The 278,213-nt window shown below is 37.0% G+C and overlaps 31 protein-coding genes, 2 long non-coding RNA genes and 2 pseudogenes across 63 annotated transcripts; 15 read left to right on the top strand and 20 right to left on the bottom strand.

Moving 5' to 3' along the window:
* Positions 1 to 1,725: 1,725 nt before the first annotated feature.
* Positions 1,726 to 3,756, top strand: LOC149047704 (uncharacterized). The gene is made up of 2 exons (XM_089205641.1): positions 1,726 to 2,017; positions 2,417 to 3,756. Exons 1-2 carry the CDS (start codon positions 1,896 to 1,898, stop codon positions 3,654 to 3,656), a joined length of 1,362 nt encoding a protein of 453 aa, XP_089061767.1. The 5' UTR covers positions 1,726 to 1,895; the 3' UTR covers positions 3,657 to 3,756.
* Positions 3,524 to 5,681, bottom strand: LOC149047703 (uncharacterized). Of its 2 annotated transcripts, none has more exons than XM_089205642.1 (2): positions 5,425 to 5,681; positions 3,524 to 5,183 (listed from the first exon to the last, which is right to left on the bottom strand). In XM_089205642.1, exons 1-2 carry the CDS (start codon positions 5,596 to 5,598, stop codon positions 4,104 to 4,106), a joined length of 1,254 nt encoding a protein of 417 aa, XP_089061768.1. In that variant the 5' UTR covers positions 5,599 to 5,681; the 3' UTR covers positions 3,524 to 4,103. The 2 variants fall into 2 exon arrangements, with proteins under 2 accessions (XP_089061768.1, XP_089061769.1); XM_089205643.1 differs by having other exon boundaries at positions 3,524 to 5,009.
* A 1,024-nt stretch (positions 5,682 to 6,705) lies between these two features.
* On the bottom strand, positions 6,706 to 23,974 carry LOC149047702 (uncharacterized). Of its 7 annotated transcripts, none has more exons than XM_089203719.1 (8): positions 23,705 to 23,974; positions 21,346 to 21,455; positions 20,430 to 20,477; positions 18,784 to 20,313; positions 18,052 to 18,107; positions 17,355 to 17,471; positions 16,787 to 16,912; positions 11,517 to 13,856 (listed from the first exon to the last, which is right to left on the bottom strand). In XM_089203719.1, exon 8 carries the CDS (start codon positions 13,671 to 13,673, stop codon positions 13,131 to 13,133), a length of 543 nt encoding a protein of 180 aa, XP_089059845.1. In that variant the 5' UTR covers positions 13,674 to 13,856; positions 16,787 to 16,912; positions 17,355 to 17,471; positions 18,052 to 18,107; positions 18,784 to 20,313; positions 20,430 to 20,477; positions 21,346 to 21,455; positions 23,705 to 23,974; the 3' UTR covers positions 11,517 to 13,130. The 7 variants fall into 6 exon arrangements, 6 of the variants coding, with proteins under 6 accessions (XP_089059848.1, XP_089059845.1, XP_089059846.1 ...); XM_089203720.1 differs by lacking the exon at positions 23,705 to 23,974 and adding an exon at positions 18,408 to 18,490 and having other exon boundaries at positions 21,346 to 22,033; XM_089203721.1 differs by lacking the exon at positions 23,705 to 23,974 and having other exon boundaries at positions 16,787 to 16,857; positions 21,346 to 22,033.
* A 4,234-nt stretch (positions 23,975 to 28,208) lies between these two features.
* LOC113686976 (uncharacterized) lies at positions 28,209 to 35,850 on the bottom strand. 5 transcript variants are annotated; one of them, XR_016185797.1, is made up of 6 exons: positions 35,661 to 35,850; positions 30,706 to 33,001; positions 29,933 to 30,122; positions 29,589 to 29,665; positions 29,213 to 29,306; positions 28,209 to 28,974 (listed from the first exon to the last, which is right to left on the bottom strand). It is a non-coding gene; the product is annotated as an uncharacterized LOC113686976 (long non-coding RNA). The 5 variants fall into 5 exon arrangements; XR_016185800.1 differs by adding an exon at positions 30,276 to 30,403 and having other exon boundaries at positions 29,213 to 30,122; XR_016185798.1 differs by having other exon boundaries at positions 29,474 to 30,122.
* Positions 35,851 to 44,077: 8,227 nt separating this feature from the next.
* On the top strand, positions 44,078 to 45,807 carry LOC113681699 (uncharacterized). The gene is made up of 2 exons (XM_027198810.2): positions 44,078 to 44,146; positions 45,288 to 45,807. Exons 1-2 carry the CDS (start codon positions 44,098 to 44,100, stop codon positions 45,671 to 45,673), a joined length of 435 nt encoding a protein of 144 aa, XP_027054611.2. The 5' UTR covers positions 44,078 to 44,097; the 3' UTR covers positions 45,674 to 45,807.
* Positions 45,808 to 50,618: 4,811 nt separating this feature from the next.
* Positions 50,619 to 64,221, bottom strand: LOC113681688 (dual specificity mitogen-activated protein kinase kinase 7). 4 transcript variants are annotated; one of them, XR_016185794.1, is made up of 12 exons: positions 64,010 to 64,221; positions 60,810 to 60,897; positions 60,388 to 60,451; positions 59,199 to 59,312; positions 57,557 to 57,676; positions 56,511 to 56,618; positions 54,197 to 54,248; positions 53,938 to 54,065; positions 52,468 to 52,548; positions 51,974 to 52,113; positions 51,723 to 51,872; positions 50,619 to 51,541 (listed from the first exon to the last, which is right to left on the bottom strand). XR_016185794.1 is itself a non-coding variant. In XM_027198799.2 (12 exons), exons 1-12 carry the CDS (start codon positions 64,176 to 64,178, stop codon positions 51,440 to 51,442), a joined length of 1,212 nt encoding a protein of 403 aa, XP_027054600.2. In that variant the 5' UTR covers positions 64,179 to 64,221; the 3' UTR covers positions 50,619 to 51,439. The 4 variants fall into 4 exon arrangements, 3 of the variants coding, with proteins under 3 accessions (XP_027054600.2, XP_089059837.1, XP_089059838.1); XM_027198799.2 differs by having other exon boundaries at positions 51,827 to 51,872; XM_089203711.1 differs by having other exon boundaries at positions 51,723 to 51,770.
* A 2,855-nt stretch (positions 64,222 to 67,076) lies between these two features.
* LOC113681704 (uncharacterized) lies at positions 67,077 to 90,918 on the bottom strand. Of its 4 annotated transcripts, none has more exons than XM_027198819.2 (29): positions 90,575 to 90,918; positions 88,330 to 88,487; positions 86,237 to 86,608; positions 85,799 to 86,068; positions 85,288 to 85,406; positions 84,969 to 85,027; positions 83,653 to 83,801; positions 82,840 to 82,926; positions 82,528 to 82,622; positions 79,878 to 80,090; positions 79,400 to 79,468; positions 79,164 to 79,281; positions 77,992 to 78,144; positions 77,344 to 77,410; positions 77,049 to 77,178; positions 76,885 to 76,928; positions 76,063 to 76,201; positions 75,605 to 75,711; positions 75,406 to 75,511; positions 73,852 to 74,002; positions 73,689 to 73,758; positions 72,342 to 72,417; positions 71,987 to 72,078; positions 71,290 to 71,419; positions 70,745 to 70,786; positions 70,353 to 70,463; positions 69,825 to 70,082; positions 68,997 to 69,659; positions 67,077 to 68,282 (listed from the first exon to the last, which is right to left on the bottom strand). In XM_027198819.2, exons 1-29 carry the CDS (start codon positions 90,757 to 90,759, stop codon positions 68,280 to 68,282), a joined length of 4,236 nt encoding a protein of 1,411 aa, XP_027054620.2. In that variant the 5' UTR covers positions 90,760 to 90,918; the 3' UTR covers positions 67,077 to 68,279. The 4 variants fall into 4 exon arrangements, with proteins under 4 accessions (XP_027054620.2, XP_027054618.2, XP_089059834.1 ...); XM_027198817.2 differs by having other exon boundaries at positions 67,077 to 68,279; XM_089203708.1 differs by having other exon boundaries at positions 69,852 to 70,082.
* Positions 78,336 to 79,016, bottom strand: LOC149047701 (uncharacterized; annotated as a pseudogene).
* A 2,080-nt stretch (positions 90,919 to 92,998) lies between the features above and the next one.
* Positions 92,999 to 102,120, bottom strand: LOC113681705 (uncharacterized). The gene is made up of 14 exons (XM_027198820.2): positions 101,892 to 102,120; positions 100,257 to 100,450; positions 99,547 to 99,713; positions 99,076 to 99,165; positions 98,001 to 98,926; positions 97,068 to 97,718; positions 96,814 to 96,939; positions 96,551 to 96,621; positions 96,142 to 96,233; positions 95,948 to 96,036; positions 95,487 to 95,578; positions 95,017 to 95,082; positions 94,584 to 94,654; positions 92,999 to 94,232 (listed from the first exon to the last, which is right to left on the bottom strand). Exons 1-14 carry the CDS (start codon positions 101,952 to 101,954, stop codon positions 94,219 to 94,221), a joined length of 2,712 nt encoding a protein of 903 aa, XP_027054621.2. The 5' UTR covers positions 101,955 to 102,120; the 3' UTR covers positions 92,999 to 94,218.
* Positions 102,121 to 102,660: 540 nt separating this feature from the next.
* On the bottom strand, positions 102,661 to 107,249 carry LOC113681663 (band 7 protein AGAP004871). The gene is made up of 8 exons (XM_027198768.2): positions 106,378 to 107,249; positions 105,230 to 105,339; positions 105,061 to 105,133; positions 104,847 to 104,929; positions 104,441 to 104,644; positions 104,278 to 104,333; positions 103,903 to 103,981; positions 102,661 to 103,768 (listed from the first exon to the last, which is right to left on the bottom strand). Exons 1-8 carry the CDS (start codon positions 106,448 to 106,450, stop codon positions 103,580 to 103,582), a joined length of 867 nt encoding a protein of 288 aa, XP_027054569.2. The 5' UTR covers positions 106,451 to 107,249; the 3' UTR covers positions 102,661 to 103,579.
* A 197-nt stretch (positions 107,250 to 107,446) lies between these two features.
* On the bottom strand, positions 107,447 to 117,238 carry LOC113681660 (ATP-binding cassette sub-family F member 1). Its single transcript, XM_027198766.2, has 26 exons — positions 116,204 to 117,238; positions 115,533 to 115,591; positions 114,870 to 114,980; positions 114,293 to 114,393; positions 113,723 to 113,808; positions 113,241 to 113,317; positions 113,084 to 113,146; positions 112,573 to 112,638; positions 112,201 to 112,283; positions 111,927 to 112,010; positions 111,555 to 111,643; positions 111,438 to 111,473; positions 111,282 to 111,343; positions 111,107 to 111,157; positions 110,649 to 110,714; positions 110,369 to 110,474; positions 109,960 to 110,034; positions 109,709 to 109,779; positions 109,558 to 109,590; positions 109,318 to 109,353; positions 109,148 to 109,183; positions 108,913 to 109,009; positions 108,749 to 108,813; positions 108,574 to 108,646; positions 107,988 to 108,176; positions 107,447 to 107,912 (listed from the first exon to the last, which is right to left on the bottom strand). The coding sequence occupies exons 1-25, from the start codon at positions 116,472 to 116,474 to the stop codon at positions 108,013 to 108,015; spliced, it is 2,061 nt and encodes a 686-aa protein (XP_027054567.2). The 5' UTR covers positions 116,475 to 117,238; the 3' UTR covers positions 107,447 to 107,912; positions 107,988 to 108,012.
* On the top strand, positions 116,587 to 120,869 carry LOC113681666 (signal peptidase complex subunit 2). Its single transcript, XM_027198771.2, has 6 exons — positions 116,587 to 116,712; positions 116,802 to 116,885; positions 118,144 to 118,304; positions 118,682 to 118,775; positions 119,755 to 119,873; positions 120,608 to 120,869. The coding sequence occupies exons 1-6, from the start codon at positions 116,659 to 116,661 to the stop codon at positions 120,714 to 120,716; spliced, it is 621 nt and encodes a 206-aa protein (XP_027054572.2). The 5' UTR covers positions 116,587 to 116,658; the 3' UTR covers positions 120,717 to 120,869.
* A 1,357-nt stretch (positions 120,870 to 122,226) lies between these two features.
* LOC113681664 (phosphatidylinositol transfer protein alpha isoform) lies at positions 122,227 to 124,557 on the bottom strand. The gene is made up of 2 exons (XM_089203716.1): positions 123,632 to 124,557; positions 122,227 to 123,466 (listed from the first exon to the last, which is right to left on the bottom strand). The coding sequence occupies exon 1, from the start codon at positions 124,448 to 124,450 to the stop codon at positions 123,647 to 123,649; it is 804 nt and encodes a 267-aa protein (XP_089059842.1). The 5' UTR covers positions 124,451 to 124,557; the 3' UTR covers positions 122,227 to 123,466; positions 123,632 to 123,646.
* A 616-nt stretch (positions 124,558 to 125,173) lies between these two features.
* On the top strand, positions 125,174 to 135,106 carry LOC113681662 (cholesterol 7-desaturase nvd). Of its 2 annotated transcripts, none has more exons than XM_027198767.2 (4): positions 125,174 to 126,064; positions 127,648 to 127,890; positions 128,681 to 128,854; positions 133,667 to 135,106. In XM_027198767.2, exons 1-4 carry the CDS (start codon positions 125,231 to 125,233, stop codon positions 133,826 to 133,828), a joined length of 1,413 nt encoding a protein of 470 aa, XP_027054568.2. In that variant the 5' UTR covers positions 125,174 to 125,230; the 3' UTR covers positions 133,829 to 135,106. The 2 variants fall into 2 exon arrangements, with proteins under 2 accessions (XP_027054568.2, XP_089059836.1); XM_089203710.1 differs by lacking the exon at positions 133,667 to 135,106 and adding an exon at positions 130,062 to 131,620 and having other exon boundaries at positions 125,177 to 126,064.
* Positions 128,850 to 130,501, bottom strand: LOC149047700 (uncharacterized). Its single transcript, XR_016185795.1, has 2 exons — positions 130,377 to 130,501; positions 128,850 to 129,747 (listed from the first exon to the last, which is right to left on the bottom strand). It is a non-coding gene; the product is annotated as an uncharacterized LOC149047700 (long non-coding RNA).
* A 5,107-nt stretch (positions 135,107 to 140,213) lies between the features above and the next one.
* LOC113681689 (mechanosensory protein 2-like) lies at positions 140,214 to 145,386 on the bottom strand. The gene is made up of 8 exons (XM_027198800.2): positions 145,272 to 145,386; positions 143,877 to 143,977; positions 143,645 to 143,717; positions 143,030 to 143,112; positions 142,720 to 142,923; positions 142,581 to 142,636; positions 141,950 to 142,028; positions 140,214 to 141,798 (listed from the first exon to the last, which is right to left on the bottom strand). Exons 1-8 carry the CDS (start codon positions 145,282 to 145,284, stop codon positions 141,601 to 141,603), a joined length of 807 nt encoding a protein of 268 aa, XP_027054601.2. The 5' UTR covers positions 145,285 to 145,386; the 3' UTR covers positions 140,214 to 141,600.
* Positions 145,387 to 146,444: 1,058 nt separating this feature from the next.
* Positions 146,445 to 152,410, bottom strand: LOC113681690 (mechanosensory protein 2). The gene is made up of 8 exons (XM_027198801.2): positions 152,301 to 152,410; positions 150,668 to 150,768; positions 150,461 to 150,533; positions 150,156 to 150,238; positions 148,862 to 149,065; positions 148,401 to 148,456; positions 148,187 to 148,265; positions 146,445 to 147,805 (listed from the first exon to the last, which is right to left on the bottom strand). Exons 1-8 carry the CDS (start codon positions 152,311 to 152,313, stop codon positions 147,608 to 147,610), a joined length of 807 nt encoding a protein of 268 aa, XP_027054602.1. The 5' UTR covers positions 152,314 to 152,410; the 3' UTR covers positions 146,445 to 147,607.
* Positions 152,411 to 153,215: 805 nt separating this feature from the next.
* On the bottom strand, positions 153,216 to 162,510 carry LOC113681686 (mechanosensory protein 2-like). 4 transcript variants are annotated; one of them, XM_089203714.1, is made up of 10 exons: positions 162,086 to 162,286; positions 160,116 to 160,187; positions 157,481 to 157,501; positions 157,130 to 157,230; positions 156,347 to 156,419; positions 155,493 to 155,575; positions 155,099 to 155,302; positions 154,660 to 154,715; positions 154,333 to 154,411; positions 153,216 to 154,113 (listed from the first exon to the last, which is right to left on the bottom strand). In XM_089203714.1, the coding sequence occupies exons 1-10, from the start codon at positions 162,186 to 162,188 to the stop codon at positions 153,916 to 153,918; spliced, it is 990 nt and encodes a 329-aa protein (XP_089059840.1). In that variant the 5' UTR covers positions 162,189 to 162,286; the 3' UTR covers positions 153,216 to 153,915. The 4 variants fall into 4 exon arrangements, with proteins under 4 accessions (XP_089059840.1, XP_027054595.1, XP_027054596.1 ...); XM_027198794.2 differs by lacking the exon at positions 160,116 to 160,187 and having other exon boundaries at positions 162,086 to 162,285; XM_027198795.2 differs by lacking the exons at positions 157,481 to 157,501; positions 160,116 to 160,187 and having other exon boundaries at positions 162,086 to 162,510.
* Positions 162,511 to 162,553: 43 nt separating this feature from the next.
* Positions 162,554 to 170,429, top strand: LOC113681683 (uncharacterized). The gene is made up of 9 exons (XM_027198790.2): positions 162,554 to 162,886; positions 163,598 to 163,742; positions 164,399 to 164,666; positions 164,974 to 165,002; positions 165,725 to 165,815; positions 166,206 to 166,315; positions 166,987 to 167,052; positions 167,595 to 168,239; positions 168,638 to 170,429. Exons 1-9 carry the CDS (start codon positions 162,715 to 162,717, stop codon positions 170,283 to 170,285), a joined length of 3,174 nt encoding a protein of 1,057 aa, XP_027054591.2. The 5' UTR covers positions 162,554 to 162,714; the 3' UTR covers positions 170,286 to 170,429.
* A 352-nt stretch (positions 170,430 to 170,781) lies between these two features.
* LOC113681685 (C-X-C chemokine receptor type 2) lies at positions 170,782 to 172,317 on the top strand. Its single transcript, XM_027198792.2, has one exon. The coding sequence runs from the start codon at positions 171,090 to 171,092 to the stop codon at positions 172,095 to 172,097; it is 1,008 nt and encodes a 335-aa protein (XP_027054593.2). The 5' UTR covers positions 170,782 to 171,089; the 3' UTR covers positions 172,098 to 172,317.
* A 1,195-nt stretch (positions 172,318 to 173,512) lies between these two features.
* On the top strand, positions 173,513 to 178,950 carry LOC113681687 (uncharacterized). The gene is made up of 5 exons (XM_027198798.2): positions 173,513 to 173,846; positions 174,590 to 174,947; positions 175,087 to 175,497; positions 175,701 to 176,038; positions 176,410 to 178,950. Exons 1-5 carry the CDS (start codon positions 173,811 to 173,813, stop codon positions 177,145 to 177,147), a joined length of 1,881 nt encoding a protein of 626 aa, XP_027054599.2. The 5' UTR covers positions 173,513 to 173,810; the 3' UTR covers positions 177,148 to 178,950.
* Positions 178,753 to 184,198, bottom strand: LOC113681684 (uncharacterized). The gene is made up of 3 exons (XM_027198791.2): positions 183,850 to 184,198; positions 183,309 to 183,621; positions 178,753 to 182,357 (listed from the first exon to the last, which is right to left on the bottom strand). Exons 1-3 carry the CDS (start codon positions 183,877 to 183,879, stop codon positions 180,217 to 180,219), a joined length of 2,484 nt encoding a protein of 827 aa, XP_027054592.2. The 5' UTR covers positions 183,880 to 184,198; the 3' UTR covers positions 178,753 to 180,216.
* LOC113681681 (serine/threonine kinase-like domain-containing protein STKLD1) lies at positions 183,983 to 199,556 on the top strand. 2 transcript variants are annotated; one of them, XM_089203709.1, is made up of 28 exons: positions 183,983 to 184,066; positions 184,506 to 184,592; positions 185,951 to 185,995; positions 186,281 to 186,367; positions 186,841 to 186,886; positions 187,016 to 187,074; positions 187,988 to 188,058; positions 188,253 to 188,305; positions 188,938 to 188,997; positions 189,382 to 189,421; positions 189,990 to 190,062; positions 190,427 to 190,507; positions 191,518 to 191,603; positions 192,033 to 192,130; positions 192,238 to 192,282; positions 192,465 to 192,502; positions 192,735 to 192,777; positions 193,398 to 193,526; positions 194,204 to 194,265; positions 194,398 to 194,464; positions 194,753 to 194,881; positions 195,311 to 195,439; positions 195,829 to 195,902; positions 196,412 to 196,469; positions 197,981 to 198,041; positions 198,483 to 198,550; positions 198,621 to 198,709; positions 198,857 to 199,556. In XM_089203709.1, exons 5-28 carry the CDS (start codon positions 186,850 to 186,852, stop codon positions 198,968 to 198,970), a joined length of 1,764 nt encoding a protein of 587 aa, XP_089059835.1. In that variant the 5' UTR covers positions 183,983 to 184,066; positions 184,506 to 184,592; positions 185,951 to 185,995; positions 186,281 to 186,367; positions 186,841 to 186,849; the 3' UTR covers positions 198,971 to 199,556. The 2 variants fall into 2 exon arrangements, with proteins under 2 accessions (XP_089059835.1, XP_027054590.2); XM_027198789.2 differs by lacking the exon at positions 183,983 to 184,066 and adding an exon at positions 184,344 to 184,423.
* On the top strand, positions 196,581 to 197,708 carry LOC113681680 (uncharacterized; annotated as a pseudogene).
* A 1,135-nt stretch (positions 199,557 to 200,691) lies between the features above and the next one.
* LOC113681679 (ribosomal RNA small subunit methyltransferase NEP1) lies at positions 200,692 to 203,422 on the bottom strand. The gene is made up of 7 exons (XM_027198787.2): positions 203,268 to 203,422; positions 203,018 to 203,119; positions 202,666 to 202,807; positions 202,317 to 202,375; positions 201,736 to 201,787; positions 201,523 to 201,620; positions 200,692 to 201,211 (listed from the first exon to the last, which is right to left on the bottom strand). Exons 1-7 carry the CDS (start codon positions 203,385 to 203,387, stop codon positions 201,098 to 201,100), a joined length of 687 nt encoding a protein of 228 aa, XP_027054588.1. The 5' UTR covers positions 203,388 to 203,422; the 3' UTR covers positions 200,692 to 201,097.
* On the top strand, positions 203,423 to 207,501 carry LOC113681715 (uncharacterized). Its single transcript, XM_027198833.2, has 5 exons — positions 203,423 to 203,568; positions 205,161 to 205,280; positions 205,624 to 205,741; positions 205,821 to 205,944; positions 206,251 to 207,501. Exons 1-5 carry the CDS (start codon positions 203,464 to 203,466, stop codon positions 206,660 to 206,662), a joined length of 879 nt encoding a protein of 292 aa, XP_027054634.2. The 5' UTR covers positions 203,423 to 203,463; the 3' UTR covers positions 206,663 to 207,501.
* A 338-nt stretch (positions 207,502 to 207,839) lies between these two features.
* Positions 207,840 to 214,415, top strand: LOC113681716 (gamma-aminobutyric acid receptor subunit rho-1). Its single transcript, XM_027198835.2, has 10 exons — positions 207,840 to 208,726; positions 209,439 to 209,560; positions 210,196 to 210,263; positions 210,809 to 210,964; positions 211,187 to 211,248; positions 211,584 to 211,666; positions 212,182 to 212,325; positions 212,675 to 212,863; positions 213,359 to 213,522; positions 213,924 to 214,415. Exons 1-10 carry the CDS (start codon positions 208,656 to 208,658, stop codon positions 214,170 to 214,172), a joined length of 1,308 nt encoding a protein of 435 aa, XP_027054636.2. The 5' UTR covers positions 207,840 to 208,655; the 3' UTR covers positions 214,173 to 214,415.
* Positions 214,416 to 215,406: 991 nt separating this feature from the next.
* On the bottom strand, positions 215,407 to 217,301 carry LOC149047699 (uncharacterized). The gene is made up of 2 exons (XM_089203717.1): positions 217,209 to 217,301; positions 215,407 to 215,960 (listed from the first exon to the last, which is right to left on the bottom strand). Exon 2 carries the CDS (start codon positions 215,958 to 215,960, stop codon positions 215,553 to 215,555), a length of 408 nt encoding a protein of 135 aa, XP_089059843.1. The 5' UTR covers positions 217,209 to 217,301; the 3' UTR covers positions 215,407 to 215,552.
* Positions 217,302 to 230,444: 13,143 nt separating this feature from the next.
* Positions 230,445 to 232,855, bottom strand: LOC113681711 (uncharacterized). The gene is made up of 2 exons (XM_027198829.2): positions 232,426 to 232,855; positions 230,445 to 232,326 (listed from the first exon to the last, which is right to left on the bottom strand). The coding sequence occupies exons 1-2, from the start codon at positions 232,547 to 232,549 to the stop codon at positions 231,821 to 231,823; spliced, it is 630 nt and encodes a 209-aa protein (XP_027054630.1). The 5' UTR covers positions 232,550 to 232,855; the 3' UTR covers positions 230,445 to 231,820.
* Positions 232,856 to 235,582: 2,727 nt separating this feature from the next.
* LOC113681707 (QRFP-like peptide receptor) lies at positions 235,583 to 237,692 on the top strand. The gene has a single exon (XM_089203702.1). It carries the CDS (start codon positions 235,766 to 235,768, stop codon positions 236,666 to 236,668), a length of 903 nt encoding a protein of 300 aa, XP_089059828.1. The 5' UTR covers positions 235,583 to 235,765; the 3' UTR covers positions 236,669 to 237,692.
* LOC113681709 (homeobox protein ceh-19) lies at positions 236,683 to 251,575 on the top strand. Of its 5 annotated transcripts, none has more exons than XM_089203705.1 (4): positions 236,683 to 237,576; positions 240,030 to 240,075; positions 249,688 to 249,892; positions 250,088 to 251,575. In XM_089203705.1, exons 1-4 carry the CDS (start codon positions 237,506 to 237,508, stop codon positions 250,504 to 250,506), a joined length of 741 nt encoding a protein of 246 aa, XP_089059831.1. In that variant the 5' UTR covers positions 236,683 to 237,505; the 3' UTR covers positions 250,507 to 251,575. The 5 variants fall into 5 exon arrangements, with proteins under 5 accessions (XP_089059831.1, XP_027054624.1, XP_089059830.1 ...); XM_027198823.2 differs by lacking the exon at positions 236,683 to 237,576 and adding an exon at positions 248,693 to 248,838 and having other exon boundaries at positions 240,055 to 240,075; XM_089203704.1 differs by lacking the exons at positions 236,683 to 237,576; positions 240,030 to 240,075 and adding exons at positions 245,074 to 248,378; positions 248,693 to 248,838.
* On the bottom strand, positions 238,675 to 242,070 carry LOC113681710 (uncharacterized). Its single transcript, XM_027198828.2, has 2 exons — positions 240,055 to 242,070; positions 238,675 to 239,899 (listed from the first exon to the last, which is right to left on the bottom strand). Exons 1-2 carry the CDS (start codon positions 240,170 to 240,172, stop codon positions 239,406 to 239,408), a joined length of 612 nt encoding a protein of 203 aa, XP_027054629.2. The 5' UTR covers positions 240,173 to 242,070; the 3' UTR covers positions 238,675 to 239,405.
* Positions 251,576 to 253,202: 1,627 nt separating the features above from the next.
* Positions 253,203 to 255,244, top strand: LOC113681717 (T-cell leukemia homeobox protein 1). 2 transcript variants are annotated; one of them, XM_089203707.1, is made up of 3 exons: positions 253,203 to 253,510; positions 253,681 to 253,839; positions 253,978 to 255,244. In XM_089203707.1, the coding sequence occupies exons 2-3, from the start codon at positions 253,713 to 253,715 to the stop codon at positions 254,457 to 254,459; spliced, it is 609 nt and encodes a 202-aa protein (XP_089059833.1). In that variant the 5' UTR covers positions 253,203 to 253,510; positions 253,681 to 253,712; the 3' UTR covers positions 254,460 to 255,244. The 2 variants fall into 2 exon arrangements, with proteins under 2 accessions (XP_089059833.1, XP_027054637.1); XM_027198836.2 differs by lacking the exon at positions 253,203 to 253,510 and having other exon boundaries at positions 253,539 to 253,839.
* Positions 255,245 to 265,424: 10,180 nt separating this feature from the next.
* LOC113681702 (uncharacterized) lies at positions 265,425 to 271,901 on the top strand. Of its 4 annotated transcripts, none has more exons than XM_089203701.1 (17): positions 265,425 to 265,782; positions 266,614 to 266,776; positions 267,037 to 267,110; positions 267,289 to 267,330; positions 267,637 to 267,723; positions 268,279 to 268,341; positions 268,491 to 268,541; positions 268,714 to 268,767; positions 268,940 to 269,002; positions 269,421 to 269,480; positions 269,905 to 269,985; positions 270,310 to 270,390; positions 270,642 to 270,671; positions 270,963 to 271,007; positions 271,215 to 271,289; positions 271,506 to 271,589; positions 271,669 to 271,901. In XM_089203701.1, the coding sequence occupies exons 1-17, from the start codon at positions 265,587 to 265,589 to the stop codon at positions 271,737 to 271,739; spliced, it is 1,320 nt and encodes a 439-aa protein (XP_089059827.1). In that variant the 5' UTR covers positions 265,425 to 265,586; the 3' UTR covers positions 271,740 to 271,901. The 4 variants fall into 4 exon arrangements, with proteins under 4 accessions (XP_089059827.1, XP_089059824.1, XP_089059826.1 ...); XM_089203698.1 differs by having other exon boundaries at positions 268,473 to 268,541; XM_089203700.1 differs by having other exon boundaries at positions 265,448 to 265,782; positions 267,280 to 267,330.
* A 919-nt stretch (positions 271,902 to 272,820) lies between these two features.
* Positions 272,821 to 275,607, bottom strand: LOC113681718 (histamine H2 receptor-like). Its single transcript, XM_089202385.1, has one exon. The coding sequence runs from the start codon at positions 275,605 to 275,607 to the stop codon at positions 274,630 to 274,632; it is 978 nt and encodes a 325-aa protein (XP_089058511.1). The 3' UTR covers positions 272,821 to 274,629.
* Between the last annotated feature and the right edge of the window lie 2,606 nt (positions 275,608 to 278,213).

The following is a 278,213-nucleotide window of genomic DNA, read 5'->3' as shown; positions in this document are numbered from 1 at the left end:
AGAGATCGACAGGACTGTCTTCCAATAGGAGGTACCTAACTGTAAAACAAATTTTCAGTCAGACTGTAAGCTTTTCACTTGGATGTTCATTTTGGAGTTCGAGATGATCAATGTCAACGTCTCTCACAGACTGTGGATAGATATTCAAGCTATGAGGACATTAGTTTTTTCTGTGACAATGGTTTTACTCAATTTTGAAATTCAACCAGGTTGCATGTTCATTTTAGAGTTCAACACAGGCCAGTGTGTTCTGAAGAAATGAATGTTTTTTTTGCGACAATCGTGAGAGGTGGTTTCAGTCAATTTTATAACAAGATGATCAATGTCAAAGTCTGTCGCAAACTGTGGATAAATATTCAAGCTAGGGCAGTGGTGTTTTTCTGAGGAAATTGGTCTTTTCTGTGACAGTGGTGAGATGGTTTTACTCGATTTTGAAATTCAACCAGCATGTTCATTTCAGAGTTCAACACAGGCCAGTGTGTTCCGTAAATGTTGTGTTTGCAAGATTTTTTTTTTTTAAGTTCCTCACAAGCCGTTGATGATAATATTCAAGCTAAGGCGGTCGTGTTTTTGTGAGCAAACTAATTTTTTTCTGTGACAAAGGTGACAGATAGTTTAGCTCGATTTTGAAATTTGACCAGCGTGTTCATTTTGGAATTCAACACATTTAAAATAAAATTGAGTTGATGGTTGAGAAAATGTGTACTCGTTCTCTGCTATAATAAGTTATTTTTAATAACCGCCACAAAAGGGAAGCAGGTCGCTGTGCCCACAAAGATGAGAACATTCAAAAGTGTCTCCTTTAACTCTAGTCACCACGATCGCTATAAATGCAGCTTTCCTTACCAAGCTGTCAACCAATTGCGATAAAATGGTCTTTTGTTTTCACCTTCATTTCACTAAAGAGGTTTGCAGTTCAGAGAAAGGAATTGAACAACAATTAGACTGCCGACAAAACTCTGAACAGACAAATTCAACCTCTTTTTCCAATTGTCAGTCCGAGATCTCTCTTTGGGGCACTTTGCCAAATTTCGCCCTCCATATTGAAATGAAAATAGATCCTCGTTAAGAAAAGCAGTGCATTATAGTCTAAGTTCAAGGTTTTACCCCCAGACAGGCGGTAAGGGTTGTTATTTAAGCAAATTCCTTCCAACTATTAATGGTTCCAGAAAGAAATTCACCCTTGCTTAGGAATTTTTTCAGCTAACCCTAACACTCACCGTGCTTTTTCCGGCTAAATTCAACCATCGCGTGTGGAAATGAGGGTTAGGGTTTAGGGTTTAGGGTTAGGGTTTAGGGTTAGGGTTAGGGTTAGGGTTAGGGTTAGGGTTAGGGTTAGGGTTAGGGTTAGGGTTTAGGGTTAGGGTTAGGGTTAGGGTTAGGGTTAGGGTTAGGGTTAGGGTTAGGGTTAGGGTTAGGGTTAGGGTTAGGGTTAGGGTTAGGGTTAGGGTTAGGGTTAGGGTTAGGGTTAGGGTTAGGGTTAGGTTTTAGTGTTAGTGTTGGGGTTAGGTTTAAATATTGTGAAGGGTTAGTTTGCTTTGATAATAACTATTTCTAATCATCGTTAAGGGTGATTTTTATTAAATGATATCATTAAGCAATTATCTCTAAGGGTGAATTTGCATACATAATAACCCTTTCAAATATTTTTTAGGGTTTATTTTCTTTTGTAATAGAGTCCTAAAGTGTGACGTCACGTTGCCATGGGGCTAAAATTTCTGTTCTAAACAATCGAGCGCGTCCTACTGATAACCTATGCGTTGCTGAGGTCAAGTGTGTAATCATCGCTTGGAACGGTTCAAAGAAGCTTAGAATAAGGTTCAGTTACATTGTTATTAACGCTGTAGGTCATAGAAATCTAAAACTGAGAAACGAAGGCGATCGAAACGATTAAAATGGTGCACTGCTTTGCGCCTGATTGCAACCATCACTCGGAAAGTCACACGTGTAGCTTCTTCGGATTCCCTAGCAAGGAAAAAAAGCTGAAGGAATATAGAAGATGGATTCACCTACTGAGGTTAGTAAGAGTTTTATTTCAATACTTTTTCTGTCCAGGAGAAAAGTATGCTTACGCAATTTATTGCGGTTGTGGAGTCGCCATCTTTGTTATGAAACTGATTAAGCTTATATAAATCTTACTGATTTTTAGACTCCTTTTTCTTGTACTCCAACTTCAAAATCGGTTCCCTAGAAGCCACGAGCCAACATTTGACTCAATGACGGAAATCAGTTGTGAGAGCTTTTGGTGTGGTTGTTGATACTTAATGGTCACCCTGCAGTGTTAAAACAGGCAGATAGAGAACTGTCTTCTTAATTAGAAATTTTTATAAGATAGAAGCTGCAAGATAAAAATCCTCCGCTAATAGCACAGTAATCAGAAAGAATTATAAAGCTGAAATTATCCTTTTTGCTATAGGAGAGAAGACAGAGAGCCAGGAAAACATTCCAGAGTCTGTAGTTGCCATTTCAGAGAAGGAAAAAAAAGTAATGGTCCTGAGATTTTCAAGAGGAACCAAGACAAACTTTTCCCAGCAGAAGAAGCAAAGCCAAAAAAGAAAAAAATCGAATCACAACAGACCCTACAAGAAATGATAGAAGCTGCAAGGAAGAAAGAAGAACTTGAACAAGGCACCTCTGGCAGCGTGGAGAGACTTGAATCAACAAGAAAAGAAGTTATACTGGAAGCAGAGTTGGAGCAGGCAAAAAGGGAAATGATTGATCAAAGAGAAAAAAATTACTATGTGCAAAAACATTACACAGTTTCGAAAATGAGTGAGGAGGTTTTGAAGATGGAAACTGGGCTGCCAACAAAGGAAGTTTTTCAAATTGTTGTCAACTATGCAGCTAGGTTTAAACAATCCATCAATTACTTTGCTGGCTGGAGAGTGCAATCAATCAGTTTTGAAGAACAAATATTTATAACATTAATGAAAGTCAGACAGAATTACACAAATCTTCACCTTGCACAGTTATTCAATTGCAGTGTATCTACAATAGCAAATATTGTAACAACTTTCATTCATGTCTTACACTCAATTCTATTTATTGACCTCATGGCATCCATCCCATCTAGGGATAAGAACAAGCTGTGTGCCCCATCATCTTTTAGTCAGTTTGGTTCATGTAGAGTAGTGATAGATTGTACAGACATAGAGATTGCCACACCTGGGCTTATGAGCCAGCAGAATGCTACGTATTCAAATTATAGGGGAATGCATTCCTTCAAGGTTATTGTGGGTGTAGCGCCAAATGGTGTTATTACTTATGTCAGCAAACTTTATCCAGGGTCAATATCTGACAAAGCAATTGTGCAGAAATCAGGATTTTTAAATCACCTTACTGCTGGAGATATGGTCTTAGCTGACAAAGGTTTTGTTATACAGGATCTTGTACCAAATGGTGTTTCAGTAAATATACCACCTTTTTTAAACAATGGTACATTCACTGAGAGTGAAGCAAGGGCAACAAAAGTTATAGCAAAATGCAGAATTCATGTTGAGAGGGCAAATGCTAGGCTCAAAGATTTCAAGATTTTATCTTTTATTCCCTCATATTTACGTTGTCATGCAGATATAATATTTCAACTCTGTGCTTCACTTGTTAATCTGCAGTTTCCACTGATCAAAGAGGGCTGTGAAGGATATGAATTTGATTAATGAACTAATTATTTTTCATATAAGGAAAATTGAATACTTTGTAAAATACATGTTGATCTGTTTGTTTTATTCAAAAAGTAAATCTGCTATCATTGTTGAATTTATGGATGCATGTATAATTTCAGCCCAACAACAGTTCACTACAACAGAGCAGTACAGCTCAACTGTGAAACAATGAAGTGCAAAAACTGTAACTGTTTCTAAAGTTAGTTTGAGTAAACCAGGAGAGCCCTGTTGGGATTTGAAGATCTGTGTTCCTAAAGTTACTAGAGTGAACTTAAAAGTACACCTGAGCTCCCAATACCCTCCATCTGAAAAGCCTCCCTATCTCAAGAAATTCCACAACAACATGCCATCAGTGAAGACTAAACACCAAAGGGCTCCTAATGATTCCTGAAAATTATTATTTCTTAAAAAATAATTACATGCAGTAATAGATCTGGAAACCTATAATTGTCCCTCTACAACCTTTGGGAAGAGGTGTTCAAAATAAAACTGAGTAAGCTTAGAAATGTTTCCACTCCAGCCTTCATCCTTTGCTATTTTCAAAACAACTACATCTTTAGATGTCCACACAACAAAATAGCAAAGCTTCCTTTGAGCAAAATGTATCTCCCCTTGGACCTGATGCCAGTAGACATGTTCTTCCTTTAAAGCATACTGACCACTTTCAGTTTTTTTCAAGCAGAAATTGGGGGAGATATTCACTGCCTCTTCCATTGTCATATTCCTTTCGGTGTAGGGACACTTGACCTCCAAAACAGAGTCTTCATCCACAATTCCATCTGGGGAAGCACCAAGAATCCCAGAGCCATCCAGCCATAACCCAGTTTCCTGTACAGTTTTTGCAGTTAAATTGGTAAATGCCTTAATCGCTTCTGCCTCGTTGTTTACCCCCCATTGTACTGCCTTAACTCTTGATATGTCATACTCTCCAAGGAGCCGTTTGAGAAGTGAAGGGGTCACTCTTTTGGCATGCAGAACGGATCCAAAATTGCTTGCTGTAAGCCGTCCCCTCCTTGCAAGATGCCAGGTTGGGTTGTCTCGTTGGCCTACAGTTATCTGACTGACTAACAGGATATCTGCTTCTGTGAGTTTGGCTTTCCGAACCAAACAGTCCAATTGTTGCTGTGTACCTCTTGTTTGGATAAACTCCTCTGAGTAGATGATTTCCTCAATTGTTGGCACAGGCAATTTGGCTTGGGGAGCAGGCTCTGGGCACATGAGCCAGCAAAGACCAGTGAACCTCCCATATGCCTTTAAGCTTCCATATAGTGCCTGACGATCTTCTGTGTTGGGAGATCGAGTAATCGCCACATAATTCTTTGGCAGAGGGAACAGTTCTTCGACTGCCTGTAAAGACAGGGAGGTATTAGACTTCTTTTTCCTCCACTGACATTCAATATCTGTGCGGCTTAAGTTGTGAATCCCATTTATAAAAAGAGCCGCCGCGTGACTGCATTTGAATTTTCCCTTTGGACATTCACACTCCGTGGATTTTATGTTGAAGTGGTCATCCAGGTAAATCTAAGTGGTAATTAAGATAAAAGTTCAAACAAGGTGAACTCATAAATGTCTTGGTAACACTATTTCATATGAATCATAATCTGTACGATTTAAGCCTCAGCCTGGCTTTTTTGATGAGGGAAATCGACAAGATCGAAAATATATATTTCTAAATTGGGGGAGTAGATAACAAGAAGGTACTTAAAAGATATTTAAAAATATTCCTTAGGCTTCTTAATGCGATTGGTGGCTCTAAACTCACCGTGACTCGATAGACCTTTTTCTTCATACTTGCTTGAACCTCACCGCGTAAAATACCCTGATGGTAAGAAAATGACTCAATGTGTTCAGATCTGTAATGATTTTCTCCTCGTTCGATTGACTTCTTTTCTTCAGCGAAGAAAGATATCAGTGCAGCGATTGAAAGCGACGCCATTTTGGCTCTGAGCACGTTTGTTTAGAACAGAAAATTCTGCTCCCATGGTAACGTGACGTAACGGCTTTAGAACTCTATAACCGTTTCCAACCTTTGCTAAGGGTGAATTTTTTAAATAATAATCCTTTTTCTAATTTATAGTTATGGTGAATTTTCTTAAATAATAACCCTTTCCAAATATTCTTAACAGTGAATTTTTTAAAATAATAACCTTTTTTTCTAAGTATTAGTTAGGGTGAATTTTCTTAAATAATAACCCTCTCCAACCATTGCTAAGGTTAAATTTTCTTAAATGAGTACCCTTCTTCTTATTATTGCTTAGGGTTAGTTTGCTTAAATAATTACTCTTCCCAGTTATTGCTAAGGGTGAATTTCCTTAAATAATAACTTTTTCAAAGTATTTTTGAGGGTGAATTTGCTTAAGTAATAACTCTTTTCAACCATTGCTAAGGGTGAATTTTCTTATATAATTACCCTTTCCATTTATTGCTAAGGGCTAATTTGCTTAAATAATAACCTTTTGCAATTATTGGTAAGGGTGAATTTGTTTAAATATTTATTCTTTCCAATTATTGCTTAGGGTGAATTTGCTTAAATAATAACCTTTTTCAAATATTTCTAAGGGTTAATTTGCTTAAGTAATAACCCTTTCCAATTATTGCTAGGGGTGAATTTTCTTTAATATTAACCCTTTTCCCAATTATTGGTAAGGGTGAATTTGCTTAAATAATTACCCTTTCCAATTACTGCTAAGGGCGAATTTCCTTAAATAATAACCCTTTCCAATTATTGCTAAGGGTGAATTTGTTTAAATAACAACCCTTTCTAAATATTGTTAAGGGTGAATTTCCTTAAATAACAACCCTTTCCAATTATTGCTAAGGGTGAATTTGTTTAAATAACAACCCTTTCTAAATATTGCTAAGGGTTAATTTGCTTAAATATTAACCCTTTCCAATTATTGCTAAGGGTGAATTTGCCTAGATAATAACCCTCTCCAATAATTTCTAAGGGTGAATTTCCTTAAATAATAACCCTAAGCAATAATTGCTAAGGGTGAGTTGGCTTAAATAATAACCCTTTCCAATTAGTTTTAAGGGGAGCTTGCTTTAATAATAGCCCTATTCAATAATTGCTAAGAGTGAATTTGCTTAAATAATAATCCTTTCTAATTATTGTTAAGGGTGAATTTGCTTAAATAATAACCCTTACCAGTAATTGCTTGGGGATAGTGATATGGTTGCTAAGATAGTGGTTAAGTTGGGGTTACGGTTCAAATTATGGTTTAAGTCGTTATGTAGGCTTGTTTGAGGATACGGTTTGGGTGAGGGCGGGCGATTGAGTTGTGGTTGGGGTTCGGGTTAAGGTTATAACGGTATTCAGGGCCAGGGTTTGAGCTACAATTTTGGTTCTTGTTGGGTTTAATTTTGTTGTTGGGGTTCAGTCTGGGGTCAGGGTTAGTTTGCGTTTCGGATGGGATTAGGTTTAGGTTCGAGGTTTGAATCAAGAGTTGGGTTGCAACTCGGGTTAATGTTAAAGTTGGTTTGAGTTTGGTCCTAAATTGGGTTTGAGTTAGGGTGCTGAATGTGGTTGGAGTTACTCTTGAGTTTGGGATTGGGCTTAGGCTAAGATTTAAGTTTCAGTTAGGGTTGGGGTTGTGGTTTGGGTTAAGGTGATGGTTAGGTTTGGGGCTGGAATTAGGTTTGTGGTTGAGGTTGTTATTAGGGCTGGTGGTCTGGGTTATGTTTTTGGTTGGGAAATACATTTGGTTTAAGGTTTGAGTTGAGGTTGGGACTTGGGTTTCAGTTTGGTTTCGATCAAGGGTTACGGTTTGAGTTGTAATAGGTTTTGGGGTTGGGGTTTGAGGTTGTGTTGTGGTTGTGGTTGAAATTAGGTTTTGTTTAGGTTGGGGTTTTGCTGGGGTTGGAATTATAGTTGGGGTGTTGAGGTTTAATCTCGGTTTTATGCTGTTTTTTCTTTGTCGTGATTGGTTTGGGTAGGATTAAGAGTTCTCTTTCTCTGTTGGGGCTTAGGTTTGTGTTGAGGTCAGGGATAGATTGGGTTTAAGTTGGAGTTGGGGTCAAGGCTGGGGTTGAGTTTTGGTTTAGGACTTGTTTTTAGGTTTGGGGCTAGGGTTAGGGTTTGAGTTTAGTTTATGCTTGAGCTCATAGTTAGATTGGGGTTGCGGTGGTTGGGGTAAAAGTTGGGCTTTGAGTTTTAGTTAGGGTTGGGATTGGGTAATGTTTTAGGGTGGGTTTAAGGTTATTGCTAGTGTTGGGGTTTGAGTTGGGGTCGTGGCTATGTTTGGGGTTGAGGCTATCCTTTGTGCTGGTGTTGTTGTTGAAAATGGGGCTTGGGTTGAGCTTCATGAAATAGTTTGGGTGGGAGCTAAGGTAAGGGTTGGATTTTGGTTTATGCTTTGGGTCTAAGCTGGGTGGGCGTTTGGTCGATTTATGCCTGCGGTTTGAACTCAAATTGGGATGAGGTTTTAGGGTGGTTTTAAGGTTGTTGTTTTTTTGGTGTTTGTGTCGAGGTAGGGGTTGGGATTTGAGTTGGGATTGTGGTTATGTTTGGGATTGAGGCTATCCCTTGCGCTGTTGTTGTGGCTGGGAATGGGGTTTGGGTTGAGGTCCGCGTCAGGGTTTTGGTGGGGGCTAGGACTGGGGTTGGATTTTGATTTGTGCTTTGGGTCCAAGCTGGGTGGGTGTTGTGGTTAGGTTAAGTCTGGGGTTTGAGCTCAGGTTGGGACTAAGTTTTGGGGTGGTTTTAAGGTTGTTGTTTTTTTTGGTGTTTGTGTCGGGGTAGAGGTTGGGATTTGAGTTGGGGTTGTGTTTATGTTTGGGATTGAGGCTATCCCTTGCGCTGTTGTTGTGGCTGGGAATGGGGTTTGGGTTGAGGTCCGTGTCAGGGTTTGGGTGGGGGCTTGGACTGGGGCTGGATTTTGATTTGTGCTTTGGGTCCAAGCTGGTGGGCGTTGTGGTTGGGGTTAAGTCTCGGGTTTGAGCTCAGGTTCAGATTAGGTTTTGGGGTGGTTTTAAGGTTGTGGTTTTTGTTGGTGCCTGTGTCGGGGTAGGGGTTGGGATTTGAGTTGGGGTTGTGGTTATGTTTGGGATTGAGGCTTTCCTTTGTGCTTGGGTTGCGTTGAAGTTGGGCTTGGAATGAGGTTGTAAATGTGGTTTGAGTCGGATAGTTTGTTTAGGTTTAAGTTTGGGCTGATGTTTGAGTTGTTTCCTTGGCTGGGGTTAGAGCTAGGGATTGGTCTTGAGTAGGGGTTGAGGTTGATGTGTGGGTTAGGGTTAAGGTTAGTCTTGAGCTTAGGGAAAGGGTAGGAATCGGAGGTTAGGAGGAGATGAGGTTGAGCTTTTATGGTTAGTGTGGGGTTAGGGTTGGGATTCGTGTTAATGTTGTATTTGTGTTTTGGGTTTTCGTTTAGATTTGAGTTAGAATTAGTGTTGAAATTGGGGATTGAAGAGGGCTTAGGGTCTAGGTTTTAGGGTTCGTTTCCTTTGTGCTAGAGTTGGGTTGACTTGGAGCTGTGGATTGGGACGTGGTTGGGGTTAGATTTTGGCTTTCTGGTGTTGGGTTTTGGGGTTTGGGTTAGGGTTGTGGTTTGGGTATGGAATTGGGTTATGTTAGGGCTTAGTGTTGGTGTAGGGGCTAAGGTTTGAGTTGTGGTTACGGTTAGGGGTTGGGGTTTAGGTTTGAGTTTGAGTTGTGGTTGAACATGGAGTAAGGGTTTTGGTGATGTTTGGGTTTGGGGTTTTTGTCTGAGTTTTGTTTGGTTTGGGTTGGGGCTGAGGTTGGTGTTGGGGTTGGGGTTGGGGTTGGGGTTGTGGCTGTGGCTCTAGTCGCGGTTAGGTTTGAGTTTTGTGTTGGGTTGGGTTTTCTTATGGGGTTGGGGTTGGCGTTGGGGTTGGGAAGGAGCTGGCCTAGGGTTTAGGGTTAGGGCTTTCCTACAATAATCTTCAAAAGTATGAACATAATCAAAACTTACCAAAACACCTGTATTTTCAGTTTCGTCGCTAAGAAGGTACTAGCGTTGATTTTCGACATAATACAGAACATTTGTTATAACTTGTTTTCCCCCTGACGAGGATATAATAATAACGAATATAAACTCGAATGAAAAGCACGCTATAATCGTTTAGAGGAAGGTGCAAGACAGGAATTGAGAATTATTTCCCATGACCGTCATTGTTTTTCTTATGAATCGATTGAAAAAATACCATGTTGGGGATGGAGTTTAGGTTTGGGTTAGGATAAGGGTTTGAGTTGGGTTAGAAGATATGGTTGGAGTTTGAGTTATGGTTGTGGTTGGAGTTGCGATTGGGGCTATGGTTGGGTTATGGTGTAAAGTTGGGGTTAGGGTTAGATTTTCAAGTGGGGTAGGGATTAGATTTAGGGTTGCAGTTGTTTTTGTGGTTTGAGTTGCAGATAGGATTGGGGCTATGGTTTGAGTTGGGTTCTCGTGTGGGATTAATGGTGGGGTTTGAGTTGGGATTTGGATTGGGGTTTGAGTTGGTGTTAGGGCTATGTTTGAGTTTGGGTTTCAGTTTGGGTTTAAAATTAGGGTTAGGGTTGATGTTGGGGTTTGAGTTGGGGTTGAGGTTGTGGTTGGGGTTAGGGTTAATGCCGACTGTTCCTGTTTATATGGTGGTGGACAAATTCTTCCCTTTTTCTACAATAATTATAAACATACCAAAATGTTTGTATTGCCTCTTCCTTTTCCTCCGAAGATGCTTGCGTTGATTGTCGACATAATATTGAACAATTCTTGCAACCTGTTGTCCCCTGATGAGGATATGATACGGCCAGGGTTAAGACGAATGAAGATAAAGTGGAATGAAATGCACGCTGTAATAGCTTAAAGCAAGCTTCCGGACAAGAATTCAGAAACATTTCCCGTGACTGGCAGCTTGAATGCTTTTCTTTATTGCCTACGATATTTGGGGATAATGAAAACATTCCATGTGTTATTCTATGCTCTCATTGTTAGGGTAGGAAGTCATGCTTACTTAGGGATGCGGTTGGGGTTTGAGTTGCTTAGGGTTGTGTTTCTGGCTGGTCTTTGTGTTGGGCTTTAGGTTTGGATTAGGGTTAGTGTTTAGGGTTATTTTTGTGGTTGGGGTTTGGGCTATGGGTTTAGTTGGGGTTGAGGGATTGTTTGGGTTGTCACTAAATTTACGAGTATGGCTTTTGGTTTTACAAGTGCAAATGGTATTTGCTATGTAATTTTCTTTTACTTCGTGAATTCTAATTTTTCACTACCATAATTTGGTTGACGGCTAATTGGAGAACGAACACTTAATTCACCGAAAGCATTGGCATTATCAAGAGGGAAATAACGCTTATCTGTGCAATATAGTGATACTTGTATTCTACATCTTTAGCGACTGATCCTGTAGACTTATCAGTTAATGATAATGAGATTATTCACGCCAATTAGTGAGAGTAAAGAAACTGCTGTGGATGGCAGAAAAATGCTCCCATAAAAATGAAAAATCATTCATAGTTTTAGAAGGAAAAGAAAACGACTGAAATAAAGTCTGGCACTGTAAGTTTTTTTTCAACTGACAGTCGATATTGTTCGGAAATCACTCGTGCTAAATTTGCCATCTCTCCAGCCTAAGTCTATCCATATTATGGCCAAGCGTTTCCATCCAATGAAAAAATCTGTCATGCGACAATTACAGGTCACGCTGAAAAGGCTTCTTTAGGAGCCAAAAAATGTAAATTAGGAGCGGATCCAGGAGTAAGTCAGGGAGTTCAAACCCCCTCCCTCCCCCCCCCCCCCACCATCAGATCTGTGCTTTTTTATCGACCAGTCCGACCAATTAATTCTTGCAACGACAAGATCACATGTTACCGCATAATATTAAGTTTTTACAATTTACTTGTGTTAAAAAAGAATTGCTGGCTTGATTAGGCTACAGTATAAAAGGGTTGGTGCTTTATAAATCAAAGTTTGGAATCCTGTGTCAAAATTTCCTTGATTCACTCTTGAATGACGCTATATGCCAACAATAATTTAGAAACATACAAATACTATTGCTTTTATATTTTTTTGCTGAAAAAAACACTTCATTAAAGAAATATTACTGGACTCTGCATTTCTGTTATTGCAGTTGCGAATAATCTCCACGGCTTTTAGATTTACCCTATCTTAAAACTGTCCTTCTTGTCGTACTGCTGCATGTAACAAACAAATGGGATGGACTTCTCAAAAGTGAAAGAAGTGCGCGTGAATCAAACAATCTCGAAGAAAATATTGCCCAAATGAGACAGACTACTGCTTCATTCATGTTCTGCAGAACTACTTTCACGAAACGCGCGTTTTAAACTGATAGTAGTTTACGGTTGAAGTGAGCGAGACCTTTGTCTTCAGTAGCGGAATCTGTAATGGACGTTTTGGCAGGCGCAACAACTATACTCTGGCTTAGCGTCGTTGCAGAACAGGAGTAGAAAAGGAAAAGTTGATCAGAGACTTAATTTCGATTTGCGTAGAAATTCTTGATCCAAAGAACTTAATTTCCTCAAGGACGCTCGTAAATCATTTGCTAAAATGATTGGAACTGGAAAGAAATCTGGTGTATCATCCCATTATGAAATAATTCGCTTCTCATCAGTCAGCATTCCAACACCAAACATATACCATCGGAAAAGATATGGATAGTTATGTTGAGGGGAAAAAAAGCGGTATTGACTCTGATAGTGCAACCCACTATGCAACGCATTTCATAAAAATTTCCCGTTCTTGAATCCTAGTCTTACTTGACCAATTTTGAAATAATCTTTCACAATAAATCAAAAGAAAATACTAATTGCTGTTTATATATCAACTATTAATTGTCGTAATCGTTGTGAGAACTGGAGGTCTTAAAGTAAACACTTCGATAAACCCCCACGGAAGAGGGTGGCAAAAAACTCTACCTTAAACACTAAAAATCACGCTTGATTGAACAAGCAAAAGGAACAATTTACTGAAAGTCAAGTACCGTAGTTTTTTAACTGACCGTCTAAAATATCTCGAGGTTGTCGAGCCATGTTACATAATGTGTGGAATACATAAATATATGTTATTTGCCGGCTAAGGGTCGGTCCGTATGGTGAAAAACTGTGATCGAGGACAGCATTTTCAAGACCTCGATCGCAGTTTTTCACCATACGGACCGACCTTTAGCCGGTAAATAACATATTTTTATTAAAACTTGACGAAATTCTTTCCGAAAGAACCCGAATGATTTAGGACTGGAATTACGGCAGGATCTTCCATAAACTGAACAACTTTTGAGCGAGTAAATGGTAGTTAAAATAGAGGTGATGCAAATTAAAGAGGCACGCCTCACCGAAACATTTCCATCTCAAACCCAAAGAACAAACAAAACTTAGCTGCCTTTCTCTGTGAGTCGTTAAGAAAGAACATGCCAGCACGTTTAGGCCCTCTGCAGAAGGTTGTCCTAGGTGGAGGATTCAAGGATGGATTTAAAGCAGTGTGTCTAACTCATTGTTCTGCAGGCCATCGGTCTACAGCATCATAGATTTGGCTCAACAACTGCGGAACAATGAGTTAGATACACTGGGTTTGAGATGAATTTTGACCATTGCTTCGGTACTGGCGTGGATCCACCGTGGATGTTGATTTCAAACGAGCTTGATTCTCCTCTCTTGCTGCGTTCCCTTGCCTTAATTGAGACAGGCCTATACTGGTCGAAAATCAGGTCCACTCTGGTGTAGCTGTTCTGATGAAATGCCAGATGTTGCAAACCTTCTCTCTCATCTCTGCTCACCGTTGTGGCTTTAGCCTTCCTGTGTGTCCCAATGCGGTCGTAGTTTTCTAGACCACACATCTCCTTTGGTGCATGTGTCATAGCTGCTCGCTCGTGAATGGTTAAGAACCATCGGTCTACGGCATCTTCTTTCCTACTCATACCAACCGTGCCCCCCTTTGTTTTGGTTTCAAGGTCAATTGATTGTTCCAGGGCCATATCCGGCCAGACTTGCGCAAACGGTTGGTTAGAGCCGCTAACACTGTGGTTTTCAGCAATGAACTCTTGGCATGACGGATCTAACAACATGCCGCTTCACAACTTCAGAATGCAAACGTAGTTGCCACTTTAAGAAAAGTAACCTCCCTTGTACGAAGGCATGTTTATGTATGGTAGATGAAGGATGTTGCAATCCTCTGAATGAAGAGCTGCTCTCTGACAATGATTCTAGTGCCTCTGACACTGAGTGACTATTTTGTTGTTGATGTCAGTCTGCAAATTGCACGTACTTATCAGATCATTACCTCTAGGCACAGATACATTCCCCTCAGAGTTTGACTGTTAGCAATATCATTTCCGATACAGATGCGACCAACGAATAAATTAATTAAGGTTTTGATCGATGTTTTACAGTCTCGATTCAACAACTCTTTGTCGAAAACGTGCAAAAGCTAGCGTACTCACGATTTATTTCTTGGTTCGATTTTGCTATTACACTCCAATTAACTCTCTCTCACAACTCTCACAAAAAAAACACATCACGTCTCCTTGTAAGCACGTGGGACAGCACCATATATGGGGCGATAAGACACGTGCTGCATACATGCGGTTTGGTTATGTAATAGATAAACGAAATCACTTATGTTTAAGATTAATAAATGTAACGTACAGTTTCCAACATCTTTAGCATGCGACACAGATTGGTAAAGATAGCAAATTTCTTAAGGGGTAATTTTCAAGACCAAAGCATTCGTAACAGATTAAAATTAGTGGCTGTAGTTAACACGTAACAAAATTAGAACATGTTGCAAACTTGCATCTTTTGACGTATAAAATAACACCACTAAAAAATACCTACTGCTTTCACATTGTGAAGAGCTGTTGCCAGTACCTTTCACTCTCGGTCGTTTCCCTTTGAATTTCAAAGAAGCTTCCAAACCTATTGTTCCACATGAGGTCTTTAGCTCAATAATCAGAATCCACTCTCTGTACAGCAGAATACCGGTAAATTCCGCGTTTTTTAATTTTTGTCATAAATCAACAGAAATAAACATAAAAGTTTGGACATTTTGGCAGATATGCATAGAAACAATTTTTGTATGCTATCATAGAAATGTCGGCAATCATATGCTTTAATATTTTCACAGCATCCTTCTTTATTTCAAAGATTTGACCCGTTTTGAGGTTGCGCTTTTTCCAGCCTCGTTCCATGTAAACCGTGATGGAAGAGACATCAGCACTAATGTCTATTTTCTGGAGTTCTACGCATCTAAATGTTTTTTTTTAAGCATAATTCGAAAGTACATGATTTCTCTGTTGCCACATAAGATGAAAAGCCTGGATAAGACCTTTACCCTAGTCTCAGCAGGATTTGAAACATGTCAGGATCGACAAAGGAGACTGCTTTTAGACGAAAAATTGGTCATGTGACAATCACGTGACATGCTGTCGTACCATGTGAACACTCAAATTGTAGGCAGGTACATGATCATCATTTTTTCCGAAGGGTTTGGGGCAATTCAGTGGAAGAAGATGAAATTTGAGGTTAATTTCTGTTTGAGCCTCGTTTCCATGCTGAGTGCCATATCATGGTATAAAGCTCCATTTACCTCGTTAGCGGTACCACAATTCGGGACTACCTAGTATCTTATCTTAAAGAGCAGGTATTGGTCTATCAGGATCAGCTGTCGAACCTTTTCTGTCAGGTGGGTTGAACGAAACCAGTTTTTGTTGGGTCTGGCTCCTTGACTAGTAAGGATAAAGGTGATTTAAAAGGCTTGCAAACAAATTTTGAAACATTATTTTTACAAGTATCTGTCACTATCTGACACCTGTCAATTAGAGAGCGCGTAAGAAAAAAAAAAGCGCAAGAACATTTGAAAAACAACGAAACTAGTTTTGCAAAGACTGTCACGACAATGTGTTCTTCGAAAACATTCAATGATCTTAGGGGAAGTATTATTCACTCTCATCGACGATTCATTCATGTACGAAGATTTACCTCTGTTCATTACGTAAATGGCGAGGAGAGTAATTGTGAGTAAATTCAAATTTTTCAATTTATTTTGAAGTTGCGAGAGTTTGCTCGTTTGTTTGCTGCAATGGCGTGTGTAAATGTGGTCTTTCCTCCACAAAAACTAAATTCGAATGGCACACTCCAACGAGACTCAAGGAGATTTAATGCGGCCTTTTGTCAATAAATTCCTTCAGTTTCTGTTGTGCAATTTACGGTACAAATGTCCAAATTTAACGGACTCGAAAAGGCTCACCTAGAGCGTATATTTGTTGTAGAACTGAATTTAAAACTTCGCTCGCTCTTTCACCGCGAACTAATTGTTTGAGAAAATTCAGATATAAAATGAATGAAAAGTTCCATCGTTCAGTTTAACTGTAACCAAATACCTCACGTTTTAGCTCTCTAGATACTTTTTGTGAAGGATTAAAATTGCAGACGGTTTTTAGGCCGCTTGCCAACCAGCGTAATGACACTATTGCTTAAACAAATTCATTCTGAAACCAATATTTTTCTGTCAACCAAAGTGATTTGAGAGAGAGAAAGGAGAGAATTCATAAGTTAGTTATCGGCTGGAGGTAGTAACCGACGCGTTTGCTTAAAAGAGCTGCCCAGCCGGAAAAACGAGATATATTTATGAAAAATGGCAACGAAATTTGGGATGTACTCGGCGATTCACGAAAGCGTTACCGTGGCCCGTGGGCAGAGATAGGAAAATACTGACCGGGTAAAGAACCATCAGATTGCAGGATTCGTTACCGTGCCCTCTAAAAAAAATAATAATGTACGATGTGCATTGTGTCGTATATATGAATAAGAAGATGAAAGATAACGAGTTCAAGCTTTTCACAGCTGAAACATCAGTAGTGGTTATTACTGTGGTTTTGTTATGTCTTTACGGAAACTAACAGACTTTGAAACGTTTGACAAGGTCGTAATGATTCTGTAGCATGGAAAGAGGTGTAAAATTTAGATTTCCCGAATTTTTTTACTCTGGTTAAATCGAAAAAGACAATGTAAGCTGTTTTAACTGAAGTAAAAGTAAACAACTTAATTAAATGAAAGGGTTTAATTGTTTTGTTTAAATTTTTTGGAGGCTACAAAGAGGGGCAAATTTGAACTTGACTGGGACTCTTGTTGTGAAAGAAAAAATGAACATAATAGATACAACTTTAATTCACATACGTACCCTCTCGCAGATATCCAGCACCTCCTTCCTTGGAAGGGGATCTTGGTGTTTAACCACTTGCTTCTGTCTTTCTGTGGTAACATTTAAGGGCACATTCTGTTGAGACCCTGCTCAGTTATACACCTCCTTTTATTTAAAGAAAGAAATTTCTTAGAATAATTGGCTTTTTTTGCAAAGTGTGACTAGGAAAGATGCGAAATGGCATGCAGTGGGCGGGTGCTCCTTTCATTTGGAAAGTGGGTTGCCTTTTAACTAGAATTAGGGGTCTGAAGCTGGCTTTTCTTGTCATGTATTGAGATGAAGGGGACTACATATATTTGGTTAACCAATAAATCAATATAATTCAGTTTTGTTTCCACAGATCAGGAAATATTTATCAATGAAAAGAGGAAATTAATAGTTGTAAGTAAGTAACCAAGTAGATATATAAAATATCTATACATCTTGAATAAAATTTATTTTCATAAATCCTCAGAAGAGAGAGTTGGGAACACTGTGTTTATCATTCCAATAATTGATCTTAAATGATATTCATGTTAACTACTCATACACAAGTTACTGTAAATACCTGGAAAAGGGCAGTTGCCTTGGATTTGCATTTCAGTCAGGTTCTGCCACACCATAGGATTATCATTATGCCCTCTTTGTCCTTAGGCAGTACCCGCTGACCTCCTACCTCTCGTACCTATGAAATTAAAAGAGGAAAACATCTCTTTTGTTTTGTTCTGTTGAACTCCCTAGACTTTATTCCAAGTAGAAGAAGGGAGAAATTAAAACACCAAAGAGGTCTGTTGGCCAGAAAATAACTGCAGCAATTATCCAGTGATTTTGAAAGATGTCCTTTACAAGTATTGCTGGGGGGCTATCTACAGAGTCATTCTTTTGATTTCAATATTCTCTATTCATGGTGATGTACACTTTTTACCTAATTTTATTGAAGGATTTTTTCTTTCTTTTATCCCCTGATTGGTATTGTAGTATGTAGGCAAAATAGGAAATTATTTTTTTCAAGTTGTCATAAAAAAGTTTGCTCCCACTCATCACCAAAGACACTAGCACAACATTGAAATATTTGATTGGCAAATTGGTTCAACACTCCAGGACATAGTTCTCTATGTTCATTGGCCTGGTTTTTCTGTTGACATTAACTTATACTTTTATCATTCATTAATATAAAAACATTATGAATTGGCTTTCATGGAGTGCAACATATTGTAGAGATATGTTAAAGACATATTAGAGCTTTGTAATATTATACTATTCACCTCCATATCTATCCTGATGGTTTGATCCACCTCTTCACTGTGGACTTTCTCTCTTGCTGGCAGAAAAATATTTGCTCAGGGTGAACATTTATAACAATTATGTACAAGTATTTCCCTTAATTCAATTGTTTTGTTCTATGGAAATTAAAAATAGAACAATTTGCCTCAGTTTGGTACACTTGGACTGTAAAAGTGGTACATGTGTCATGTTTTTTCTGAAGGAAGTCAGGTGCTAGAAGCAAATTTGGGCCACTGTTTGATTTAATATGGTTTAGTATGACTGGCATATGCGTCATAACAAGTGTCTAGTTTATAGGATTAATAATAAAGGGAGTTTGTTATGCTGATTATCTTACCATTTCTTCTTTAAATTCTGAATGGCCAACTGGCCCTGTCGAAGACAATTTTCCATGTCATCCATGTTTATTTTGGCAAGGGTCTGGCCCAAACAAAAAAAGTTATGAAGTTTCAAGGAGGAGTGTCTTCCAACATTGTAACTTTTGATGATGGCAAGGAAGGTAATCTATCAACTACCACAAAAGATGTTTCCTTCTTTTCCCTACCAATATCTTGTGTATCGTTTTTCATTCTTCTGTCAAGTGCATATTGTATTTTCATTGTGATTGCATGGTTGAGAGGGTAAGTGCTATACTGTATATGTTTCATAAGTGCAGTTTACAGAAAATGGTAAATAATTCATGATAAAGTTAATACAAAGACATGAAAACCTACCTGAAAAACATTCCACCAGGACTGGCCTGGCAGAGGTTGGCGCTAGAGAAAAAAACCTGACTTTTTTAGGCCAAACTTCTATATCACTGAAGAAAGAAAGAAAGAGAGATTTTTACTAAATGATAAAATAGTATTATCCATCTGCAATTGATGTAAAATACCTGAACAGTAAATAACATGAAAGAAATATTTTTTAGTCTGCTTTGAAATGGTAAATCTTGGAGTTGATTTGTTAATGATAATTTATCAAAACATTATACTTGCCACAATGAACAACACCAACCCTTTTTTGCAGTATATCATTATTGTGTGATTTTATTACATTTACCTTAGCATCCAGTTTTAAGTTAAAATTCATCAAGATCTTTGAATGATGACAACTTTGCAGTAAAATAAAACATAGTTATGTATAGCTGAGTGATGCAGAGGGCACTCGTTATCTGTAAGGTCCATAATTACCAAATGGCACCTTTTTTATCTGTCATACTTTTATCAAGTTTGTGAGTAACTATATAGACATGATCAGATGAAAGCTGACTAAACAGAGAATTTTTTGTCTTTCTTCTTGAATCTCTATACTGCTTAATTCTCTTCAGTGTACACCACCTACCCTATACCAAAAATCATCTTTGAGATAATTGATCTACATCTTCTGCCATACTCATTCTCCATACATGCCACCCAGTAATACAGCTTAACTGATGTTGTCTAGAGCCCAGGAGCAGTGGATTTTCTGATCAAGCTAATGGATTCTTACTGTCACTTGCCCAATGGATAGGTAGATTTTCTCAAGATTCATTCAAATCACAATTTTGGGCCAGTAAAAATGACTCAAGGGCTAGTTCATGCTAGTCACAGCTTGCCCTTCAGGGCTAGCAGTAAAGCTCACTCTCTTTGCAATCTGAACTACTCAAAAAAGAATGAGGCCTGGTAAGCCGTTGTAAAACCTGTGTTGAAGAAATCCCGTCTGTTTGATAGGGCTTTTGCTCTACTCTCTATGTGTTTCCTTAGAAATGCAACATGCACTGCTAGTCTAGGTTTTAGTGAGTTAGTTGCATTTAAGTAACCATAATTTGATAATTTTTTTTCAATACATTTGGTTCCATTTTTGTGAAAATCATGGCTGGAGAGACAGTTTTTTAACACCTCATGTGTATCCAACCTATCTTTCCAATTAACAATACCTTTTCTGAGGTTTTGACAAACAGCTCCCCCTGGGCTGAGGTCTTCTTGAAGGACACCAATTACACTTAGATGTTTTCCCATTAAAACATTGAATTTGATCATTACTGATGTATTGTACAGTAAATAATTGTTACCATAAAGCCAGTGCAGCAATCAGTAATAATAAAGATGATATATCAATAAAAATTAACATATTTACACTAATCCACAAATAAAATCAGATGGTTAATAGGGCATACATATGTAACGATGGTACAATTTATCTCCAATCATAATCTTCACAACTTATCTTAATCAATCAGTGGCATCATACAATTTGTTCTGGCATCATACCATCTGTTCTGGCTGAAAGAATAAATGGCAAGAGTGTTAAAATTGTAAATTTTCTTCAAACATAGAGAATAAAAAACAAATAATGTCAACAACCCAGACAAGTGGGTTTTTGTATCAACTGGTAATACCTTGGGGTTGATCGTCCACAATCCATACGATTTCAGGCAAATCATTATCTGTTGAAATGTATGAACATCAGTACAAATAAAAACTGACAGTTTAACTAGGAAACAATCACAACCATTACAGGTTGTTTAATTTCATGTGATGTTTCAGTTATGGATGTTTAAACAAGTTCTTGGTATCAGACCATGAGGATCATAGTTTTCATAAATCATTCATGACCCGGAATATAGAGGATTAAATTTAACCAGCTGCAGCCTCAAGATGTAGACACCCACTTACCTTCATGTGGAGGAGTGGGGTTAGTTTGGGCTGGTGGAAGGGTGGAGTTAGGTTGGGCTAGTGGAGGAGTGGGGTTGGTTTGGGCTAGTAGAGGAATGGGGTTAGTTTAGGTCGATGAAGGGATTAGAGTTGATACTGTGGATGTCAAGGTATTTGAGGCTGAAATCAAGAATGAGAATCTCATCACAAGGGGTAAATAACATATTGCTACTAAAGGACATTCTTCTTAACCCTTTAAATCCCATGAGTGACCAAAACAGAATTTCTCCTAACAATATCCATCTAATGTCAAGCAGACAAATGATGAGAATAAAGAGAAATATCAACTAGGGGATTATTTGTTAATCCAGTAACAAATTCTCAGAACTAAAATCATGCGAATTGTATGGTAGTCATTCCAGAGAATTACTTAGGAGATCTTAGGAGTAAAAGGGTTAATATTATTGTGAATTTCTATCTGATTGCCTTCAACATGGTCATTGATTGCTTCAATAGTTTACATAAATAGAAACATGTTTTCTTTGAAAGTTTTCATTTTATTTGATGATGAGAGAGTTAAGAACTGTGCACAAATGCTAAGACTAAGAAAGAAAGACATTGTGCCAATAATTTTATGTAATAAAAAGTTAAGTCACTTACCTGGATTTGGGAGCTACAGAAAAATTTTCTTTTTCCTTGATCCTCCAAATAATTCCACTAACTTCACACCATCTTGGAGGCCAGTAACAACCTGTGACATGGCATGCCCTCTAAAGTATGATGCAAATAACTCTAACCGAGTGTAAGGAAATATTGGTATCACCAATCATAACAATTCATTATATTGTAATTTTGAATAGTAGTCCCTAACTTTACTGGAAATGTTCTAAAACATGGCACTTGCAGAAATTACTCATAGGTGGCATTTGTCAGAGAAAGGTAAAGACACCAGAACATAATGTAATCATAGGGGCCAATATTCTTTAACCCTTTAACACCCAGATCAAATTTATAATTCTCCTTACTGTTAATCATACAATTCTTATGATATTGGTTCAGAGAACTTGGTATTGGATCAACTAATTATCCCCAAATTGATACTTTTCTTTATTCATATCTTTCTTCTGGTTGATATTGTATTGATATTGTAAGGAGAAACTATTTCTTAGTCATTCATGAGAGTTAAAGGGTTTAAGACTAGTGTGAAATTTACATTTTATCTGGAAGGGTAAGATCACTTGCTGCATATAGATTGATAGCTTTTTTCCTCTCTTCTTGTCTTATTTTCTTTTATATACTGGGCCTGCTGTAATTGACTACACTGTTGTGGTGTCCCTGCCATTTTTTGTCGGTTTTTTGTCATTTTCTTTTCTTTTTTTTGCTTTCATTTTTTTTTTATTTAGATTGTTGTTGTATAGCGAAGTTAATAAAGGAAGAAATAAATACATGGATAATTTTTTTTTTCCACCTGGAAAAAGTTTGGTTTTCACTCTTCCAACCTCTTCATCAAAGTTTATGAACAGTAGTAACCCTTTAACTCCCAGAAATGATTAACATAAAACTTCTCCCTTCAGTATCCATGCATTTTTCAGCAAACAGGTAATGAGAATATTCAAACTTATCAGGTAGAAGCTGCTATCTTGATTTAGCACCAAGTTCTCACAACTAATTCACAAGAATATGTGTGGCAGCTACAGGGGAGAATTGACAATCAGATCTTGGGAGTTAAAGGGTTAAAAGCAATTTAAGAATGACTGGTTATTCCATTGATTATGCAAGCATTGAAATAGCTGAGTAAGCGTGTTTACTATTTAGCAGAGTACATCTGGCGTTCAAGGGTATCAGAGAAGGAAAATTAGCGTATGAACGAAAATAGCATACAAGCTATTGGAGCTATCTCTTTAAAGGTCTACATCTTCGCGGAGCCTAATAAGGATGATTTGGTTTATTCAATTTACTTTAAAACTTTTGATCATTAAGCGGAAAGAGAGCTTTCTCTTTTAAACGCCTGGACGGTTGACAAGATTAGTTTATTTGACGTTCGTTTTTCATTGGGAACATGGTATACACATAATGAACTCAAAAATGGTTTCTGCCATTTGTGCGTTGACGCTCCGAACTAGCGCTTTCGAGCAAAGCGTTAGGGAACCTTTTCTTTTGGCCATTATCTCCAAATTTCGCGAAAATGGAACGGAAGTCAGCCCAAAATGAAATCTTTGAAGTTTAAAACTCAAGCCAAAAGTGATTATGCGAGAAAAAGCGACTTGACGTATCATCAATCCCGCACGTGCCTTCTACTCTCAAATTGTTTATTGCTTTGTGTCTGTCGAAGTAAATGAGGCACCAAAATATAACTTTCAGAGGTTAACAGATTTTTACTTTAGTTTTGCATTGTTTTTCTAATAACTAAACATAAAATTTGCGAGAGATTGAAAACAAAACGATTTCCTTCTGTGATACCTTATCAGATATATAAAGTAGGTCAAAATAACGTTTTAGGACTACATTTGTTGTGGGTTCACCACCGCGTCGATTCACTGTGATACATTGCGAAAACGTACAAGACGCCCGCTGGGCTGGGCGGTGGACGGCGTTCCTTCGACGGTTTCGCATCGGAACTTTCAGACTAAATGGTAGAGTAATCTCTAGAGTTAAAAATTATTTGCCGGGCTCGCAGCGTTGAATGTCCAGATGTAAGTCTACTTTATAACTTCCCGCCCTGTGTTGCCGCGGCCCTCAAGTTTGTGCGCCAGCGACGCGAACAATGTTCAGTCTAACGTCAATTGAACCGTAGAACTAGAAGGGTCATTAGAATTTAGATGGCAAAGTAGAGTCCAATTCCACTTGATCAACTTAAATCAACTTAATCCAATTTTTTGTCGTATGGAAAATGTTGGATAATTATCAGTAAGCATCATCAACTCAATAGAAACTTCATATAGCGACTTAGTCCGAAGTAACTTACACCCTTAGGCTAACTGATTAAGAAGAAGCGAGTCACAAGAGAAACAAGACTCACCCACTGAGGTCTTTTCTTTTTGTAAAGGCAATGTAAGCGGACTCATTACTGCGTTCCCAGGAACAGCAGCCTTCTTCCTTTCCAATAACACCACGGTCCTCTAAAAAGCATGTTTGCTGTAGCTCATACTGTAACTTAAACCCCACAGAACAAGAAAACTGAAGCCCGTTATTGTTCGGTTGATCGATAACTAACTTGGTAACTATTCATCAACAATTTTCTCACCTTCAAGTTTACATGAATCAACAACGAAAATTTGAAATAAATCGAATCTTGGCGCAGCGAATTTCAATCATAAAAAAGGCGGAAAGAAGACACCCAAATACAAAAACACTCGCTTAAATTACCCGGATGCTTAACTTACGGCAAATGGGGTACGAAATCCAGCGTAAATCTGTTACTAATATGTAAGATGAGACCACGCGCGATCACAGCTATATTCGTCAACTCAAAATAATTGATGAGGTACAGACATAATAAATACTGACCAATCTGTAGTTTTTAAGTCCATCTTGGTAGGTGTAAAAAGAAAGAAAACATTTACGCGTCCAGTCGTCAATTCTTGATCACAAACGATCGCACTTCGTGCACGAAAACAAACTCCACCACCCCTCCCAGTGTCACAGCGACGACTCCAGGGGTGTGAAAAGGCGTCAATACGCATTAATGTGAAATATGTATTGCCAACCCAGAACAAAGCTGGAGCGGTTTCTTTTAGTAGTAATTTAAAATTAAGTAGTTTTAGTAGTAATTTAAAAAGTGTTTTATCAGAATTCTTTCAACAAGAATGTAACATGTCTTAACGTCAGTAAACGGCCTTAGAGCAAGGTCCTGTAACGAATGTAATCCGTTGGCTACAGAACAGGAATCTTCTCTCCAATCCACTTAGCTGCACACAGTGTAATAACGCAATGGATATGAAAGAAAGAAACGATGGCCAAGTGGACGGTTTTCACTGGTGAGCCAACAAAACTTCACTTTAAATATACTACTGAAGTAACTTTATTTGCAGAAACGACATCGGAATAGGCGTTCGTTTAAGGGTAAAATTAAAATATTGCGGCACCAATGACCGAACACCTCGAGACAAGTACAATTCGCGGATTCAGTAATATATGTTTCGCCTTTTTCCGTTTTTCGTTGAGTAAGCGGCACGCAAAAGAGAATGTGCAATTTTTTTTATCCAAAAGCTAAATAGGTCCTCCTAGTAAGTATAGCTCGTTTCAAACAAATTCTGCCCCCAGATGAATACCGTACAAGCAGTTTTTCTTCGGTGAACTCGCATTTTTAAAAGAACGCTTCTTTCTTTCTTTGCAAAAATTATTTCCAAATTTTTTTTCTGTCAAGTCAAAGTTGGAGCAAGTAATTGTATCACAGTCTAATAGTTCAATTTTGATGTGGTTGAATAAAACTAACTATGGCTCTTGGTTTCTCTAGTCGAAATCAATGGAACAAAACATGTTCACAATTCCCTCGCAAGGTATCTTCTTGACTTTTTTTTGGGGGGGGATGTGCGCAAAATTGTTTGAGACCGTCTTACTACAAAGAAAAGATACCTTATGACAAAATGGACTCAAAAATAAAGCTATTACATGTGATAATTGGATTGATAAACAAAGGCAAACAAAGGCAAAAAAGCTACGAATGGTCGTGCCATTTTTTTCTTACGCCTGTATGTGGCGTGCAAGTCGTGCGGATCATTAGAACCATTTAAAACTTTTCAAAATTGTAAGAAACTCTTTCTTTCCCACATCGCACAGGCGCTGCAGTGGATGCCGAAAGACTTGAATGAAGTCTGCAGTCCAACAGCTTCTTCGAGGAGTTCCCACGAGTGCCTTTTGGTAAATTACTGCTCACAACTTACTTTTTTTTTTTAAACAAACGCGGGCGGATAACCAAGCAATACGAAATTCGGCCTTTAAGAACCGTCCTTCCCAGAAAGATGCAATTGGCTATTAAGAAAAGCCTTCAAATACCATCTGTTCAGAAGGTGCGCTTCGAAGCTCGAAAGAGTGAAATAATCAGTCCAGCTCATCGAAAGGATCGTTGATTGTATGGAAGATGATCTCAATGCCTTCTAAGACAGCTAAATAAAATGAATTAAATTCAGATGTTTACGAAAACGTAGCCCTCTGAATTTTACAAACTTTTATTGTCCACTGAATTTTTCAGAAGACAATTACTTAGAATTGACTGCATTTTTTGGTTTCTGTGATATAAATATACCCACAATTTTACATAAATCAATATCTAACTCTTCGCGTGAAGAACTTAACATCTCAGCCACTATGATTCAATCACGAAATTTCATGGTCATGAAAATTATTTTCGTATTAGGTCCAAGAGTTCCCATCTAATGAGAAAACCTGTAATACTACAATCGGCAAGTCCCGTGAAAAAGGCTCCTTAGGGAGGCAAAAAATGAAAAGCAGGGGCGGATCAGGGGTTCCAAATCCTCTCCCTGCCCCATCATCAGACCTGTGCTTTTTTTAACTGCCTGTCTCACCCAGTTATTCTTGCACGTTAACGCTTAATATGAAATATTTATCATTTTGGCTTGAAAAATATTCTCAGCTTGATTGGGTTAAAGCGTAAGGGTTGGTGCTTTATAAATCAAAATTTTCAAGACCACTCTTAAATGATGAAATATCACGACAATAATTTGGTAACATACATTTTTCGCTGGTTTAGGTTTAATGATTTCTTTTTGTGATTATGTTGCAGTTCTTTTTAAGGGTATTCTAAATTGATGACGTCTGTCACCTAACTACTTTACTTCCCAAGTTGAAAGGCATTTCACTAAAATTTCCTGTTCTTGTCTCCGAGGCTGACATGACCAATTTGGCAATTATCTTTTATAGTAAAGGTAAAGAGAATGTTAACTGTCGTTTGTATATCAGCTTTTAATTTGTGTAAGCGTTTTGAGAATTGTAGGTCTTAAAGTAAACGCTCCGACAGGCCCCCACGGAAGAAGGGAGGGGATGGTGGAGGGCCTCGAAGAGCGAGGTGGCATTTTAAGAACTCGGATACCACTACAACGCGAGGTATTTTTTTCTCTTGCCCAGTGAACACGGTATATGGTATGTTCTGCTTTAATTTGAAACCCAAAAATTTTAAAGCAGACACTGATCTATTGTAAGTTTATTGCCAAGTTTACAGCAATCAACAATTGTGATTAAAGTTACGAAAACAAAAAAAGAAAAATGCCCAAAGGTATTGGAAAATGGTCAATCTAAAATAAGGTTAAATGATTCAATTAATTATATTTTACTAGAAAAAACCAGTAGCAGATAAGTGAATAATTTTTTTAGTACAAATTGATACTTTCTGTTATCTCTCTCCATGTTTTTGTTGAACAAGTTATTTACTGAATCTCAAATCAGCAGATAAATAATTTTTAACTAAGAAAATGAACAGACGTATTTTTTGATACTTCGTTGAAAGCGGAAACCAATTAATCTACAAAGAGTCTTCTGAACTTTTAATCAATCTTGAAATCACTCCATCATTGTAATTACAACACACAAAGAACACATCCGACAATCAACTAAATACCCCTAAGCAATCAGAACCCCTACATCAATCGACTTGTACTTCTTGTCACAAGGCACTAGCACGTTTTGAAATGATGTCACCACGGTAATTCTAAATTGGTAAGTTGAGCAGGAGCATTCAGAACACTCTCTGCATTCTGTTAATAACATTTTAGTCATGGCTATTGTTAGTATGAGCTGGGCTGTTAAATCAATTAAAAAATAATTAGAATGTTCCAAGCTCTCGGATCGAACAAATGCTTGCTTTTCTCTTTTGTTCTTTCCTGCAAAATCAAAACAACCTCGACTCCTACACTATTTCTTTACTTTACGATATGATGAAATCATATAGATAGATGAAAGTGTAATACGGTTTCTTGTTTCGCCATTTAAACCCGTGTAATAAATCACTGTCGTAGTTGCTTCAAGACCGTGCAATGTTACTTCCATGGAGGAGAATGGTTGGGCGAGTGAGGATTTTTTGATCAATTTCTTAGAGGTCAAATGGAACGCTCCCTAAACGCGTCGTATGGTGGATCTCTTCGCATCTGTAACTCAGCTTGTGGTCACGATAAACTTTTCAGCACTCCAACGCTGTTCTATTGATATCCCAGTGTTACAAACTAAGCCGTGAATCGCTAGCGACCCTGTTATTTCCTTGTATCTTTCCAAAGGTCAGCTGGTGTCTGTGGAAAACTAGGTTTTGTGAGAAAAACATACCTGCGTTTCATTTTTTTATTTTGCAGTAAAAATCATAGGTTCATTGATCATACAATAAAGTTATATTTATTCATTAATTTATTTATGAATTTAATATATTTACATATTTATTCATCTTCCTATTTATTCATCATTTCTTTATTTCCTTGAGAATTCAATTAAGAAATAATCACTGTTATCAGTTATTGAGATCTATTTACTTCTTTATTTCATCTTTTATTAAACAATTATTTTTGTCCATTTTTAAGTTATTAGGTAACCTTTTATTGAGGCATCATTTAAAAAGACCTGTGTACGACATTGTAAGTAGACGCTCTTCATTGTGTTAGTGCGACAACTGAAGACAAGACTGGACTGAAATACACTTAATTGGACTTAGATGTGTGATTTTCCGAACAACACCTCACTCGACTGGACGGGACCGCAATGTACTAGGTTGTTCCTAACTTGACTGAGCAGGACTTCATTGTGCTGGACTCCACAGGAATTAGTTGTTCTGGACTGGACGGGACGGGGCTGAGCTGATACGGATTGTATTGCTCTGCACTGCATTTGATTGGGCTAGACTCGACTGCAGTTGACTTATATGGACCTGGACTATGCCGGATTGAAATGCATTTAACTGGAAAGGACTGAATGGAATTGGGAGAGAATGGACGGGACTGGACTCCACTAATTGGATTGGACCGGACTACACGTTAGTGGACTGGACTGGATGGACAGCACTTGAGAGGACTCGACTTGATGGCTCTGCACTTCACTGGATTGGACTGTCTTAGCCTGAGCTTGACTTCACCATACTGCGCTACACCGCTCTACCCTGGATTTAACTGGAATGCGCCATACAGGATAGCCAGTTCATTGCACGTCACCATCATCATTGTACCGAACTGCATTGCACGCCTCCAAATGACTGTACTGCACTGCATGTGGATGTACTCCAGTGGACTAGATCACACAGCAGAGCTTTGCACAGCACTGGACGTAACTTGGAAGGACTGTTCTGGATTGCCTGAGCTGCAATGGAGTTGATGGCAATACATTAAACTACACTTGACTTGTATGCAAAAGACTGCTAATAAAGGCTGATAATATAATGATGTTTTGAGAAAAGATCAACTAAACCAAATTGTATTATGAAGTTTGTTTTCAGTTTCAGTTAGTCAAGACAATTCGTGTTTTGATGATACGAAATGTAACCGGCTAGGGAAATCGTGTTAGTTGTCTTTGAATTGTCCCATAATTAAATACTTACACTTAAACGTCATCTGTGACCTTTCTGATGGGCTGCTGATTGGGCCTTGGTCAAAATCACTAGCTATTAAAGTTTTTCTCCACTGAAGACAAAACTGTTAGGAGACAAAGAAAGTGTTAAAATATTAAACACGTCACATTGCGAGTTGTTAAACGCTGTCATCGAACCATTTAATCGGGAAGCCACCTAACAAATTCTGTAAAGAGAAAATTTCAGATAGTCCAGAACCAAGAATAATTCTTACCAATGATTACACATTACCTTTGAAGCGTTCGATGTGCTACTTCTTTATGACGTGATCCGAAGTGAGCCTCGAGGACATGCTGAGAAGAAAATATCTAAAAAACTTGTTGCAACCAAAACATACCGGCCTTACCTCTTTCAGATGACCTCAAGTGCTGATCGACGATAACTTTTTACTCCAACTGCTCTATGCAACGCATCAGGGTTTTCCTATCAGCGAACGAACCCACCTTACACAGGTTAGTATCACAACGTCATAATAATTCTTTTCTTACCTTGTCATTGATGCAAAGCCCCTGAAAATGGGCTGATCTTGAGCTGCAGAAATTTAAAATGTCTCAAGCTCTTAAATCGAAAAAGAAATGCCTGCTTTTCTTGTATATTCATTTTAGCAAACTCGAGACAACGCTAACTCCTATACTAAACTAGATTATACTATTCTATACTATACTTCCATCACACAGAAATATAACGTACCTGTGGTTATGTCCCAGCTTTGGATTCTCCTCGTAGTTGTAGCGCAGCTTGCTGTTATGAATATCTTCTCGTGAAGCACTCCAGTTCTGCTCTACTGATATCCCAGTGTTGAAATTTAGCCATGAACCACCGGCGACCTTTTGATTGCCTGTGTTTCCAAAGGTCAGCTGGTGTCTTGGGAAAGCTAAGTCTTGTGAGAAAAAATATTTGGAAAACTTTAAGAAAACGTCGCACTTCAAAAGAACGCCGTTTTTTTTAATTGAGCTGTTCTAGTTATACTCTTTTTCACCCATTTAAGAGCATTTTTGTTAGAGGTATACAATCTGCTTTGACTATCACTTACTCCCATTACGACTGAAGACTGGACTGGACCACGCTTAAGTAGAATGGACTGGACGGCACTGTACTTCACTAGATCGGATTGTCTTAGGCTACGCTTGACTTTCCCCGACTCCACCACACTGCAGTACCCTGGATTGAAAAGGAAAGTACCATACAGTACAGCAGTTCACTGCACTTCACCGGACTGATCTGCATAGAACTGCACTGCACTTTTCCAGATGCACAGTTCCCGAAATGGGCTTGTCTTGAACTGCAGTAACGCGATTTTCCAAGCTCTCAGACAAAAAATGTCCGCCTTTCTTTCATATCCCTTCTTGCGAACTAGAGACAACCTTAACTCCAATACTCTACTATACTATGTAATACTTTTGCAAGTGGAAAACAATCCTCTTCGACTAGCTTTCAATCCATTACTCAGAAATTTAACGTACCTGTGGTTATTTCCAAGCTTTAGAGTCTCCTCGCAGCTGTTGCTCAGCTTGCTGTCATGATTATCCATTCCAGTCCTGCTCTAATGATATCCCAGTGTTACAAATTCAATCACTAGCGACCCAGTGATTGCTTGTGTCTTGGGAAAACTAAGTCTCGTGAGAAAAAATACTCGCAAACTTTTAAGAAAATGTGGTATTGCATTTTAATATTCAGCAAAAAGGATTGTTTATACATTGACCATACGATAAAATTTTATTTATTTATCAATTTATTTATTTATCAACTTATTTATAGATCAATTTATTTACGTATTTATTCATCTCCTTATTTATTCATCATTTCTTTAGTTCTTTAAGAATTAATCAATTATATTAGTTATTAATATATATTTTATTTGCTCAATTTATCTTTTATTGCACAATTGTTTTTGTTTATTTCAAATTATTGGGTAAACACTTGTTAAATTATCAAGCGAACAAACCCATCTTAAACAGATCAGTATACCAAAATTATAATTCTTCACTTGCCATCTATGTGATGCACAAGTCCTGAAAATGGCCTCCTGTTGAGCCGCAGATATAGGAAATTCAAAGCAAAAACTTTCAAAAGTTTTGGTCAGTCCCCGAAAATGGACAGAGCGAAGTTTTGAAATCTTTAACTTGAAAGCCGCAAGAATAGTTGGCACTCGACAATGGATGACTTTGGCTAAATTCAAGACAACTTCCTAACCCTCCGAAATTTGGGCGAACGCACAGTTAACACCAAGCGACTTTGATTCCGGGGCTTTTTCAATGGCAGATTGGGAAGTCATTGAAACAATCCAGTTCACGATTCGAGCAAATACCCCGAAATTGGCAATTCAAGCCTCCGAAAATAAGTAGGATTTAAAACTAGTTTCTTAATAAAGGAAAGACACGGAGACGCTCGTATTTTAATTCAATTCTTGAGACAAATTTACACAGGGTGCCACAAAAAATGATACATATAAATTTGTGTATCCCAAAAATAAAGAAAAGGGTTCGGAATTTTATTTTCTAATACCATATTATATCAATAAATTTACTTAGATTTTTCGAAATTACTTCACAGAACCGAGCAGGAGCAGACGCGCACCTTAGACGAAAAATTTGGCGTCCACAAAATTCCGAGTTTTCCGTGTCAGTAATGTCGACATCCCGATAGTTTGAACACCTACAGTGTCCCAGACGGTGCTTTAATTTTTATATCAACTTGCTAACAACTTTCAGTCGCTTCCCATTGCCTTTGTATTCCGAACTGAAAATCCGAACAAGTTCCGAAAGGCCGAACGAAAAGCTTAAGTGACATTCGAACCGAAAGTGAAGCCGAACCCAGTTAGTAACACGATCTCATTTTCATCAATACATGCGTAATCTTTTTTGTAAAAGGCTAATTCTCAACTCGTATTTGCTGTCATAGCTGAATTTCTTAAAGCCGATTTCCAATAATAACGTTAAAATCTGGTTGAACCTTCGAGCTCAACTTTTTTTTTATGTTGAACAGTCTTACTCGATCACAGTGTTTAAGATCCCTTCAATCAAGTGAAACTGAAAATGTAATAGGCCACAGTCGAAGTAACTATGGGGAAAGACGTGCGCTTAAGTTAATGAGCAGCTGACTAACACCGAAAGACCTGTTGATGAAGAGCCGAAGTATAAACGAAGCCGATATTGTGACAAACCGAAGAAACGACGAAGAAGAAACGATCCAAACCGAAAATATGCTGAACAGTATTCGATTGAAAGAAAAATTTTAAAAATTTGGAGGGAGGACCTCGCCCAACCTCAAGGGAACCCGCTAAGCTGAATAAAGTTTTTACTTCGACTACTTTGAGCCGAATCAGAAGTACGACAACTTCTAGTAGAATTTAGATTTTATGGTTTAACAAGCGCACTATTTATTAAACCCGCAAAGAATCTTACTAACTGGCCGGACATGAGCGTCTTCCAACTGACCTGTACCCAGCCTCCCTGTATGCAACAGAGAGGAAGGGAAGAAAAAACCTGATGGAGCGTTGGCCCTTTTTTTCACCACGCTTTCCCGATTATATGCGAGTTATACTGGTAACGAGAGTCAGCACTTGTCTTGTGATGATGGACTGGACCATTCGGAAAGGAATGGCGCGGACTGGACCGGGCCGTACTGGGCTGCATGGAACTGGACGCTAAGTTTTGGACTAAATGCACAATGCACTGAACTCCACTGAAATGAAGTGAACTGGACTAGCTGGAATGGAATGGACTGCACGGTGTTTGGACTGGAACGTGTCGTATTAGCCTAATGAGAAAGATATTGTGGATGAAATAAATAATACGGCAAAACATCATGGCCCATTGTGGAAGGGGAAACATTGCAAAATAATTATATTCTAGGTCGCAACCATCGCATATGTCAGAAGAACTGAATAGGGATTTTCTGTTCACCACTTTTTGCTGAAACATTGCAAAATTTAGTTGATCTACACGCAATAAATTTAAGTCATTTTTCCAGAGTCACCCTCGGGAGTAATAAGATCGGAAAAAACTGTTTAATTCGAGTCACTCCTTAACCCTTCACAGCTTTACATCAATGTTTTTACTCTCAATACTGTTCGCTATACATTTCTTAAGGAGAATGTGTTTAACTATCATGACCTTCGTTTGTTGGTGATTATTTCCTTTATTCTTGTGCGACTTTAATTTGTCATTAAGGGTGAAATTGCAACGAGTAATAAAATGTTAGTAATTCCCAAGTTTTTAAGATTTCCAAAAAAGTGACCAATGTCTGGGAACAAAACCCCCTTCAAATTGCTAAATATTAGTTCACCTGGAGTCATGCCGAGTAAACATCGAGGCGTACCTTAATTTTTCCTTGCGAAATTTGGAGAATCTTATTTTAGGATTATATTTAAACATTTTCAGATTATCGCTTAATTTCAAGCTCAGAAAGGAAACAAACAAACAGACAAATGAAATCTTATGCAAATTGTGGCGATAACAACCAATCATGTAAACAAGATTTGAATTCATTAAAAACTACTGACATAAGAGGGCTTTTTGTCTTTAAGTCAAGTTAAGTCATCTTTCTTTAGGCAGGCTGGCCCCATCCGCCATAGGCTGGTATCGAAAGGGGCCCTGTGTAAAATTAAGAGTACATGATAAAATTTTTCAAATTTACGAAGTACCTTAATGTACAAGGAGTTTAAAAATTCGAGTAAAGGGAAATTACATTTCCATGAAGTACAACTTTTTTAGATCAATGCAATAAAAAAAGCAATTAAAGCATGTCTAAGTATTATATTAATAGAAAACTAAAGACTAAAATGAAAACTAAGAGAGTTCTTAAAAATGGAAAGCGACGTGGCTTCTTTTACTGGTGTGGGTAAGTCATTAAGAACAACCGCGCTGAAAATCTGAATGTATTTTTCCCCAACGTTAAACTTTGGGTTCGGTAAGTGGATGTCATTCCTTTGACTTGTCGCGTAAGTGTGAATGGTGTGATTTCTAATGAAATAATTCGATAAAAATGGAGGAACTAAGTCATTCATTTATTTAAAAACTAAGATACACTTGTGGGCTGTTTTTTGTGCTTCCAAATCGACCCACCCTAACATTTTGAACGCTTCTTCGGTCGTTGCCTTCCTTTGTATTATGTGTGCTGCCCTGTTTTGTAGACGTCGGATGCATGCGATTGACAACCCACCCCATACCGTATCAGTGTAATCTGTTTAGTATTGGTTGTACTAAACTACTATACAAACATTTAGCAGCTTTTAGGGCGAGGAAAGATCGTATGCGGGACAGCAGGCAGAGATGCTTGCTCACTTTGTTACAAATCAGTTCTACATACTCGTTCTACGAGAGATTCTCGTCTAGTATAACCCTTAAGCAACAAAAACTTGATACCCTTTCAATTTCTTTCCCATGGAGTTGTACTCTGTGGTCTGAACAATGTTCTAGTTATTGCCTAGTACCAAACAGCATTCATTTAGTCTTATTCTGATTGAGTACGAGCCTGTTGCTTACTAACCATTTTTCGACATTGTTTAGATCGTTTTGTAAAACCTGCTCGACGATTTCTGCGCTAGGGTCAGCAAAGTTGATAACTGTATCGTCAGTGCACATGCCTATTGATGACTTAAGCAGACTTTGCGGAAGATCGTCGATGTATAACACAAACAAAATCGAGCCCAGTATAGATCCTTGGGGGACCCCATAGCAGATAGTTAAACTGGATGACACGTCTTGGTTGTATTTGACTTTCTGTGTTTGAGTAGCAAGATAATCTTCAAACCATTTCAGGCTAGTCTCTCTAATTCCATTATGTTCTAGTTTATGCAGCAGACAGTGGTGGTCCACTAGATCAAATGCTTTTTTCAGATCTATAAAAATGGACCCGGCAATCCTCCGTTTATCCATTTGTTCTAAATTTAGTCAACAAAGTATACAGTAGCAGTTTCAGTGGAAAATACCCGAAAATCAAAACTTGTCATGAAAAAGGGGCTTTTCGTCTAAAATATCAGAAGATTTACAAATCATCTTTGAGTAAAAAGCGTATTACTGCAATTTTTATCATTCAGATGATGTTTCGATTAAAAAGAAAAAACAATAAGTGTGAGCCTAATTTTTCAATTCATAGCTTGTAACTAATCAAAATTTAGGAGCACGAACCACGCTTTCACCACGTTAACGCGGAATTTCAGCAAAGAAGATTTAAGATTAGAAATGGTCCTCCGCGCGAAAACAGTTTCAAAGAAGAATTTCAAGGAAGCTGATTTTGCAAAAGAAAGATACGCAATAGAATTTCTACTGCTAAGTAATTGACGGCTTCTTGGTAGAAATACGAGCAACTGAAAAGAATCAAAGGATTTAATAAAACGAAGCTTCGACCTAAAACCCCACTTGAATTTGTAAATTAATAGTTTTACTTATTTATATAAGCGTCGATAAACACTTACCTGCTTCCGTCCGTTGCCAGAAATGATACGTAATGTTAAGTTTAACAAAATGAGAACGAAAGAGGGCTTCCAAAGGAGAAACACTGTGTAAGGGCTAATATTATGACAAGAAAGTCACCGAGGTAGAATTTCTCTAAGCTTGAGATAATTTCAAAAAGTGCACCATTTAAAACTTCTGCGTGCACGTGGGTTGTCGAGCTCTTCCCTGAATGGCTCGTCTAACTGCACGGGTTTTTAGCGCGCACGATTTTTCTAATTAGCACCATTCATTAGAGGTACATTTTGTTATGGTAAAACGCAAACGGCAAATTAACATCTGGATTCTCTCATTTTTCTTCCAAGACAAAATACAGAAGGGCCTCGCAACGAGTACAAAAGTTTTGCACAAATGCAGAAATTGAAAGGGAAGTAACAAAACTTCCAGTCGTTCGTCTTGGGTTAGTGAGCTCTTCCTGAATGGCTCGTCTAACTTCACGGGTTTTTAGCGCGCACGATTTTTCTAATTAGCACCATTCATTCGAGGCACATTTTGTTATGTTAAGTGCAAATGGCAAATCAACATCTGGGTTCCAAGACAAAATACAGAAGGGCCTCGCAACAAGTTCGAAAGTTTTGCACAGAATGCAGAAACTGATAGGGAAGTAACAAAACTTCAATTTTTGGTGTAGTCGTTCGTCGGGGGTTATTGAGCTCTTCCCTGAATGGCTCGTCTAACTGCACGGGTTTTTAGCGCGCACGATTTTTCTAATTAGCACCATTCATTAGAGGTACATTTTGTTATGGTAAAACGCAAACGGCAAATTAACATCTGGGTTCTCTCATTTTTCCTCAAGTAAAAATAAAGAAAGGGCCTCGCAATGAGTACAAAAGGTTTTCACAAAATGCAGATTCTGACTACACTATCACGAAACATTCAATGTGAAATAGTTTATTGAGGAATGGTCAGTCAGTCAGTCAGTCATCCGACAACAACAATGTGACGTAACATATACTTATTACAACATAGAATATGCTAGCAAGTCTAACTTGAAAAGCTTGAAAAATTAAGTGTACCACGCCAGATACGAAAAACCACTAAAAAACCACTCTTAGATGTGGCCAAAAATTATGTGGAAACGTATTCCCCATCTAATGCAGTGGCACGGAACCTCGGGGAAGAGGTACAAACAAACCCATACTCCATAGAAAAAATTTAACTAAATTGTTGACAGCAAACAGGAAGACTGACTGAGCTAGAATGATTAATATTCCCCGCTAAAACATTAAATACTCAAAACTCTCCCCTGAGAATACTAAAACCTCTCAATCGTGCCATCAGAATAGCAATTTCTGACTAATTCGTTCCTAGTCACTCAACCGTCAGAAATTACATAAACTGAAAGGGAAGTAACAAAACTTCCATTTTTGTCATAGTCGTTCGCATTAGGACTATCCTTCTATCAAAATAGCAAAATATGATGTGAAATAAGCCATAATTATTATTTTTCACGAGATTTAATATTTTTTTCTGTTTAGTCACAGCTGAAATGATAATAAAATAATCGACAAAACTTATGAGAAAAATTAAACCTTGTGCTATCCGCCTGGCCTCGGTTGTTCAAAGGCTAGCTGGTGTTATTTACCGGATAAATCGCTATCCGCTGGTTAAGTGTCTACCCAATATACACGCGATTATTTGCATGAAACTTTTGGACTTTCTAATAGTGCGAGGTTCACATTTGTGAGTGTTATCTTAGCCCTTAAGGTTATCTCTAAATTAGCCGTTAGTGCGTTTATATATGTGCTATATACGTGCCTACATGTGCATCTATCTCGCATAGTTAAGAACACACCACTAAATGATAATATATGTGCTAAACTTTTCGGAAATAGTAGTGGAAGTTGGAATTGTTGGTGAAGTTAGTAGACGTTGTAACAACAGGTAGTGGTATATTAAACAAGAAGCTATTGTGGTCCAAGACTTCTGGTGCTCTTCTCTCAGCGGGTTCAGTTGCTCAAGCTATCTGCCCCCTAGCGTCCCAACTCTTTGATACAACCTCGGACTCCTGCCAAGTTGTGTAGTTTTTATGCCTTTTTTTTACCTGGGTATCAATCATCGGTCGTATAAACAAAATGTTAGACACACATCAAGGAAATCACGTCTTGCCGTGGCTTGTTCCTCCGCTTCCAATACAAATTGTCTACAGGCTCGACTTGCATGTTTCAGTTCGTTTTGTTGCTTAAAGAAATCCATCATAAAGGTTAGTAGAAGCTTAAAGAAAGATTATTGTACGTTGATACTAGCGTAAGACACGTTAATGAGATGGGAGCCCCTTCGTGTAGATTCCAGAAAAAATTCGTGTTGCGATTTAGGGATCTAGAGATTTAGTGATTTTCAATACACTAAGTTTATGGTATTTGGAAGGTCAACCGTGGAAGATTTTCCCTTCATATAGGTTGGAAAGATATTTCCTTCTCGTAAAAAAGGGAACCAAAGAATTCTGTACTGAGGAGGTCAAGAATTCCTCTTTTGCTACATTGTAAATAGAAGGGAGTACCTTTGCTACAGAAACTATAACTACGAATAATCATTTTTTAAATAATTTAATTGTTGTATGTTTTCCTTTTTGCCAGAGAAGCAATGTCTCAAAACTTGATCAAAACTGGGCATAAAAGCTTTCTTCTCAGAATTTTCATGTTTTTACGAACAAACCATAACAAGAAGAAGAGTTGGTTTTGTCAAAATTATACTTTTAAAAGGAGCTGAAGTAGGCTCTGAAAAGTTTGTTTGGTGCTCTCAGTGATTTTCTTACACAACGAGGGAAGATTTGTTCAATTTCAAGATTGTTGGATATCTTAAAGTAGATACTAAGTCTAATCAGATGTGTCTGGAGTTTAGACGTCAGTGCCGTGTCATCAGATGATGAAGGGTTGGAATCAGATACATTTTACATTTCTTCTCTTTGTTTCCCAGTTCATCGAAATAATAGGCAGGGAGGTTTTTATTCTCCATTTAGTGATATTTGCTACTTTGTGTAATATATCTTTTGCATCGTGTATTGTGATTGTAGCAGTAGTCTGACAGCACTTGCAAAGTGATGCGCTTATTTGCGAGTCATTCGCTATGTTGTGTAACTAGAACGGAACGTATATTGTGATAGAAAAAAAAGAAAGAGAGAGAAATTGTTTTGGTTAACCCACAACTATGGGTCCTAAGAATATGTTGTTCTTGAGTATAAAATTCATTTAAGAAGAGATCGGCCTTTACTCTCGAGCTCTTTCGAACAATTAAAGATTTCCGTTTCGCAAATGACACATTTCTGATTCGCAAATTACAGATTTCGAGTCTATTTCGCAAATTACAGATTTTGATTTCGTTTCGTTTCGCAAATTACAGTAAGCCCTCCCAACGAATCAGCAAGAAATGAAACAACGGTTAGATGATGACATCGAAGCAGCTGAGGCAGGGCTGCATGCGGACGCCGAACGAGAGCTCTGAAATTTTAGAGAAGTTTTTCGTCCAAGCATTCAAAATTTTAGGTACAGAAAATTTGCTCACTTTTTTGTAATTCCTCCTCCAAAAGTTTCCTGCGGTCTTTGGCAGAAGAGACGTAAGAGGCAAGTGTCGTGTGTAGTGATGACCACGTGTGGAAATGAATGAAAGTGATGTAATACACTCGGGACCAACGGATTTGCATGTATCTATAAAGCGTGTGTTTAATTTATTCTGAGAGTTCTTTTCGCCGAAAAGAGCAAATGTGTAACGGATGTGAATAAACGGTTTCAACTTAACCGTACTACAGCAAGTTTGATCTGCTTCATTGCTGCAGCTTTCTTGCATAAATCGAACAGTTTTGCTTTTTTCTTTACTTTTCCGCCTTCACCCAACTGAATGCCTTTCTTCTACAAATAATTTTTCATCTTCCCACATTAAATTTCGATATATTTTCGCCCATTTTCACCGCCACATCACTTATCCCTTATACTGACGAGAGAGACTTCCCACTTGGCTTTTTCTCCGCGCCGTAATCTCGGCACCAGACCACTGAACCGCGAGAATTCGGAATTGGCGTTCTCCCTGCGTTGAACGCAATAATTTGCCATCGGTGTTTCCGTTCTCAAAATTTTCAAACCCTAGCGATTTTACTTTGCTTTAAAGCAAATGACAACCACGAAGTTTTGACATACACGTGCACAGCTATAAACCTTCTCGTTAAAGCTATTTTTCCGCTACGTTCTTGATGCCGTTGCCATTCTCGATTCATCTTGTCTCGACCGCGGTTATCCAACGGTGGTCCAGATCCTTTTTAAAGCACAATGCTGTACATAACCTTCTCATTCCTTCCTCTCTCTTTCTCTCCCTCCCTCTCTTCAACACTGTTTTTTCATGCGCTTTTTTCGTAATAATGTGTGTGAGGGTTGGGATGGAGTTGATTTATGAAAGTACCGAGTGGTACAATTGGCGCCATACATCTTATCATCAAAACACTTTCTTATGCTTTTTTATGACACTTTTTCACCAAAATTTTCAAATCAAAATTCTGGTGAAGGATGGATGAATTATGCATGAAGTATCAAATAATTCAAGTTTTATTTTCAACATTTAAGTTTTGTTTTCAAAATTCAAGTTCTATGCGCACTTCGGTCAGGATTTCAAGTCTCCCATCCTGTCGCTTTAGGGTAGTTGTCATGGGAAAACCTTTTGACGGAGCTAAAATCTCACCAAAGTAATTTATAGTCTCGTCAAAAAATATCTTTTGTTGAACCAAACTTCGTAAGAATTCTGCTTCTTCTGTCGTTCCCAGGGTCCTCTCTCTTCCTCCCTCGATGATGAGAGGAGGCCAGGGTGTTCAGGTGAACAGTCCGGATTTTCTCTTTTGTGTCTTTGTGTCATTGTAACATGGTATTTCATAGCCTTCTTCACATTAGGGAATTTTTTTCTCCGCCCCTAAGATTGTTGGATATCTTGAAGTTGATATCGAATCAGATGTGTCTGTGTTTTATACGTCAGGGTATCATCAGAAGATAAAGGCGTTGACCCCACATTTTATACTTCTCCTTTCCGCTTCCCTGCTCATAGGCATGTACGCAGAATATACTAAGAGCCTTCCTCTTAATTTAGTGTTATTTGATACGTTGTTTAATTTGTCACTTTGATAGTGTATTGTGATGCCGGGTGGCATTAGTCTGACAGCAGTTGCAGAAGTGATGCGCTTATTAGCGAGTCACTCGCCATGTCGGAACGTGTACTGTGAAAGAAAAAAGAAAGGGAGGAATTGTTTAGGTTAACCCGAAACTGTGGGTCGAAATAAAACGTTGTTCTTGATTAAAATACCTATTTAATAAGAAATCGGTCTTTACGCTTGAGCTCTTTCAAACAAACCTCTTCCCTATAGAAAGTTCTCATTTTTGCGCGAGGCTTACTTTCTATTTTAAAAGCTATATTTGACGGACAACTCCCTGAAGAATGTTTTCACCGCTTGCCCTGTTTTCAAAATATGCTTACTAAGCTCGTTATTCTTTCGAGTAACCTGTAGCCGACGTTCACATATCTCCTTGATTGATATTATAACGAACCGGGCGATTAATCAAAATTTCAGCTAAAAAGAGAGGGGCTCTTTTTGCAAGGAGGACACTCAGTCGAAGCGGCGGATGAGGACTTAATATAATCCTGTACCGATTCCGCTGTAGTTAAAGCTTAAAAACTTATTTATCAAAAGGCAATAGCAACAGGTTTTCCTTTTATCCCTAATGTATAAGACCATCTGAGAAAGTGAGGAGGAGGGAATGCTTTCTCAAGGGGGGAGCTTGTATAACATTATGGCCCAGGGGTTGGTGCTTATTCGGGGGAGAAAATAAAGTATGTGAGAAACACTTTTGAAGTTGACTCCCCGTTGTCTAAATTGGAATAGGTTTCTGTTATGGTGAAATTGTGTCAGTTCATTATTGTGCCGCTGGGGTGGTTTTAAACCACAACATCACAAAAGACTTTTTCTTGGAAAATCAGAGAGACTACGTACCATGCATCATTCTTGCTGAAGATATAGAGACTGGAGTGTGTAATTTTCATTCGTTGTCAAACTAATCTTTTGTATTATTATGGTTTAAATATTTCTTCTCTCATTCCCATCCACGAATTATGTATATATATTTTTTTACTCTCTAGTTTTGGAAAATGTTTGACTTTTTGCCAAAGTCAATCTTTTCGGAGAATCGTCCAAACTAAACAAGATTTCAGAAGGCGTTTTCTTCAGCTAAGGATAAAGACCACAATCGTCGAACACACTCGTTCGTTTTTATGTTTCTTATTTTGCTGTCTTTGCTTGCGCAAATTCTTGTTTTGTTTTATTTTTCCGTCTTTTCCGGAAATCTGTCAAGCTTCATTCAGTCTCATTCTCACTCTTACCTTTTGATATTGTGAAAAACCCTGAATCAAGCTAACACTCCATGTCAAGTTTTCAAACAAATGTAACTCCTAGCTGATTTAGGCCCCGTTCTGACTTTAGACATATTTTCTAGTTCTTTGTATCCTGAAAAGTGAACAGTTTAGACCACGACGAACAAAAAAATGTAAATGAGCTGAGAGATGTACGCCTACAAAATCAGATGAAAACTGTGAAGGAGTTTAGTCTAAATTGACATAATAGAAATACATAAATCGAGGCTCTGATAATTAACATTTCAATCAATTTCTTATTTGATTCTTATGCAAAATCAATCTTGACCAAGAGTATGGAGGCGGGAGAAAGATATGGAAACGTAGTCACGAAAATGCTTGACGAGAACAGAGGGAAAAAGAAAGAAAATTAATTTTTAAAGAGTTCATGAGCAGGCTTTACAACTAGACATAAAGAGAACAAGTGAATTTGTAGCCAATTCACTAAAATGACAAGTTTTTATAAGGCAATTAAGAGCGGTGAGATCTGCTTTGTGACTAAATCATGCGTTTCATCCTATCTTTACACACAACGATCTCTGCAATCCTCGCAGTGCGTTATTTCAGATCGCTGCAAATAAACTTGGCCAAATGAAAAGTAGTCAGTGTAGAAACCAGTCCCCCTCCTAACCCCAGTCTGCGTGGCTATCCTCATAAGTCTGATTTTCGCGCGGATCATGCAAATATAACGATGTTGGCTCGAGCAAAAGGCAATCGCAAGAACGTTCTTATGCAGCCGTATTCCAAAATCGTCAGGTAAATTGCCATTAGTATTGCCTATGTTATACATATTACTTGTTATTTCCAGTCTTGTGATGAGTCTTTCCGTTCTTGATATATTATGTTCGTAATACTTAACCACTGGCAATGGCGTGTAAATAAGAAGAGTTCGGTCGAGTCGCCAGGAAATTAGACTCCCCTTAAATTGATTGCTGGTACGTTAGATACAGTCAGTTCCTGATCTTGTTTACAGTGCTACATCCGCGGGAGAGGGGAGCAATCAGTTTCTTATCAACCATATAAAGTTAATAAGATCTAATACCGACCTTCGACCTGAAACCCTAGACCCTCGACCACAGGACGGACTCAACGAGAAAAAAACCCTCCCCATGTAAATTTACACGAATGTGTCTCTTTGAACGAGTTTTTAAGGTAAGAAAACTTGATGGGTTTCCTTGAAATTTGGTCTATGAAGACTCTTTTCATGACAACCAAAAAGATGTTAGGGGATCCCTTTTTTGCAATTTATCTCCGCACTGGCCTCTGAAGTAAAGCGTATCGGCAAAATTTTGCCAAATTAAGTTGACAGAAAGATGACAACGCAACTAATAGGAATATGGGAAAAACATCATCCCTTTCGAATTGTCACGTCTTAGACGATTAGATATTGGACCAAGCTAAAGGAAGCAAGTTTAGTCAGATTCAGTATATTTCATAACATTTTCATTGACGAGTAGTTTATGTTGGTTATGTTGCAAATAGCACGTTGACTGTTTTTTTTGAGCGAAGGACAACCTAGATGTTGATACTGGTGGTTTGTAAACATGTTACTCTGTCAATGGCAGAGGGTAAGAAATGAACCACACTAGTGGGACCTTGCACTGATGAACATTTCGTCGTTGACAGCCGAGTGATTGACGTTTCCACAACCTGAGCAGAAATCATAATCAGGGTCTTGTCAAGTAAGGAATTGTGATTGGTTAGTCGAGTGTTAAAAGTCAGGTTCGTGAGAGTTAATTGGTTACTGACTGTAAGACTTAGTTAGCTTATTTGAGTTGTGATTGGTCAGTTTCGATAATACGTTAAGTAGGATAGTTCTCTTCAGTTTTGACCAAATAAATGATTAAACGAGGTACAGAAGAATAGAAAATCCAGTTTTCATAACAGATGCTTTAAATTTTTAGCATCATTATTCTGAATCACCTCTCCAAACAACTTTGTGCGCACGAGCTGGTGCTTATCTAATCACCTTTGGTGACGTAGAATTCTAAATCATAATAGCGTGATAAAGGAAATGAAACAATGGGCATACTGTTTTTCGTTATATACTTTGCAGTGTTAATATCACCAGGTAAGAAGAGCAATACCAGAATTTTACGTATTTCTTACCTGGTAGGTTTACTTCCACAAGCCTTTCTAGGGAATCTAGCATTTACCTCGTAGTTTTACTTGAAATGCCAGCAATAATAAACGTACTTACTTTTTCTCAAAACGATAAAAGGTCATTAAATTCCCAGTACATTATACAGATGATCATGGATGCTAGAAGAGGCCTACTCTTAAACCTTAAGTCGCTTTAAGTCGCCTTAGGTCGCCTAAAGTCGCCTTAAGTTTCCTTAAGTTGTTACTGGTTACGCAATGTCACAAGGGTTCCACCCTTCCCAATTGACCCTATCCACTCCACTCCAATCATAGTTTTCTGCAGCTAGAAAAGTAGTTGGAGAGACTGGAAAGGAAGTAGTTTTACGAAGGACCTTAGCATTTGGTTCTCAGCATGGTATTGGGGTGTTTTGTCTAACTGAGGCAGGAGACCAACAAATTAGTTGGGTTACTGAAAAGAACCCGCGCAATTTTGGATGCTGTTGGAAAGGCATGCGACTTGCCAAACTTTCATGCCAAAATTGACAGTGCAAGTGCCAAGAATATTGGAGACAAGTTTACCATGATAACAATTTTTATAATTTGTGGAGCTTTGTGAAATAATTAATACACGTAAATAATCATGTTATTTTTAATTAATTACGTGGAAAATTTATGGATAGTTTCATGAACGTTGTCTCTTCTTAAATTAAAAATTTATGGCACTCTGTGTATATTTAGGATAGGTCTCTTGATGTTGGACATATAACCCATGATATTTTCCTGGCCATTTACTTACTAGCTTTGACTGTATAATTTTACAATAACTGTTGTGGTAATTCTGTGTGAACAGTTTTAGCTAAATTGGTTTCCTGGCTTTTTATTCACTAGCTTTGACTTTATAATTTAACAATAACTGTTGTGGTAATTCTGCCAGATTTTATCCTTCAATCCGCTAATCTTTAGTACTGAGTGGGATTTCAAACATGGGTATTTCCCAAAGGTAGCTTTTCTAGATGGTGGTGTTTCCTTACAACAACGCTGTCAAGTCTTTCTCGTTTTATTTCATTTTTGATGTTTTCATTTCCATGTTGGTGGAGCTGTTCTTAGACTTTGCGTTATTTTACTTTCAGGCCTCTTGCTTCGCTGCCACATTTGTCCACCCCATGAGCGGCAAGATCTATCCGCTTGTCTCGCACACTCGCCCCAGGAATGTAAAAATTATGAGAACGCTTGCTTCTTTGAATACCATGGAAGGATAAAGAACATGGGCTGTGGCCGTGACTGGCATAAACCAGCGGGATGTCATGGAAATACATGTGTAAAATGGTGTCATAGTGACTTGTGCAACAAGGAGCTCATCAAGCATTCACCTTTTCGAAAGGAACTTAAAGAAGACAGCGCTCCGGATGACACGGGAAACTGGTTTATTGATCTGTTTGGCGGTAGCTCGATGTTATCGGCTGCTTCAATTTGTTGTACTCTTACAATGTGCTTTTGTGCAGTGGTCTTCCCTTGAGAATCGATAAATACCCCTATTTTCTTAAGTTTCTCGATTGTAACATAGTTCTCTCGGCTCTGAAATCAGCTACGAATCACCGTTCGTGTCCTCTGAATAAAATGCGTTCTTTCGTAAGATTTTCATTTTCTTTAACAGCGACTTAAAGCTCTTTCCCTTTTAATTAAGAGCTCACTCTTGTTATTCTTTTTGCGTTTGCATTTGAGTATATGCACGTGAAGATATAGGAAATTTGTATCACCTTTGATGACCTTTTAGTATAATGCTGCTGGCTGCATGATTATTGCAATTTTGACCTCTTTTCACTTCCAATCATAAGAGAACATACCATGGTTGTGGTACGGGTCAGGAAAAAGACAGGGAAAAATAAATATCTTCAAGGTCAAGAAGAAAGTAAGAGAATTTAAGTCTTTGAAGAAGTTACGAAAAAATTAAATTTCTAGACATTCATCTTATTTTCGCCCTCTTCATGATGAAAAATGGTGAAACCCTCCTTTTCGATATGTTGATGCTACTCACGGTTATCGTTTTGTTTCAAACATTTGACAGATTTCCGACCAGCATATTCTTTCCCTCGTTTGTAATTCAAGTTAATTTGTGAATTAAATCATACATTTTCCTTTTCTTTTATTTTCATTTTTCTCTCATAGATGAAATCATGTTATTACCTACACATACATAACTGATATTCTATTTTTTATACAGTAGACTTACTACGAAAACTCTGATTGATCGGGAGTTACAGCCAATATGTAATAGCATGTCAAGTTGACATAATAACCCAATATCTGCAGCAGATGTTGGGTTATCATGTCGAGTTCAAAGTCTCGCACTTCAAGCTCCTCGTCTCTGTAGTGTTCATTCAGGGAGGTGTCTTCTTTTGCAGATTGTTCAAAAAATATGTAATAAACAATTATTGAATTTTATTTTTGCATGACATCGTGAATCATTCCACCTTCGGCTTTGGCACATAACTCAGACCTCGGCGTTGATAATTCATGATCTCATGCTCAACCTCACCCAATAATTACTTAGTATTCCTTATTTCAACTGTAGATATTTCAACTTTCCCTCTACCTTTCTTTAGTTTTGAGTTAGCGTGATAACTTGACATAGTTTCTGCTGACAAATGCACTTATTCGGTCGGTTGTCAAAATTTTACTCTCAGGTAGAGCGTTATCAGGGTAAAAATTGCAATGCAAAATTTTTACAGTTTTACTTTCGGAAACGACCAATTAATCCTGTAGAACTTACAACGAAGGACACAGGCTGCCAATTTTAATTTGCGTCTGCCAGATAAACTTCATTACACCATGTGACTACTGCACGTAAAATAAATTTTTCAAATAAAAATTTGGACATTGCTTGTGTATCATTCACCACAACAAACGCACAGCAAGAATTTACTTTAAGCAGGAAATGTCGAATTAAAGTTTATTCGTAAATAAAAACGCAGTAACAGCTGCTAGTAAAAAGTAATCGCGAAGAAAAAAGAACGCTTTCGAAAATCTTTGTGAATAGATTTTTGTAGATGGGTTTCGGAGAGTACAACAGATAAAAGTTTGCATACTAATTATGACCTGGATAGCCACATAAATGGACGTTATCGCAGCGTTGTTGGTATCCCCCAACCCAAAAAGTTAGAGGTTTCGGCACTCCCATTCCAGAACACTCAAAGTGATATCCAATATTTTTTTTTTGCAAAATCTCACCATCAGCTTTACTGGGGAGGAGAATATTGTTCTACCCTGCAAGCTTAGAAAAAGAAGGGGAAACCTAAATCCTCACTGATATGACTATCTTCTAATATGCAAAATATTAATGATGATATTGGTATCCCTTCCCACATGCAAACCAAGTTCCCTCAAACCACCCTCATAGTCATTAAAGGATTTAGAGGAGGGAATTTCCAAGTCTCTGGTGAAACACGTCCAATTTCATATGTTGGAAAACTGTCATATTCTTCCGGTTTACATGACCTACATAGTTCTTATTCTTATCTTTAACACATGCAGAAGATCACAATCATGTGAACTATGCATAAGAATAGTACTTTCCAGCTACAGTCTTCGTGTCTAGTATAGCAGGATACAGGGATACCAAAACGCGGGGATACCAAAAACGCTGTGACAACGCCACGTAAACAAAACTTATTTGATGCAGGTAATATTGGTATGTGTATTACACATAAGAAACCGACCTTGATGTATTAGTATGGGCACGAGTCGATCAAACTGGGCACGAAAGGACTAAGAACGAGATGACTAGTGACACTTAAAGTAAGGTCGGCAATGTTATTACCTGCGTTAAATAAATAGGCGGCCACCTATTGCTGTTTATTTTCCTATGCTACAATAAACGAGTTTGATCCTGTTTCAACGGTAGTAAATTTAAAATAGCAAATGGAGAAGAAAAATCACACTCACAGTAGCTGTTATTGTTAAAAAAGCGACAGGCCTAAACACTTGACTGTTCTATATAAATTATCACACTTACCTTGCGGTAGTTAAGAGAGTATTATAGTAAATGGTTTGAACTCGGGGATAACATGAAATGGCGTAGTTTGATCTTCCGGGTGAGTGTAATCCAATCCTGACGAGAAGTGTTGTCGGTAGTGGTGACTGACGTTTCGACCACCTGAGCGGAAGTCATCATCAGAGTGAAGTGAATACTTGTTGTCAGTCGAATGTGTTAAGTCCGGGTCGATAACCTGATTGGTCAGTTTTGCTATGATGTTGTTCGCTGTAAGACTCAAGTAGCGTAGGTCAGTGGTAATTGGTTGGTCTTGATCCGTCGCATTTTTATCTGTTTCGCCCGTTTCCGCCTTCTTGATAATCCCACCTCCCACGTTTTCCGCCTTTCATATCATCTCCAGAGTGAAGGAAAGAAAGGGAGGAAAGGATAGAGGGAGGAAGAAAGGAAGGAATAGGGAAAAAATAAACTGAAAGAAAAAGAGCAGCGTGAAAAAAAAATTAACAAAAATGAATAAAAGAGGTATTACAACCGGAATTTAAAGGTCCGGGTGACGGGAAGATGACACCCCCCCCCCCCCTTCTCCCATCCTGTTACGGACCCGCACTTTTCAAAAAGGAGGAAATTACAGATTATTTACGATTTAATTATAATTTCAGCAGAATATTGAAACCGTTTCTTACTCTTGATCACGCAGAGTCACTCGTGATCACTCGTGTGTACTTTTGGACAAGACCCTTTTCCTACGGTTTTGAAAAAAGGAACTCCATGTCGGTAAGTTTAAAGCGCCATGTACCCGATTTATTCATTTATTTATCATATAAGAAAGATTGCCGTTACAGAAATCAGAAATAAGACGGCAGGAAATGAATCACTTCTTGAGGTCGAATGCAATTGTTCCCTAGTTTTTGTACATCGAAAAACTATTACTTGTATCAAAAGGCTTCTAAGAACTAGATTAGCAAATTTTCTGAGACTAAACTGTAACATGTGAACTTAACGGCTCAAAGTTTTGTTTGAGGAGTTGGCGAGCGAACTTGATAGAACATAAAGGCGTGATCGTTAGCGCCTATAGAGACTGAATAAACAGCTATGCTCATAAGTGTTAATGCAGTAAGCTTTAAATTGCAATGTAAAGTGTTTATTAGGAGGTAATTATTTTACAAAACAATCTTAATTTAAGGAAAAGTGTAAAGCAGGCGAAGAACAGTCTCTTTGGTGGGCGTCTAGGATGACAAACCCGCACGACTGCCACGAAAAAGGCTATTGTAGTTTGAAAATGTGATTAAAGGATTTTTACTTGAAATCATTCATTATTTGTTCTGAATGAAGATCACAGACAAGGAACTTAATGAAAGGATCATTTACGTGATATTAAGGTAAATACCTCATGGCTCATCCGTAATACACAGAATACTGTTTGTTTTGACGTAAGGGATATTTTAATCACACGAAGTACCAGGTCGATTGGCCTGCAAACTGAGCTATGAACTTAGAATTGGGTGAATTTTGGAGTCAATAAAAACGAAGCGTAACACAGTTAATGTGATCAAATTCCTTGTTTCTTAGTGTCATTAACAACTCATTTAACGCACATTAGGCTAAAAGCAACCGACTTCGTTATATGGCATTGTTGGGAATCTTTGCAAACATCCACGCACTACATCTCAGTTTTGTTATAAACACATTATGAAGAGCTTAATGACGTGTCAACTGACCTATGCGTAGCTCCGGATAACTTAAGGCCGTTATAAAAGCTTATTAGCCGAACTCAGCTGCCAAACATTAGCAAATTGAAGTGACTATGGCGCACAGCAGTTCTAAGCCGAACACAAGAAGCGCACCAGTTTTTTACGTATCCAGAAAGGAAACATTCAGCGCTGGCCATAGGTTAGTGAACCCGAAGCTCAGTGAAGAGGAGAACTGGCAATTATTCGGAAAATGTACAAATCCAAACGGCCATGGACATAACTACCGGGTTAAAATTACTCTCCGCGGAAAACAAGATCCTAAAACCGCCATGGTAATGCACTTAAGCAAGGTGAAAGAGCTTCTGAAGTCAGTACTTGAACCACTCGATCACAAAAATCTTCATATGGATATCGATTTCTTCAAGATCAACATGAGCACAACAGAGAATACAGCCAGGTACATATGGAATGAGATGGATAAAGTGCTACCCAATGGTATCTTGTATGAAGTTAAAGTGTCCTCCACTGATAACAACACCTTCGTATATAGAGGAGAGGTTGAATAGCCCTACCATTTGATGGTTCAGTTTATTTTTTTGGGAAAAAAGACAAAAAAAAATAGTTTAGGTCACTTTTTTACACATTAATGGTTGACCAAAGAGTCGGAGACACCTTTTTTTCTTAAGTGAAACACTGACTGGCTTCGTAGAAACAAGCACTGTTTAGACTTGACTTGTGGAAGCACTATGTAGATATCTTTCAGTCAAACATCAAACAAAATGTTAAGTAATACAAATGATTGTTTATTTCGAACAATACTACTCAAAATAAATAACATCAAGAAAACAGATCAAATTGTGAGACGCACATTTCATCAAATACTAAGTACACGTAATTTTTAAAAGTCATGAGCCGAGTGGACCCGAATGGTACGCCTTTTACGAACTTGTAACAATCAATGCTTATGTTCAATTTACATTTCGCATGCAGTCTCTTTATGGTGTGCATCAATGACATCTTGCGGCAAGATAACATTACGGTGAAAGACATTCTGAAATTCTGAAACTTAGGGTACTTGTATTATATTGTGCCAGGCTAATGTGATGTTTCTTCTCAAGATCTTGCATTATGTTATCTGGTGATCCGTAACACCACGAGATTACCCTTTAATGCTTAGTTTGGCAAAAATGCAGTTGACAGGATTGTTGCCTACTGATTGGATCTCATGTTCTAAGCTAAGCCACCGTTAAGTTTATTGACAGGTAACAATTAGTAAAGACAAACAAACGAAGACGAGAAAAAGCATCACCAGTTCTTTAATCATTGCTTATAGAGCTGTCGCTCGGCTCAAACGCGATGAGTACCTTACAACTGAATCAGGTGCAGGCCACGCTGACTACTTCCACCCGAGAAAACAATCAGTTCAACGTTTGAACGAGCTTCAAAGGGGCTAGATAGCAGGTGTTTAACGGAATCCTTTAATACAATTTTTGTCACCAGACTTTGTATGGTGACTTTTATCGTAGGACTTTAGGCCCTACAAGACGTACACATTTACCTAAAATATAGTGTTCTTGTTAGGCTATTGACCTAACATCGTGCTCTACACTTCTGTGCCACGAAAATTCGAATCTTCGACAACAGCAGCCAGCCATCCCGCCAAGTTGACTTCTTTTTGTTCATATCCAAGAATAAATGGGTGTTTCTGCAAAACAAAACTTACTTAAGTTAAATCCTGCTTTAATAAGAAATATTACGAAAATAGAAAAAAACAAAAACAAAAACAAGAGTAGGCCGATTACCAAAGCAACCGTTAAAATGTTGATTGCAAGGCACCTGTCAAAATACAATAGCAGTCTTAGGTACACTAACAATTATGGACAAACCTTCCCAGCCACTTCCCCAAGAGAAGAACCGACCGATCCTTTGGGTTACTACCATGTCACGTAAAAATAAAAAGTGAATCAAGAAATTAATCACTACCACGTACCAGCAACGCGTTATACTTGGGTCGATATCTGTAGTCCTTTATCAAACTAAAAGAAACAACATCATCAACGATAACTATCGAATCATTTTCTGCAAACCAAGTTTGTTAAGTCGTTCTGGATTCCTTTAAGATGACAGGGTTTCTTACCATGTCTTGACAAAAGAGTAAAAGTTAGCAGTAAATCCCTGTCTGGGAAGTGAAGGAGGATCTTCACTCATCACACGAGACAGAACTTCAAACTCTGTGGTACAATTTCTGTATGGAAACTCTCCAGTAGCCAGCTCAACCTGCAACATAACCGACAGTAAGTCATGTCAGAAAACACACTTAGGCACAAGAAAAGCACTGTCCGGTTTGATCTCAAGCACTTGGCATATAATGTATTTACGAAATAGTTTGAACTGAATGATGCAGAAAAGTAACGCACGTACACACAAAATCATTTATACTTCTTTCTGTACACTTTGTAACAGGCGAAAAGGTCCACATAATGAAGAGGTCTACCTTAAATGTTACGGCAAACGGTTCAAGGCGAGGATAACGACATCACTAATTGTAGGCTCGGTATTGAGGCAGAAGAAGACTGACGAGCCAAAGATTCACAACAATCTTAAGTACTTGGGTGACAAGACTTTGCTTACCAAACTTATTCCCAAGCTCCACACATCTGCTCTGACGTCATAATCTGGGTTCATAGGGTCTGGCGGGTCAATGCGCTCCGGCTGTTAAAAAAGTATTAGACAATTTAATTAAGAGGTAGAAAATCGGTATAGAAGCACAGTAATTCATAGCTTAGAACAAACCTAAAAACCATTTGCCGACAACTGCTTTAAGACTGAAAGGACGTGAAAACAAGAAACTCCTTCACTATGATTTTAAGGAAAGGGATCTTTTGGCACAATGATCAAATATATCCAATCACAGTTGTTAGACGCCAGCCAATTACAGTAAAGTCTAAAAGGTGGCGCGTAACAGGTCTACCTCTTCCCGTTGATAAGACTGCCAGCATACAGTTGGAACAACGCGAGGCAAACGTTAATAAATGAATAAGGGGGTAAGTTTCTAAAGAAACTATGATTCTGCGTCAATGGGGGAGTATAGCAAGATCGTTTTGGTTTTTTCAACTTGGCAACCGTAACGAGTTCAAAGTGGCGTTTTGAGCGCTAACCCTTAGTCGAAGCGAATGAAGGAATTGTGGGTTGTGTGTGTGTGTTTCTAAGCAGAAAATGGAGCCACGCTACTGACGGCAAAAACAAGAATAAATTAGTTGAATGAAAAGCGTTCGCTAATATCGTGGGGATTATGAATGCCGACTTGAAAGATAAATTATTTTTCAAGAGTTTTGCAGCCTCCCCAACTTCATAGATGTAAGGAAAGTCCGCAGACTACCGTGTGTTGTTTAGAATGATTAGGGAGATTAAAGTGTCTAGCGACTGGTTTGGATGCGTCCTTGTCACTCCTATCTACAGCGCAGACGTGTTCTCGGAATCGGTCACCGAGTCGTCTTCTTGTTTTACCAATGTAAAACCTTTTGCAATAAGTGCAAGTTATGCAGTAGATGACATTGGCGGAGGTGCACGTGAAGTGATCGGTGATCTTAATGATCGTTTGGGTTCTGATATTTTCTCAACGTTATGCACGAAAGGACAAGTTTTGCATCGTGCGCGAGCGCATTTGAAAGCTTCGGGTTGGTCATTGGTTTGAAATGAACTTCTAACCAAAATGTTGCCTATGTAGTTGCAACGTTTGAATGAAATTAGTGGAGGTTGCGAAAAGATAGTACCCGTATCAGATTCATTTTTAAGTACTTTAAAGTTTTTAAGAATGATGGATTCAACGGCTTGGTTGTGAGAGTATAATGTGAGACTGAATGGTATGCGATTGGTAATTTCCTTTTGTGCCGTTTGTAGTGCTGACTGTCGATTAATTTGCTGGGCGCGGTGGTGGCCTACTTGAACGACAGAAACAAGGTAGCCACGTTTTCCGAAAAACTGGCACACTGCTTCTGATGATTTGTTGAAAAAAATCAGAGTCATCACAACATAAACGACGAAGTCTAAGAAACTGAGAAAACGGAATGGAATTTAAATTAAAACAAGTTTTTAACTCACTGCCATGTAGGCCGCACATCCTGCACTTCTTGTCTTTGCTTTTGAATCAACCAAACGACCACTGATACCAAAATCACAAAGTTTCACGGAACCATTCTGGTCCAGTAAAACATTGGATGGTTTGACATCTGGAATACATAAAGCGAAACTAAAGTAAGTCGATCAAACATTGAGTAATACACCGTCTTTAGCATCAATGACAAACCCTTCTACTTGATACACATCTCAGAGTCATAGTTTAATTTCTTTGATAACTTGCCTCTGTGCATAACTCCATGGGTCTCCTTTAAATAATTCAAAGCCTTGACAATCTGAACAAGTAACAAATAGAAACAGTGAAAGAATTTCTATCATTCGATGATTCCATGATTTCCACTAACAAGCTGAGATTTACTATAGCTAAAATAAACTAATGTCTATTTAGGAAAACGGCAAAACATAACCTTACAAACCTTACAAAGGGTTTTTGGTTACAAAGTAATCATAATTCAAGTATTTAGGAGTTGTTGAACATATTTCTCGGAATTCTCATGTTAAGTATGTTTGTCCCGATTTGGTGAATGACTGGGAATGCTAGGACGCATTAGGGGGAATCTTACATCTGACTGTGCTAGTTCCATTTACACAGCTTATATTCGTCCTATTTTGGATTATTGTGACACCGTGTGGAACTGCTGCGGAGCTGGCAACAGTTCGTCATTGGAGAGGCTTCAAAGACGTGCCGCTAAAATTGTTTCAAGAATGAGCGACAGTGACAGAGCTTTGGGTTACCTTAAGTGGCCATCTCTGGTAAATAAACGAGAGAGCCATGTTGATGAACTCGTCAAAAGATGCATTAAAGGACGTCGTCCACAATTTTTTAAAAACTATTTTATTTTTAACAGTTCTGTCCACAATCGAATTACGAGGCAAATGAACATGTCACACTTGCCAAGGGTTAGAACTGACTTAGCTAAAAAATCTTTTTATTTTAATGTTTCTGTAATCTTCAATAAGCTAAATTTTTAATGTTTCAAGATTTTATTCATTTTTACTGTAACTGTCTATAGCCCATATTTTAAGATTAACTTAACTTTTCCTAAGGGTTACCAGTAGAAGTAGTATTTTAGCATGATTGTGTAGGTCTTATCATTTTAATTTTTATCAGTGCCCCAATTAATAGCAGCGCTTAGAGCATCTGAATGGGCTATCCTGAATAAATAAAGGTCTTCTTCTTCTTCTTCTTAATTTTCTCAATATTAAGCACCTCCTTGAGGCTTGTATGAGTAAGTGCACATTGATAATTCAAGTGTATGTCAGTACACTCATCAAGTGCTATTTAGCACCTTCCTAAGGCTTGTATGAGTAAGTGCACATTGATAATTTAAGTGTATGTCAGTACACTCATCAAGCGCAATAGCAGTGCTTAGAGCATCTGAATGGGCTATCCTGAATAAATAAAGGTCTTCTTCTTCTTAATTTTCTCAATATTAAGCACCTCCTTGAGGCTTGTATGAGTAAGTGCACATTGATAATTTAAGTGTATGTCAGTACACTCATCAAGCGCTATTTAGCACCTTCTTAAAGCTTGTATGAGTAAGTGCACATTAATAATTTAAGTGTATGTCAGTACACTCATCAAGCGCAATAGCAGTGCTTAGAGCATCTGAATGGGCTATCCTGAATAAATAAAGGTCTTCTTCTTCTTCTTAATTTTCTCAATATTAAGCACCTCCTTGAGGCTTGTATGAGTAAGTGCACATTGATAATTTAAGTGTATGTCAGTACACTCATCAAGCGCTATTTAGCACCTTCTTAAGGCTGGCATAAGTTAGTGCACAGTTATAAACCAACTGTACATGAATGACAGTACCATCAGCAAGTGTTATTCAGTTTTGAGAGCACTGGTTGTGCAAAATAAATCTAGTTTGTGCAGTTTCATACCAAAATGTTCCAGTTCATGTTCCAGTACAGTTTGGATGATGGATTCAGAATAGCAAATGACAAAATACAAACATGGAGTATACAGTCAGAAAAAGAACAATAATAGCAAACATGGCATATTGCCAGCATGTAATGTAGAGGGGATTAAGAAGAAAATAGTAGACATACACAGCCCACCCTCTTAGTCCTTAATCTGTAATTCGACCCAACCTTTCACACAATCGAACAAATTAATATGGGTAATAACATGATTTCAAATGCAATTTGGAAGAAGCACAACACTGCATAGGTCCATAGGGTAAGTGCAATTTTAAGTCTTTGGAAAAACTACAAGTGCTTATGTGCACCATATTATACAAGAAATTATGTTGTTACTTATCAATAATTCACATGAAAAAAGCATCCTTGAAAGTAAAGCCAGACAAAATTCAGACAGCTGGCACTATTTTTAATTTGCATTTGTGTTACAACTTTGCAGTTGTATTACTTGAAAAAGGCACTCATTTTCAGCCAATAAGTAGGGCAAAATTTTTACAGTTATATTATTATATTATAAAGTTAACAGAGAGGGTTGTAAACAATGCAACTCTGTTGTAACAGGAATCTTGCATTTATATCTACATACATGTACGCTGGTACAATGTACTCACAGAAACAGATATTTTCCCCAGCACATCTTCTGGAATTGGAAACTGGAGTTTTTTCATCAATTTATCCAGACATGTTGTCATTAACTCCATACAAATGAAAACATCAGACTGAAAAACAAGAATCACAATCAAGCAACCTTAACCCTAACCCTAAACCCTAAACCCTAAACCTAAACCCTAACCCTTACCCTAGACCCTAAGCAATTACTACCATGCAGTACTCACAGGCTAATGCTTAAGTGGCTGTTAAGAGCATCTTTTGTTTTAAATCAATAATTTTCCAGAGTTAGAGTTGAATTATCCCATTAAATTTGTGTGAAGGGTTATTGGACATTTTATTCCATGCATTAATAATAGCATAGCCCATTCACATAACTACAGAATACAACAACTAAAATTTTCACAGAATTATAGAAAAGCAATTAACAGGATTATTTACATCTCATAAAACTCAACACTGAAAGAAACTGTCACAAGATGAACATAAATGGTAATGATGGTTTGTTAAGTAACAGGTTCCAAAGGATGGTTCAAAATGATGGCATCTAATGTTAAATTTTAAGAACATTTGAAATGGATTTTCACCAGGTTAGGTTACTCTTTAAAATCCCATAGCATGATCATTGTCATAAGTTCATGTATTCTTTGATATGGTGGAGAGAGCAAATGTATGGTTTCTGGAGCATTCTTATCCTTTCATAGATTGATATCACACCCACTGACCTAATCTTTCAAAACAGACCCAAACATTTTCATTAACTGGGTGACATCTTATATAAATTAGAATGATCTGACTGTACACATTTCATTTGTCTACCTTAATTTCCAATGCTTCTTGGCAATATTGTTTAATGACAATGTTTTATCTATAATTATTACTAAATGTAAGGAAAATGAACATGAAAAATTTTACAAAACAAAAGATGATCTACCCTAAAAATAGAACTTCTGGTACTCCTAAAAAAATCTCTAAAAATTAGTTTCATACCCCATTGGGATGTTGCCAGTGAGAAAAAACTCTTGATGGGACTGTACAACAACCTCACCTTGGAAATAAATGATCCCAGACAGTTGACAATAAAGGGGCAGCCATGACACTTCATCACAACTTCAAGATCCATAATTATTCTCTTCTGTTCTTCTTTGTTTTGACTCCTGCGCATTTTCTACACATTTCAAAATGTAGGTGAAAAAGATACAATTTACAACTCCATCATCTTTAAAAATTATATGCATGGCTATGAACATGCTACTATAAAATAAACCCTGCACACAGATGAATGGGCATTGAATTGCAATTTGCTGCAGCAAAAAAGGCATGTGATAATCAAAATTTGCAGGTCCAGAACACATTTTTAGGAATCTGATTTGGATCTAAAAATTTTGGAAAACAAAAAAAAAAGGTATTAAAATTGATTTGCAAACACGTTTCTCCTCTCCATCCTAAAGATGTAAAGGTTAGCTCTGTCTGTAGAAATTTAAATTTGTCTGATTGATTTCTATTTGGGTCTTTGCTCTTTTGCTTTTCTTTTCTAAGAAAGCGTTATTGTAATTAGGCAAAAGTCATACAAAAACAGGAAAACAAATTTATCATTCTTCTAACTAAAAGCATTTTCTAAGGCTTCAGAGTGTTATTGCTTAATGGAGAAATAAGCCCAAGAGATTTGGTAATTTTTACCAATGCCATTGGTGGCTTACTATTTAAAACATTATGAGATTCCAAAGATTAAACTTGTCTTGTCTGTGTTTCAAATTAACCCCTAAACTCCCAGATCAAATTTGTAACTCTCCCTACTGTCAACCAAACAATTCTTACAAGAGTTCAGAGAGTTTGGAATTGGATCAACTAATCATACCCATATTGATCTCATTCTTTATTCTTATCACTTATCTGGTTGATATTGTATAGATATCGTAAAGAGAAATTCTGTCATGGTCACTCATGGGAGTTAAGGGTTAACAGCCAAGTGGCTTAGGAAGACTAAAAATGGTGGTAAGCTTAGGAAATTTTTTAGCACACTTGAAGACAATTTTTGGTAAGGATAGGTTACTCTTTACAATGTCAAAAGAGAGAACTGTTTGCTGATGTTATGTCATGTTCTTTTCACTCTTTTGCATTAACGTGATAGACAAGCAGACTTTCCTTTCTTCTAGTTTATGAATTTTTTCTTTAGCCAAAACTGCACATAAGGAGATGATTGCCATTTAAGGCAGTATGGCTTTGCTTTAAATTTTCTCTTATTTGTTATGTGCATTAACCCTTGAACTTAATATCAATACAAAATCAAGTATGCAAGTGATGAGAATAAAGAAAAATATCAGTCAAGGGATTATTAGTTGACCCAATACCAAGTTCTCTGAAGTAACATCACAAGAACTGTGTGGCAGACAGTAAGAAGATGAAATTGTGGAAGTGAAAAGGTTAATTCTATGATAGTTTCACAAAATGTGGAATCTTTCCTGTTGATAATTCTAGAGCAGCAAAGCATAAAGTTTACATCAGCAGGTTTGTTTTTTCTGTGAATTCAGTGATTTTCTGCCTGAATATTTACCACTGCATTTGATCTGCAGAATTATTATACAAAACAAATTAAAAACTTCCAACAGGGGTTCAACTAGGGAATTCCAACAACAGGAATGCAAAATAACCCAAGTTATTTGATAACCTCTTCAAAAACCAAAATATACCTTAACTGCCAACACATCTCCAGTATTCTTGTGCCTCATCTTGCATACTTGACCACATGTCCCACTACCAATTTCTTCAACAACCTCCAAATCATGGATGGTGAAATGCACACTCTGATGGAATTTATACAAACATGTGTTAGAAATTCTCATTTAATGTAACATGCCCTTTGAAGGGTTTATCTATCCATCTATCATCACCATAATTTCCAGATGCTTGAAGAGGTTAGAAAGTTTGTTTCTATTATTCTTGTTCTATTATTCAGAAAAACACCTAATAGGATACAAGGAAACCTGGGTTTAACAGTGACAAACCACAGACTGAGAAAACTTAAGTTTTTAGCCAGTAAATTTCAGGCTTAAATTGGCTATTTTAACTACTTTGAACCTATGTTATATCCTACTGGCTGTTGGGTGACATTTGTGAAATAGTTGTGGTACTAATATTATTGTGTATGGTTATTTGCTATTAACTGATAATGTTCATAATACCTTCCATTCTAAACATAATTTGCTAGCAATGGCACACATATTCAGAAAGTATATTGGAATAAATAGAATAAGAGAGATGGTAAGTTTTGAGCTTGGTAAAGAAAAAGAGAAAGATGTTTTTCATCTTGTCATGAGAGTGGGACAAAGAAAAAATTCTGAGTCCCCATAAGGAATTGAACCTTTGACCTTCGGATTTCGCACTCCAGTACTCTACCACTGAGCCACAGAGACTCTAAGGTGAAAATGATCAGTTGTGAAGTTCATATGACACATGTCCTGCATATGGCTAGGATTGGCAATTTCAACATTGGAATCTGAAGGTCTTGGGTTTGATTCCTCATGGGGACCCAGATTTTTTCTTTGTCCCACACTCATGACAAGATGAAAAATATCTTTCTCTATATAAAGTTTTTATAGCTATCTCGTGAACCAAGACAGATCAGCACTACATAATCAACTAAAACAGAAGAAATCACAAAAAAGCCTTTTCATGTGATTTATTTTGCAATACATGTAACAAATTCATGTAATGGGGAAGAGCGTACAATGCAAGGTAATACAATATCCCAAGAGCACTGTGACAGCATCAACTGTACATTTGTAGACGCCTCACAAATGATTGTTTTTAACTTATTGCCTAAAAATTGCTGAGTACAGAAACTATAAATCTACCATATATCAAGTGAATATTACTTACTTTATCTTTTAACTTTAGAATCCCAGTCTGTTTAGTTATTTCTTGAAGCTTTGCCTCAATTTGACTGTTGAAACAGAGACAGTGAATGCATTTATTCAACACACAGCAACATTTCAATTATTTGAGAGTCAGCTCACTCATTTCAATGAATTTAACATGTTCATTTCAATAAGTAATTTATATAATTACACGATTATAAAACACATAGTTATTGGGATTGCCACTGCACTGACTTAGCTTAAACATTGCACAAATCACTCCCAGTTTCATTTCTGCCATCAATTTTCCATTTGGTATATTTTGTTATTCAACTGATTACACAAATACATATCCATGTATATGTATACAGATCTTACATAATTATGTTCAGACACAGAAATAATAAATGAAAATCACATTCATTTGAAAATAATTGACTTTACCTGTCGTCCTCTCTACAACAGCTTCTAGCGTTTCCTGGCAACTGACGATGCCGTCCCAGTCTTTGCTGAGATGGTACTGATAAATTCACTGCAAAAGAGAAAGACGCTGCAAGAATTAGCAAATCAACATTCAGTGGATGGTTGAAAAACCCTTTTAACAAATTTAACCATGCAGAAGTTCTGCCAAAACACCAGCGGGGTAGAGATTCGATTAAGTCTGAATATTCACACTAGTAGTTGAAGGTTATAGCCCAGTTGTACATAGGATGGATGACCATATCAAAAGGATAAATCTCTCTATTATATAGATACTGATGAGATACCAGGATTTTTCCTTTTGCAAAAAAAACATATCTTCACCTCGTGCAGTGAAGATACTATTTTTATATTTCATATGTGAGGATATTGGTGTTGCCATGGTTACTAACACAACTAGCCAAATACAAGAGAGCTTCCTGCTCAGGCACGCGGCCGGTTCTTTTGAAATTTCATTTACAAAATGGCTGTTATAGAATTTTTCTCTTCTTCATTAGAATTTTGACTTTTTGGAACAGAAAATATAAGTATTATTGTCTTTATTTCTCCTTTAAAACTTTATATCTGAGTTTTATAACATTTTTGTAACAGGCATTTTGTGATAGGTGACCACTTTAATTGCACTATTTTGCTGTTTGGAAAATGAATTTAGAAAAAAGTTGTCTATTAAGTAGGAATTTCATCAGTATTTATAAAATAAACAGAACATTACATGGCCACTTGGGATACAAATTTTATCTTCTCCTGCTAAAAGTATCTCTCACTTGTTCCCTTTGCTCACTTGTGAGAGATACTTTCAGCACTCAAAGATAAAATTTGTATCCCTGCGCGGCCATGTAATATCCTCTAAATCCACCAGATAAGTGATGACAGAACATACTGCATGGTCCTGGTTGTTTAAAGGGTGGATAACACTATCCACTAGATAAATCCCTATCTGGTGCATAGCACAGTACTATTTGTTTACACCTATCTGCTAGATAGCAATTTAACTCTTAGATAGTGTTATCTGCCCTTTGAACAACTGGGCCCCAATGGAAATTTATCTAGTTCATAACTTTATTCACCCTTTCAACAACTTTGGTCAAAAAGCCAAATAAGCATGTGAAGCCTCACTTTCCTTTCCATGCTAAAAATGTATCTGTCGAATCACCAAATTTAAATCAGACAAAAAATTCCTCTCTCATGTTCACAAAATTTATACCAGTTGATCCTTGTGGAAAGCAACATAATGCAAAAATTTATGTATTTAACTTAAGTTGGACAAATCAATAAGACATAACTTTTCTGTGACTCTGAGTTTCACGCTTATGCAATCATCAGACACATTTTAATGGATCATGATTCATTCAAATCTGTCTGATGATCACATAAGCATGAAATGCAGAGTCACAGCAAAATTGTTTCTAATTGATTTGTCCAACTTTCATATATACCACGCTCTGTGAATGCATCAGGTCCTATACTGCAAGGATAGACTATAACCAAGATTTCTTTATGTATTTAACTTAATATATTTTACATATTTAAGAGAGGCACCACCTGACTCAATTGTATGAGGGGATTATGTGGTATAAGGTAGGAGAGGGGGGGAGAGTAATTAAGGGTTTTGATTCACATTCTATTTCTCTCATTTTAACAACTATAAATTACAAACATGTGCAATAAGGATGCCTAATTGTAGTGTACATTTTTAAACACCTGTTTCTTGTTTTCACCAATACTACATTATCTCTCATTGAAGTTTTCTAGCCTCCTTATTTAGGGTTGCTATCAACAAAATAGGGTGCCTCCCAGAAAAATTCCTCTATCTGCCCTGCTTTTAAACAACCCATAGTTAAAACTATTTACTCTATGTATAGAATTTAAGAAAATAACAACACTTTTTAAAAACATGTTTCGACAGTTCTTCTGTCATCTTCAGTTCTGATTTTACAAAGTACAAAGTTGAATTTAAAGTGTGTAACAAAATGCTGATTGGACAAAACAAACAATAGTAGCAGAACAATGTATACAATTACAATTGTAATTGGCAATTAAGTATAGATAATGAAAATGATAAAATTTTTCGCAGTTTTTGTTCAGGTAAGTGTGTGTGAGACCTTAAATACGAAAATGACATTGTTTGCTTTACTGAATTATCAGCCTCCGCATTACCATGGACCTTGAAAAAAACTGGACAGTATTATCAGCCGATTATAAGCTAACAAAGTATGAGAGGCTTTTTGCTAGTTCTATTGGTTCCTGAGAAAATCTATTTCAAAGTTGGATAATATAAAATATTTCCGTTGTTCTCACATGAAGGGACATTATAGGAGAAATATTTTGAATTTTGTAAAAGCCTTGCACAATTTGGTGCAAATACAAATACTCTGGCAATTTTTGATGAAAATCCAACAAATCTACAGACCCAATTAGTACAAGTAGCTTAACACATCAAAATCAAAGTTAAGTTTGAAGTTTCACTAAATAAATATTAATGAAAAGTATGGTGACAAGAGCCAAAAAACTCAGAGTAATTTCAAAGCTTCAGTGATGTAAAAATTTGTTAAAGATATACAACACATAAAACCAATCATTTAAAAATTGAAAAGTTAACTTCAAAATCTTATTCAATTAACGGAAAAGAAAATACGATTAAAATCCCTTCAGTTACCTCAACACACAAAATTGAAGACGTATAGCAAATTGCCAACATGTACAGCTAATCACAGATGATGGAGATACAGAGAAAACTAGCGAATAAACCTAACCTAAGCTAATGCTTTGAAAGTTCTTGTGACTGATCCAACCTTAGGATATTAATCAAATTTGAGATATTCAACAACAGAATTCTTTTATTGACACGGTAACACTGTATGAAGCTTCACAAAGTGACAATCCAAGTCGTTATCGAACGTTATGTGTATTATCACATTCACCAAAATACACAAGCTTATTTACGAACCAAAATAAAGATAAATCTCGCCCTAAAAATAAAACAAGTATTTTCTGATTTTCAACAAAACAGTGACAGAAACCAAATTTAAAGGAGACGCCAAATACAAAAAAAGTCTGTTGAGAGATTCATGGTACCGCGATTTACCTCTAACAGAGAAAAACCTGTATATACCAGGTTGCCAACTACACATTACATGGTGCCACATACACACATATCTTTTCACCTGGTCTGTCTTGACGGGTACTCGTCGTTAGATCTAGAGGAAGAAGAGGCTTTTTCGGGCAGGTGGACTTATCATTTCCTTTTCCTAACAGTTCGCATTCTCTTGATTTGTTCTCCTCTCGCAATTTTACTCCCAGACTCTCAATTTTCGCCTGTAATGCCGTCGCCATCCTCCATATTTACTGTTTGTTCCTCTCGCAAAAATTCAAGTCATGCGCATTAAAATTTGAAAAAACATTCAATACCAGGCCTCCAGGTGAGGAGGCCAAAAAAAAAAAAAAAATGGGTACTCGGCATGAGTGCGACGACATTTTAATTTCCTCTGTGAAAATTGCACTCTTGACGCCATTTAATTATCTTCTTTGAATGTCTTTTGTTTAAAAGAAAATCAACAAAGTTTCATTGAAAAGGTTGTATTTTGGCGATGGAAAGACAGATAAACCATTCATAAGAAAATAAGCCTGTGCTTCTCTTCGAGCTGTTCCTTCTCGGAATGATCTTAGACCACACCCGAAGAGCACATAGCTTTGCTAACTGCTAAACACTACAGCAGAAAGGGGCTTGTTTTGGGACCAGAAAGTTTAATGGATGTATATGCCCTACATACCGAAAACACTAGTCTATTACATCAAAGGTATTCGACGCATACACTTATACAACGGTCCAGTAATCTGGAATAAGTTACTAACACTAGTAACATACAGAAACAATCAAAACTGCCTATGGGGTCTATGATATGGGTTGGAGGAAAACTAAAACTTAATTAGAAGCCAGAAATAAACTTTTTGCTTACTTTCTCGAATGCTAATAAAACTTGCACATATACCTTGGCGAAATATAGTACTGAAGCACTAAAATTAATTTAATAATTATGACACGTTAGCGGGGTGCATAGCCATTGGCTCCATGCAGATCCTATGACTTGCATACTGAACAAATTGCTCAATCTACGAAAAGACTCATATGTAAACTACCTGTAACCAGTTTAGACCACTTAGTTATCAATGGCTAGACTCATCACATAGATTAATATTTACGGAAAGTTTCCATCTGGTTTGTACACCGGTTAGGTGACATTGATCAAATGGAAATTTAGTTAAATGAATTTCATTGATCAAACAGCAAGTGAAGATAAAGCGGTGAAATCCATGTTTGACCTCAAAAACTGGTGCTCCCCCAAGGTAAAACAGAAAATTAGAAAAACACTGTGGAAAACAGGACAGAGACAAAATCTTATGCTTTGGGATATCCAAGGATTGCTGAGGATTGCCAATAGCCTAGGTGGAGAATATCAGACGAGTGATCATTTTCAGTTTTAAGTGCCTTTTAGACCTAGGTGGCCTGAAAACCTCTTTTATCTGCAGTGGTGCTATTAATTAGTGGACTAATTATTGATGTGGACACAACTGGATATATGATGATCCAAGAGAGGATAAATAACTTTGGGCCTTTAGATCATCAGGTGATGAAATGGCAAAAGACATGCTCATTGATAAGAGAACAAATTATCAGTCATTTTAAAAACAGGTATCAACCTGAGATGATTTTCTTGTTAGGTGAGACTTTGTATTGCTTTTATTTTTGCTTCTTTAACTTTCCTCTTGTGCCTCTTTGAATTTTGCAAATTGCTACTGATTTCTCAGAGTGAGTTTATCTAGCTATGATCTGGTAACCTCACTTTTGAGGTGTGGTTTAAAAAAAAAAAAAACAACAACAACAACAAAAACAGCCTTTTCAAACTGCAGTTGAAAGGGCCTTGCACTTTGATTTCTTTTTTCAGGACAAGGCATCCTTAAGTTAAACACATTCATGCATCATGATTTAGATAGCTATGGGGAAGCTGTATGTTGAACATTTTGATACAAACCTTTGCTCAGCCTTGAAATTGAGCCACTTATTTGAAATGAGCATTATGACAGGAGCTGATTACCTGTAATTCCAGGCATGACTTGATTGACATGGGGCACATCCCTTTGGGAGGCTAATAAGCTGGATCCTATGTGTAACTGTGTGCATGATTTTGGCTGTATGAAATAAACTAGTTGTTTTGAAACTGAAATCTGTCTTCTCTGGATCTACCATGCAAACAAAACATTAAGATGGTCAGCACTTGAAAAAGCATTATTTTGGTTGAAGATTTTTGTGGAGTGTGTGGGTTCACTCCACTTAATCAAGGTAAGTTGATCGATATTTTATTACAAAGTGCAATTTCTAAACTGCTAAAAACAATTGTTTCCTTCTCAGTCATAATCTACCCATATTGTCTGTCTCCTGACTTAATTTTTGTTATCTCATAATTGCACAATTAGAATGCACCTTCATCATTTCAATGCTCTACCTTATTCAATTAGCAAGGATAATGGTCAAACAAACTGTACCACAGTTGTCTCTTGAGATAACTCACATCAAGGTGGTTGGAGGTTCATATTTTCTTGCATTCTTGACTGTTAAATCTTCTGTAACTCTCTTTTTTGCTTATATTCTTTAGGATAATTTCATGGAACGAACTGGTGCAATTTTTCCTCGAGCACAGCTCACCTGCGTTTTTTAGGAACAAATGCCCATTAAACAATAGCCAGATTGAAATGCACCAATCACAACAGACCACCAAGATACATAATGCTGTGCCACAACCAGTCGACCCCATCACCTGAAGAAGACTTGCAATAAGCAGTCGAAACATTGCATTCTACATCATGTGACCTTGTCGTAAGACGACAGAACAAACTTATAATATCATCCAACTACCACGATGAACAACAACCTATTTCATAACAAACTCCCATTATTCACTGTCAGTATGGCTTCTTTTGGTTGAATTTTGGTTGAATTTCAAATCCCAACCAAGTGATGGCATTTGAGAATGACAGAAAATGACTTATCATGGAGTCTAAAGAATTTAAAAAAATGCCTATTGTGTGGCCAGGGTTCATTGCTGTGTGAAAGAGATTGATTTTGTTGATATGTTATTTAGCATTGGCTTCAGAACAAGTTGTCTTTTATTCCCTCATCACCCTGGTCTTATGTCAAATTTCCTATTTCCCACTTTCAAATAAGACACAAAACTGTCCATGTCCATGAGTCTTTTAATAGACTTATTTCCTCCTAACTACACACAAACTATTTTTACGAATGACTAAATCGGCATCTAAGAATATTCAAAGTCCGAGGGTAAATGTTTACAAAACTTGTGCACATCATCCTGATAGAGAGCTTAGAAATGATTATATGAACAAAACAAATTCTCCATGTTTTCTACCACATGGATATTCTTTGAAAAACTTCCCTGATGAAGCAGCTCTCTGCTCAAAACATTCTCTACATGCTCCTGTCTGTGAGCCCTAAGTATAGACTTTTCAGAAATTGACTAAACTGCGAAATTTATTGATTTCAAGCAAACTTATCCAGGTATTTGTAGACAAGGTTACCATAGATTAGAACCTGGTTTATATGATAAAACAGGTTAAGATATTAAAAACAAAATGAAACACTTAACTCATAACACATAGTGACTGTATTCCTAGCTATCTGAATTCTTAAAATGACACCTTGAGTGTATGTCATGAACTAAGATCAGTAAATTTACAAACAGTGAACCATAAATTGCAGCCATGTTAATGGATAAGCAATAATACTGATGAACCTAAAAGGAACAGGAAAAACTGTAACAGTACTAACAAGTACAAATTCAAAATTCATAAACTGAAACACCTAATAAGCCATGTTAACCTAAAACTAAGCATATTTGCTTGTTGTGGTAATTGTTATTTTTATGTTGTATTCATTTGTTGATGTTGAGATGGGCTTATTATTAACTTTTACTTTTGATAAAGAATATTTGTACTGCATGCGGTGAGAGCATTCTTTAAGCTCGGATTACTGAGCTAATGGTTTAAAATGGATCAATGGTATGAAAAATATGAAAATACAAAAGTTTGTCATAAAAAGATAGCACTTGAAGCGCAAGAAAAAGGTAATTGGGCATGTTATGTTGTTGTTACAAATTTTCCTGTGATTAAAGCACACCAACTGTGAATTTTAACAGTGAAATAACATTCTCATCATACATGAACTATTTAACCTTTCACATTTTTAGCTTGTTTGATATCTAATTTTACTGAGTGCTTCTAAAATGGTGCGATGCTACAAATTCACTCTTTAAGTGCCTCATATAATTCACGCCAGTTGTCCCCCGTTGTAACATCCTGCTGATGTTGTGAAGTAAAGTAACTCAACAAACTTGAACGTAGGTCGTCAGTATCATTGCCACTCTACTGAAAAGTAAAAGAAGTTAAAAAATAATATTCAGTTTATTTCTTCATATCACCTCATGCAGTCTTTCAGTGTAAGGTGATTCAAAAGTTGAGCTTGTAACAATTCAGAGCTTCTTTCTACTATAGAGAAGTAATGAGCGTAAATACTTATTTGCATGAACATCTAGATAATGGGAAAGGAAAATATTGAATAAAGTGAAATCTACGTTCTCTTCGAAATTTAAACACCAAGAAAAAGGACAAGAAATATAACTTTAAATAGAAATCTTGTCATTGCCCTACAGTTAACACAGACGGTTTAAATGACTTTTTTGTAAATCGTCTAATTCTTGAATACAAGGTAGCGTTGTTAGTTTAGAAATTTTGGCATGTCTTTACTATTTTAAACTATTTACTACTTTTTCACGTGTTCCTACCTGTCTTTTTTTTCTTGTGAAGAAATAGGGATGCTACAGTTACTAATACTTATGCAGCCTTAGTTTAATTTATTCAGAATCATGTGAAAAAAGATTAATTCGATCTTAGTTCGTTCAAATTAATTGAAAGAGTCCCGTAAAAACTAAATTGAAGCAAGAGATTATAATTTGATCGAAGTAATCAATTGATTTCATGAAATGTAGGTTAGGAAAACTGTTTCATTTCATGCAGATGTTATAGTTCATTTTGTTCTGGAAACTACTCCAGGAGAAGACGTCAAAAATGACCACATCTTACCACAGCTGTAGGTTTGCTTGACGGGTCATTTTTATTGTTCTCATTATCATTCCTTCGGTCAAGTTCTTCTAAAGAAGAATCAATCGCTGTTTCCTTTAAAATCAGTGCTGCCGTATCCCCCTTTTTCGATGCAGATGTTTTTTTGACGTTCACACCGGTTTTTACTGAAGAACCTTCTTGGCTCATGACTGTTTTGGTCGTTGGACTTTTAGGGCCCTCGTCTTTGTCATATCCTCGTTGAAAGTAACTTCTTTCTTCTTTAACCGACGAGAAGGACGAAAATTGGGTGTTTGACACTGTGGTGGATGTCTCCTTCCTAACAAAACTGCTGCTGATCTCGGTTTCTTCCGTTCTATGTGTACTTGTTGAAGCTGGCGTGTTTTGTGCGAAGAATAATCGAAAGTGTTTGAGTTCTTCATCAAGTTCCTGCTGATTTAATAAGTACACTGGCCGATTTGGGTCCAGGATCTCGGTACTTCCTGTCGGACTTTCGTAAGTCCTAAGGACTCTTTTTGAGGCGTCTGATTTTTTCGCCATGCGGATTACTTGCTCCCGTGTCAATCCTCGAATTCCTCGTGCTTCCCTTTCTTCTGGAGTTAAATCGTCATCGTCACTATCTGATTCAGGATGCCTGAGAGGTTTTTGCTTCTTACTTAAATCGACCTATTGAAAACACAACACTTGGATCTCATAAAGTACACCATATCATATTTCACGTAAAGAAGAACACGATAAGTAAAATACTTATTAAAGTTAGCGTGATAACTGCACATATTATCTGCTGACAAATATATGTAGACGTTGAAAATATTTCTCGTGACACTTTACCTTAGCATAAATAGGCTCTGTTTCTACCTGCTCTTTGGGTTGGACTGGCCGAACGTCAACCCTAATAGGCCGCTTAACGCTCTCATACAAAGGATCAAAGCTATCCTCGGAAGACTCTAACAACGGCCTTTCCTTCAATACAGGCCCGACTTCCGGTCTCAAGAGAGGTTCTTCGTGCTCTTGTTTCTTTTCTTCATTTTCATGGTCTGGTTCTTCTCCTGCGTCAACAACTAAACATTCCGTATCTGGCTGTCGATGCTAAACGAACAAGCAAGCGGAGCTTTATTAGATGTTGACAATCAAGACATACAAGAAGGTTCAAGTGCAGCTAAAGATATTTCGCAGAGTGCGGTGTACTTTTGCAATTGATAAAGAGTAATAAATGGTTCAGCTGTTGACAACAGCAATAAAAGTGGTCTGCTTGTTAATCTTATGTTAAGCCTTGGCCACTAAGCTTTCAAAACTCAATTAGCAGTGTGTGACGCAAAAAACAGCATTGATTAACACTTTTTAATCAGTTTCACTTACCTCGCGCTGCTCTTGTTGCTTTTGGATCCAAACGTCATCTCCTTGAACCCAGTAGCTCCCTTGTCGACCTCGTTTGCAGTAACAACAGCACTGCCTAAAGGCATCGCGGACCTGAACACAAAATAGGAATCTAAAAATTTTCTCTACGATATTGAATTTGTAGCAACTGAGCTACACAAACTCTGTCTTTTGGCTTTTGTGTATTTCTTTAAGTATCCTGATTTTTGTAGTTTTCGACTTAAAACAATATATTCCAGTTCGATTCTTTGGTTAGACACAATCCCATTATTGCCAAGCCACGTTAATAAGAGTCGGTTCATTTTAAAAGGAGGGCCTCAGTCAAAAAACCTGCACAAATAAGAAAATGTAAAACAGTCGTTTCCTTTCCATACCTGACGGTCCATGACCACATAAAACAACAGTATCATCAAACCCTGGAATGCAAAAAACATTGCTTGAGAATAATTATCAATATATAAATTTTGAGCATTAGCCCGTTGATGAGTTCAAGATCAAAGAAAACTCTGGTTTTATGCAATAGGCTGAAATAATTCTCTAATCAACCAGTGAGCGATGTCACTCATATAAAGATCTGTTAATTTTCAAGGATAATTTATGTCGCCACCCCACCCAGCGGCTCAAAAGTCACGCTTTCACGTTGTTTTAACCACATTTTCATGACATATGCCGTGCAGTTTGGATAAAAGAATATCAAAATTTTCTTGGTTTGGATACCACTGAAAAGACGCTCGAAATCTGAGATCAACCAAATTAAACTGAACGAAACAATGTTTCCAAGAATGAAGAGAGTGGCCAGTTTGTAGAGGATCACAATGTCTTCATCAAATCCCTTTTAATCGGCCTGAATTCTTTCACAAAGATGTTTATTTGGTAGTAGTAAATTTGAAAAAAAAGAAAATTTAAAAGAAAACCATACCGTAATGATACAGCAAATGATAAACAGAATACACAGCAACGCCTTCCAGTAAAACTGGATCAGAAGAATGCCAACCAACCAGGTCATTAGAAACATAATCATCAGGATGATGCAATAACGTACATGGACTCTGAATAAGTGAAAAAAAAACACTTACTCTAAAAACAAATGCCGGAACAGCAAGAAACGCAAACTCGAAAAAATTGGGATCAAGATATTCTGTGGAAGCCACGAACACGGATTCAACTGGGACCCAGGGTTACGAGTTGGGGTCGAAACAGTGGGAGAAACTCATAGTGACTATAATTTAATAATAATAATAATAATAATAATAATAATAATAATAATAATTATGATTAATTAGTGGACAATCCACGAGGTGACTCTTCCTGTTCTCTGTTTCGTGGTCAAATTGGATTTTGGAACGTTGGTTTTTGCGGAGGGGGGAAACCGCAGGACCCAGAGAAAAACCTTCGGAGCAACGATAAGAACCAACAGCAAAGTCAACCCGTATGTGACGACAGGCACCGGAATCGAACCCGGACCTGAATGGAGGGGAGCGAGGGCCCTCACCACTGCGCAGGAAAAAGAAGATCAGACTCAATAAACCGGTAATGACTAATGGAGTGTCATGTTACTCAATTTTTAGATACAATGTGCTTAATTAATGATATCACAATCTTAATGTTATATTTACCTGAATCGTGTTTTTGGATAATCTGCTTTTAGTCTCTGTCTCGGTGATCCAGTCACAGCTCTCCACACTCTTACCAAAATGCAACAGCTCACCTGAAGATACGATAGACATCTTCGAGTGTCAAAGCGTTTTTTCTCCATCACCTCAAAATTGCTCAACCTCAATCGGTTCACAAGTCTGATGATACTTTTGCGCAAACAGTAAATTCACTGCATACGTAGCAACCTTAATTCCATAAAAATATGATTTGATCGGCCCCAATAAGGTACATGACCAACCAAAATTTTAAATTGTGTCTGGTATGATAAATTCAGTCACAGCCCTAAATAAAAAAGATACGATAAATATATCTTACCAGGAAGAACACTAACGCTGGTGCAAAGAATACCCACACCAAAGGGTTGGGGTTGGGATATATTGACAACCAGCACCTGAAGAAACAGTAGTTAAATACTAATTGGCGCAAGTTCTTAATACAATAAATCATGAGTTCCACGGGTTATTACAACTGTTCATAAGAAATGTTATTTTTACTGTGAATTATAAGCAATTTACATAAACCTCAATGATTATTTTCAAAAATGTAGACATCAGCCTATATAAGCCTCTGTACAAACTGTGCGTAGACATTCCTCTTACTATTAAAGCATGAGATAATATTTGCTCATTCTATTTCCAAACACAACTAGATAATTTCATTTCGAATTTTTTATTTTCTCTCTCTTTGTAGCGCTGCCCCTTCTCCCCTGACACATGCTTCTTTCATCAGTTTTGGTTCAGTACTCTGCCTCTTTGCTGTTAGTGCTAATTACTGCTGGTGCATAAACATACTCTATACTTATTTCATCATCTATTTACATATTTATTTATTCATCTTTTTGTTTATCAAATTATTTATCTTTTGTGTACGTATCTATTAAAAAAAAACCCATATTACTAATTTTTGTATGGCATATAATGTAGTACTAAAAATATTGTTAAAAAAAAGTTAGTAAAATGACGATCGTAATGCCAGTATTCCATGTAATTATTAGTGTTAGTATTGTTAGCAGTGTAAGCATTATTAGTCGAGCAAGTTTCTGTAACGCGAGTTTTGTAAATAATGTCTGCATTGTATTTAATTGTAAGTATTGTAAGTAATTGTAAGTAGAGTAAGCATTGTTAGTGCATTGTTAGAGTAAGTGTTGTAAATTATGAGTTTTTCTAGGTAATGTTAGTATTGTATGTAATCGTAAGAAGTATGAGTAGTACTGTAGTATGTAGAGTAAGTATTGTGAGTAGTGTAAGTTTCTGTAACTTGTACTGCGAGTGTTGTAAGTAATATTAGTACTGTTCAATTAGCAAAAAAAATTTAAAAGAAAAGGATTTGCTTAAACGTCCTACAGCCTGAATTACCTTAACTTAATTGGATTAATACTGTCGCCGAGTGGAGCACTACGTACATTTGTAAACAAAGAGTACCACGTTTGCACCTACACCAACTGCAGAATCAATTTTTTTGAGAAGCAACGAAGGACTTTTAGTGACTCTTTAGTATAGTATAAGCATTTCTTACTGACTCTAAAGAACTCGTGACAGTTTACTCTTTGAGATGAATTAAATGCATGGAGTGAGAAAAGATTCATTGAAAGAGCATTAAATACTGTTTCACATGAGATAACGAAAACGTCCTTATGATACAAGCGTAAAAGGCTATACTCACGAGAGGAAGCTATCAAAACCGGCCATCTTATTTATAAACCACGTGATAAGCATCGGAATACCAGGCAGACCTTAATTGAACACATAAGAAAAAGAATGGTGTTTAACGCTAAAGAAACAATTTGATAAAATATCTGCAAATTACAAACTTGTTATATACTCACCCCAGCCGAGAAGGAAGTATCCAATCCAGTATTTCTTCTTTGGTCCGTAGTTAGTATCCCAAGTTCTCATGTAAACACTTTCAGCAAGAATCCAAGAAAATGTGCACAGGTAAAAATAATGAACCAAGAAGGAGAAGAGGTTACACAGCCCCTAAAAATAGCGAAATCATGCAAACATTTTGTAAGAAATTAGCTGGTAAACTCGTTAAGCAATCTTAGTATAATTGCTCAGGTGATCAAACAGACGCGCTCTCTGATTCGTCGAGGATTGCTTCATGTTTCGCCATAATCACCTCGCGCGAAGTAATTGTAGCAGGAGTACTAAATGTCAAAATGGCTGCCTCGCGTTTTGTCAACGTTTCAGGGGAAGTGATAAATGTCTGGAGAGAAGCAGATATGTAACGAATTTAAGAAAACGAACGAAACTTTTTAAAAACATGTTTCGACAGTTCTTCTGTCATCTTCAGTTCTGAATAACACAAAGTGCAAAGTTGAATTTAAAGTGTGTAACAAAATGCTGATTGGACAAAACAAACAATAGTAACATGACGATGACTAAGTGAAGGTTTCTCCCATTAAATGTGGCTAGCTTCTTTGATCACACTTCCACAACTTAAAATCAAAGAAGCTATCTACATTCAATGGAAGAAACCTTCACTTAATCAATTTTATTAAAACTTCCTTGTAAATGCATACATTGTTCTATTACTGTTGTTTGTTTTGTCCAATCAGCATTTTGTTACACGCTCTAAATTCAACTTTGTATTTTGTATCATTCAGAACTGAAGATGACAGAAGAACTGTCGAAACATGTTTTTAAAAATTGTCGTTCATTTTCTTGAAGTAATAAATGCGATAAAGAAAAAATTCAATTGCAATGAGCAGAAAAGCTGCTAAAAGATTGACAGAACACTTTTTAAAAGAAAGATATAAAACTATTCTTGATTAAATTCAATAAACCTGCTAAAACTGCTAGCTCATCTTGATACAGGTAATCAGCGCAATTGTAATAAAATATGCGCAATGCTTACTTTGTTTAAAGAATTTACAACAGAATTTGAAAGCACCTGAGCAATGATACTAAAACAACTATTTGCCTCAGGCTCAACAATAGTTAATTCGCTCTTGGCGAAGAACTTTTAAAAACGTGTATTTTAAATTGAAGATATTTGCAGTGGTATTAATCAGCCGGCTTATGATAAGGAAAACGTAGTCTCCCCAGAGAATAACAAATCTTGTCATTATTCCTTAATACGCAACTGCCGTCTGACATAGCGAGAATGACAGTAAATCACAGTACAGCCCTAGGGAACTCGAGATCCAGAAATACCTATTTCATCACTGCGTCTCTCCAGTCGAAGGGTGAACAACACACTAGGTTCACCTTCACCGCTGGGAGACAATTGGTGGACATAACAAAAACCCTGGCCCGGGTATCACTGTGTTATGCTTTCCATACCATACGGACAATCAGACTGCTCTATCACATAGTAAGAGCTATGTATGGAACTTTACGCTCGTAACATCTTTAACTGAGTAACACGTTGATCTTACCACATTATTATAGGATGCCAGGCCAAGCATGAGTAACACGAAGGTTACAATCACAGATGCACAGACACACATATGCATTGCCCATGTACGGTCAGGCTTCAGCCAGCTGAAACAGAAATCACCACGAACTTCATCACTGAAAAATTTAATTTGACTTGGCAAGTGATTGCAAATTATGATTAACATATAGTTTACTCACGGGCTTAAAATCAGGAGGATCAAAAACGTTATCGCCGCAAACGCGATTATAATCCAACAAGCGATGTAAATACAATGGATGAAATCACCAATTGGGTTAGGAAATCCCTGCGAAAAGAAGAAGAAATAATTTTGTAAAATATGTGATGAATACGTTCAAAAGAGTTTTTCGGCGGATGCTCCCCCTCGGATAAAGTAAGTACTGTAGGCGCTGAGAATTAACTCAGTGCCAACATCATTTGTGCAACTTAAACATGGAATAGAAAATTGCTAGCTGTTGTCTTTTTAATAAAGATTGATGCCACCAAAAACACCTCAACCAAAAAAAAAATTGCAGGCTGTAAGGTTAGGGTCGAATACATAAGCAAACTCAAGTCAAATGAAACATTCGTGTCTGGGAGGTTTCATTGTGGTCCGCTTGCACCATACATGTTACCGTGATATTGACCTAGCACTTACCCTTTGGAAGGAGGCAGCCAGCGGTTTTTTCTGTAACACTGCAAAATTGGTCATGTGATCACACTGGCAAGTTGTTTGCATACGATTGTATGAAGAAGTATTGCAACCCTCATCAGACCAACCTCCGTGGGGCGCATTCCTGTGCAAGCGCAAACAAAAGGAGTAAACTATAACTTGAACAGCCTAGATTTAAGTTGACTCACCCGGATAAGGTCAGCCGATAGGATGGTACAGTCTCTACTGGGAGGCATTCTTGTAAACGTTAAATGGGTGTTTATTTTGATTTATCAACTATCTTTTCATTCAGAGAAATTGAAAAGAAACTTCTTAGTTCCTCTCCACAGAGAAGAATAGTCACGTTGCACTACATTTGTCAGACGCGGCGATAATCAGCAAATCTACCATTCATCTTATTAGAATAGAATATAGAATAGAATAGAAACTTTATTAAAGTGTCAAAAACCGTCTAGCCAGGGAACAAATCCCTTACTAATTTGGGGACACCAATTAGGGGAGAATATACAAACTAAAAAAAAAAACTATATACAGTAGTAGGTAAAATATCTATAGTTAACTCATTAAGAGATTTATAGTAAAAATACACAGAAGTCAAAATGAACAAAGGCTACAGCCTGTGCAGCCGTCATCTAAAAGTTCACTTATATTGAGTTGGCGTATCTTGCTTTTAAACGACGTTAGGGTTGTGACGTCCCTGATACTCTTGGGTAGTTTTGTCCATAGCCTAGGCCCTAAATATCTAATAGAGTGCTTGCCATAGGTGACTGTCTCATACCTAGGTATAGATTATATTATTATACTTACATCTTAAAATCCCAAAATGCACAAATCGGTTCGGCACCGTCAAGCTGAAAGTAAAAAAATAAAGGCATTAAATTCCAAGTGAGTAAACTCAGTTCTCATTGTTCTTACACTTAAAATATAGGAATCAAAGCAAATGGATTTTGCCATATGCATGAAAAACTTACATCAACTTCTTCCAGGTTAGTGGAGGCGATAATGACGGGCTCAGTGAGTTTTTCCGTCGGTTTTGGGTCAGTAGCGGCAGAAACCACAACCGAGTTGATTTCAAACGCTTGTCCTTTGTCACTGAACGCACTAACAAAATAAACGCAAAATGTAAAACAATCGACATGACATGACATGAGGTCCCTGATTCAAAAGCAAAATATTCGGACAACATACATGCAACTTACATAACGTCTGGATTAGTTTCACATACAAAATGTATATTATTATCTGTAATGGTGCTTTGTCACCCACCTTTCAAAAGAAAGAACTCGTCTCAGAGTTTTGAATAGAAATCCAGCAATTCGTATTCCATCATCTCCTTCAGAGAGACAAGATAAACAAGGAGATTTAAGTTAAAAGTGACTCATAAACAAGCTCGAGTTCCCTCTATTATCATAACCAAGGACACAATGCTGTAAAGACAGTTGATTTCCGTCCGAATAGAAAGTATCTATGAAGGTGTTACGTAAGAAGCCAAGTCGACTGCGCTTTTTTATGTCAAACAATAACCATATCAATGGACGAAAAAGTCACCTCTATTGGCAAATCGGAAAATTTTCAATCCTTTAGTAACATGCATTATTTGAAAATAAGTTCGTGCAAAGTTATCATCAACAACACCAAGTCGCTTCCAGCATCGAAAAATCACTTAAGTGACCTTTAAAACTACCTAAAGCGACCACAATCCTAAGAATACAATTCATTTCAATCATGATCAAAAAAGCTAAATTCAGAACTTACTGCAGTTCCGAAGAAGGTTGAAAAATAGTACAAAGGAAATTATAGAGTAGTCTCCTTGTATTCTTATTTTCTGTTTAGTTTTGTTTTTTCATTTATTCGTTACATCCCAAATAAGGGCTGCGAAAGGCACTCATAGCAAAGTTTTTAATGCTAACTTACCGACTTTAATGCTTTTAATCATTTGCTGACTTAATACTACAAACGTTGTTATGTTCCATTGTTGTTTGATCTTTCCTAAATCTGGCCAGTTGTAGTTTGGAAAAATAACGTCTTTTGAGATTCGTTCAGGATCGGCAACTCCAGCACCCATAACTGTCAGTGTAAAAATCAGAGTAAATTGTTATCTCTTAAAACAAAAACCCGCATGTCCTATACAGGTGTTTTAGCTACTACACAAAAGTAAAGAATAAAGATAAATGGTGAAATGAAACAAGCCATATGGAAGATCTGCAAAGGAGTCCTTGACCCCATATAGAACCAGACCACCAAAAGGGTAAGTAAAATTATAACAACAACACCCCCCTCGTTCCCACACTTAAATAAGACTATAACAATAGATAATTTCTGGCTTTCGACCTAAATGTCCTTTTCTTTTAGTTTCAAAACGAGTGTCCGTTGGTAGTTCATTCCATCTCTCTACAGTTCTAAGACAATATTAATATTTTAGCACGTTGGTTCTAGCATATTCCTTTTTCAGAGTTAAGTTATCGGAGTAACGGTCGCCTTCTGAATGGAAGTCAACATAAGGTTGAATATCAACATTGATCATGTCATTCAGAGCTTTGTAAAGGAAAATAACATCAGCTTAAACTATTCTTTGTCAAGTGACAATAAGTTCAGTTTCTTCAATCGGGTTTCATACTCATGCTTCGTCTTTATGATGAATTTGGTGGCTCTTTTCTGTACTTTTTCACGTTTTTCAATGTTTTTCTTGGTATAGCGAGACAAACCACGGAGCAGCATTCTAGATTAGACCGGACCAGAGAGCAGTAGAGAGTTTTCAACGTTTTTACATCATAAAGACCTTTACGAGTTCTTTTGATCAAACCAAGCATTCTGTTTGCTTTTTCCACAACATTATCAATATGAAAATCTCACTTTAAATACTAATCTGTGGTTAAACCAACATCCTTAAATTCCTTTACTTCTTCCAAAACAGTCCTGTTCAAACAGATACTTGATACACAGGGCTGTTTCTATTTGTGATCTTCATAATTTTGCATTTCTTAACGTTTTTAGCGTACTTAACAGGTCCTTAAGTTTGACTGGTTCTACATCTGGGTTCTTATAGTATTCTTGTTTATATAGTCAGTGTCCTCGGGATAGCTTACCAACATGCTCAGTTATCAATATTGCAAGATTTCTAACTTCACCAACTGAAGCCACCTTTGCAGCCTGAAGGCCATATTTCTCAAGAACTCTGATGAATTTTGATGCGGTCTGCAAATACTGCAAATAAAATGAACCAGCTTCATCATTACTAAAAAGAAAATTGTGCTTTTCTTCTCACTGGTTTATTATTACTGTATGATGGTTACTGGCGAATAATTTGACAAAAAAAAAATACCTTTTGAGCCATTATTAATTCCTGCTCGTTATGCCAGTGAAGAATGTGGTTTGCCACGTCAATGACATGCTGCCAAAAAATAGAAAATAAAAAAAGAGATAAAACGATTATTCATATAATGTCATAAACGTTCGTTTCCTTGCAACGCAAAAGAATCCAAAGATCCACCTGCGAAGATAAAGGAGGAAAGATCTAGGACTAAACCCAACCAATACACGTACTGACTTAATCCAGAAGTGACTCAAGAGTTACTTTGAGACTGAGACATGAAAGTCATGCAGAGTATATCTTTAGAAATACCGGCGATTTTCCTACGGGAAGAGACAACACTGAGGTCCAAGGTCAGCGGTATGTATAGCAGGAATCTGAGCATCAGTTGAAGAACAATCAGCGAGCAGTGTACCCGGCAGACAGCTAGACCCCAACACGATAGTTAAGTATATAAGAAAGCAATTAAGTATACAATCTTCTTGGTTACCTTAATTTCATCTTTACTGTGAGCAACATCTTTGTTTTCTTTTGCTAGATAGTTTACAATTATTTCTAACATTTCCGCGCTTGTATCAGCGTCTCCCGCCAGCACTGCGAAATCTTCGTGTGGTTTTAAGAGCGTAAAAAGTTGTTGCAAACTTTTTAGGATACTCTTCTCTGTGTCGTCTCTGTTAGAAGTATTAGCCGAGAACTCTTTAATCTGTGAGAAGAACAATTACCCGTAAGAGTTCGTGCTGATTACAAGACGAAATTGAACAAAAGAACGTTTCCGTATGATTCGTGTATTCAAGAGTAAAGCCAAATTGAACCATTACACTCGTTACAACAAGTCACACCTGTGTTGACGGAAACTACCAATATCTATTGTAACAAAGCAAGCAAATTCGGGTCCCCAAATTCAAAAGCGCGAACGCGCTTCAAACAGCCGAACTTGTATCTAGCAGTCACCCACGGGAAATGGTGGCGTAACTGCCTAATACAGGTCGACCTTGAGCCAAGGGGGGGCCCGGTTTTTTTTTTCGCTTGCCCTGCCGGCTTTTCTTCCTGCTGCAATTCCTTTTTTTTTCCCCGAAAAAGGGGGGCCCTGGCCCCCTGGACCCCTCCCCCAGATTCGCCACTGGATCGCTCTAAAGGTCCATAGATAGTCCATAGTATCACAAGGAAACAGTGAACAACGCTACTTTATGCCATAATTGAACTCTTAGTGTACAGATTCTCGTTGGAAAATAATTCTTACTTTTATTTTGGGAGAGAAAAATGGATTAAGAAATGGAGGACTATTCTTAGTTTCATTTGCGCAACCACGCAGCGCAACCACGCAGCACCGCAGTTTCTTTAGAAACTAACCTCCCTTTTTTTCATTAGAGTAGTCCCACTTCACAATACAGGTGGAGGAAAATGAAAAATGGCCGTTGGGACTTAGTTAAGGGTGTTCGCGATCGCTTAATATAGGTGACCGCTCAATAGAGGTGAAAATTACTGTGATTAAGGGGAAAACAAATTCGGGACTTTGACAAGTGACAACTTAATACAGGGTGACCGCTAAATATAGAGCTGCTGAATACAGGTTTGACCGAAATACTATTGTGTACGCCAATGACGTCAGCAAACATGAGAATTGAAAATTTTCGTCCGCTATCGACAGTAACTTCCAGACCAGTTAGGCCACGCGTTTTGAGATTTTTAATGTGTTTTTTTCCGTTCCATACCGTTTGAGATGGACTTTTAAGAGCTCTATATATAAATTAAATCTACGGAAGGATAAATGAAAAAATGGGTAGGGATCTAAAGAAACTGTGGAGCCGCGTGGGTGGGAGAATAAAACAAGATAATTTAGGATTATCAACTGGCTTAACAACGTAAATTTGCTACCGAATAGAGTTTTAAAATTGAAGGTTTGAGCGTTAGCCCTTCGTCGGAGAGAATGGAGGAATTGTTGTTTGTGTGTGTCTTTATATGCAGAAAATGGAGCTGCGCTATTAGTGGGAACATGGTGACGAAAACAAGAGTAAATTAGTTGAATGAAAAGCGTTCGTTGATATCGTTGGAATTACGAGTGCCGATTTGAAAGATACATTTTAATTCTAAAGTTCTCGGCTTTCCTAACAGCCTTGATGTAGGGAAAGACCGCAAACTGCTATGTGCTGCTTAGAATAACTAGGGAGATTTAAGTGTCTTGCGACTGGTTTGAATCCGTCGTCATTTCTTTCTACGTCGCGAAGGCGTTCTCGGAATAGGTCACCATGTCGTCTTCCTGTTTCCCAGTATATATTTTTTTGCAGTAGGTAACGAAAGGATACTCGATTTTAAAAGGGATTTGGGAAGCCTTAAAAGCAGCTGAAAGAGCTATCGAGTGAGCAATAGTACGATTCCCAAACACGATCCGAATAATGGATGGGAAATGAAAACTGAATTTGCATGCAAGAGTGAAACTTAGCCTATTTCGGACCAATCTTTCGCCCGGTAAATGTTGATATGTCCTTGAAGTATTGTGCAATAGAAGATTTTGTTTAAAATGTGACAACTTTCAGAATTTTTAACTCAACTCTTCGCAATTTTCTTGCTGTGAAGTTGAGTAAACAACGAATCAAGCATTATAAATCTTAAACGCTACTCACATATACGCAAGAAAATCTGAGATTTTTGCTTCTAAAAAACCATATTTGGTAAATCTGAATAACGCTTTTTTCTCGTAATATTTCTTGGTCATATTTTTGCCATGCTCATTTAGTACGCGTGCCCTCCAAACTGTACGCGTACTCTATATCCCCATGAACGTAGGTTAGCCTTAACCGTAACCCAAAGCCCTTAAACTCTTGGCTGCTGTTGTGCTAATAAGCTCGAGGCCGAGAATTGAGGTGATTTTCTGGAATTTAAATGCTATGACACTTTTTTTGATAAACTTTATGATTCAGCAGTTGTTGTTGTTTTTAGGGCGCGCTTAGATGTTGAACAGATGGTTCCATCCTTAACGGACTGGACGTCTTGGTATGGTACACTCTTTCGTTACTAAGGGCATCATAGAAGTCAAATAACGCTTATATTCGCCTATAAGCTTCCAAAATAGTTCAGTAGCATAAATGCATTTCATATAGCTATAAAAATAAATAAAAAGCAACTTAAGTCTCTATTCTGACCTGATCTCTCAGATAGCCAAAACCGTCACTTTTACAGTTGGTGTAGTCGGGGTAGTACCAGTTCCCCGCCGATGAACAGTTCCGTTTGGCAAAACCTTTCAACAAAAATAAACTTTAGACTTCAAACAGTTTGATCAAAAACTTGGCCACACACCTCTCCTTCCCTCAAAGATCATTTTCTGTTTATAGCCTTTATATGAATAAAGAAAGTGTGACTATCATCATTCAATAACATAGGAAAGTCATTTACACTGGTAATCGTTCAATTATCACTTCTTTAAAGGAAGAACGATTCAATATGATGATGCAGACCTTTGGCTCCCCTGGGACAGGGCTGTACGTCAACATCTCCGTAAACTACGTCATTCCATGTAACATTCTCAAAGACAGATTGGCACGCTATAGAGAAGGGAGACATTGAAAATGCACCAATAAGAAATCTAATAATCCCTAGCAATGGAAGACAAGTTATACACCCATGATGCATCACTACCACCTATATTTACAACGTGCGGATTTCTCTTATCTCATCATTTCAATTTGATTGTCCAGGGGTAGAGTGGCTAGCAACTAAGGAAAAAACTTCGCAATGTCTTTAATACCAAACTGACCAAACTGAAGCTGGCTTTATCAATGCTCACTTAAAAATTGCTTTCCGGGTCCTTCGGAGTTCACGAAATTTTTAATCAATGTGCCCAAAGACGCTTAAAGAAAGTCTAGATTTAAGATTTGATAAAATGAAAAGCCTAGTCGGTGGGTCTTTTCGTTGGTGTATGTTTCACAACTGAAACTCCTCGGTAAGTTACTATAAGCATTACTGAGGAAACTACACGTGCAAAAGTTTAGTGCAAAGCGCCATGGGATTTGTAACTTCCCCATCATTATGCGTAAGTAGCCGATGTGAGGCATTTAGCCAGTCGATACGAATGTTACAATACAAATGTTTGGACCGACATCTTTTTGTCATTCTTGTCCTTGTTCACTTGATTGAGTGAACTGTGCAAAGAACAATTTATCACAAATTGTCATGTTATGATATTAAACGAAACATGGCCCAAAGATCTAAACTAAAAGTTATGAGCTACTTCGCTTTTTCTCCACCTTATGATTTTTTTCGCGTCATACCTTTACTCTGCTCAATTGAGTATAAGTAGCGGTCCACGGCTACGTTCCCAAGTTTTGCATCTTTGACTTCTTCCTTCAGCGCTTTCTCTACAGAGCCACCTGTGTCTTGGAATGTTTTTATCAAAATATCTGCTTTTCCTGATCCTGGCCTGTGAAACGATTGTCAGATTTCATATCAAAGTAGACTTCGGCTTTAACGGCAGTGAAGTAAACGGGCAGCAATATAAATCGTAAGTTTAGGGAGGAATTCCAATCCATTTTGGTCTGTTCATGGTGAAAACAGTTACAGCAGAAACTCGATTTCACGAACCTCTATATAGCGAAGTCCTCGGTACAATGAACGATACTCTTTAGCCCGGGCAAAGTTACACTAAAATATATGGGACAAAACGGAACCTCGAAATAACGAACCTCGATATTACGAAATCCTCGATATAACAAACAAACCCCGATATAAAGAACAAATGTCAACACGTGACAATTTTTTTAAAAAAATTTTTTAAAAAACTAAACGAGTAAGCAGCACTCTGCGAACAGTAGCTGTAGAATAAAGAGGGTAAGTTTCTAAATAAACTGTGGTGCTGCATCGGTGGGAGAGTAAAGCAGGTAATTTAGTGTTAAAAACTGAGTTGAAAACGTAAATTGGCCACCGTCGCTCTGAGGGAGGGCTAACGCTCGAAACGTCAGCTTTTTTACCCTTTAGGGTGGCCAATTTACGTTTTCAACTCAGTTGTTAACACTGAATTACCAGTAGCTGTAGAACTTCTCTATTCTCCGACGCGTTTCGTCTAACTGTCGTCGACTTCTTCAGGGAGTTTTGCAAGTTAACACTAAATTAAACCGTGGCCCCTAAATATTTTTCTCACCTTGCTTAAAAAATTTTCAAAATTTTTCACAACCTCGCCTGTTCCGGTTCGGTCGTAAGTCCAGCCAAGACTATATGGTCATTGGCCCTTGTAATAGCCACTAACTATGGCTTATAAATACAGGCGTTTAATTTAGTTTGTTTTTTTAAATTCTTCATTTAGACATTAAAGCACAAATGTTATTTACATTAATCGTTCCAATTCCAAAAGGCTAAGTTGTGCAACGTCACACCACAAAAAAATAAAAAAGAAAAAACAAGCATTATAAATCATACCTCGATATAAAGACCTTTTTAGTTGTTTTCCGTAAATTCGTTAAATAGAGGTTTTCGATAAAACGAACCCTCATATAACAAACCAATTGCTCCAGTCCCATTAAACTTCGTTAAATCGAGTTTCCACAGTACCGCCGCTTACTGCAGCATGTGTGACGAAATGAATGCCACTTACCAAAGCCTCATTAGGTTAGCGCCAAGGAAACCTGGAACATCGTTCATCGCAAACTGCACCTTCGATGCAAAATGCCCGAATTAACACATGTATTATCTCCCTTCATAAATAAACGAATCATGATATCATTAATTATGAAAAAATCAGTAAGTTAACCGACAGAACATGATAACTGATCTTGTTAAACGAGGTAATTTGGTTTTATCAACTGAGTAGATTATGTAAATTAGCCACCGTAACTAGGTTACTTGTAACTGACGTTTCGAGCGTTAGCCCTTCGTCAAGGCGAATCTTGATCTTGATCTTGTCTAAGACTTACTTCTGACTTAATTCTCCGGGCCAGATCTTGGAATTCCTTCGAATCCTTGTTGTTCATGTTGTTGTGAAATTCTTGACTCGTTAACTCCACTCTGAACAGGATATAATTTGCTCCAGTTTCTGGTGAGAATTATTCGTTAAAAATTGCATCAGAGTTTGAGTAGCTGGAAGAGGCGAGAATAACTTAATTCATATTACACATACTCTAAAAAGATTTTCGTACATTGTTGCATCACTAATGCTTGAAAACAAAAAACTTTTGTTGTTCCTCAGATTTTGGTTGCTCAGCGCTTTTTCAAAGATGCGTTTGGAGTCTTGACGCCAGTTCAAAGTTCTCAGGACCAAGACTGTTCAACAACGAACTGCATCATGATTCGTATTTAAATTATCGATCCATAACGCGAGAGTAGGGATAACTTGTAACAGATAATGCGCAGTGTCACTTCGCCAGGGACGAAAATTTAAGAGCTATGATTAGTTTTGTTGTTTTAACAATGAACGCTATTACTTACGATCTACGGCAATCTTCATTTTGCGTTTATCTCGTCCAACCTCGTTCGTTGCCTCACAGTGAACTGTTGAGTTTATCTCCGCTTTGAATTGGATTGTTCTTTCTGACTCACTTGATGTCACTTTCACTCCATTTACGTCCTGAGCAAGCTGGTCATTGAACTTCATTTGAACTTTTGGAGGTGGGTTGCCTGTGGCGATACATTTGACTTCAACTGTCTGGCCGAGAGTCACCTTTGGCTGGCCCTCAAATTTGATAATAATTGGAGGTCCTAAGAATATATAGAGAGAGTTCAAACAATTTGCAAAATCTCTCGTCCGTAGTTACGAAACATTTCAATACTAACAATGGAAGGCTAACGACGTGCTTAAACATGCGCGTAGTACTTTGTCGGTGGATGGGGAAATATTCACTGAAAGTTCTCAAAGTTGGACCTTACCGTGTGTTGTGGGTTGAGTAGTAACAGTGACCCAGTTACTGGAGACGGAACGAGTTGGTGACGAAGTCGCATCCGATTCAGCACGTGCTGGTTGTAGTTTGCCAGTCTGGATGATGGAGGCAGAACTTTTCCCAAGATTTCCAGGTGTGGTGGTGACTGCGGAGGGCTTGAAAATGGAACTTGTCGGAGAGAATTCCAAACGATCAACGTTCCATACATCTTGGCTGGAAGATGATTGTACTGCAAACATTGTTTTCGATGGCGTTATTGAACCAGCGACGGGCTGGGGTGACGAGGTCACAATGACATTTTGTATAACTGACTGGGGTTGAGTTACAATGGCTGTGACTGAACTGGACACAGATGAGCCTCCTATATTAAATCAGACAATACAATATTTTCAAGAGAGCACTACCATCAATATGATATTGTAGAATGATCACCAGTTGAACTTTGTCGCCTTTTCTACTTCTCGATCTAATTTTAACCAAAATGCAACTAGATCAATGAGCATTGGAAACTGTTTTCTCGCTGATCTTTATTTGCTACTCAACCACCAAGTACAGGTCTCCAATTGTGTTGCAGAATTCTCCACTGCGTTAAGTAAAATCTCTGCGGAGCGCTGGTTCGACAATCAATAGGACTGTATCTTTCCAATTTCTTGCGTTTATTTACGATCCATACAATATCCGAACTTTCTACATTCAAACGATCTCAAGTCCTCTGTTACAAGATAGTGATTCTATTTATCTGCTATTACAACGGAAACACACACCTAAACTACGTAAATCCAAGATTGACATTACTTGTTCGTGATTTATCCAGAAACAGGATAGCCACGTTTATCGAAAAACTGGCACATTGCCTCTGGTTTTTCGGAAAAATCAGATTCGTCACCACAATGTGCCAGTTTTTCGATAAACGCGGCTATCCTGTTTCTGTCGTTCAAGCGGGTCACAACCGTGCCCAACAAATTGATCGACAGTCAGCACTACAAACGGCTGAGAAGGGGAACACTGACCGCATTCCATTCACTCTTACATTTCACCCTCACAACCACGCGGTTAAATCTATCATTTAAAAAACTTTAAATTACTCCAAAACGATTCAGAGACTAGTACTATCTTTTCGCAACCCCCACTTATTTCATTAAAACGTGACAAAAACATAGGCAACTTTTTGGTCAGAAGTTCATTTCAAACCAGTGACCAATCTGGAACTTTCAAATGCACTCGCTCACGATGTCCTCTCATTCATAACGTAGAGAAAATATCCCAACCCAAGAGATACATTAAGATCACTGATCACTTTACGTGTACTTCTGTCACTGTCATTTACTGCATAACTTGCACTTATTGCAATAAGTTATACGTTGACGAAACAGGAATACGACTAGGTGACCGATTTCGAGAACACCTTCGCGACGTGGAAAGAAATGACAAGGGCGCATCCAAACCAGTCGCTAGACACACCCTAATCTCCCTAATCATTCAAAACAACATATGGCAGTTTTCGGCTTTTCCTTACATCTTGGCAGTTCGGAAAGCCGCAAAACACTAGAACAAAAATTTATCTTCCAAATCGGCACTCTTAATCCCCACGGTATCAACGAGTGCTTTTCATTCAACTAATTTATTCCTGTCTTCTCATCACCATATTCCCACCTATAGCGTAGCGCCACTCTCTGCATATAAACCAACACACAACCCACGATTCCTCCAATCACTCTGACGAAGGGTTAACGCTCGAAACGTCAGCTTTTTTACCCTTTACGGTGGCCAATTTACATTTTCAACCCAGTTGTTAACCCTTACTTACCTGCTATACTCTCCCACCGACGCAGCACCACAGTTTCTTTAGAAACTTACTCCCTTTAGTCTTACTACAAGTAAGCCATTACCGTCCTATGCTCAATTATACCCCTAAATCTTAAGTAACCCAACTGTCATCAAAACCCTTAGCTTAGTTATTAAATTAGGAAATAAAGTGTCACGCGATACGCTTACAAGATTGTCACGACAAATTGTTACAGAGCAGGCCCTCTAAAACGTTTTCAATTAATTATTATTTCTCATCACACAGAGGATACTTACCACACTTGAAATAATCATTGGTGAGATCCTTAAAGTATGGGCCATCTTGCTCTGGTGAAATGGAGCATTTCCCTTGTAAGGCTATTCCTTTCGTTCTGAGTTTTTTCCAGCGATGGTAGAATTTGCAGTCACATTTTACAGGATTAAATCGTAGGTCTCTACAGTGAAATAAAAAGAAAATAATCATGAAAGATTTTTTCAGTCTGCAATGATAAAGACCATTCAGAAAATAGGAAATCCGGCAGATTTAAATTAGACTAAGGTATGAAACATTTCCTTAAGATAAAATATATTAAAGTTCACACGGCAACCAGGTGGACAATCAGACATAGTTTGATGCTACTCTGGTTTGCAGATTTAATGAATGTAACCGAAGAAGTTACAATTCATAGACCCAACGTTTCGACACTCCTGTCTAGTGCCTTCATCAGGGGTCATTATTGCTGATTAGTGAGCCAAATAGCGGCGGGTTTCGAGTGCAGATACTGAACAAGATAATCGAAAAATTCGTGGTAACAAGGTTGGAACATTCTCGTTAAGTCTGTTGACCTATACGGGAGAAAACTTTGGTTCACTCAATACAGTATTGACGATTCACAAGGCAGTTAATCTTAGCGCCCATATATTAGAAATTCGTGGGACAACGTGATAGTCGCTCGTCTAACTTTATCTTTGGCGGTAAAATTAACATCTAGATCGAAAACTTGCTGGGAAATATTTCCATACTGGAAATGCTCGATTGCCGTCATCACAAATGATGGTCTAACTACTTCCTTTCAAATCACCACAGACCCTGCTGTCTGTTGAGTCAACTTCATGTTGAGAAGCATATAGAATAGTAATTTCCATGATGCTGAATACATTAAGAGGTACGAATACTCCTTGTGTACAAAAGATCAAAACATTTATGTGCAACTCATAAATTTGCCGAAAACAAAATGACTTCAAGGCAGTCCTAAAATCAAACAATGATGAACAAACGGATAAAGTTTCGATCAATTCGTGATCTTGCAACCGTGTAGGGCGGGATTGATGTTTTTGTCATTAATTGTCCGCGAATTGAAAATCAAGCTGACTGTGTGACTGACTCGCCCGGTGATGACTTTGCAATCATGACCAGATTTAATTCAGAGTTCCAAGACAATCTGAGAACTTTCGACGGTGACATGTCATTTGTCTAACAAAACAGAGTGATATTAGCCTTTTTTCACCTCCAGTACAACACGATCCTTTACCAACAGCTTCGTGATTGTGACGACAAGCCAAAGTGATTTGCTAATACCGGCGCCATCTTCAAGGGCTTTCATTTAGTAAACAAAAAATGAATTATAATTTAACGCTTTGACGATTTATCGAGAACTGTCAATAATAGGATAAGATTCCAACAATTTACATCTGGTTTGTTTGGAGGAATATTTCAAAGTCCCTTGGGCATCTAACAATATGAACAGCGGTCAAGATTCTAGAATAGTTGATCAATTGGAAATATTTTCAAACCATTAAGTGTATAACTCACCTTTCGTATATTGTGTTCGTTGTGCCAGAAATAAAGTGTTATGTTTGTTTTCAAAATTTCCCAGGCGAAACCTAGTGCTTAAGCCTCCTTTACGCTGTTAACAGTTAAGAATGTTCTAGGAGTAGAATTACTTGAATAATTATGAGATGGTTAGAGAGCTAAAAATGACAACGCTTTCTTTGTACCGAATGTTATCACCTTGATATTGTTTTGAGGTAGAGTATTTGCCTTTCATAATAACAGAAGTGAATCCTAGTTCTGGCTTCTCCATTAATTTCGATTTGATTTGTGCAGAGGAAAACAATAAACATGTCATGAGAAATGTAAATATGGAGCAGACTTGCACTAATCGTACTGTTTTCCGACATGAACTGATGTCTTTCGGGAAACAAACTGATATTCGGCAGTTATTTTGTTGACAATTTGCATGTATTTGGCTCCTAAATGCCTCAAAATTAGAAATCTAGTCTCGGTTTAAATAAAAGCTCATGAACATCACAAGCAATACTGGTTATCTGTGCAAAACTAGTATCGATTTAGCGAAATATTAAATGACAAAAGTCAAAGTAAATCAAAATCAGCGTAATGATTCATATGTGAAGTTGACATTAATTAAATCATAATGATAAAAGTGAAACTCGGATAGCAGCCATTATTTACGTGTCCAAGTACTTTTGATCGAAGCACATGACTGGCGATTATAATAGAAAGACGAATCAGTACACTTACAAGCTTGTTGTGTTGTCTGGAAGCACGCTTGGGATCTCGGAAAGACCATGGTCTCGGCAGTCGACCGAGACTTGCTTGTAGTTTGTCGTAGAACAGTTGCACGATACTGGACAAGTACTTGATCCACGGGCAGCAACGATAACCAATGTAATAAACAAGAGGAGCTTTAATGCAAACGTGGCCATGTCAGTTTTTTACCTGTTTGAAAAATGGGTTGTTTGACGAATGGAGGTTAAGCTGAACGAAGAAATCGCTTAAGATAGCATGACTTGGCTGACAGCTTGCCGCCCTGGTTGCTTCTGATCTTACGGACAAAAGTGATTTAGGACAGTTCCAACGCCTCGCCGTCTTCACAGCTGAATTCGCTTGTGATGCTGGTGATTTTCACGCGCTAATGTTAAATTTGCATAAGTTAAAATTCATTACATGCATGGCACTGACCAATCGCTTTGTTTGTCAGCTATGTTCAGCTGTCTAGCTCAACATCCTTTGTAAAGCAAACTTCTTGTCGCTAGTCTGTGTGCCCTCATAAGAACTGATATTGTGAACGTTATCAGCAGCGACCAGCAATGCAAAATTTCATGAATGCAGCAAAGGTTAGCTAGTGTCACGCAGTAGATGAAATAACGCTAAACTTAACGCTTAAATAACGAAATGCAATTTCGATTGAAAACGGCGGATGAATGCAGCGATTGGTCAAACTCTGATTACATCATCGCAAAATTTTAGTTTATCATGAGAATTTATTTCCCGTAGATTAAATCACATTTCTTTTCCGACAACCACTTCTTTCTAATAATCCGGAGCGAAAACATTATTTGTTAATTTGATATTGCGTCTTTTGGTGTCATAAGTTATCAGTCATGCAAAGAATTTTAAGTATATAATCATGTCATTCATCAAACTTGAAAGTTTTCTTGAGATCGTTATATGCTTTAGTGCCGCTAGCTGCTACTACAACGTAGGTCGCGTAAAAGAGAGAGAACTGTTGAGGAATAAAATATTGGAAAAGCCACAAAAACCTCAAAAGCCACAAAGCTGGCTAGAACAATCTCATTTTTAACACATAATTTAAACAAACATATCAACAATAGACAAACAGATAATTCTCTTACAAATCTTGTTTTCCACTTTAAATTTGACTCTTGTAAAGAACTCAGTATCACCGGCGTATTTTCCGGCGTTTTGAAGAATGTCGTCTATCTTCCATTTAGCTAGCCCTATTTCTCTACATGTCACGACTCTTGTGCGAAGTTCTAAATTAATTCACCAATAATTTCTAGATAATTGGTTTAGATAGGATGATAGGAAATAACGTTATAAGTCCAATAATAAAGGTGTCCTTGGAAGTAACCATAGACAGTAATAGATGATATAGTAAAAATTATCATTTTTTGTCGACAAGTACGAAACAATCATTCAGCCCAGTTTTTTTTGGACAGTTGAAGACCTCATTACCATTTCTCTTTGAACAGCGCCCCATAATTTACATTTGTGGCAGACTTAAACAAAGACCATACAAAGACTAAGTAGCTGTGGTTTTCACTCGAAGACAAGTTAAAAAAATAGCTGCTAGAAGCGTCGCCCAGTTCTTAGAATATTATAACCTGAGGAATATGTTTAATGGTCAAGTGATGCCAAACACCTTTCACAAGGAGAATTAATGAACATTTCTGTAGCAATCGCGGGAGGACGTAATAACTGACTAAAATATTTCAGACATAAAAATAAAAGAGAATCCAATTCATTGATTTTAACACAAAGGTGGGCACTTAAGTGTCGGAAGGAGTCATCAGTTGTTGTGTGTAGCTGAGCAGGGGGAGTAATTACCACCCTTTTGTTAGTTGTATTCCCACAGTTAATAAGAAAATATCGTCGGCATACGATATCTAACTGAACATTCCACTAAAACAGGCCGCAGTCTGATAAAAAAAAATAGCTACCAAGGTAATTGAACACTGATACATTCCCAGCATGTCACACTTAAGAACACATGTTCGCAGTGCGCAAATACCTCACAAGTACAACATGCCACCGGTAAACTGAACAAGAAAACTGTGATTAAATGAAGAATTGATTAGAATTGAATTGAAGACATTGATAACCTAAATCAGATGAAAACTCCTGATGCGTGTCACACCTATTATAGCGGCAAGGACAAAGCTTTAACAGATGAACCGTGTATCTGAAAGCAACCAGCGAGAAAGGAACTGACTCCTGACGAAGAGTAAAGATATTGAAGTAAATAGTCCCGGGTATTTTCCATCACTGCTGTTAAGTACACAGCGAGAGCCTTCCTGCCTGTGCGGGGTGTGCATAACAATGTTTAACACACCTCGTCTTTGCACACTTCTAAACTGACTCGAAGGGGTTCTAAGACAAAGTTAATTCCTTAACATTACTATGAAACCAAGTTAAACAATCTTTTTTCAGTGATTCAAACATAGTTTATTTTCGTAAGATGTTTAAGATTACTAAATAAATTAAAACAAACTATTCTTCTACGTCATTCTCTCCTGCTCTGTTGTTAGAGTGTTCTATAATTAAACCGTGGTGTAATTAATAAGTGCTGTGATCCCAAATGAAATGTTTGTATATAAATCGCTTATTACGGATTCTAATGGATCTTGTGATTATCAGAGCAGTAATCAATTGCAACCAACTTTACCAACAAAATCCTGCATTAGTTATTCACAAGTTTGAGCCCTCATGGAAAAGAGTTAGCTCTTATTTGGGTTAGAAGCTGAAGGCCAACAAGATAACCTACAGTTATAACTAACAATCACTGAAAAAGCTTCATTTCAAAACGATCGAATGCTTAAGGGTGTCTAGCTCTTTTCCTCGGCTGTTTCTGTGGTGGAGTTTAAAGCCACAACTGAGCGAGGAAAAAATTGCTTCGTCTCAAAATTGATGAAGACCTACTTGCTGCCAAAGCATACGTCTCACCTTCGAGACAACAATCCGCATCAATAAAGTCCAAAATACTTATTTCTTGAAGCTTGTTAAGAAATACAATGACCACTCCTTGACCACAACGAAAATAATCATGTTCTTATTACAAGTATGTTGAATCAGGCTTAGGTTAAAAATCCAAGCATTCTATTGAAACCACTCGTTTTCATTCTAGTGATCAAATCAAGGCCCAATATGACAAGAAATTTTCCTCTTAGCAACTACGTATCGTGCTAAAATGCATACGAAGTCAAACTGACATAAACTCCATGTCAACATGGTCAAGGAAAATAATTAGTTCTTTATTCACACATACTCTTTCCAATATTCCTTACAAAGACGTAGGCTTGTATAAATAAGATGTATATGAGGGCACCTCATGGCTCCATTTTAAGTCAATAAACTTTCCACATGTATGCCACAAATCCTGACATAGAAAGTCCATTAGACCTTGTCAATTGCGAGCGGTGCCAGTGGACCGTGAAACATTGCCAACACCCCTAGCTCCTTGCGAATGTTCAAGTACTTAGAGCTCTGTATGTGAATCGCACGAACATCTGAAAAACGAATCCATATTGATCGGAGACAAAAGGAACACCAACATTTTTAAGCTCCATCAACAGAGCAGTACACCGCACTTGACAAGTTTCAGAACTGCACCCTCCGTTTGATGTCGAGACAATTCGCATACATCACTTGGAATTTTCTGCAAAAGAAAATAAGTAATTTGTTGCAACTAATGAAAAGCTATGAATTTGTCATTGCATAGGATCGGTAGAGTGCTTCCAAAATTTAAGCCCATGCATATGAGTTCTTTGTTTCAGTTTTTATGTCAAAGACTATTCACAAATGATTTATCAGGCAGTCAGAGTTAAAGTTCTGCGTCTGTTTCACTAAAAAACAAGAACAAAGACAGCATAACAAAAGACGCGTTTATAGGTCGCCGCAAGCAACAGACATTAATGAGTTTCCTGGTCACTGAACAAAAAAGAGGCTTATCAGATCGAAAAAATACTTCACACATGATAAAACACTAAAATTAAAAAGTCACACTTACTCAGCGCTTTTTCCCATATCTGCACACGAGCGTGTTCTTCTGTCAGCCAATTTTCTGGTCTGCTAAGGAGACTGTGCGAAAAACATTGCACAAGAAATATTTTGACTGACAGTCTACCCGATGCAATAAGTAGTTAGGGTTACTAGTGGAACAACGCAGATTACGTAATCACAACACAGCTACTTAATCTCTGTATGGCTCACTCTGCTACAAAAGCTTCAAAAAGTCAAATATAAAAATAAGATTATAGCCGTTATTACAAGGTAGCTGTACAAAGAATGTAAAACAACCGAGGATCCCACACAAACAGGAATGTACTTTGCATCAGACAGGATAAAGAGAGTGTACCCTTAACTCTGATTTCTTTGGACTTCCTTCTATTTTTCACGGCGTCAATGATCAATATAACGTTCAGCTGAAATACATTACTCACTTAGAGCTCAAACTCAAACCGGTCACTTGGTAGTCAACAGCCCTTCTCGCCGGCGCCATCAATCCTCTGTAATATAAAATTTAAGTTCAAAACATTTGTTGCTACGAAACAAAAAGAAAGCTAACCTACGTGGCAAACGAACAAACGGAGAGGAAGAAGATAATGCGAAAGGCAAGGCCGAGGGGAAACAAAATTAAAAGCGCTGTTATTGCGATAGCTTTCTAAGCTCACATGGGTTTTCTTTCTCTGTCTCACTTGTAGTTTAGCCACGCAGAGTAAAACTTGGGTGGAATGTCTTCCAAACTACGAAGCAAACAGTTTTTTCTAAAAAAAAAAATTATCGTTCAGCAAATGAGGGGAAGAGATTTGATTTTAATCGATTAAGAGCAAAATCTACGATCAGGTCAAAAACTGAAAATGACGTCAGCGGTCAATTAGGTTCAAATTACGCTAAACTGATGTTAATTTACCTTTTGATGGTATCCATGGAAACATCAATTCCTTTCTCCTGCAGGCGCGCGAAGACCTCATGGCATTCTTCCGAGGCTACAATTTCTTCTTCCTTTTAATTTCATAAAATTCACTAATAAACGACACTTTGCCGACATAGTACTGATAGACTACACGTTATACTTCAAACGAGAAAACTAGTAATTTCACAATTTTCGGGTAAGTTTGACACATTTCACATTTTGTTTGGCATAGAACTAAAAAAAACACCAGGTTTAAGCAGTTCCGGTGGGAATTTTAAATATATTGTGCACAGTTACTCTTTGGAAAAAAGAATTGTTTAGAATTTCAATGAAAAGTGTTTGCTCCTATCACTTGGACTTGTTTTTACTTGCAAAAATAACCACCTTAACATTCAAACACTTAAGTTTAGAAAATTAGCACTTATCTACATCAATTTGTCGTTTTTCATTGCCACTACCTTATTCCACGGCAGTGTGAGACTCTTGTTGTTGTTGTCTTGTTTCGATCTTCCTTGCTCTTCTCTCCGTTTTTGACTTTCCTTTGAAGCTGTAAAGAAAACAAATGTTGAAGCAGAAGTAGTACAGAACGAACAGAAACATCAAAATGAAAATTAAAATGTTGGTCAAATCAAAGACGACTTATGTTTAATACCTGCTGGTAATGGTGGCGGGGGTTTTTCCTTGAACAAGAATCCATCTTTGAGAACTTTAGCAGCGGCACGGCTCCTACGAGCATCTTTGGAGCTACACGAGTTGGACGAAGAACACAGATAATTCATTGTAAAAAGAAGCAATTGCAGCACAGAAGCACAGAACAAGTAGTTCAATCAAAAGACCCGGTTGCTAACTATTCTCGCTGGTGAACAGAATCCCAAGAGATTGGTGTCCTGAGACTGAAAACACAATACCGACAATTGTGTACGATTTCAAAGGTTATTCATCATTATTTCAAATTGACTTGGCTCAATGAACTTTACTATGCGAACACAATAACGAGCCTGACAGAGAAAACTCCATGTAGGTTTTTCTACAGACAACAAAAAACATTGCCTTACTCTCACCTTAACTTGCCAACATGGGCTGAAGAAGGCCTGGAGCGGGTTTGTCCTCCTTCAGATCCGGTCCTTTTTCGCTGTTAAAAGATAATCAACTTCCATTCGTTCAGAGATCCGTAAAATCCCAACATTCCGTGCGGAAAATTATAGCTGGTATAAAAGCAAACCTATAAAGGAATTGCAATGATATGCAAAACACCCTAAAAACACTTGTAGCACTCAGCGATGCTTTCATTAAATGGTTATTATGTATTCTGATAAACACAAACCTGTCCTTTAGCAGACATGGCACGAGGTTTGCTACCTGGTGAGTGAGGTTTTTCTAGTCTCAATATATCTCCGTTGCCTGACGAGCGTTTGAGCGGCGCGGAGCTGGGCCTAATAACACGATGTTTCTGTAAAGAGGAGTTCCATGTGAGATAACGGTTTATTTGAATGGCCGGTAATAAAGACAACCTACTAAACTATAAAAAAAAACTTGATTGAACACCAAGACAAATCGTAAAGCAAGGTACAAACATACTAATAATTTATCATTCTTCAAGGATGTCTCTTTTGTTCTAGATTTCGAGTTCCTTAACTCTGTTATCAAAGCCGTGGTGGGTCTGGTAACTGTTCTGCACGGACATAGTTCCTCATCACCTGGCAGTTCTTTCATTTTGGCCAAAAGTTTTGGTCGTAAACTTTGAGCTGTTTTTCGAGTTTGACTGAGTCTTGATTCTTTGTCGGTAATCTCTACTGCTGAGATTTCTTGTTCCTGTAGGTTAGCCTCCTTCATTTCCAAACCATTGTTTATAACAACTCCTGAACTTTGAGACCAAGCACAAGTTTGTACAGCAGGTTTGGCGACAATTTCCGCCTCAACACTGGAGTAAGTGGGGAGTTGAGAAGAGTCGAGGGGAATTTTAACGTCATCAACTTGACTCAAAACATCTCGTCTAAACGTTACAGATTTGAGTTTCAGATTGCTGCCCAGTGACAAATTGGTATCTGCTGCCTGATACAAATGGATATTGCCTTCAGAGCTTGACTTTCGCAGAGAAGACTTTGATGGTTGATCCAGGATACTGCTGTCACTTGAATTTTCAGTGCCAGACTGTCGTTTCTGTTTTAATTTATGTCTTTTCTTGGTTTTTGAGGTATTCCATTTTGGTAACGGCGGTTTTGTAACAACCTGAAAAAGTATTCAATTTTGCTTGAAACACGAAATCAAGCTCATCAAGGTGGAAGAAAACATTTCGCAGAAAATATCACGCAAAAATGATGCATATTAACGATTATGGAGTCGAACATGAACACTCTGCGCATAATGTCTCTTCAAATTGTAAAAAGGAGTAAAATGCAACTTGTTTAGTGGTGGATATACATGTACACCGTGAAGAAAAGTACAACTCTTACTATTCATTAGTCTCATTACTCATTACACATTGCGCAAATCGGCACATTTTCAACCCACCTTGTCTGAATCGGTGTCTTCTCTCTTTTCAAGCATTTCATGTTCTTCCCCAGTAAAGCAATTATGTCTTGGATTTTTTCGTTGGTCTCTTGAAAGGTTTTTCGCCACTAAGTCCTCCGGATTGAAGAATTCCATTGTTTTTCCTTTCAGTGCAAGAGAACTTTCGCTTTGTTGTTTTCTAACACGCGAAGTTTTATGCTGAGTCATATATCTTGCTGAACAGGCTCTGGGAAATCGGTTGGAAAGAGCATTCAACCTGTTCGAGACCTGAGGCTCTTCAACCCACATGGTTTCGTATCCGATTTCATGTTGTGGCGTTGTTTCTTGATCAGTGCCAGCGGTGCATTCTATTTCCATCTTTGCCAAAAGAACTGAAGGGGTTGTGGCGTCACAGGTTAATTCCAGATTTAAATCTCTTGGGCTGATTCGAAGCTGACTGATCTTTTCGTTCGTGCTTTTCATGTCGACTAGCATATCAGATATTATAGCACTCTCTGCTTGACTTTTATCACATATTTTATGAAGCATAGACTCGCTCCTGGCAACATAATCAGAAGACACTCTGCCAGTGTCTAAGAGACTCTGAGTCTGTTCATCATCACTTTCGGTACCTTCATTACCTCCTGTTGGAATTGCGAACACCAAAGAACGCGAGCCAGCCGAAGATATCGACCTTGTCTCCTGAGATTCATCGACCAAATCATCATCATCGTCTTCCTCACTGTAAGCTTCTTCGGCTGATTGTAAAACTTCAGGCCAATTTAGTTTTGGTGACGATGGTTCTGGAGAGGCTCTGGGAGGTGGTGGAGGGGGATTGGTACTCTCAGAATCTTCATCTTCACAGAATGCCGCAGAGTATCGCCAAAGGTCATGCGGTGCCAAGCTGCGATCCAGCTCCTCTTGCTGACGATCAAGATACACTAATCCTATAAATACGAACGTGGAAAAAAAACAAACACATTAGAAAAAACAGACCTATAAAAAAAAAAAATTATGATTGCATTCAGGATATTAGAGGAGATGTATCCCATTAGTGTTTTGATTGTTTGCTGATAGTCAAGTTCATTCTACCAACCTTTGTAAGAAGTATCATCTTTCTTTGTTTCCCTGAGTGGCAAGGACCCTGGAGGTGGACGATGCTGACGTGTCACTGTTTGCCCTTTTACTAAAAATAAATTGAATGTCATTCATGAATGAAATTATATTTGCAATCACAGATGACAACACCAATTGTAGTAGGAATGATAGTACATTGTTTTAAATAAATGTTCAGTGCCTTTTAAAGGTAAATGGTCAGAAGAAATATCTCAGTCTGTATTATTATCAACTTATGTATTTTTTTTTTCATTTCTGATCACTTATTTTGCAAAAATTCTTGCCTTTAAAATGCATGACAATAAAATGATTATGATGTTGTCTTAGTGCCATTTGTTTACCTGAGCCTAATTAATTCTACCTATTTCACCAGATACCAGGAAAACAAAACAAAAAACAGTACTTTTGCCAAGCCTCCTGGTGAGTCCTGGCATCAATTAATTTTAGCAACCTGAAATAAATGCACTGTAGTTGTTTTCAGAGGGTTTCTGACAGTCTTGCTTCTTCTCTGCACTCCTGGATGAATACACAGTAGATGAATGGGGCCTTCTTTTTAGTTTGGATTTCTGCCTTTCGTGGAACTGTTTCATCATTTCAGGTACGGACAAGTCTTTCATGCTATTGAACAACATGAACATCATGAATCAATCAAATATTTTCCATGAGTTAAATCAACAAATAAACAGAAACAGCATTTACAAGTCAGTGAACAGAAAAGCATTTGGTAGTTTCAGGCAGAGGAGTTTCTGTAGAGGTGTACTTAAATGAACCAATGAATAAAGCATTTTAAATTACAGAATGATGTGTTTGTACAAGAATTTGAACTCATTCAACCAACAGATCCTACCACCAGGTTACAACCCAGATTTTACTTCTTAGCAAGTCCAATCTCTTCAAGTGCTCAATGATAAAATGCACTTAATTTAAGTGTTTGGGTTCATAAGTTTAAAATTCACATGAGTGACATATGAGACTTACAACTAACGTGACTGTCAACAACCTTACGACAACTTGAACATTTTCATTGCAAATAAGACATTTACACAATGTACATAAGATATGTTGGGTCACACATCTAACAGCTGAACAAGGAAAATACTTCCTCGACCCTTGACTTACCAGTATGTAAAAAAGGATAATGCATGACATGATGTCACTTACCTGGCTGTCTCTTGGCTGTCAATGTGTAACTGAGGAGGCCCAGTTTCCAAACTTAAGAAGCTGTCTCTACTTTTACTCCTGTAGCTACACTGGCAATTTACTTCTCTCTCACGTGGTCCTCCATTCAGCCAAATTGAAGTCTTTTTAACATCTTTAAGTCTAGTGAGTGACTGATTTGTGTGATGTAACCAGTCCTAAAGATATAATTGTCACTGAAAATTAGGGGCTGATGAGGAATATGTAGGGTCAATGGGAAACAAATCTCACTGTTTCCCTTGGGGTCAGTCATTAAGTGTTGTGCTATTTCCCACAACTCAAAATAAAACAAATTAGAGGGAAGTTAAGATCTGCTTTGTTTAAATTATGAAAGTTCTCATCAAAATTTTCTTGCAGAGGTCTCTCAACCTCTTTGAAGCATCATGGTTGGCTCTGTCAGTGGATCTCAAAGGTATAGTTTCAATTATTTTTCAGTTCTTGTCAGAAAGCAGTTAGTTGCTATGACAACAAAAAAGGTTTCCTTAGCTGGAGAAGCCAAACAGATTTAGTAATAATAATAATAATAATTTTTAGACTTATATTGCACAATTATCAGTATAAGAATTTTCAATTGCGCATTACAATTAAATGTTAAAAATTCAACCCCCACATAGATACTAAAAAATAAAAAATTTTAAAAAAATTTTTAAAAAACATTAAATAAATAAATAAAAATGATCACTAAGAAAATGTGAAAATATGAAATTAGATACAAAGAATTAAAAAGCTTTGGCAAATAAAAAAGTCTTAATGGCCTTCTTAAACTTGTTTAAAGAATGGGTGTTTCTGATAGAGCCCGGAAGATTGTTCCACAATTTAGGGGAGTGTAAAAAGTCTATTCTGTTTCCAAGTGCACAACCTGATTAGGTGCAAGTGGAAAGTTCAAGTTGTTGTTTCCTTAGGGAGTTTGTGAGTTTTATTCCCCTGACTCTTTCTCCTCCAATAAGAAAAAGTATTTGAGTTGGCAGGTATAGCAATAACTTTTTCAACCCCTACAATTTTGTATCTTTCAAGGTTTCACTTTTTTTTGTTAATGATTTCAACCACTAGTTTGATTTAAATTTACATCAGCCACAGGATTTAACAGGGAGTTCAAGATCATTATCATCAAAAAGAATTAAAAAAGAATCAAACTGCTTTGAAAATGGCTCAAACCTGGAACCATCTAAGGGAAACTGCAGTTATGTCTACTTGGTCAACATTAGAGGCATAAATCTAATGATCGATTAGGTTAGGACTTACAGATTTAAGAGCTTGAGTACTCTACAATCTTTCCAACATTTGAACTGAATGAAATCTCAGACTTTACGTCTTGATAATCAAATGCGTTTTGATTTTTGTGTTTTTACCCATGGTAATTAATCTAAAACGCCGCGGAACGTTTGAAATAAGCAAGTAAGAGTAACTGCTTCTAAATGAAACCTATCATAATAATTTAGCTCAATGTTCCAAGTAGTTTATAGCTGGCAAAGTTTTTTTTCCTGACCAGAGACACATCCCCGCAAGATAAAATTTCTATGTCTACCGTGTTTAAATAAAGATAATAATAATGAAGATAAAGAAACAAGGTAGTTAATATCTTTGATGTTAGTGACTCACTCTTGATGCTGGTGGTCTGTCGTAGTAATTCTCACTTTCGACATGTCCAGATTGCGCCATCATGCCAATAAAAACACCGCATTAATTGTTTGAGTTTTCAGCTTCATTTCTTTTATCAGTGATAAATAAACGAAGAAATAGGAGTCCTTAGATTGAATCGTAGTAACGGTAAACAAACCTTTCAGAGGTTTTCCTGCGCCATGTTTTGACACTTCTTCTTGGAGCAGCCGCTGATCAGGTAGATTCCATTGACTGCTGACGATTTTGAAATTACTCGCACTGTGATGACCGAAGGAGACACTTCTCAAGGGTAAAATGTATAAGTCATTTCGGACATATGCCATTTATAATTTATGGCCCGGGTTGGTTATTCTAACCCTTCAGGGACCCGGATTCAGGCCCCTGAATACTACTAGTCGAGCCCTTCGTCCCAACATGCATTCTCAGACAGCATTGACATTTTCTAAGTTAAGAGCGTTAAACGCTTTTAATCGTAATTCCTACATCAAAGTGGAAAACTGGACCGGCTGATTATAAAAAAGTCATGAGAGAGTTATGTCACTACATATTATACTTGGCTTGTTACGGAAACCATGGTAACGAATTGGTTGACATCTGTATCGACCGGCGGATTACCAAGGCATTCAAAGCTCGAACAAGTCTCCATATTCAGTTCAGCGAAGAAGAGGAGCCATTGTACATAATTCGTTTAGGTTGGTTTGAACTCTTCGTGGTACCTGTAGGCGGCAAAGACCATCACACTTTGAAATAAGGCCTGGACGAGTTTTTTATATTTTTTTTAATTTAAAAGTTTTCAGCTAAAAGAATCGAGTCATTTCACAAAATACAGCGAAGAAATTCATAGTAAAGAGGGTTTCAAAAATTTAACAAACAAGAAGCTTTGGATGAACTTTGTACAAATTACTTGGTGCTACCTAACTATGTACTGTACTGTAAAATTAAATCAACAAATATATCTAGATCGTCATAACATTATTATCGTCAACAACTTGAAATAGTTATCAAAACGTTTTGCACCCTAAATGAGAAGGCAAAAAAATTACGATAACATTATTAAAAAATGTAGGAAAAATTATTTTTATTTTGAACAGATGATACAGGAAAAACAACGTTTGGAACTTCAATTCATAAAATTTTCCGTTTATCACAACTCCATCAGGGCTGGATGGAGAGTTTGGCGTAGTTATTGACCAAACTTTTGCCCCCTCCGTCTGGTTTGGCTGACTAAAATTTTGATACGATGATGAATGTTTTAAATGATTAACGTTCTGACAACCCTCTCATTTAAATTCGTAAAGCGAAGACATCTCGTCGCATGTTGTTGCTTATAAAGTCAATTATAAAAGTAGAAAGGTTTTATTGACTTGTATTAGCAAAAGATATTAAAAACCTCTTGTGCAAGATATTGTCTTATAAAAATTTTCGACATTTGTTGTTTTTGTTTATCAACCATCCTGACATTCTACCTCAAAGACGTCATAGTATCACGGTTATCGACCGCCTTTTAAGGCAAATGAAATTGCTATTAAAGCAAGAGAGCCACTTCCATAATAGTGTTACACGGGTATAAGTTTTCAAGTACTTCTTGTGCTGATATAGTTGTGACTGACTGACTTAGAACAGTTACAGGTGTAAAAGTCTTCATCCTCACACTTCCAGTGTTAGTTTCACTTGTTTAAAAAATTTGTCATAAAATCCACAGGAATTGGGAAGATGATGGTGGAGTTCTTTTCAGCTGAGATGGTGTTCAGAGTCTGTAGATAACGAAGCTGCATCGCCGACGGTGTCTCCGACATTATGTCAGCGGCCTGCTTCAAAGAACGTGATGATGTCATTTCACCTTCTGCAGCAATAACCTGAAAAACAGAGGGCAAGCATTCAGCTGTTTGTTTCATACACCGCATTTGATTGCGAAAACAACTTGAAACCGTTTGTCCCCTAAAAAAAAACTGAATGGAGTTATACACCGAACCTCTCACTAGCGTTATACCTTAGCTTTAGCTTCCCTGGTAGCTTCAGCCTCAGCCGCCATAACACGCTGTAACTGGACTGGAAGGCGGACATCCTTACTGTAGAAAAACATAGTCAATGTTTATCTTTTGACGTTTATCGTTATTTTTTTTTCATGGCATTTCACGTGAAGAACCAAATAGTCATGTTCAATTATACGATTTCACTAAAACAACAGTGCTTCATTGATGTCTTGTCATGACCACCAGATCGAACGCGTTTTACTTGAGCACATTTGAAAATCATATATAGTTTCATTATATTCCCGAGGTGAGTTGTCTTTAATTGTTACATTCAATGTTAATAAGCTTTGCTTTAATGAAGTGGAGGTGAACTCGATGGCAAGAAACCTTACATCTCAACTCTCTCTACACGAACTCCCCAAGGATCAGTGGCGTCATCCAGGAACAACTGTTGAGCAGACATATGAAATAGAAAATATAAGTTAGAGTAAAGAAAACTTGGAGAAGAAAGTGAAATGATTTCTGCAAATATCGGGAATGAAGTGATAAGCAAACCTGCATCTGAGAACTCAAACCCTCTCTATCCATTAGGATATCGCTCAAATTCTTTGTACCGATCATGTTTCTTAAGGTAGTCTGAGCCAGAAGTTTGGTGGAACCCTGAGCGTCTGAGACGTTTGTAACCGACACTGTTGCATTCTGGATCCTGAAGTACACCACTGCGTCAACAGTGACTGTAACACTGTCACGTGTCAAAGCCTAGCCAATCAAATTAGACCATGTTACAAGAAACTATACCATGTCTTAATTAATAAAGCTCGGAATGTTTGAGGAATTTAAGGCCAGCCTAATGGCCTGAAATAAATCCTAACGTTCTATATTTCAACATGAATGGATTCCTATTCCGAGAAAATTATACAGCCGACACCACCATTTGAGAAAATTTAAAATGAACGATTACCTCTTGAGGGGGTACATCAAATGACACTGTCCTCAAATCCACTTTGCTGTACTGATCAATCTTAGGTAGAACAAAAAACAACCCTGAAAATTTAAATTGACATGTCAGTCAAAACATTTGGCTTGGATACCCTAAACGCGTACAAAAGACGTTTTCCAGAAAAGAACGAGTCATATACTATGTCAAAATTCACGACTGGAAACAAAGACCTTACCTGGTCCCCGGGCCCCACCGGGGAGTATTCTCCCAAGTCTGAAGATCACAGCTCTTTCATATTCCTGCACTATCTGTTCAAATAGATTTGTCCCAGAATTCGTTATCTCTTAAGTTAAAGTTCAGCAAAATGCTTTGTTACTCTAATATAATTCACTGTATGCACTCACCTTCAAACAAAAGAACAAGGAAAATGGAAATGTTACCACAACAAGGATATAGCAAAGGACAGTAATGACGATCCCGCAAATTCCCAGTTCCCCTCCATCAGGTTGACTGGCTAAAATGTAAACAAGTGACAGCTGAGCGACACCTGAGTGACAGGTGGAACTCCACCCAAAAGAATTAAACTACGCCTTTCAATTTCATGCATTCGGCTACAGTGACTACCACAAGAAATTCCTTTTTACACAGCTAGAAATTCAAGATTCCAGTTGACTGATAACTATTTCGAGCATTTCAGCCCAACAACGAGACTGCGAGGAAGAGATGTGTTTTATGTATCAAACTTTTCTAACGGTTATACACTCTTTAACCTCGCCCGTATCAAAAACTTCCAGACAATCTTGTGGAGTTGAATTTCAGTAAATTTTCACCAACACTCAAATTATAAAACAAAAAATTATTAAAAGGAAAAAACAAAGGAAACACAAAAGAATGTTGCGGATGACCCCACCAATCCAAGATTACTTCTTAAAGACGACAAACATAATCCACAAAACCTCCCTGCAAAGTGTTCCTGTCTGCTTTGTTAAAAATCTCAAGAGTGAGTATTCTTTTATTCTAAACTCGACCTGGAAGACGATTAATATCTTACTGGTTGCACTACAGTTAACTAACTGAGTTTACAGTTGAAGACGGCTGTAGCAACGCTTGATTACACTTTAATGCCTGGCACAGAGAACAGGTTTGTACAGTGTAATTACTTTGGTCGGAGGTTTTAATGTTCACGAGTCGCTCTCACGGCCCAAACTCTTTATTTCGATAAATTGTTAGTTCACACGGAAAGTCAGCAAACAAACAATGAGAACAGGTCGGTAACAGTACAATACCTAGTAGCTGGTGTTTGGTGTGTTTGGTAACGCATCGATAGTTTTTAAACAGAGTTCTCTAAGGCGTAACAGCCCCATAACTTCCACACAAACATTTTATCCCAACTCGACCAATTAAAGATGCGAGGTTTTGGATGGAGTATCATAAACAAATATTCCGCAGACAAGTGACATGAATAACCAGACGAAGTCTCTTTAAGAAAAAATCAAACGCAGCAAGTAAAAGAACACTTGCTCTCGTGTTCCGGTAAATAATTTCAACTTACAGCTCATGCATTGTATGCGAGGAAGGCCTCCGATTTGACAACCTCCATGATGCTGAAGCGATTCCTGTGACATTTTGTACGCACTTGTGAAAGCTTCAAACTAACGCGATTTTCAGATGCAACAAGTTTGTATACATAGCTGATGATCTAACTACTGCCTGTCGGCCAGCACTGCCCACAATACCTGTTAAGGCTGTGACAAGTAAATTATAAGCACCTGTTGTACAAGGGAGGCTTGTTTGAATTTATCACGAACAAAAATAAGAGTTCATTCTTATACTTCGAAGTCAACACAAATTACCTGTAGTAAGAAACTTTCACAAACGGCACTAAATCGACTCCTCACTTTAAGAAAGAAACTAATATTTTTGTCTGTCGAACGGCACATTCCGAAGGTACCATGCAGCATTTTGCAATGATTTCTGCACGAAACAATTGCAATTAATAATGACCTATCACTATATGTTCAGCTATTCTTTACTAAAAACAAGCAAACAAGTACATTATTAGTTTTCTAGAAAAAAATCAAAACAGTTACTTTAATTCAAACTTTAAGAACTCGAGTTTCAAAACGATATCTTTACAATAAGCATGGGGTTTACATAAAGAAGAGAGCGCATAATCCGGATTTAAATGTACCGGTACAGCAATCGAGTTCTCTTCGAGCGAGACCATCAAACAAGAAAAAGTATGCGGCTACTTGGCAGTGCAATTGGAAGAGCATTATAAACTGACAGCTCATCAAGTGTTTTAACGACTTTAGATAATCACTGCTCACCTAACAATATCTTACATGAACTCAATGTTCAGAGGGCCCAAGTTGCTCCGAGAGCCTTTGTCCATTACAGTATCTTGGACCTTGGACCAATTGAGCTTGCCTTGCACAATGATCTCCCCTTTCAACCCTTTTTTAAGTCGAAATATTTTAAGATAGGGTTCAGGTCTCCTCTCAAATGTGACTAGGGCGTGTAGTGAATTTTTTTCTAATGGGGAAAACCGCCATCTTGCCGACTCATTGATCTAAACAATGTCTTTCGCTTTACAGACTAAGCTAAGACAAGGACGGAAGACAACGAAAAAGTTGGTTTATTCACCTATTCATCACACCATAATACGTCCGGCTCTGATATCTAAGTGAGACATCACTTTTGGTTATTCTTTCTGTCTTGCAAGGGGGAAAGTTTAATCTCGCCGAATTGAAGGTTAAATAGAGAACTGATAAACATTAAAATTTACCAGACAACTCAATCAGTACTGCAGTTAAACCTAAAACAAAGTCAACCCTTTTTATTACTAGTATTACTTACAGCTATCACAGCCAAAGGATTCAGCATTTTTTATGACGGTTTTTTCATATTTGTTTATGCAGATTATTAGTTAGTGAGAATAGCTCGGTTATCGATTGTCGGAGAAATGTTTATTGGAAATATCCACTTCACTTCAATAATAATAATAATGATAATGATAATAGTAATAATCACTAATACGAATCTTCTCTTATGATGACTAACTTTTCTCTGTCCAGCGGTCCGTAACTACAAGAAATGAAACAAACTGTCAGAGGGAAAATCACACTAAACCAAATTCACGCGAACCTTTGGGTTCCTCACCTTAAATAAATCGGGTTTAATTAATTTAAGCAGACTTGGCAACCACCTCCTCGCCAAGTTTCTCTAATATTTCTTGTCTGTAATCATCAAAATCGCCATCGACCTCAGTAATTTCCTGATTTTCAACCACCCAGAGTTGGCAAGAGGTCTCCAGGATCAGACGAGCATCGTGACTTACCAATATAACACCTGGAAGAATGCAAGAGTAACCCAGATCATGGTTAAACAACTTTTGTCCGCAAGTTAACCCACGCACTTTAAGGTAAATCAGCCTGCCAACAACTGCACTGTTCTAAATTAAGTTCAGCAAAGGAACTTTAAGACCGCCGAGAAATATTAAGTTTAGTCGTTGATTAACAAAACCGCGTCTTTAACAATTCTCAATTTGGCTAGACCTTTTATCAGAGTCTGACCACATATTTTCGTGAACAATGTCGAGAGGGCCGAAAGCTAACAGTGGAAGGACATTTATTTAATAAAATCAACCCTCTTATGGAGAAAGCCTGAGGCCCACTGATTCTGTTAAACCATGGTTTGTGTTGGACCTCGTGTAAATAACGACCCTAACTTTTTCATTTCACTTTACCTCCGGTAAACTCATTAATAGCATCGGCAAGAGCATCGATGGATTCTATGTCCAAGTTGTTTGTGGGTTCATCCTAAAACACAATGGAGTCTTCATTAATGTGATACACCCTATAGAAACCGATTGAGATTTTTCGACAGCACTCTTAAGTTGTTTGCGCATAGCATATACTCACCAGTACAATTACATCCGGGTTACTAAGTGCCAAGTCTGCGAAAGCCACACGTGACTTCTGACCACCTGAGAAACGAGCATGACTATTAGCTCTTCAGTATCAACCACGTTCAAATATACGGTAATAGAGATAGTGAAACGAAAACAGAAAAAAAAAACAAATACCTGATAAATCTTTGGTTCTTATGGTATGTGCATGACTCACTAATCCAAACCTTCCCAGATGTTTCCTTGCTGTCTGATAATCAAGGTCATATTTCCTCTGCAAAGAGTAGTGGGGAAAACTTAAACTAAATCTGGCGAACGATGCACCGAAGGAGATGCCAATTTCTCTTTTAACTTTAAAATGCAATAACGTTTATAACATTTACAATTGTGTAACTTTAATTTGATTAATTACCTGGAGATATTCTACTGGAGAGTCATCCATACTCAGCTGTGATGAAAACAAAAAAAACCTTAGTTGAACAACAACAGATCATAGACTATTTCTTATTATTATAACATCATCATAATCATCGTTATCACCTGTAAAGACAATTACATTCAAAGCATATAAATGTATATCACCTGATCAGCAGAATGCTGGTTGTAAGATCCAATGCGCTATAAAAACAACAAATAGATGCCAGATAATTATCACTTGGAAGCAAATTAGACTTTAAAATTTGGAATATTAATGCTACAAATCACAAAACCAAAACAATTTTCAATTTGATCAAGAAAAGCAATGCAAGTAGTAAATACACACCAATACATTTGCATATTTATCTGCACTTAAACAAAAAACACAGCTGTGATTTTACTTACAAGCCTGTGGTTCCGTACAATATCACCTTTTGCCTGAGACAAAATAGAATTCACAAATTTTTTGTATATTAATGGTCATTAACCTGTACAAGGTACCAGTACATGTACATTAAAGCACTGTAAAGTAGATTTTAAAAATAAATATCCCCACCGGTTCAAGTTCACCAATCAAAAGCTTCAAGAATGTACTTTTACCAACTCCATTATTTCCAACGATAGCAACTAAAACAGAAAAAAGGACAAAAAGTAGCAACAAATGGTAAGCCTAAAGAATTCTTGCACTATGTTGTAATCAGAGACATTAGAATTCAAGGTATTGTTGACAACATCTATGAACACTGTATGGTACAAGACATTCTATGCTTATACTACTGGAAAACTCTCAAAATGTCCTCCACTTACCTCTAGACTTCATGTCAATACCAAAATCCAGATCATTAAACAACTTTGGTTGATTGGAATATCCAAATGTCACAGCTGTTTACATCATCACCATAGTATCAAGCCATTATAAGAAAAAAGTAGTGTATAGTTGTTGGAAAAAATAGCTTAGATTATCACTTGAACCTGCCCTTCTATTGGATTATCATGCTGTCATTCATTATAAAAAACAAAGAAAACATCACAAGATCTATAAAAAAAAGGCTTTGGAAGTTACAAGTATTACAGTAGGAGCTCCTTTGTAAAAGGCTATCAATGGGTACAAAGTTCATTAATTAAATGCATCAAAGTTAGCAGTATTTTTCCTAAGAGTAATATGCATACTAAAATTGATGTAATGTTCTGTGATTGTTTCATTATTTTGACTTACATTTTAATCCCAGGATAGGTGGATTGAGAGGTGGTGGCGAAGGAAACGAGAATTTCACCACATACTCCTTAGGTTTTTTGATAAGTTCCATCTGTTCAATATCATCCTGTCAAAAATGAATCAACTCTATTTTCAGTGAATGTTAATACTTAAATCAGAAAATAAGGGATCATAGTTCTTGTAATTGATTTTCTTTTTCAGAAATGATGTGATTAATTCTCATCAAGACAAACAGCTTCCCTCCATTATCTATTTCAAAGCAGCGTTGATCATCACCTACCTCTTCCATGTCTTTCTTGCCCCCTTTCTTGTTTTTTCTTCCTTGAGCTGCTTTTGTTTTCTCCTCCTATAATTTCATACTTTTTTTTCAGTATTCAATCCAACTGGCACAGTTATGTATCAAACTTTTACCCATCCTCGTTACTGACAATAATAACACAAGGCTCCAAGTTCTGAATATTGCTCAACTTCATATTCCAACACAATAATATTCTTTAATAATAGACCCTTGCTGTCTATTAGTTTATTGTCATTAAACCAGGCAGGTTTTGTGAGAACTCTTAAACATCCAAAATGAGTTATTACAGTAAATCAATTAACTGATGAAATTTGTCAAACAGTCAGGGGCTTGGTGATTCAGTAAATGATGGGTTTTAACCAGTTAAGGCCTGTCCAGTGTATCTCATTCATTTACAATACTTGACATCAAAGATAAAATAAAAGGAAAGTAAGTCTTACTGCTTGCTTTCTAGATTGACCAGAAGCCTTCAGATCCTTGATTTGCTTTTGCTACAGAAAACAGAAAACATTCCATCATTATGTCAATCTTGACTAGAACTTGAGGCTAATTTTGTATCCTTAAAGCGCATATTAAGGGCATGACAGGAGTCAGTAAAAACAAAGTGTATAGGACCTGTTTGTTGTATGCTTTTTCCTGTTCTTTAACTTTTTGTACGTACATCTTCTTGAATTGGTCTGAAGAAAAGAAGATTACAGTAAATGAGATCTGACAGTCAATACTTTACCTGTCTTTGAAGAGTGAAAACAAAGTATTAGATCACTCACTAACCATAGTTTCCTCTGTAATAGTAAAGTTTTTGTTGATCTGAAAGAATATGAAAACAGTGTTAAAGTTGCAAATGAAAATGTTTATCAACAACATATGCATTACTTTGTCGAAACATACCTAAATGAATGATATCAGTACAAACACTGTCCAGAAAGTATTGATCGTGAGACACAACTAACAGAGTCTTCTTCCAGTTCTGTAGGTAGCTGATATAAAAAGAAACACGTGAAAATAATTATCCAGTTTTAAAAACAAGAGTCAAAAGAGATAAACACTGATCTGAGAACAAGATCATTTACCACAACAGAGAACAAACATACATCAATGAAACTTTGCCATATAACCCTTGCTTGTACAAAGATGAGTTTTTGTTTAATATTTTAAAAGAATACTTTATTCTTTACATCTTTAATACCATTGACACAGCTAGCAAGAATATAACCTTGAAATTTGAAACAGTATCGGTCATGGCTTAACTATCATACTTACTTGTCTAACCAAATAACAGCATTCAAGTCCAAATGGTTTGTAGGTTCATCCAGCATGAGAAGAGTTGGTTCCATAAAGAGAGCTCTACAAACAAAATGTTTTATAATTGGAATTGAGAGGCTGGTATTTTTCACCTTCCAACAGCCCCTCAGAGTAGTGAAAGAAGTGCATATTTACCAAACAGCTCAGCTACTACCATTCAGCTCAGTCTATGTTTGTGATTTATTGTTCACTACAGCTACAACAGTATCTGAATCATTTTTACATTCACTACCTTGCTAGTGACACTCTCATCCTCCATCCTCCAGAGAAATGATTGACAGGCCTCTGCTGCATTTCAGTCGTAAATCCCAGACCCTTATAGAAAAAGACACAATCAATTTATGAAGCATAGTAATATCATCAACACTTTTTTAATAAAGACTTAACGCAAAAGTGAGATGAGAAGAAAGTGCTCTATTGGATCATCTTCGAGTTTGTTTATGACAGTGTGATTTCCTTCCTATATGAATCTGGTTTAAATATTATACAGTACAACTATAATCAGCCATCTCAGCTTTATTGAAATATTTTCAATCTCTAAGTTTTGACATGTACTAAAAATGGTTGAGTGCCATTTTAGCAAACTACAATTAATGTGACTTACAGCCAAGATTCTTCGCACCCTTGATTCAGCAGAGGCTGCACCAATAGCTTCTAATTCAACATAAACCTTCAATGTGTAATAGAAGTACCTATTACTACTTTGTAATATCTATATTAACCCTCACATGTAGCCATGGTGTATAATGATTAAAAAAAACTAAGCAAGGATCAGATTTCTCAATAATAAGAAGGTTAGAGACAAAAAAATAGAAAACCACTGACATCAATTCCTTAGATTAACTTACTGAATACTAATAGTAGTCCTTATTCAATAAGAATATATTTATTGAGACACTAAGATGAATCTCCCTGGACATGTTATTCTTTTCTTTATCTGAGAAAACTTCATCCCTTGTAGATCACAGATCACACTAATGTGAGGTAAAAATCATGGGCCACATTTTTTAAAATAAATTTTGACATCCTCTCATATCTACATCAATTAGTTCATCCAAGGTAGAAAGGATACTATATTGAAAAAAGGAGACAAGGATACAACAGTGTTCAAGTACCTCCTTTAGTTTCTCTGTAGCAGCTTCGTCTCCATTTTCACTTAAAGTAACAAGGTGAGCCTCCTGCAACAGTAGGCTCATTTAATATTATTCATCAAAATTCACTCACTTAAACAGAACCAGATGGAAAAGTATTTATTTTGTAATTAAAACTGACCTCCTCTAGAAGCTGCAATCTTTTCTTGTCTGCCTTTAAGACCACATCAAAGGCAGGCGACTCGCTGGCTTCAACATCTGATAATTACAATGAAGAGAAGTTTCAGATTAATCCCTCCTGATATTTTTTTTCCAGTTGTATTCTTTTTTTTTAATTTAGAAAAATTTCAAACACCTAACAAGAATTAATGGAAAATCCTCAGGGTTTAGCAGATCAGTCTACTGTCATTGAAAAGGTTTTCATAACTTAATTTTTATAAATATACTGCAAAGAAATAATTAATGATAAATTTTCTCAAAATAGCATGTTAACAATTTCTTTTAACAAAGATATTTGCAAAGGTTCATAATAAAAATCTCAAATGCAGTAAATTCTAGAAACTAACATGTTTGTTTACCTCCTGAAGTTGATAGAGAAAAATTAGACTTTATAATTTAATTTCAAAGATTAAAAAAAATATCTATCATTTTTCATTACTTTACCTTGTTCACAGAGTAGGACATCAATGTTGGATGGGATAGCAAGCTTTCTGGCTGCAATATGTGTTAAGAGGGTTGTCTTTCCCATACTGAGGAAGTAAATTGATACCTATCATATTTATCTCTTGGCATTCTTGTCATAGAATTTAAAACTATTCAGTAACTTAGGGCACTGATACAAACTGATACAAATGTTGAAATTTCTGTGTAGGGGTAAAATTCTATTGAAAACTTGACCACTAGGTTGAATAATAAAAATTTGGACTCACAATAACTCATACATGTACAGCCATATTTCTAGCTAAAGCTTAAAATTCATCTATAATGATCAAAAAAAGAACATTAAAGATAAAAAAAAAGGCAATTACTACACCACAATAATTTATCAATGATGATTTTTTCCCTTTAAAAAGTTGTCTTCCTGACTTCATTTGCTACTGATTGATTGTATTTGAGTGGAACTTTGATCAGCTGGATCAAGGGAGTGACATCAGTCAATTGCTGCTTGGATTTGAATTGTGTAAACTTAGCTTATTTTATACTAGGTAAGACAAGAACTAACTTCTCTCTTACCCATTTGGTCCAACTAAACCATAACGCCGACCAGCAGTAATGTTAAGATTTGCATTAACAAAGAGATCTTTACCGCGGGCAGAAATACTGAACTTCTCCACCTAAATTATTTTGAAAAAAATATGACAAAACAAATTGCAAAAGTGATTGCTATTTTTTTTAATGAATGATGAGCTCAAAGAGGAATGTTTAACTGGTATGTGGAATAATAAGAGAGGCCTTCCTGACAGTCATCTCTCTGTAAAGGCCAAAGCATTAACCCATAATTATTTAACCCTTTAACTCCCAATATTTCATGAGTAATTCTCCTTACTATATGCCATGCAATTTAAATGATGTTAGTTTGGAGAATTTGGAATTGGATCAGCCAATAATTTCCTAATTGATATTCTTCTTTATTCTCATTACTTGTCTGCTTGATAATTGATAATGTAAGGAGAAATTCTGTCTAGGTCACTGGTGGGACTTGAAGGGTTAAAATAAAAATCAAACTACTATAAAATAATCTCTAATTTTCTCTACAGGATGTAATTCAATAATATTAGATTACGGTACAAAATACTGTTTGAACATTAACCTTGATGTCTAGAGCATTTTCAAGAAGAGAAGTTTTAGCAGCAGAAGACTCTTGCTGTGATACAGAAAATTGGGATCCTGCCACTTCTTGTGTCTCACTCTCAAACTTTGCCTATAATGTAAATTGCAAGGCACAGTGATCTACAGTGTCAATACCAAAGAAATTTTTATAACTGATAAAACTATTCATACATACTGCCAAGATATCAAAGGTTCACAATTTCCTATCACTAAAATTGAAAGATGAATTTTCTGTGCAAACTACAGGAAGGAAAACATGTTTTTAGGTTTTTTCAAGTTCAGATGTTTGCTTTTTTTTGCTTGTCTGTAAACTTAATTAAATATAATTATAATTTGCTTGTTTATAGTTAATCTAATTGCTTAAACCTGCAAGATGTGATTCCTGGATATTCGGGGTAGACAAAAATTAGATTAATATTGCCTTTTTTGTCATTTCTTGATTAAAATGGGAAAAAAATCTGCATACTGGCAATTTTCAGAAAGTCAAAGCTTTCCACAGATACATCCTTTCAGGATTTCCCGAAAACCGGTGGGAAGTGTTACTGCTGTTATAGAGTATTCCTCTTTTGGGGGTCACTGCTGTTTGAAAGTCTTCAGGGTCAAATGAAATACTCATCACTTATACATGTAAACAAACCAGCACCTTCTTTTTAAGCTTTCTCTTCTCCTTCTTGCTTAGTTGTTGTACATCTACTGAATCCTCTGTAAATATGGTAAAGCAACAATGAAAGCAACTACCTCTTAAACCCATTACACCCAAACAACAGTAAAAGCATTCTCCATACTTTTCTCCTCAACTTCTTTAACGGCTGATAACTTTCTTTATTCTCATGACCTTACTGCATGATTCAGGGGTGGTATTGTCAGGAGAAATTAGATGCTGGTTTGAGGGTTAAAGGGTTAAAAAAGTAAATATAATTCATACTCTACAATATAAATTGTGGGTTACACAAATGGTACAAACTATCCCTGCATCCCCAGTCTAAGTTGCTTTAGGCACAAAAATTCTCATTTAGTTTTTCTACAAGGTATGGTCCTGTAAATTGAAAATATGTGTACAATCACATAACTTATACATCATTAGATATTAAATGAATACACAAAGCTTAAGAGATTAAGAAAAAGACCAAAACCTTAGATGACCTGACAGTTGAAAAATAAACTTAACTTTTTAAGTTCTCTGTCAGAATCCATTTTGTTTATCTAAACCTCGTTCTTTAATCTTAATCAGAACTTATTTCGGTTCATCAGATCACTATAAGAGAACTACTGATCACGTGTGGCCAGTATTACTTGGCACGCTCACCAGTTTACCTGTATCCGCGCATGTAGAACCTTCTTCAGGTGGATTATAATTCATGAGAACAGATTCTCCTTCTTCATCATCTCGTGTACCAGTTTCAGTGGAAATCGGTTCTCCATTTCTACGTTTTCCTGCTGATGCAGCGAGTGAGTCATCATCATCGTTTAAGTTCAAATTAGATAGATCGGTTTCCTCTTCTTCCTGTTCAGCCGCCTCTACCGCGGCTGCGAGATCCAGTTTTTTCTTACTCTGTGTGCTCTTTTGCCCTTTCTTTTTCACCATTTCGAAATGATACAGAGTCTGTTAATCTCGATAATTGACATAGACACTTCTACTTGCCTCGGCCAGACCGTTCTATTACACCGTCAGAGGATACCGGTGGAAATATAGAGCAAATGAGAGTCCGCTGACAAATTTGCCCAGGCTTCTGCGGCCTGTTTACTGATGACTGTACAAAGGAAACAAAATGGCCTCTGGTGGATCAAAGAAAAAAGGTGGAAAACCTGGAATGTTTGAAAAGGTTTGAACTTGAAAATAAATTTGAAATACATAAGAGTGATTCTTACACCATCTGATACTAATCTTACTTTTTTTTATCCACGATATCAGTGGAATATCGATGATCAGCCAGTCAAGATTGATAAGTGGGACTGTAATGCTGTGAAAAATGCACTTGATGATGCGGCCAAGAAGGTAATGCGGTCGTGTCTCTCTCTTTTAGCTAATTTTGCATATTTTCAAAAATTCTAAACGGTCAACGCAGTTTGTCGTTCGAAGACTGAAGTGTATTGTACTGTTACACAGCTTCTAACTTGCTTGTCCGCAATAAACCCTCTCCTGTACCACACTATCTTCCTCTTCTTAATGGAGTAAATTTGTCTGAATATGAATCGTCTGGCAAATAATTTCACTCTTTCTCAGATATTCTATCCCTTTTTCCATCAGTGCGGGTGGATGTTATTGTAGGTAGAGGTTCTTTTCAGATGATCTTAATTAACTCTGTTATTGCTGTAAAAAAATGGCTGTACAGCTGTAGTACATCCATGATGAAGTCATCAAAACTTAAATAATTTGAATTGACCAATGAGCGCATGCCTGAAATTGAACAATAAAAATGAAACAAAGTCCATAATCGTGTGCGCTAGGGCATAAGTGCCAACTAAGTCCTTTCTAAGGTTTTTTATCAATTCCATAAATGCAGAAAAGGTTGCAACTGCCAGTCTTCATTAGCTGTTACCTTGACAACATTGCTAGGAAAGATGGAATAGAATTAACAAATAGAGAAGCCTTGACTGTACCCTGTTCTGTTGTAAAACAAGTAGGGAGCGGCTAGAGCACAAAAGAAGTGTCGGTAGGTTAGAGGGAAGTCTAAGAAATGGTAGGACATATTAAAATTTGGCAAATGGCGTGACAGCTTCAGCTTAGCTCCATGCTTTCTACTCTGATAGAGCACGCTCTTTCAACCAATGACAACATGTGTAATATCCAAACTTTATCATAAATTCTAATGGTAGGATTTCCATGGTACCAATAACTTTAGAAGAGAAGTGTATCAGCCAACTGTCAAAGGCACAACTCACAAAAATAGCCAGGTTCAAATCTTTGAAAAAGAAGAAAAAACTAATCACAATGGGGTGTCAAACACATCACATGAAGAAGACCAGAAGTATGCAAACTAAACATTGCTCTTGTCAACTGAAGAAAGGAGAACAAGAGATAGCTGATAAAGTCTAATCATTAATCAGGCTGTTATGTATCAAAGAAACCACTTAATCTTTCCACAGAGTTGATTCACTTCTCCCTTTTAAGAGATATTCTATAACATTAGTAATTAAAAAGGGATGGATCAAGAGGCACACAAAAGCAAAACAAAAATAATTGCAGTTTATCGGCAGTGATTAAATTATTTAAGATATGTTTTGGTAAATATTATATTGTTTTTGTATTTTAGGTACTGACTGAAGGCTTTGGATATGTTGAAGACTATACAAAGACAGATATTCGCTTGGCTATTTGTACCATTTCTTGCTGCTGTGCCCTCACTGCCTTGATATATGACTACCTTTACCCTTTTCCAGTGTCATGGCCGATACTGATCACATGTGTGCTATCGTATCCACAGAAAAATAGTAATAGCAAATAAAATTTATGCTTAAATCATAATTACCCCTTAAAAGTAAACCAAGAATATAAAAATTGCTTCTAATCTTTCTATGTGAGTTGTAGAGTGGGGGAAAAGATAAGTAATTGCAATTCTTCACTGTCTGGTCCAAAGGTATTAAGCTAGATAATCTTGCACAAATAGTAGGTGGAAAAATATACATGGAACTAAGAAGAGGGAGGTGAGAGCTTTTACCAGGATTAAGTATGCAATGTACTTAATCTGCATTTGCATTAATAGAAAGTGACAAAGTTGTTATCATTTCTTAGACCTTCCCAACTTTTACTGATTATTGCATATGAAGAACACTTTACTTGACTATCAAAAGATATTTTTTTTTGATGACTGTGCTAACCATCTTTACCACGTTTGTTGAAAAGAACTACATAATGTTTGCAGTACAGAAAAGTGAAGCTGGGGTGGTAAGTGTAGTCACAATTGTATAGTATAAATGTAGACACCATCAGACAAGCAACTGATATATACCCTAGAGCTTTTGGTGTGTGCTTCTAATACAGTTGACTGATAAATCTGAATACAGCATGAGAATTCTAAGATGGTAAGAAGACTAAGGTCACACTCAGATCAGGTACTTGGTCAAAGTGCAACATGTTTCCCCCAAAAAGAGTTTTAAAACTCCATGGCTCTGAAAGGTTTTTGGGCTCTTTAAGGGTAATTTCTTACCTGTAAAAAATGTTCCTCAAAGTTTCCCAAAACAGCTGATGTCTCCTCTGATATTTTTTCTTTTATTTTATTTTTCCCTTTTTGATTGATCACTACAAGGTATTAAAAAATGTTCAAAAAACTGATTTAATCTTTTCAGAACTTGTTCCAATTCTTGTAAATCATCAGTTGTGTAACCCTTTCTGTTTGAGCCCAAACAGTTTGGTTCAATACACTTCCACCCATTAATGTTATAGATTTCAGTGAAAATGTTGATAGACTGGAACTTGACCAATAATGTACTGTAATGACTTGATTTAGTACCCTTCTTCTAAGAAGCACCCCCTTCAAATTTTTTTTGGTCAATAAGCACCCCTATTCTCATTAGCACCCCTATTAAGCAAGCATCCTCATTCCAGCAAGTACCCCCTATTCCAAGAAATGCCCCTGATCTGTTTCAGTAATAACACTCTAAGTGTTTGTGGTCCATCTTCCTCTAATTGCTCACTTAAAGCCTCACAACAAAAAAAGTTGTATTCATCTCAGTCTCATCAAAACTCTGTCTCGCATTCCGCTGTTTCTCAAAAAAAAATTATAGGTGCCCTGTTTTAAAGACACCCTCCCTTGTGGTATCAGAAGTAAATAAGTTCCTAGGGTGCTAAATGGAATCAGTAAAATAAGTTGAAAAAGTTTGTTATTTTTCCTCTACAGAGCACTAATCAATCACTGTTTTCATAGGGCCCAGATCACTACTGGCGTTTGCATTCAACTCTGAAACGTTATGACCACAACTATTCCCTCACTATCATATATAAGGATGGTGACACTAAAAAAGAAAGGCAACAGACCATTTCTAAGTATGATATCTAACTATAAGTGACCATTAATGCACTAATGTACTGACAAGCAGACAGGTACTGATAATGAAGAAAATTATGGACTCACTGACATGGAAAGCATGTGAATATATGAAAATGACGTTTGAACTGCGGATTCAAAATTAATATGAGAGTGATCTTTGCAGTAATGAAGAGAAGGCCTGAAAAAAATTCAGGCCCATATGGGATTTAAACCCATGACCTCTGTGATACCAATGCAGTGCTTTACCAACTGAGCTAACAAGTGATCTTCACAGTGATGAACACCACTAAGCAGGCCTTATTTTCACTACTGCTTAAGTAGTATTCATCACTGCAAAGACCACTTTCATATTCATTTCTTAATCTGCAGATCACTTATTTGATATTCACAGGATTTTTATAAACCACCATAATGACCAGCTCTCAGTCAACAGTTGCCACTTTTCTCAAGGGAAACACTGTCTGGAAGGCAGAAGGATAACTAGGGACAGATTTTTTTTCCCTTTAGGGTTTGAGATACTTATTAGAACCTTTTTTTGTAAGGCAACGTGAACAAATTGCAAGGCAAGATGGCTTACGAAAGATTAGATCAAAACGCATTTGTGATTAAGTGTCGCATTTAGCAAACTTTGTGAGGAAATACCCAACTGGATTGTTCAAATGTGTAATGCTACAATTTCTTGTGATGAGAGAATTCATGCCATTAAGGAAACTTTTCTTATTTATTTCAGGTCAGTGGCTTCATGGTTTGATGAAGAAGGGACACTGCTTAAGGATATCATGGAAAAAGATGTTCGTGAGCTTCACAATGGAATTGCTTCAGAAAAGAAGGACAAATGATGTCAACAGTTCCTGCTTTTTAAGTAACTTTATGTAACTTAGAGTGTCAAAAGTAAATTAGTTGTTCATAGACAAGAAGAGATAACTTGTCACTTTTGAAACACTTTTGATTTAAACACTTAGCACCTACAATAAAACTGACATCAAGTGAAATTTTTGTAGTTGTTGTGGGATTGCTCAATGTATTTTGCTACCCTTTTGATCAATGATTTTGTCTGTGTCTTTGAAAGTTAGAGAACATATGAGAGATTTTATCCACAAAGAAGGAATACTAAAATCAGGTTCATACACCGAGGAAATCATCACACTCCCTGACTTTCATTGACCTTTTCAAGTTCTCTTTTGAGAACAGTCTTGTGATGTAGCCCTTTTTATTGATTTCAAATAATCACATGAATGGTTTAGTAGTTTTCTGTGACCCACATTCCAATTCCACGACTTTCCAGGCTTGGGTAATGGTGTTATGGAATTCTATGAGTTTCTAGAATTTGCATGACTCATTCAAACCCTGAATGTAATGAACCCTTCACACCCCAAAATCAGAATAAAAATTCTCCATACTGTACTCCATACATTTCCTAATGAGCTGAAAAGGATAATTTGCTTAACAATCAAGAGCTGCGTTGGTTAGTGATCATTTCCTTGAATCTTGTGACCTTAATGTGTGACTGAAGGATGATATTGTAAGAAATAAGATGCTAGTCACTCTTAGGGATTTAAGGGTTAAGTATGAAAGAAAATGAAAGTTTGAAGCAATTTATTATTTTTTTGCTGTCCATTCGCTGGTTACATAGTGAACAATACTTCATTTGCTCATAATATTCCATATCTGCTTCTTGTTAGTTGGTTAAGAAATAGACCACATTTGTATATGTTCACTGGCTTAATAACCTTTATAGGCTTAGGGTTGGTAATGATGATGCATGTTGCACCAGCTGTTGCTGATCAAACATGGAGAAAACAAAGGTAAAGTGTTTGAGAAGCTTAACTTTTTGTTCCCTCCACAAAATTTCAGTCAACCTTTCCAGTTTGCAAGACAAAGAAACAAAAACAAGAACAGGTAAAATACCACTGGGGCCCAAAAATAGTGAACAATATCATTTACAACTTTGGTCATTCTGGAATTTGGCTGCATCTGTATTTTACTCTCCTGAAAGTAATTAATTTCCTGCAAATCACCAAAATCCATTAAAATTACATACCATCAGTGTGTCCAAACCACAAGTTTACCTTAGGCATTTATAATGCATGACCACAATATAAATTATACATCCAGAAAAACACAGCACTTTTCCATTCTATTCTTCACTCTGCCAGTGCATTAGTATCCTAGCTGATGGTTCCTTTTCAACAATTTTGTCCTTTAACTCTTATTGCTTGATTTCAAGTCACTAGAAAAAGCTGGCAGGTCATGCTTCAGCATGATTTACATTGCAAACTAGATTGGTAAGAAGCCACATAGTTTATGTGGTCATTGTCTCAAAAGAAGAAGCAACCATACTCAACCACATAATGTTCACATTGAAATTGTTTATTGAATTGTTGTGCTATAAATCCTAAGAGTGATTTTAGAAGAATATTCCACTTTGTAACTAATCTCAGCATACATCTAGCCTTGTAGTCAACTAATGAATCGTACTTTAGAGTAATTACAAATCAAATTACACACAATTCTATGGTACATTCTGTAAACCCTATTATAAACTAAGATTTATTTTTTTAAACTTTTAGCGCATAAGATGCAAAAGAGAGTCTGTGTCAAATTCTTCAACAGGATTCTTTTTCAGGCCTACCTAGAGGAGATACCACAGTGTATCATGCTTCAGGTGTCAAAGAGTTAGTCATTTTTGGAATTGTATCTGACCTAAAAAACTGAACATCAAAGCTTTCTGAGTTCACTCCCTTAAACAGAAGCATTCAATTTAACACGGTCACTTGGATTTACCAAGAATCCATATATTCATAGTGTAATATCTTCAACTAGTTCTCCATTCACCACTGTACTATAAGTGTACTTGTATCATGCATTCTACTAGACAAGGTAAAAAAAACCATGACCTTGTACTTTCCTGGATGTTCAACCATCAAAGTATCAGTATCCTTACAGGTACATCAATCAACCCAGTTCATGACTTATCATGCCAAGATGAAGACTTGATCAACAAATTATACCATAAAGCCTGAACAGAATCTTTTCTTGATTTTAAGATGATTCACACTACAATGTTTGAGATAATCAATATATAATGAACAATTAAAAGTGAAAACAGAATTAGGTTTTGAAGGGTTCATATCAATTGATAACATTAATGCCTCATCTTAAACAGTACCATGATGGACAGGGCACAGACAGGGCACAGACAGGTTAATTTCGTGATAAAATTACTTAAAGCTAACCACATCAAGTATAGTGTTGCATTCTCTTTTATTACCAGAAACAGACACTTGCATCGCCAAAAATACTTATTAAGCGCATCATGCTGAATCAAAAACTCACCTGATATGTGAATACTTCTTACCACACACCACAAAGAATAACTTTGTGGTAATCAAAGTTTTAATCCTAGATAAATACATCTCGTAAATTAAGTTAAACGTACAGAAGGACTTTTTATGCACCCCATGTAATCACCAACATATCAAGTATTGTTGACTTTGTATCTTTGCAAATAACCCTAAGCAACATGGTTCACCTAAATAATAACAATGGAAGAGGATTTACGAGCCAGGTAATGATTACAGATGAAAAACTGCAAAAAAAAAAAACAAACAAAAAACTTCATTAAAACCTTATCAGAAGAATGTCTAAGCGGTGAAAACCCAATATAAAACAGCCCTCGTCTCTTAATGATACGAGTTTACTACTACTCTAATAGTAATGGGATAACGTTCCACTTCGGTCGATCATATTGTACCTGTTTCAGTTTTATTTATTTCTCAGACATTCCACGCACTTCGCCTTCACGTCGTAACCTATCTAGCTCTCGTTTGGTTTTTTCTTCAAGCTCCCGTATATCTTCCATGGTCATTCCGAACCAAAGATCCAACCAACAAAACAACTGCCGGTGAAAGTTAGTGAGGAGTCGCCTCACAGCCTTAAAGATAATGCTCTGTACCTTGGTCTGGAGGCCCCACCATTTAAACTGTACTTGGTAGAGCTTGTAGCACGTCATTTTAGGCCAATGGTCGTTTTTCTTCCACTCGCCTTCACAATCAAGAGGACCTCGCCCAGTTTTCTTGGAGTGAAATTTAGTTGGGTCCTCATCTTCCTTGTAGTCCGATGGAGCAACACAATTGTTGTCAGATATGTCAATATCTACCACAACTCTGTTTCCCAGTTCTTCCGCCGTTAACTTGTGCACATTTTCCTCGCCTTCTCCTTCCCTATGCCATGTATCGATATAGATATAGAAATTGTCCGACATGTACGGGTTTGAATACTCCGTCCTGCAATACGGATAAGCATTCCACGCTTTTTCGTGAACTTCCAACGAACCCTTAGGTGCCAAAAGTCGAATTACAGATGGAACCTTTTTCGATAAATGGAAAACTTTATGTGTGTACTGTCCGCTCCCATACTTTGCGTGGTCTGAGTACGGTTCGTTTACTACCACTTCGATTCCTTCCCCTCCTCCCGTTTCGTTCTTACTTGCTTCTGCAACAGCGTACAACTGACCAATTTTATATTCTTCGACAGATACGGGCAAAGTTATTCTGTACTCCTTGATTTCCATTGAAATTTACTCTGCAATCGAAAAAAGAAGGGGGGAATGTTCGACAATCAAATACAGAAAATGTCGCCGGCAAGCTGACATGTGCGTTAGTGGTCTTTACAGGAGTGACGTATTACGTACCATAAGGCCTTGCGAGATATCTGGCGTTTAACGTCATCAGCCTTGTAAGCAACTCACTTCCTGTCCCGATTTTGATGTCTTTTATGTTGTAGCCACCACATTTTTAAAAGTGCTTTTCTCTACAGCATCAAGATAGCACTAACACTCTCTGCACTTCCTTTTGAGGAAATCTTCTTGAAATTTTTGCATTTTTCTTATAAAAATTTTACTTGGGAAAACTAACCTAAGTTTTCAGAATTTTCCGCGAAAAACTGTTACGTGGTCACATGCCAACCCATGAACCAGTCAGAAGGCGTTATCAACTGTGTGGCCTATGAACAAGAGTTCTGTTTCGTTATCGGGCCTCTCTCCTTCAGTACAGCAATTACGTGATGACTACTTGAAATCTTGTTTCCCCTCTTAAAGGGAAAGTGCCTGCATAAATGGACACGCATTCAGACAGTCTTGCGATAAAGATTAAATGTTACCAATTTGAAAATCAGACATTTTTCAAGAGGAAAAACGTGCTGTCTATCAAGTGTTAATCAGTATTGATGAGGTGTCGATATAATGGTAATTGTTTGTTGAGGTTGAGTCAAATAAATTTTAAACCAATCAGAGGGCGTTATGAACTATGCCGTCAGTGCATAAGTGTGCTCTTCCACCTACTACCTCTTCTGAATGCGTACGCTAGCAACATCTTGGGGGGGTGCAAGTGAAATGCTTTCCAGGATGACGTCTTCCAAATTAATTTGCACGTCGCTTTTCCTAGCCGTTGTTGCAGCGGCATCACCGATGCTCCTTAAATTAAACGATCTCTCTCACTCAGTTTGGGGAAATGCTCTGCCATTGTTTTGGACGAGGAATCGAAACTTTAATATTTGCCTGCTGGTAACAGGTTCTCTCCTCTTTGCCTACCTAATCCTGAAAGTATGGAAGTTTTTATTTCACCCGTTAGAGATGCAGCGGAAACTCCACGACATCGGCTATTTCTCAGATGAAAAGCGTCCTCTGAAAGACGTTGCTAACGAATATCGAAAGCGAAGAAAACGTGGCGAGGTTCCACCTGTGTACCCTAATGGCTGGTTTCACGTACTCGCTTCGAACGAGCTAGCCATGGGTGAGGTCAAGTATGTTTCTATTTTAGGCGAAGATCTTGTGGTGTTTAGAGGAACTGATGGAATCGCGTATATTGTGAATGCTTATTGCCCGCACTTGGGCGCTAATTTAGGCATCGGTGGACAGGTGGTGAGTGACTGTCTTCAGTGTCCGTTCCACGGTTGGAAATTTCGCGGGAGCGATGGAAAGTGTACGGATATTCCTTACAGTGAAAATATTCCTAATTTTGCGCAAACCAAAGCATGGAACTGTTGGGAAACTAATCACACAATTTACATTTGGTATCATGCCGAAGGAAGTGAGCCTTCATGGTATCCTGATGAAATCGAAGAGATTCAAAACGGAACTTGGACCTATCGAGGCTTTACTCAACACACTATCAATGCTCACATCGAGGTAGGCTTTACTTTACTCATGTTTTTATTTTCGAATTTTTAAAATAGCTGCGACCAGGATTTGTTATGATATAACTTTGCAGCTCATCGATTACATGAAGTTCGTTCACATCTTTGAAACGCCTTGGCACTTATTTTATTGTAATAAAATGTTACTTACAGGGAGAGAATGAGGTACTTGAAGGTCATGACTCAAAAGGATGATGATTACTGGTACTTTACTTACATGTTAACATCATTTCAGCTTTTGTTATGAAAAATCTGAAAAATGGCTTGCAACCTCTTGGGAACCAAAATTATCAAATATAGGAAAATATGCTTTATTCAACTATCTTTTCATTGTGGTAAATGTATATTAATATCAAATCAGGTGGAAAATTCAGTGACTCATGAGAGATGAAATTAAAAGAAAGTTAATAATGATTCTTAACAAGTGATGAAGCTAGATTTCTAATTTGATTTTGGACCTATTATAACAAGCTCTTAAGATCATTGTCCATAACTTTGGAACTGATGTGAATGATCCCTTGCAAATTTTGAAATTGATTTCCAGCTCATTTATTTTTTGTTGCTTTGGGTTAGTTAATTGTGGATGAATTGCAATTCCTGAATTGTAGATTGAATTATTTGAAAATTGCACCAAAATATTGTTTCTGCATGAACTTCAAGAAGCAAAGTTTTTCCATCAAGTTTCTTGAGATAATTTATCACTGTGATTTTGTTTTTAGTTAAAGTTCTGAGATATTCAGTGTCACAAATTACAGTTATAAACAATACAGTTGTTCCAATCTGTGCTTACAATGACTATATAGCATCCAAATATGACTAAGAAGTTAAATGGATTTCTTCGCTAATTATTTATTGTATCATGATTTGTTTGAATTAAAAGTGGCATTGGCATAATTCAAACCACCTTATGTTGCATTTGAAAAAATTGTCTTCCTAATTAGCCTCTTGACCCTTTACACCCCAACATCAGTGTGCAAACTCTTCATACTATGCTCTACACATTTCCTAAGGTGCTGACAAGGAGGATTTGTTTAACAATCAAGAGCTTCTTTAGTTGATGTGCATCTCCTTTATTCTTGTGTCCTAAATGTGTGACTCAGGGATAATAGTGTAAGGAGAAATTAGGTGCCAATCACTGTTAGGGGCTAAAGGGTTAATTTAACAATTTTGTTACCTCATAAACATCTGTTTTGTCAGCATTTAGTCTAAGCTTTAATTATTATTAATAAAGACAAAATTTCTTTTGGTTCAAGCCCAGTGATACTTAGGGCTTCTGGTGATGATTTCAGACTAAATGTCATTTGAATAACATTTTGAATGTTTGGAAAGATTGATTTTCTGTCAAGCTATAGCTGATGTTTTGTTGCAGAAATTGGCTCTATCTTCAGGAGGATAGATCTCTAGATAACTCTTTTCTGATTGTGATTACTTAACTTAAACCTAACCCTAAGCTTAATTATTGGTATTATAATTGCATAATTAACTGTATCCCGTATGTATTTTCACCTAATATGTACAAGTCTGCAGTCCCATAATGACTGATGACTTCTTTTTTGTCACTGGCAACTGAATCAGGAGATTCCTGAAAATGGAGCAGACCTCAACCACCTTGATCATCTTCATAGCTCACCAGTTCTGAGTGGGGTTGATCTGAGGCATATTTTCTCACATTGGTGGCAATTTGCCAGACACAACTGGTCTGCAGAATGGAAACCTCTTGAGGATACTAAGCATGTAGGATGTCTGCAGCTAGTGACCTCCTTATCAGTCTTTGGATACAAGATTCCCTATTTAGACTTACATGTCACAGCCAGGCAGGTAGGTGTTCACTCTCAGTTCAGATATAAAAGATTCTTTATATATATATATATATATATATATATATATATATATAAATATTTATAAAAATATTTATTCTGCTCTGCTTCAACGTATTGAGCACTGTTCCACGCGAAAATCGACTCGCAAACTTCCTATAGTAAGGCAGTAAAGCCACCCCAAGTGATCTCACACATGTGGGATCACTTAAGCCATGCCAGAGTGCTCTAACTAGAAAAACTAGTGAGCATGCATAATGCTAGCAGCAATGACTCATCCTAGTAGAGTGCTCAATTTGGACATGAAAGCAAAGCTTTATATATATGTATGTTAGTGTCGGGGTTAAATTACTGTTGTGACCTGATAACTTTTAGTAACAAATTTTTTCACTGAAACAATTTGAAGGTTTCATGAAATTGATACCATAGCTACAAATAAAAGATATTTGGAAAAAATGGTGATCAGAAATCTTCCCTGAAAGTGCCTTAGAGAAACAAACAACCTTTTTAAACATAGATAAACATGGCAATGTTTATCTATAATTTTCTATTTTCCCAGACTTACAACTTCTGGGATTCCTTATGCTTTGGGTTTCTACGGCCAGCCCATGTACCAGACAATTGCATTACAAAATACAACCTTAACCCCTTCAAGCTACTTTAAATGAGTAACTTGTGACTTCTCATAAATTCAAGTCTTTTTTTTTCAGTAAATGACATGTGCATATTTCAAATTATTACTGACTCGGTTTGTTTTATAATTATTATTTTTTGGATCTTTTCCCCGTCAGACTGGTCCAGGTCTGGTCTTCATGAAATGGAGCAGCAGCTTTGGTGATGGAATTTTCCTTCATTCAGTGACTCCCAAAGAACCACTTTTGCAAATCATGCGCCACTCCATTTATGTTTCCAGAGGTGTCCCCACAATAGTGGCCAAGTTTCTCCTATATGCAGAGGCTATTCAGGTAAAATCTGTATTTTTTTATTATAAGCGCTGTACTTGAGTTAAATGATAAATTGATCATTAATAATTTGAATTATTAATTACTGGGAGTAAACTATTCTTCTTTTAAAGTGCTCATGACACGGATTTTTTTTTGCGTAGCACTATAGTTTATCATATGTACAAACCAATCCCGATAAAAGAAGAAATACAAACAAAAAAATAAAATCTTGGTTTTTTTCGGGCCTCAGAGTGCTCATTTTGTCTTAAAAGTGTCCTGTAGACTGGTAACGAGTTAGCGGGTGATGACGTCGAAAACTGTGAAAACTTACAAATCTCTTTCATCTCTTGTAATTTTGTATTAGTCAGTGTTGAAATACTCTTGAAATAATCCGATAGTGATGTATTCCTACCTTCAGCAGACTCTACCGAGATTTTTGATACATCGTAATTAAGTAGTAAAGAAGAAATGGAGGTTGAGTGTACGGTTCAGCTTGCGAACGGGAACCGCGTGCATCAAACGAGGATTTCGACGAAGACTGATGAAGACGGTTTCTCGCCTGCGGTGTTCAGGTCAAGATTAGAACGGAAAACTCCCATTGCTGAATGTTTATTTCGTTGCGTTCATGTTTTGTTTTCTGTGGCGGAGTCTATATTAAAAATTGGAGGTTGTGTTTGTTTCTGTTACCATAACATATTCTTCCTTTGCGCTAAGTGCGGCAAAGGTTCTCCTCGGTCAGCGCTCTAGAGTTTCGTTGCTGAAGAGTAATTCCCTCCGCAAACCAAAGCTAACTCTTGACGGAAGATTCGAAATAATCAGCTGTATGACGAGTCACAATGATCTTTTTGGCCGAGAAGTCATCGGGCAGTTACAGTGCGAGTTGCTCCTTTCCTCAGAGATTGCAAAGGCAGAGGCTATCACCGTCGAGCCGGTTAAATGGAAAACGATTGAGTTTATTGTCCTCTGATTCAATTTTATCTCAAATAGGTATTTATATTGGAGGAAAACGTCTTTATTTTAGATACAGCATTGCCACATGACCCATTTCGCTTACTGGCAAATAACCGATATCAGTGTTGTAAATGAATATTTTCGATATATTTCGATGCATCGACTTTCACACACCACTTGGATTCGCTACCATCTAATTCAATAATATTTGTGTTTCACAATTTATCTCATTGTTGTGCTGTTATCACAATTATATTTCTATTGTTGCTTCATTTAGTTTGTTGAGGGCGGGGGATCAATGGCTCGTGTGGTGGATTTTCGGAAACCTAGGTTAGGAGAATACACGGCCCCTTAGTTGTCAGTATCCTCCAGAGGTTTCGCACCATTCAGGCAACAGGATGTCGGTCAGCTCAGGAAAGGGTTTGACCTTTATTGTAAGGGATGTATTTCTGCTATTAAAATACGATGGAAACTACGAATGGTAGGATTTTCGTACGAGAAGAAAATTGCAAATCTAGTCATGTGGAAAGACAAAGAGTTTGAGTATGATCGTATCTCAAGCGCGTGAAATAAACAACAGTAAGCAGCTCACCATTCTTCGCTTGCGAAATGTCAGCTGAAAAGAATGTGGAACAATCGTATCCGATTTGGAAACAGGCACCTTAACCAGGATTCTCTCGGGCTGAATTCATTGGCCATCTTCCCCTGATTTGACCAGTAGTGTGTGTTCGCAACAGCCGTCTTCAAAGCCGGGATGGAGCATAAGGTCGACGACTTTGAAAAGTAAAATCTCCTCGATGTCGACGATCGAAAAGCGTCCATTTTGGCCATACAGCTACATCCTTTGGATAGTAGTGTGTAGAAATAACCGGTGTATATGTATCATTCTTGTACCTAAAATCACTTGTCGACACTTAGCGCTCCGGCCACGTAATACATTCGTCCTCTTTCCTTAATCTCTCATTTCGCTACCATAGTTGCCTACATATCTTCAGAGTTTTCTACGTCACAGCTATGTAACATAATCGTTTCGGCCGGGGTCACTTTATGGCCATGTACTTCCAATGCGCAAAAAATGGTGTAGGAGAACTCGCTAAAAGCTGAGGTCAATCCTTTTTAAGTTTTAAGTTTCAAATACGGCTATCAATCAGAAAACGCCAAAAAAAAAGAAAAAAAATCGTGACATTGGCACTTAGAAGAATTCATGAACTGAATAAAAGGAGAACTGTTCTTATCAAAATCATCGTACCATTTGATACAAATTGTATCATTCGTCAAAAGGATCAGGATGGAAAGGAAATGTACATAGTGTGGCAGATAAGAGTAGTTTTATAAATTAGCATTACAACAGTTGAAGGTGCCTCAGGTGATTTAGAGGAACAACACGCCTAAAGGCGATTTTGTGGGATGCGTTTACTACTGAACGTACCATTCATTGAAAGGTGCACGATTAGTCATTTAGATCAGCCGAAGAAATTATTGTAGAAAGTTTTAGTGTTGAAGAAACTGTGACTGTTTATGTAGTTGAAAATAGCGAAGAGTGGCAACTCAAAAACCTTTGGACTTTTCTGAAACAAATTGGAACTCGACCCACTGATCGTCTTGTGTTTATGCCAGTATCCGCTAGAGGTTTCGCACTGTTTAGGCAACAGGATATCGGTTGGCTCAGGAAAAGGCTTGACCTCGGTAAAAGCAAATACCATCTCCGCTGACAACGACTTCTTCCTTTGAGGACGTATATTTTAGGCCGTCGTGATTTGTTTTTCAAAAACGTCAATATAAGTAATTAAACAGGCTGTACACACTTTAATACAACGAAAAGACTGAACTGAGTTATTTCCTAGCGAGCTGTAGTTAATTTTGTGATATTTCGAGACCATTGTCGATTTCAAAATAGACCTTAGGCAAGGTGAGAGATTAATGTCGTTCATCTGTAGATTTGATTACATACTTTCAAGTTAACCACACAAAAAAGTACACTCATCTCGGAAAAACACAATCTTATTTAATGAATATGGATTAAGGCGTAGTTGTTAGCTTGTAATTAGTAGTCTTACAGCAATGCAAGGTTGCTCTTATTTCAAAAGCTGAGATCCACGACTATGATAAACATCCAACTCCGCAGAATAATTAACGTAAACACAGCCTACAGAAACAGCTCAAAATATTATCCTGCGTTTATCGAATTTCCGTTTGCAAAATTCGTCAAATTTAGCCGCTGGAATCCAAATCTTTTCTCGCCTGCACAGGCCGAATTCAACTATTTTCCATTCTATCACAGGCAGCCCAAGCTCCAGCTGTGAGATGGTCATCTTCCGAAATAAGAGTCGTGACGAAAATTTCAGAGTTTGTATGGGAATATTTACGGCCTCTCTTAGGAATAAAAGATGCTGGCAAATTCTCCATAAAAATACCTCGCCTTACTTTCACAGTGCAATGCTTGTTTTGTGACCGTTTACTTTGTTTCAACGGGGCCATTTTAGCGCGTTATCTATTTCTAAGTTTACTACTCCTAAGAGAAGGACCTGGAAATGGATAACTCGCCAAAATGGCCTCCTTATAACAAAGTGAGCGGTGAGACAACAAGCGATGCAATGTGAGGTATTTTTATTTATAATTTGACTGAATTTTAACCTCTAAAGAGCGGTCGTTAATATTCCTAGCCAAATTCTTATATTTTCGCCACGACTTGTATTCCGCAAGATGATCATCTCACAGCTGGAGCTTGGGCTGCCTGTGATTCTATGCCACGTTTCGCCTCAAAGTAGATCAATATATATTTGCATTGTAACGCAATGATCTTTGCTTGGACGGTTTTCTCTTGCTTGTATCTGATGAGTGTTCTACCTCGAGATGAAAATACCTTAGAACGCACTTAATGTGACCGCTAGTCAGTTTAATCAAAGATATGCGCAAATAAATTCCACAGGTCTTCTTTGACAGGATTATTTTTGTTCGCCTCTGATCAATCCAGTAGCCCATGTTTACATAAGCTAAAAATCGATGAAGAATTTACGCACTCCTATTGGCTATCTTTGCAATTTGTCCATGCAATAGGGAAGAAACCCAGGCGGATTTCCTCACGGAATTAGGCGTTGAAAAGAACATCAGCCAAATACCAGGAAACAGCAAGTTAGGTTATGAAAATAAGAGTTCCGTGATCTGTAACTATACAAACCTATGGCAACATGGAATGTATTTGTTTTATCTGATAACAAAGCAAAAATTTGTTGAGGATGACTTCATCTACGCGGCTGCCCTCCAGTAGATAAGTAGGAACCAATCAAAATTCGTATATAATCACAGGCGTCCTAAGCTCACGTCTCGAGACTCTCGAAAAAAGGGTGCGTGTACATGCACATTCTCGGACACGAATGTATTTATTCATGAAAGCGTCGTGCTTTGTGTTACGAGGAACCCGTCATAAGAAATTGTATCGGAAACGAAATACGGACGATTTACAACGCCAGAAATTCCGAGATGTTAACACTTTACACCCAAGATTAATAAAAACTACTCATTCTTTGTGTTTTCTGGTGATCTCTGCCGTTTTCGGCCTGCTTTGCCATCACCGTTATTCCTGGAAATTCTCAAATAAAAGTACTGCAATAAAATCCTCCATTAGATATTCTTTATCTTGTTTACTACAAAATGTTCGCGAAGACCAAACTATGTTTTACAGTCTCGGGTGGTTGGGATAATTCTCGTTAGTTATGCAAACCGGAGACGCAGTCGATGGTTTGCACAACGTTTTCGAATTCTCTCAACCCCTCCTCGTGTTGGGACACGGAAAAAGTTCCATATTGCTTAACTGATAAAAAGTATATTTGCTCTTTAATGCTTAATGATTTCGATTTAGAACACATTTTATTTTTCCTACAGGTTGAACGTGATATAATGATTTGGAATCACAAAACGTATGTGCCAAAGCCACTTTTAGTGAAAGAAGATCACTTAATCAAGAAACACAGACGATGGTACTCACAGTTTTACTCCGAGAACAGTCCTCGCCTTTCAATGAAGAAAGAAAACCTAGATTGGTGATACCATTAACTGTTTCTCGTATGCTGTTCTTTTTCCTTCAACCCTCTGGAAGTTGTTAAACTTGTCTTAAACCCTTACACCCAAACATCAGTACGCACAGTCTCCATACTGTTCATCATACACTTCTCAAGGTGCTGACAAGCAGAATTTGTTTGTGGTGAAAGGGTTAAGGCTGCATACGTGGCTAAAGTTAAGCTGAAGTAAGTTACCAGCTGAAGTAAGTTACCAGCTGAAGTAAGTTACCAGCTGAAGTAAGTTACCAGCTTAAGCAGTCATGACAGGAAAGGTTTCATCGAAAAATGAATTTGTGGTTTTGTGTTAATTTGTTTACCGTCGGCAACAGCACCTGGCTTCATCTGTTGTGTAACATTTGAAAGCGTTCACTTTCAGTCTAAAATTTTGTTGATTTGTCGTTGGTACTCTAGGTTACGAGTAGTCCCTTCTTTTCGGTGAAGTCCGTCGCGCAAGTCAAAAAATGTAAGCGTAAAAAAGAAACTTAGGTTAGCTCACCGCGCGGATCTCTGGAGGTGAGGTGCACGGAAAGTAGCCGTAAAAAAGGGACCGTCTGTGTATTGGTATTAATTTTCTTTGACTGTGAAAAATTTGGTTATTTCACTTTTCTGTTTTGCAGAGGAGCGCTAAGAAATGTTGTAGAACACACGTGTGGAAGTAATGTTCTGTCCATGATATCATTTGTTTTTCTCTGTCATATTTTCTTTGTCGCCGCCGTCGTGGTTGGCATAAGGTTTCTACTTCTTAACGGATCGAGCTCTTGATAAGTCGAAAACAGAGGTTACGTTGATTGAAATAGGGAAAAGTACTTTCCACTTTTCTGCGTGTTGACGAAATGGTCTTTTTAAACTGGGAAACTGAACGTCTCTGGATTTCAACAAACAAAGAATAAAACTAAACAAATTCGAAAAAGAAAAATGGAATAGAAAAGAAATTTGCTTCCCATACGGGATTCCAACTCAAATAACCGTGATGCATCTTGGTGGTAACATTTCTAGCATACTTAGTAAGGATTTTGCGTATGGGCATCGAGTTGCCGTTATGTATTTCTAAGGCCTTTTTGCAGCTTCTTTGATAACTGTAGATTAGATTTGAAAATTTGAAACAAATCCTTTGCAGTTTTCAGCTGCAGAACATTGTAAATCATGTCCCAATATCTTGACATACTGTCCTGGCAATGCCGGCCATTGTTTTGTACTTTAAGGCTGAACAAAAATAAATAAATAAATAGAGAGAAAATTCCAGCAACTCTACGAAGAACTCAAACAGTGGCCATAGTCTACAATTATTGTAATTATAGCCTCCTATGTGCAACATCATTATCATTATCATCATTGACATCTATGCAATGATCAAAACACTTAAGCCTTTAACTCCCAGATCAAATTTGTAATTCTTCTTACTTTCAGTCATACAATTCTTATAATATTAGTTTTGAGAATTTAGTATTGGATCAACCAATTGTCCCAAAATTGATATTTTTTTATTCTCATCACTTATCTGGTTGATATTGTATTGATATTGTGAGGAGAAATTCTGTCTTTGTCACTCATGGGAGTTAAAGGGTTAACTGGGCTCAATTTTTAGTGGCCATGCTCCCTAAGATTTATATTGCATGTTAAGTTAACATCATGAAAAGTCAGGGAATTTCACAGGCAAATTTAATTCTTTGAAAGAAGTCATGGAAGAGTAAGGTTTTAAGTAAATATGAAGTCATTTAACTTTGGTTAAGCCCTCTAACATGTATTTACATTACATTGAGTTTAACTTGTATTTACTCATGTTGATATGTAGACTGCTAGCCATTAAAATTTAATATGTTCTAATTTAATAAAGCTATTAGAGTGAATAAAGAGAGTAAGTTTCTAAAGAAACTGTGGAACTGCATTGGTTCGGTAGTTGCAAGATAAGTTAGTCTTATCAACTTGAGTTGGTTAAATGGCTGCCTTAGGAGTTAAAAGTGTTTGCTTTGCTAAGTGTTGGAAACTAGGGATTCTATCATGCTAAATGGTCTAGTTATTTACATCATAGTTTATAAAAGTTGAACAGGATGTACATATTGTCATGATATTCTTTTTTGATTGATAAATCCTTCTACACGTAAGAGCCTGACACCCTCTTTGCTGCATGAGGTACAAATTGTTCATTAAATGAGTTCTCAATGATAATATATAACAACTTTATTTAAATAATAACATATAACATATTATTATTAAAAAAGGGTTATAGAAGGGAGGAACTTAATCCTCATTGTAAACTATACCCCAGATATAAAAATTTAATACTATGCAATATACATATACATACTAATACATTTTACATACAGGCATATATCTATATAAATATAAAATCTAAATAAAGAAGACATATCTAAGATAACTATTTTGTTTAAGATTATAACTAAATAATGTTTAATACATAGAATAATTTAATTTTTAGTCATAGACCTAGTTAAAAAATGTTGATTTAAGAGCTTTCTTAAAAGCATTAATTGAGTCAAGTTCAACTACTGATGACGGTAAACTGTTCCATGTGTCGATATGTCTGTGCCAAAAAGAGTACTTAAAGATGTCTGTACGGCTAAATGGTTTATATAGTTTAAACTGATGACTTTTTCTTGATTGCCTGTTACTGAAGGATATGTAATTATTAGTGTTTACAGAAGAGTGTCCTTTAATGAACTTAAAAAGCTGAACCAAACTAAGAAACTCTCTGCGCTGAACTAGTGTCGCTAGTTTCAAGGATTTCAGTCGGTCTTCATACGGAGTGTCTTTATCAATGATCCATCTTGTAACGTTCCTTTGCACGCATTCAAGTTTTTCAATGCGATATGCTTGGTGAGGATTCCACGCTTGACAAGCGTACTCGAGTATTGGACGGATCATGGATCTATAACCAGTAAATAGAGCCCTAGAGTGAGATCCAAATGTCCGCTTGAGTAAGCCCAATAATCTGTTCGATCTTGCAACAACAGACAGTACGTGGGGTTTCCAAGATAAATCACTGGAAAGAACTACCCCAAGATGTTTGTGTGTAGATACTTGGGTAAGTAGCTTGCTATTAATAGAATAGTTGCACGGAGAGGGAGTTCTAGCCCTGGTGAACTTCATGGACTCGCATTTGTCAGCATTTGTTCTTAAAAGCCACGAGCCACACCAATCAGTGACTTTATCTAGACTCTCCTGGGCAGTGATGGACGTTTGAGATGGAGTACAGTAATTATAGATTAACATATCATCAGCAAACATTTCTGCAGGACTTGATAAAGATTCAGGGATGTCATTGACGTATAGGATAAATAACAGGGGGGCAAGAATGCTCCCCTGTGGAACACCAGATGTGACAGGCGCCCAGTCAGATTGGCAGCCCTCGATTACAACACGTTGAGATCGACCTTGGAGAAAATTGGATAGCCAGGAAAGTAGAGAGCCGGTAATGCCAAAGCGTTCTAGTTTGAGTAGAAGACGGTCATGAGGAACTGAGTCGAAGGCCTTTTCGAAGTCCAGAAATATTACATCGGTAGAGAGGCGTTTATCTAGTGCTTTGGCCCATTCATGGAAAAGGTGTATCAACTGAGAGGTACAGGAGTATCCAGGACGAAAGCCATATTGATGACTACTAAGTAGATTATTTGATTCAATAAATCCAAAAATGCGATTGTATATCAGTCTTTCTAGGGTCTTTACAATCAGACTCGTAAGAGAGATAGGACGATAATTCTTGACTAGATCTTTTTGGCCCTTTTTGAAAATTGGAATGACGTGAGCAGATTTCCATTCCACAGGCAAGGTGCCAGATTGGAGTGAAAAGTTAAATAAATTTGTCATGGTGTTTATCATGATGTCATGATGTTTATCAAAGCACAATAATGGTGTCTCAAAGTAATGACATGGTCTATCTGCTGCCTATACTCTTTTGTCTGGGAAGAGCAAGGGGCTGGTTTTACCGCGTTTGAGCAGTGAGGTTGCTAGTGTGGATTTTTACAACCTTGTCAGTGAATCTTTTATTATGCAATTGTTCATATGTTTAGGCATGTAATTGGACTCTCTTCATGGTAATATGGGTTGAACTTGAATTTTCCTTGCTTGTAATGTTTCAGTAGCCTTGGTAAGGTAACACTTTTTGTCAAGACTGATGGTGTGGGATGTAGCCTGGAATTGTGACATCATAGTATAACAGTTGAACAGGAACCCACCAGAACCTGGACAATGTCATGATCCATTGAATGTTTTTAGACATGCCCATGTATAGTTCAACATTTAACCTACAATTTAAGAGAAAAATGAAGGTTAAAATTTATTATCTAAGGGCATGCAAAGAGCTGCCTTGAGCACCAAACTATTTTGAACCCAATTTAAGCTAACATAGTGCATATGATCTCTTGTTAAAGATGGGAAATCAATAACTGCTGCATCTTAAGAGTCACCTTGAAAACGACGAATAGTTTTTGCACCAGCTGGTCTTGATAGAAATTGTCAGCAAATAATTTTCACTTGACCTTTCTTGTTAATCCTGAATTGTCTAGTGACCTCCAAAATTGGTGTCCAGTTTTTTTTTTCATATTCTCCTTGTGATAAAGATGGCAGTTTTCTTGGCTGCCAATGCTTGGATCAGAAAAAGACACCCATGTAATACTTGGTCTGCTAGAGTTCCCTATGCTTTCTATAGTACATTCTGCACCACTTGTCAAACCATCAGTGACATCAATATTGGTTGTTAAATCACATTTTGCTGTTGTTGCTCTTTGGACAAGTGAGTATAAGCTCATAGTTTTAGTTGGGTCATCTGGGACTTTCGCTCTCATTTGCTTTTTAAGATCATCTGAAATATCCCCAGTGACAATGTCTACTGCTTTGATCTGTCCTTTATTGGTATTCATTGAAATACATATATTGTTATTGTGGGAGTTGACTGATACATTTATAGTGAACAGATAAGTGATACTTTTTGGATACTTCTGGAGTCATATTATGGAAGACAAAAATAGCCCATGTTGGGGAGGTAGATATGCGGGCTCACTTTCGAAGGTGCAAACAACTTAGTTCGGCCAGTTCATTCACTCAATAATTCAGCGACTACATTGAAGAATATAATGTCTCCCTAAGGTGTTTTATATTGTCATTTTTTTTATCCCAATAGTATGAAATTAATAGATTAAGCATAAAAATTGACATCACCAACAGTCGAAACATCTTATAATCGCCTCTAGAAGCTCATCGCAAAACGTTCGGAAAGTAGTGTTTCATTCACCGTTCACTCGCCCATTTATCTCTTATCTAATTCTCAAGCATATACACGAGTAAACTAACTTGGTGTGCATGTTTTAAAATTGCATGTGAAAATTAGGTGGTGCTTCTAAGGTGGCACAAGAGATCATAAACTCATGGGTGGTGGGGATATCCTAAGTTCAAGCTAGAGTATGTCCTGGTGATAGCTAGGTATTCAGTATCCAGTTTTCTCTTTCGTCTTTCTGAATTGTGTAAAATAACAGCTGAAATACATAATAGCCAACACATTTTCGGATCATTATTTTCAGTGATAGCCTCGTTTCTACTAACAGTGATGACATTTTCAATGTTTTAATCATTTTCTCTCGTTCATTTTTATTTTCCGCCGTCCGCATCCTTCTTTTACAATCCCAGTCATATTAGTTTCCGCTTTATCATTTTTCAGTGGTGTCTTGAGAGGGTGAAACAAGTTTCGCTAACCCATCTCAGATTGTGGTGAAAGGAACCATAAGTGCAATTCTTGATCACTTACGACGAAACCCGATAGTCATAAGACACGAACGAAACCTAAATTCATGCTACATAGGTATATAACGTTAGTCACGACTGACATAAAATGGATAAGCTTCTCTCCCTGAGCTCAAAACTCACTGTCTCTCTTATTCTATTTATAACAAAATTCTCGAGCGTGATTGGCTATCACTAGTCTGATTTATAATGGTCCCATAACCATAACAAATCGGGCCGGTGATAACCAACCACGTTCGAGAATTTCGTCATAGTTTTGATTAATGTATAAATCAGAATAAGCAGTAGACGTCCACAAGGTCGGTCTGCCAGCCCATTGTTATTAGGTAAAGTTGGGAGATGAAGTCATTTTGTTGGCTGAAGGAAAGTGAGGAATCCAGGGAGAACCCTTTCTACAGATACAAGAATCTTTAAGATACTCAGCACATTGTTAACCTAGGTTTAAGAATGGAACCCAGACCACTAGGCTTGAAGGCAAGCACAGTCATCAATGCACCATCACTGTTCCCCAAAACATACTCACTTCAAGTGAAAGAATTCTGTCCACTTTATCAGATCAGCTATATCTCATACAGAAAAGTCTTGATGCCACATTGAAAAAATTTTAAGACTCATCATTTAACCATATGTTAGCTTTAATTTTTACTTCAATTGTTGACATTTAACATCAATTACTGGTTCAACAATATTTTATATCTAACGCTACTGTATTTGGACAGTTTAGAACAAGGGACATCCCAATTTGCAAAATGATACAAAATTGGCACAAATTAGCAAGTATTTAAAAAAAAAATGTCAGCAAGCAGCTTTATACTTTCACCCTTGAGAATTGTCAGTACATGCAACTTCTATTCATAAGAAGTAAATTATATAAAAATTTTTCCTAGGAAAGCTCTGATGCTCCAAGTATTGATGCTAAACAGTCAATGATTTTCAATTGAATATAAATCTTATCTTTAATCTACACATGGTTGGTTTATGTGAATGTTATATTTTGATGTTCTTAAATAGTAAACAGCATTTAAGTTTTGTCAGACATATGAGCAGACTTCAGACAGAATGATCAGTTTTCCATACTGTCTTCATGACAGCTGCATATGATAATACTTGTCTAACAGTCCTATCACATCGTACAGTAACATGACAACTATGAACATGAAAGGAAAAAAAACGCTTCTATTGCAACTAGCATAATAAAAAAACAAATGTTGGTAAAAAAAAAAAATAAAAAAAAAATAAAAAAAAAAATAAAAAAAAAACAGACCACTGATTAGTAATGTGCAAAATGCTAAAAAAATTTTTTTAAGTCCCAACAGGGTCAGTACAAATTTTTTTCCGAGTGTTGAAAGTAATCTAGGATCGGGTAGGTTTAGTCTGTGATTGGTAACCATCTTAATGACAAACCAAGAGCTAAACTAAAATATATGTGGCAAAGTGACTGACACAAGAGCACTCTTGATGTATCTGCTTGGTATTTTCTGTTAGTGGACAGACTTTGAGTCCTCCTTGGTTCATTGGGAAGGTTATCTCTGCTCTGATCCCCTGAGGCTATAACTTTAATTTGGTTCAACAGCACTCAATAGGAAAGAGATCTGAACACTTCTAATTTGTGATTCCTAATTGACTACACCCCATGCACTATTGGAATTTCCCATTTATTCTACTATCTTATACTCACAGCAGGGTATATGTTTTAATTCAGATTGCTTTTCAATCAATTTTTTTTAATCAATTTTGTCATCATTACAATATATTTTTCAACAAGGAAAATGTAGTTGACAAGATTGATATTGGCTGATATATTGAGTTAAAATAATCTTAAGATTCCCATATATTGATCAAAATTATAAATAACTGCTTGCTGAGGTAAAAGCAGGATTATATACAACACCGTGTAAACTATTTTCGAAATGTTCACAGAACAAGTTTTGTTTACAGAACACTAACTTCAGTCAATGGTGATTCAGAAGAGCGTTCTTCAATTTCTTGTTTTTGGCTGCCTAGTCATTTCTTTTCATCTGGCAAAAATCTGCTCAGAAAGTCAACGGGGAGTGGGAAAATAATAGTGGAATTCTTCTCAGCTGAGATGGATGTCAATGTCTGCAGGTATCGCAGCTGAAGAGCAGAGGGTGACTCTGAAATGATGTCAGCAGCTTCCTTCAGTGCACGAGATGCATTTTGTTCACCTTCAGCAGCAATGACCTGAAATCAAACAATGGTCAATAATATAATTTCCTTGGTAAAAGCCTTTTCTTTCTTTTAAAATATAATCTCATTGTTTGATTGACATATCATACTGAAACAAGCCTTTTCAGAATTTGGCACTGTCCTCGACAAGTTAGCTGATATCTACCTTTGCACGAGCATCACGAGTAGCTTCAGCCTCTGCTGCCATGGCTCTCTGCAGCTGTTGAGGAAGACGCACATCTTTCCTACAAGGTTAAATGAGTACATTTTGCTACTAAGGATGTTCTGATGAAAGTTGCTAGCAAAAATAATTTCTGTTCTCAAGAATTACAGGAGGTAATTTGCATAACCAAGGACCCAAACTTCACACTCAGTCACATTCACCAAACGCATGTAAAACATGCATTGATACTTTTCCACACTTAATCAAAACTGTGAACAAAGAGAAATCAAGATGGCTTCAAAGAGTCATAGTTTCATGTAAAAAAAAAAAATATATATATATATATATTTTTTTAATATCAATAATTTATTTCCGAATCTTCTATTACATCATCACTAATAGCAGACAGAAAGTTCTTTCAGAAAGACTAACCAGTTCACATGTAATAAGAAGTATATCCCGTTTTAAATCTGTACACAAAATTGACTCCCATAGCTCCCAGATGGAGAGTAGCGCTTTTTCTTCCCACTTGGATGGTGATTCAGTATTCTTCAAGATAACAATCTATACTACGCACTCAAAGCTCTATGCTCGGAAATTTTAGAGTGCAAGAATTACAAATTAAAGTACTTACACTTCAACACGTTCCACTTTTACACCCCAAGGATCTGTGGCAGTATCAAGAGAAGTCTACAAAGTGTAACAAACAAATAAATCCCAGTCCACTTATTTCCAAGAGACATAAATTAATGATTCCAAAATTATGTCTGTACCTGCATAGCATGGCTGATCTCTTCACGGTCTGCCAAAATTTCACTGAGATTTTTGGTGCCAAGGAAATTTCGCAGTGTTGTCTGTGCAAGCAGACGAGTTGACTGATCAGCCTTTTCCACATTAGTGACTGACATGGTTGGGTCACTGATGCGGAAGTAAACAACTGCATCCACTGCAACAGTCACACTGTCTTTGGTCAGAATCTGAAAGCCAATGTTGATACTTGGTTATTATCAAAACTAACAGCACTGTCACTATAGACCACTCTTCAAACAACAAATCATACAACCTAGATAGAACTGTCAATACCTCCTGAGGTGGGACATCAAATGACACTGTCCTCAAATCCACCTTCTGATAAGAGTCAATACAGGGCAGAATAAAGAATAACCCTGCACAAAAATAATAGTAAGAAATGATCAGAGGATATAACAATATATGATACACAAAACAAAGTCTGTTGTTTATTTAAAACTGGAATTGATGATGTGGTCTGATCATTCATGCCAACCCAAATCGGAATAATTGCAAGTGACAATCACTATTCATTTCTTATGGTTAGCTTCCATATACAACCTATTACTTTAAAACTGTACCAATATTAATAACTGTGAATAAACCAAAATCATGCATGTGAACTGCTGATTATGTAATGAATATGAAAGCAATCTTCACAGTAATGATCACTTCCTAGGTAGTAGAGAATATAAAGCCCACACTACTAGCTTTCATGTTCATATTCATATTCATTTTAATTCAGTACCAGTATTGTTCCACCATCAATCAAGAACAAGATAAGGATCTATACAAAACTCTAATCAGATATGATACCAATTTTCTATTATTACACATATTATGGTCTAAGATTTACTTCCTATTCCTCTAAGGCAAAGCTTTTTAATTCAAGTTATTCTTGCATTATACCTGGCCCTTTAGCTCCTCCAGGAAGTAATCGACCAAGACGGAACATAACTGCTCTCTCATATTCCTGCACAATCTGTATACAAAATCATCCCTTATTATAATAAGTTTATGCATATTTCTCTCTGAAAGTTGTCTTAATTACATTTATATCAAGCATGATGAAAACATATAAGGCTAAGTTCAAGAGGCACATACCAGAGCACTCATGATCTACATTCACCAATTTGCTTACCTTCAAAGTAAAACACAATGAGAAAGGCAGAGTACAAATAAAGATAAGGAAAGACAAAACTGTCAGAACATAGTCACAAAACCCTCTTGAAACATCATCATCTATAAAAAAAACCAAGCAAAAAAAAAAACAATCAACAGAAACATTTACCAATTCACCAGCTCTGATTTTAATTTTTCCAGGATACATAACAAATGAATAAAAAAAATTGAAATTGACAAATTCAAGACAAAATACAACAGCAAACCACTAAGAGATCATATAAGGAAAATGCCCTACACAAGGCTGTAAAACAACTACACAGCAGAACAGACTTCATGATGAAACACTTGACCAGTAGATACCATTGCTTGCATAGGAATAGAGGCAGCTTAGTGGAAAGGTCATAGTCAACACTGGAAGTGACTTTACTAATAAACACTCCATTACAATTGCAAAAGATACAGTTGTTAAATTGTTAAAATATTCATCAATCCTAAACAATACAATGATATACTACACGTACACAGCTACTCTGAATATATTTTTTATCTTGCCAAGGAAGGTTCTTACCTAATAACAGTACAAACTATCTGTGAAAGATGGCTTGTAGCTTTGATTTTCATAACAACACAATGTACACAAACGAATGAACCCAAATATTATGCAACCTGAAGCCACTTTAGCTTGAAATTAACAAGTGCAATGGATGAGGTCAGAGAAAACTATTCAAACTATTATAAAAGTTCAAGCGATTTGAAACTTCAATTGCACTGCGTCTGACATCATCACCACCATCTTCAGTTTCACAACTACTGTCATATACAAACCTAACATGCTCATGTTGAAGCAACGTATTTAATGCGCACCATAATTAAACGATTCTGCAGGTTTCATTTGTTGCAGCAATTTCCTACATGATCCATGTTTAGCACTTAACGACCCCACAGTAATGATGGTTCCTCTTTTAACCATTTTCGGCACAAAGGCAGGGAAGGAAATGAGGTGATATTTCAAGAAACGCATGTTTGACCGCACATAAATCATCGAGCGAGTTAGGATCGGGTAATGTTAATTAATTTGCAAGTAACAGCAGCATCATTCACTTCTGGTGTTCTGTTATGTTGAAGTGAGATGGTTTTTCAACGTAAGATTTGATCAAATTTTCTTGAAACGACATGATGATTCGAGTAGATAATCCCAGAACTTTGTGCAACAACAAACTTGAATGGTATATGTTGAAGAAACGATTAACTTTTGCCTCAGAGTTAGCTAAAAACGGAATTTTCGGGTCGCTTTAACGATCTTAATCCATTTTTTACCCCCATGAAGTCTAAAAATTGGCGCTGAAATTCCACTGACATGAAATTTAATTTTCTCATTTCTTTTAACCTTAAAGAGGACTTTAATTCTTACCTTCCGAGGCCATTTTCAGGGAATTTGTAGTCGTAGAAGGCAAGACAAGGCAAGCTGCGATTGCAAACAACTCAGACTTCAACCTAGCTACATCACGTGATATATACTCCTCCCGAGGGACAACCAATCATATCCAAAGGTGTCAAAATATCAATTTCTCTATTTTTTAGTTGTCATGGATATATCTAAAATATTTATAATTTTGGCAATACAAAAGTTACAAAGCTATTTTCGTTTCTTTGATGAGGAAATATCAGTTGGTAATCCTGAAAAACATCTTTCACTTTTACCCCCAGTAAAACGTGCGCAGGTGACACTAAGCGAATTGCACGACCTAAACACAAATACATAAATTAAAATTTTAACACAGTAACTCAACATACCCACACGCCAAAATTAATCCATCAATTTCATTTTAATTAAAAGTAGGGTTTCTTATTTTGTTATCATCATACAACCAACCCAAATGTGTTCTTTTGCCCAAACAAAATTATTGGTAATGTACAGTTTTACAAGTGCCTCTGCATTTTTTCCCCTCTAATTTTAGGCTGTAATTCATTAAGAAGAATTTGCTCATTAAATCATGAGTTGAACACAGAACCCTTACATCAATACTATTATCTTGTCATACTTCAAACAGTTTTCAGTTCAAAATTTGCTACTTTTTAATGGATCCACAAGTTTTTTTCCCTTATTCATGTTTTGGTCTGGTAAAAATTTCAACAGAATAAGTAAAATATCATTTAAACAGAATAGGAATTTTCCCTTTTACTCAAATTAATCTGAATCTTGAAAGAGGAATGATGTAAATCATATTAAGGATTAACAGCTATGAGACTCTGTTGTACATGTGTGGAACAAAGGCCTGGATCAAATTTCTATTGGACTTTGGCATTTGTCAACTGATTTCTTTCTTGAGACTCAAACTAGACCACAATAGGTTTGTGCAAGGCAGAAATAAAGAAAAAACTATGTATTCACACTGTCTGTTTGAAGACTGCTAGCTGCAACTTGGAGTGTAAATAATGATATCTTTTTTAATAAAGAGTCAATTCTAGGCTTCATTGATTGTCTCCACATTGTAGGATAACACAAGCAATTAACAGCATTGTACTTAAACCAAGGAGAAGAGATTGAACTTCCTGGTGAAAATTAATTGGGACAACCATAACATGGCATGATTCTTTATATGTTTATTATGCTATTATGCAACACAGCATGTCTACAATAGATGTTTAGGCCAGTCTAAGAACCAGCCCCCCAAAAAAATTACAGCTCACCACTTTTAACAAGTTACATATTCTCAATGCTAACAACATAACCACATAACATTAACTTTAAAAAAAGAAAGTAACACAACTTTTTTCTACTTGAAAACAAACTAGTACAGACTCTTAGAGTCCTCTGATCAGAATTATCCTAATTATCACATTTCATAATATTTTCTATTTACTAAATCAATAGGAACTGTAAGCCCATCAGAATTGATTAGATAAAAATGCTATAATTGTATATTGCATGACCCTTGCCATAGGACTGTTTCTAGCATGTCTGTTATTGAGATGTTCCAACATCAATCAATTTTTGATCATTACACATTTCTAAAGAAAAAGTTGAGAAGTACATTTATTCAACATACATTGTTAACCCTGAGTAAATAAGCTTATGTCTAATGCAGAAATATTACTCATATAAACTGAAATATGCATTCAGAGCTCAAGACTAACTCCTAAATTACTCAGATGTTGGCAAGCACTACTAATTAACAAGTTAGAATGGCTATCATGGTCACTTAATTTTTGGTGGGGATCTGCACTTTTCATCCCACTAAACTAGATTTGAATAGAGCTCATAGACACTAAAACTGCAATCATGTGGAAGGAATAAACTAAATAAATGAAATATCTTTGAAAGCATCTATCATGTTATTTCTGTTTCATCAGTAAAAGAATCCATAATCCAGTCCGTCCTATGATGGGGTTGTCACAGGCTTTGCCCAGTTTGCAAGTACACGAGAGAAGCAGCTGGCTTACCATAAAAGGCACTGCATCAATCATGATCAACTGGAAACATGTTTTTTTTTTTGGCTCCATTTGCATTTCTGTTATACTGATAAAGAATTGTTTCTTTCACAAATATGTACAACAGAAGAAATTTAAAAAAATCTGGCTGCCATATAATGTGAAATTATCACTACTACATGATTTGTTCTTGTTAATCTCAAGCTCTGAATCTTAATGTTCCTTTATGATAAAAAGCACTGATATCTATTTTGAATAATCAACTATCTTGCAATGATGCAAGTTTTTTACTCATTCTTTGTTCTCTTGATTTCATTAACCTTTCTTGTCTGGTAAGAATCTGCTCATGAAATCAACAGGGAGAGGAAATAGGATTGTGGAATTCTTCTCAGCTGAGATTGTTGTCAATGTCTGTAGGTATCGCAGCTGAAGAGCAGAAGGAGACTCTGAGATGATGTCAGCAGCTTCCTTCAGTGCACGAGATGCATTCTGTTCACCCTCAGCAGCAATAACCTGAAATGAAAAGAACACCTCACCAAATGATATTTTTTCTAATCTTACAGCTTCATCTATTGAAGTATCTTTGTTTTTATTTTATTTAATTTCTGATATTCAAAGTCATTTAAGTTCAGTATCACCTCTTAACTAAACACCAATAACCTGAATATACAGATCACTCAATTTTATAATCCAAGTTACGAGTTATAATACAAAAGCTTGAAATTAGAATCGAATCTATAAATCTAGAATGACTACTTCACGTCAGCTTCCTTTGTAATCAAAGGGAGCCTATGTAAACTTAAAAAAAGGCAGCTCTTACATATGGCTAATAAACTGTAACACTGATGACTTACCACAAAACTGAGATTTCTTACTAATGAAAAAATTTCATACCTTGGCACGAGCTTCACGAGAAGCCTCAGCCTCTGCTGCCATGGCTCTCTGTAGTTGCTGAGGAAGACGTACATCTTTCCTGTAAAGTACATGTTATGTCAGTCATTTTTATTCATTTATTTTCTTTTTTTTAAGGGGGGAGGGGCATTTTCATGCACAGCTTCAAGTTAAAACTAGGAACCAATTTAAAAAGCTGGATAAAGCTTTAACTTACACTTCCACACGTTCCACTTTAACACCCCAAGGATCAGTTGCTTCATCAAGTGAGCTCTAATGAAAAGAAAACACAAGATATGATCCACACAACTTTCCTTCATGCACAACATTTAAGTTACTTAAGTTATCAAGGGTTTGATCATTATTTCATGAAAGATCACAAATGACTTATTTCTACTGTTTATGTAAACAAGACAAATAGTTCCACACATTACACAGCCTGTATCAAAATATTAGCTTCAACTTGTTTGACTGTTAAGGGTGATTCTTGCCTTTAAAATGCATTCAAGAATGGCTAATATAACCATTGTGTCAAACTTAGGTTTGGCAGCAAAAAAATTATTGGAATCTTCCAATGAAGTCAGCAATTTGCTTGCCATTGATTTCTCAACCTGTTACAGCTTAAAAATTCTTAATTAAAACATACAGCAATGATCCAGACTCAGATTCTGTTATCACCTGCATGACATGACTAATAACTTCCCTGTCAGCCAATATCTCACTGAGATTCTTGGTTCCCAGCACATTTCTAAGGGTGGTCTGAGCTAGCAGACGTGTGGAACGATTGGAATTTTCCACATTGGTGATGGACATAGTTGCATCATGGATTCTAAAATATACCACAGCGTCAACAGCAACAGTAACACTGTCTTTTGTCAAAATCTATGATAAATCAAAGGCACAACCAGCTGATCAGATTGGAAGTGGCTAAAAAATACACTAAGTACCACATATGTCCTACAGAAAAAAATCCAACCAAAGGGAACACATTATAAATGACATCATTATACATTAGACTTCCTATGAAACTCCAATTGGTCAAGAGCATACAGTCAATCTACAATAGAGTGTGAAGTTAATGTGATAACCCAATATCTACACCAGATAATGGGTTGTAATGTCGAGTTTAAAATTTGCCTAGTTTCCAAGCTCCTCATCTGTGTAGTGCTCTCAAAGTTTTGCAAACTCAGAAAGAAGTGTCTTCTTTAGCAGACTGTTTAACAATATTTATATAATATTTGGTACAAATTTCTTAGCCCACAAAAAATTTGGTCATGCAACGCTGCTTGCCATCCTCCTTGCCAGCTATTGTAATATCTGGAGCTCACAACACCAATCATGTGCTCGCTACTTGTTAATGTCAACTGCATGTGCTTACAGTCTCTGAATGCAAGGGGTATGGAAAGATCCTAATCTATTACAATAACAAAACAACTATTGAATTTGTTTTTGCATGATATTATGAATTATCAAACCTTGTGTCTGTGTTATCTGCCTCAGCCTTCAGCTTTGGCAGGTAACTCACACCTTGGCATCTATAACTCATGAAATCATGCTCAACCTCATCCAAAACTTACTTATTATACCCAGCATTTTTCATCTTGTAGGCTTAAGTTTAGAGTTTATTTCACATCAATTTAACAATGTCCATGAAACAAAAGCAAAATAAAATCATTTGAGCCTGAATTTTTTTCAGCTGTGCCTCACCAATTCTCTCAAGCACTCAGGTTTGTTAGCCAAAGGTTACATCACTATCAGCAACTAAATCATTTTACTAAAATTTACAAAATGTTTCGATGAACATTTTCAAAAATCATCATCTCTCCTGCAAATGCTGTAAACAAGAATTTACCAAACCACCAGGCAAATATAAACATAAACTTTTTTTGTCATGATTGTAGAGAAAATTACTATTAAGGATGACTGCATAAGCACTTGATTCTTTTACTATCTTTACCACAACTGTGGTTACCTCTTGTGGTGGAACATCAAAGGACACTGTCCTTAGGTCAACTTTCTGATAGGAGTCAATACAAGGCAGAATAAAGAAGAGACCTAAAATAATGCCATAAAAAATTACTATAAAACGCTCTGAAAATTATAAATAAAAAATTATCAAGTATACAAAGGTTCCAAATGTTTGGAATATAGCTATATCAGACCACTGATAAAGGAAAAGACATTTCCAAAAAGTATCACTTTGCTGATACAAGGTTAAGATCATATACAAGTAGTTTTGTATACCAAGCTATGTTCCAGCCATTAATTGTTATTTACCTGGTCCTTTGGCTCCTCCAGGCAGCAGACGACCAAGGCGGAAGATCACTGCTCTCTCATATTCTTGTACAATCTGTTTTTGTGTCCACAAAAGAAAAAAAAATCTAATCAACTTTTTCATTTCATGAAACTTGTAACTAAGTTGTTATCTAAATAAAATCTTTAAAAAAGGGGCTTACAATAGAAAACTACCTCTAGCGAACTTACCTTTAAACAAAAGAATAAAGATAATGGCAAAGTACACACAAACAGGATGATAGACAAGCCTGTGAGTAAATAGTCACAGCAACCACGGTCACCTGAATCCTCTGAAAAAAAAGATTCATACAGGAAACTTAAGCTACGTCAAGTCAAAAAGTAAAGACATGCAAGCAATACCTATATTAATTTTTTGTTATTTGACAGCTTGTTCACATTTAATGCATTGAAATATCTAAACACCCCTACCAAGCTTGCAGTTCAAATTTTTATTGCTAGACTGATTAGGAGGAAAGTATTTCGGCAAAGAAGAATTTAAACTATAACCAATAATACAAAGCCACAGAATTTGATTAATCACTACTGGTCTTGTCCCACTAAGAGAAAAAAAGATGAAGTTGTATTATCAGAATGAATGACTGTTCTCATTAGCTTTTCACTGTAGCACACCATTATCATCAAAACTTTAATGAATACAGAATATGGTTAGGGTGCTATGTTGATTTACAGACATTCAGGCACTATGGCTGAAGCTAAATATTCATTAAAAACCATTAAGATATTTTCTGGAATTACTAACTCAGCAAGAGGTGTGAATGATGGCCACCTTCTGTTCACTAATGGCGTCACTACCTTTGTAATGCCTAGGTTCTCCACGAACTTACAGTTTGAAACAACTGATCAACAACCTTGATTGACCAAAGAACTCTTTACATGAAAAACATCCTGAAGGTGATTTTACTTCATAAATAATTAAGCGGGGAAGTTACTGACCAATGTAGGGAATTCAGATGAATCTTCCCTAGAATTAACAAAGAAAGACCATTTCTGTTTTCGAGACACCTTCTCTGACAGAAAATGATGTAATAAGGTTTGGTAAGGAATTTATGAATGTAAAACTAAGAAATCTGAGTGCACTGTGCAAGCTCGTAAACAACCACTATACCGTTCCGATGAGCATACCTAAATGTGACTCTGCAGTCGAAACAAAACTTGAGAGCTTTACAAATGTGTGTATTAGAAAATACACACGTTTGAACTGTAATGGATCAATAAAAAAAAAATATTTTTCGAGGCTCACGTTCCGTTAAACGTTCTGTTAAACGTTCCGTTAACATGAATTGTTTTGAGAGTGAATGGCTTCCTAGCCCAGAATTTTTCTCGGCTTCCATCGCTTGGTAAGTCAGATAAGAAGTTTGAACCGGTTGATCCTAAAAAGCTATCTTTACAGAAGCACGTAACTGATTAAATCAGTGTTCGATGTTTAAAGGTAAAGAATCGACACCGAAGCTGAAAACGCGTAAAGTGAAAATTTGTTACCAGAAAAATCGAATGACGTCGACAAGACTTATCGATATAAATACAGCACCCATGTTCACCGTTTGACAATCTTGCAAAGTTAGACAGAAGCTTTTAAAAAATAACTTAACGTTCACTTTTACATTCAACGTTAATTGTTTGCTAAAACTCTAATAAACATAACTTCTTTGTTATAATTTTCACAACATCACCGCGATGAGGATGGGTAAATAAGAAACGAGTGCGGGGAGCGAAATAACCATCGCGCACCTTTAAGGTACATCTTGGTCGTAAGCAGGCAAGTTACCCCCGTTTATCCCTTTAGACACCGTTAATGACTCACCTTCAGACGCCATTAGCGCCGTTGACGTTTCTTTAGCGTTTGCCAGATTTCAGATGTTTCAGAGAGTATGGAGAAGGCGAGCAACAAGCAACCGAGGGAGTGCATGCATCAAGGTTTATCCATTACCTAATAAGGAAGTATAGTGCTGCGATCCTTTCCAGGAGAGGCTAAGTTGTCTTTTGTCACACACCTGCCTTTGCCGCCAGGCCAACGGAAAGGGTAGTTTCTAATCAGTTCCCGACAATAATCCTGGCCCGGCGAAGCCACAAATAAACACAAATCCTAATGCAGCTCAATTAAAGTTATAAGCCCGTTTGCGATGGCTATAAAACTTAGCTGCGGATCATGATGTTTCTGTTCCGTGATCATCAGTCGCTTACCATTGTTAGCTAGTTTGTAGTTATTACCTTGCAGGGGTTATTAAAAGGTACACATCAATTTTATCGTGGTCATTAAGTATGCAAGACTGTATTCATCAAAAACTAAAAGGGAAAAAAGAAATAGCACCATGAATCAGTCCTCTGTTTGACAATATCTAGTACGGTTTCTCAAACTAAGCCAAAAAATTTCCTTGCAACATATTTAGTGTGACTTTTGCAGAATGGAAATAATACGTCCAAATTCTTTCCTTTTGACAGCTAAGACCCACGATAAAGAAATCACGTTTAGATTTTTGAGGCCATGAAGCAAGAAAGTTATGCGTTAGTTATTTATCACGTTATTTTCCACCCAAAGAGTAGAGGGGTTACTAGATGCCGGTGATCATCTGATTGGTCAAAAATTTATTAATATGAAACAAGAGTGCATTTTCCCATAATTTAGTAAGACGCTGGTATAGCATCACTGTTATGAAAAATGTCTACAACTGAACCTCTTCCAGTTCCTCACTCATCTTCAATGCATGACCACAAACCATTGCATCTTATCTGTGCTCTTTATTCAACAACTTGACCTTTGATATGAGTACTTTAAATTTAATCTTAATTTCAGTTGATGGAGCTATAGATTAATCTAACAAACCAAAATTAACCTCAATAAAAAATTCAAGTTACTCCTGAAAGCTTGTCATTTTTCTCTCTCTTGAAACCCATGCATCTCCAGTCTTTAATTTAGCCACAAATCACCATTTTAAATGCAGATGCTGTAAAACTTAGAATAATAAGTCCATGGGGAAAAGTAATGGAGAAAATTAACCTAAAACAAGAAAAAGCCTTGAGTTGCATAGCAACCTAGGTAAGTTGAAATAATCACATGCTCAAAAAACTTATTTATTGTTGTTACTATTATTCCTAGAAAAAGACTGTCCAAAGCTAACTGTTAGCATAGTGAATATGTCTATAGCATTTACAACAAAGCATGGCACTAGAGAATATCTACTAATAGAAAGGAATATCAAAAACAATGTGGCTACTGCTCCTTAACATACGTAATCTATATCTCCTTAAATAGTAAGACAAGTTGCAAGGCTAACAATAAATAAATTTTTAGTTGATTCTTCTGCTATATACAGTGTCATCCATTTATTTCTATATCTACATCTTGTGTTGGAAATAAACATTCATAATCACAGAACACTAATTTCAGTCAAGGATGAACACTTCCTTCTTTCATCTACTCATTTGTTCTCATTTGGAAGAAGTCTAGCCAAAAAGTTGACAGGGAGAGGGAAAATAACAGTGGAATTCTTCTCTGCTGAGATGGTTGTCAGTGTCTGCAGGTATCTGAGTTGGAGAGCAGAAGGCGACTCTGAAATTATGTCAGCAGCTTCCTTCAGTGCACGGGATGCATTCTGTTCACCCTCTGCAGCAATGACCTGATGTGAAAAGTACAACTCATTGTGAAAGCTTTCTCTGGAGAATTCTCTTCTCTCTTTTTTCATTTCTAAAATCCGAATATATTTTTTTGAAATTGGTACTGTAATGAAACAATACAATAACTTCTAGTAACTTTTTCTAGTTGAAGAGAAATACAAAGTTACTGATCAGAAGAAACAATACAATAACTTTGTTAAATGTGAACTTTGGTTGAGTACCTTAGCACGAGCTTCACGAGAAGCTTCAGCCTCTGCTGCCATGGCTCTCTGCAGTTGTTGAGGAAGACGCACATCTTTCCTGTGGACAAAAATCAACAAGAGACATATGAGATTTTAGAATCTCGTAAAATCAATTAACAGTTACTAACAGGTTATCAAAAAACAGACATTTATGCAAAAAATTGATGTTTAGCAGACTTTGTTAACAATATTATCACTGTAAACTTCACCATTACTGGTAATGTCAGACAACACAGAAATGTGATAATAGAAGGACAACAGCAACTAGAACATTAAGAGCAATAAAAAGATTGTGAATGTTCTTACACTTCCACTCGCTCAACCTTGACACCCCATGGATCAGTGGCTTCATCCAAAGAAGTCTGTGGAACAGTACATTCACCCAAATTAACAACAAAATATAAACAAATTAACAAATTAAAACGACAAAAAATTTTTTCCCAGTTTCTTTCTAATGTGCCTCAAATCTAAATACAACAACAATGCAATGTTTGATTCAAAATCAGCTACACAAATGGAAGGTTGAGCCCTAAGGTGATATCAAGAATACTAAGGGAGGTTACTTACTTCTTTGTAACTTGCTTAGTCATGCACTTAATCACACAATACATGCATCCAACCAATGAAAACTTCTAACATAATCAGAGATAAAAAGTAGGAGTTGATCTAAAGCATCTCAGACTTGGTTATAGTATGGAATTACAATGGTTTTGCTTTACTATGAAGTTACATATGACATACTTGCCTGCATTGTTTCACTGATACTTTCTCTTTCACCTAATATCTCACTGAGGTTCTTGGTTCCCAGCACGTTTCTCAGGGTGGTCTGAGCTAGCAGACGTGTGGAACGATTGGCATTTTCCACATTGGTGATGGACATGGTTGCATTGTATATTCTGAAATATACCACTGCATCAACTGCTACAGTAACACTGTCTTTGGTCAAAACCTGCCAAAATTTTTGTTAACATAAATACGCATACTACTGCATTATTTGTCTTGAAATAACCAACAAAAGTCTTCCTCAAATCTACTGTCACCTGGAGTTCACACCACACTTTCAGATCCACCATTCTTAACTAATATATAAATTACCTGTCCCCAAGAAAATAAGGTTGCTTCACTATGTTGTTCTTTACCTCTTGAGGTGGCACATCAAATGACACGACTCTCAGGTCTACCTTTTGGTAGGAGTCAATACATGGCAGAATAAAGAACATTCCTAAAAAATTAACAGTTTGCCAGGGTCAATCTCACAACGTACAGATGCTTCGTTTCAAGCATTATCATTCACAATGTATTTCTTGTGTCTTTATCAATTAAGAGAAGTTAAATTAGGGGTCTAACATTTGTCAAGTAGAATCCAAATTAATTTTTGTCATCCTTACAATCAAAACTGTAACAAAATTTTCGAATGTGATTGGTTATCACAGCCTGATTTGAGCACTGCATAGGACAGTGTACATGTCATGTTTGTATTTGGACAGTGTAATAGGACAGTTAAAGGGATAGTTAACATGCCATGCCTGTGTAAGTGGACAGAATGGGTTATGTGCACATGCTGTTGTCATGCATTTTCCAAGTTAATTACTGTTTTTTGCTTAGGGTTACGTTTGATTAATTGGTAACAGGACTAAACATTGTCCAATTCTGTCTGTAATCATACCCATGATTGACAAATCAGACTCCCGCTTTGAAGTTGTCCTATTTTGTCAATAACTTACATGATTACAAGCCGAATTGGATTCCACTCAGTCCTATAGTTATTGCTTACCAACTTCAATTCATATTGATTTATTCTTTTTCATTTAGAAGTTTCTTCTATAATCTTACTGCACTAACATTTTGTGGTTTAATTGACATTGGAGGTAATTTTCAAAATCATAGCAAATGATTGGAAAATTTCAATAGCAGTGCCATGAAAAAATGACAGTTTTCAATGTGAACAATAATATCTAATTCGTAATTGTATAAACAGGTCCATAATTTTCACCTGGTCCTTTTGCTCCCCCAGGAAGAAGTCGACCAAGACGGAAAATAACTGCTCTCTCATATTCCTGTACAATCTTAATGACAAGGAAAGGAAAAAATTGTTCAGCCAGATTAAGAAGTTTGTTGACATAAAATAATAGATGTTTATAATTTTATACCTATGTGACAGTAAAGATAAAATCAAGAATATTAAATGCCAACAAATAAAAAAAAAAACCTTTTTAATAAATTTTAAAAGAATCATTTTTATTTCTCATAATTCCAATAATGGAGCAATTTAAATTACAGCTAGTTTGCAATAGATGTGTTGTCCTTTCCATTTGTAATGAAAAGGAAAATGTAAAAATTGTTTACATATGATACAATTAACTCCCTGACAGAACTCAGAAAAAGATTAAGACAGTAAAACCTTTAAAAGAAAACTACACCAGAAGAAAATCTGTTAAAATTTCTCCTGACTTTGTAATATGATTTTGTGAACTGATAAAAAATAACCATATTGGTTCCCTACAACAGCTAATTAATGCAAAAAAGTACGTGAGTTGGATTAATATTAAGATTATTGTCAACAAAATAGGGTGCCTTGTGCAAAAATCCTCCAACCTGTGCTACTTTTAAAGAAACCATGGTTCCCTTAAAATATTTTTTGCAGTCGCATTGCCCTTTTTTTTCAAGATTTTGTATTTTTTTTTAAAATTAAACTTAACTGCTCTCTCTATCTAAAGAGCGATATTTTGAAAATTTTGAGTTAATTTTGTCAACAGTAACCTAAGAAGGTCATTACCTTTATACAGAAACACAGTGATAAAGGCAGCGTACAGATAAATATTAAGGAGGAGAAAAATGTCAGCAAATAATCACAAAAGCCACGCTCCTCAGAGGAACCTGCCAGTGAAATACAAAAATTAAACAATATTAATAACATCCAAACAAACCAAGTGGAATCAATTGATTTGTAAGGTCAGAATGGTTAGATCATTGACTAACATGCATTTGTAATTATTCCTATTAATTTATCTCCCTGACTGATCTAGCTTGAGCTTATAATTCAATATAAGTTGAATCGAGAGTGATACATTACTGACAGATTGCCAGACAAGAAACTGAAACTACAGGTCTAACATGCAGACATTACCATGCTCATCACCACTTCCACCTGAAACAGACAACACACGAATTCAATTTTTGTAAACATATTCACATGCCCATTAACCATGGACAATCCCTTCTTTGCTGATTTTCAAGTTATTTTTTAATTAATCCTTCCCCACTGAAATAATTTCACATGGAACTAAATGTTACTTTAGTCAATTTTCCATGCAATTCTTTTGTGCTTAGATCTTTCAGTACCAATCAATTATTGCTTTCCACTGCAAAATTATCTGGGAGAATATTTTTGAGGCAACTAGCTATAACAAAATAATTTTGATTTTTTTCTCCAACAAAGGAATGGCAGTAAGCATGTTCTTAGTCTATGAGCAGGCCATTGTTTGATCTTGTCACACAATAGGGGAAGAGAGCACATTGCTTGACAAGATCCAATAACAGCTGTAAGGAAGCATGGCAACTATGAAGTTCATTTCTGCTCAGAATTATTCAGACACCAGTGGCAATAGACCATAAAATACCCAAGTCTGAGTTTACTTCAGATGAGTAAATACTTTTTGGCCATTATTGAACAATATTTTCACTGGAATTGTTTGAAGGTAAATGCTCTTTCTCTTTTTCAAAAATGCAAATATCAGTTACTTAGTGTCCCTTTCCAAACCACTTACACATTCTCACACACACACATACACACACACACACACACACACACACAAAAAGGCTCTCGCATACGTAGCATGCCTAGGTTTTGTTTTGTTCTATGCTTTGCATATAACGATATATGACATATGGGAACATATCAGTCATACCAAAATATGTAATCATCCAAAATACATATAAGTAAACCTTGCTGCTTCTTTTTGACTTTTAAAATCATCACCTTAACATTCTTGTCAAAAGTTAAGCACTATGACACTTTCAAGCATATCATTTTTTTCGTTGCATTTTTTTCTGATTTTGGTATAAAGATCACAATGATTGTTCACTGAAGCAATCAGTTATAGGAACTATCTAATTCCATATAAAACACATCCTTAACTTTCTAGTAACTTTCCCTTCTTTTCTCAGCAGCAGCTGGTAAAAAAAAACTTTCTGGTACTGATAAATGGTACATTAAGCATGTAGAATGCCAACACAGGAATAATGCATATTTCTTCTAAAATAAGCAACGTGAGTTACATTTTTGCATTTTCTTTTCAAATACATGTTACTTAAGTCATGGCTATTTCTTCAAGCACTGTGAAAAATTGAATTTGCTGGAAATAAATGAGAGTTAAACTTGCTTAACAAAATGTGAAGTTACGTATCATAAATGTTAATTCCATCCCACACACCTGATTATGTCTGCACCCATCGCATAATCTATCAAATTATCTTTAATATAAAGAACAATGTTTACGAATTATAGGATCTATCCGTGGACAAATACAGAAGCAATAACCTTGTAAGCTGACAGGAGATGATGTTTAAGTACACTGGAACAACACTTCATCAAAATCTCGAAAATAATAAAACGTCAAGAAGCCGATGCTTCTCTATAAAATGCATCAAGAGTTGTTTATTTATTTATTTTTTTACTTAAAAAAATGACAAGCAGACATTTTTAGACATTTGAACAATGCCTTTCTACTCATCTCGTAGAGGCAAACGTTGTCCAAAATCATTTCGATCTTCTTTCTCAAATAATTCATTGAATTTGCTTTCGTGTTTTTTTTTCTACTTTGATTAGTGATTGCACTCTGCGTTCCATCGAATTTCATATCTTGAAACTTCGTCTCTAACCCAAAAGTGGTTTACATTAAAAATTCAAAGGGCCTGATAACTTAAAACTATCAAGTAGAATTTTCGAATAAATTATTGAATTTTCGAGGTATCGTCGTCTGCATAAACCAACGAAGGGTTGAATTAAATGAAAAGAAACTGATACTTCTACTTGCCGTGTTACCTTACCGAGACTTCAACAGAGTGGGCTTCCATATGTGCATACTGAAAGTAATCCTCACGCAGAGACAGTAATCTAGTAATTATTCTCATCTAAACGCCTGGAGCTACATATATGCGAAATTATGATGTATTTGTGATTTCAGCGAATAAGCGACTCTGCCTCGAACATTCATTAACAATTCAATAAGAGAATAACATAACTGTGTATATTTAAAGTAAGACCTGAAGGCAAAAATACATCCTGCCCGAAAAAAATTTCTGCAGAAAACACTTTTTCCTTTGAACTTGATAAATATCATAGTGAAAAACAAAAACTGTTTACGGGAAGAGATATTCAATTAATTTAGCTGGAAAGTTCTAATTTTTCGTTCACCTGCAGGGCAAACTTATCAAGTTACAACTTTGCGTAAATATAAATATCAAACGTATTTTGAAACACGAAGTTTAAGCGATGTTGTTTCTTTAACGAAAAAAAAAAACCAATACAACAAAGTTATTCCCAAAACAAAAAAGGTTTATGAATATGTTATCAACGTCAGGGGAGCAAAACGCTTAAAAAATATATTAATCCCATACCAAAAATGTCTCTGTTTTCGTTTCATTTTCCTCGACACGATCGAAACAGCATCTTGTGCCGAACTTATTTTGCTTTCGACCATTTTATTAAAGAAAGACCACAAAAAATTCTAGCAAAACCTTTCTGTAATAGAGTTACGTACCTGGCTCTGAAAATCCGGCATTTTCCTTTCGATTTAACTCCATGAAGGAATAAGAAACAACCGTTCTTGTCCCTTTCAAAAAGAATTACCCAAGTCACGTGACTTAGTAGACTCACCTGCTCGCTGCCAGGCAATGATTATCAATCATTTGTGAAGGTACTTAAAGGAACGGCAAATAACAATCGTAGGCTTTAAAAATTCCTGATTTGAAAATTTGTTTGGAATGTTTAACACAAGTAGCTACACTACAAGGGTACTGCAAAGCCAAGGAGTTTCTCTCTGCTAATGCCACCTTACTACACGTCTTTGTATCAATATAATTTTCTTTGGGAAACTTTATCAGCCAAATGCTTCTTGATGTCAAATAAAACCGTGAAAAGCTATTCATTCTTCAATTAAAGAATATGTAGTTACATGACATTGTAAAAGTTCTTTTTATGTCAATTTTTGTAGCTATATAGGCAACATACTCCATAAATAACAGTTTAAAATTTGGGTGATCTACACTTTTATTATCATTCTACTGAAATCAAAGTCAAAACCCTCCTACTGTCTTGAATATTGTAATTCTAGAATCACAAGGTTACTTGAGGCTTTTTATCAATCAACCTTATAACTTACCCTTGTAGTTTCAAAGAGAGAAATAAGTCAAAATTCTACCCTTAAAATATTGCGAGAAGCAAAATCTGTTGACAGCTTTCATAACATCCTGTTCGTAACATTTATTTGTTGTTAACACATGGTAACAAAGCACATAACAAATCCATGTCTCAAAACTCCTAACATATGTACATGGTGACAGCCTGCAAAGGCAAATGTCAACTGCTGGCAATCAGATGAACAGTTCTTTTTGGAGCCTATGGTTTACTAATCACTACTCTCTGTTTAGCAGATCTACCAACCAGACTTGTATTGGATATGGGATATATTTGGAAACTCACAGTGACATTCATATTTCATAAAAGTAATAACAAGATTTTAGTTGCAATTTAGAGGAAATATTGGTGCAAGTAAACTTTTCAAAGACAAAAAAATTGCAAAGAAAGTCAAGACAGACAGAATTTTGATGGGGTACACCCACTGTTTGTAATTTGCACCCATGTTACAACTTTGCACTCATGTCAAATAAAAAATGCACTCATTTTCAGCCAATCAGATGGCATAATTTTTTCATGTATGTTTTCAAATAATTATATAAAATGTATTCTTCATGGACACAAATCTTTTACTGGTGTAACTCACTGACTCATATCATGTAATGTTTAATTCCAGAGTAAACCTCCTTGTGAACAGTGGCAAATATTTTAAAATACTGATAATCCCTATTCCTCCTCAGCCTTGGCACTTTGCCCTCTTTAGCCCTAAGGGACAAACTGAGGGGTGTGAAAACATGTTTCCAATCACTAAGAGCACTCACATGGAAAACATGAGAACTGAAGTAAGAGAATCAAGAGAGTGAGGAGAATTTATATATATAATATATATATATATATATATATATATATATATATATATATATATATATATATAGGTACCATAAACGGTATATTAACTCGAATATACTGCAGCTGCTTACATCAAATCCCTCGTTCAAACTGATCATGGCTTACAGCTCTTCAAGCTCGCAACAACAAGACAACCAACACCAGTCCAAGAGCAAAATGGCAACAATGCAAACTACCTACGTTTTTGTCTTTGGAAGTGGCATGTTCAGCGCAATTACTGATTTGCAAACACACTAATTACTGAAATCCACATTTACATTCAAATGGCTTTATCTTTTCAATAGAAAACACATTACATGCATTTGCCGATAAAACCTAGCTTGCTCTGATCAAATACTAACCTGTCTGTAAAACATTTACGAAGCATTTAAATTAAACTACAAATGTACAGAGGGATAAGTTGTTTTTCAATTTCGGGTACCACATCGAATGATCGTTCAGCCGACTAAATTGTTTAAAACTTACCTTCCTCAAGAAGTCCTCTCTTGTCTCCTCCACTGACAGCCCGTTCGTAGTTCTGAGCTGCTGGATTCACGTGCATACTGGTCGAAGTACTGCGAGCAGTCATTAAACCTTACATATGTTTCCACCACATAGAGCCATTATTTCCTCTTTCTTCGAGTTATTCAACGCCTGTACGATTGTTTTATTTTCAGTATGTGCGCAAGGTCTGGGCGAAAGTGTTACTAATTAGAGGAGTGGTCGCGGGAGGACCTGTATCAGCACCCGTACAGTAAACGATGAGAGATGCTTTCTCTATCTTGTTTCATGATCAATTATTTGTATATGAAAGAGAAAATATTTCAAACTTTCTTTACGTTGTATTATGACGTGTAAAAGGTACCCATAAGGGAGTAATGAGCAAGCAACTCAAGATAACAAGAATGTTTGCGTCCCGCACGCATGAGGTGACTGGTTGCTAGGAACTATTGTGACGTCATAAGTAAGCAAAAGGCATGCTGGTAAGTGAGTTTGTGGTTCATAGTTCTGTAGTTGATTTGGTCTTTTTGTGGGAGAAAATGGCGATTAGAATAACACAGTCTATCTCTTGACACTATATTCGTCAGTATACAAGGCTGTTTCATTACATAGCCATGAAAAGTGAAAGTTCATGTGATGCTTTGTGTCAGCATCCTGAATGTTGGAGATCGAACTTGCAGAGAGTTAAAGATGCTGTTAGAGTAAGAAATGGAATCCAGCCTAATGATTCAGTGAAGAGTAAAGAATTCTATACTTTTCCTGGAAGGAAAAGAATAGACGATGAAGGTAAGAAAGGAGACAGAGATCAATCGGATGACTGTGGGCGCTGAATGCGTTGCACGATTAACAATTAATGCGAGTTAAGAACTTAGCTTTGAAACATTTTCCGTAACAGCTGTCTTCAAGTTTGTGTGAATCGCCATATTATTAGGCGGGGGGCTAATGAATTAAAAAAAGAAAGAGTAGGAAAGGTTGGTGGTATTTACAAACTCTTATCATTTGCCACACAATTTCGTCATCTGACTGGGACACGATGACCATATCACAATTCTCTGCAGCTTTGACTGATTTTCATCCGGTGTTATTTATGGGGTGCATGTTAATTTTTTTAGTGGCCTGCTTTGGTATGACTCTCCTGATCATGTGTTTCTTAAGCACACTTGACAACTCTTTTCTTTCATGGGATGCAGTTGTTTCGAAATAACTCAATGTCAGCTTGTGCTCTGAGATGTAACTTTATTCATCATTTTCCAAGAAGTTGGTTGTGCTGTTTCTTAACTCGTCTTCCAATTGAAACTTGAAGTGAGAGGGATTTTAAAGACCGGTCCCCAGTTTACTGTCCAGTTAGGCTGGTAGGGTGTATCCATTTTTTCAAACATGCTCTAAGCAAATTTTTGTTATTTCACATTGAAAATTCAAATTGAATACAAGAGGAATGATGTATTTGTAGTATTTATTGAAAATAAAGTTGTGTACAACAGTATATTTTCTGTGCAGGCTCTCTTCCAACCCTGAAAGTTGTTGATGTCTTTGATGGAACAAACTTGAGAAGTAACGGTGCAAGACATTGTAGCAGTGCATCACAAACAAACATATACCATCACAGATCAGCATCGTTACCCTCATTATCACCTGATCTCCGGTATAAAACAGGAATGTCTTATTTTTGTTTGAATTGAAGCTTAGAATGGCAATTCGTTAGATGTAATTTAGAAATTATCAACTGAGTTGATAGCATAATTATCCACCGTAAAGAGTTTGAAAGCAGACAATTGGAGCGTTAGCCCTTCACCATTTGCTCTGACAAAGGGCTAATGCTCAAAATGTCAGCTTTTAAACTCTCTATGGACTCTAATTTTCATTATCAACTCTGCTGATAGTACTAGATAACCCTGTTATACTCTCCCACTGACACAGCACCACAGTTTCTTTAGAAACTTACCCCCCTTAATTCTTTAAAGTGTTAAGGGAATGTGTGATCTAAAAATAATTATTGACTGCATAGAGAAAGCTTAGATGAACCATCAAGTGAAGTGAAAAAAATCTGTTCAAATTGCAGTGGTTTATCTCAACCTTTATCAATCAAATTCTTGTTGATTATCAATTAAACTATTTGTTTCTCTAGCTTGACATTGTGAAATGACTGAGTCTTAAAGGCTTGTAACTTTACCTTCCTAAATATCTTTGCTAATATCTGCTGCAGAAAGCAGCCAAATATAGAGTGTTGAACTGATGTAATGAATTGTGGCAATTAATTTCCAATGATTGTTTTAAAACTTATTTGATATTATTATTTAGCTGTCAGCGGCATTCATCTACATGCACTCCATCTGTGCATGTACCTCGCCCATCTCCTGTTTCGCCAACAATGTTAACGGATTGCCAGAAACGTATGTTATGGAAGAAAAAGTTGCAGCCTGTCACAGAACCCACTGGTGGTGAGCTGAAGAAGAAAAAGGCTTCTGTTGTTGGTGTTCATGAGTTGTATGAAAATGATGAATTATTACAAGATTGGAAGGATGTATACATTACTTCAGCATATCTTATATGGTGCCAAACTAACAAGGTAACAACACAATCATGATGATTAAAATTGTGTTAGTTTATTTGTTAACCCAAGTATTTTATGTGCTTGCAGTTACATGTTGTTAAATATCAAGCAACCACTGAACAAATACATCATACATGTATATTTTAATGTTGTGAAAACAAGTATAGGACTGAGAAGGATTGGAATAAGACAAAATCCTAACTTTTCTTTTTTTTTTTAAGTTATCATCATATGTATATTACTATTTTGATTTTTTGATGTTGTTCACTGCAAGTCCTGTAAGCTCACCATTTATCACTTTAATCTGACTGTTAATTTTTAGAGGCAAAGAAGGAAAGCAAAAAGCACAGGGTAAGATGTCTCCTGTTTTACCTGCTTTGAGTGGTAGAAATAATAGATCATTTGTGATCAGAAATATTTTAAATGTTTCAAGAAATTTATCAAAGTTGAAATAAATTATTTAGTTCTAGTTAAATTTTGTTAGTGGCATATAGTATAGTACCAGGGTAAAGGAAGCACTTTTTGTTTTAAGGGCTTACGAGAACACACATGGGAGATCATGTGTGGAATCAACATCAGGGAGCTGTGAGAGATCCCACTGCTTTGTAATTTTGATAGTTTGAGCCATACATTGCTTTACCTAAGAAGAATTTTGTCAGTACCTAAAAAGTACTGATGTTCTCATAGAGAAGTTTTTTAAAAGCTAGTTTTTTAAAAAACTAGTTAAAACTAAGCACTAGTCCTGCAAAGTAACATAATGATGATGATAACAATGATCATGTATTAAAAATAATAGGAATAATGTTAATAATTCAGTGGAGCTTTTATATTATTTCCACACATTTGGTTTCAGCTGAATAGGAAACTAATTGTCTGTAGCATGTAGGATATGCATTTTGCACTATTTGGTGTAATGAATCTTGAACATGAATTTAGACTGCCTTATAAACAATGATTGATTTCAAAACCTTTTTGCAATGTGCCTCAGATACAATTTATAATTTAATTAAGGAAAGGGAAGGAAGACCTCTCAATAAATCCAGTTTATCTGTGTATCTTTTTGGTGTTTTTAGATCAATTTCAAGAAGGAGAGATCCTCACAGAATTGCTTTTAAAGATGTAACAGAGGACATGATTCCAGCAGCCATGGAAAAAATAAAACCAGTTAGTTTAAAATTTGGGAGTATATTTCAACCTTATTAAAGAGACTGTCAATCACTTTAAAATATTGACTTATGTATCAATTTATTGTAAAGCTCAGATAACTTTGAACATTGACAGAAGTATATCATTGTTGATTTCCTAATTTGGGTACTAAATGTATATAAAATTCAGAGTAAAACAGTGAATCTCTTCAAGAGGCTTTAAGAGAAAATGAGAGAGTTTGTGGGTTTTATTATCATTTGCTTCATGGTGATGCCTTTTGTTTTATGATGAATTTAAAAATCAAAATTTTGATCTTAATTGGTGGATTTTACCAAGTCAATTGCAATATTCTGCAACGAATAAATAAATCTGACATCCATTTGACAATTTTCGATGCATTTTTACCAGGAACGTCCAAAACCTCGCAGATCACCCACTGTTGGACAACCTTACAGTCCCAGTCGCGGAAGCTGTCATCGCAAAATGCATATTCAGGATTTAGACCTCTCCAGTTATGGGTATGGCCTTTGTGGATAAATCTAGGATATTTATAGATTGATATCCACTTTACATATAAATGTTGATTTGCTACAAATTTGGATCAAACCATTCATACAGGATGTTACATCACAGAATTTACACCAAAACCTCAGTGTGTCAAATATTATCTTGATTACTTTAATTGACTTATCATTCTGAGGATAGATGCAATCCATAAAAACTGGGAAATTCTGAAACCCTTTCTAAAAATGAGGTAACAGTACCTTATATCACTCTCTCTTTCATTGTTTCTGGCATATACACAGAAAAATTTTCTCTTAGGTCCTCTGATAAGGCTAACAATTAACAGTTTGACCTTGCTGTCTTGTAAGTAGGCATAATTAACTCCAAGTAATCAAAGGATTGTTCATGTTTCATAACTAAAAGATTGTATTGCGAGAAATATAAATTTTTAGTAGTTTACTTGACTACACTGTAAGTATTTGTATGTAAACATTAGTAATGTTGTAGTCTTCTATTTTTATGTAATTAAAATAAATAATATAGTATTGTTAAGTAAAAAGCAAGTCAACAAGTTTTCATACTTGTACTTTCTCTGTTTTTGCCTAATGTACTTCAAACTTGACTCCTTGAATTACCAGTGACTGAGCATGCTATGATTACCTTAAATTTGTTCCTCTTTTTGCAGACTGGAAGATTTTGGAGACTTTCCCAGGTCAGTGATTGCTGGAATCATTCAACACCTCAAACCAAGGTATGACACAGACACCTTTTTGTAGTATCCTCACAAATGTAGAAATTGTCTGAATTCATGCCTTGCATAAGAAGGATAGCAGTTGACCAACATGTGTGTTTGTCAAACAATCTCCAATGAAAATTCATGGAGAGTTTTTAACATCAGTCCTCAATTTTCCACAGAGGCTTGAGTGCATCTTAGTCAATCAGCCCCATAAATTTGTCAACCAATATATTAACAGTTATATGTGACATTGTGTCTTTGAGCTAAGAACCTTGTTCAAATTATGAGTTAGAAACAAAATAAATCTGTAAATGAAAGTTAAGAGTATAAAAGCCCATTTACATTGTATTTATGTATTTTTGTCCGTCTGAAGAGCTGAAAACAGGCTTATTCATTTGATTAATGATCACTTACAATCCAAAATCAAACAAGCTGAATGTACACAGTCATATAATATTTCTGTTTTTTTTTTTTGGAACTCAAATTTAATGTCTCCCTAATACGCTGTGGTGACTACACCAGGTTTACTAGGCGTTATCCTTTGTGCCAATTTTTAGCCAAGTCACTGTTAGTCAAGAATTGCCTTTGGGGTTAGAAGTTCAACCAAAACAACAGTCAAGTCCAAGAGCAGACAAGCCTACTGATCTAAGTACACAGAACAAAAGCGCTGAAAACTTACCGAGCGAAATTCTGGAACAAACTCTGCAAGATGAAAACTCGCGCATGCTGCTAGATGTTGATATAAACTCACACTTCACTCCCCCTGTGGATGAAGAACTTACTGATGAGGAGGGTGGGCTAAAGATCAACGGTGAATCAAAACAAGACACTGACCAACTGCAACCTCAGCTGATCAAAACAGTTGTTGATAAACTTACTGGCAAACGAGGTCGCATACTATTACCTCTTGCATATGTGGGTGTTCCCTTTGAGCGTTGTGCCAAGTCTAAGTTACATCACTGTGTCAACTCCATTCCCCGTAACTTGAATTTGGGCGTGACAATGGAACCGGTTGACGTAGTATCAGTCACACCAACTCCTATCGGGACACCACAGGAAGAGTTAGAAGGTCAAGAATCTCAGCTGTGTGCCTTGGCTTCCCCAGGCGTGACTTCAGCCAATGCCAGTGAGTACATCTCACCTTGTGATGATCAGACGAATCTTCATTGGCCTGTGCGAGGTCACATGACATCTGCACTGAGGTAAGTAGCTCCTAAGTAAGTAACGTGCTTTCCTACAAGGATTATTTTGGCTCTGTTCACCGGAAGTAGTGGCATAGCTTTTAAGTAGGACGATTTCATTTCTGTGTCCAAAAGGCCCGGATGAGATCATCATAGAATTTAAGCGAGGCTTTCACTTGTTCTAGGCAACTTTGCAGGAAGCCCACTATGAAGATAGAGGGAAAAGAAAATTAAACTTAAATGAATGAACTCGAAAAAAAAGTGACAGATGAGGGAACTGACTCCATCCATAATCAAAATCATTCATACCAACCTCCGTCACTTTTTAAACATCATCACAAGGCATCACAGGGTACATATGCACAAACTAAGAGAGGCAGTGACAAGACCTCTTGACTTTTGTTTTGTTGTCGTTGTAGATATTCTCCAGATCCAGTGCATGCCCCAGCACCAACTCCCAATAGCCCAGAAAGACACGGCCAATACTTCTCCCGCACACCACAGAGTAGGGAACATAACAACTCGGTCACGTCTCGCTACATCAGGAGGCGAGAGACACTGACCAGTGTGTATGACGAGGACGAAACCATGATTAGCCGAGAGGCCTTGGGAAGTCCTGAGGGGGAGAGAGTGGGGGAGGAATTTGCTGTTGAACCAGTTTTTCTGACAGAAGGAGCTCTTTCTCGTGACCCAAGTCTAGTTTTAAACAAGAATGATGCACAAGAATGGCCGCAAGATAAAATGATAATAAATGTGATCGAGAACAGCGATGACATGCCCCGAATGGTCCGAAGTCCAAGCCCTGGGAGTAAAACATACATCCCCCAGGATATTCTCGCTGAATTTCATGGAGATCCTTATGGGAGAAAAGGAATGCATGTAGCAGGTCAAAAAATTATTGGAAAACCGAACATTGTGAAAGAGCCTGAAAAAACTGACTCGCGTGGTTACATGGCACCGGCTTGGAGACCTCCGCGCTCAAGGACACCCATTCAGTTCGTAGATACGCCCTCCAGGCGAGCCCCAAGACCTCTCAAACAGCCCCCGAAGGAAAGTGTGCCGAAGTCCTTAACTGTAAAGCCTCTGGCGCAACGCACGCCTCGAAGGCCAAAGAGTACCCCACCTCGTATGAGCTCTTACAAGGATTCAGGAGATTTGTCAGTACATCAGATTCTGTCGGATTCGACACTAGGCAGTTTCATTCTAGATGACCCAGGGAAATATTCAATGGACGCACAGGCCACATCACCCTCCGTGGATACTTCTGGCTCCATACCCCCTCCTCCTTCCCCAGAGGCAATACTGGTTACCTCAGTTGTTCCTGGTACTCCCAGGCTGGATCCTGTCAGTGAAGTTGAAGAGAAAAGCAGTATCACTTCAGCTGGTCTGGCTGATGGCGTAAGCCAAGTAGAAGGTAGGAATGTCGTGGCTAACCTCTCAGAAGTTGAAGAAGGAGACGAAGTTGATGAAAGCAACGAAGAAGTTGACCTTGGCCAAAATTCAAAAGATATCAAATCTGAGAGCAATAACGAAAAAGAGACAGATCTCGCAATCACTGAGGACACAGAAACAATTGAAAGAAGACAAAACGACGACTCACAAGATACTCCGGATGTAAATTTGGAAGGAAAAACCGTTTCTTCATTTTTTGCCGGTGATGAAGCTACTGACAAAACGAATCTACCTGTAACAGATACTAATAAAGAAATGCATAATAAAGCTGGACGGGATGAAAATGAGTCTGAAAAACAAAAAGACGACAAGTCTACTTATGAAGATACATGTACAACAACAGAGGAGTCAGATGAGAGAGAAAAGGAGAAGGACAACACGGATCCACCCCAGCCCCCTGAGTCAGGTGAGACAGAACAGGAGAAGGACAACACGGATCCACCCCAGCCCCCTGCGTCACCAGATATCGTCAGCACTCCAGATTTCACTGAGGGATTAGACATGAACCTCGATTTAGAAGCAGAGCTTCGCGCGGCCATGGAAGGCTTGGATGATTTAGGTGACGGGGAGGAAAACGGAGAAAAAAGGACTTCCCCAGAACTGGAGCCTTGGTAGTGACCATTCCTTTGAGCTGTTCGGTCTTTTTTGGGTCGTGAATCATACTATTCGTGTGACATTCAATGACAGAATGTTGAATTACAGAGTAAAGATAGATTGTAGGAACCATGTAATTAGATAAAATTTTATGTTTTACATTTATCTTGCCGGTGTGTTTTATGTGTAGCGGAATATAGCCATATATTTTGGTCAGAGCGATATAAAAAATTACAGATCTGTCAAACACTTTAATTAGACGCGGTCAGGGGATTATGAAAACAAACACTCTGACATAAATTAAACTCAAACTACACTCACCGACTCGAATTATTGCGGCATTAGTCATCTTACTGTCCAAACAGAACACTTATGGATATTTGAGTAGGATCTAACATGCCTACTTTCAAGTGATGCATTTGTTTTATCAGAAGGACAAAACATACAAATTTTCCTTTTTTTTCTCTTTAATTTGTTATTCATGACGTTCTCGAGCTTTCTTAAAGTACATGTGGCAATAAATTTATGCCTCGGAAGTGTTGTGCTCTTACAAAAGAGCTATTGATAGGCAAATGACCCAAATTGTCAAAACAGAACAGATCAAAGGACACCAAGGGATCGATCCGTTGTTTGAAACATATTTTCGCAGCAGCCTTTCATTCTCTGCAATCAATAGCTGACCAACCTTCATTGACTGCATCGATAAGCGAATCAAGCCAAGAGTTTGCTAAAAACAGTTATGACATTTGTCCATTGTTGTTCGAAACAAGCGACCTAATTTTTCTGTAAATCTTACAAAGAGGCTCTTCTTTGCGTAAGCCCAAGATGAATGTTTCCAAAGCACTTTTCGATTGTAGTGGGTCAACTTTTCCCGAATCGGAAAATGAAAGAGCCGTTTACGAACAGTTTTGCGGATGTACAATTCCTCCAGAATCATGGCACTCAATGGGCGAAGTGGTATTTAGTAAACTTTTCCTAATCATTTCAGTTTTAGGAAATACACTTGTTATATTCGTTCTACAACGAATGAAGCGCAGCGCACAATGCGGAGCCATGAAGCTGCTTATTCAACACTTGTGTTTGGCTGACATGGCCGTTTGCATCGTGTACAACATCAATGAAGCCATAGGAATCGATTCAGAGCACTCTAACACACCTGTTTGTAAGCTTATTGGTGGCTTAACATGGACTACACTCTCTGCTTCATCCTGTTTAATCTGTTGTGTTTCGCTGGAGCGTTACCTGGCTGTGGTGAAACCATTTGACTTTACACTTAACACACGTCGTACTGTGCTTATGATAATATTTTCATGGTATTATTCTCTCATGTTCACTCTGCCAGACTTTTATTTCCTTAAGAGGTTGGAAGCACCGTTTTGCGGCCGGGGATTAGTTCCATTTTGTTCGTACGACTTTTTTCGAGGTACTGATATAACGGTGATTCTGCTAATGACTCTTTCAGCCACGTTCCTAGTTCCGCTAGTTTTTATCGTGTTCACTAATCTCGCCGTTATTCATGCATTACTACGTGGTCAGGGCTCAAAACTTTTCAGTAAGTTTCGCCACACAGCCGACCAACGAAGACGAGGAGTTGTATTAATTGTATTTTTATTAACAGCCATATTTGTATTATGTTCTGTTCCCTTCGCTACTTACTTCTTTCTAATCGCTGTGTCTGTCGCAGTGCCCAGGGAATATGCTATAGTAGCTTATTTTCTCATGCTATTTAACAGTACTGCTAATGCATTTGTCTATTCCTTCTTCAGTGCCGAGTTCCGTAGAAACTGTAAAGAGTTATTTTTGGTAGTGTTTAGAAGTTTTAAACGATATTAAACACAGCTTCGAAAAGCAAAATCGGAAGAACATCGAATTGAAGAGCAACGGTACAAACATCACTGACAACTGATTTTAAATTACTTGTTTGATCTTGTTTATTTTGAATTGATGCTTCAGGGGTCACCGAAAAGATAGGTCCTTTCATTTCTACATAAACTTACGATTAATTATCGTGGGTAAATAGGAATTGTAATGATTAAAATATGTCTACAATTTAGCGGTATTTAAGTCTAAATTGTCACGATGGATGTTTATCTAATTTTCAACTCAAGGTGATATTCTGTTTCAAGCAGTTTCCCAATTCTCTATTTTCTTTCTTTGTTACGCGGTTCTTGTTATCTTAATTACTAAACAACACGGTTGATCAAGAAAGAAGCACTGAGTTACAGTAATTTGCGAGGTCATCGAACAAGTAATGATGATTGGATGGAAGTTTCTGGTGCTTAGAGGTGATGGAGCTCCAAAAAGCTTACTTATTCCGGTGTATTTGACAGCGACCCCCGTCTTCTATAATTACCTGACGTTTTTCTTCTTGGATCTTAAACCTCGGTATACTCTGTCATTAGCCGGTTTTTTCTATTCCTTCCCTGGTGCGAAACCAAAGAGTTATCTTGTCAAAGTTTAAGGACATGCTGAGGGGGATTTAGAATAAATTACCTCATTAAGAATCTCCACTTAATTGCCCCAGAAAATTTTAAGTAGCCCAAATGATGAGACTTGTGTTAATGTTTGAAATTATATGAAAACGAAAAGTATTAGTGTTGTGTGACTTGCATGATTGTAACTACAGTCAGAACTAGTTAAATCCTTCGTTAGAAGTTCGGAAAAGAATTCTCTCCCTAAAGACACCACCCACCGAATAACCCGGAAACTCAAGCGGATGATATATAGGGAAGAGGATTTAACTATAACTGTACAGGCCCTTCGTGAAAGCGGGTTATTCCTTAGTACTAAACCTCTAGCTTTCGATCGGCTTCACTGATCTCCTTTCCTTTGTCAACACTTGTTCACTTTGCTAAGTCACCGTGTATGGTTGCATATATGAGGAACCATTATATGAGCAAATGGCTTACATCTAGCCCGATTAACTTTTGTACTAGATACCAGAATCTTAGGAATTAGAACAGAATTATCTTTTGATAAGGGATAATTTGTCAAAATCAAATACAAATATAAAGAATCGAATTAAAAAATATATTCGAGGCCACTGGAACCGGCTTCGTGTAGGGTTATACAAACAGGATCCATTAGGATTAGCATTAGTGTAATAAATACATGAAGAAGAAGGAAATTAAGACAAACCGGATGGTCAATTGACATTTTAAAATATTGACATTTATTTGTTCCAGATTCTAACTAATTTCAAGAATGTATCCTGCTGGACACACCCAACTCTCCAGTCCCCCTCACCCACCTGAAGTGCAGTTTTCCCGTATAAAACGCGCAACGCGTACGACTAACTTAATGAGAGTGCGTCCAACTTAATGAGAGTGCGTCCGGAATGGGTCCAAGGGTTTTGCGGCATAAGTTCTCCTATTATCTCAAAATTAAGATTGTGAGTATTCAAAAGATTTGTTTTTAGTCGAAGGAGGACTGTTTCTAAGCTACAATTTCGCCTGACCGATCGCGATCGTCTGATCCACGCAAGTGACTGACTCGGCAATCCGAGAGCGCTTTGATTTAAATCAATTCTATTAGAAACAGTGCGTTATGTCGGATCTGGAAGACATCGAAGATGTATTTGAGGTAGGTAATTTACATATCAGGAAATGTGTTTGTATGTAGCTTGTCAGGAAGGTTGTGAAAAGAAACCCTGTTATACTAAGTCTGTTACGGTACTTTACGTGACCTTGGTGCTGAAGTTAGAAACTAGCTGGTGACTTTAAGTTTATCTCATCTCGGAACAAGCATAGACATGAACGACAATATTTACTCACTGTCCTCCCAACATACTTTTGTGATTCGATGAAATCTCAAGTAAGCCTACTTAATTACTATTACTGTGTTTGTTTTAGTTTTGTTTAGATAGGTGTCTGTATGAACTCCATATAAGGCTAAAATTCCTTTTTGATGCAAGCAGAAATGAACAGACTAGCAGTTGAAATTGCAATCATCTACTAAAGAAAGACATGTACAAGACTGTTTATTCATATGCTGTGCACAGCATAATGTTAATACAAATAAAGGGTTAGTCATCTTATGTTCAGTTCAGTACCCACAGGGTGATGTTTCTAAGATGAATAAAAATGGTTGAATGAACAGGGGATTTCATTTGCATAAGTCAGAGTTGAAGCCATGGAATTTTTGAAAGAAGGTTCGAGAAAAATGGGTAACACATCAAGAGATATCCTTACTACTATAACATAGGTATGGTAATGATGAATTGAAAATAAACTTCATGATAAACAACAAGATTCACATAGTATTGGTAATTACAACCATCAGCACAATGTAGTTTTTTAATCTCAATTCTTTATGTTACTTGTTAGGGGTGGCTAGAGAAACCGACAGAAGATGATGCAAAAAGCAAAGGCTGGTTGAAAAAGTCTTTCACAAAGAAATGGAAGAAGAGTTACTATGTGCTACGAAAATATTGTGCTGGAGACCAACCTTTCCTGCAGTGGTTTGATAGAGAAGAAGGATGGCAGAGGCAAATGGCACGAGGGACATTGGAATTGTTTCCCAGATACAAGGTGTTCAAAAGAATGGAACAAAAGTCGAGGCAGTATGTGTTTGAGATCAGTACTGATGCTGAAACATTGACGTTGGCTGCAGAGAGTGAGACTGTGATGGACCTGTGGGTGATTCAGTTACAAATGCAAACTACTTTAAATCCACGAGTAGCAGGTTAGAGTCAAAAAACCCATTTATGCCTCTGGTGCTTTGGGCTCATGAAACTGCTATCAAACAGAATGTTTCTGAAATGCTTAGTCTAACAAGGGTAACCAGTCCTTGTAAACATGGTGTATCCCAATTTGTCTTGTAGGTGAGGTCTTCAGGGTCAAAGGCAGTGGCAGCCGACAAATGCAGAGAATAGGAGCTAAGGACCAACAGTGTCTCTTACACATTTCCAGGTGGGGTTTGTCCCTGGCTTTAGAGCGTACTCGAGCTGTGCTGGCTCAGTGGCCCTTGACAACAATTCGCAACTATGAAGCTCTAGATTCCAATGAATTTATCTTTGAGGCTGGCAGGGCATCCCCTATGGGTGAAGGGAAATACAACTTTGTCACACGCAATGGTGATGACAACAAGATTTTTGATGCCATAGACAGTTTTGCTTCTGCTCGTGTCAGGAGGGGAAGGAACTTCCATTCCCCAACAGCTTCAAATGAGCTGACAGAAGATGACATTGAACGTGCCTATGATCAACTCAGGTTTAGCCTCCAAAACTTCCCAGGTATTTATGATGATTTTGTTAAGTTTTTTTTTCTTCTAATTGTACAAAATTGGGATAAACGGGTTTTGTCTATGTAGAAACACTTGGGAATGTTCAGGCATGCAGAATGGACTTCTGAAAAACTGTTAGCAATTTCAGGTTACTACACAACTTCACAAATGAACTCTGGCTGATTGAGTCGTAATAATTTTCCTTATCTCCAGGGAATCGAGACAGATCTGTTAGACATATGAGCCAGAGTGTGCCACGACCCATTGACACAGGGACACCACAGCAAGCATATAATCACATAGGCAGATCAGATAGTATAGGCAGTGCACATAGTCTTGGCAGCTTCTCAATGGTCTCAGAATCTGCTCTAAGCTACAGCCGCCTGGAGAGGCTACCAAGCTGGGGTTCCCATGCATCCAGTTCAACTTATCCGAGGGACCAGTACAACACACTTAGTTCAGTGCAGACGGAAAACACCATACAGGAAGGAAGCTATGACAGACTAGCCCGCTCACCAAGTACTTCAAGCCGTAACTTTTCTCAATCACTGGTAAGTGATTGCAATAATGCTGTTAATGGTGATTCACCTTTCTTTGTTATTTTTACAGGAATGGGTAATAGTCCTCTTAAAAATTAATATGTTTGACATCCTTTTTATCCAGAGTTACCCACCACTGTATCTTAGAAAAGTGTGCGGCTATAATTTGGTGGGAAGTTAATTCTGATAGAAAACAATCATAAGGATGAAAAAAGAGAAAAATGGTCATGCGGGGAAGTAAAAGAAAACTTAAGAGGTCTCAAGTAGATGCAGGTCACTGAGTGGAATAAAAACCTGTCTTCTTTTAACTTACAAGATGTTTTATACCTTGTTCTGCTTGCCAGACAGGCCTGACTCCATGATACATCTTGTGGTGTTTACAGGACACAAGATCTCAAATGGAACAGAGACATTTGATGCAGGAGGAGCCATCTGCTGGCCAGAAATCACATGGGACAAAAATGGCACCCGCTATACCCAAAAAGAAGAATGAATTAACAAATGGTAATGAGCATTCAAAAGAACCCAGTGCAACTCCAAAAAATCAAAAACCATCCAGTGTACCAAGATCAGCTCAGCAAGTTGCATCTGATGATCATGCTGAGCGAACACAAAGCTTTTCACGTGGTGAGAAACCTTTATCTGTAGTTGGCTCTCCAAACTTTTTTTATATGAATGCAGCATATTCCTCTAGTGTTGAGGTTTTGCCAGCACTCTATGCTACTGTGGATCTTAGTAAAAAGACAAAGAATAAAAATCCAGCAGAAAGAGCATCAGATAATGCAGTGACTCTTACAAGACATCAAAGTAAGAGCTCTGATAGCATCTTGGAAGGGTCACCACCAAAATTCACCCACTTTGCAGCTTTTGCAACAGGTACTGAGTGTAAAGACTATGAAGATGCATGCATTACCATGATCCCTCCACAAAAACCTAGTACTGAAAGAGTTTCCTGGGCTCATGCTAACCTTGTTAACCAATCAGACCCTCAAGGAGAAAGAGCCGAGGGTATTACTAATCTGCCTGTATTACCTGAAAAGAAGGGCTCATACCAAGGTCAGGTAGAAGCATTGGAGAGGACATTAACAGAAGTGTCACACCTTACTCAACAAGAAAAGTAATGGGCCATTTGTACCATATTTGAATGAACGTGTTGGTGTTTAGGTTGAGATAATCTTTTTTCCAACATAACATGATGTACAATCATGAAGCACTATAGATATGTCGATTTCATTCAGTAATATTGGAGCCAGTTTTGTTCAATATTTTATTTCCATAAAATGGAGTTTTGATAAACGTTTAGCTTTTCTTAAAGGAACAGATAAATTAAGGACTATTCACAGCAGGTATTTAGTTTCTTTTCTTGTTATGCAAAGAAGGATGTTTGACAAATTTCAAAATTAAATTAGAACTGTCTGCATCAAAAGGGTTGGAAGCAAAAATAACCATAAAATGCTTAACTTATTGTGAGCCACATCAAGGGGAAATCAAATGTCCAAACAGAAGTTCCCAAGTGGAGTTAAGGGGTCCACTTACTGGCCAGCTAAAAGAACCAGTCTTGCCAGCCAACCTGTCTGATATATATTTTGTGTTTGATCCAAGCTTAAGATATAGGACACTTTATACATTAATGAGAGATAGGCACAAATAAAGAAAGTAAGCTTTTTGTTGTGATGATAACTCCCAAGAACTCATTAATGATACTCCTTACCATCTGCTATACAGTTCTTGTGATTTTAGTTTAGAGAATTTGGTATTGCATCAACTTACAATCCCTTAATTGATATTTTTCTGTATTCTTATCACTTTTCTGATTGGTATTGTATTGATATTGTGAGGAGAAATTCTGTCCTGGTCACTCAAGGGAGTTAAAGGGTTAAGCTTAGGCCAACAAATTCTGTTTTTTTTACAGTCATCATAACTGTCATTGAAGTTATCTTGATACAAATTCCAAATGTTTTGTTCTTTTATTTCTTGTTCATATTTCAGTGCAAGTCAGTTTTCAGAATCTTATGCTTACCTTGTTAGTGAGAGCCATGCCTGATCAAGATAAAAACACTTACAAATAGTTATTTTATTTTATCATCAGGGACAGGATTTTGCTCCCTTAGTTAACTAATTAGATTCCTTAGATACTCAATCAAAAGTTGCTGCAACTTTCTGCTTCAAGATGCTTTTCAAATTGATGGTGAACTCTACAAAAAGCTATTACCAAAGAAAGATTTCTGAAATCTTATCTCTTGGGCTACAAGCAAGATTTTTCTAGTAATCCATAAGTTCCTTTGAATGTGTCAATACATTATATGCTTAATAATTTAGGGTTAGCCAAAACAAATCAAAGTAATTTTTACCTCTAAGCCTCTCTTATTTCTTCTGAAGAGTATTCAAAACAAATTCTGTTTATATATTTATGATTCTAATTCAATAAATTGTTGTGTTGTTACTTTTAAGTGAAAATATGTTGCCTTGAAATAAAACTCCACATGGAAAATAATTCTAGTTACTCAAAATTCATATTTTCATTGTAAATATAGAAACAAATTTTAATTAATTATATCATTGTAAAGTTATTGTTTGTGAGAAGCCAATTTCCATTAAAATATATTTGATAATAGTAAAATATTTTTTCCTCTCTTGGAAAAGCCCTATTTAGGTGCAAGAATTCCTGCTCAAATTTTCTACCCAATTGTCATAGACAAGATAATTAAGAATAAGGAGAAGCATTCTTTCAAGAGAATAGTTTTCATAGTTTTATTACTTATCCAATTATATTGTCTTCTACAGAACTTCTACATATCTTTGAACTAAAACTAATGAAGTGTCCAAGATAATCTGCTGTTTTGTTTTAAAAGTTTTGATTTTCAATCTGATATTGTAGTAATATAAAATAATGAATGTATAAAATAAAAAAACAAAGATGAAAACATATTTTTCCATTTCTTTTAAAATTTAGTTACAAGCAAATCTCTGCATTCTTGGAAGCATTTGGAGATTTCACCTGAAATTATTTCAAAAGTATATATTTGGGCTTCATCTGCTTGGTCATGTGTTTGAATGAGTGTCAAGCAAAGAAATGGAAACAGGAATGTGTACCCTATCCCATCAGTTAGCCACTAATGAATGCTGAGATGTTGAAATGTCAGAGACACTACCTCTAGTTGGCCGGCTACTTGTAAATGAAGAGCCTAATTAGTCAGAAAGATCACCTTATGTTGTATTCAATCAGTCTTTGCAGAAAGCCACATACATGTTCATTATTGACCTGTAAAGTTGCTAAATCTCCTTTTCAGCACAATACATGAATGTGACATTAGTGTAGAGGTAAATTAGAAATGAGAATAACATTTCCTTGGATTTCATACAAAGTTGGCTACAGTCGAACCTCGATTATCCGGACTCATTGGGACCTTGGTAAATAGTCTGGATAATCAAGAGTCCAGATAATTGAAAATATGAATATTAATGAGATAGAAATTTGAAATAATTATCTGCTTATCTTTAATCAATAGTACGGCAGGCTTTCGCTTCGTAGGCATTTTTTTTATTTAAGTTTACAATCAATCACTCGTGTGTTTACATAACCCACGCAGAAGGAACTAATCAAGCATGAAATTCCCTTGGCAAATCAGAATACTTCTTGACTCGTCGCACTTTCAAATTTTGAAAAGCACGTAGGATAATATGCTGTTTCAACAGTCTTTTGAAAGGATTATTGGGGTTTTTGCAACTTTTGAGTTTTCAAGATCACAACTTATTAGTATTCATGGAAAAATTGGGACCAGAGAAGAAAGTCCAGATAATCGAATAGTGCGGATAATTGGGGTCCAGATAATTGAGATTCAACTGTACTACTAAAAGATTAGTAAATATGAATTCTAGAGAAGCTATTCCAACTGAAAATATTTAAATAATCACCCACTTAGGAGGGTGTAGCTTTCATGTGGAAGTGGGAGTGAATTAAAGCATTTTCAGTTCTCTTCAAAGCAAGCTATCATTGCAAACATTTATAACAAAATTTATGTCTTTCTCTATTAAAATAAGTTGGTGAGAAATGAAACAATAGCACTGATAACAAAATGGGTGTGCAAGGCATCTCCCAAGTTCCAACAGATTACTGACTTAGTCCAAATGGTTATGAAATACTTCCAGCTCTAGCAAGAGAGCCTGAACACTGACATAACTACCAATACTTAATGTTTCTTTGGACTTTTTTTAGCTTTAGTGATTTGTAAAGACTTGGGTCTGACCTGAGCTGTCTGTTGTAATTCATCATAAATATCCTCTCCATGATCAGACGGTGACGATTGTGACCTTTCAGGTTTATTGGGTAAATTCCCACAAACAACGATATTTTCTGCCAAGCCCTCGCTGCCTCTTTGCTCTGCAAATTCTGCACAAGGAGACAAGTCTTCACTTCCTTCTCTGGAGAGCTTTTTGGGTTTCCTTGGTTGTTTGGTCAAATCTAAGCCTCCTGCTTCCAGGGAAGCCTTCAAATTTGAAACAATTCCTTTCCCTGGCTTCCTAACATCCTTCATGCCAGTCTGTCCTGACAATGATAAAACATCAGGGGCACTGGTTTTTCTAGCCTTGGAAGGACTTAATCTTTTCACTGGAATTGGAGGATTTTTCTGTGTTCCTTTATGGGACAACAGAGCTGAATAACTGATGCTTGCATAAGAGTCAGGGTCCTCCAAGGAAGATGTAAATTGAGGAGTCTTTGCTGGTGATGATGAGACATCTAGGGGACAACGTGTTGAGTGATGGGAGGAAGTAGAGTTGCCTTTCAGTTCCAAGGTATCTTTTTTGGCAGGACTATTGGTAAGGTGAAATGATCTCTGAGTTGGAACAGGCACACTTGGACTAGGTCTACCTCTTGTTTCATCAAGTGTACTGTACATGTCATCATCATTCCTGGGGGAACTAGAGGCCACAGTTTTATTGCCCAGTGTATTATACATCTCATCACTTTTTTCTGATGATGCAGTCCAACTTTTTGGTCTATTTGGAATAGGAGATGTACCCCCTCTTGTTACATTGAGTGTATTGTACATTTCATCATTTCCTTGTTGTGTTTTACTGGATGCAGAGTTTCCTGCACTAAACAAATCCAATGTATTGTACATGTTAGTTTCATATGTCAGCTGTTCAGATGTCTTTCTAGGAGGTGCTGGTGGTCTTACTTTTGAGGCACTATCCAGTGTGTTGTACACTTCGTCATCTTCATCTTTTGGTTGGGATTTCTGAAGCACTGACTGCTTGGTTGTTTTTCTTACTGGAAGTGGAGGATGTCTTTGTGTACTTAGGCTGTTGTACATATTATCAACTTCATCTGGTGTTGAGTCAAAAAGCTTCCTGACAACCGATTTTGGTGATCTGACAGATGCTTGACTATTAAAGTTTCCTTTGCGAGGAGGCAATACTGGTGAACCATGATCTAGTGCATTGTATGTTTCCTCAGGAGCTGATGTGGTTGGTGGCAGAACATTTCTTTGGGGAGAAGACAAGGTGTTGTACACATCTTTATTTTCTTGAACACTAGCATGTGGCACAGAGTGCAAAGTCTCTCCGATCACATTGTAAACATCTTCTGTCTCTTTCTGAAGTGAGCCTGTTGGAGGATTGGAACTATGTTGAAGGACACTATACATATCCTGTCCTTGATGAGGTAAAGCAAGGTGCTGATCAAGAGTGTTGTACTCATTTGCAACAACAGGTTTTTGGACATGTTGGATCCTTGGTTCTTCAGATCCATGAATTGGTTGACTTAGTGTGTTATATTGATCATCCTCTGTGGGTATAGCTTGAGAAGCACCTTGAGTAACATGTGGCAGGCCTGTTCTTGTAATATCACGTGATGGTAGATGCCCATAGGGAGCAGCATATGTGTCTTTTAATGAATTTGTCATACTTGATGTAGTCACAGGGATACACGACAGCTGCTCATAACTATTGTCTGGAGTCTCTTTACAATTTGTGGATACACTATCAGTTGGCACAGAATGTTTCTTCTCCATTGTTTCATGGGAAGGTTTATGGCCTGCCCTGGACTTCACAACATTGTCCAAGAGCTTGTAAATTTCATCATATTGAGGAGTAAAAAATGCAAACTTTCCTTCTCCAGTGGGAGCTCTTCGCCCAGCCTCAATTGTGAACTTTCCCCGTGTACTCATGTATCTCCGTAGACATGTGAAAGGCCATGCCACCAGCAATCTTCCATCTTTAGCACAGAGAAGTCGTAGCTCACTGTTTGCTACATGGAGGTGACATTTACCAGTTGCTCCCAGCTTTAACATCTGGTCTGTGGTTTCGGGATCCACATAAAATGAATTGACTGTATAATAAACCCAGAATACAATTAATATTCAAATAAATGTAAAACCATATCTTTGTTTCTAAGGATTCTATTAATCTTTGTAGCATAGAGTTTTAAAACCTATTTTCAGCAATTTCAGCTGAGTTACAACAAATCTCCGTGGAAACATCTGGGAAACTACAATCGTGTGGCAAGTATCAAGGAAGATCAACAGGAAGTTATAGTTACATTCAGGCAATGTCAAAAGATTAGAAATGTCTGGTAATGATAATCCCCAGTCTCCTTCAGTAGTATCCCTAAAGGGAAACAACTCAGAGATCTTTCTTTCTCAGCTTTTTTTCATTCTGAGCCAGGAACCATTTAAGAAAGATTTTCTCCTGATCTTTGCATCACACTATACTATCAATGATATATTTAAAAACACTACAAAACATTAGTTTTTTTCCATTTGAAATTCTGGGCATCTTTCTGAACGTTTCCTCTCAAACATGTTCCATGGACAATCACTAACTATACAATCTAAAAGAGACCCCTCTCAAGTAAGCCCCTCTCATGTCTGTAAATTTCCCTGACTAGAAGGCCTGAAAATTCATGGGTCTATGAATTGTAACTTCTTCAGTTACATTCATTAGATCTGTAAACCAGAGTAGCATCAAACCATGTCTGATTGTCCACATGGTTGCCATGTGAACTTTAATATATTTCATTCTCTGAAAATTAATTTACCCTTAGGTGCTAATCAGAGCATTTACAGCTATCCATGATAGCTTAAGATGTGGCTCTCACTTCATGCTGACCTTAAATCCAAACAACTTTCACCTTTCACATGATAACATTGTTTGATCTTCCTTTTTTTCATGCCTTCTACTTCTCATTTTGATTACTTTGTTGACGTGTTCATTATTCATGATCTTAAATCGCAGTCTAGAATTGAGCAAATGTTATTAATTATGTCATCTATCTACTCACCTATACTCTCTCTCTCCAAAATAAGAATCCACTCATTAAGTTCATCTTCAGAATGAGCCGCCAGACGATAAGTATGATCCACTGTTTTGATTTCAAAGACGAAATGACGCTTTGGTTCTTGAACTTTTATGATTTCATACCCGGGATAAAGAGCTAACACTCCTTTAGGTTCTGCAGTCCGCCAGTTCTTGCTGTTACCAACAGCATAGAACTCCAAGCTTCTGATGTTACTTGCCAATATGTGCTTGAATACAAAATGTCGCCGCTTCCAATCCTTTTTCCCGTGTTCGTGCGTGCATTTCTCAAGTGTCCCCTGTCGAAAAGATTGGCCAAAGATCACGAAAACAAGATTGTACGCATTGCGACACAAAATATTTCATCAATGGTGAGATTCATTTAATGCAACAAAATCAACTTCTTGACGTAAAGGCAGTTTAATTACGTAGAAATTTCCCTAAAACGTTAAAAATGCAAGTAGTGATGTAAAAATAGTAGATCAATTGAAATGATCCAGGCAAATGAAGTGTAAGTAGGTACAAACCTCATGCAAAACTCGGACCTCCGCATCCATTCTGCAACATACTTCCTCCCTCTCCGAATTAGAGATTGGGGACAAGTCATGTCAGGACCCCACCACGGTGTACCATCCCCACACCCCTAACCAACTTTTGCTCATAAAGATAAGACATTGTCCAGTCTTGAAGTTTTGGCAATGGGAATAGACTACGAGCACATGATGGCTGTACTTCTTCCCTCAGGTAAGTCAAGAAGACACTTCGGCTAACTTATAAACCTTCCCATTTGATAAAATTAGCAGTGAAGCAATGAGGAATGGCTGAAGAGGGAGAAATAAATCCTCTGGACTCGTGTACTCCCTCAATTCGGTACTGCTTTTCGCATGAACAGAAATAGGGCAGAAACTGGTTAACAATCGGGAGCAAAAAACTCCATTGCAAAGGAAAATTAAATTGGAGAGCTGGAAGACTAAGTAATTAAATGTTAATTCATTGTTAATAAGTAAACAAATTTAGCATAATTTATGCAATTTAAGAAACCTAGTGACCGCCACACACCAGTAATTCTGAATTGTCAATCTAGGCATGGATAGCTACAAGGTAAATTTTCAGGGATTCTTCTTAGCGATCTTCGCAAACTGTAACATTGCATTTAATATTGAAAACATCTTTCCTTTAATAGCTGCATCAGAGGCTTGGAAAGGGAGCGCAGGGATCTGTGTTTTTGGCAGAAAACAAGCACGATAAGGTCCTCTATGTTTTGAAGAAGGTAAACCAGACTTACTAATTCATTAATTACACATAATAGCATGGTCAAAACAAATTTCCATTGATCCAACCTGCAAGTGCTGTCGTCCTAAAGCTTCATGTGACCTAAAAACCGAAATCCAGCGAACATGGTAAGCGACAGCTTAAGTTGTAATAGCCATGTACGCTTAGATTTGTGCCAGTTGCCAAAATGTCACATACGTACATTCCACGGTAGTTGTTTTAAGTATTTGCAGTATTTTTCCTAGAAACTATTCCCATTTGCAGCAAATCAAGTATTTTTATTATGTACGCCGTACTGATTAGATCGAACAAAATATTTAACATCAGGAAATAAAGCAAACAGAGTTCTCGTGATAAGTACAACCAGGGGAAAAAGTTGTTAGTGTAAGAATAATTTGTAAATAGAATAGAAAAGAAAGTCAGACTTGTTAAAACAACAGGTAAATCCTTTTCAACCTGAATGTATATTTAAATTGAAACGTAGGTTTTTTGAGACGTTTAGTAGAACGTGAATTTGGCGCTAATCCTCAAAGAATTTGTGTGGTGTTGAATGGCATTAAGTAGCCAGATACGCAGAAGTACTTGAAACGAATAGATTCTTTCATTCTGCACCACGACGCGAGAGTGTGGTGGGAACAAAAAGAGTGGCACAAGAGCTACGGACAACTGTGCCACTACTGATGTTCTTTCCACGTCTTGGAGTCGTGTGTTACTCAGTCTGGAAAAATCTTTGAGACGCTTAAAGGAAAAAGAAACAGGGAAAAAGATGGCTTGAATTCATCAGCCCAGCAATCTTTTGATGAACCTATCAAACGGAATTTCTTTGATGTAGCTTAAAACTGATAAACAGTAGTCTAACTTTATTCATCAGCACTATCTTGTAATCATTAACATCCTGTAAAAAAGGTTGAAAGCATCCACTTCATACAATTACTAAACCTTAGCAGGATTAATGGCACCTCCTTTAGTGAAGCTGAGGAAATTAGCGATAGAGATTTAATTAATGAAATGAGACATGGATAACCAGGCAAACCAGTGAACACTTAATAAGCGTGGCTGTGGGTTTAACTTGTGGACCTTTGGGTGTCAAGTTCAGCCTATAACACAGCATAACCAATTCTCTAATCACTTGGGAGTTTGTAACTACTTTGGGCATCTGTAGAATCTTTGTTTTATTCTTACTTCATGCATCAGTGTTTAAAAGCCCTATTGTGGTTGTAGTTAATTGAGAACAAATTTAAAAAAAAAAATTCTTCAATATTTAAACAAAAAGACTTGCTTTTAAAGAGGGCTTTTTGAGAGGCTTGAGAAGTCAGTTGCCAGGTCATTGGTCTGTTTTGTTATTCATTTTGATAGGTTGAATGCAATGATGAAGGAGAGGCAAATAAAGCATTCCACGAGGTAAAGTTTGGCTGCATCCCTTTTAACATATAGAGGTGAATTATCTAATGGGAACGTCAAAGGGTTTTATAATAAAAACTCTTTATGGCTCAGAGGAGGGGAGAGAAGTGAGGTTGCAAGGAGAGTGGAGGGGAAGAGTAAGGGACTGAAAGTGGAGGAAAAAAACTCAGAGAGAGGAGCAAAGCTGAATGTGGAACAAGCTAGTGTTTTAGAAAAATAACTTTGCACATAGATTGGTAACTTTAGTATCTAGGGGTTGAAACATGTATTTTACTTCTGTGACAGGCTGTGGCCTTACAAGAACTTCAACATCCACACAAACACCCATATATCTGTGGATACAAAGAGTTTTTTGTAACATGGGATAAGGAGGTTTGCTTATTTCATGAAATTCAATGATTTATCTATCAAGCACCACATGATCAGAAATTTCATTGTCATCAATACCATCAGTAAATTTATAATTGTATAGCCAGACCCTAAGGTGCAGTGAAACCTTAATTCTTGTGTCTGCTTATAATTATTGTCTAATTATAGAGCTGTTCGTGGTTTGTGATAGCTGAGTTTATCAACAGATCTGGATAAGTTATGTTATATATATTGTGGTTCAATTTTATCCTTGGTTCAAATTTTAATTCCTTTGTTTCAAACTCATTATCATACATTACAATACCCAAAAACAAAAGAGAATAAAATTTGAACCAAGGATAAAATTGAACCACAACATATACGTTCTGCACTCCTGTATATCAGATTCATCACCATAAGTGTATTCCTAACCTACAACAATTACAGTTGATTTCAAAACTGTATTGAGCTCATTACTTTTTGAAACCCTTTTTCAGGAGGCAGCTATGTTTGTATGTATTGTGATGGATTTCTACAAGATGGGTGAGCTACCTGATTTAAATTATTTTGTCACTGACAAGCCCTTTGCATGTCATATATTCAAAAATTTAATTTTATAAACTTTAAGCCATTTATGTTTAATGAATACTTTGTCTCATTGAACTTGTGAAGGTGACTTAGATAGGGCCCTGAAGCAAAAACGAGCAAAAGGAGTTTCTATACCAGAACTTGTAAGTAAAAATATATATCTTGGAAGTGATCATTAAATCTAATCCCAGCTGTTGATGAAGCAAAAAATACAGCCTTGTTACTTTCACAAGGACTAAATGGGGGTATGCAAATCTGCTGAACCAGATCCATTCAACAAAATGTGAAATCTAAATCCATTTGCTACTTGACACATGGATTTGTGAAAAAACAAACCTTGAACTTTTTTGTGTTAACTAAACAACTTTTGGAAAATTTTCCTTACCCTTTTTACAAGTAAACACTTAAGGTCTGTATTAATAAGCCATAGAAAGTGGCTATTATGTGGGCTAAAGACCATAAAGACTTGCCCCGAGACTTGGCAAAATTTGATGAAAACCGGTTAAATCTATATACCCTATAAAATCACTCAAAGTGGTTGTATCTATCCCAAAATCAAATGCAAGATTTTTGCTCATAAAGGTTTGCAGACAATTTGCATCACACTAGGAGATTATATTGCAATGACCTCTCCATAAGCAAAGAGCTTCCGTGTGTGAATTTTGTAAAGTGGGTGATGTAGATGAAATATGGAAATAGCATGAAAAAAAAGCCCCAAGATGAGCAGTTGCTGTGAAAATTCCACCAGAGCATTCACCTTGGTTTGAGATTACAACACTTTCCTGATTTATTAACTTTTATTTGAAAATACATTTTTCGAAATATCTCAGGTGCTTTAAATTCAAGATTTAAGAAATTTTTTTATGGAAACATGAGGTTGAATGTTTGAGTTGAGTTTAGTCTTGAAAACAAAAGAAAAATCAATTTTTTCGGCCTCTGAAGGTAGAAAGTAACCTTAAGTCAGAAGGAAATTTTCTTTTGCCCTCCCATTATAAAGTTAATAATCTGAAGTGAATCTTATAGTATTTTTATTTCTGCTGTACTTTATGTTATCAGGTAATAAAAAAGTGGTTTGGTCAAATGGTTGATGCGCTGACCTGGGTTCATGCCAAGAGTATGATTCACAGGTAACCCACTCTGAATGAAGGTGTTTGCAAGTTTTTCCACTTCATAAAAAAAATTGAATTACAAGTTACTTCTGCTAGTACATTTGCAAAGACCTGTTAAAATTATTGATTAAAATAATTTCTTTGTGTTTCTGTTACGCAAGGCTGATGTTATTAAACATTGTGTACACAAAATGTTTTTCTCCCATTGGCAGGGATCTTAAGCCAAGTAATATTTTTCTTGCTGAGGATGGAAGCATTTCAGTTGGTAAGTCACTGATCTGATCTAAGTGATGCTATCTCTAAAAGTTGTCCTCTGGCCTTTGCAGCTGTGCACACTTTTAAGTTATAAACCTATGACTTAGGACTTAGAAACTGTAATAGATTCCTCAAGAGTGTTTTCACTGTTAAGTCTTTCTTTGAAAAACGCAAAGAGGTGTAAGGCTTTGTTCTTAGATTTGTGGACCCCTGTTCAGCATTGGCCTGTGATTATTTATGGTTTTTTCTATTAGACAACCAAATGAATGAAAATTTTAAAAACTTGGATATCATGATGATACCACAATTTCTGAGTAAAAAAGTGAAAATTTGGCAAGTTTATAATGTGTACACATAAGAGCTTCAAATGGTTACATGTCATGATGTATTTTCCAGTGGTGTCTTTATGAATAAATAGTTAGTTGACTACCTCATTAGATGGGTTTGACACCTTAGTTAATAAGTTCAAACAAAGGCTAACTAATGCAAATGATCTTATGTGTTTATGCCAATCTTTATTCTTGAATGTACCTTTTGTTGGAATTTAGACACAAATATATTTCATTTAATGTATTGAATATATTTTATATCACATGTCTCATTAAGATGACTAAACTATATTTAATGTGTTTTTGACATCAGGTGATTTTGGTGTTTCAACCATTATGGATGATGCAAGGACTCGCACACGAACAACAGTAGGTGTGTCATGTCCTTAATTAATCATCCTTCATTAAGTTATATTTGAGCTTTCAATTGATGTTGTCAACAATTATTTATAAGAATTTTTTATCAATGATTCTTGATAGGTAAACAGTCAATGAATTTTAGTTTTGGTATTATTTGATATAATTGTTTTGACAATATTGTTTCTGTATGTCAGACACTGTCTTAGGGGCAGTAATCTCCCTAGATGCATTTTCTCTGTTTCCAAACAGTCACTGACATATCATTGTTTCCTGTGATTTACTTTGGATCAGAGTACTCACATTTGTTTTATTATATATCTCCTATCATTTTAAAGTTCTTTGCTGTCTCTGGTGAAGGAGAAAATGCAATGCTTACTAAGCAGTTATTTTTATTTAGGAACAATGAACTGGATGGCACCAGAGGTACTAGAGAGGCCGTATCCTTTTCAACAATTTTGAAAATATTGTAGTACGTTTACTTGTTAGCCTACTTTAATGTGAAATCAGTTTGGCAAATCACTTTTGAATCATGATTACTACATTGTATTCCATCAGAGATTCTTTGCAGTACTTGTGATCTTCATTGTCTGGAGAGTTTCTGTATGGTTTGATTATTTGTAATCTGTGTGATCGTCTGTGATGTACATTAAATGGTTTTCATTCTGTGAGTGACAAACTGTGGTTTATGATGAACAACAGTATGATCTTTACAAGTGAACTGCATTGAAGAAAGTGCCAAAAAGGAGACATGAAAAGATTCAAGCTTCAATAGAGTTAAAGGCATGACTTCCGGTTTGGTGCTGCTACTGAGCTAAAAAGCAACCTGTTGAGAGTGAAGATAATTTTAGTGGGTGAAACAAATTGTTATGATTTATTTCACTTGTTTCATTTCTTTATGGGGAACAAAGAAGGAGGATTATTTCATTTGTTGAGTTGTATCAATCTACTGATGTGTAGTTCACCTATCCTATGTCCTTCATGTCTGCTATTCTTAATGGTTGCAAGATATGATGAACGGAGTGATGTCTGGTCACTTGGATGCATAGTTCTTGAATTAGCCACTTGTGGCTTCCTGGATGTGAGTAACTGAATGTTAAAAATGTGATCAATGGCATCAAAATTAATGAAAGTTTATCAAGGCATTTTTATGCTGGTAATACATACGCAGGTGCAAGGATATTTTTTGTTTTAAAAGAGGATTACCATTTAAAACATAAATTAAATTTGTTGCTTAAATTGTCATCTTTAGAACAGTTAATTTACATACCAGTTTAACCATGAAAGGATTGACAACTTTCATAAATAATTTGTTCTTCTTTTTATACCAAACATTCTTCTTAGCAATCATTTAGTAATACTATAGAATCTAGTTATAGTATGTGAAACAAATTGATAAGTGTATTTGAGATGCCTACAAAGACTTTGTTTTTCTGGTGTTGCAGCAATCACAGATATCTTCAAAACTCTTTCAAATCAAACAATCTCCTCAAGAACTAGAAGATGTTCTTAAAGAAGTTGAGAAGGTCTGTTTATCTCTAAAAAGGGTAATTTAGTGTTATCAACTGAGTTGAAAATGTAAACTTTCCACCATAAAGAGTTTAATGGCTGACATTTCAAGCACTGGCCCTTCGTCAGAGCAAAGGGCCCTTCGTCAGAGCAAAGGGCCCTTCGTCAGAGCAAAGGGCCCTTCCGATCGCTCAAAACGTCAGCCTTTAAACTCTTTACAGTGGCTAATTTACATTTTAAACTTAGTTGATAACACTTAATTACCCTGTTTTACTTTCCCACTGATGCAGCACCACAGTTTCTCTAGAAACTTACCCCCTTTATTCATTTATCTCTAAAAGGGTAGTTAAGTATTTTCAACTGATTTGATAATGTAAATTGACCACTGTAAAGAGTTTCAAAGCTGACGTTTCAAGTGTTAGCCCTTCACCATTTGTTCTGAGGAAGGGCTAACGCTTGAAATGCTAGCTTGGAAACTCTTTCAGTGGCCAATTTACATGATTGACTCAGGTGAAAACACTTAATTACTCTGTTATATTCTCTCACCCATGCAGCGGCACAGTTTCTTTAGAAACTTAATACCCTCTTTAATAATTTATCTCCTAAAAGACTTTTTATAATAACATAACTTTTGATTTTTTATGAGCACATTTTTGTATTTAAGCCATATTTGCTCAGATTAAGTGATCATTAGTGAGAGGGAGTGAATTTTCTTTCATTTTGTTGTTTCTTTTTCAAAGTTTAATTAAGCAGCATATTATATAAAAGCCAAATGCTTCACTTCGCTTCTGGTTGTAAAGACAATGGGGTAGTCCTCGAGTGTTAATTTTTTTGTGTAATTCAGTAGACAGCATACATTCGTTGTGTGCCTAATCACTTGTGAGTAATTATACCAAGTAAACAGACTTTATACTCACAATCATAAATATGTTGCCAAGACTCCGGTTGGAGTTCTGATGTGGTAATGTGATATTTTCATTTAAATTGTATCATTTAAATATTACTTTATTACAATTGTTTTTTGTAGGCATACAAAACAAAAGATGCTAAAGATCTCTGCCAGACTATTCGAATTATGCTTAGAAGAAATTTCCAACAAAGACCTACCATGAAGTAAGAATTTTATAAACTTTCAAGCAGCCAGTCACAGAAGGATAACCAAGATAAAAATTGAAGTTACTGTAGTTTTTTAATGACATATTGCAGTTACAAAAGTGGATAATTTATCAGCCTATTTTTCTTCCTTAGAAATTACACATCAATATTTATGTTAAATGTGGTCTGCTGCCGCCCAGCTCTCCCGCTTTGTTTCTTGATTATAGGCATCCAGGATTTATGTTCTTATTGCAAACTTAATCATGAAATCATGAGTAATTATTTCATTCATCTCGTGATTAATTAAAAAATCACAACTTATACTAAGGACTTGACAAAGTAGCTAATTAAGAACAATTTGTTCAGATGGTCTTACCTAATTCTTTTCTTTTTTAATCAAAAACAGTTACTTTGTATTCTCACTTGTGGGACAATTTTTGCCTGTAGGGAACTGGCTGAGCTGCCGTATGTTAAAGGTTGTATTGCACTGAGTAGTAAACAGCCAAAAGGAACAGGGGCTGCTACCAAAGGAGCAAGAAAAGATGGTATGTGCAACCACAAGATGTTCCATAGATACACTTGGCTAAGGTTAATATATTATAAAAAATTTTTTGTTTATATTGTTTTCAAATGGTTTTTATTTTTTCCACAGCTGCAAAACCAGTACCCAAAGATAAGGGTGTGGCAGGTGTTCTTGGTAAATATTTATCCATCAGTATTTGAACATTTCTAAAATAAAATTTCTAAATAGCTTGTGAGGTAAACAATATCTTAAGTTTGCTGTGTTGAGTGGTTAGGTTAATTTTTTTTAGAACTTCTTAAGAATAAGTTGCTTAGATGAATTAAATGTTTTCTTTTTTTCATATATCCAAACAACAGATTACATGAAGAAAAACAAGGATAGTGTAGCTTGTCAGGTAACACAATAAAGCCGGTTCCTTGATTCTCCTCTTTCCTTGTGGCTATTACCACATTTTGCTAAATAGCAAAAAGTAATGAGAAGATTTTAACACTCTTTTATTAGTAAAAAGTAATTTGTAAAAGCATGAATAAAATGAGATAAAATGTTTGTTGAAAAATATGAACAACTTGTGATGCTGATCTGTCCAGTCAGATGTTTCAATGTTCTGTCTTTTATTCTTGTGACAGGTCCAAGCTTTGAAACACCTTGAACAAATTACAAGGAAGCAAGGTATTTGTGTGGACATAACTCTCTTGTAGTGTTGTGTGTTCCCATCTGAGCTGATGACTCAAGCTTGTTAATTGTGTAGGATTATTTGGGATCAGGTGTTGTTATTCTTTGGGAAGCGGCAAAGTGTAACAGTGCAAGAGTTGGCTGTCAGGAAAACAAAGACAAAAGAGAAACAATCAATTTTTTGCGATCTTGATACAATTGCGTATAAACAGCAACATAAACTGCATTTTAACTGCATGCAATACTGATCCTAAAGTGTCAAGAGTAGCACAATTGGTCCTCATTGTAAAGGTTTCAAACCTATTGTAACCACAGACTAAAGAAAAAAGTCCAGTTCAGTAAGCGTGATCACTCTTATCAAAAGAAAACATGATCACTGGTTTCTAAAATGGAAGGAGGACAATATATGCTTATTAGAGGGGAGTGGCCAATTCAAGTCATTTTTGTATTCATACTTAATATCCTATATATATATATATATATATATATATCTATATATAGATAGATAGATATATAATATGTTATACTATATATTATACATTATATTATATATTTGTAAGGCAGGTTCTGCATAGTTTTGTCTTGTTTTGAATTTTGAATGTTTGCCTTGATTGCAGATGTTTCATTAAACAAAAAAGCAAAGCAGCAAATTGCAGAAACCATGACAAATGAAAACAAAAAACAGGATCCATCCAAAGATGTTCACCTTCAAGCCTTGAAGATATTTATTAATCTTTTTCCACATGGTGAGGAATTATTACTTGTTTATATGAAGTGGAACAGTGGCCCACTGCTGGAATTTTATGCCTCTGTGATTTGGAGGAATGTCCAGTACATGTTAATCAAGCTATAGCATGCTTGATGTAGCAGTTGATTTGCAGTAAACTTTCCTTCTTTCTGGTTAGAGAGCATGTGTGAGAGTGCAGGTGACAAGGTGCTTATTAAAATTCAAATAGAAAGTATGGTCACATACAAAGACGGCTGAGACGTGGTGAAAACTGCTTGCAATTTTTGACCAAGAGTTCTGTTGCCTGGATTCTTAAGAGTTTGTATTTAGCAGGAACAACTGCAGAATATGAAGCTACTAAAGTTTATTTTATCTGCATGCTTTAACCCTGACCCCTTGGAATGACAAGCACTTCATTTGTCTTCTCAGTTTCATCCCTGATTCATGCAATAAGGTCACACAATTAAAGGAAACAATCACCAATTAAAGGAACTCTTGATTTTTAAACAAATATCTCCTTGTCAACACCTAAGGAAATATAGAAAACAGTATGGAGAATATGCATTCTGATGTTGGGTGTAAAGGGTTAAGGAACATAAAAAAGAATAAAGGATTTTTCATGTTAGTTGTAAAGAAGTGGTCTTTTATTTTGTTGCTTTACTACAGGATTGTTTTAATATATTTTTTGCTTTTCAGCTGATGATAATGATGTCATGTTCACAGAGGAGATAATTCGCCCTGTTCTTTCAGCAATGAAGGTGAGTTATTGTGAGGGTTATGTAATTAAAATTGTTCCTCAATCTGAGAGTCAAAGGAATTCCTAATTCAGTGCCTGTTTCATACCCTCCATATTGACAGTTTCTTGCTGAATTTTTTTCTCTGCCTGGTAGTCCCACATAACTTCCTCTGAGCTCCAGTCTTGTGGATGTCAGTTACTTATGGCTCTGTCAGCTGAGGGTAAGTTGGGGGAACCAACTGTGTCTGATGGTCATTCATTTCCAAGAATTAAAGCTGAGTATAGAAATTAATGAAAATCAGAGTAAGAAAACAAACTATCAACTGAAAATTATCTCATGATGCAGTAAGAATTGCCATTGAACCTGTGAGATATCAAATTCAAATCTTCAGATTCTCATGAAAAACTGTCCATCTCATAATTAACTTTGCCTTCTTCTAAGATCTGGCCTCAGCTGGAAAAGTTCAATTTTAACTTCTTTTACTTTTAATTATTATTTTTGTGGATAGAGGCAGCAGGTGAAATAATCGGTCAATATGGAGGAGTGCAGGATTTGTTATCAGCACTGCGAGCATTCCCTGACAACAAAAGCATTGCATCAAACTGCTGTGGTGCTCTGTGGAGTCTGGCTGTTAGCGGTATGGGAACAAAGATTTACAAATGTTAACTGTTTCACAGAAATGAGAGATTTACTTTTGGAAGAAGCGACATGCTATATCTGGGCCTTTCTATAATCATCAGTACCCTCTTTTTGTTTCTGTTGTGGCAACTGTTACAGAGACTGCAGAGTCATTGTTTGAATTACTTCTTTCATGAAACTCCTGATAATCTGTGGTGGTTAAGCATCATGCACAGTGCTACTTTCTTGTTCCCAGTCATACATGGCTTGTGGACAATTCTATCCTACCCGCAGCTTTATTCATCAAGTGAATGAGTTCCAATTGTAATGGATCTTGGCACACTTTGGTTTTCCGACTTTATTGTTCAGTTGATATCTAATCTCTGTTTTGTTTTAGCTGGTTTCCTCTTATTTGAAGATTTCTTTCTTTCACTACTGATTTTTGCAGAGAACAATTGCAAAATAGTGTCTGAGGAACGGGGTCTTGAGGATATTGTCCTTGCCATGGGAAGACATAACACAGATGTTGATTTGGTGGAGGCTGCCTGTTCTGCTCTTTGGTCTCTTTCATTGGAAGGTAAATGGAGTACATAGCAGATTTACCTTGTTGAAAGTTGGTGTTTGGATCTAATGGAAATCAGGAATGAATATTTAAACAAATTTACAATTCCCAAATTTCTCAAATGCAGATTGTTTGACTCTCCCAGGTTCAAATCCTCATGAAAGAGTTTCTTTGTCCCATCCACATTACAAAGGAATGATACCTCTCTTTATTCCAAGACTGAGATTGTAATTTGCCATGTTCCTTATCCCATTGTTCATCCTGAGAATCTTAACTATCCTATACTTTTTTTCCTCCTGAGAAAAACTGTAATTGCTGTTTTTGATTGGGTCTCAGTAATACAAATGGTTTGAATCACTAGATATTTTTTTTAATGATGTAGTCTTAAACTACCTTGCTTATAGAGGACAATGTAGATCTCATGGAGGACCTTAATGTTATTGATCTGATTGTGGATGCCATCAAAATGCACAAAAAGGTATTGAAACATCTTAATGGCTGAAGGTGGTTTAACGGTGCTTTATTCTAATTTTATCAGCAAGCCAATTACACTTGGTGTCAAAGTGACTTTTGTTGTAAAATGAAAAGGTTTATTCATGAAGCATGCCATGTCCCGGCATATAGTTTGAGTTTGTAATCATGGACTCAGATTGTTTGGTATCACTCCTTATATATCCTAATATAACATCATGCAACTCTTAATGTGATCAGTTCCTGAGATTAAGTAAATCGTCATATTTAGGTCCAGGGGTCTTTTATATAAAACACAAAATTTTCAAAGTCTTAACAAAACTGTAAGATATATTTTCAATAGGGTATGCAAACAGCAGAGAGGTAAAGTAAATAAAAAAGATCATTTGTATTATTAAGGATGGAAAACATTAAAACAGAATGCAATTAACAAATTGGAAATTTTAGCCTCACTGTGTTAAGTTGCACAAACTTTTCATGACTTGTTTAAACTTAGTGCCTGAGTCTATGTTGCAGGAGCCTAAAGTCATTAAAAATGCTTGTATGGCATTAGCAAGTATTGTAGAGGCTCGAGGTAAGAGAACAATAGTTTCTTTTTTTTTTAGTTTTTGTCAACTACTTTGGAACGTTTTACTGAATATGAGGTAATTGTAAAGAAGAGCTCCCCAAAAAACCTGTCGACCGACTGTCGGCCGACAGTTGACCGACAGGTTACCGACAGTCTACCGACAGCTAACCAACAGGTTACCGACAGGTTAAGAAAAGAGAAAAATTGTTTTAAAAACGAACAGTTAACGTGACATAACAATCCGTAATGGTGATGTATGACTCGACAGACTTCACCTACTTACCGATCGACGGCAAAGTTGAAAGTATGTAAAGAAACCTTTCTTCCAAAATGTTGTTATCAGATGCGTATAGAATATATCACTTGCGTAATTTACAACACACCAGACAATCTAAGAATCGCATTGGAAGATAATTTCGACCACTCTATTTTTCACTGTGAGAATAGGTGTGGCGTCTGCCATGGCGACAATAGGCAATGTTCGTGTAATGAACGCCCGCCTCAGAAAAGAAAAAAGTCATCAAAGTCAACAGCCTCCAGTCAACAGCCTGCAGATACGTCGCTCGACGATCTAAAGAAAAAGTACGAGTCACTGCAAAAGGACTACAAAAGAGTGGGTCAGGCCTTCCAGAACCAGCAGGAACAGAACCAGGAGCTGACAGCGTTGCTAGAGGAACGCGAGAAAGAGGCTGAAGAGCTAGCCAACCTTGTGCAGAACATGAACGAGGTCATTAAAAACCTCGAGAGGCGCCTCCTAAACGCAAAGAAGGTCATCGCAGAACTCCGTCAGCACCCACAGCCTGGCCAACATACACGAACGATATGACCAGGTTCTCCAGACGATGAAAGAGAACAGATGCAGCATGGCCTGTGCCTTCCGTCTTGCAGGCTGTCCTCGGAGCACACTACGAGACTTCCGGTGGCGATAGCAGAAGTGAAAAAGGTCGACTCGAGGGAACTGGACCTCATCCTCCGCGACCAAGAAGTTAAATCGGTGCGAGATCTGGAGGTTGTCTATCGCAAAAGACTTCGGCGCTACATCATGGTCATGAGCAACATGAGGAGAGAAGGGCAGCTGTTGCCAATGAAGTTCGAGGCACGATTCTACGAGTGAAGTATCTTGTATATTTCACCACTCACAAAACGGCTCCTTTAGGAGCCACCAAATCTATGAAAAGCTATTCTTGTCAATGTATTACACATGTTGGATGTTGTATCAAGCGAAAACCGAGAGAAAACATTAAGGTTTGTGTTAACGTTTTACCGACAAGCTACCGACAGGTTACCGACACATTACCAACAGTCGGCCCACTGTCGGCCGACAGGTAGCCTATATTTACAGGTTTTTTGGGGAGCTCTTCTTCACAATTACCGAATATGAAGCCCAAAAATAGTGTCTCTACAGAATGTTTACTATTTACAACAGCTAAATAAGATGATTATACTTTGTTGCAATATTGTAATTTGCCACTTTCTGTACCTTACTTGATAAATTGTGAATTCTCTTTTGATTTTAGAGGTCTGTGCTCATGAGCTGTTGAAAATTGAAGGACTAGAGAGTATCATTGCTGCGTACAAGTAGGTTGAAAGTATTTTCTTGACTGTACATGAGCTAATGATGTTCACTGGTGTTCTTTAGTGATCAGATGGGCAGCAAAACATTGAGAATGTGACCCAGTGTTTCACATCAACTCTTACAAGTTCTATTTGACAACTCTCTATTTAACCCTTGCACCTATTCATTGGGTCTTTTAAAAATCTCCTGCAACTGGTCAAAAAGATGAAGTTTAAATTAAGACTTGGTTTCTGAAGTATCAGAAGCAGTTGGGGTTAAGTTTGCATAAATCATTATTTATTCTTGTGTATTTACATTCAACTATACCAGGTTTATGTATTAATCATCACAACAGTTACTCTGGGTGTAATTCACTGAAGTCATTTCCTTCAATAACTTCTACACATGCCGTCATTCTCTACTAACACATTATAAATGCGTTATATATATTTTTGATTTTGTAGTAACCTCAAAACCAATGATGAAGTAGTGGAGAATATCTGTGTCCTTTTCACTGAGCTGGAAGAATATGGTAAGACAAAGTTACTGCACTTGGTATTGTTAAGTGTAGAGGCCTCTAATAAATTTCTTTTTTTTAACAGAGGACATCAGAGAAGAAATGAAACTGAATGCCAATATTACTAAATTGTTGTCTGAAGCTAAATCCAATTTCTCAGATGATGAGCATGAGGTAAAGTTACTTAAGTTATGGACTCTGTTTGTGTAACTTAACAATGTGATTCTGTGACACTTTGTGTTACTCTTCATTGTAAAAAGGTAACATTTGTTGTGTTGTTTAACACTGGACATTGTGGTGTGGTGTGGTGTTTCTCCCTAGGACTTATTGAGGGCTGCAGCAGATGCTTTAGTCAAGTTAGGAGGAGGTCAGCGGAATGGTCAACGAACCAGTTCAGCAAGGTCCAGACCCAGAAGTGCAGCAAGGAAATGCTGATAGTGGATACTCTGTCGTGCAATGCTTCTTTTTTACTTTGTCATGGGCCAGTAGAAAGAAGCTGGAGTCGAGGTTGAAGTTTTGAGGGCTTTAAAGGACTCTGATGAATATAATATTGTCATCCTTGTTTTGATTTTCCCTCATGAGGATAACCTTGCCCATTGGTTGTTGTTCTGTTTTCTTTTATTGTCTACTTGTAATGTACACACATCATGCTCCAAATTAATGGCATTGATAGCATACCCCAATATTGTGAAATGCTCAATATGATGAGTTGTAACCATTGCACCTTTCAATTTATCAAATACATGTAAATATCAAGAGCTTTACCCATCAGCATCGAACACTCCTGGTGAAAGTTCTCTTTAAGCATAAGTGAAGGTGTACTTCATCAGGAATCAAACTGTACACTTGTGAATAGTTTAACAGTCGCACTAAGATCCAATTTAAACAGTGTTGTTTTTTTTTTATACCTTATGGTTCTAAATATAAGAGGATTAAACAGTATAATTTTATATATATTTGTTGTTTAATAGTAAAAAGCATATTAAACCTTGAAACCAAAATAAAATAACTTTGAAAGGCACAACTGCACAGCCCAGTTTGAACACCCCAGTTTGAACACCCCAAATTAAAATATTTAGGGATAACAAATACAATAGCCTCTATTTTGCACAAAAAAATATGTATGAATGTTTGTCCTTGGACATCTGTTCCTTGAAGCTCATAAATATGACAAATATCCATGTATATTTTTGCACCAAATAATGATGATGAATGATGATGATGAAGATGATGATGAATGATGATGAATGGTGCCAATTTCCTCACTTGCAGCCAAGGGCTGAATTGCGGAGGAACCAGAGAGGTGAGATCGGACGTCAGCATATTAAAGGCGCCTCTGGCAGCCGCTTCAGTCCATTTTGATCACACCTCACCCACCCAGACCTACGACGGCACAAATCGAGATAGACCACAACACCGGGCACTACGTGCCCTACTCTTTGCGAACAGTGCGTGCGTTCTTTTACATCCCACAATTTATTTGTAACATAGAAGGGTTGTGAGACGGGACCTCCGGCTTTACGTCTTATCCGAGAGACAAAGCAAAGTGGGTAAAGCATCTTGCTTAAGGATACAGCGACATGCCCCTGGTAGGACTTGAACCCGGGCCCTTCGACCCAGAGTCCAGCGCACTAACCACTGGACCACTGACGCCCCTATATAGAGGCTAATGGTTATATATTCACTCCTTAGAGTGATGACAAAGGGCTAACACAGTTTTGAAAATGGTAAAAGTGACCAATTCATGTTATCAACTCAGTCAATACCAGATAACCTTGACAATACAAACAGGCATGAGAACTCATTGAGGAGAGACCTCAATCACTTAATTGAAGTTAAAATAACAGTATTTAAGGGAGAAAAATCAGGACTTTGACAAATGACTGCTAAAAACAAGTTCAACTGTATCAGCATTTGTTGTTTTCTTTTTCCTTATTTTACTCAAATGAAGGCTGCATTTTTCTAATAAGGTTTCGCATTTTTTTGAGTGCAGTAGTTAATGGTAATTTTCTTCCATCTGCAACGTTAAATGAAGTAAATATAGTAACTTTCTCAGACTCCTTTCCACTTACTTCTTGGCAAGTGTTCTTCCCTATGTTGGTCAGAAATCTGTACTTTTCAAACACCACTTAAAATGAAAAAAGCCAACTCTTGCATTCCCTGTTGTCTTATTTTAATGAATTGTCTCTGGCAAAAACCACTCTGCAGATTGACATATTAATTAAAAGTATCTTTTGTTCTATACAATTGTGACTTGCCCTTCAAGTGAAGAGTTAAAGGGCAGGTTTAACTTCTCTTAGGGAAAGTATACCGTGAGTGACATTTGTACTGAAAATATTCCCACAACTCACTTCCATAGACATGGTTGCTTCCTGAATTAAAAAATATGATAGTGGATAAGGCAATATACTCATCATTAACCAGAAAATCTATTTTTATAGTTTTATATTACAAAGAAAACAAGTTGGTGCTCTTCAAAGTACCAAAACTTCTTCTGTTTACTCAGTTGCCCTGAATTCCTTAATGATGGCATTACAAAGCCGTTAAAAAGATCATCTACTGTCACACTACTCCCCATGCTTCTTCAAAAGCAGTACAGATTTTTGCACAAGTTAAAGCTCCTGACAATGGATATTGACTTATTGCCACAGTGTCTTCCACATAAGGAACATCAATCTGCAGAAAAAATTTAAAATGAATAAATGAAAGGTAGAGGAAATTTAATTGTTTCAAAAAAAATTTGTGATTTGAAAACTAATGGTACCTATGTCAAAGGTAAATTGAGGTGAGGGCCAATCTGACAGGACAGACATGAGGAAGAGTGGAGGAGGAGGAAGGAACAACCACAACCATTAGAAATCAGGGATGTATGAAATAACTGTTATTACAATTTTTCATTATCTCAGTGGTGTGCACTTGTTTTAGGTGTAGAGGTGAAGTGGTAAGCATCTCACTTTGAGTACTTGCATCATTCTTTAAAGCCTTACCGAGCCGTGTGCCATGGCTCCAACAACAAACACAATGGGCTCATCTTTTGGTATAACATCCTTTAATTTCACAAGATTATCAGAATGAAAAGATGTTCCTGAAAGGAAATGAAATATCAGTTTTCTGTTTCATAAATGAACCAGAACAGAAGAAGTAAGGACATCGTTTAGTTACACTCAGTACAATCAGATGAATTGATTACAGTAACTTACCCACTTTCCTACAACCAGTTGGCAAATGATCTGTTACAGGGTTCTTGATGACCTGATAATTAAAATTACATGTCACTGACTGATTCATTAGAAAATAAGAGCAGAAACAAAGATTGTGCTTAAAAGGTACCATTATCTACTTTCTCACTTGGAGGGGTGTACACTTTGAAATTAAAATATAATCAACAAGAGATGTTGAATGACATCTCTCAAACAAGTTCAGAACTTCGGGAGTGATACAATTTATTATCACTACAGCTCCATTCTCCACAGCTAGAACTAGATACTGAAAAGTATTGTGTGAGACAAGGGAACCAGCCAGTCTGTTGAAGATCTTGGCTGAACTATGATGCTCACTTCACTCTAGGATTGAACATGGTGTATGCATGTGTCAAGCATCACATGCAGGACGCACAGACAACTTAACACAGACAGGGATTAGTCACCCTGTGCACATCACTCCAACAATCCAAAAAGTCAATAATTAGCTTTTTCGCAGTTTAAGTCTCTAGTCATGGTGGTAATAATAATCCCCCCTTGAAATACAAGGAATCTTTCTATACTGCCATGATGAAGCTCACCTTGAGTAACTTTTGAGGACCATCAGAAGCATGAATGCTAAGTTTGTGCAACAACTGAACTTTAATGAAAAGAAATTACAACATTAGCATTGTACAGTTTAAACCTCTAAGTAAAAGTATCTAAAAAGTATTTAAGAAATGATATAAATACCATACTATGGTAGGTAAGCTTTTTAGGTTATTTTACTTCGTTTTTGATACCAAAGTGATATTAGAGCACTGATGCAAACACAGAGGATCCATTACTGACCTGTGAAGCAGTCCTTTTAGCAAAACCACAGATGAATATTTTTAGCTTTTTCACTATGTTCACCAATAGATCATGTATCAAAAGACTTCCTGTACCTACCCATAAGCCCACAAAAGCGGTCAAACGTTCTTGGTATTCTGGTATGTGGGTTAATCTCAATAAGGACATTTCTCTCTGTATGAATGTAGACTTGTAAAAGACCTGCTTTGTTCAGCGGACTGTCCAGTAACATCAACAAACTCTGTTTTAATACGGGTGAAAAGTAATGAAAGAAGAAATTGGTTAGAAGTCAATGTGATGTGCTTTACATATGGTCCTTACTTATTCCTTGATTTAGGGTAACAATTTATTCCTAGTATCGAAGGAAACCCACAAATATATTCCATACTTATGCTGAGGTTTAAAAAAAAACTGGCAAAAGAAATGAAAAGACTGGTAACGTGAACCTCACCTGATGAGTGATGTCTGGTCTAGCTGTTGCCGGATCTTTCTTATTTTTCCTCATTATAGTTTTATGTTTATCACAATTAAGTAACTCGAAACTTTTTCCATTCTATGGGTAGAAAGAATATATCGTATGTTAGTATAGAATACCACATAAAGCAAACTGCTGTGGTGGTAACATTCCAGAGCAACCTGAGTCTATCAAACTTAACTTTGCTCCTTACTGTCCTCCACTAATATTAATGTTTTGTCCTTACTTTAACTGTCTCAAGTGAAGCTTTTTCTAGGATTACAATAAGCCGTTTTCCAGAGTCCTTTTCTTTCAGTGTTTTAGGAATTTTGCGCGGCCTTTCAAACTCGCTCCCTTCGTCCGCCATGACTGCACGTGTGTGGCATCATAAAGGCTTGGTTACCACGCAGTTTAAGGAAAGGAGAGAGACTGGCGTACACAACATGGAGAACGATATATCTGGCAGTGTATTCCTGGAAGAACTTACTCTGAAATGTTTTCCAGAACTCGTTGAATCACTTAAAAAGGACATTCCACGATCTTTAATGGTAATCTCTTTCTTTCCAGATGTAACTTTACGTTAATAACGACTTGCTTACATGGACCGATCGGACGACCCCTAGAAGTCCTAGAAGGATCTGTGTAATTATTCTCATCGCAAATGAACAGAGGCAAAAATTTAATGGTGTTGCAATGCCCCTTTTAATCCGACGCCGCTCGAAATCGATCTATACTCAGAATATGTGGTATAATTTCGGCACAGCCCGATATTATTGTAAAACAAATCTGTTTTCCCAATGGCAATGTATTGTTTTTGTCATTGCTTTCTCTATCTAAGAACTGAATGCATAATGTAGGATGGGGCTGTGCGGAAATTTTACCGAATATGTATATATGAGAGGAGACTGATACTTAAAGCTACATTAGATTTAATTTTTACTTGAAGCCTCTTTGAAGGGGTCATTCCTTGAAAATCAAGTTGGAGCAGCCTGGGTCTTGAAACTCTTACCTTCTGACAGACCTGAATAAAGTCTGCAGTTATGAGTTTACTTGAAATTAGATATGGATTCCTGTTTGGAAAGAACCATTGTACATTTTTGACCTCCATTTATTTAATGTAGAGTCATCTGACTTGATATTCAACTAACTGGCTTTGTAGAAATACCCTTAAACACCAGCCATAGCAAAGCTTGACCCTCCCCCCCCTCCTCTCCGGGATAGGTGGAGCTTTGTCAGGTTTTGTTTACTATTCAGTACCAATACCCACCTATTTCTCAGGGTAGGATTTACTTTGACTGGTGCATTCAATCAATCAATCATATCCTAACCCTAACCCTAACCCTGAAAAGCTTGCTGGGTCATTTATCTGAGGAACTTACGTGCTAATGGACTTGTGAAAGTTTACAATTTGTTTAAAACCCAAGATATACAGCCATCTCAACTAAGGTAAAATCAACCAAATTTCATGCAAATTACAGTATTTTACTTTATAGGTGTTATGTGTAAAAAAAATCTTTTGATCTGAAAATGCATGTGGATGTAAAATTCCTAAAACTATTGCCATCACCCTTGACAAAAACTGTTACAAAGGGCATAGAATGTCTTCATACTAGGATCCTGATTTTCCCCCTTTTTTTTAGTATGCAAAAATATTTTGGAATATACATCTACTTAAGTAGGAAACTATTAAGTGCAACTACAGGAAAGCATCAAGTGCAGTTACATCTTTAATATACCTTTGTGATTGCCAGGTGCAACAGATTTTCATAAAAGATATGCAGCAAGTAACAGTATGCTCAGGGTTTGGTACTGAAACTCTTTTTTATGAATTCATGTCAATAAGGCAATAGACAATTTTTGGTGTGGTAACTGATAGTCCTCAGCAAGAAGAAGCTTAGCCAAATATTTCTGGGCAGATTTTTATGTTTGAAAATGGTCAGTTTACAGCCATACCTTGTCAATCTGTTTTGATCATTTTAGATCAAATGTTGAGATCAAAATGAATTAGAAACACTTGAGAGACTGTTTGCCATTTTTTAACTTAAATATGAAGACTGTCGATTTTTCCATCAGATGGACAGAAGTATTCAGGATTTATTTTTACTCTAGGTATTGTTATTTATGAGTTGTCTTGTTTTAGATGTTAGGATGCCTTGAACAAATGAATGAAAGTCCAGAGGTGACAAGTGGTCATGTTTATGTAAGCCATTGGCCCAACCCAGACCTAGTAATGTTTGAAAATATGGCTTATAAAGCATTGGTGAGAACCTTCCTCTGTTTTTGGTTGCTTATTACTTTACACATACTCGACCATCTAAGTATTGCTATTGTCATCATTACTTTCATCGTAATCATTACCAATGCAACCTAAATTATTAGAGGGAACACAACCAAGTTATTTAATATTCATCTTTCTTTCGAAGGAAGAAAATGTTTCCTCCATTTGGAAATCTAAAATTTTTGCTTTAAGGTATTCCTTTAGTCTCTCACTGCTACAACTGCTAACATAAAGGAAGTCAAATGGCTGCCACCATCTTGACAACCCCTAAGAACAAGTGAATCACTAACTATGAACTTTAGTTAATATATTTTCTTAATTTCAGACTGATTACAATATTCCCCCATCTGTGATTTTTGCAAGTTGTTCCACAGAGAAGCTGAAAATGACACTTGAAAAAAGTCATCTAAGCAGGTTTACATCCTCACCAGAAATACTTGTGGGTATGATCAGCCTATTTTAGCATCTATTGAGAAAAATGTATTTATCAAAGCTTTTGATTGGGTATTTCCTTTTTGACAGGTGATCCCAGATGTTTTGAAATTGGTAATGAGATCACGAAATCAAAGGGAAATGGACTTCAAGTTACTCTTGAATCCCTTCCATATTTTGCTACAGCAACTGATGTCACTAAATTAGAAAAACAGTGAGTTGAAAGAGAGGTTTAAGTTGTGTATTTGTTATTATATGCTCTAATAATTTTTTGGTCATGAAATTCTGCTGGTGTGAGCTTGAAAAGTTAACATGTACCCAGTATTTTTTCTATGGTAGCTTTATTTCTGTTTGTAAAGTCAACTAAAATCAGATTCATTGTCATTTATGGGACATGCCCAAGGGTGTTGCACAAAGCACTTTGAATTTAACTTCCAATGGTTTCCTTAATTTGTAACAATTTGAGTTACAGTAGCCAAGAGCATGAAGGCAAACTTTAATAAAAGTATTATCTTTATAGTGAATGCCCACCCGGCTACTTCATTGCTCCTTTGAGGCTTCAAGACGCAGTCCTAATTGATACAATGTGGAAATTTGGGGGCAACCCTAATTCTTTGAAGAGATTTAAAAACTTGATTTCCCACTCACTTACCGCTGGGGTGTATTATCAAGACACTGACCAGCTTGTCTCATGGGGACTGATTGCGGAATATGGCTGCATTTCAATGCTTCATACATTAGAATGTCACAGAAGACGTGGATTGGCCATGGCTATCGTCTACCATCTCACTAAAACCCTTTTGGATCGAAGGAGGACAGTATTCTGCATCATAGAAGAAGAGAATGAAAACTCCAGACAACTTTTTTGTAAAATGGGATTTAAAATTTTTTCGAGTGATTACGTAGCGTTTTTATATACTTCCCAAAGTTAGATTCACAGGGCAAAGAGGTCGATAATTTTCCACTGATTTCTATGCAAAAGAAATCTATGAAGAAAACGCGGGAATGTGATGAAAGTCTTGACTATGCAACACATCACCTTTTTTAGTTTTGAAGTGACGCATATATTCAAAACATATACCTTGTTGTCAAAGCGTGTTAAGCACACTTTTTTTATTATCATCCAACGGCCAAATGAGAAAAGTACATCTTAAATATTGTAATTTTGACTGTGGCCGTAAAAGCTACCTTGTCGAGCTACCATGGCTAAATCACTATTCGCCTTTTACTTTCTACGGAAAGGTTCTTGTTAGAAGTTCTTTTTAAATCTCGTAGGTTGAGCGTAATATTTAGTGCAATTGTACTTTATTTTTCCATTTGCCATATTACGTCAATAAGGAGCCCTAATTATATGGATTATATAAGTTCACTTCAAACGTAGCAAACATAGAGGTGTTCATGTATCGGTCGAGAATAAGACGAGCCTTCTCAGCTCATGGAAACAGAAATATTTAATTCTTAGTTTACAAGGTTTTTATTTTCACTTTGATAGGAAAACGATTTCTTTGTAGCTATGTGGTAACTTAGAGGAGTAGAGGAATCAATTGATGACATTGTTCCACCAAATGTTGCCGACTTTTTTTTTTTATCAATATTAAGTCGTTGGTCATATTTTCTTAGTAGGGAGTCTTGCCGTATTTTAAAGTTACTTTTGCTCCGGTATGATGAATTTGTTTGAAAAACATTAAAAGGAGCCGAAATTCTATTGATGCTCTATTGTTTTGCCAAACAATAGTAAAACTTTACAATAATAAAGTTTTATAAAGTAAAACATGTCTTTGAAAGTTACTTTTGCCCCGGTGTGAAATAGTTTGAAAAACATTAAAACTGAGAGGCCGAAATTCTATTGATGTTCTATTGTTGTAACGTTTCTGAACATTTTAATTGTCTACGTTAAAATAATTCATAACTGAATCGTCAGAGTCATTTAATACTTTGGCACTATTTCAGGTCGTTCTTAATTATTTTAACCGACGCTTATAATAGACACAAACTATTTTTTCCCGCTGATGAATGGAACCCCAACGCATTTCGTTTTTTCAAAGGTATTTGACTTTCAATTAAAAAAAAAAATGAAATTTATTTACACTTTTCTAACCAAACTACCCAGGTCGTATGGTTTTGTTTATGACTTTTATGAAATATGTTTACTCAAGCGATAACAAACAACTCTATTTTTATGCATTTCCACAGTGTATTTTATGTTTACATTATTCACGATCCCGCTGTAATTATTCGGGTGCTATTAACGTACGAACCTACAAGCAGATTGAAAGTTACTTGAACAATTTTGTAAACGCAGAAATTTACATGAACCTATGGGAATTTAAATAGAAGAAAGGCAAAATATACCCACAAAACCACTGAGCAATTGATTTTAAGGACGATGTTCATCACTTTTACCCCAAGACGTGTGATGAAGGCAATACCCAATATACAACCCAAAATATCCTTATCTTCTTTTCATCTTTTACATGCAGAAACTGCAATGTTCTTGCCCTTGATTAATATTAAATAGGTGGCGTAGGGTTTTTTCAAATTACTTCTTCAAACTAAAGTTGTTAATTTATCCATTCTGAATAACTGTAGCGGCGCCCAACCTGCACACCTGATTAGAATTTTTTATGGTAAACTGAACATACGTAATAGATCCTTAAATGCTTATAACAAATCATGATTTTTGAATTGCAATTACAGAATATGTGTGAGCGTGTGTGTTAGATTTCATCCTCCCTTTTCATCATGAGAAAGTATAACAGTCTTGCTTTAATTCAACGTTAAATAAAGGTCTTAACCTTTATTTCATTTTGTAGCTGTGGTTGGTAACTTCTAAAATATTATGCTTTTGAATTATTGATAATACAGGTGTAAAACTCGTTTGAAGTGAGAGAGTTTTTAGTAGTCGGCGATGAACACAGCCTCAAAATGTACTCCAACCAACCTTCAGCCCCGCTGCTTTTTGTGTTTATTTCCATCTCTTTCTGTGTTGCTCAATCGTAAGTATTTTCTTTGTTGACTACAATCTACATCTAAAAGGTACATAAAAAAACTTGAAAAGGAGGGAGCGTGGTCTTTCGCCATAGTTTTGACGTAAAGTCAGCTTTGGCTCTCGATGACAACGAAGCTATGAAAGTGAGAACTGTTCTTTAAATGTCAATTTGTGTAGTGTAGACGTAATGAACTTTTGTGGGCTTACTGGATGACTGCAATATTACCAATCAAGCTGAAAAGACTCAGGTTCAAACCTTTTCTCGCTATTGATATCCATTCGATAAGTTGTCAGCACAGGTTAGGCGAGTGTCACGCGATGCAAAATGCCGCAAAAATATCCTATGTGAGTGTCGACTTTACTTTTTCCTATAGTTATTCCATGTTGGTTATTTTCTTCATTGGATTCTTGCTGATGAGTTCTACATGGTTTGATCTTCATACCCTTAACAGTGTCATTTGTTATACTTGTACGTCTTATCATTTTCTCGTATTATCTTGTTCCGTTGAAACAGGTCAGAAGCTTTGATAATGTTCGTCAGATAAGATTTCTAGTTCATGTTTTCTTTATTTAGCGAACAGGGGGGTATCAGATAATGTAAAAGAACGTCTCAAACTTAGCTTGTGGGTGGGTGCTACATACTTTTCATCATTTTAGAATTAATTCACACTAGGCTCACGATGGTTTTTATTCTTATTTTCAATTCGCTTTCCTTCTAGCAAAAGAAATAATAATACGAATGATACCTCGGTTGAAAACAAAAAATGGATCACAAATTCGTCTAGAATCTTCCAAAATTTAATGGAGGATTATGATCCATCAATTGCTCCGTTTGTTCCAGGTAAGTCCCTGGCACCTTAATCACTGGACTCTACTTACGGTAATATAGTGAGAAGGTTGTCCTTTTGTACCAGTCTTAGAGATATTCCCTGCTATTTCTAGGATACAGTTTTTTTTCTCGTTTCGACGAAAGAGAAATCGCCATGAGACATGCTTACCTGTTCACCTGATAGAAACCTTAAGTCAAACTCTATTTGGCTCCAACAGTACTGTTTTCGTAATTTACTCCTCGCTTGGCTTAATAATATTCAACTAACTTTACTTATCGTGCAAAATTTAGTGCTATTGTGGAGTAAAATTCTTGAGCAGTTACCATGATAGGACTAGTGGTGCTTGGAGTTTTGGGGACAGTTTCCTCTTTAAACCAAAAGCGCTCTACTGGCGTAACATATTGTTTTGTCTAATTCACAAAAACTTCTGCGCTTGAACAGGAGATTAGGTTTCGCAGCTGTATTAAAGATATTCAACGCTGTCAATGACTCCAGTTCTTTTCTATCTTGCGACCGCATCAATCGAGAGACTACCGAGATAAAGACTACCAAGGTAGATACTTCCTACCCAGGTCTCGTTTTCGGTGAACTAGGGATGAGCCGCTCTTTCCAAGTGGAGACCGCTGAGTCCGTTCATTTGTTTCAGGTAAGCCAGTGCAGGTGGCACTCACATTTGAAATCCTGGCTTTTGGCGAGATGAAGGAAGCAAAAATGGTAAGTTGATCGTTCATAACAAATACATTTCTAATAACGGTAAATTAATAACGGAATCGAAATTCCTAAAGCACGGATGCCTATCATCAAAATGTATAACATGAACAGCCGACCGGTAACAAAGCGGAGGGAACAGCATCTCATGGTCAGAATAATAAAGGATCGAAATGCACCAATGACAGCTCACCGTAATACACCAATTACAACAAACCAAGGTGCGATAAATAGCGACACTAAGACTTTCGACCTCGTCGCCTCACGAAGACTAGCAGTATTGACTAGCGGGACTCTTAAAAACGATAAATGTATATTTACACCTAACCTTTATTAAATATTCCTTATTTTGATCCCTGATGTAACTGCAAAATATTTTTTCCTTTTTTTTAAATATTTAGATGTATAAGCAAAATTATGAAGAATGATGAACGCAGGGATGTATTTTATCTATAAGTAATAAAGAGGCTAAAAACAATATAGGGCTTCAACAGGGCTTGAAACCTCTGTGAACTCGCAGTTCTTTGAAGGTCATATTTTTTCTTCCACAGGAATACAGCTTAGATTTATATTTCCTTCAAGTTTGGTCAGATATCAGACTTGCTCAAGGTCAAGACAGGAATTTCGCATTCAGTGGAAATGACATTAAAAAGATCTGGACACCAGACACCTACTTCATGAATGCCAAGAAAACAGATATTAAAAATGTAAGGTTTTACGTTCATGTTTCTTGAAGAACTTTTCCTATGCAGCAAAACCACGGGCTTTTCTCTTTTATCCTTAAAAGTAATAGTTGTCTCCTCCAAAAACATTTTATTTGGTAAGTAAGCAGATGAAGCAGTTTTTAAAACTCGCCGATTCTTCCGTGACTATTAAAAAAGAATCCTTAACCTTCAAAACATTTAGACATTTTGCTTATTTTCATAAAGGTTATGAAAGACAATCAAATGGTGTATATCCTGCCTGACGGAGTGGTGGTACAGATGTCCAGGTAAATTAGCAATTGTTCATATCATACATGCTTTTTTACTTACTTTTGTTGAAAAAAACTTGTTATCAGTCCCCACAAAAGCGATAACAAACTTGAGAAGTATGTTGAATGCGCCTCTGTCAAAGCCTTGGTGACTGGGAACTAGACTAATTTTGTATTTGAAGATAACAGTGCAGGACATGAACAATATTTGCTTCAAGTTGCCACAAAACAACAATAACAACAACCAACTACAACATTTTCAATTCTATAACGGTTGTTAATTGGTCCACGTTTCGCATCTGGGAAATTACACTCAGATAAATTTACTGTTTTTTATTTTGATATTTTATTAGGATCACATTAGACGTGGCTTGTCACATGCAGCTGCAGATGTATCCATTTGACAGACAGAAATGTGAACTCATTATCGAGAGTTGTGAGTATTCAACTTTTCACTTCTCCAACCTCCAATTTCTCCCGCTGGTCAACAAAAACTTTATTTGTACCCAACAGTTACCAATAAACTACAGCAGTTTTAAATTATGTAGTGGGTACAGGCTGCCCTTAAAAACCTTTAAGGGCTAGAAAGATAGAACAGCCACACTAAGGAGATTAATTGATGGATACGAGGGCCAGACCACTCATGCAAACACACCTACACAAAAAGCAGAAAAAAAAACAAACAAACAAAAGCAGGAAGATGAACAGCAAAGGAGAACTAAGGACGCCAGTATTAGGCAGTGGAAAGCCAAAAAAGTAAAGTCTTAGTTCAAGACAGGAAGCTTTCCACGAAGGTGACTTTGGAAGAAAACAGAACGACCTAGACGGCTTGATCGGTCATCGCCTGCTCTTAGATGAAACTTTTACACTCAGTTACTCAGGACATCTCGCTGTCTACCGCTCTGCTTTGTTTTCTACCACTCATCAGTTCCAAACTCGTTTGTTATTTAGTTTCAATGACAGAATCAAAGTTAAACTACACTTGGGGCAACTTAGCAGCGGAAAAATGCGTCGTGGGTGTTTATGATGACGCCATGGCTCAGTATGAGTACAAAGGAGTGAAACTCAGTTATAAACACGAGAAGATTTCCTCTGGTATGTACGTTAGAAAACGACCATTGTAATGCTTTTTGCGATATTACAACTGAATTGGCGATTGAAAAACCCTCTGCCATTAAATTAACTTCATAATCAGTAATAACTTTCACGCAATCTTTCAAAAAGGGAAACCGAAAGGTTTCAGGCTGACCAAGAGGAAATAATGTTTCAGCTTGCTCAAGGAAGCTCTGGTGTTTGTGACCTGTAAAACGATCGGGAACAGCTACAATCATCTGCATTCGAAATGAGGAGAAATGTCATGTCGTGTCAAAATGATATTCATTAAGTAGGATTATTTCTTAAATTCATACGTCTTAAGCCGGGGGATACTCTTACTTTCCAACAGGCGCTTTCTCCAACTTGTACGCTACCTTTGTATTCGACCGGCTTACGTCATATACAGTTCTCCAAGTGTACGTTCCCAGCTACATGATTGTTCTTTTATCATTCATGGCTTTGTGGATTCCTAAAGATGCCGTGCCTGCCCGTGTGGGACTTGGGATAACAACTGTGCTTACTATTGTGTACTTTTTAGGTAAGAGAATAAGAGCGCGCGGTACTTAAAAAAAAACAAAACAAAAAAAAACGCACAATCAATTGATCCTAGTCAGAGAAGTAAGCCATTTTACCCGGAGTCTAGGAGATAAATTTTTGTCTATGACTTCATTGATGACTGACGTTTACAACTGAGAGAAATTCTGATTTTGCTCACTATCTCTCTAATTATTTTATCCATTCAACGTACACTAAAAAAGAAAAAAAAAAGGTAAACAAAATGATATTTCCAGAAAACGCAAATATGCTCACTAAAGTGTTCAAAAAAACTTAAAGAAGAAAGTAGAGCAATTTTTTTTGTTCGCTATTTACCGCTATGGTTTAATGCATAGAGCTAATGTCAAACTTTTCTCCCTATTTCGCCGATGTATAATATGAGAAAAAAATTGCATTGATTACTTAAATTGATAGAAACGTAACTTCTTTGCCAACAAGATCAAAAGTAAGTTTCAGCTGCTATTATGTTCTTTCGTAGGAACTGTCAATAGCTCGATGCCTCGTGTGTCTTACATGAAGGCCATCGACTGCCACCTTTTTGTATCGTTTGGTTTTGTGTTTGCCACCATGTTGGAATATATTGTTGTGCTAAACACCTCCGACAGAAAGAAGAGGAGGATGTCTACTCACGAGGACTTTGAAGTTAGTTTGAATTTATGCTAAAGTTGTACACTGAAATGATACGTCAAGTCTCTTAAGCGGGTCATATGAGAAGAATCTTATCATAGTATTACGTTCCAATTAGTTTGAAAATTTAAATTGTAATACCGCTTGAAGGGAAAAGAAAAATTCTACTTTTGGTGTTTGGTAAAAAAAGGAACAAGAAGAAAAGAACAACAGAGTTACTGCTTACCTTTCTCTGAAAAAGCTGGTGATCGAAAGCCCCATTGTGTATCTCATTATTACCATGCCTTTAAACAGTGATATTTGGCGCGCTTCCCTGTGTAATCGTGAATAGTCTTACATCCACTGTTTTTTTTTTGTAGTTAGAGAGTGAAGAATCTGGGCATAATCTAATCCAAACACACTGTGATACTTTACAGCTTGGACCACTCAACAATCACGCGTCGGACGATTCACCACAAAACAAACGATACGATGCAGGTGTACCGGATGCTTGTTACCAAGTGTTCTCCTGCAAAAGGAAAAGAATGAAAGCCAGTCTGTCCTTGAACGCGGTGGACAGATACGCACGGATCCTGATGCCATCTGTCTATGGAGTCTTTGTTCTCATTTACTGGTTGATATGTGCATTGCTGTCTCCTCAAAAAGAATCATTGGATCTCTGTTAGGTTTGGTGCTTCTGTGGTGGGAAGAAAATTCAAAAAACATTTGCTGGTTTTGTCTTAGAAAATCTTTAATGAAATGTGTTGAAAGGCTTAAGTTTTAATGCGTTCAGTCAAATGCATCTAACGCATTTTCAGACAAGACTTATCTTGAACCCTTAGTTTAAATTATGCTTCTTCTCCGTGGACGATTGTGATAAAAATAATTCTTTATGAGTTAGTTTTGTTGATTAAAATTTTTACACCTTCGGTGAAAGGTAGGAGAATTTTTTTTGTAAAAATTTTTTTTCAAAAAACCATAGAGAACATAGGAAAGAAGGGAAAAGAAAAGAAGAATAACTACTTGGTAGTTTGGACGCGAAGTATGTTACTTGATAGAGAGTCCGTGTTTTTCAGGAAGTCATATTGCGGTATTTTATAATTGTTCCAATGGTATTTCTCAAAGGAAGCTATTATGTGCCGTTAAATTGAGAAACAAAAATAGATTTAGTATTCATGAAGAGTGTCGGAAGTGATAATGCTAGACTTACTTGAATAGGCCTGAATATAAATGAGCACTGAATGAGCCAATGAATTTTTATGAACACCCTCAGTAAGTGTGTACCTTAATACTGATCAGCAAAATCAACAAGAAGTATGAAATATATTAATCGACATCATAATCTGTATCGTGTATTAAAGTTGGAAATTCTTTGATAAAGGGATAATGAAAAAATTTTCCACACTTTCTAGAGTAATCCTTTTTATTCCTCTTTACTTTTCATTGGTGGCCATGTGAAGTGTAAATATAACTCCCAATACAGCCTTCTAAGTAACCATGGAAGGCTAAGAGAGTAGCCACATGTTGACTGTTTTGTACCTACTTGGAAAGTCTGCACTACTTAATTTCCCGATATAACCAGCCTTAGCCAGCGTCATGCATGTAATAAACATGATTTGTCGTGTTTTCGTTTGACTAATGATACTCGCGACTTAACAAAAAGCTTTGGGTTTTGCTGGAAAACTGCATAACTATCGTAATCGTAAGCGATTTTTTCACTTTATGTCATGAAATTTATTTACATTGGATATACACCAAGTTTGAGGAGTCAGAGATGAAAATTTCCTGCTGTGTTGCTTCGTAAAGGAAGCAAAATTCAGTTTGTTTTTAAATTTTCGGTTGCCAATCTTTACACTCTTGAATTCCCTTAAGAGCTCCTATTCGAATAGACATTACATCTTATGGTGGAAATTGAACATCAATATACCAATAAACTGCGCTACATGACAATTACGTTTAAAATGGAAACTTTCCCTATGGAATCTTTCTTTAAATTGTCTGATCCTTGGTCTGTTAAATCTTCACCTTTTTCTTCGATCTTTCTTTCAATCTTTGTGGATATTTTATCAACATGCTCGAGGCTTGGGTACTGTTGGTAGTTTTCGTTTCACTCTCTTGGTGACAGAAAGAATTTTTCCAATTATCTTCTTCTTGATAATTCCAATCTTCTCCAGTACTGCTCCAACATTTGCACTTGTCGTTGTACCATTTGCACTTGTCGTTGTACCATTTGGACTTGTCGTTGTACCATTTGGACTTGTCGTTGTACCATTTGGGCTTGTCGTTGTACCATTTGGACTTGTCGTTGTACCATTAATACATGGCCGAGGAGGGGGTGGTGTTGAATCGCGCCTTACTCTATGGTTAACGGACATAATTCTTCCCAGTTGCGGTAGCTTGTCGTTAACCGGTGCAGAATTTACTAAAACTAGGACTCCAAAGGCTAAGATTAACAGACTCGCAATAGGACTCATCTGTAAATAAAAAAGTAAAATAAGAAAATCAAGCACTGTTTTACCAATATTTTCTGAGTTCAAGTAGTTATTATTTTTTTGAAGAAAACCTTTGAAACCCTACGTTTGATAATAGGCTGAGATAGAAAAAATAATAATAGATAGAATATGATAAAAATAAGGAGAAAAAATTAGCAAAGTCTACATCTTGAACTAAAAAGACGGCTGGCGGTGGTAACAGATAATCTTTGACTGTGCTCTTCATTCAAGAGATCGTTAGTTCAAGAAGCAGTGGCAAGAGTTTTTTCGTCATTTTTCATGTCATGTTTAGCTCTCAAGTGGATTTTAAGGTCTGTTCAATTAATAGTCATTACTTATCTGTCAGTCTCTATGTATTGAATTGCTTTTAAGTATTAATCTCCGATGAACAGTTTTTCCGCTCAAACAATACCAAGCAGCGTTACTCATTATCGCAATAAAGTTTATCAGAAGTACCATAACAAACAGAGGTCTAACAGTTATCCTTCCATATCGCTCGTAAATTTCTTTTCTCTTGGTCAAAGACAGTAATTTCTATTGGTAACTGACATAATTTTCATCTGATTTTTGAACGTGTAGGAGGAGCTTCTCAGTTGTTGATCGCAGGAATTACTAAAGCAATTAATTACTTAACTCAATATTGTTAGATCTCTCAGTAAAGTACAGGAAGCATTTGACTGACTAACACAAAAAGATCACTACTGGGCTGAAAAAGTCACGTCCTCTGATTTTTTTAAAGGCATAATTCAGAGGCACAGTTGGGTTGGGCTTCTGTCAGTCGACAATTTGATCCACGATGAAAAGGGAAAAAACGACCCGCAGCGTTAAAGCGTTATTAATAAAAAAAGCTCAAGAGAAACTCTATAATGTGTAGATATCAAGAAAAATCGCCACACTTGCGTAATTGGGAAGATTATGGTCCTCAATTAAAAAAACCTTTTTACCAAGTGGCATACAACCATCAAATCGCGTTGTTAGATATACGTACACTCGTTCACTTTAGTTGAACATTGTGCTGGTCCGATCATGATGATATCGGTGTTTGCGGTTGAAGGTCTAACTTTACTTGTGTTTCATACTGACTGTGAACAAGTTAAAAAGTATGGTTGCTCCACTCACTGACTGTACATCTATTTGGTGTAAAGGGAGGTTTATTAAGGAAGTCACCTTCCCCCTTTCAACAGTCAGAGTTCAGATTTCTGTTAAAAAAATAAAAATCCGCAAACTTACCTCGACCTTTGATCTTCTTTTCAGTTGTCAATTAGCCAACTTGTGTTGTCTTTTCCGTTTGGTATAAGAAAGAAAATGCGAGTTTAACGCCGGGAGGCTCCTTCTTATTATAAAATAGCAGGTCAATATCCATTGTGTCTATTCACATGATCCAGTATAAAAAATCGATTTAACGGGTTGTGTCGGAATGATAGTGCACCTCAAGCTAAGACAGCGTTTATTGTAGACCTCTCTGTCATGAAATTACTCTATAGGCAATTCAACCGACTTAGACTAATGATTGTTAATAACATTAGAAATATTTTACTACTTTTCGGCTTGAAAAGATGCCGCAGATGCCTAACAAAGCAGTAATTCAAGTTCATAGATATATTTGTTGTCCTTAAAGATAACGGAATGTGTGGGACATTTGGTTAAATAAGAAGTAGTTTGAAGGGTCTTTGCTATATAACTGCATGAAACATTGAACACGTACAAACCCCGTTTCATTTTGTTTCATATGTTATCCTCTGGTGATTTTTCATTGTCACGACTGAAGTTGTGGCTTGTATTTATAGCTTTGCATGGAAAATTGCGTTTTAATCCATGTTTTCAAAATTAAATGAATAACCACGTTGATGAGGCCGTTCCACAAATAACCTATATTTTTAGGGGGTATTTAGAACTTTCCGATATGTTTAGAAAATATAGCAATATTAAAAAACTTTAAGGACATTTACAGGTGGTTTATACAAAAGAGTTAATAATAATGTACACAATCTCTAACATACTTTTTCAACTCCCACGTGTTCATTTTGCAACAAGTGATCGCAATTCGTGTAAATTTCAAAAGCAAACATTAAGATATGTATAAGGCTTTCTCGAATTTAAGAAAATGTTTTGTTGAATCAAGAAAATTTTTAGCGAGAATTTCGACATTTGGTCTATTTAAGCGGATATTTGTAGAAATTCCTACGGTATTGATTTATTTAGGAGTTTGTTTAAGGTACAATATTGTTTATTTTGCTTGCTGAGGTAATTTTGCAATCGCGTGCAACAATCCATGATGTGTGAGTATTGCCTTGTCATCGTTGAACTTTGAGTATCATCTCAATCGATCGTAATTTTACTTTGAACATTGCCTGGTTGTAAAGAGCTAGAATCAGGGAGTAAAAAAAGTTTCTTCCGTGACGTTCGCTTAATGTGAAATAAATGGTTCTTACCCAATTGTACTCTTCAGGTGACGAGTTCATTAATACACGCAATGATTGAAAAGGCGAGGTTGACAAAACTTTTCAAAAAACGCGTGTTAAAGAGTTCGACACGGTGGGTTATATCAAGAAAGCTGCTTACTTTTACAAAATACTCAAATCCGAAGGGAAAGAGGAGGATAACGCTATTTTTCAAGAAGTTTTTGTTCCTAGATTTTACCACCCTACCTCTGAATAATAATTTGAAACGGGCAATTTGACGTTGATGATGCATCTAAAAGTAAGTTTCCCATTTTTGCAATATTTTGTTGTCATATTTTTCAGAAATTCTCGATCAAAAGGAAGATATTTCAGGTACACTGAATGTTTGAACAATGATAGTTGTGTTCACCATTTGAAACCATCATCTTGGTTAAATCTCCCAATTCACGATTGTAATTTTGCATGAAATAATGTGAAACATTGATCAACTTTAGCGAAAATGTATAACACTGAAATTTTTAATCACAACCTGGACTTGAAGGAAATATGCTTAAAGCTGAACATTTCAACTCCGATTGAAAAGTCGATGTGATTCACTTCAAGTAACTAGCAATCTCAGAATAACAAATCAGAACTGGAATTTTCGTCCTTAAGAAGCTTGCATTGGTATTGCAAAACAATGATATCATAAAGTCTTGTTTAAAACTGAATTTTTATGGAGCTCTATCAATTTAAAAAAATGTTTTAGTCGTCTTTGAAACTATGCTATGACATCCTTTGCTTAATTTCGTTATACAACTGTCTAAATATATCATCATCATAATTTACAGTTCCAATGTGCCTTAATTCCTGAGTTTTTAGAGCACCGCCGGAATGCTAAGACAGTCATGGCATCGAATCCTGCTAAAGTAATTTTTTCCGGCTGCATATTCCTGACCCACGATTGAATGGTCTGATCGTCCGGGCGAGGGTAGTGCTAAGAAGTAGGAAGGGCTGAATGACGTCTCGACGACGGAAGTCATCATCAGAGCAGAGTGAAGATGGCCACTGTTAAGACTTTCGAAGCTAACGTGTTGAGCGTTAGCCCTTCGTCAGAGCGACTCATCACCTTTCGCTCTGACGAAGGGCTAACACCCGAATCGTCAGCTTTGAAACTCTCAACGGTGATCAATTAACGTTAACAACTCAGTTGAAAATACCAAATTACCAACTTAAGTTACTTGACTCTTGCAGCCAATGACATCATGGAAAAAATGACCAATCAATTTACACGAAACGCACTCGTTACACTCGGTTGGCTACAGCTCTTCACCCTGCTCTGATGATGACTTCCGTTGTCGAGACGTCAGTCAGTCCTTCCTACTTCCTACTCGTTATACTCTCCCACCGACACAGTGACTCAGTTTCTTTAGAAACGTATCCCCTTTATTAATTCAAGTTGATCTTGATTGGTCGCTTTCGATCCGCGATGATATTAGGTCGTTCTGTTAGGTCCCCTTTTTGCGTAAATATCGTAAATAAGTCGTCTCTTTTGGTGCCGGTAGTTGATATCTGCTGAAAGGGGTCTCAGTGTTCCATGTTAGTGAATCGGCTTTCCAGATTCAGCCTTTGGAATGGATATGCACCAATGTCATCTCTGTTTTCGATCGTAAATGGCGAATCATGTTTTAAGAACGAGGAAGGCGTGTTCTACTTTTGTCTGTACAAGTCCTACTATTTCGGATAAAAGATGTCATCGAGGCGTACAAATACTATCCATGTTTTGGGTCGCATTTGGTCTGCCGCGTTTTGTGAATAAGGGACTATAATTAGTTTGTTCAGGCGATTCTACTTTGGATGTTTAACAATCTATAAAATGATTATCTCATCAACATGCACCGCTGTGATCTCTGTTTTTGGATCACACTATGTGAGTCATGATTTGTAAGCGAAGCTGGTATCTGGTGTTATTTTTAGCTCTTTAGGTAATTCCATTCTGGATTACAAACCCCTCTTAACATTGATCGTCTCATTAACGTGGAATAAAATTATCACTGTGGTCATGATGAGTCATATAATGCTTTTTGGGAAAAGGGTAGACTCATTAAAATCTCAGTCGACGTTGATATTTCATCTTTCTCAAGAACATCGCATTTTATATTTAAAAGTTTCCAAAAAAGATTATAAAAGCGATCACGTGTCTTTGTGTTGATCCTTCAAAATAAATAAATCTGTTGTTGGTCGACAACCCCTCAAGGAAAATCATTCTAGTGGGGACATTCTAGTTATCAGACAAAGGAATTTCAAGATTAAGTTTTTGACTGTTGATCTTTGGAACAGTTTAATTTTTGACATAGAGGGTCTTCCTTTCAAACACTTCAAGGAAAAGCTAAAACCTGACGCTATGAAGAATTAGAAGTTGTAAAGGTTCACACTGTCAACGTCAGATATTTTGACCTGTCTACACGCTGGCATGTGCTTGTGTTCCGACTATGTATTTGTATCCTAAGTTTAAGCCCTACACAAGCTCGAGTCACGGTTCGAATTCGAATGATGATTTTGCTTGAATATAACTTGATCGACAAAAAAATTACGATGTGTGTGCTGAAAGTATCATATGCCTTAAAACTATTCGCTCAGCCTCATTTTTGCACTATTTATGCGGAAGCGATTTAATCACAAGTGTATTTGTTAAAGCAGCTGGTAGTTCCTCTCGCCAACGGACGTATGCTAATATCTTGATTTAAGTGTCAAGTTGGAAAGACGAAAAGGATACCACCTGCAAATTTCCGTAGGTAGGAGACTGATGTAAATCTTTGATTTATTCTGTGGGTTCTCTCCCTGCGTAAAGAAAAAAAAAACAACAACAACAAAAAGAGCAAAACATGGCGATTGTGAAAAATTTTTATACTATACTACACCGCGATTTTCGTGTTGTTGAAAAGGAACGGTTACCTTCCCCCCCCCCCCCCCCCCAGTTGTCTTTGTGGTCGACAGTATTTAAGGGAAATTTTTTCTAGAGAAGGAGAAAGTAGGCTTCTTTAAAAACCAGCCACAAACAGAAACTGCCCTACTCGACTTTGTTTGATTTGACAGAGTTACACGACAAGTTATTTGATATTTAAAACTTTCACTGTAAAAACGAGAAAAAAAAAAAAAAAAAAAAAAGACACCGGACACAATAGAGTCCGAGATCGACGAAGAGCATCTAGTTATTCTGTTTATTCCATTGAAGTTTTCAATTTCCGAACCCAACTAAATTGGCTATCGATGCTTTTATAAATACATTATTTTGTTATGTAAAGAGCTCATTTACTATTATGACTCGTTTCTATTGGGCAAGGTGGGCATAAGTTGCACAATCTGATTTAACAAAGTCACCACAAACTACACCTGAGCCCAAGAAAAACGCTACCGCCTCCTTTTTGTTAATCCCAGGTATTGGGAAAAGAAATATTTTGAGCAGAAAGAAGAGTCAGTCAGGGAAACAGGTAGAAATTACCCCGGTAAAGTTCACAAAGTTTCCCCCTTGCATTCAAGATAAGTGAGTTAACATCATAAACGAATTGAACTGCAACGAGTCTTCGCAGTATTTCCCCGAGCACACAGAACTTAAAGATCTTCGTTCAACTTTTATCGCAAGCTGTATCTTCAACAATTTTTTAACGTACACCACGATTACATTGAACTTTGTGACAATTTGCGCGATACACAAAACTTCGACAATGAAAAAAACTTTAAAAACCCTGCTTTTGAGTTTAGCTTTTTCTGATTTTGATGTTAGTTTATTTGCTCAACCATTTCAAACGTCACTGGCTGTAACGCTCAACCGCATCATGAATATTTCTGGTTCTGTATTTTCAACAATTTCTTTCCTTGGCGTTGTGGCTGTAAGTGTGGACAGGTTCTTAGCAGTTCAACTTCATCTCAGATACCAGGAGCTTGTGACTCACAAGCGAGTTGTTGTGGTGGTGATCTTCATTTGGGTGTTTAGAGCATTTGTTTATTTGATGATTTTGTGGGAATCCCGCGTTACTCGTGATTTTTTAATCCATTCACTGCAGCTTTTGCCTTCATGCTTACATTGGTGGCGTACGTCAGGATATATCTGACTGTCCGATTTATCTTTTATCACTAATTCCAGTCTATCTGAATTCATCTTTGAACCCTGTAATTTATTGCTGGAAGATGAGACCCATCCAACTTGCCATCTTGCACATGCTTCGGAAGATGTCTAGGAACACAAGTTAGCAGTTTTACATATATTACAACCGGTGATTCGAGCGTAGTCCAAGCTGAAAAGTTAACTCGTCTGTGAGACAAGGAATGCTTATACAGTGTAGTCTCGGTGGGATGAGGAAAAACGACATGTGCTCGAAACTGAGTGATACTGGATGGCGAAGAAAGACTCCTCTTATTTGAATTCGAATGATACGATATGTAATATACACATGTCATTGTTGAAAAATAGACAATGACACGAACTGCGCAGATTTTTCAACTTTTAAAGACAATCAAATATTAGTGTTATGTCTACAAAACGAATCAAAGATAACCCCAACAAATATATTGTAATAAGATAATTATTTTCGTCGAACTTTGAAATCAGAACAATAGCTGTAGTAAAACAAAGACATTGGACGGTTTAGACAAGCACCTGAGCCAAATGCAGGTGCTTAGAAATCCCTTGTTAATTTAACCGAATGTAGCAAAATGCTTTGGCAAAATCTTTAAATCGTAGAACTCAAAATTAATGTATAAGGGTCAAATGAAATTGACTTGCAACTTTTCCGTGTTAGCCCTTGGATTATCATACAATTTTTTGCTATCCTACTTTCCTGTTTAAGCAGCAGTTTCCACATCTGCCCATAGCTGATATGGAAAACCAATTCGTCCCTCTCGGAATAACAGTTAACCCTTGACTGACATTAGTGTTTAATCATCTTCACTTTTCTAACACCCTTTAAGAAGATAGATGATTAGAATGAGATAATGATCATTATGGAGATACAGCATCCATATAAAGGTGGATTTTCAAGGCTGATCAACATAGAGAATAATTAACTTTCAGATGTTGCAATTAATCAAGATAGTAAACGAGTCGCAGCATCAAATGTCGACCCACGGATTTTTTTTTTATATAATCAATGGACTTGTATATCATTCTCTGGAAAATGCCAGATTATCTAGTCAGGTCAAAAAAAAAATGAGTCAAATGGTTAGCACAAGCTTACCGACAGCGAACAAGGATGGCTAGTGATAACGACTCGTGGATTAAAAACTAAACCAATTCGGCAGTTTTTAAATTGATCCGCAAGATTTTATTTTCAGCTTCGGTATGCAGATTGTCAGCTTATTTTGTAAATTTTGTTTCTCACCTATTTACCAAACTGATATTTGGCAATCTTCAACACAATGAAAATGGTTTTACACGACTTAAATATTATCAAGCTCCCTTGACTTAGAATCCTTTCTTTAACCAATATTAACAAGTGTAATTCAACTATTCCGGCTACAGACAACCAGAAGGCAGTAGAGTTTATTTATCCGCGCTTACCTTTATAAGCACCCAACCTTAGTTTATAGTTATTTCTTTCATCTTCAACAAGGACCTGATCATATTGGGCGTGGGCCTTCGCCTGGTTAAAATCTTCCAGATCCATGCGAAGTTTATAGGCGTTTTTGACTCGTAAGGCGGTGTATTTTATCCAAACCCAACCAAAAATCTCTATTTAAGGGTCCAAATCCCTTTTTCGAGTCATCCCATTCCCAGTAGAAATCCACTAATCCATCCAGCCTGTGTTGGAGCACAGTCCATCCTCCACCATCAGTATTGTGATAACAGTACACCTCAAAATCATCGCCGCTGTAAGGACGAATGGTATACACATTACTCGTTGTGTTTTGTGATCAATAAACTTCTGCACAGTTAATCCTTAGAACTAGAAGCAAAAATGTAGAAGAAACATAGAAATAGGCCTTCACCATACCGGAAGTATTTCGTAACATCTTTTCGCTGCCTCTAAAGAGGTATAATTTCTTGAAAACCTGAAGAACTATGACACTTAGTGAGGAGCCGATGACGTCACAACAGTCTGGGGTGTCCTTCGACGAGGTCTCGAACCACTTACTTAGGAGAGTCTAGTCATATCAACCAGGCTATGCGTCTTTTTTTTTTTTTGAAAAATAATTAGAAAATCTGCTTTGCGTCTCTTTTTGTGTATGATAAGCTTATGCAAGACAATAAGCAATGAATATAAAAGCGATCTTCGCAGTTATGATCACTACTTAAGCAGTAGTGAAAATAAGGCCTGAAAAACAAATTCAGGCCTGTAGGGGATTTGAACCCATGACCTTTGCGATACCGGTGCAGTGCTCTACCAACTGAGCTGACCAGGCAGCCAAGCCACGTCGATTGAGCCCATTTGTTACACGGATCATTCTTTATAGATACCTGACTCTGAACACAGCAAAAAAAAAATATATATATAAGACTCAGAGCTTTTGATGAACATTCCCCGTCACAAACTGCATCAAGGTTCTTTCCCATGCCCTCCAGCTTGTTTTTCAATTCGGTTGCAGGAATCACAAGCTCACTGAAAGCTTAGGAGACGGTTCCCCATTGCATATTGCTGTTCGACACAGCTTTTCTCGCTTTTCTCGTCGTGGGCACAGGGAATAACTTACTTTCAGCTAAAGATAAGAAGAGGCCATGTTGTATTTTAACCAAATAATGGTATTCCTTGCGCTGACTTCAAGTATCCAAGGTTGACCGACTAAAAAAGTCTTAAAAACGAAAATAACTCAAATACATGCCTAGCAAAAACTAGAAATCATTGATCAGTTTATCTTGTATCATCAACATAGTTACACTTTTGCAAAGAAGTATCTTCGTGTTAGGTAAACATGTTGGTTCTAAAAATGATGAGCGCCTCGTTTGAAAACAGTTGTGCGCCAGAAACAAGGTCTTCAATCGCCTCGAGGCTCTCCACAGAAAACCGTTACTTTCGTTTGTATTTAACACCAGTAGTAACATCAAAAAATATATTTGTACCTTGACTTATTACCAGGCGACTTGACTAACATATAGAGAGAGGTGGTTTAATAGAGTCACTGCAATACGGATAAATTTAATTATTTTGAAATTTGCGAACCTTTGGCTCGATGCGCTAAACGAGGGTCAAGTCTGCCCTTGGGTACACCGATGAGATTGATTTTACTAGTGCATATTTACACTACCCACTCCCCCAGTGCAGCAAAATTCTCATTCCGATAATTTTCTCGATCAGTTACGAGTTTTTCCGCCTCCCTTCGGCCAAAGTCCCTCAGGACTACCAAGTACTCAGAACTTTTGTTTGATGCTTAATGGAAAAGTTGACCCGGAACAATGGGCCATTTCTTGATACGAGTATCCAAGGTTGACCGACTAAAAAAGTCTTACAAGCGTCACTGTATTTATATAACGTCAATCACGTTCGTTAGTACGCAGTGATCATTCTGGTAATATTTCATCACAAAAGGAAGCCTTATTTCCCTTCCGTGTTCGTGATCATTGCAATCACGTAGCAATACTCGCATTGCCACAGCTGAAAGATGTTTCTACGTCAGCTTAATCAAAGACGTAAAAGGGTTTTCCGGGCTTATCTTTTAAACACTTTCATTATTCTTTTCTTAACGGATATGAAAGAAGAGAGAAAAACGGAGAAACCAGCAGCTAAAGTTATAATATTCTATAAAGTTAGCTAAGAGTAACGTGCAATAAAAAATTGGGCGGGATTTTTCCAAAACTTATTCAATACCTGGATACAACCAGTGGAAACGATGACGAGAAAAGAACAAAACCGAAAACTTGATCGTTTGATTATTATCATTACTTTTTTCTCACTTTAAGTACAGTTTGGAATTCCCGTCCTGTCGGTTAGCTGTAGCTTAACTCATGACCCATATGTAGTCGTTTTTACAGGTCAAACGAGTTCAGTATAATACTGTTATCCTTAGTAAGATTATAGAAAGAAAGCTGTTTTCCTAAGTTTATTCCATTAAGTCATTCATAGACTTTGTTAGGACATTGCTCACTCCCTTTGGTCCATGAAAACCGTGAGACGATTTGATAATAATAAAAAAAAAACATTTTAGAAATGTGTTTGATGTGAAGGACCGCTCCGGATATCAACAAACTGCATGGGTTTGGTAACCTGCCAGGCCAACAGTTGTGACAAATCAGCTTATCATGTCTCTGTTTATTGAGCCTGAGATAATCATATGTTAAGAACCGACACTGGTGTCGCTATATGTACTTAACAATCCCACACCTGACCTGGCTTGTGCATAAGGAAAGTTCTGTTCTGAAAGAATTATCACTGTTCTTAAAGAAAAGCACTAGCCACAAAATTCCCTTTCCGGTCTGGTAACTTCACTTCATGATCTGCTTGCTCATCATAGGGAGAATTCAGTCGTCACAAGAGTATTCTTAAAAATTTTTTTTTTGGAAAAACTTTAAAATGTTGCTTGCCAATGCTCAGGCATATTGATAAAAAAAACGTCCATTTTTTTTAAAGATGGTAAAAAGCAGAACAAATGATAGGGTTCAACCGAGTTCTTTTCGGGAGAAAGCCTCCAAGAAACCTACTGTACTGTAAATCTTGAAAGGTAATCGGAAAATCGATTGCCTTTCGTTAGACTTATTACCGAAAGGTGTGGTGGAATATTATATTTTCATCTTAGATACAACGTGAATTAAGTTTGTAATTTTCCATTCTTAGCCTTGCCTTTTGTAAATTTATTCTAAAAGGTCAGCGAGTTCTCTAGTTTTTGCAGATCATCCTCCCCATCCTTCAAAATTATGGCGGTGACAGCAGTGAAATCTCGGTCCATATATCAAAAACTGTTTCTTTACTTTTTCGCCACTCTGCAGAGGGACTAATCAGCTGAAGTTTCAATGAGTTTAGTCACAATGTAATTTTACAGATATTAATTGATTGGCTTTGGAACGCTTGATTTTCTCTCAGAATTTTCCTCGGAAATATGCAAGACTTGGGCGTGGAACTTAAATGTAAGTGGCGACATCGAAAAGTAATGCAGTTAATAGCTTCAGGAAAGAGACATCTGTTTCCGTCAGTTCGTGAGAAATTCTTGCGGCTGTTGACCCAACAGGAAAAAATCATGCAAAAGCTAAACAATCGTAACCAATTATTTTCTTAATAAATCCCTTGTCGGAGAAAATAAATGTCAGTTTAAAACCACGAAGAATTATCACCCTAAAAGAGACAATACATTACATTCACTACGTTATGACAACAATGACACTATGTCGCGACGCGACTCCGTCAGTTTCTCAACAATATGAAAAGGAAATTACTTTATTAATCAGTTTAATCATTCCGTTGATTTATTTCAAAAAGGTCAAGATAATTACCTGGCACACAATCAACAGTAAATGATAGGATTTTTATCTTCTTGTTAAGAAGTTGTAGTTGTATTTATAGCGTCAAATAGAAAATAAATCAAATAATCGAGTGATTATTTCGGCACAATTCTTGTAGGACTTGGCGCCATTTGAAAGAGTTTTAACTGACCTTATCTGTTCAAAGTGGATTGATTACAGAAGCCCAGATCATCTTTAGCAGTTGGGCTGAATGGGAGCCGGCCGGAAGAAATTTGTTGAAAGGCGCTTACGACGCATTGGAGCTGCAATTCTGATAACCGAGATAACGTTTCTTTTTTTTATCGTAAGATGAATTTTTTAAGTGTTCAGACCTTAATCACTTCTCCCCCCCTCCCTGCCAATCAAACTACCCATTTTATAATTTCGTTGACCCACAAAACCGTAAAAGGCATCGCCTGGGTTTTTAGTGAACACCATTAGATTTAAGTCTGTAATTTATTTATCTCCGCTAACAGAGAATACATTGGGAATCTCTCTAATTTCCTGGTTTCTTCTCGTGTTTGCGTGTGTATTTTAACTATCACGTGTTGTCTTACGTATTTGAATAACTTCTTACACCTTTTACCCTTTTTTCAACAGACCGTCTGCCACTTGCTGACATGTTAGGCTCTATAGGAAAGCCTATCTTACAATAGAAAGTAACACTTGTCATCAATTACTCCATCTCCTGGAGAAGAAAAGGAACTAAATCCTAAAGTCGAGCAGCGATTTGACAATGATGACCTTGCTAAGTTAATGGGGCATTATAAAAACTGTTACATTCTTTGCAAGTTATTTTAGGTATGGCCTCTGAGGAGATGTATTTTTTTATCGCATTTGTCTTATCTCCACGAAATGGCACCGCTCTACGCCAAGTTTGCTATCTGTTTGTTTGAAGGTGACATCAACAACCGCTGAGTAGTCTGCAATATTTGTAGAGCTGAAAATTGGCCACCCTCTCATCTCCATAACACATAGCTCACTAAAAACTTACTCGTGTCTAACTAATCGATTGTTGTTCTACTATCACCATAATAACTATACGGAATTATGAGAAAATCCTACTTCTGCCTGTAGAAAACTAAAATTTAATCGATGCCTCAATTCATTTAAAATTTATACCCTCGCCATTGCTGGGGTTATTTCCCTCTTGCGTGATGCAATTTATGCTTTTGCATCATCTAAAGTTGGTAAATGTATCTGCTTGATGAAAGAAATATTCCCTCTACAAGACACAGTGAAAAAGATGCTCTTAGCGAAAATTTGATTGAGTTTTATCTCTCCTAAATTTAGCTGATACATCTGCCCGAGAGTTCTGACGATCCAGCCAACGTAATTGATATATCACTGAAATAGATATGATTTTCTTGAAATCACGTATCTTCCTAACTGGTACAAGTATACCGACCACCTTTTACCAAAACTAACTTGGCTGTGGTTTGGCATGCTGTCTCCGCGTCAATGTCGCGCATAGCTGCCCTTCTAGGGCTGAAGATCTGGTGAGCCCATTATGGTCGAGATATCTCCTCCCCGGACCAAAATAAAGCTTTGGTTTTGCATTGTCATTGTAGCTTTATCAAACTCGACCTAAGTCAAAAGAGATAAGACATTCGCTGGGTTGGATCTCTATACGGGTGCCATGAAGGATTCATTGATGAGGACAAACTACTATGCTTACACTGTCTGTAAGCTGACACTTTTCAGCGAAAGAGTTCTGGTCGTCACAGACTTCAATTATTCCACTTATCTTTGAGGCAAACATTCCAACACTATTTGCGGTCGCTGTATGATTGAACAAAAAAGAAAAAAAAACTGCGAGCGATCTTCCATAAATATGAAAGTATATCATTTTTTACTTTGTGAGCTATAGTGGGAAATTCTTCAAGGGTCTTTACACCATCCATCATCCTTTATTTACTTAATCATCTTAACTTGACTATTATCATGTTTATCGTAAAAGACGCCAGCCTGATCTTTTTAACAAATACCCTTGTTTTGTTTGTCGAGAAGTACACCGAATATTTTTCAATGGCTTCTTTCCTTTTCTTCTTAAAACGCGCCGTCTTCTTTACAAAGTGAAAACAACCCCCCTTAAGAAGTAATAATCACATCGTCCTTAGATGTCATTCGGTGTCTGACTGTAAGTCGTTCCCAAATGATTTATAACTTGCATGCAGGAACGGCGTACTATATATTTTCTAACTTCGCTGTCCCAAGTAAACGGCCACTATTTTGCCTTCTTTGATAAAATACTTCAACTTTGACTTTGTTTGTATGGAATAAGTTTAAAATGATCATCGATTGACCATTTTACCACGTCTTGTACTGAGCAACATTTAGAAATCTGAATCAAAAATATTTATGTCACGATTCTGTATAGGCTACACACGATTCTACTGCGTGATTACTGTTTGCCAAACTGTCTAGAGTGGGTCACTATGTTATTGTGGACCATGGATGTCCACAGTGCTGGTGTTTGTCTCTGTCGATGATGTTCCTTGCTATTCATAGATAGTTAAGAGTCTTTCGCTCTAGTTAGGATTTCAGTGGATAGCTTTGTAATAATTCGAATTTGAAGAGAGCTATTTGGTTCGCATTGTTTTTAAATGCTTTCATATCCAAACCTAAAGGTAAGTCGTGGGTAAAAGTGAATTAATAATGTTGTTGGACAATATTTTTATTGCGAAACCAAACGAATAAAGAAATTGCCTTTTGACTGATCCCAGATTTACAATCCCCCAACAACCGCACACCTTTCCCACAATAAGATATTTCCTAAATACATTTTTCAATTAAAATGGGTCACCGTCTGCCAACATGAGTATTACCTTAGGAAGAGAAATGTAAACACAAACAACATCAAATTGTGACGCGAGTGGATGCACGAGCAAGTGTTTAGCAATCACTCAAAGAAACAAAAATTTTATTATGGTGTTAATTGAAGGCATTGCTCTTCTGTCGCGGTGTTCCTGACAACAGCATTCATCCCAGAGAAAAGACGCAGATTAAAAAGTTCAATTAAATGAGCAGAAGCGACAATAACGTAAATGTACAAAACTAGGATGCACAAAATTATTTAATCACTATTTGTTGCATACCGTAAGACATGAAGCCAAATTTTAGCTTCGAAATACATGTACGTATGCGAGGAGGTTTCGTATTTGTTGAAATGCAAGATTGCATAATCATGTAAACTATCATTTTGATTTTTTTTTTTGTAGTCGATGGAAATAATAAATCATCTTACAAACAATATGACTTACTTCCTTTTCACTGTTCAGCACAAAGCAAAAGCTGTATTCGAGGAGATGAGGAGGTCATTAAGACGAGTATTACATTTTCTGGGAAAGAGGTATCACTGGAGCCCACTCATCCGCCGCAAGCTTACACTATCGCTCGAGGACCAACGAGCTGGAATTGTGAATGTTAGATTTTAGTGATGAAATATAATAAATCATCGTAGTTTACGATTTTAACTTGATTGTCTCAGCCTCGGATTACCAGCTCTAAGTAAACTGGGTAGCTTCCTAATCAATATCAAATGTTTGCAAAGCAAAATCCAGGCTTAGTGTAGATCTCAATAAAGTCTTGAACTCTTCATGGTTTCCGCCGAACCCACGAAAAGCGACATGTTTGGAATGCGGTCAGTAATCAGTCAATTACTCGGATGATCCGCATCCTTTTCCCAGGCCGATGGGAATTTACATCACACTTACGTATGAACTAAAGGCACGTTTCGCCCCAGATCTACTTGAAACTAGGCGTTCCAGTTTGTTTATAACGCATACAAACAAACTGAAAGTGCTCGAATGTTCAAAAATGGCCCATCAGTTTATTGTGAATAGTTTCACGCCCAAGTAGTAATTCTGGCACGAAATAGGTGCTCTTACCTCCTAAACTTATTTACTAAGTCACAATTGGACATGATTGTTATTTCTCCTTGCAATCGATGACTTTTCTGTTTGAATTAAGGGTCGTTTACTGAAACAATTAGCAAAGATTAGAGGAAAAACATCATGCTTGCTGAAGTCATAATTTTACGAGAAGGGATGTAAAGACATGTTGGAATAGACGACCTGAAGGTTGGAGGATGGACAAAAACTGGGTATAACATTGTAAAATTGTGGCACAGGGCGAAAATGAGTGTTCACTTCTCCACAGCAGGGAAAACCAGTTTGAAAATGACTAAACATACTGTTCATTTCTTCCCAGCGCAAACTGGCTTCATAGTCCGGCGCCATTTGTTTCTTCCACTTTGTTCGCCGATTTTGAAACCATGTTTTGACTTGAGTGTCTGTTAGATGAAGTCCCTTCGCCAAATTGTTTCTTTCTGTAATTGTCAGATATTTCTTGTCGTGGAATTTTTCCTCCAAAGATTTTAATTGGGTACTGGTAAACGCTGTGCGTCGTCTGCGAATCTTGTTGATGTAAAGGCTCTCGCGGCTCGAAGGCACAGAATCATCCACGTAACTTAGGTTTTCCTCCGATGAATTAGTGACATAAACTGCCTCTTCTTCTTTCAAAGTACAACTTTCTTCGTCATCTAAAGCGAAACAATACTCCACGCAATTAGGAAAGATTTTCGATGCGTTTATTTCAACTGAACAATAGTTCTTGTCAATGAAATTAGAAGCAAACTTACTTTCCTCGCCTGTGCTTTCTCTTGATTCATGAAGGCTGTGTTGACCTCCTGAGGAGCTTGAATCTTCATTTTTGTGTTCGGAGTGTCCCAAAATGGCATTGATACTGAACGAAGCCATAGACATGTGATGCTCACAAGGAGAAGAATGTTAATGACGATAACTTCCCCTGGAAAGTAATAAAATCAACAACCATTCGTAGCTGTTAAATATTGTGATACTAACATCCGGAGACGATTAATCTCTTTGACAGCCAATTAGATATGTCTGATAACCTTCGTATGTTTCCACTTAAGAGAACAAAGAACCGGTAAATGTTTAGCGCTAACTATAAACAGAGAGATATAAGCGATCAATATGACATATAGATAATTATATCAACAAATATTTGACTGGGAAGATATGAGATTATGTATTGCGTTTGTCTCCAGTTAAATTGAACACCTCAGCCCCGCTGTTATTCTCTTGAATCCTTGATCGTTTTGAACTTCAAACTGGGTTATTTTTACCCTCCCACTAGAAGTAACAAATAATCAAATTAAAAAAGCATTTTCGCAATGAAGTCAAGGTTCGTATAATTGCGTGAGGAATTATAAACAAATGTTATTAGAGGCCTTATAAGACTTGGAATTGATTCAACAAATGTCAAGCTCATTAAAGCCGACAATTGCCTAATTATCGAATTTCCTGTACTCTGTTGTTCCATTTAGGCAAGTTTAAAAATTATGTTTCAATGTTGGTATGGTTGTTTACAGTTTGTGCTCAAGGAAAATGTTGCTTCATAGGTAGAAGAATTTAACCTTTTTAAAGACAACGTTTTTATCCACTTGACATTAGGTGTTAGATCCAAGTTCAAAGCTTTTAGATGATGAATGATTTGAATGTGCAGTGTGAATTCCCCCGCGAAGAGTTAATTTACAGATGTTTTAATAATGATTAGATAACATAATCAACTAACACTTAAACTCGAAGTTTAAATCATTTGTGGTTATTTCGGGATCAAACACGTTGTTTTTTCCCTACAGAATACTGAACTATCTCAATATAACCTCATTTTATTGTCGCAACTTTACATAACAAATGAAGAATTGATGTCAGATGACAGCTGAGAACAACTAGACTTGAAATAATCCATGGACAATGCAACATAGCAATGACACATACTTGTACAAAATAAATTAGTCCACAAGCTGAAGATTGTATATTGGTTGGAAGAATGGAATTCCTGACCACATGTCGGAGCGCAGAGTAACCGTGAACTGTGTATCGCTTCAAGGGCGACCAAGACACATACACAAGTAAAATTCTTTTCGCGTGCGATGTTTAGATTCGACATCATTGAAAAAGTATTAACTTTCTGACAAAGTAATCCATGCTATGAGTAATCCTGACTTCCTGAGCATTTAGCCTTATTGGATCAGGCGTTGCTATGCTTAAGGCCAACATCTAAGTGTACTATTCATCTGAAAATTTTCTCCTATTTCTGTGGTTTCTTGGCACTAATTCGGAATCGTCGGCCAATGGCACCTTCTTAACCAGGGTAAATGCCTATAAGCACAGGTCATTGGGATAATCCTGTTGTAAGCAGTTTGTCATAACTCTAATCTGGGGCATTTGTTTATAAACGTTTACTGCCTTAAAGTAAGTGGTTTTACTGATCGGTAATTTAGATGAATGAGACCGTTCAGCCCCCAAACATAAATCTGGCTTTGAAGTCAAAGCTTCTGATCTCTTTGCTAACTGGGCACATTCCGGTCCTAGACCCTTGGCTCGAGGGCAATACTGTGTCCGTGGGCGTCTGGTACAAGAGGTTACCGCGTCCACAAACATGAACCATCCATACCATTCCAAAATCATCAGTATTAGTCTCGTGGCTATGTGCTTACCCTGCTGTCCATGAAGACCGTACGAACGAAGCTGAGCCGAGTGTTGTTTTCACAGCGACCCTAAACGTTGTTGAAGGAAGGCTGTACAAGTTGATAATATTCTCGGATTTTAAAATAATTACTTTTCTACCCGCTCTAGTGTCAAAACCCGTAACACTTCTGTCCGGTATCAAAGGCTTAGTCCTAAGCAAACTTCAAGATTTTAACGACTTGCCAAGGGAGGATGATAAATTTTGATCTTATTCGGGGAATAATGAATTTTTTTACAAAGTATCGTGTGCATGGGATATAAAAACAGTTCTTAGGCTCCCACCAGAAACTGAACTCTGTACCTTTATATTTCGTGATCACATACTCTCCACTGAGTTACAGAGAACTTATTGTTAGAGATTTGTATGTTACACATGAGTATTTGTGTTCTTGCTGCTGCAAGGATGAATGCAGTCGAAAGCGTTCAGTGCGCTAAAAGATAAACGAAGATATTGGTTCTTCAGTAATTTTTTTTATAAATATCAGGTATAAATAATGATTAACGTATGTGAATGCGCATGCTTATTAGTAAGTTGTGGCTTGGATTAGTTGATATTGTAATCGTGTAAATCATCTTCCTGGTCTGATTGTGATCAAGAATATTTCGTTCAAATTTTTTTCAAATATGCCCTGAGCGATTTGAAAAATCACTCTATAAAACTCTTAGCCTTCCTTTATTTACCAACGGCAGTTGCTCTATTAAAGAAGACTCATTGCATTGGGAGCTCGCAGATAAAACAGTCATCTGTGGTCAGCAAAAGGCAATAAAATTTATAAGGACATTCGTGAGCTTTATTTGATCAGATCTTTCACGAGTGCTGGCTTAATCCGGATATTATTCATGTGCTAATCGAAATAATTATTCCTCCTTATTCTTCTAAACGACCATCTGTCTCACCTTGAGGTTCTAAATAATTGGATTTTTTAAAAAGTTTTAATGCACAATTAAAGTCAGAATGAAAAAAAGATCTTTAAAAGACTGCTCTGTTCGAACATCAAATGAGAGCAAAGTGTTAAGGTAATCATGAAATAAACCCGTGTAACGTGTAAATCCATCGGGAATATTCTCATTAACACGTGCAACTTTGAACAATGGATCTTTGCTTTTCCCATAAAACCAACTGCTTGAATTGAAAAAGTTCTCATAAATTTTGTTAGCCTTTGTAATGCAAATGAACTTAATGGAAAGGCGCTAACAAACAGCAATGTTTTGCATAATCATTTTAGGTAAGAATAAGTCATTTCTCAGCTTGAAGCAGATGAGACAAAGATAAATTTATTTGCGCTCTTTTACTGAGAAGTAGGTGACCTGTCAAGTTAATTTTAAATATTCAATTCCTTGATTTTGAGCCAAGATCAGCTTAGCACAATACATGCTCCAAAAGCCAACTGAAGGGAATAAAAGAAACGCTTAATCCTTGAAATTATGGAAAGTTGGTCAGTGGATATTGTTCTTCTGCCTTTTTACATCCTCATCGTGATAGCTGGGATTTTAGGAAACATTTTGTTTATTACCGTGGTCAGGAGGCACCGATCTATGCATACTACTACTAACTTTCTCCTGGCTAACGTGGCGGTTTCTGACATCATTTCCTTGGTGTTTTGTGTACCGGGAATTATTCTGCGATTTGTGGAGCACCCAGGCGGTAATGTGGGTAGTTTTCTATGTAAGTTTGTGACGATGCATCTGGTTGCAGGGATCACTTTACTCGTTTCAGGACTTACCCTTACTCTTATTTCAATTGAAAGATACAAAGCTTTGCTGCGACCCACGAGTTTGCACTTAAAACTCGACAAACAACGCGTTATAATTGCGATTTCCCTTATTTGGGGATTTTCCATCGCTTTTGTTTTGCCTTTGTTTATAAAGCAGAGATACGAGGAAAAGGTGAAGCAGTGCTTTATGGAGTGGAAAGAGAGTAGTTCTCGAATTTATTGGACACTGTTGGCGACACTGGTGGGTGTTGCAGTCATCACTATGACTTTCTGCTATTTTCAAATCATAAAAGCTCTGTACTTCAATAACATACTTCCTCCTAATGAAAGCAACATCGAGCAAGACGACAAAGACAAACAAAAAATCATAACAATTTTGATAACAGTCACGTTTTCTTTCGTCTTATGCTTTATTCCGTTTATAATCGTCTCGGCGGTCAATCTCTCCACTAGAAGCCTGCTGTACAAATTGTCATATTTTCTTGTTTACACCAGCTGCTGTGGGAATCCAGTGGTCTACATATTCCAAAGTGCAAAGTACAGAGCGGGATTAAGGGAACTATTTAAGGGAAGGCCAGCTGTTCGCCGAAGCGAAAGGTCTTTAGAATTGTAACTCTGTTTGTGACGTTGGTCGCTTTGATCGCGTTTAGCGATATGGTATCAAACGAGATAAAAATTACTTTAGGCCACCATAATGTCGTTTATTCATAAAGAGATTCTTCATGACAAACATTCGTGACTATGCCAACGGATAGCTGAAGACATCTTAATGTCCGGTCTTATAATAAGAGTATTGGCTGGTTTAAAGAAAAATAATCTTGTTAACTATCGTTGAATCATGGTTACGTGGTTGCATTGCCATTACGTTCGTATATTAACGCAGAAAGGGCATTAATTCGAACCGTTATTTCGTGATGATCAGGTAAGAACACCGTCGAGATAGACTTGAATAAATATGGTTGGGTTTATCACCAGCCATATTTAAGGGTACTGAAAATGCACAACACAACTAGTGAAAACAACTTCTTGTTACTATCCGCAAGCTTTTCCTGATCATGATAGATCAGACTTGAAGCCTATGATGCTTGAACCAAAGAAATTCTCCGCCGCGTCCTTATCAATTTTCGGCCTATTTTTTCTTTATCCACCGAAAAACGGATAAAAGTTGGCAAAACAAATCCGGGTAAGATAAAACTGGTGACCATAATCATGTTTTAACTGAATACGCCTTTAAAATCACATAATTCTACTGACATGATGACTAAAAACACAACATGAATAAAATGATTTGTTGTTATTCCGTTCAGTCATGGAATTGGAAGCAGTCTGAAGGTGAATTAAACAGTTCAGTCTTATCAAATCCATTTGTAGATATCAGGAGTCATTAAGTTCGAATCATCGCTAACTTATTCTCAGCTGTTTTCCTCGTGTGTTTTTTTTCTTTTTATTAATGAGGTCAATGACAGGAAGGATAGAAGAGATCCGTAGATATATTTTGGTTCACTCATTCGTGGTGGTAAGGTAACTAGCCTCTTTCCTGCCTAATGTGACTAATGTGTGATAACGTGCCCCCCGGGAGGGTTTATTGCAGTGGATTTATTAACGGTGACCACTAATAAATTGAATTTCTTCTGAAATCGGAAGATCTGTGGTTCATATCTCAACGGGGTGCTAATTCTTCCTCTCATCCTCACGGAAATTATTTTACTTTACTTTTCATTTTTCGATGTTTCCTTCATCATTGAAAACATCATCTTCAAAATGCTGCAAGATGCAAGAGTCACGTATCCACCCTTTTCGAATTGCCATTTCACATTTTTTTATCATCTTAGAATTATTCTCTAAGTATTGTTTTAAATTTCTTTGGAATTTTACGTCCTCCATGGAATGCAGAGACAAAGCTTATGCAAACTATCTGTGTGTTCCTTTGAGGGCTGCATTTCGTCCGAGAAAGACTGGGAATAAGTCCGAGAGGGGGCAGTAATTAGGCTTCATTATTCTCCATCTTCTTTGTAACCAGTCACTTGTCAGTACTTCTTTTCGCTCTGTGTAAAAAATGCTTTCAGTCAGATCTTTATGAAAATGAATATCTTATTACCTTTTTTTCGAAGTTTCTCTTTGACGAAATGACAACAGGTTTCGATCGGTTTAGGTGTAAAGCAATATTGCTCACCCAGCTATACTTCAACATATCTTTTTTTGCTCTGTAATTATCTCTAGATTTATTGACAAAAGTTATAACTAATGCAAATAGGCGTGGAGGTTGCATCTTGCATTGCAGTGGGAGACTGGTGTAAGTTGTATTTTGCTCATGAAAAATGTATTTTCAGTTAATTGCCCTTCATCTAATAATTTTTTCTTTTAGATTTGTTTGACGGAGGTGAAGGGAAGATGTACTTAGCGATCACATAATATTTACCCTTATCTTTACAAAATTTTGATTAGTAACTCTCAGAAACGATAGAGTTTCGTCCCTCTGTCGTTGTAAGTGATCGGAACTTAAACATCCTCTCTAACAAGGGGAAATCACCGGGAAGATTGATTGGTGTGACCTTAGTTCCCCTAAATGCGGATGCATTTTTTGCGTAGTTTGTTGGCTCTGTGAGTGTCCAACATTCCATTAATTACATTTGGAGATTTATTCGATTACCTTTGGTAGTTCAAGGACCTCAAAACGTCATGCAATATTCAAGGAGATGGCCAGGGATGAAGATTATTCAGCTAAGTCAGTTTGTCTGCTGGGAGACTGGCCCAAATTTCTCACTTGCGCATGATCTACTTCAAACTTAAAAATTTCGTCTTCTCGTCATCACTTAAAATCAGCAGGTATCGCAAAAATGCGATGCACATATAATGCTGTTATGTTTACTCCACATTGTTTTTTGTTTTTTTGAGTTCTTTATGGGTCATTTATGAAACATTAGCGCTGTATCATTAAGGAAGCATCGGTCCAAATACTAGCTAGAACATCAGATGCTGATAAGAATTATTATTTAATTATTTTATGGTAATATCTACCAGTTCAATACTATAGACAGCTGTTGTAGACGACAGCTGAAATACATTTCAAATAACTTCGTTATGCAAAAAATTGCACAGCATTACAAATCTATTTTCAAAGTAGTAGTTTCCACCATGAGTCTGAAACTGTTGTTACTGTTTCCTATGAGGTGTCGCCTTTGCGCTGAATTTTGTACTGACAAGGTGCAGAGCAAGAATGTTCTAAACGAGTGCGGACAATTCGCGAAGAGCTATTTTAGTTCAGAACTATTAATAGCTGCCACAAAATTACAGATTATGAGATCTGCCGAAAAATAACACAGTTTGAAAGAAATATAAGAATGAAGAAATTAACCCATAAAGCCGGCAGTTGGATGCGCGGGCACTGTAGTCATGTCACCATAAACAACATGCAGATTAGACGACGGATAGAAACTTTGTATCGTGTTTAAGTTTTGTAGCTGTAATGCAGGGTGGAGTAGTGATGGCATTTCTCGTCCACAATAAGAAATACCAGTCTGGAGGTGATTAAAGACACATTTCATTTCCTCCAACCGCATACTCGCCTCAAAGTCAGGCGCCATTTGCTTTTTCCATTTAGTCCGCCTGTTTTGGAACCACGTTTTAATTTGAGTATCGGAAAGATGAAGGCTCTTGGCCAAGTTATTTCTTTCAGTGATTGTTAAATATTTCTTACTGTTAAAAGTATCTTCTAGAGATTGTAACTGGTTGCTTGTAAATGCTGTTCTTCTTCTACGGGTTTTGTTGAGATGAAGTTCTTCACGGATGACTGGTCGATGATATTCATGTGGCTCTTCATCTAAAAAGTTTTCGTTCGCTTCACCTAAGCAGTAGAAAATACCACTCGATTAGACAATATATTTAATCAGAAGATCTTTACGAGCTTCCAAATTGCCCATTTGACATTGTGAAGAGGCAACCCTGACAAATGAAACAAATTATTGTCTCTACAGAAATAAAGACATGAAAGACACAAACCTGTTTCACAGGCGTCTGAAGGTGAGTTCTCAGCCACATGATGTCCTTCGGCATATGTTTTTTTCTCCTGTTTCAGGGACGAGTTTCCCAAAATTGCGTTTATTGTAAAAGAGGCCATGAAGTTGATCTGGTACGAGCCGCTCACTAAGAGAAATTGAAACGCCTACGGGATTGCACAAATTTGTGTAAACCCATAGCTGCTAAATATTATGATACCAGTATCCGGACTATAAATGCTTTGACAGCCAATTAAGATAATATTTGATGACCCGTGGGATGTTTCCACTTGACGAACAAAAGAGCGGTAAATGTTTGAAACTCTATATTAAGGAAAGGGTCAGGGTTTTGTCACTTTGGCAAAACGCTAATTAGATAGAAATTTTTGGCTGGCTTTAAACAGAGCTATGAAAAATAACATCAAGGCGATCATCGACCTAAAAATATCCTCACTGTGAAATTCTTTGCCAACTTTTATTTTACGAGAGCTTGTTGGCTGGCTAGCTTTAGAATTCACAACACCAACCACGTAAGACCTGTTTAGGAACGTTTTTAATTTATAAATATAAATTTATCAATGAAGCTTCATATTCATGGGCCAGACAATCCGTCATCACGTGATCTGTGCTTCTTTTCCCTTCCATTCGTTACTAAGCAATTATTGCAGCTTGAGCAAATTGCAAAACCCCTAACTTTTAGAGTGGTTTAATTTGATAAGCTCAATTACAGTAAGAACGGAAAAAGATTTTCACCGCACTGGGAATTATCTACCGCACACAGAACTGTTGAAACATTTCAAGCGACCGTCCCCTGCAAAGGGTTAATTTGAAGATATGATTTTACTTTGAAAAAACGCATTGGAACAGCCCAGTGAGGTCATGCATTTTGGCAGCTTTTGACGAATTCAATATCAAAATTTGTGTTAACGTTTTGCCAGTCGTAAAAGAAAAAAAAACCGAAAGAGATGGATCAGAGCGCTAGAGCCCTGATTACTCTCGATATATTATAACGAAACAAATGGCGCTTCGAACAAACCCCTGTAAAATCTGACGTAACCTTATGTACTGTCTTTAGGTGCTCATAATTTTTGACAGAGAAATCCAACGTCGCGTGCCATTCGCCTTGGCTGGTCATTGCATTCTTAACCCCCTCAGTATTCGATTTTATGAATCTTAAAGATCATCCTGATTATCCGCATTTCCTGAAGGTAACTTGAACGCCGCCGATACACGTTGCTATCCTCTTCTCGAGTAGTATATCATTAATTTTTCTTTTCCTTGAAATATGCCGCAATTGGAGGTTGGTTGGTTACACTGATTAGGCAAATTTCTGAATGAGCATGTACGTATAATCTCTTAAGCCGTTAAAGAGTCCCTAGATCTAAGTGAATCATCTCGAGTATTTGTTTACACTACTTTGTTACCTCAATCAAGTGGTTTTATCGAGAGGTCATTAAAGCATTTAACGGGTGGAAACGATATCCCTTATTTTGGCAATCATCAAGTGATAGTTTAACAGACAAAATTGTTTCTAAGATATGTGCAAAATGAGGGCGAAGCCTTACCATCGTGGGCGTTGAAGTTTTTCTTTTCAGGCTTTTCCGCGTTTGATTCTTGTGCCCGTTGTTATCAATGCTAAGGATTGTGATCACTTCATTTACATCTATTTCTACACTCTACTACATATGCTGACCGCAACAAATGTTACAATAAAGAAAAGGATCCAGAGAGTTAAGATGTTCAACATATCTAACCTGGTAGGTTTCACGAGAACCTCTAATCTGGTATGAATGTAAAGATATGAACTTGGGTCAGCGAATGATATAATTTTCTTTTTGGGGTCGAATTTATATTGCTCGTTTTTCCAAAGCCGCATTTCATAATCCACAGAAGAATAAACTGTCTATTGTTAAATACTTGTGCTGTTTTGTATCATACATTGCATAATTGTTGATATCTAACCATCATCTTCCAGTTTGTCATGTTGGTAAAATAACCAGGTGTTTTGGGTTTTAAAATGGGTGACTTTTTGCCATGGGACCAGGTTGTATTTGAAATCATAATGGAGCTGCGAGCTTAGACATGATCGATGGTGAAGGATCCTATGTAACTAGAAATGATCAATCTGTCAAAGCGTGTTACGTTGTGCCGGTCATGTTATCATTTTATTTATTTGGTTTGTTTTCAGCTAAATATTTGTTAAATAATTTGTCCATTAGTTTCTTGTGCGTTTTCTTTGTTATGATGTGGTTCTTGTAATTAATGACTTTCACTCTTCACTCTGCGGCAAGCAACATATTTCCTTAACACAACCCTCAGCATCACGCAACATTGCAGTCTTATTGTGGTTAGCGGCGGCACGACTTAATCTGACATAAGAGTTCAACTGGTTCGAGTTAGCTTCATTTAGTGGCTCTTAACGGCCATTCATTCTTAACAAATCTTAACAGGAAATGACATCCGTTTTTTCATTTGTATACAATCCGTCATTCATTCTCCTCGTGCCTTTGTTCGTTTTATTGATGAAATGTTAGAAATATTCATCAGTCGGCAAAAAAAAATGGATTATATCATAATTGAAGTGAATAATTCCTAGAAAAAAGAAGCAAATTTGATGAACTTTACTTTAGTCTATTTTTGTCCAAGGTGCGATGTTAAAATATTGTCTCACCTTCATCTCTTCGGTACTTTCGCAGTTGTGGTGTTATCCGGATTACGCGAGTGCATTTACTGGAATTAGTAATAACTTCCTTCTTCATTTGTTAAAAACGTTATCATTTATAGTTTGCAACTGAACTAAGTTTGCCGAAATAAAGCCGCATATTTCGTGTCTTCCTGCTAATGATTGTCCATACTCAGCTAAATGTAAAACACCTTCATGGTAGTTTGTTAGTCTGTTCCATTTCCATAATAGATAGAGATTTGAAATACGCTGCCATGTGAGCCTTTTTCAATCTTATTGGAGGAAACATGGTGGGGGATCTAGCTTAAGTAGCGAGCAGTCTTAAGAGAAGCGAAGCACGGAATACGTGATTGCAGAAGGAAAGGAAAAGCATTAGAAATAGTTTGACAGTTGAACTTTCCAGGGCGATGTTGTTCATATTGCTTCTTTCAGCCTTACTATTCACCAAAATCCAGTGTTGCTTTCCATCGTGATTTTGTAGGCCGATTCTATAACCATGTTTTGACATGTATCTCGGAAAGGCAGAGGTCTTCCACTCTCTAAGTTCTTTCAGACATGATAATCACTTCTCACTGTGTAAGACACTTACGCCTACTGCTTGCGATGGCTGGCGGTGCGCAGTCTACGGATTTAGCCGTTGTAGGAGATGTTTATTTTGTCTGTAGCTGGGCAAAATCTTTGGCTTTGAAGCTTCTCAACTGGGATGTCAGGAACTCTCTCTCCACATAGAGCAACGATTTCGTTTTTTGTGGCCCAACATAGAGTCTAAAAAATTAGAAAAAGGAACAATATTTCATTTCAGGACTTACTGTCCTCTTGAGAGTTACCAGTTACTTAGTTTGGCGAAAACGGAAGAGATTCCTTTCATTTTCAAAATACAAAAATATCTTGAGGACAGCCCGCCTTGATCAAAACAAGAAAGAACGTTGATTGTTAGGCGTTTGAGACAAAAGGGAATTCCACGCCTTGTGAAATTTACTGAAAATTTTAAAATGCCACAGGACGTTGAGCCTTGACATTGGATGGCACAGGCCTGTTTGCTGCAAATCACCACAATCGCCACAATCGATGCGATCGATGTTTTGATAACTGTTTAGTCAATATCAACATTAGCCCCCAGTTAGATTATTTGATAGCCAATTAAGATAATGCGCTAATTACTCGCGCTTTGACAGTACTAAAAGCACCGACGTATATCATCTGAAGAATAAAAATTGCTAATTGGATCACGAAGAAAGAGATCAAAGAATGATGATCTTTTCGATAAACTTTTGCTTTCAGCGAGATATAGGAGGTCAGTTCTGCTGATGATAAATCGAATATGACTTGACTCCTGCTTGAATACCGAACTTTAGGAACGAAAAAGGTATTTTGGAATTAGATGACACATGTTACCGAGGCAAGGATTTACTGAACAACGTACATATTCATTTGTGCTCTGGTAGATAACTAAATGGCCATGTAGAAATCATGAAATATGCAATGTTTTTCTGCGGTGAAGGGAGAAACCAATGACCGAACTGTCAATTAGATCCCATCATTCCATGTGCATTTATCCTTAAAATAACTAAGTTCGGCAAGGCTATGAAATTTCATTTAAAATCGCCAACATATCTAAACAAAGAAGAATGCAAAATAGGCATTGCTGCTTCGAGATACACGGTATTGGCGCCTTATATTGGGTCGAGATTGGTGTTAATTGGCCAGGCTATAGGCCAAGCCAAGGGCCACCATGAGCAGTAGGGTTTTTTAGTGCTACCAAGATGGAGGGTGGGTTAAACACAAACTAATAATCATGACTTGTAAAATGGACCAAAAATGTTCAGTGACCGCAAGAGACTTAATTTTAGTGGAATCTGATCATTGGAGTTGGATTACTCAGACATACCTTTCTAATAAAAGAGGCTTAGAGAGAACATTCTTAGATGGTATATTAAAAGGAGAAACCGCTGTCGCAAGGGATGAAACTGAAAGAAGTACTTGAAATGCTCATGGTCTTCAAAGATCGCTGGCTACCTCATTTACCCTGGGAGCAGTAGCTCTTTCGGCGAGCCAGGCGTTTTATAGGCATATTCTAACACCTTAAAGATAAGTTAAGAGTTTTCTATCGTCCCAGCGGTTGGAAAATAATTTGACTCGAGGTTCAAATGTCAACGTGACTGATCAAAGGTTGGGTCATGATAATTTCAGCAGGCAGAAACCTACATACCACAATGACTGAAATTTATTGCCTAAAATACTGTGATTGATTGCCTCAATGAGCAAGCACTTCAATCTATTTGTGACACCATCAAAGGGTAGATATCCCGGATGATAAAACAACCAGCTAGCATGCGTTTGGCAAAATCAGTTTAGATTTCTTCTAGAGATGTGGCAACGAATCCATGTACGAGGGCTACGGTGTATACAGAGAAATATTAAATCTGATCGATGGAGTAGACGAAACACTTCAGGCCCAGACAAAGACTAAGGTTGATCTTTTTATTTTCAATATCGATTCACAAGCCGTGACATAGATTAAAAATTGTGACGATACAAATACCAAGAGGTGTTTATCTTTTCCTATTTTGTATCAATTCAACTTTATTCAAATGGAGTTGACTAAAACTTAATAATCAATCAGTGAGTAACTCGCAGCTCGAGGGGCTCATTATGGATCAGCCTTTGCACATCAACCCCGACACATTGGGTTGATCTGGATGAGTGACTGAGCATCATTCTTTACGGGGATTTTATGAAATAAGATAAAAAAAATTAGACAAGCTCTTCCTTCTGAGCTGTCCCTCATCAGATTAGTACATTGCAATCATTTTTGACTGCGACCCGCTGCAAAACGGACGAAACAGTTGCTTCTGTATCAGGGTAAGTTTGTTAAAAGTGTTTGCCATCCAAGTAGCCTGAGTACCCCTCATGAGACTGTACTTACGAAATGGCTTTCACCTCAGACCCAGGCCTAAGCCAAAGTTAAGAAAAAAATTATTGTCAGAGGGCGCTGTTCCTTTGAGAGATGGACATTAGTTTTGCTAAATTATTGTTCTGTCGCCAGTTTCTACTTTTTTAGCTCGTCTTTTTACGACTTCTTCGTTTAGTTTGTTTTTCGTTCAAAAATTAATATTTAATTTCTCCGTTAAGTGTCAATACAATGCCAAGCACACAACTTCGGTTTTGAGGAAGAACGAAAATATCGGTCAGAGGAAATTGTGTTCTCTAGCATCAAACTCGCAGGAACAACATTGTGAGGATAATTAATTTGGGAGCCTCGGGACTTGAAGAGTTGATGATAAACCATTTCTAACCGTACCTCACTGTGATTTCCTAATGAAGCAAGATTGCTACGTCCCCATCACCGCCAAAGGGACTGGGGTCGATATATTCCTATCTCACAGGTCGATCCTATGTTTTTGAACGCTCAACCAAGAGATTGGACTTTAGAAGTTTTAATTCCGGAGTATCAGTCTACCAGCCAACTGACTCTCCGCTGAAATTTTTCCTCAATAGGCTGATCCTTTTCATTTGTTCAGAACATGGCACAGTTGCAACAACTACTTACATCTTAAATTGTACAAAATGTCACGGTCGGTAATCCCTGAACTAGCAAGGTGTTGAATGTATAATTATAAGCCTTCCGAGAAAAATTCACTGATTAATTTAAAGACAACCAGCGGACACATGTAATTCACTTGTATCGTTTTCCTGAACCAAGAGGCCTGAAATTCTCTGAATAATTTTTTTTTCAGAAACGAACCCTGATCACTGAATTAGCTAAATATTTGAATGATCTGCTTTTCATTGAAAATGTGTGATATTCACAAGACAAAATAGTACGAGTAAGGAGCATAAAACAAAGTTTCTAACGGATAAATATGCTTGCGCGTGATCAAAGTTCTATGAAGCACTCTGTAGCTTCTCTGTAGCTTCTCGACAGCTTCCCAAAGCCAGCTTGGGTTCCGTTGGTCAGTTGTTGAGGGTTACATAAAGACCGACCACAAACACAACACAAAAGCACTTTCAAAAATAAGCGTAGCGATTAAAAGATTTAGAAACTAGCTTAGCACTTTGATCATTATATGTCAGTTAAATGCTCACGGAAATGTCTGATCTTTAGTTTTTTCTTTCCGGTGTTAGCGCACAACCTGACGTAGCAGGATGCGCGGCAGTTGTGAAGGCTCTGTAATGAAATACACTTGTGCGTTTTGGCGATTGCAATACAATCGACTAGATATCTGACCATATATCATCAACAAGATGTGTTTCATTGTGTGTATTTGTTACTTTCTCCTCAAAATTGTACCATCTTAAACCCAATAGGATCAACTTGGAAATACGTTCGCTTCAGTATTCAACATTTTGAAATTCAAAAGGCTGGTCCAGTTCATCTTGATGGTGTAAATAATTTGTTATCCTCGACTCGTTGTATCCACACACCACAAAGTTCCTGCGCCATTTTAACAGACTTGATTTAGACAATGATATGAAAATTTTTTTTGTCGAGACAATGAGATTCACCTTTTCTTCAGACAAAAGAAGTTTCACTTGAATTCTTACGAAAAGACGCCTTGCCAAATCTGTCAAACTTTCCTTGTAATCTTTGCCGGAGAGTACGAGACAGACGATCTACATTCAGTTGGCGGAAGCAGTGGGAATTTATGGTAATTGAAAACATATTAGTAAAATTGCTGTGTAAGAGCGCATAAGGCAACTTGAATGGGCTCGCGCTGGTTGACTTAGCAGGCGGCTTCAGTAACCAGAGCTCGATCAAAGGGTGCAGGAATTCACTTCCTCTGAGATAAAGGGGATTGCTGTTTTACCGACTTTTCGTGTCTAAAAGTAGAATTCACTAATCCTTTGGATAAACGTCAGCCGCTTCGTAGCAAGAGAAAACTAAAATTTCTATGACCTTTTGTTAATTTCTAGTTCCTTTACCCAAAATGGAAAAACAGAAAAATACCAGGAAAAAGGATAATCTTGTTTCAAAATTGGATTTTGACCTCTGTTTTAAGGGAAATTTTTACGGCTGAGTGTGGATAGGTAGGCCATTGTAACTAACCGTTAGCCCTGGCAGTTCTTTAAGCCGCTTAACATCTTAATATTTAAATAATATGTATCATTCATAATGTACTTTGTGAAATCTTACCATCAATACCTTTTTATTTAGGGGTGTGTTTTTGACATTATGATTCTTTAAATAGTTTCAACATTTGCTGAGAATTTGTTCTTTACCAAAAGGTGACTTTATTTGAAGCATTGAGAGATTAAATGTCCAAACATTAGTTCGTTTTACAAAGAAAAGGATGAAACAAGGCAGGTGGTATTCCGATCAAATTTGGGTGATTGACAAAACATATGCTTGGTGAACTAACAAAAAGTTTGTAATACTACTATCACTCCGCTCCACTCCCTTCACTGTGGGAAAGAAGGCTTGTAAGTTGGATGTTACTTCACCGAATTTCACGAATCATAATAAAGTTTTTTTTTTCCAGGAGATCAAGGAAGGAAAAATGTTATGTCTACAAATTCTGTGCTTTGTCACTTTCAAGGAGTCGTCCAGTTTTTCTATGAAGCAACAATTAAGAGGCTTTTCTTAACTGCCGACGTTTTATTGATGAATGGAAAAATACGACAATTTCTCGATAGGAGTCATTTAGGTATTTCCGCCAATAAATTAACAGCACATTTTAGTTTCAATGTAGATTAAAGTTTCAGCACTTAGAGCCATTTGTCAGGGGAACCAAGTTGGTCATACCACAAGAAAACACAGTAACCAGATACGGTTATCTCAGGATAAACACCGCTTACCCTCAAAACAAACCATCATGTTGAAATTTTTAATCGATGGCTAATTCTGAATCAAAAGGCAACACTCCTTTCGCGAACTCATCGTTGATTAAAACATGATGATTTTGGAAATTTCCTTATGGAAGGTCATTTTAACTGCTCTTTATATGATCGTTTGTTATAGCGTTGTGGTGCTATTAAAGCATGTGGCTAATGTGTGCCCTCCTCGTGAAAGATGGGCCCTGGGGCTAACCAAATGGTTGGATTTGTTTGTGTTTGGATAATATCCATCTTCACCGGAATGTTCTATCAAGAGGGTCTGTTAGAGAGGTAATGATGTATTCAACACATTTTATGTATAGAGATGCACTTTTTCAATCCTTCAAATTAACTTGATTTAACCCTTTAGAAATTCTGGCCGATTTGACAATCTTTTCGCTTCAGGATATAATTGAGCATAAATACGGTGAATGCTCCGCACAGCAAGATACTTTCCGTCGCATTAGATCACATATATTTTAAATTTGTTACAACGTGTGTTCAATTATTCGACCCACTGAGCCAAAGCTACTAGTCTTTTTTCTAAGTTGCTTCCCAGTTAAGTTGTCATAATAGATAATCTTCAATACCGCGGCGTGAGAAGCACGAGGTAAGACGGCCAAACGACTTATCTTAAATTTTCTGTTACCCCTCATGAAATGCTTTTTTTAGTAGTTTTCTTGAATACTTTCATTCCATCTGATATCAATTTTTTTAAATAACGAACGCGTTAGTCGAGCAGTACGCATCGAGAATTTTTATGGGAGATTTAATCGGACTGAGCACGTTATCAGTTGAACCGATCTTGTTTTTGTGTCAGCGTCAAATGGTGGTTTAACTGTTTATAGATTATGGTAAGATAAATTGAACCAATCGACTCAGAGAAAGCATAACTCAGAACTACGATAGTCTCATTTATGGGTCATATTTATGTTATTAGATTTGAACGTTTGTTGAACTTTATTCAATAACAAAATATCCCGGGTGAAAGAAAAGTTTGGTTACAAAGCAGCGACAACGGTGAAAGATAGAAGCTACCTTTAAACTCTACTTTGCAAATCACTTTGTTCACTTCATGCTTGAGATCAGAGAACTATCGTTTGTCGATTTCATTAAATTGGATAATGAAAATATTTGTAGGCAACATTCAAGATGATGGAGCCAGTCAATTCAGCAAATTTTACCATCGCTGCTTTGTTGGGCTCCTCAAGATCGCAGCAAGAACTTATCAGGGACACAGCGCCATTTCATGATCAGAGACTTCGTGGGCCTGAGAGAAACAGGCTTGGGCTTAATACAACGATGGAGAGTGACGAGGAAGATGAGCAAGAATCTCGAAATCCAGGTGACTACTGCTTGAATATAAATGAAAATTATTGTGGGAGAAAAGTGTCAATAATTCATTCATCTAAATTGATAATATGCCGGCTAATTTCATCCGTTCTGATTATTTTGAGTGCTTTTGACCGAGACATTCGATTTATATTTATCTAAATCTTACTCTTGGCTGACAGCTTCAACTTTCTTGTTTTTCAAATAGACAATCGAATTGTGGCATCAAAAGAAGAAGACAGCCGTGAGTCTAAAGCTACAAGGAAGTCTGTAAAAACCAGGAGAAAAAGAACAGCGTTCACAAGTTTTCAATTGAAATGTCTCGAGGAAAAATTCATGATGAACAAATATCTCACCATTGCAGAGAGGGATATGTTAGCAAAGTCTCTTCAGCTCAGTAACAAACAAGTTAAAACTTGGTTTCAAAATCGTCGAACCAAGTGGAAAAGAGAAAATGTTGGAGAAGCAATCCACTTGGCTTATGAAATACAAAGGAGTAGTATTGGACCTTACCACCCCCCATGGGTCCCTATTTGTCATTGTCCGCCTCCTCCTCCAATCTACAGGATGAACACAATGTATTCATGTACGCCCCCAACGTTTATTCCACCACACGGAGCTCAATAGTTTAGGGCAACGCCTATTCTAGGTTTGCTTTCCTTTTTTACGGTTTGTGACACAAAGTACCGAGATACGATGTATTGAAACACTGTAAGAGGACATACGTTGCAGTGATTATATAATTCGAAGTTGAATCTTGCCGCATTATTCCAAAACGGACAATGGCGGTAAATTGCCTGATAGGATGTTAGTAATTTTCCTTCATGAATAGTATATCATTTTACCGTACAAAATTACAAGTCTGCGATTTTGGGCAAAGAACCAAATGTACAAAAGGTATATACGTGTTAATAAAAGGTTTCCTCGTACAGTTTTGGTTTGAGTTGACACTTATTACTGAACTGGTATAGTAACTATTTTTAACGAGCTAAGATTTCAGTTTAATAGTCAAAAACATCGTCGGCAATAACTGACTTTGTCTTTCTTTCGAGAATAGCTGATTGTAAAGTATTATTTCTTTGGCACATCACTACGTTATATGTCCTACGACAGTTTTAAATACCGCATTTGAGGCGATCATTTTGAAATACCTCATCATATTGTCCATCCCAGTAGGAAATACGTAGAGTGATATTACTTTCAGACTTAGACATTTCTTTATGAGGTTAATCATGAATGCCTTTTGAATCTAAATCGGGATTCGGAAGCAACACTTCACTAGCTAGCTTTACTTTTATGTCTACATTAAGTAGGCACATCAAAGTTTGTTCATCTCTAAATATTCAATCGGCCTAAACTTCTCAAGTTTGTCATATGCAAGTGTTAAAATTCTTCATCATTATCCATTGTACTTCCGTCTTCGCTAGTGCTCTCTCTTTGTTTGTTTTCTCTATTATCCCATGTCTTTAAAGGAAATATCGCTGCTCAGTCATTTAAATTCTTTCACAAGTGAATTGCAATTACAAAAGAAGTTGTAATTACCTCAACATAAACAGGAGGATATTTCCCCAATCTTCAAACCCAGCATTTTAAAGTGTGAGGTTTTGCAGCGATAAAAAGATGAGGTTGTACTTTTTTCCTTAGCTGCCGAATGTGACATTAAGTTAAGGAGTTTTCCAATAAAACGTGTTTAGAATTAGCCACGGTCGACTCTGTGACTGTAATACAAGTTATCTAATAGGTCTAATGGGAGGTCGCCAAAAATTAGTGAGCGAAGGTGTTTGAATATCTCAACATTAACCACTTTGGCCTCGAACACGCATCGCATAGTAAGACATAATTCAACTTTATCGATCAAAGTTTTATTTGTACAAAGTCTGCAATACCCCATTCAATTAGATCTCTTAGTTTATGCCCCTATGTTACCGTTCTTGGTACCAAAAATGTTCAGTAACCAAGCAAACTAAGTAGTACGAACTTACTTCCTAAGAAAGCTTTTTTTTTTTCCTCAACGTTATTCTATTGCCTACACTTTTTTATCACTCACGATCTCACGCATTGATCAATTTTGCTTCGGCGATGCGATACGTATTTGAGGAATCTAAACTACAGGAATTTTCATGCCTTAGAATACGTCTGGTTTGATGACCTCAATCAAAGAATGTTAATCATGAGCTCTAACAGATAACACCTCTCTAAGATCTACTTACTGTGAGACAATTCGCACACCGGAGTATTCGATCGGAACAACTCTACATTTCATGGTTTCTTTTCGGCGGAACTCTACGCACTAAACAAACAGTCCTCCATGCGTGAACATTACGCAGGCGTAAGTCTGTGAAGGATTACACCTGTTTAATATCTTTCATTTCCACCTTTAAAAGCTTTAATCACCTCTTAGTAAAATCACAATCTCAAGAGTTATAAATGATTATAAACAAACACAAGATCAGACTGAGAAAGGACAAATCCACTCATGAGATCGAAATCTAAAAGGCTTTCGAAACCCCGCGCTTGTAAACATCTAATTCATTTAAGGATCTCCGGACCAACCGGTATGAAAATGCGGATTATCCTTAAAATTTGTAGCAAGCTTATGCTATGAGTTACGTATGTCTTTCGCCCGATTTGGTTGATGGCACGCGACGTAAATTGTTCTTATATGAAAAGCGAGAAAAGTGAACTTGTAGTGGTCTGAGGTTAATAGTCTGTATGGGATGGTACACAGATAGATAAGTTGCCTATCCTAAATAACATGTTTTATTTCGAAGGGAGTAGATTGTTTTGATTAGAAACAAGAACTATTAATCTTCTTATTGAGCTAAATTTAAACATTTTGGCGATCGTGATGAAAGCTCCCCAATTAAACTCTTAGCGGGGGAGGGCTGGTCTTCAAATACGTATCTTTCATCAAGTGCACAATAAGGGGGCTTATTCTGTGAACTCTTTTTCCGCCGTTCGTCACACGGTACACAAAGATCGTCGCATAAATTCTAACTGATTAAGAAATAAAGGAAATGTTTGCGTTTGATATTCTTTGGGAATGAACACGAACGGAGAGTAAAGCTTATTACAGGCTTGTAAGAAAGGGTAAACCCTGACCGTTTTTGTCTGATGACGAATAATTTATCTGGTGCGCTCATTACATTTCCCTTTGAGCACTTACGCTTGATAAATTGCAATTTGCACACCAGAAGAATAGAAAAAGAAAATCCGTTGTTTTTCCTGTATTTATAAAACCCAGGAAAACGTCACACATGCAACTTGATATTAGAGAGATTACACAATTGTCTGGCGATGTTTGGCCGACATTTACAGAACTAATAGTGCCAATTTCCTCGCAATGAACCATTCCATCACGCAACAATGAAACATTTAACAAACTCCTCCCCAAAATCTACACTAGATAAATGTCAAAAATAAAGGTACATAATCAGATTTTGTATGGAGTTTTGGCAACGATTTCTCCTTCTAGAATATTTGAAACCGGACACAATTTTTGAACAATGGTCAACTCAGTGAAGTATGTACTTGCGGTAGTGTGTAATGGCTGTGTTAGCCGGCGAAGCATTTGATGATCTCATTATACTACAGTCATCTCAGGTGACAACCGCTTATATGTCTGTTTACGGTAAGTCCCAATCATTTACCGACCCTTTGTTGTGTAAAGTGGAAACAAGTTAAGGTTAGCAGACTATATTTAATTGGCTGTCAAAAAGATTAGCATTGTCCGGATGTTGGTATCATAATATTTAGCGGATAGAAATAGTTGCTGATTTCAATTTAGTCAACTTGTTCCAGGGCGTACTTCAGGTTCCTTATGTTAAAACGTCATGGCATCATTCAGTATAAATGCCATCCTTGGACATTCAACGCAAAAACAACAAGAAACAAACGATGTTGATCTGCGCCACACGAATTGTGTTGATGAAAGTTCCAGTCAACAACAGGACCAAAAAGGTGAGCGAATTGAAGGGAAAATCATCTTGCTATCAAACCATTAGTATGATGTAAAAGCTTTACCTTCGCCATAAGTGTAAAGTTCCATACTATGATGAGAATATGATGAAGATGATGTCTACACATATTTCTCCTTAGAACATTGCCCATCAAAGTTAGTACTTTACAGTGATGAAATCGACGACGGCGCTGAGTTCCCCAGACAAGAGGACCTCTTGAACAAGATACGGCGAAGGCGAACAGCTTTCACAAGCAGCCAGTTAAAATCTTTGGAGCAAAAGTTTCGAGATAAGAAATACTTAACGATCACAGAGAGAAACAACTTGGCTAAAAGTCTTCGTCTCACGGATACTCAAGTCAAAACATGGTTTCAGAACCGACGGACTAAATGGAAAAAGCAAATGGCGCCTGAGTTTGAGGCAAACTTACGGTGGGAAGAAGCGAACGCTATGTTTTATCCGATACAAACTGCAGTGTTTCCTTATTACGAACAATTTGCACTCCCAGTGCCACCGATACCCTACAAGTATAACATTGTACCGAGTTTCTGTCCCTCATCTAACTTGCAACTAGTTCAGACAAATATTCATTCATTTGTGTCGGCCCACGGCTCGGTCTAATAGGATCACTCTCTACCGTAAAGAAGTTACATCATTTGTACTATTTACTACTTACTTACCAGTTATAAGCAAGTTTAAATATCTTACCAGAGTAGTCATTTCATTGTGGTATTAGCCACTTGTAGTGAACAACGCGCTTGAAATCTGTCTTAATAAGTGGCTTTTAGAAGAAAAATCCTTTAGATGACTCGTCATATTTGACAGTGATTTTATCGTCTCCCCCACTAGACCAAACAACGCCAAAATGAACATTTCTTCATAAATTGGTTCTTAAAACAGTTGAAAACCTTGGTGGTAAATTCATTGTCAAGTAATTTGCATTGTAGAATATCTGGCTCAAACGATCCGGAATCAATATTGGGGTTTGTTCTCTGCCAAAGAGGAAAAACGAAAATCAAAGGAAACCGCCACAGATAATGGAGCTCAGTAAAATGTACAATGTAGCATCACCTGACGCTCTATTCAACTAAAATTAAGCCGAGAGTCTAATAATTCATTCAAAATTAGCTGTTAAAACACAGCTTTTTCATGACCTGATTTGGAAGGCGTGCTTTACCACTCCTCTTGCAAATTTGAAGCAATCGATCAATAAGAATTCCTTATGAAAATTACTTTTCACTCTTTAAACAGCTTGTAAATAACTTTTAGTCACTGTAAACGCTTATTCCAAAAATATTGCATGACTTTGTACAAAACGCCCTCAACGACGTTACAGTGACTCGTATTTCACTCATTAACCGTAAATCTCAACAAATTTACATTTGAAATAAATAGTTTGTGTTGAATTATATTGTGCTTTTTGTGAACTGATTAATATATCCTTTAGAATACAGATCCTGTAAGAGCAATTTCCCTACATTAGATTTTGAACGCTGTGATGATTTTGTGACGAAAAGTTCGCTGAAGTCAAACAAAGCGGAGGAAACAAAACTCGATCAAAGCGGAACCTTTTTTCCCACCCGTACTGATGATAAAATATGCAAGGCAGGAAAAGAGACGGTTTTAGATCAGTTTATGGAGAAGGAATTCGGTCTCTTTTGTTCAATGATTCTCAGAGTTCAAATGATTTCAATTTTAAGATGCCTCAAAAACGCACTAATGTCGGCCAAGAAGCACACAACGCTAGAGAACATGCCTGCTGTTTGCCACCGACGTTGACTGATTTGAGGTGAAACTGCGCTCATAACACGCAACAATCGTGACGCAATATGTTCCTATCTGGCGGCTGAATGAAAAATACAACGAACCTACGCGCATTTAATGTTAACTGATGTTAACTGAAAGGAACTTTACAAAGATTTCTACCTTCTTGAATTTGAATGATCACTGCCATTTATATATGTCCACACAAACTAATAGTGTATCGAATGTATCAAGAGTGGTTTCTCTCTCCTTGCGCTTTAATTAAGGTGTTATGTTTTTTTTATTCCATATTACATCCAATAGGAAATAAGAGGCTCAACATTGACAGAACCACTTTAATGAAGTCTGTTTCCTTGAGACTCGGAAAAGAGAAATCTAACGCAATGGAATAAATGGCCCAGTTCATTTTTAACCCAAAATCAATTGTTAAAGCAATATGAAAAGAAGACGATTTTTATTGTTTTAATAGCAATCACAGAGACAATCTTCATTTTTCACAAGGCTTACTTTTTCGCGATTTTCGCCGAGAATGTCATAATACAAAGGTGAAATGCCTTACTTAACAGTGCAAATAAGTATTTTTAAATATCTGTTAGCTCTATGACACGATTTTCTTTCTCGTCTTGTACTATTTGCGCGGATTTGAGTCAATGGTTTGTACGAGGAGTTTTCCAGAGTTCACTATCGCCATCCCACCCCTCTCTGCCTGCTGGTTATACAGTACTGTATTAAGAAACATAATATTGGGCAGGAATTACTTATTTCACCAATTATCATGGGGGCCTCCCACTAATCTGTTGAAATTCCACAGACTTTGAAACTTGCCAAACAAATTAACGAGGAATGTGTCCGTAGGTTACACGCATTTGTTAACAAACATAATCTAGTAAAACGGCTGAGACAGTGTCAAGTATAATTCTTTCTTGGTCAGCATTTCACCATAATTCTCGCTAATTTAACTGGCTTGAACCTCTAAACTTTCAGGAGAAGACTTGCATGTTCCTTTCGGTTCGGTGCGCTCTTGTACATCTGGCTGATTAAGCTTGATGAAGAGCTAAATGCCATTTCCAGAGTGACATAGAACTTAAGTCATGTTCTCGTTGAAACAAAATTCGAAATTAGCTGTTTTTCCTTAAAAGGAATTTTCTCAAATCATTCTAATTGCAATGAGTAATCCATCTGTCTAATACTTATCGTTTTTACCTGGTAAGAATTTAATTCTATTAGAAGGCCTCTCATCAAGACACCCACTTACCTAAAAATGACGCCGTGATAGGAAACAACACTTTCGAGCGGTGCCGGATGTTAGCAATGTTTTTCATCCGTTCAAACCTTTCTTTTTCAAGGTAACAATGAACTAGAAATCGTACAAATCACTTCAACAGCTATAAACTGTAAATGTGTTCTGAGACTATGAAGTGGATTCCCCTTCTAAACAATTGGTTCCACTCTAAAGATTGCTTTATGTCAGTCCACCTTGAGGCACCGTATGAGGCATTATTTATCCACTCGCCGTCCATGTGCTCAACTGAAGTGGAAAATCTTTCTGTTCTAATCTTTGGGAGCTATTATTTTGTGTAGCAAGATCGCTAGCAGTCGATCATCTTCTCACACCAAGAATGAGTTCTTTGGATTGTTTAGGTAAGCACTTCATAAGAAGGTACCACAAATATTAGACCAATTTGTGTCACTTAATATGCTAATTATTTCTGTCGTAGTTGAATTTCCAAACAACATGAAATTCTAGTTGAGCTAATTAAGCTTTGTGGGAGAGTTAAGAAGATAAAGCAGAGATGAAACTACCTTCCGTAAATTATGTTAAAATGAGTAAACAAATAAAGTGCCTGAAGATAAGTAGGTCACCAAAGCAAAGAATGAGTGTTCACAGGCACTAAGTGCACGCTCCAAAATGGGGAAGGGTGGGGGCTCATTAAATCCTAAGCCTGGAAAAAGAATTTGATTTTTTAAGAAACTGAAAACTCGTTATCCTTGTCAACTTCCTTTAACGTTGACTCAGAGAAATGGTAAGTTTATCTATAAACAGTGGATACCGAATTTGACTTAAGTATCATTCCAAAAATTACTCTATAACATACTTAATTTAGAGTGGAATTAGAGTGTCGCAGTAATTTCAGATCTTACCTGGAATCGTTCCTCATAAATCTTGAGTATCAGATAGCATGTCTGAAAAAGCAATTCAAGGCGTGTGCTTTGTAGAAGACATCGCCTTATTAGCTTGTTTTAAGTCTTACAATGCAGGGCTTCTTGCACGTAATGTTTTACTTTTGAGCTCTTAGTCTAATCAATTGGATGATAATGATAATAACAATGGCAATAATGATGTCTATAAAAAGTGCTTTCGTCACGGACATGGTTTTAAAAACAGCCCCGTTAGAGAATAACAATGTTATAAACAAAGAAAACATGGAGTGACACATATAAAAAGGCTCGCATTACAGCCATAAAAATAATGGAACAGAGGTATCATAAGATAACGTAGAGAAAAGAAACAATGTGTTCAAAACTTCAAAATATCGTAGTAAGAGTTCCTCTTACTTCTTGAATAATAAGATCAAAATTAAGATCAGAACTAAGATTATTAAAAATAATCTGCTGCATGGTGTTAGTGTCGTTTCTCCCCTCCAAATTTAGTTTTGGAGGCAGAAGGGTACAAGCTGTCTTTTTAGCGGGTATTGTAGTTGTGGATGGTAGCACTTAGTTAAAAATTGACATTGGAAGTAACGATTTCATTTATTAAATAAGCACTTAGAGAAAAAACAGATCGGTGCTTGTGTCGTCTGTGATTTAAACGTTTCCCCTATAATGTTTTAAGAGCTTATATAGAGAAGGAGTATCTTCGTTTTACGAGGATGATTATCGCTGCTTAGCTTTTCAGGACTTACGGATCGTTCCTTAGTTTTGTATGGCCTTCGGATTTGTCATCCAAATGATTAGTAACACAATGGGAGAGTGAGGAAGTGAGTGAGTGTTAAGCAGGCATATACAACGGTTAAAGAGATCTGATTCTCCCAAGGAGTCCGAATCCTCAGTTTACTTTTTTGTGATGTTTTTGACATGATCACCTAGTACAGGTCTTCACTTAGTTTCGACCCTGAACATTTAAAGTAGCTACCCTCCCGAGAAGAGGTTCGCTGATTTGAACACGATGTTCATTTTCAAGTAAATAAACTTCAATCTGTCACAGTTGCGGGAGAGAAGATTTGATTGCAACCAATGCGAAGCACTTTAAAGATGTTCATTCGAATGGTCTCGACTGTCTACGCTCTCTCGGCACATCATTACATCGCCGTAAAGAATGATCTCGCAATATTTAAGGCATTGAAGTAGGTAAAGAAGAATTCGGAAAATAGTAAAGGCCGAGGTATAATGCTTTGAGGTACTCCAACTGTGAGAGGTTTAGGAAATGAGGTACAATTTGTATTTCTGGTAATCTGTTCGCGATTTAGGAGGTACAGCTTTAACTAATCGATGGAACTTCTATCCCAACCTAAAATGAAGTATTTTGAGGAAGAGTTGATGGTCAAAAACACTAGAAGCCTAGCAGGTCGAGGAGAATAACACCTGAGGTGACGCCATCATCCATATTATCCAAGACTTCATCCGTGAGAGCAGCAAGGGCCACCTCAGTGGAAAGGCTTGGGCACATAAAAGCCAAAATGTTCGGGAGTTCGCAAATTCTTCTCTATGAGGTGGGTACAAAGATTCCCTAGACCCAGCTTTGTCTGATTTGAATGGTTGATATCGTAACAGGTCTGAAGGTATTGAGGTCGGTTCGGTCGGTCGGTCGCTATTTTTCATTCCTGATTTCATGTTTACAAGGGACACCAGCTTCGCTGGTGAGATACACAAGGGAATGATCCCTCAATGTCAGATGAAACACGCCATACTTTAGTACACGATGGTTGTTTTTCACCAAAGATGAGATTTACCCTGCTCTTTGTATTAGCATATTCGGCGTTAAAATCCCCAGTAAGTCAAGTACGGTATCACCTGAAAACTTTGATAGAAAAGCATTCTAATTGTCAATTAAGTTATGCAGCTTATAAGTGGGAGCTTTGTTGTTGTTGTAAAAAGTTGCCTGGCTCTTTAAGTTGGGTGATTTCGACCCCATAATTTTCAACCGAGACCGAACTGTAAACAAGACCGGAATAAGAAACCCGTTCAATGAGCCGTTCCACCGTGCCTCTCCGAACGATCTTGTCTGACAATGGAATATCCTGGAATATGTAACTAATTATTGAGGCATGAAGCCTTGTCTTCGAGATCGTAAGATGTGGAAAAGTTGATTCTCAACTAACGAGCGAACGACATTTAACTTTTGAGGAAGGTTTCTGAAATTTAGTTAGCCAATTATCATGAGGCGAGTTTTGAGCTGGTGTTGTGCAAGATTAGAAGGCGCCGTTGGCGGGGACATTCAGATCAGCGTTCGAGTCCGGTTTCGATGGAAAGTCACTTTTACGACGAGCTAGAATCTTGATTGCTTCAATGTTCTCTGGGACAAATAAGTATCAGACCCGTAAACGGCAAATGAATATTGTAGGTTATCATCGAGCGTAAGACACAAATTGCTGAACGACAGCGAGCCACGACCGACCGCCATTTTGAGTTGACATCAAACAAACAAATAAAGTATTTTGTCTCATTTTATTGCCATCGTTTTCTTGGATAGTATACCCCCCTTCACCCACTTCTTTTAGGTTTCAGCTGCTATTTGTTACAAAGAACTTTAAAGTAGCAGCGAGTTTTTCTTTAAAAGATATGTGCAGTGCGATTACTTGGTTCCATTTCCGTTAACATTCCAAAACACAGACATTAGAGTATCAAAGGTGACTGCTGCTGTTATAAATAACCAACCCAGGTATTGGGAAACATTTATGGGTCGTGAGATGAGAGTAGCTCCTTATTCTTAGGCATACCGTTAAGATCTCGTTGCAACTATGCAATTTCTCATCGTTTCAGAACATTTTCAATACAAAAATTACCCTTTGGTCTAGGTTAGGAGAATCTTTGAGATCATGATCCTAAACCAAGACATGCAGCTTTGGTAATAAAATGCTCTGTCTTGTGTCTCTACAAACTGTGTGACATGGAGCATACTTTATACTGTAACTAAATAACAAAATTGTAAGTTTATTTCACGCTGGAAATTATGCATGAAACTCTTTTTCATAGCTACTGAGTGCCTCTTTAAAGATGGTAAAAGGCAATTTGTTAAAATGTAGTTGAACAAATCAAGTATTATCACTTTCTTTTCAAAAAGATGTTTTCTCGTACTACTCTGACTGAACTGCACTGCTCACTGATCAGGTGTCATCATGATGTGTAAAGATTCCAAACTCTTTGTAATGCGATAGTTTTCTTTACCAATGATGGATGTAAAAATAAAATCATTGAAATGATCATGAGCACATGCATGATTTTCATGTCTTGAGCCTTTTACCACTGTTTTCCTTTTCCTTTGGTTCATTTTTCGTTTTTCACTCACCCAAAGAGTGACTTGTATCACCAACTTAGACAGGAATGTAATGACGCTATAGTAAATTATTTGTTCAAAGTCTATATTCCTTTTGAGTTAATTGTATTAGCAATAAAGTTTGCGACCAATTGTTAAAGGAATTTTGTAAACAGCATAATGTTGTAAATTTGATAATGATCGTAACTTTGGGCCGGGAATATTTGTCGAATGGTTCTAAATGATGTGTTGACGACGGCGATTTGCTGCCATTTAATGTCAGGTGTATGTTACAAGCATGATTGCACATTTGATATACGGCAGATACTGGAAGATTAGAGTGCTGCTTGTAACTTTCATACTCGAGGTAAAACCAGAAAAAGGACGAGAAGTTAAAAGTTAAGCTTTAGAATGGTGATTAAAAATAGGTCAGAACTTATATCTTTAACAGTTGATGCAGTTTCGTTTCTGGAAATAGACGCCGCCTTTACTTGGTTATGCGTGTGCCCAAATTTAGAATCCATTTTCTTATTTGCTTTTGGGGAGACGGCGATTTATTTAAAATTGGATTAAATTAGTTGAGTGATAAAAACAACTATCCTTGTTGTCTTATGCTTCTTCGTCCTTTTTTTGCATTTGTTCTTTTGCGTATTGTTTTATATCTTTCCTCTACTTTGCGGTGTTTTTTATTCAGAAGAAAACAATCCAAATACACAAACTAACAGATAAGCGTTCGTTTTCCATTCCTTTCGAACATTAGTTGAAACATTAATAGTTGTAGGATTAACATTTAGCATTGGCATAATCCTTTTGAATTCTATAATACTTCAGCAAGACGTCCCAGTTATCCTCGTGGGCTGAAAGAAGCTTAAGTCTGATCGAGTATAAAATAAAATCTGCTTTAAACTTAAGAGGGGGTAATTTTTTTTGGGACATGCTCCGGAGCTCTTTAAGAACAATTGAAAAAATAATATGTGATGTTGTATTGGCATAGTTTAATTATCCACTCCATTAGAATACGAACATTTTAAAGGATTATTTAGAATTAAAAGCGGGACTGTAATATTTCCGTAACACTTGCCTTTGATATATGCTTGCATATTTGTACAGTAAAGTCAATGGCTTTATTCAGTGTTTCAACCCCAAAGTTTCCAAAATGCCACTTTCCTTTGACTCGCCCGACGTACTTATTTGGGAATCAGGCTGCTCGTACCCACATTTTTCACCGAAAATAAATTTTTTCTATTGACAATACATCTTTAGGCGGGATTTGCCATGGCTTTCACCAGAAGGGAAACTTGTGAGACATCTCTGCGTAGACGATCTATAGATTATGATCTGATACCAGTTCTCGAGTGAATAAATTAAATTCGTGAATCAGCAGGAGTGATTTAATGGAAAGAAAGCTGATCTGCGTTAACATGATTTAGAGAGCAGCTGTCCGAGTTCAGGCGAGACCTACCACGATCTTGTTTATTTGCTTCGGCTGTCGGTGCTGAGGTTTTTAGCTGAGTTTTAGTTATCGCCGATCGATAAGGACCTCTCGTCCCTGAATTTATGGTCTAGAGAATTAAGTTGTCAGACAGTGGACGATGTTCACAGATACCTCCTTTGATGCTCGACACAAGAATCTCCTGCGAGAGGAAAAGCCGCCTTTGTGCCATTTTCGCTGCTGTTTTCTTCTTCGCTAATTTCCGAATTTTCTTTTATGACCTTGATGAGAGCACAAGAATTGCAGATTGACCGTTTTGTGACCTAACTATGTCAGGTATTGAAGATGTTTCGAAACATATATTTTGAAACTACAAAAATCTTACCAACGCTTATGTTGTTTGTTTGGCCATCAAATCTGACGAGATTGCGTCAACTTCTTTTTACAGGTTGACAATCAATGCCGTTGTTTCTTAAGAATTGTGTCAGTTCTGATGGATGACATAGCTGCTATAATCGTAGCCACTGTTATCCTCAAGAATATACCTCTGTTGATATATCAGGTTAAAAAAAAACAACAACAGAAACAAATATTAGCTTTTTAGGTGATAAATTATTGTGAGTGTTTAGGTTCTCAAAATCAATTTTAAAGTTAAAAATCCGAGCCCCAGATGGGATTTGAACCCACGACCCTCCGTGATCTAGTCGGATGCTCTAACCACTGAGCTACTAGAGACTCTATGGTGAGCAAGGGTCAATTTATGGGTCTTGACTGGAACCGCATCACGCGGTTACACAGCCAAGTAATTAGTGCGGACTCACTAACAGCATCGCGCTGTCACGTTAAGGCATATCAAGCAGCCAACCATCCAAAGTGAGTAAATTAAAGTTAAAAATCCGAGCCCCAGATGGGATTTGAACCCACGACCCTCCGTGATCTAGTCGGATGCTCTAACCACTGAGCTACTAGAGACTCTATGGTGAGCAAGGGTCAATTTATGGGTCTTGACTGGAACCGCATCACGCGGTTACACAGCCAAGTAATTAGTGCGGACTCACTAACAGCATCGCGCTGTCACGTTAAGGCATATCAAGCAGCCAACCATCCAAAGTGAGTAAATTAAAGTTAAAAATCCGAGCCCCAGATGGGATTTGAACCCACGACCCTCCGTGATCTAGTCGGATGCTCTAACCACTGAGCTACTAGAGACTCTATGGTGAGCAAGGGTCAATTTATGGGTCTTGACTGGAACCGCATCACGCGGTTACACAGCCAAGTAATTAGTGCGGACTCACTAACAGCATCGCGCTGTCACGTTAAGGCATATCAAGCAGCCAACCATCCAAAGTGAGTAAATTAAAGTTAAAAATCCGAGCCCCAGATGGGATTTGAACCCACGACCCTCCGTGATCTAGTCGGATGCTCTAACCACTGAGCTACTAGAGACTCTATGGTGAGCAAGGGTCAATTTGATCAATTCAATTTTGACAGCTAATTAGTGTGATACTAAATGCCATAGCTCTCTAAGAGTGTCTGTAACAGTAAAAATTGTCAATTTTCTCGGCCAACGGATAAATAGTTCGGCCGTTTTACGGTTTATGGTTATCTCCATTTAGACCCTCCTCCACGTGGCACAAACTGACATTCTAGGGAGAATATATTTTAAAAGTAATTGAAAGAACCTGACCGCGGAGTTAACCAGACTCAAGTCTCAGCAGCATCAGCTTATTCACCTCAAACAAGAATTAAGATCATGAATCTCCCTATAGAACTTGCAAACAGTTCTAAATCACGCACACCGTGCAATTTACTAGAATTAGGACTTTCGTTTTGAAAAGGTCATGGACTAAAAATACGATTATAGATCAAGATTTTTGTTCTCGGTCACCTTCTGGAAGCAATAAAATACACAGCTAGAGGGAAATAACATCGAAATCAGTCTGATGTAGTTGTCAGTCAACACTTCTCTTCATCAATTTAAGGGTGTGTCTCGTACAAAGATACAATCCCTTGGGCATTAAAAGACATCTATCGCTTGAACTTCTGACTTATTTGCATGATGAGGGCTTCTATATTTCCTCAATAGATTTTTAGAGCATTTAAGAAGTATTCAGCCATTTCGTATCTCTGATCAGACTTACAACATTTACTCGTTGGTTTGAGAGCAATACATCCATCGCTATTAAATGAATTTTGATATTTTCATTTTCTTTCAAAATAAAATTAATGCACTTCCTCTTTCCTCTGGTACCACGACCAAAGTCGTGTTTATCATCTGTCCTTTCTTTTTTAGGTAGTGCTTGTGAAATTTTCAATTTTGGAGGAAATTCACTTTCTTAAATCTTGGATTTACGAGCTCCTTTTTGCAGTATTGAAAACAATAATGTCTTGTCACCGACATAAACTTCAGATAAAGAAAGATATTTTGCGTCTTGTCACGAGAGTGGAACAAAGACAAAAAATTTTGAGTCCCCATGAGGAATCGAACCTCAGACCTTCGGATTCCGCGCTCCGATGCTCTACCACTTCAGATCTTGATCAGTTCTCATTGGATGTGAGACGTTCGTTTGCACAACATGATAAAAAGACATTTGTGGCAATCAGGATCTACTCAAACGTTTCAAAGCAAAGGCCTGGTACCCGGAGGAATAGATTGTGAGCCACGCCCACATTGCTTGTACGCATTTCTGCCCAATAAAACCATGCAATGAGTGAGGGGAAAAATGAGCAAAGAAAAAAAGAATTCACCGCTTTGCTTGCTCCTTACTTGCGCTGCGTTTTCGTTTTTAAAGTTAACAGCGATTTTTATCATTGTCACCGGCGTAATGAAATATTTCAGGAGGTGCTGAAGTTTCGCATTTAATCATTACTTATTTAGTACTCGAGTTCAAATTGTTGTTGATTATATATTCTGCTTGTACTTCAACTTGCTCTCTAGTTGATGAATTTTTTTCTTCGATTTGAAGAGTTCACGGCTACTTTTAAAGAAAAATAAGTCAGCGGACCCTTATGTACAATCATTTCTTGTTCAAGTTCAGTTGAACACACGAGACACTTATTTTAGGCATTATCGAAAACGATGAAGTATTGCCGTGTTGTAAGCGCTCTTTTTATTCTCGTGTTAACAATAAGTGTTGTTTGGGGAAAACACAAAGGAAGGCGATCAAAGGATCATTTGCGTCATAAACACATGCGACTCTTGACTCATGCAAAATTCTTCAGACATCCTGACAATTACAGCACCCTGGCTCATTCTAATCACAGACACGAAAGAGGTAAGTTGATCGGTGACGCTATCGATTTTCATTTCCTTTTCGCCTCGTCAGAGATGAGACCTCATATGCATATGACTCAGATTTTTGCTTATGCAAGAGAAAAATCTGAAAGTTTGGCACGGCCTCTGGGGTAATACAACAGCGTGTTATGGACACCTTCCTTAGAAGTTGAAATATTTTAGTAAAAGTAAAATCATATCATACCATGGTGAACTTAATTTTAACAACGACAATATTCTAAACATGAAAAAAAGAAATGAAATAGAGTTAAGTTACAAATCATTTTGTCGTGAATAAGGAGAGTTTGTGCTAGCTATGCTTGTGAACACGAGAGGATCAAGATAAGGCAGTTAAAACCTCGTATACTCCTTATTGCGATGCTGACCTTTCTCAGGGTATTTCTAGGTCGCTTCCAGTCCTGTGGACCCAGGAAGATCTAGAACCAGTTGATCAGTTTGTTTCGTGAATTGGCTCATGCACCGCGAGTAACCCATGTGGTGCCCACTCAAACTTCATTGAAAAGTCCGTGCGACAAAATAAGATCACTAAGTATTATTTCACTGGAAATTAAAAACATTTGAATTGGTGTCAGTTATTGAGCAACTGTTCACCTACTCCTCCCCAGCTTGTTATCAGTTGGTTTTTGTTTGGTTAGGGGAGGGGTGCGCAGTTTTAGCCAGAAACTGACATTAGTCAAAATATTTTACTGGAAATACAACTTGAAAGGAATTCCTTTCAAAACGAGGGGTATATGGTACCCAGCCTCCTCGTGAAACTCTCCTCTAATGACAGAGCCGTTTACCTGATGTGATTTTTCGTTACCATCTTGAGGTCATCATCATCCACCAGGTTTAAAATGCCGTCGAATGAAATTCATTGTGAATCGAAATATAAAGTTAAAAAAGAAGACTACAGAGGCATTGAAGAGAAGGATGACAAACAAGCGCACAAAAAGAATGTTACACAGGTTCACCACAAGCAAAAGGTTTCATCTGTAAGTTTACAGTTTTTTTTCTGGTGACATATTTTGCTTTTTCTCTGCCCTTTACACTTGGCCGAGCCCAGTCTAACAATCGATTAGGTGCGCCTACGGGCATTTCCGTCCAAAAGCTGATAATTCCTGTATCAGCCCATGTGATTTCGGCTGAGTAATCCTTAATTTCTTTTGTAACAGCATGAAACTGCTTTACGGCTCATTCATTATAATATACTGATATACTAATACCAAAAGAGTGCTCAACCGCGTTTTTTTAGTCCAAGAAAAGCCAAGCTGTTTGAGGATAGACAAGGGAACTTAATAACTTACATTGAGGATTGTGTTTCGTCTGGTAAGCAAACAGATTTCATCTTAAATCGTTTTCAAACTTTTCATTTTCCATGCATTTGTGTACATTCTCTCATTTTGAAGAAGCTATTGATATGAATTCATTTAAATACCCCTTATTAGGATGTTACTTTTGTTACCCATTCACTTAAAGAGCTTTCTATTCTTTCGAGAAAATGCAGAGAAGAAGGACTTTTTCGGGAGTCAGAGAGAATTGTACATAGGTGGGTCATGTTTAAAGCATATTTCTCACCAGTTTGGTGCATCGTTACCTCAGCACTAACCTGACAAGCCTGTTTTATGACTTTTCGTGCGCATGTAGTCTTTTAAATTCTAAGAACGTTTTTCCTCTATCTGTCATGACCTACAGTCAAATCTACATTGATCATTCAATTTTCAGATACAAGAAACTCATGAACCGTAAAAAGCGTTCAGAAAAAAAGCACTTGGAGATTTAAGGGATAAAGCGAATGTAGGATGTTAGTTTAGGACTGGCTGACGTCTGACTGTTGTTTGTTTTCTCTTATCAGAGCCTGCGTTTTACCAAAAGAAAACTCAACATATCCGTCGTCCATCTTCATCTCATTTAACGCATCCTCTATCAGAAGACAATGATAGTAAGTTTGTCAGTACAAGTGGTTGCCCCAGTGAAAGTGTGAAAGCTTGAAAATAACTTAAAATTACGTCTTGAGGGTAAAAACGGGAAGGAATTTATAAGGCTCAAATAGAGTACTTCCGGCCAGGCAATGTTAACACGTTAAACGAATCCCACGCCGTATCTCAGCCGGCCAAAATAATTGATTTTTGATATGCTATTTCAAATCCGAAATAAAATTCCATTCCTCTCATACTCAGGGAAGAGCTTCAAATCCTTAATGTTAATCAAAACACTAAGCTGAGCTACCAGAAAATGAACCCAATGTTAAATACCGATAGCCATGGTACTTAAGGGACTCGAAGGTGTGTAACAATTTCACGCTTTCAGACCCGAATATAAATTAAGTGTTTTTCAAATTTCTGCCCAAAAGGGGTTTAACTACCTGCTCTCAGCTGCCATACCATGATATCTATAGAGCCCATCGTAGAGAGTCCAACCTCCGCACCCACGCCCCCCTTCCTTTTACCGAGTCTTGGTACCTTTGTAACCGGCATTTTATCATTCAATATTTTAGTTACAACCTTGCACTCAAGTGAGGATGAAGTCAGTAATGAGGAAATTCTTCCAGCCTCTGAAGGTATTAAGGAGCTGCATGAAGTCATAAATGATTCGCCCTTATCGTGCGAAATGTTTTTTAAACCCTCGAAGAATTTTGAGGTAGCAGACTAAATTGGTAATTAACAATCTCTTAATTAACTTTATTAACAGACTCTTTGCTTCAAACAGTGTCTGACTCAACAAAAATTCTAAAAGACAGTGAACAAAATATGAAAGAAGGTAGGATCAAATATTATTTGCGTTGAAAGCATCCTGAGCCAGTTTTATGCTTTTATATCATCATAATTTATCACTACTCGAGCCACCTTGAGCTCGTGATGTTTAAAATATTGTACTTCCTTAAAATTTTGTTCTCATCATGTTGTTTTATCATAAAATCTTGTTTTACAAGGAACTGCTGAATTATTCAATGACCAACACGAAACAGAAGTTCCCTCTAACTTCGGTGAGTTAATTTCTTGAGCAACGTTCACTTTTCGATTTTTGTAAGATCGTCAGTCCGTTACCTTAGTTTTCCTTAACATTAACCGCCGAATACTACTGATTTTAATTTTAAAGACGTCCTTTAACCTCTTTTCAAACATGTTTTTCTCCCTTTTCTGACGTTACTGGTTTAGGGACTGCATTTCAAGCTACCACAGTGGACAGTCCTGTTCCCAAAAGACCTGAGGAGGGAAGTGGTAGGTTACATGACATTTAGTAAATTGTAGGTTAAAAGAAACGTTCGAAATTTAAGTAATCACGCCGGCAACTCGAGTCATTATCTGGTCGCAAGAGCCATTACCTACCAGGCAAAGAAGTCAAAGAATCACTAAGATAATTCTACTTTAGAGGCCTTTTTGCAATAGCCTTCCTTATTACTAAGGATACATCTGTCAAAATAAGGATTCTAAACGAATCCTAGATGTTGTAGTGGGAAATCTCTGCCCGTAGTAGATTGATCAAGCGTGTCGCTATTATTTTGTCTTCTAATAAATGAACATTGCGGAGTTTTAGAGTACTTCTTTTCACCAAAATATGAATAGCTTAGATTTAAACCTAGCCAGTGAACAGCAGACTTCTTCTAAATATTGTTCATCTCTTCCTCAATTTTTTCAGAGCTTCAAAGTTATTTCTCGTCAGCTGGTTTGACGAGCATTGCTCGTATAAATAGCGACGGTAAGAATACACATTTAAAAGACCGCTTCATTTCAAGTCGATAAAAAACAAAGGTTACATAAAAGCGCGTCACTTGGTTTTTGTTGTTATCGCAACCTCTGCTGTTTTTTACGTCTTTATACCTAATAATCTCCTTTTTCCGAACAGCCAGTTCATGAAACTTTGCTAACTGAATGCCTAATTTCCTTAAAATCTAACAACTGTTTACAACTTGCCAAAATGCTGCTCCTGTCATATTTATGTTGTTTATCATCTAAACTTCTCACAAATTCATCACAACTTAAAATTTATATTAAAAGAAAAAAATAATTCCTTTGTTTTTGTTAACATGAAGTGTTATGTTTAGTAAAAATACCAAAGAAAAATGACGTTTAGTAGTAAGAATACTTATGTTAAATATTTTGGTATCTCTGTAATATTTCAGTTGTGACGCCAATTTCCCAACAACCTCTGAATCTAGATCGGCAATATGATGATCAGCTTCCTCTGCGCATGCCGAACGCAGGTAATCTTCTTACTGTTTCCCAAATGCAGTGTTGAAGATGGTGGGAAGGGAGGAGTGGATGGGGGGATTCAGTCATATGTTGGCTTTCATGTCTGCAGTCAGGTATAGAATTAATCACTTTTCGCTTTTTTTTCTTACCTAAGGACAGCTAAACTATTCGTTAGATCTGAAACTCATTCCCCAATGAGCAATGTACAAAACTCTAACTGCTAAACAGAACAAAAATACCATATTGTACGTCTTTGTCTTTTGAATTCCTCTGCTTAATCGTTTATTGTTAATACTGATGTTATATCGCTGAGCAGTGACAAATCTTTCACTCAGGGTTTGTCAACGGTCCACCCCAAGAGACACAAGCAGGGTTTGTCAGTAATCCCTCTGGTGAGGCTCAAGCTTTCACTCAAAGTAAGGTGGCTGTTTCTTGCACCATGATCGTTATGTTTCTAAAGGCTGGCCATTGGGACCGATGGTCGATGGCTAATTTTTTCGGAGAAGAAAACCTTTTGTCTTAAAACATAAACCGTAGAGAACTAGAAACAAAGTTGATTGTTACACGACTCAATTAACACAATCAAGAATCACTCACTTATATACAACCATCACGAAAGATTAATGAAACCGAATTTTGCTTCGAACTTTGCTTCCTTACTCTTTAGAGGATTATGAGAACCCCCTCAGAGATCCGGGTAAGTACAAAGCCAGCGTCTTACCTTTTAAAGTTTTTGGCAGTCTGTCTTTATTAAGCTGAATGGAAAAACATCTTCACAACATTAGAACTTCACCGCAAATCTAGGTGGGTAAAGTTAAGGTAATTAATTAACTGCAAGAAATTATCAAGTTATAGTTTCATAATTTTGGATGAAGAAGTCGATAAAACTATCACTTCAATACATATTTATTGAGCTTGTCTGAAGAAAATTCGTCATCTGATATTGAAGACCCCAAGCGATATAAACTGTGTGTTCTGCCTTATTTAGAGAAAACCCCCACCAAATTCATCCAGAATAACGGAGGATATCCAGGTAAAATGCTTAATGATAACAAATGTAATTGTTTTGACAAAGAATTAGTTTTGGAATAATTTAGGATAGGTCAGCTAGTAAAAACCATTTTGTTTATTTTGGTCGAAAGATAGCGCTTAAATAAAATCAATTTGGTTTTATTGTAATGGCTTTCATCTATATAGCTTGTTGAGCTAGCGGCTGTTCCGATTTTGTTTCTGTTTTCAGTGCACACCTTCTCAGAAGCCTTTGATAAACTGCATAACGCAGAAATACAGGAATTAGCGGGATTCACTGACGAAAGTATGAACACTGCTTAGTTACAACCTTTGTCACTTTTTTAATCGGTGATTGCCTCAACTAGCTTAATTTTACTAAAGACTGGTAAAACATCTAAATCCTTCTCGTCAGCATCATCTCCATTTTTCTATCATCGTCATCTTTCAGGTCCAACGATCAATTTTATCAACCCAATAGCGCATTTTGTTATCTTTTTTTGCTGATTTTATTTATTTACAGGCGTAGTTCCCCAGTCACTGAGAGAAGCAATGAACGTGGAAAGCGCCGAGGCAAATTATGAGAAAACCTACGAGACTTTATATGGTTTGTACTTTTATCGATTTTTGATCAAATCTCTCTGAAATAAACATATTAAGAGTTGATGTTTAATTCTCTCTAACAGGTAAAGGTAAATCCATCAGTCTGCAGAAAGGAGCTGCATATTTGCCCGTAAAGGATAGCAGTCAGAAATGAATCAATCACTTGTATTTGCATTTGCTTGCCATCACCTGCGAGAGGGTTTAGCGACGGAGCAGATAAGCTCTATTTGCTGGAAAAGGTTCGATTCGGGATGGTAGACATTAATTCTTCATTCTGGAAAACATACTACTTATACAATAAAACTGACTCAATAAACGTAATTTTAAAGTTCTGAAGATGGCCCGATTTCTCAAATTTTGAACCTTGTGCGATCTTCCTTAAATCAATTTCGCAAGTTATGAAATCAATAAAGTAATTTATGAACGAGAATGCTGTATGAGCCAAGTGCACTAAATGAAAAAACAGATAGAAGACAATAAGGGTAATTTTTTCATAAAGGTTTTCTTTCCCATTTTCAGCGCCTTCTATTTTGAAGATAAAGGGTCGATTCTTCGTGGGGTAACTAAAATTTTTACTTCGTCACCGGCTCGAATTACATCGAACAACTACTTTCTTGAACGTGTTAAATGTTTCATCGTGAGACTAAAGCTTTAGTTCAACTGGTCATGGTGTGTGGTGTAAGCAAAACGTGGTTGTGATACGATGTTTGTAGATCTTGAAAACAGATGTGTGATACATTCTCGCCGATGAGGATGTAATTGGAGAAAAAACGGAGCCTAAGAAATTTATGCCGCTTTGTAGGTATTTTGTAATTACAGTGTAATCGTTCGTGTGGCGTCATCATTTATTTTTCAGCTTGGATTTCAGTGATGTTTTAATGTCGTTTTTCTTTATCAACTTCGCTCAGAATGGCCTGCAAGTCCACAGAAGTCAAATAGAAAGTTCGTTTGTCAACTTGGTCGGTACCAAGTGAGCACTTCCTCTTAATTAGATCACATGAAAGGGCAGTCAGTGAGTTGACTATCTAAATAGGGTGAGGTTCATATTCGCGCACAAGAGAGACACCTCTCTCGTCGCGTACTAGGTGTTTATAAGGCAAAAAACTAGTAAAATCAACAACTCAAAAGTTAAGGTTCTCGATCAAAGCGTTCAATTTCTTTGTTTTATAAAATTTCCATTAAAATCTAAAAGGGAGGACAAATAACCTTGAAACGCATAATTTAGATTCCCTTATTTTACCTTTATTTTCTTTCATAACAAAAATATTTGCTGTCTGCTGCATTTAAAAACCAGCGCAATTCCTTTACATTTAGTGATTACTAAAAATGTGATCAAACATTTATTTAGACCGTCGCATCATGTCAAAAATTGTAAGTAAATTCTCTTATCTCTCTGTTTTAATCTGCCGAGGACAAACTGTACACAGTCCTTGTTATATTAGTCACACTAAGGAGTTCAGTTACCAAAATGAATGACACTTGAAGATTACACGATTCCAGTACACGTCCCGCAGTATGTCTATGATCACGTGTTTAATGTGCCTCATCTTCCAGCAGTAAATGAAAAGGTTCAAAGATGAATTGAGATACACGATAGTCACTGAGAAAAGGTAAAAGTGCTCGAGCCGTAGATTCGCATAACTGCCATGCAAGCAAAAAAAGCAAATTACAAACTAAAAACACGAGATATAAGTAGTATACACCATCTGTAGATTTAATAAGGAAAGAAAAATTTGTCGCCTCACGACACTGGACTTCTGCTTGTACTTGCGTGGACTGAATCTGATTCTTGTGCCTTCGGACGGTTAAATATATCCGTATTTGCATCACAAATGTGAGAATGAATATGATGGCTGAAGGAAAAGAAATAATAAGATCCCGACTACTCTCTTTAAAGAGACAAATACACTATACACCCATATGGAGATCACTACAACGACAACTCGCTTGTGAGTCACAAGCTCCTGGTATCTGAGATGAAATGAACAGCTAAGAACTGTCTACACTTACAGCTAAAACACTGAGGAACGAAGCAGTTGAAAATAAACAACCTGAAATGTTACATGCTAGGTATGCGTTGCAGCTTGGATACTAGTTTTAACCAATTGACCAGAGGGAAAGTATAAATTGCCTGAGTAAATAAACCAAGCCCAAAGTCAGAAACAGCAAGACTTAGCAGCAACGTTTTCAAAGTCTTCGGCCAAAATGACGTTTTCGCATCACGCACATCGTCACAATGTTCAACATGATAACGGTATACTAAGAAATTTTTTGAGGACACAGTTGACAACGAAAGTTTTTCGAAGATCTCTAAAGTCAGAATGAGAGGGTACATGCGGCAGAACTTCTGCTTAAAACGAACCGTGCATGATCATGACCAACGCAAGATGCTTTACGATCCTTTGTCATGCTAATGTACTGGTTTTCCGCATAGGTACCCTAGTTTTTATAAAAACTCTCCTTTCCATACGTTCCTGGAGTTTTTGTTCAGAAGCTGTGAGATCTTGCTGTCACCACCTGGGTGAACAAAGACGACTCGCGGAAGCCGGTTTTGAGCTCTTCGTATTTCAACCAATTGCAAAAGGTAATATAATATTTCTCAGGCAAGAGACAGATAACGGCTTTTGTATAGGTAAATCAATTGAAACTGAATACTCGCTGTTTCATAGTACCTTATTTCTGATTATGAAGGGAATAAATGGCAAGTGGACCATTTTTTGTCGTCTTCTGCTGCTGAAACTCTCAATTACGTGATATATAATTTGCTAGCAATGACAAAGAAAATAATATCATCTCTCAGTATGTAATGATATGCGAGATCTCAGTTGTTATGCAAAATTTCATTTATTTTCCTAACATATTTAACTAATAGCTACTCCTGTGTAAACTATAGCGCTTGAAATTAACGTATTAATATGTGAATAAATCATTTATTTTCATTTAGTTTCATGTTCAAAACCATTTCCATTTCCACACAGACAAGTTCATCCTTGTTAGGTCTCAAGTATTTATTCGATCTGTTAAGAACAGGCTGTATGCAGCTCTCAATTATCAACACGGACGGCATTTGAAGACCGACTGTAAAGTACGCGAGATGGATGATTTCTTTTCCGAGTCATATTTCGCAGTATGTCCATGATAGCGTGTCTAACGTGTCTCATCTTCCAACAGTAAATGACAGGGTTCAAAGATGAATTAATATAAATGAGAGTCTGTGACCAAAGATAAAAGTGTTTTAAAGCGATGCTCGAGCCATATATTCTAACAAGAACCAGGCAAATGAAAAAAGGCATATAGCAACCTAAAAAAACGAGATATACGTAGAAAACACCAACTGTGGATTTAGTGAGGGCAGAAAAATATGCTATTTCATCAGACTGAGCTTCTTCTAGTACTTGGACGGACTGCATCTGATTCTTATGCCGTCGGACAGTTAAATATATCCTGATGTACACCACGCAAGTAATAATGAAGCCAATAGCTAAATTAACGGAACTGAGAAGAACCTGAGCAATGGAGGATCTCGATAATATGATGAAAGAAACAGATACACTATACACCCATATGGAGATCACCACAATAACAACACGCTTGTGAGTCACAAGCTCCTGGTATCTGAGATGAAGATGAACAGCTAAGAACCTGTCTACGCTTACAGCCACAACACCAAGGAACGAAGCGGTAGTTAATAAATAACCTGAAATAGTCCTCACATGGTAAGCAACGCAACTTGGATCGTCTAATTTTAACCACTTGCTCAGAAAGAAAGTGTAAAATGGCTGAACAAATAAACCAACTCCAGCGTCAGAAACAGTAAGACTTAGCAACAATGTTTTCAAAGTCGTTGGCAAAGTTAACGTTTTTCGCATTGCGTACATTGTAACAATGTTTAACATGATGGCGGTATAACTAAGGAAAATATTGAAGACACAGTTAACGATGACAGATGTCCGAAGCCTCCTCAAGTCTGAATGAGAGGGGATATATAGCAAAAAGTCTGCACAAAACGATCCGTTCATCATGATTTACGCTAACAAGGTGCTTTACGACTTAAGGCCAGTAAATTCAGCTTACTACATCGGTCAATTCCATCTCCTTACTAACCTGGTTGTTTTCAGAAACGAAAAGTTCTTCACAAGCACTCACTTTTTTAGATAGCCTCAAGATTATCCAATCGTTAAACTATCTGTGGCCACCTGGCCGAATGAGAATCTGATGACTCATCAAGTGTTGATGAGGGCTTGAACACTAGTTCTTCATATATCACCTTTCTGAGGATAGGTTACGAGATATTTCTTATCAAAAGGTAGAGGAAGTTTCTTTTTTTAATAAGACATACATTGAAACTAAGTAATAGCAATTTCATAGCATCTCCTGTATCATTATCCGGAGAATGAATTACAAATAATCTATTTTCAGCCACCTTATGCCGTAGAAACTCTAAATTATGAGCACTCAAATCTTACTTGAGAGTCACAAGCTCCTGGTATCTGAGATGAACATCAGCAGGTTCAGCTGCTGTTCGTGGTGAAGCCAGGAGATCAGCTTGTCCCGAACTTAATACCCAACTGGCTCAATAAAACTTGAGCGACATAAAAGTCATTGATATAAATCGTGTGGACTTGTACATTGTAACAATGTTTAACATGATGGCGGTATAACTAAGGAAAATATTGAAGACACAGTGTACTTGTGGACTTTTCGTGTATGATGATAGAAAAATTTACATAGCTTGTAATTGAGATGTGAATAAAAGGGTATATTATATTTTGAAAGCGGACAGCATTGCTTCCCTGTCGTTTTATGTTGTGACAGAATCTTCAAAGTGCAAAGTCGCCCATGAAAGATACCGCAAGATAAAGATGCCTGAAAAATTAATGTGAGACTATCTACTAAAGGAATTAAAAATGAAATTTTTACACACTGAGCCACTCATTTTTTTCATAGTTTCTTAATGGGTGCGGAAATACAAGATCTATCTGAAAAAGGTAGAGAGAATTACGCATTCCCTAAAAAAAAAATGAAAAGGGAAATTTACATGAGACGGTGAATAATAGAAAGTGTACTGATGGCTGAACAAATAAACCAACTCAGACATCGGACATCTGTATCTTTGTCCATCTGCCGCCATTTAGCGAAAAAACGAAATAAAGATGACTCATGGAAGTTTTGAGCCATGTTTTTTTGAGAGCCTACGAGTCCTCTTCAATATATTTTAACCGCCTGTGAAATGGTTGCGTAATATTTCTCAGGCAAGAAACAAATGGAGTTTTTGTTTTGGTAAACTGACGAATTAATTGAAATTGAAAACTGGCAGTTCCATTGCACCTTCTTCCTTTTTGTTCAGAGAGTAAATGACAAACGGATTATTCTTGTCGCCATCTTTTCACCAGAACTGTTAGAATATAGTAGCATCGCTCAGGTTGTGAAGACTAGCGGTAGCTGATGAGCTATTATGCAAAAATTTCAGTTTTTTAATGAAGCCCAAAAGTACATATCATATCACCCGTCAAGCTATTTTTGGTTTATACCGTATTTTCCTAACAAACCCAGCTAATTGCTGCTCTTGCACAAAACTAAAGCATTGAGATTAACATATTTAGATATGCCTGAATACTTCCTTACTCTCTTTTGTTCATGTGGCTATTTCCGAGTCGTTGAGCTTCAGAGCAAACTGCAAACTAATTCATAACGAATAAAGGGTTAAGCTTCTAAGGAAAATGTGGTGCTGCGTCGGTGGAGGAGTATAACAAGATAATTTGATTCTATCAACTGAGCTGATAATGTATATCGGCCAACGTAAAGAGTTTCAAAGCTAACGCCGGTTTCGAGTGTTTGCCCTTCGTTTTTTGCTCTAACGAAGGGCTAACGCTCGAAACTTCCACTTTGAAACTCTTTACGGTGGCCAGTTTACATTATCAACTCAGTTAATAGTCCAAGTTATCTTGTAATTCATAACGAGTCGAGGAAAGATCACGAAAATGTGTCTCCGTATAAATTTCAACGTTTTCGTCCACGGTCCGTTTGAATAATCTCGTTTTGGCCTGAAGCTGAATTTCCTAATTACACAGGAGCAATTAGACCCATTGATGTCCCCTTCGTGAGGAAAACCACCTCGCTCTCACTGTATTGGGGGGTTGACACGTCGATTTAGATCGATGTTGCAAGGTAGACAAGGGGATATCTTGTTTCCTTGCGGAGTTTTCGAGAAAAATAATGGTAAAACCAAAATTGGGGGCATAAAGTCCGAAAACGAACCTCTATAGGAAGGAAAAACCACACTGGATGCTAAACCGAGAGGACGATTTCGTTTCGTTTATGCATGATATTTCATTGTACCTACTGACAACTATAATATCTACTTACAAAAAGCATTTATAACATAGCTAGTAAATTTGTCTAATCAAATTCAATTGGGTGAGCGTGCTTCGTATTCCTATTGTGCACGCTCATGACGTCACAAAACAAATCCTTCTAGAAAAAATATTTTCCATCGGGTTGAAAATATTATAAAACAATTGGTTCATACGCCAGCTGTGCTTTCACTGAGATATGAAGCACTTGGGAAGTTTGGAGAGCACTCAAGAAGCTAGAACCTTACGCATCTTTCGTGCTCTCCAAACTTCCC

This window comes from Pocillopora damicornis, chromosome 4, assembly GCF_964200805.1.
Source record: "Pocillopora damicornis chromosome 4, jaPocDami1.2, whole genome shotgun sequence".
In the NCBI taxonomy this organism is placed as follows: domain Eukaryota; kingdom Metazoa; phylum Cnidaria; class Anthozoa; order Scleractinia; family Pocilloporidae; genus Pocillopora; species Pocillopora damicornis.
The sequence above is the reverse complement of the archived record's forward strand: the minus strand, read 5'-3'. Positions and strand labels throughout refer to the sequence as shown.

Bases quoted from the DNA above. Each gene is read 5' to 3' on its own strand.
- LOC149047704 (XM_089205641.1), top strand. From the start codon at position 1,896: ATGGTGCACTGCTTTGCGCCTGATTGCAACCATCACTCGGAAAGTCAC. The intron at 2,018-2,416 runs GTTAGTAAGAGT...TTTTTGCTATAG, and splicing joins AGATGGATTCACCTACTGAG to GAGAGAAGACAGAGAGCCAG.
- LOC149047703 (XM_089205642.1), bottom strand. From the start codon at position 5,598: ATGGCGTCGCTTTCAATCGCTGCACTGATATCTTTCTTCGCTGAAGAA. The intron at 5,184-5,424 runs GTGAGTTTAGAG...ATTACCACTTAG, and splicing joins AAAAGGTCTATCGAGTCACG to ATTTACCTGGATGACCACTT.
- LOC149047702 (XM_089203719.1), bottom strand. From the start codon at position 13,673: ATGTTGTTAGATCCGTCATGCCAAGAGTTCATTGCTGAAAACCACAGT.
- LOC113681699 (XM_027198810.2), top strand. From the start codon at position 44,098: ATGGGCATACTGTTTTTCGTTATATACTTTGCAGTGTTAATATCACCA. The intron at 44,147-45,287 runs GTAAGAAGAGCA...TTTTACTTTCAG, and splicing joins TGCAGTGTTAATATCACCAG to GCCTCTTGCTTCGCTGCCAC.
- LOC113681688 (XM_089203711.1), bottom strand. From the start codon at position 64,178: ATGGCGACGGCATTACAGGCGAAAATTGAGAGTCTGGGAGTAAAATTG. The intron at 57,677-59,198 runs GTATATTTTGGT...TGAAATGTGTAG, and splicing joins GAGATGTGTTGGCAGTTAAG to AAAATGCGCAGGAGTCAAAA. The intron at 52,114-52,467 runs GTAAGCAAAGTC...GTTATGTTGCAG, and splicing joins GGAGCTTGGGAATAAGTTTG to GTTGAGCTGGCTACTGGAGA.
- LOC113681704 (XM_027198817.2), bottom strand. From the start codon at position 90,759: ATGGCCACGTTTGCATTAAAGCTCCTCTTGTTTATTACATTGGTTATC. The intron at 77,179-77,343 runs GTGGGTGACAAA...TTATTTTGTTAG, and splicing joins CGAGTTCTTTCTTTTGAAAG to TGCGTTCAGTGACAAAGGAC. The intron at 76,929-77,048 runs GTAAGTTTTTCA...TTTTACTTTCAG, and splicing joins CTAACCTGGAAGAAGTTGAT to CTTGACGGTGCCGAACCGAT.
- LOC113681705 (XM_027198820.2), bottom strand. From the start codon at position 101,954: ATGATGGCGCAATCTGGACATGTCGAAAGTGAGAATTACTACGACAGA. The intron at 98,927-99,075 runs GTTGGTAGAATG...TCGTATTTATAG, and splicing joins AGATGATACTTCTTACAAAG to GATTAGTGTATCTTGATCGT. The intron at 97,719-98,000 runs GTGGGTTGAAAA...ATACTTTTTCAG, and splicing joins AAGACACCGATTCAGACAAG to GTTGTTACAAAACCGCCGTT.
- LOC113681663 (XM_027198768.2), bottom strand. From the start codon at position 106,450: ATGTCACAGGAATCGCTTCAGCATCATGGAGGTTGTCAAATCGGAGGC. The intron at 105,340-106,377 runs GTAAGTTGAAAT...TTTACATTTTAG, and splicing joins TCGCATACAATGCATGAGCT to CCAGTCAACCTGATGGAGGG. The intron at 104,645-104,846 runs GTAATCGTTCAT...TTGATTGGCTAG, and splicing joins TTGATGTACCCCCTCAAGAG to GCTTTGACACGTGACAGTGT.
- LOC113681660 (XM_027198766.2), bottom strand. From the start codon at position 116,474: ATGGTGAAAAAGAAAGGGCAAAAGAGCACACAGAGTAAGAAAAAACTG. The intron at 114,981-115,532 runs GTGCTGGTTTGT...TTTACATTATAG, and splicing joins AGAGAAAGCTTAAAAAGAAG to GCAAAGTTTGAGAGTGAGAC. The intron at 109,354-109,557 runs GTAAGTAAAATC...TTGTTTTTATAG, and splicing joins TTGTACGGAACCACAGGCTT to CGCATTGGATCTTACAACCA.
- LOC113681666 (XM_027198771.2), top strand. From the start codon at position 116,659: ATGGCCTCTGGTGGATCAAAGAAAAAAGGTGGAAAACCTGGAATGTTT. The intron at 116,886-118,143 runs GTAATGCGGTCG...TTTGTATTTTAG, and splicing joins TTGATGATGCGGCCAAGAAG to GTACTGACTGAAGGCTTTGG. The intron at 118,776-119,754 runs GTAAGTGTAGTC...CTGTTTTCATAG, and splicing joins AGAAAAGTGAAGCTGGGGTG to GGCCCAGATCACTACTGGCG.
- LOC113681664 (XM_089203716.1), bottom strand. From the start codon at position 124,450: ATGGAAATCAAGGAGTACAGAATAACTTTGCCCGTATCTGTCGAAGAA.
- LOC113681662 (XM_027198767.2), top strand. From the start codon at position 125,231: ATGCGTACGCTAGCAACATCTTGGGGGGGTGCAAGTGAAATGCTTTCC. The intron at 127,891-128,680 runs GTAGGTGTTCAC...TTTCCCCGTCAG, and splicing joins TACATGTCACAGCCAGGCAG to ACTGGTCCAGGTCTGGTCTT. The intron at 128,855-133,666 runs GTAAAATCTGTA...TTTTTCCTACAG, and splicing joins TATATGCAGAGGCTATTCAG to GTTGAACGTGATATAATGAT.
- LOC113681689 (XM_027198800.2), bottom strand. The intron at 143,718-143,876 runs GTAAGCAAATTG...TTTTGTATACAG, and splicing joins CATTGTGTTTTACTTTGAAG to ATTGTGCAGGAATATGAGAG. The intron at 142,637-142,719 runs GTACAGACATAA...TACACTTTGTAG, and splicing joins AGATCAGCCATGCTATGCAG to ACTTCTCTTGATACTGCCAC.
- LOC113681690 (XM_027198801.2), bottom strand. The intron at 150,239-150,460 runs GTAAATAACAAT...GCATTATTTTAG, and splicing joins TGGAGGAGCCAAAGGACCAG to GTCTCTTCTTTATTCTGCCT. The intron at 149,066-150,155 runs GTAACCACAGTT...GATTTATCATAG, and splicing joins TTGATGTTCCACCACAAGAG to ATTTTGACAAAAGACAGTGT.
- LOC113681686 (XM_089203714.1), bottom strand. From the start codon at position 162,188: ATGACTGCTCGCAGTACTTCGACCAGTATGCACGTGAATCCAGCAGCT. The intron at 157,231-157,480 runs GTAATGTCTGCA...TTTCACTGGCAG, and splicing joins TGGAAGTGGTGATGAGCATG to GTTCCTCTGAGGAGCGTGGC. The intron at 155,576-156,346 runs GTGAAAATTATG...TTAATTTTTTAG, and splicing joins TGGGGGAGCAAAAGGACCAG to GAATGTTCTTTATTCTGCCA.
- LOC113681683 (XM_027198790.2), top strand. From the start codon at position 162,715: ATGAAAAGTGAAAGTTCATGTGATGCTTTGTGTCAGCATCCTGAATGT. The intron at 165,816-166,205 runs GTTAGTTTAAAA...CATTTTTACCAG, and splicing joins CCATGGAAAAAATAAAACCA to GAACGTCCAAAACCTCGCAG. The intron at 167,053-167,594 runs GTATGACACAGA...GCCAATTTTTAG, and splicing joins ATTCAACACCTCAAACCAAG to CCAAGTCACTGTTAGTCAAG.
- LOC113681685 (XM_027198792.2), top strand. From the start codon at position 171,090: ATGAATGTTTCCAAAGCACTTTTCGATTGTAGTGGGTCAACTTTTCCC.
- LOC113681687 (XM_027198798.2), top strand. From the start codon at position 173,811: ATGTCGGATCTGGAAGACATCGAAGATGTATTTGAG. The intron at 173,847-174,589 runs GTAGGTAATTTA...GTTACTTGTTAG, and splicing joins ACATCGAAGATGTATTTGAG to GGGTGGCTAGAGAAACCGAC. The intron at 176,039-176,409 runs GTAAGTGATTGC...TGGTGTTTACAG, and splicing joins GTAACTTTTCTCAATCACTG to GACACAAGATCTCAAATGGA.
- LOC113681684 (XM_027198791.2), bottom strand. From the start codon at position 183,879: ATGGATGCGGAGGTCCGAGTTTTGCATGAG. The intron at 183,622-183,849 runs GTTTGTACCTAC...TCTTTTCGACAG, and splicing joins AGGTCCGAGTTTTGCATGAG to GGGACACTTGAGAAATGCAC. The intron at 182,358-183,308 runs GTGAGTAGATAG...TTTATTATACAG, and splicing joins TTTGGAGAGAGAGAGTATAG to TCAATTCATTTTATGTGGAT.
- LOC113681681 (XM_027198789.2), top strand. The intron at 186,368-186,840 runs GTTTGCTTATTT...ACCCTTTTTCAG, and splicing joins TTGTAACATGGGATAAGGAG to GAGGCAGCTATGTTTGTATG. The intron at 198,710-198,856 runs GTAAAGTTACTT...GTTTCTCCCTAG, and splicing joins TCTCAGATGATGAGCATGAG to GACTTATTGAGGGCTGCAGC.
- LOC113681679 (XM_027198787.2), bottom strand. From the start codon at position 203,387: ATGGCGGACGAAGGGAGCGAGTTTGAAAGGCCGCGCAAAATTCCTAAA. The intron at 203,120-203,267 runs GTAAGGACAAAA...TTCTACCCATAG, and splicing joins CTTCACTTGAGACAGTTAAA to AATGGAAAAAGTTTCGAGTT. The intron at 202,376-202,665 runs GTAGGTACAGGA...TTTTCATTAAAG, and splicing joins CCGCTTTTGTGGGCTTATGG to TTCAGTTGTTGCACAAACTT.
- LOC113681715 (XM_027198833.2), top strand. From the start codon at position 203,464: ATGGAGAACGATATATCTGGCAGTGTATTCCTGGAAGAACTTACTCTG. The intron at 205,742-205,820 runs GTATGATCAGCC...CCTTTTTGACAG, and splicing joins CTCACCAGAAATACTTGTGG to GTGATCCCAGATGTTTTGAA. The intron at 205,945-206,250 runs GTGAGTTGAAAG...TTATCTTTATAG, and splicing joins GTCACTAAATTAGAAAAACA to TGAATGCCCACCCGGCTACT.
- LOC113681716 (XM_027198835.2), top strand. From the start codon at position 208,656: ATGTACTCCAACCAACCTTCAGCCCCGCTGCTTTTTGTGTTTATTTCC. The intron at 209,561-210,195 runs GTAAGTCCCTGG...CATTTGTTTCAG, and splicing joins AATTGCTCCGTTTGTTCCAG to GTAAGCCAGTGCAGGTGGCA. The intron at 212,326-212,674 runs GTATGTACGTTA...ACTTTCCAACAG, and splicing joins ACACGAGAAGATTTCCTCTG to GCGCTTTCTCCAACTTGTAC.
- LOC149047699 (XM_089203717.1), bottom strand. From the start codon at position 215,960: ATGAGTCCTATTGCGAGTCTGTTAATCTTAGCCTTTGGAGTCCTAGTT.
- LOC113681711 (XM_027198829.2), bottom strand. From the start codon at position 232,549: ATGTCTATGGCTTCGTTCAGTATCAATGCCATTTTGGGACACTCCGAA. The intron at 232,327-232,425 runs GTAAGTTTGCTT...GTTTCGCTTTAG, and splicing joins AGAAAGCACAGGCGAGGAAA to ATGACGAAGAAAGTTGTACT.
- LOC113681707 (XM_089203702.1), top strand. From the start codon at position 235,766: ATGGAAAGTTGGTCAGTGGATATTGTTCTTCTGCCTTTTTACATCCTC.
- LOC113681709 (XM_089203705.1), top strand. From the start codon at position 237,506: ATGAGGTCAATGACAGGAAGGATAGAAGAGATCCGTAGATATATTTTG. The intron at 240,076-249,687 runs GTGAGTTCTCAG...AAATATTTGTAG, and splicing joins TGTTTCACAGGCGTCTGAAG to GCAACATTCAAGATGATGGA. The intron at 249,893-250,087 runs GTGACTACTGCT...TTTTTCAAATAG, and splicing joins GCAAGAATCTCGAAATCCAG to ACAATCGAATTGTGGCATCA.
- LOC113681710 (XM_027198828.2), bottom strand. From the start codon at position 240,172: ATGGCCTCTTTTACAATAAACGCAATTTTGGGAAACTCGTCCCTGAAA. The intron at 239,900-240,054 runs GTTTGTGTCTTT...TCTACTGCTTAG, and splicing joins TTCAGACGCCTGTGAAACAG to GTGAAGCGAACGAAAACTTT.
- LOC113681717 (XM_089203707.1), top strand. From the start codon at position 253,713: ATGGCATCATTCAGTATAAATGCCATCCTTGGACATTCAACGCAAAAA. The intron at 253,840-253,977 runs GTGAGCGAATTG...ATTTCTCCTTAG, and splicing joins TCAACAACAGGACCAAAAAG to AACATTGCCCATCAAAGTTA.
- LOC113681702 (XM_027198812.2), top strand. From the start codon at position 265,587: ATGAAGTATTGCCGTGTTGTAAGCGCTCTTTTTATTCTCGTGTTAACA. The intron at 265,783-266,613 runs GTAAGTTGATCG...TACCATCTTGAG, and splicing joins TAATCACAGACACGAAAGAG to GTCATCATCATCCACCAGGT. The intron at 267,331-267,636 runs GTGGGTCATGTT...TTCTCTTATCAG, and splicing joins TCAGAGAGAATTGTACATAG to AGCCTGCGTTTTACCAAAAG.
- LOC113681718 (XM_089202385.1), bottom strand. From the start codon at position 275,607: ATGATGAACGGATCGTTTTGTGCAGACTTTTTGCTATATATCCCCTCT.